The sequence below is a fragment of the Homo sapiens genome, chromosome 5 (assembly GCF_000001405.40).
Source record: "Homo sapiens chromosome 5, GRCh38.p14 Primary Assembly".
Lineage (NCBI taxonomy): Eukaryota > Metazoa > Chordata > Mammalia > Primates > Hominidae > Homo > Homo sapiens.
The window spans coordinates 175,387,843-175,627,856 of record NC_000005.10 but is presented as its reverse complement, the minus strand read 5'-3'; the positions used below and the strand labels follow the sequence as shown (position 1 = coordinate 175,627,856).

At 43.5% G+C, this 240,014-nt stretch overlaps 2 protein-coding genes and 1 non-coding gene across 9 annotated transcripts, besides 20 other annotated features; 2 read left to right on the top strand and 1 right to left on the bottom strand.

The window, feature by feature from the left end:
- Window positions 10,430-10,625: a silencer, noted in NCBI's record as "fragment chr5:175044235-175044430 (GRCh37/hg19 assembly coordinates)". NCBI's record gives its function as "represses an EF-1alpha promoter that drives an FKBP-Casp9 reporter gene in an ReSE screen in phorbol 12-myristate 13-acetate-treated (for megakaryocytic differentiation) K562 erythroleukemia cells {active_cell/tissue: K562(+PMA)}" and the evidence as "EXISTENCE:reporter gene assay evidence [ECO:0000049][PMID:32094911]".
- Window positions 23,397-23,691: a silencer, noted in NCBI's record as "tiled region #8396; K562 Repressive non-DNase unmatched - State 22:ReprW". NCBI's record gives its function as "represses a minimal TATA promoter and a strong SV40 promoter by Sharpr-MPRA in K562 cells {active_cell/tissue: K562}" and the evidence as "EXISTENCE:reporter gene assay evidence [ECO:0000049][PMID:27701403]".
- Window positions 31,106-31,646: an enhancer, noted in NCBI's record as "H3K4me1 hESC enhancer chr5:175023214-175023754 (GRCh37/hg19 assembly coordinates)". NCBI's record gives its function as "activates a minimal SCP1, AML or CMV promoter by ChIP-STARR-seq in primed H9 embryonic stem cells {active_cell/tissue: H9 hESC(primed)}" and the evidence as "EXISTENCE:reporter gene assay evidence [ECO:0000049][PMID:30033119]".
- Window positions 66,222-66,840: an enhancer, noted in NCBI's record as "OCT4-NANOG-H3K27ac-H3K4me1 hESC enhancer chr5:174988020-174988638 (GRCh37/hg19 assembly coordinates)". NCBI's record gives its function as "activates a minimal SCP1, AML or CMV promoter by ChIP-STARR-seq in primed H9 embryonic stem cells {active_cell/tissue: H9 hESC(primed)}" and the evidence as "EXISTENCE:reporter gene assay evidence [ECO:0000049][PMID:30033119]".
- Window positions 79,654-80,576: an enhancer, noted in NCBI's record as "OCT4-NANOG-H3K27ac-H3K4me1 hESC enhancer chr5:174974284-174975206 (GRCh37/hg19 assembly coordinates)". NCBI's record gives its function as "activates a minimal SCP1, AML or CMV promoter by ChIP-STARR-seq in primed H9 embryonic stem cells {active_cell/tissue: H9 hESC(primed)}" and the evidence as "EXISTENCE:reporter gene assay evidence [ECO:0000049][PMID:30033119]".
- Window positions 87,294-87,795: an enhancer, noted in NCBI's record as "H3K4me1 hESC enhancer chr5:174967065-174967566 (GRCh37/hg19 assembly coordinates)". NCBI's record gives its function as "activates a minimal SCP1, AML or CMV promoter by ChIP-STARR-seq in primed H9 embryonic stem cells {active_cell/tissue: H9 hESC(primed)}" and the evidence as "EXISTENCE:reporter gene assay evidence [ECO:0000049][PMID:30033119]".
- Window positions 93,345-93,484: an enhancer, noted in NCBI's record as "active region_23679". NCBI's record gives its function as "activates an Ori minimal core promoter by ATAC-STARR-seq in GM12878 lymphoblastoid cells {active_cell/tissue: GM12878}" and the evidence as "EXISTENCE:reporter gene assay evidence [ECO:0000049][PMID:35858748]".
- Window positions 93,345-93,888: a biological region, named in NCBI's record as "H3K4me1 hESC enhancer GRCh37_chr5:174960972-174961510".
- Window positions 93,350-93,888: an enhancer, noted in NCBI's record as "H3K4me1 hESC enhancer chr5:174960972-174961510 (GRCh37/hg19 assembly coordinates)". NCBI's record gives its function as "activates a minimal SCP1, AML or CMV promoter by ChIP-STARR-seq in primed H9 embryonic stem cells {active_cell/tissue: H9 hESC(primed)}" and the evidence as "EXISTENCE:reporter gene assay evidence [ECO:0000049][PMID:30033119]".
- On the bottom strand, window positions 98,115-149,297 carry SFXN1 (sideroflexin 1). 7 transcript variants are annotated; one of them, NM_001322977.2, is made up of 11 exons: window positions 149,190-149,297; window positions 135,590-135,762; window positions 118,655-118,825; window positions 117,650-117,748; window positions 116,331-116,406; window positions 115,661-115,746; window positions 114,267-114,394; window positions 111,194-111,243; window positions 105,889-105,938; window positions 105,435-105,482; window positions 98,115-101,219 (listed from the first exon to the last, which is right to left on the bottom strand). In NM_001322977.2, exons 2-11 carry the CDS (start codon window positions 135,751-135,753, stop codon window positions 101,123-101,125), a joined length of 969 nt encoding a protein of 322 aa, NP_001309906.1. In that variant the 5' UTR covers window positions 135,754-135,762; window positions 149,190-149,297; the 3' UTR covers window positions 98,115-101,122. The 7 variants fall into 7 exon arrangements, with proteins under 7 accessions (NP_001309906.1, NP_001309911.1, NP_073591.2 ...); NM_001322982.2 differs by having other exon boundaries at window positions 118,655-118,796; NM_022754.7 differs by having other exon boundaries at window positions 149,218-149,297.
- Window positions 109,708-110,907: an enhancer, noted in NCBI's record as "P300/CBP strongly-dependent group 1 enhancer chr5:174943953-174945152 (GRCh37/hg19 assembly coordinates)". NCBI's record gives its function as "activates an origin of replication core promoter dependent on BRD2, BRD4, P300/CBP, MED14 and CDK7 cofactors, with strong dependence on P300/CBP, by STARR-seq in HCT116 cells {active_cell/tissue: HCT116}" and the evidence as "EXISTENCE:reporter gene assay evidence [ECO:0000049][PMID:35650434]".
- Window positions 142,746-143,319: an enhancer, noted in NCBI's record as "H3K4me1 hESC enhancer chr5:174911541-174912114 (GRCh37/hg19 assembly coordinates)". NCBI's record gives its function as "activates a minimal SCP1, AML or CMV promoter by ChIP-STARR-seq in primed H9 embryonic stem cells {active_cell/tissue: H9 hESC(primed)}" and the evidence as "EXISTENCE:reporter gene assay evidence [ECO:0000049][PMID:30033119]".
- Window positions 148,320-148,915: an enhancer, noted in NCBI's record as "OCT4-H3K27ac hESC enhancer chr5:174905945-174906540 (GRCh37/hg19 assembly coordinates)". NCBI's record gives its function as "activates a minimal SCP1, AML or CMV promoter by ChIP-STARR-seq in naive H9 embryonic stem cells {active_cell/tissue: H9 hESC(naive)}" and the evidence as "EXISTENCE:reporter gene assay evidence [ECO:0000049][PMID:30033119]".
- Window positions 148,553-148,642: an enhancer, noted in NCBI's record as "active region_23678". NCBI's record gives its function as "activates an Ori minimal core promoter by ATAC-STARR-seq in GM12878 lymphoblastoid cells {active_cell/tissue: GM12878}" and the evidence as "EXISTENCE:reporter gene assay evidence [ECO:0000049][PMID:35858748]".
- Window positions 148,653-148,812: an enhancer, noted in NCBI's record as "active region_23677". NCBI's record gives its function as "activates an Ori minimal core promoter by ATAC-STARR-seq in GM12878 lymphoblastoid cells {active_cell/tissue: GM12878}" and the evidence as "EXISTENCE:reporter gene assay evidence [ECO:0000049][PMID:35858748]".
- Window positions 148,923-149,652: a silencer, noted in NCBI's record as "silent region_16644". NCBI's record gives its function as "represses an Ori minimal core promoter by ATAC-STARR-seq in GM12878 lymphoblastoid cells {active_cell/tissue: GM12878}" and the evidence as "EXISTENCE:reporter gene assay evidence [ECO:0000049][PMID:35858748]".
- Window positions 162,755-162,844: an enhancer, noted in NCBI's record as "active region_23676". NCBI's record gives its function as "activates an Ori minimal core promoter by ATAC-STARR-seq in GM12878 lymphoblastoid cells {active_cell/tissue: GM12878}" and the evidence as "EXISTENCE:reporter gene assay evidence [ECO:0000049][PMID:35858748]".
- LOC124901204 (small nucleolar RNA U13) lies at window positions 176,939-177,041 on the top strand. The gene has a single exon (XR_007059168.1). It is a non-coding gene; the product is annotated as a small nucleolar RNA U13 (small nucleolar RNA).
- Window positions 183,034-183,123: a silencer, noted in NCBI's record as "silent region_16643". NCBI's record gives its function as "represses an Ori minimal core promoter by ATAC-STARR-seq in GM12878 lymphoblastoid cells {active_cell/tissue: GM12878}" and the evidence as "EXISTENCE:reporter gene assay evidence [ECO:0000049][PMID:35858748]".
- DRD1 (dopamine receptor D1) lies at window positions 183,675-187,821 on the top strand. Its single transcript, NM_000794.5, has 2 exons — window positions 183,675-184,158; window positions 184,275-187,821. The coding sequence occupies exon 2, from the start codon at window positions 184,758-184,760 to the stop codon at window positions 186,096-186,098; it is 1,341 nt and encodes a 446-aa protein (NP_000785.1). The 5' UTR covers window positions 183,675-184,158; window positions 184,275-184,757; the 3' UTR covers window positions 186,099-187,821.
- Window positions 190,763-191,267: an enhancer, noted in NCBI's record as "OCT4-NANOG-H3K4me1 hESC enhancer chr5:174863593-174864097 (GRCh37/hg19 assembly coordinates)". NCBI's record gives its function as "activates a minimal SCP1, AML or CMV promoter by ChIP-STARR-seq in naive and primed H9 embryonic stem cells {active_cell/tissue: H9 hESC(naive and primed)}" and the evidence as "EXISTENCE:reporter gene assay evidence [ECO:0000049][PMID:30033119]".
- Window positions 192,378-192,981: an enhancer, noted in NCBI's record as "NANOG-H3K4me1 hESC enhancer chr5:174861879-174862482 (GRCh37/hg19 assembly coordinates)". NCBI's record gives its function as "activates a minimal SCP1, AML or CMV promoter by ChIP-STARR-seq in naive H9 embryonic stem cells {active_cell/tissue: H9 hESC(naive)}" and the evidence as "EXISTENCE:reporter gene assay evidence [ECO:0000049][PMID:30033119]".
- Window positions 229,831-230,403: an enhancer, noted in NCBI's record as "H3K27ac-H3K4me1 hESC enhancer chr5:174824457-174825029 (GRCh37/hg19 assembly coordinates)". NCBI's record gives its function as "activates a minimal SCP1, AML or CMV promoter by ChIP-STARR-seq in naive H9 embryonic stem cells {active_cell/tissue: H9 hESC(naive)}" and the evidence as "EXISTENCE:reporter gene assay evidence [ECO:0000049][PMID:30033119]".

Sequence of the window (240,014 nt, the reverse complement as noted above, 5' to 3'; positions counted from 1 at the left end):
TCAGTTTCACCCTTCACTTGTTTCTTGGGTTTTTTTAAACAGCATCCCCCTCACCTGGGCTGTGAGCTGTGTGTGGACGGGCAAGCAGTGTAGCTTAGTGGATAGAAGGATGGGCTCTGGACTCAGACCAAATTCACGTCCCTGTTTACTACTCACTGTGGGCCCTCCCTACAGGCAAGGGACGTAGCTGTTTTCTGCCTTAGTTTCTTTGTACATAAAAAGAGGGTGATGAGAGAACCCATCTCATTGGGTTGCTGTGGAAATTAAATGAAGCAAATCCACATGATATTATTAGAGAGGAGCCTGGGTCATAAGCAGCACTTAACAAATACAAGTGATTTCTTATTCTGCTGGCTGCACCGCCCCTCCCACCTGGCACTGAGTGCCCCTACCCACGCAGTATGTGCTTAATTAGAACTTGCTGGATGAGGAATGAATGGATGATCTGCCTTGCTCCTTCCCATAGCCCTGTGCAGTGGGAAGGTGGGATTATTTCCCTCATTTTGCTGAGAAGGATTCAGCCCAGTGTGGGCTAGCAGCCTGCCTGTGGGCACAGAGCAAGTCGGGGGTGGAAGCATCAGTTGAGCTCAAGCCTCTTGACTCCCAGCCAGGGTTCTTTCCATCATTCAGGGGTGGATGCAGTCCTAGGGAAACCCCGCCGAGGCCTCAGCCATCCTCAGCCAGTCAGCAGCAGAGCACCAGGACTTGGCTGTCTCCTTCTTCAGGAGATGATAAGCCAAAATACCAGAGGCCTTTGGCTTATCAAGATGTCCCTTTCCCCCTTTCTCCCTGGCTCGGGGTCAGCTGTGATTTGGAGGCGTCTAGCCCTGCCTGCAGATGTCCTTGGGGACCCAGCAGCCAGAAGCAGGTTGGTGCAGGCCCTGATCAGGAGGCATGCCATACCGAGACCCAGATTCCACAGCATTCCCTGAACAGCCGCAATGTGTCTGGCCACCATGTGGCTCCTGCTCCCCCAGGTCCCTTCCCTCCTGCATAGGGCAAGCCTCTGAAACACAAATCTAACCTCATCCCTCCTCTGCCCACACCTCCTCTGAGGTAGTGGGCTCTCCAGCACCTCAGCTCCCTGGGCCTGGCATTCAAGGCACTTCTCCTTATTCATGGCCCTGTCGTTCTGAAACTGTTATGTACTTGACCACTTGTCTGCGCTCTTACTGCCCATCTTCCTCCCCCACACCTTAAGCTCTGTGCCTTGTTCACTGCTGTATCCACAATCCCCCTTGCAGTGTCAGGATCTTTTGGTGCTGTATGGATACTCACTTAATAAATGAATAAATGAATAAACAAACCTTCTGTCCCCTGGACTACTGGACTACTGTCCAGTAACATCCCTTAAAGTGTCCCTGATGACTTGGTTTGGCTGTGTCCCCACCCAATTCTCAGCTTGAATTTTAGTTCCCATAATTCCCATGTGTCATGGGGGCACCTGGAGGGAGGTAATTGAATTATGGAGGCAGTTACCTCCAGGCTGTTCTCATGTGATCTGATGGTTTTATAAGGGGCTTTTCTCCCTTTTGCTCAGCACTTCTCCTTCCTGAGGCCATGTGAAGAAGGACATGTTTGCTTCCTTTTCTGTTGTGATTGTAAGTTTCCTGAGGCCTCCTCAGTCATGCTGAACTGTCAGTCAATTAAACTTCTTTCCTTTATAAATTACCCAGTCTCGGCTGGGCCTGGATATAATTACCTTGGCTTGGCTCAGTCCTGTAATCCCAGCACTTTGGGAGACTGAGGCAGGTGATCACAAGGTCAAGAGATTGAGACCATCCTGGCCAACATGCTGAAACCCCGTCTCTACTAAAAATTAAAAAAAAAATTAGCTGGGCGTGGTGGCACGCACCTGTAGTCCCAGCTACTCGGGAGGCTGAGGCAAGAGAATCGTTTGAACGTGGGAGGCCGGGGTTGCAGTGAGCTGAGATCGTGCCATTACACTCCAGCCTGGGCAACAAGAGCGAAACTCGATCTCAAAAAAAAAAATAATAAAATAAGTAAATAAATAAATAAATAAATTACCCAGTCTCGAGTATGTCTTTATTAGCAGCATGAGAACAGACTAATACACCTGCCATGCCCCTGTCCTGGGTTTTACACTTCAGCAATACCAATCCACACCTTGGCCAAGGCTGGTCTCTGCCTGGCATGACCTCCCTTTTTTGACCTACTCATTGGTGAAGTCTGAGCTCTTTCTTGACCTTCCCTTGCTCCGCCTGCCCCACTGGTCCATCTTCCTGGTTCCTCCCTGCATCCTCCATGGCCTCCATCCCACACATGGCCTCCGTCACAGGGCCATGGGAACCATTACTAACCTGGATCATGAGCTCTTGAAAAACCCAGATCTGATTCATCTCCTGAACCCCAGAACTGGGCCAGGTCCTTGGACAGTGTGGACACTTGGTAAACACTTGCAGACTCAGTCTTTCAGATGAACGAGTTTAATCCTCGCACACCCTGAGGGGCAGGGGTTCTTTGTGTTGTAAAGTGTGCCTGCCACCGGTGAGCAGCAAGGACGCTGTTGGGCCCAGGTGTAGAGTCTGGTGGTCCAGGACTGAGGCCATGGAGTCGGGCAGACCTGGGTTTGAATCTTGGCCCTGCCATGTGCCAACTATGACCTCAGGACAGTTTTCCTACTGTTCTGTGCCTCAGTTTGCCCACTTGTCAAATGAGGACACTAATAGGGTCTTTCTCATAGGGTTGTTAAGAGAGTTAAATGGGACAATTCTTGTAAAACACTTGGCAAAAAGTCTGGCACATAGTAAGTGCTCAATACATGTCTGCTGCTATTATTGTAGTTATCTTTTTTTTTTTTTTTTTTTTTTTTTTTTTTGAGACAGGGTCTTTCTTTGTCACCCAGGCTGGAGTGCAGTGGTGTGAAGTCAGCTCACTGCAGTCTCAACCTTCTAAGGTCAGCTTCCCAAGTAGCTGGGACTATAGGTGCACACCACCACACCCGGCCAATTTTTATTTTTATTTCTTATTTTTTTGTAGAGAGAGGGCCTCCCTATGTTGCCCAGGATGGCCTTGAACTCCTGGGCTTAAGCAATCCTCCCACCTCAGCCTCCCAAAATGCTGGGATTACAGGCAGGAGCCACCGCACTCAGTCTGTTGTTTTTATCTTGACTGCATGTCTTGTGCTGTCTTCTACTAACCAACTCAGTTACAGCAACACGGAGTAAACTTTGCCAGAAAATAGAAAACAACAGCCCGAAGTCAGATTGTTTTTGACCTTTGGCTGCTAAGGCGAAGGACAGTGACATTTGAGATAAGCTCTGCCAATGGCTTTGATTGGAAGGCTGGGCAGTTGGCTCTCTAATGATGCTAGTGATCTCTGACTCTGGGGAGGAGTTGGGAGGAATAACATGGTTGCCTCTGCAGAGCTTTCCACAGCCCAGCCCAAACTGTCCCAGCAGCCACACCCCTAGGACCTGCCCCATCTGGGCAGCCAGGAGGTAAGGACACCCCACTGTGAAAATAGCACAAATGGAAATGACCTCTTACCAATACCAAAGCCTTACCAGGCAAAACAGAGGCTTTTTGTGGGAACGGAAAACTGCATTTGGCAATCACCTGCTCTGTGGCTGGAGTTTTGATGTCCATTAGCTCTCCGATTTTCCCAACCAATGAGCCAAAGGACCTGTGGGAAAGACTGTAGGTGCTTGCCAAATAGCACATAGACAAAAATTCCTGCAAAACTCCAGAAATTCCTGCAAGTATTTGGGAGCCATGTGACTCTTTCTGGCCAGTAGCTTGTGTGTGGAAGTAACATCGGTCACTTTTTGGCCAAGGCAACTGAAAGCCAGTGTGCCCCCTCCATTGCTTTTCTTCTGCCTGCCCTGGTGACCTTCCAGAACACGTGCCTTAGATGACAGAGTTGCAAGATGGAGCAGCACTGTGAGTGGGGATATGAGGGGCAAGTCACCTCTTTTAGGTTAGGATGTAATTTTGTTACCCCAGCAAAGCCTAGAGTAGTCCTGACTCCTGCAGCATTCTTTTTCTTGTTTCCAGATGAGGAAATAGAATCTTCTGAATTTGAAGCTGTTACCCCCCAAAAACAGGCTTGATTTGTTCACCTAGTGAGTAACAAACAACTCTCCATGAGAATACAGGTTTTGATCAATAGGAGTTTTATTACTTGTCACAAGTAAAAAAAAAAGCACTGGGAGTATTCTTCAAAGCAGTGTCTCCCCGAGGGAAAATTGTCAAAGTAAAAAAAAGCACTGGGAATATTCTCCAAAGCAGTGTCTCCCTGAGAGAAAATGAGAGGAGGGTTTTATGGGGTGATGGAGAGGGGAGAGGGTGCATCATCGCATGCAGAGGACGGGTCCCAGTGGCACAGATGCAGTGAGTCCTCATGCCAGCACATAGGTAGCATGTTACGGCAATGAAGCTATAGCTCCTCCATGGGTAAGACTTCAGCACGGTGGTGAGGAAAGTTCACTTGGGTTCATCTCTGAGTTGCCGAGGTCTGTCAGGCGCTGCTTCCAACTGACTAGATGACAGCATTCCACATGGGGCTTGGGGAAAAACAGGCTGCAAGGCAGAAGGCTGTAAAACAGGCTGATTGCTCGAGTTGATTAAATTCCTATAGTCCCTGGAGACCCTCCCCGTCTGCTTACAAAGTGATTTGCTCTAGATCATCCAACTAGCAAATGGCAGAGCTGGGAATGTGTTATTGGCAGTTGGACTTACATCTTTTTAAGACTCATTCCAAATCAGAATTTTTTTTACGTTTCTCTAGCTCAGGATCTGAAGTTGGGGTGAGTCAAGAAAGCACAGCCAGGGGTCTTGGGCAGTGGCCAGGTGAGACAGGGGAATCTGGGCAGATCCATCAGAGGACATAGGTGGGTGAGGGCCCCAGCCTCAGCCCAGGAAGTGGGGTTCAGACCTTGTACAGAAGACACACCTGACAGCAATAACTCAAGCATACCCTGAGAATGACCCTATGGTCTAAGAATGTCAGTTCAGAGTTTTGAGCTAGGGAATTCGGGAGTAGCCAACTCAGAGATTCACTCTTTATCTACAAAGAACATCTGAACCCCTGGCCCATTCCTTGGAATGAAGGCCATACAGGAGATGGAGGCCTTTGTTTTGGGTTAAATAGAAGTTGCTAGGTAGAGTGTGCTAAGTGAAGATTGCTGTATAAACTACATGTTTTTTACAAATGGCAGTGGTTCTCCTGTCCAGCCCACTGCCCTTAGACTATCCCATGTGTAAGCCCTCAAAAAACCCTGTGTATTATTCACTGGCTTCGGGTCTCTTCTTCAGCCTCTTGGACATGGTGCCATCCCTACTGGAGTCAACAGGGGTCCAGCACAACTGACCTGAAGCTCCAGCTCCAGATCAGAAGGAGGTTAAGGGAGGGTCTGTGGTTATCTAAACATAAGCAGAATAAGCCCCCATATGGCTAAGGGATAAGATCGGCTCTTGCCAATGTCATTTCCAGGGACAAGATGTCTCCCAAGTTCAAAGGAAAAATTTCAGATCTTAGAAATTCAATTAAGAGTTTGAGGAGGGAGAAGAGGGGGCTGCCTAAGGAAAGTCTGCTATAATAAGAATGTATCTGGTTTCCATTCCCATTTCTGGCACTGAGCTCCAAAAATGTTTGGAATTTTCTGAGTTCTAAAAGGGTCTTTGTTATGCTAAGGAGGTAGGCCCCTAGATAGTTTTAGGATGGGGATTGGTTACCAGAAAGATTAACCATGAGATTAGAGGGTTGGTATTTTGGGCCAGCCCAAGCTCTGGGGAAGGAAGGGGGTTGGAGGCTGCGTTCAATCACACAGCCAGTGACTTAACCAGTCATGCCCACAAAATCAAACCCCAATAAAAACTCTGGACACCAAGGCTTGGTGGAGCTTCCTAATTGGTGAACACACTGATGTGCCAGGAAAGCAGTGTTTCTGGATTCCACAAGGAGAGGTCACAGAAGCTCTGCACCCCTCTCTTCAAACCTTGCCTTGTGCCTCTTCACTCAGTTGGTCCTTCTCTGTATCCTTTGTAATAAAACTGTGATTGTAATCTAGTATTTTCAATGAGTTCTATGAGAACTACTAAATCCGAGGGAGTCTGGGACCCGTGAATTTAGAGCTGGCTCTTTAGAAGTGTGAGTGGTACCTGAAACGTTTGGCTGGCATCTGCAGTGGAGGCAGTCATGTGATGTCCCGAGCTCTTAAACCTGTGAGTCTGATGGTAACTTCAAGACATTTAGTAGGTGTCAGAGTATTGGAGATGAATGAAGGGACAATTATTTGTCCATCTGGAAGAAGAGTTTAAACAGATAGTTTGTTTGCAAGGAGCCCAGAAAAAGAGATTAAGTGTCAGTGTTCTCACCCAGAGATGCCAGCATCTACTGCTTTTGGTGGGTCTTCCTTGCATTGGTAATGGGAAAGACTTAGGTTCAGCTAAAAGATCCCAGGCACTGGGGACATGCAACCACTGTCTGTGCATTTCTTATAAGATCATCCTTATCATCACCATTATATTATCATCACTATCACCCATCACCACCATCATCCCATCATCCTTGCTATTATCATCACCATCACCATCACCATTATCAACATCACCATCATCATCACTGTTTTAGTCCATTTATGCTGCTATAAGAAAATGCCATAGCCTGGGTAATTTATAAACAATAGAAATTTATTTCTGACAGTACCAAAGGTTGGGAAATCCAAGATCAAAGCACCAGCAGGTCTGGTGTCTGGTGAGAGCCCAGTCTCCACTTCTAAGATGGCGCCTTGTTGCTCTATCCTCCAGAGCGAAGGAATGCCATGTCCTCACATGGTGGAAGGAATGGAAAGGGCAAAAAGAGGTGAACTCCCCTCATGAAGCCCTTTTACAAGGGCACCTAACTGCCATTCATGAGAGCAAAGCCCTCACGACTCAATCACCTCCCAAAGGCTACACCTCCCAATACTGTTGCATTAGAGATTAAGTTTCAACATGAATTTTGGCAAGGACAAAAACATTTAAAACATAGCAATCACTATCATCATCATCATCCTCATCCTCAGCATCATCATCATCACCATAATCAGTACCACCATCATTATCCTTATCATCACCATCACCATCATCACCATTACCAACATTATCACCATCACCATCATCATCCTTACCATCATCATCCTCACCATCATCATCCTCACCATCATCACCATAATTATAATCACCACAGTAATAATTATCATCATTCACCATCGCTATCATCATCCTCACCATCACCATTGTCATCCTCACCATCACCACCATCACCATCATCATCATCATTCTCACCATCACCATCACTGTCACCACCATCACCATCACCATGATCATCATCCTTACCATCACCATCACTAACATTGATCTAGTGCTTACCATGTGCCAGATCCTCTCTTGAATTTCTGCCACACATTCCATAGCAGTCCAGTGAGGTGGAAACCATAGCTATCCTCATTTTACCTGGGGAACTTGAGGGCAGGAAAAGTGAAATGACTTCTCTGGTAAATGCCAGTGAAAGTCCACTAGGATCTAAAGCCCAGGCTACCTCATTGCAGAGCCTGCGCTCACAGATACTATCTTGTAAGCTGCCATGCAGAAGTCTTCCTGCTTCCTCCCCTTATCCAATTCCAGGCTGCTATAGATGGACTATGTCTCGCCCAGAATTCATATGTTGAAGCCTTAACTCTCAGTGTGGCTGTATTTGGAGATATTAAGGAAGTAATAAAGGCTAAATGAGGTGGTCACAAGAATGGGTTTCTGATCCTGTAGGATTAGTTTCCTTCCAAGAAGCAATACCAGAGCGCTGTTTCTCTGCACATGCTCAAAGAGGTCAGATGTGCACACAGTGAGATGGTGGCCACCTATAAGCCAGGAAGAGAGGTCTTACCAGAAAGTGACCGTATGGACACCTTGATCTCAGACTTCCAGCCTCCTGAACTGTGAGAAAACACATTTCTGTTGTTCAAGCCACCAGTCTGTTGTATTTTGTTATAGCAGCCTGGAGCAGACAAATACACAGGTAGACTCAGTAAAGGGAAGGAGATGGGGAGGGAAGTCTCACTTCCCTGAGCACCTGCTTGTGGCTTGCCAAGTGCTGACCGATCCATCAGGCACATAGGCACAGAGCTAAGGGCCACGATACTTTTATGGACCCTCAAAATATTTTAATTTCTTCTAAAAAATCATAAGATAATTTTTTCACGTTAAAAAAAAAATTTCTAGGGCCAACAGACTTCTGCTATGGTAAGAAGGACCCATGAAGGCACAAGTACCTAGAGCTCATGAAAGTCATGATGAAGTCCTATGTATCCCTGGCTTGGACTGATTTTGATCAGGTATCACCACACCATGGCCAGGGAGCCAAATCCAGCCTACTGCCTGTTTTTGTAAATACATATTGCCTATGGTTGGTTTTGTGCAACAAAGATAGAGTTGAGAAGTTGTGGCAGAAATTGTATGGCTTACGAAGCCGAAAAGATCTACTCTCTGCTCCTTGGGAGAAAAAATATCGTCAACCCCTGCTTTATATTCATTAATTGAGTTAATCCATGCCCTGTGAGGCTAGGCATTTTATCCTTATTTTTCTAGACGAAAAAACTGAGGCCGAGCAAGTCGAAATGGCTTGTCGCAGATCCCATAGATTTGCAGCAACGAAATGTTGACTTCACAAAAAGCTCATGTTCTTTCTGTCACAACCAGGCCCAGCCAGGGTATTTGTTTGGTCCCCTTCCTTCCTGAAACTGCCCTCTTTTCTTGCTAAATACACAGAATGAAACTGCAACAATTAAGGAAAACGTGTTACCACAATTAATTTCAGTGCAAGCAATATTTTCTGTGCCAAGCCTGTTCCTGTACTTAGTGCCATCAATATAAAGACAAAGGGCCAGGCGTGGTGGCTCACACCTATAATCCCAGCACTTTGGGAGGCCAAGGTGGGTGAATTGCTTGAGGCCAGGGGTTCAAGACCAGCCTGGGTAAAATAGAGAGACCCCCATCTCTACAAAAAATAAAAAATAAATTAGCTGGGCAAGGCGGCGTGTGCCTGTATTCCCAGCTACTCGAGAGGCTGAACCAGGAGTATCATTTGAGCCCAGGAGTTGGAGGCTGCCGTGAGCTATGATGGTGCCACTGAACTCCAGCTCAGGTAATAGAGACCCTGTCTCTAAAATAATAATAATAACATAATAATGATAAAGACAAAGAAGACATATCTTCTGGGGAATAGTATAGGACAGTGACTACAACATGAGTGTTAGTGCTGGCTAGAGTGGCCCTGATAAGCCGTTTCCCCTCTCTGAGCCTTGTGGCTTGCTTTTCTAATAATGCAGCCAGCGTGGTTGTTAAGAGTGGGGCTCTGGAGGCAATAGACTAAAGCTGGAATCCTGTGGTGTAAACTCACCTGTTGTCTCCTCTATAAAACTGAGATGCTAATAGCTCCTATCTCATACAGTTGTTGTGAGAAGCAGAAGAACTAAACATGAAAATGCCTTTGAATGCTGTCACAGAGGGGGAGCTTAATGATGATTAGCCATTGTTGTTATTATTATTATTACGCGCTAGGACCACTTAGATTTATTTTTATTTATTATTTATTTTTAATTTTTAAAATTTATTTATTTATTTATTTTTGAGATGGAGTCTCACTCTGTCACCCAGGCTGGAGTGCAGTGGCATTATCTCGGCTCAACCTCCACCTCCCGGGCTCAAGTGATTCTCATGCCTCAGCCTCCTGCACAGCTGGGACTACAGGAATATGCCACCATGCCTGGCCAATTTTTTGTATTTTGGTAGAGACCGGGTTTCACCATGTTGCCCAGGCTGGTCTCGAACTCCTGAGTTCAGGTGATCCACCCGCCTCAGCCTCTCAAAGTGCTGGGATTATACAGGGGTGAACCAGCATGCCTGGCCAGAACGCTTAGATTTCTGGGCTTCGTGAGAAGGCCTCACAGTGGGGTCTGCTAGAGACTTGGGACCTAGTCCCGGGTGTTTCTGACTAGCCACGTGACTCTAGATAAGTCCCTTCCTCTCTCCAGGCCTCAGTTTCTCCACACAATCACCAGTTAATCTCCACCCGGCATTAATTTTCCCTCTTCTTCTAGACTGTCCTCTCTGCTCTCGCCCTCCTAGGCCTTGTTTCCCTGGAGGACTGCCCCGGGTGGGGCCTGCCCTGTGGCCCCATTGCCTACTTGGTGACTGCCACTGTGGCCTGCCCTCCAGTGGCTCAGATGGGGACATCCTGGGTTAGGTCAGAATCCAGGTGCAGAGCCCGCCAGAGCCGGGAAAGGCAAAGAGGGAAGGAAATGAGAAGAACAGATTGTAGCTGACTTAGCACCAAAGTATACCTGTTTGCCCAGAGGACAAAACAGAACCCTCCAGAATCTGGAGATTAACCCTCCACAACGGGGACCCCAGAAGATCAAATGCGTCATAGCTCGTGGGTGTGCAGTGCTGTGTACAGTTCACATAGCTCACTCATAGCCAGGTCTCTTCCCTGTTCATGACACTTGCTTCCTCAAACCCTCCTTCTCAGTGGAGACCCTCCTTCAGGGTCTCCAAGGAGGTCTCCGAGGACCCTCCTTCTCAGTGGGAACCACATCTGAACCTGCTCCTGGTTTCCAGCTGCAGGGGCTGCCTCCTGCCCACCCACCTTTCTGGCTCTGTGCATCCAGCCACACTGGCCTCTTCTCTGTTTTCCTGCAAAGCCAAGTTTGCTTGCACCACTTTGGCTGATAATTCTGCTTTTTAAAGGCTGGCCCCTTTCACTCTACTTCTCCGGGAGGTCACCCCAGTGAAAGCAGCACTCCCCAGACACTCTTGACCTTGTTCTGTATTCTGCAGGGCACCTTGACTCTGGGAGTCTCCTATTTGTGTATTTATTGTCTGCCCCCCTGCCCCAGTGTAAGCTCCATGAGGCCAGGGCCCTTGTCCCTCCATCACCACTGCCTTCGCAGGGGCAGGGCAGCGCCTGGAGCATAGGAGGTGCCAGTCATAGCTGCTGAGGGACTGAATGAGTGCATTCACACACATCTTCAAACTGCATCTTTCCATCTTTTTTTTTTTTTTTTCTGGCAGAGTCTTGCTCTGTCACCCAGGCTGCAGTGAAGTGGCACGATCTCGGCTCACTGCAACCTCCGTCTCGCAGGTTCTAAGCGATTCTGCTGCCTCAGCCTCCTGAGTAGCTGGGATTACAGGCGCCTGACACCACGCCTGGCTAATTTTGTATTTTTAGCAGAGACGAGGTTTCACCATGTTGGCCAGGCTGGTCTCAAACTCCTGATCTCAGATGATCCACCCGCCTCGGCCTCCCGAAGTGCTGGGATTATAGGTGTGAGCCACCACACCTGGCCCCATCTTTCCTTTTTTATGAGAGGAGGCTGAGGCCTGGGAGGAGCCATAATGTAGAGAGAATTTCTGAGGGAGCTGGCAGTGTGACTTGGACCCCAGACCACGTTGCAGAGAGGCTGAGGGAGGAGCGCAAGCTTCGGAAACAGGCACCTGGGTGTGGGAGCTTCCTCCGCTTTACTAGCTGTGTGACCTTGGGCAAGTGACTCACCCTCTCTGAGCCTCTTCTGTATCTGTGAAATCATCACTCAGGTGGGTGGTGTTCTGGGAAGATAGAATCTGATGAGTGAGTGTGAGTGCGCTGTGTGCTGATGAGGGTGTGGGGATGGTGGTGGTGTTCTTGTTTTTCCCAGACTCTATGATGCTTTGCCAGAGGTGGCCAAAAGGCTGTCAGGGGCTGCAGACCCTGCACCTTCCTAAAAAGCAACTCACAGCTCCACCTGGGATCTTCTGGGAGTTTGCAACCATGGCCTCTAAGAAAGCATAAAGGACTCTGGGCTATATATATATTTTTAATTGTATAATAGTAAAATACATGCAGCATTGATTATCTTAGCTATTTTCAAGTGTACAGTTCAGTGGCATTAAGTACATTCACACTGTGTGCCACCATCACCACCATCTATCGCCAGAGCTCTTTTCACCCTCCCCTGCTGAAACTCTGCACCCATGAAACGCTAACTCCCCATCCTCCTCCCCTCACAGCCCCTGGCAGCTGCCATTCTACTTCCTGTCTTTATGAGTTTCACTATTCCAGGTATATCACGTAGGTGGAATTAGAGTATTTGTTCTTTTGCGATGGGCTTATTTCACTCAGCATAATGTCCTCAAGGTCCATCCATGTAGCATGCATCAGAATTTCCTTCCTTTTTAAGACTGAGTACTATTCCATTGTGTATATGCCCCATATTGTTTATCCACTCATCTGTCGTTGGACATTCAGGTTGCTTCCACCTTTTGGCTATTGTGAGTAATGCTGCTATAAACACGGCTGTAGCTGGGAGCAGTGGCTCACACCTGTAATTCCAGTACTTTGGGAGGCCAAGGCAGGTGGCTCACCTGAGGTCAGGAGTTCAATATCAGCCTGGCCACCATGGCGAAACCCTGTCTCTACTAAAAATACAAAAATTAGCCAGCCGTGGTGGCGGGCGCCTGTAATGCCAGCTACTCAGGAGGCCGAGGCAGGAGAATCGCTTGAACCCGAGAGGCAGAGGTTGCAGTGAGCTGAGATCACGCCATTGCACTCCAATCTTGGTGACAAGACTGAAACTCCATCTCAAAACGTGTATAAATAAATAAATAAACATGGCTGTACAAATAGCCCTTTGAGGCCCTGCTTTCAATTCTTTTGAATAAATACCCAGAAGGGAAATTGCTGGATCATATGGTAATTCTATTTTTAATTTTTTGAGGAACAGCCATACTGTTTTACACAGAGGCTGCACAATTTTCCATTCCCATCGATGGTACACAAGGGTTCCAATTTCTCCATATCCATGCCAACATTTCTTATTTTCTATTTTTTTGATAGTAGCCATCTTAATGGGTGTGAGGTGATATCTCATTGTGGTTTTGATTTGCGTTTCCTTAGTGATTAGGGATGTTGACTTTCTTTGCATGTGCTTGTTGGACATATGAATATCTTCTTTGGAGAAATGTGTATTCAAGTCCTTTGCCCATTTTTTAATTGGGTTGTTTTGCTGTCGTTGAATCATAGTTGTTTATATATTTTGGTTATTAACTCCTCATCAGATATGTGATAGGCAAATACTCTCTCTAATTCCATAGGTTGCCTTTTCACTTGGTTGATTCTGTCCTTAGATGCACAGAACTTTTATATTTTGCTGTGGTCCAAGTTATCTATTTTTACTTTTGTTGCTTGTGCTTTTGATGTCATAGCCAAGAAAACATTGCCAAATCCAATGTCATAAAGCTTTTCCCCTGTGTGTTCTTCTAAGAGTTTTATAGTTCTAGACTATTTTAAAAGCCAAAGAAAAAGAAACATGGTAAAATGTCAAGCGATCTCAGTGCAGCTTGGAGCCCTCTGACTCAGATGCCCAAAGCCAAGAGTCTTGTGACTGGAGATCATTTGTGTCCAGTTTCCCGGCAGAGCAATGCAAGGCAGGCAGTGGGCATGCCGTCCGAGAGCTCCTTAAGTGCCTTGGTTTTCCCATCAGTAAGACGTTCCTGCTTCATGGATTTGTGAGGATTAAATGAGAAGGAATGTAAAGCAACTGACCCTTCCTGAGTGTCTGAAGCCCTGATCGCTCTGAGCTGTGCAGGGCCTCAGCTGGGTCGCCAAGAGAACTCTTGAAGATTTTTAGACCAGCCCAGTCTCTGCAAGCAATTCTTCCACGGAAGTCTGGCCCAATAATGAAAAAAGGAATTCTCAACTTTACAAACAGCACTAGAAAAGATTAAAGAGGATCTGATTCCTAACCCACTGGACACTTGTCCATTTTCCCTCCATCCTCAGCCAGCCCAAAGGGCTCCAGCCCCTTCCTCACCCAGCCGCACCCAATGCCCTCCACCCAGCAGGTACACGCTCTCCTGCCTCCTCCACTCTCTGAACACAGATGAACTCCTTTCTGATGTGCTCTTTTCTTTGCCCTTTTTCCTAGGCCTGGATCATATAAAGCTCTCGTGAGACCTGGAGAAGCAGCAATGGCAAAACCAGCATTGTCTATGGGAGGGGCTAGGATGTAAAAACAATCCAGGTTAATAAGTGTAAAAACATCCAGTCAGTCAACATGGGTTAACTTTGAAAACATTGTGCTGAGAAAAGGAACCAGTCACAAAAGCCCACATATGAGATGAAAGTCCAGAACAGGCAAATCTAGAGAGACAAAGTAGATTGTTGGCTACCTGGGGCAGGGGTGACAGCTAAGGGGTACAGGGTTTCTTTTTGGGGTGATGAAAATATTCTAAAACTGATTGTGATCATGGATACACAGCTCTGTGAATTCACTGAAAATGATTAAACTGTACACTTTAAATGGGCGAATTGGATGATGATACGGTTTGGCTGTGTCCCCACCCAAATCTCTTCTTGAATTGTAGCTCCCATAATTCCCATGTGGTGTGGGAGGGACCTGGTGGGAGATAATTGAATCATGGTGGCGGCTTCCCCCATACTGTTCTCATGGTAGTGAATAAGTCTCATGAGCTCTGATGATTTTATAAGGGAAACCCTTTTCACTTGATTCTCATTCTCTCTTGTCTGCCGCCATGTAAGACCTGCCTTTCACCTTCCACCATGATTGTGAGGTCTCCCCAGCCATGAGGAACTGTGAGTCCACTAAACCTCTTTTTATTTATAAATTACCCAGTCTCAGATATGTCTTTATCAACAGCGTGAAAATGGACTAATACAGATGGTATTTGAATTATATCTCAATAAAGCTGTTAAGAAAAATCTCTTCACCTACCAAAGATAAAACTGTGCTCCTAGGGACAAAGTTGCTGATCCAGGGTCACAACCAGCAAGTGACAAAGCTGCCACCCAAGACTAGTCGGCATGGCCTCAAGGGCTGCTTTATTCCTCTCTCCTGTGCTACCTCCCTCAAGGACAAGTGAGGAGGCAGAAGTTTGGCATTGTCCCTCTAAAATCTAAGGGGTATTAGCAAATATTTTAACAGTAGTATCTATGAGTGATCAGATTTGCTTTCTTCTTTGTTCTTTCTGTATTGTTTGAGTATTTTAATATCGTTTTTTATTAGAAAATGTTTTAAAAAGAATACATTATTCAAGAACTGTAGGTGACAGTAAGTTTCATGGGGGTCGGTAGTAAACAATTACTCCTGATTGCTCTGCTGAGGTGGCATGCTTTTTAATGTGGCAGGCATGAAACCACCTTTGCAAAATGACGTCAATGAGAAAATTGTGGCAGTGGGGGAGATCTGATTTAGCCAACCTGACTTGTGCCTTTAGCCTTCGAGCTGCCTTTGATTATTCCTGGGCTAGCTTTGGAAGACATTTAGTTTATAGTTTAAATGATAACAGCCCGGCCGGGCATGGTGGCTCACGCCTGTAATCCCAACAGTTTGGGAGGCTGAGGCAGGTGGATCACTTGAGGTCAGGAGTTTGAGACCAGCCTGACCAACATGGTGAAACCCCATCTTTATTAAAAATACAAAAATTAGCCGGGCGTGGCGGCGCACACCTATAATCCAAGCTACTTGGGAGGCTGAGGCAGGAGAATCGCTTGAACCCGGGAGGCAGAGGTTGCAGTGAGCCGAGATCGTGTCATTGCACTCCAGCCTGGGCAACAAGAAAGAAACTCTGTCTCAAAAAAAAAAAAAATGATGACAGCCCTTCCCCAAAACTCAACCACCTTCCTAAAGCTAATGAGAGGCTACCAGACTAGGAGAGGAGACGGAATTCTGCTAAGGTGTAGACATAAACAACTGCCAGCCATTATTCCAGAGGTCATAAGATACGCTACTCCCCCAGGCACTCCTGCAAATAACATCACTATGATAGAACCTAAGGTTGGCCTTTTGGAAATATCTTTTCAGGTTTTTTGCATGTCTGACACCTAGGGTTCCACAGGATCCACCCACCGATGGTGACTCCAACTGGACTCACCCACTCTCCTGTGGCCCCACCCAGAAGCGATTCAGGGCAGGAGGATCATTTCCCACACCGGTTGGATTATACCGCCCAACAAATCAGCAGCCACCCCACCCCTTTCCCCAGACTACCTGTGAAAAACCCTAGCCCCTGAATTCCAGGGAGACTGATTTGAGTAATAAGAAAACTCTGGTCTCCCGTTCAGCCAGCTCTGTGTGAATTAAACTCTCTCCATTGCACTTCCCCTGCCTTGATAAATCAGCTCTGTCTGGGGTGTGGGAAAGAGAACCCATTGGGTGGTTACAGGCGCTGTACTTAGTGCATGATGCATGACGTGGAGGCAATGATTGTCCTCATTTTACAGATGAGAGCATTGAGGTTTCAAGAAATGAAGTGGCCTGTCCAAGGAGGCACAGCAGGAGATAGCAGGGCCAGGATCTACCCCCAGGTCAGTGGGTTCCGGAGTCTGTTTCTGGAATTTAGGTTATTTCCCATGCCCATGGAGGCATACTGTCTAGATCAGTAGACACAAGGGTCTGGCCACTGGCCACACTCATTGGCCATGATGGTTAGTTCCAGACTCTGCCCTTGTGGAAGAGACTAAGTAGAGAGGAGATGGCACAGGGAGCCATGCTGTATAGGAGCAGTTGGGGGTCTGAGGAGGAGGGACCAGGGGCATAACACTGTCACTGCTTTGTCTTGGCCAGGCTGTGCTGGGGAGTGGGGGACTTTGTGAGGCCAAGGAGGAGAGACAGAGGGAGCTGCGACCAATGGTCAAACTTGGATGGGAGATAGGTTAGGATCTAACTGTCCAGAGATGGGATTGGGCAGCCTTGTGAAGTAGTGAGCTCCCCATCACTGGAGGCGTGCAAGCTGAGGTTTGATTTCAGCTTGGCAGAGATGGTGAGGGGTGGTTTTATGCATTGCATGGAGGTTGGATTCGATGATTGTATTAGTCAGCTTGTGCTGGGTAGAAGTCCCACCCTACCCCCACTCCACCAAATCTCAGTAGCTTACCACAAACAGTTATTTCTCATACATTGGTCTTCAGGTCAGCTGTGGCTCAGCTGGGCTTGAGTTCTTTTCAGAAAGAAGTAGGGGATGTGGCAACAAGCTAGCACCAAAGCATGAATGTAGCCAGGGAGAGATTCCCCATGGTGGGCAAGCAGCAGATAGATCTTAGGATAATAATGAATTTGGGAATAATATTCAAGTTGAAGCTATTGCCTCTGCTGCATGATGTGCAATAACTACCCTCCACCACCCTAAAACTTGAGTAAAATTCTGTTACGTACAGAAGCTTGTGTTCCTGGCAATGGGGGAGTGAAATGATCAGTCCAGCGTTCAGCATGGGAGAGAGTGGGAAGCAAAGGTAGCGTGGAGAGTGAGAACTCAGCAAAGGAGGAGATGAGCGCCAAGGCTAACTGAGGGAGAGGGAGATGTCTAGAATGGGGGTGTGAGTTATTTTCAAAGAATACGCTTAGCCCAGCAGGCTGGAGGGGACTCAAGGCCTCCAGGTGGCTGCCATCTGACTTACATTTGGGGTAGTTTTGTGCTCTATGGAGAGTCCTTTGCAGCTTGGGCTAGCCATCAACTAGCGCTGAGACAGAAGTGTCCTCACAGTGTTGGGGAGAACAGCCCAGGGATGGACAGACCCTCAGAACAGACCCCAAAGCCAGAATGGAGTCATTGCAGAGTCTGAAATCAGCCCTGGGATCTTTGTGGAGTCCCTCCACTGCAGGCTGGCTGTTCCAGGCACAGTGTCAAGGCAACTGCAGTGTTGAGAGAACTTTCTAGAACCCTTCGGCCAAGCAAGTCTCCTGAGGCAAACGTACAGGAGGCAGGACAACCCCAGGCAGCTCTCTTCCGGGGTAAGTCAGAATACAGTGTGACTGAGTCGGGAAGAAGGATGCACACAGTCCAGGGAGGCTGGAGGGGAGAAGCCGGCGAGCACCCCAGGAGCCTCCACACAGGCTACCTGTGAGCAGGGCCTGGGAGGATGGAGCAGAGTTTATCCGATAGCAGCAGGGAGGAAGGGCTTCTTAGGCGGAAGGAGGAACGTGAGGTGGAATGTAAAGGAGCATGACACACAGCCTCACTAGTTAACAGGAGCTTTTTATCTCTTTTCCCATGTATTTCTCATTCCTGTTAAAAATGGAAAATGTATTCAGATGTATGCTAATTACGCACCCCACACCCAGAATAGAAAAAGTCGTAGGCAGAGGCTGCAAAATTGTCACTCCTGCGGTAGCTTCTCGCGGTGAGAGATCACAGAGGCTGTGGCTTCCGAGGAAGGTCCTCAGACACCAGTACTCTAAGCCACCCTTGGGGCAGCCACACTCAGTGGAAAAGTCACAGACTGTGCAGCCTCACGGACCAGGGTTCAAGGCCGGATGCTGGCACTTTTAGGCTGCGTGACCTTGGACAGGTCATTTTGCCTCTCTCAATTTGCATTCCCAAAATCTAAAATAAGGATGCAGGATAAGGAGACAGGCCCATCCTCCTGTCACTGTGTCTCCTCCAGGGCCAAGTGCTTGGACTGTCTCCCCGAGAGTATGTCAACTGGAGGCCCAAGGCCACCTCTTCCTTGATCTAGAGGCTGCCTGGATGCCTGACCCAAAGCACAAGAGCACCTTGATCCCTCTTTTACTCTGTTGTTAAAGAGACCTTTAAGCAAGTGAGAGCAACCAAGCAGGCAAACACACCCATCTTCCCTCCTAGAACTCAGGCCAGCTTCCTGGTAACTTCTCACCAGGGCCAGCAGCACCAGCTCCATCAACGGGACCTGGATTCCTGTGTCCCTGGCTTCAGGGTGAGGCCCAGAATGGAACTGTCTCCCGTTCACCCCACACAGAGCAGGTAAAGCAGTCTCCTCTTTGGATCTGGAGGGCTCTGGAATGTGCAGAGCCTGGGCTGGAATTCTGGTTCAGCTGTGACACCTCGGGCAAGTCCACTCACCTCTCTGAGCCTCAGTTTCCTCACAGTGAAAATGAGGATGACAGCATCCACCTCACAGAATTACGATGAGGGTGACATTAAATGAGATAATGTATGCAAAGTGGCAGATGTATAGTGAGTGCTCATAAATGGCAGCTATTTTTACCTCCAAGAATGCACCTTCAGACTGTTCTAGGTTTTTCGGAAGCTCTCATCCACTGAGAACCCTGTCCACGCTCTGAACCCTAGCTCATAGTTTGCTATCTTGCTTGCCTCTCCCTGCACGCCTGTTTTGTTTGCTTAACCTCTTTGAGCAGATGAGGAAACTGAGGCTTAAAGAGGTGAAGTGTCAGAGCTGGGATTCTAGCCCACCCTTCTGATGCCAGACTTTGGGCTCTCTCCCCACTCTACCACTCTAGTGGGCAGCTCACATTTGAGGCCAGGGTCCCGGAGGCCCTTCTGGGCTCAAGGAAGGATGTCAGCTCTGGGAGAGGGGGCCTGGGGTCCAGCAGTGCCCAGCTTCCAGAGCACTTGGCACAGTGGTGCCCAGATTGTAGGAATGCTCACCCAGGGAGGCAATGAGGGGTACATGGTCTGAGAGTTTAACTACAATAATAAAATCAACTAAAAGTCAGCTTGCTTTTCAAATTATAACCATGTGCCTGCAAGTCTAAACAATGTTCGTGATACAATACCCCTCCTTGAAAAAAAATTGTTGGTCTATGTCTAAACAATTGCTGTGGTTGTTATTGAGAATTTGTGCCTGTGAGTAAGGCATGAGATCTAATGTATTATGAGAGTAATGTACATCAGCTTCCAATTAGCACGTTTTTATGACTTACCCTTTAAAAATATTATTCTTCATGGAAATTAATTCTTTTATTTTTTGAGACAGAGTCTCACTCTGTTGCCCAGGCTGGAGTGCAGTGGCACGATCTTGGCTCACTGCAACCTCCACCTCCCAGGTTCAAGCAGTTCTCCTGCCTCAGTCTCCTAAGTGGCTGGGATTACAGACCATACCACCACACATGGCTAGTTTTTATGTTTTTAGTAGAGATGGGTTTTCACCATGTTGTCCAGGATGGTCTTGAACTCCTGGCCTCAAGTGATCCACCCACCTCAGCCTCCCAAAATGCTGAGATTACAGATGTGAGCCACCGTGCCCAGCCTCCACATGGAAATTAATTCTGAGCGTTCCTTGTCACACAGTCAACTTTGACAAACTCAAACTCAGCTGTACATTCTTCTTTTGGGTATAAATTTGTAAAGATGTAGAGTTGTTCGAGTTCACTTTGGATGAAGTTTATGTCTCTACCCCTGTGATACTCTATATTCCTGTGTTTGAACAACAGATTTGAAATAAATAAGAGCACAGTAATTGTAAAGATGAAGAAACTGACCTTGAGTTTCTTTAACTGTCATTCTGCATAATCACTTGAGGCTCTTATTTGTGTTTAAAATTTAAAACAGCAGAGCAAAGTACACACTGTGGGATGTCATATTTTTGTTTGATAGTGTAACTTCCGTTTACACATGAAAAATATGTTTCACTATTCATTATTATTTTATTTCAGAATATTATAATTTAATATTCCCCTGGTATAGAGAAGGGGATCTAAAAAATTATCCACTCTGGATCAGATATGGTAGGTATTCCCTGCCAAGGAACAACCAGACTGAGGCCAGGTCCCTGGGGAGCTGGAGCAGCCTCTGCCTCCCTGCTCAGATCGGACTGACTATCCAGTGGTCTAGGGGACTGAGGCCGTGTGCTGCAGTCTCATGAAGGAGGCAGCGGCTGCTATGACATGGAACCACAGGCTTTGGAATCAGAAAGACCAGGTCTGAATTCCAAATGGCTGTGTGGCTTTGAGTAAATTACTTCACTTCTGTGAGCCGCTGTGTCATCATCTGTAAAATGTGAGATGCCAACAGTAACTATCTCCTGGTTTGATGGGAGGGCTTAATGAGATAATGTTGCCAAATTCTGCCTGGCCCACAGTTGGTGTGCAAGGACTGGTGGCCACTGGTATTTTTTTTGTTTGTTTTTTTGAGATGGAGTTCTGCTCTTGTTGCTCAGGCTGGAGTGCAATGGCATGATCTCAGCTCACTGCAACCTCTGCCTCCTGGGTTCAAGCAATTCTCTTGCCTCAGTCTCCTGAGTAGCTGAGACTACAGGCGCCCGCCACCATGACCGGCTAATTTTTTGTATCTTTAGTAGAGACAAGGTTTCACTGTGTTGGCTAGGCCGGTCTCAAGCTCCTGACCTCAGGTGATCCACCCACCTCAGCCTCCCAAAGTGTTGGGATTACAGGTGTGAGCCATCACACCCGGCCCAGCCATTGTTAATGATGTAATTTCTGTTCATCAGGGGCTGGCAAGGAAGGAAAAGGTAGGAAGTGAAAGTGCCTTTGCAAAAATGATGACAGTGGCAGAAATTTGACCTAACCGACTGTATCTTGCTTCTAACCCCCAAGCTGTCCTTGCTCATTCCTGGACATATACTGAGCTGACTATGGGAGGAATTTAGTTTGTAGTTTAACTTTGAAAAAAACAATAACAGCCCCTTCCCAAAACTAACCCCCTCCTTCCTTGGGGATTGGACTTCTTTTGTAAAACTAACATTAGCCAGAAGATCAGAAGTTACAGCTCAAGAGTCATGCAGCCAGAGGCCACAAGATTCCTAACCTCCTCAATTGCTTCTGTAGATAACATCATTATTGTAATACCTGAGATTGGTGTTCGAGGTATTGTTAAGGCCCTGAATTCTGATGGACCAGCTGGCACCACCTAGACTGGTCAACTGGCTCATCTGGTCTTGGGCCCCCACCAAGGGACTGACTCAGCACAAGAAGAAAAGCTCCAACTCCCTGTGATTTCATCCCCGACCCAACCAATCCGCGTCCCCATTCCCTAGCCCCCTGCCCACCAAACCATCCTTAAAAAATCCTAGCCTTTGCAATTTCAGGGAGGCGGATTTGAGTAATAATAAAACTCCTGTCCTTCCACTTAGCTGGCTCTGCATTTATTAAACTCTTTTTTGTTGCAAAAACCTGCTTTTCTCCAGTGCATTGGCTTTTCTGGGCAGCAGGTGAAATGAACATATCAGGCTGCTGGTCCATTACAGAGGCAGAACAGGGTGTGGGTGTGGGCATTTCTAGTGTGACCCCTGGCAGCTGGGATGACCAGAAGAACAGAGGTTCTGTTTATGGGCTCAGGTCCACGATTTGGAGGGTATGATTTCTCAAGTGAAGCTGGTGATGGAGAGTTTTCAGTGAAATCTTTCATTTTAAAATGTTGGTTCAAATGCTTCTAAAACACTGTGAGGGTCAAACGAAACAAATGTGTGGGTTGAATGTGATCCATGGGCCACTGGTTAGCAACCACAGTCTAAGAAAAGATGGGTCCTGAAATACAATGAGAAGAAAGTCTGTTGCTCTGAGAAACATCAATTAATCTCTCTTTTCTTTTATCTTTGACTCTCTAGCTCTGCTTTTCCTCTTCCCCCGTTTTGACTCTCCTCTACTCTCTATTTCATCTGTAAATATCTCAGTAGTTATCTCTGAAAGATTAGCACTCTTTATAACATAACCATAATACCATTATCATACCTAAAAAATTAGCAATATTTCATCAAATACTCAGTAAGTATTCGATATTTTCCTTGTTGTCTTATATATATGATCTATGATATGATATGATACGTCATATATATATCAACTTGTATGTTCTAATTCAGTGTTTTCAAACCTTTTTTCATCATGGCACCCCTAAGGAGCTTTTGTAGACATATTTTACCAGTCATAGCCTTCCCTCTCCTAATGAAATTTTAATAGCACAGATATACGCTATATTTCTTTAGGTTCTGCAGCCCTTTGGAGAGCCACAAACCATTATAATAGCTAAGATTTTTCCATCATCCAAGAAGCAATTTTTGCTCCACTGGTGACAATGGCCCCCCACCACCTTGAAAAATGTATGCTCTAGTGAGATCCATATGAGATCCACACATAACAATTGGTTGATGTGCTCTCTTAGACCTCTTTTCAGGTTTCCCCTCTATCTCTCTCAAGTTTTAAAAGCAATACAAAAAAATGTGCACATCTGTCTTTTGGAATATCCCCTGAATTTTAGCTGAATGTTGCTGACTGCATCCCCCTGGTGTTGGTTACCACGTTCCTCTGTCCTCTGCATTTTCTGTACATTGCTAGCTGGATCCAGATGCATTAATCAATATGGGGATTGATTTTTTTCTTCCTCTTTCTTTTGCAAGACTGTATCTTTTACTGATGGGAACAGACATTGATGATCTGGTCTAGCTTCCTTAATTTATTAGGGCTTTCTCTCCCTTTAAAGTAAATGGCTTCTAAGAGTTAATTCCTCAAGAGGCTGAAAACTTTTGCATTTCTTAAGGGTTTATTCATTGCACTCCCTGCAAAGAATGTTTTAAAGCTCCTTCATCTAAAACACAATGGCTATAATTAAAAGTTTAGCTCTGGTGGCTCTTGGAGGGCAGCAAAGTCATACATGTGAAATTCACGTATTTCACAGCTCACTACAAACATAAGGAGAAAGGATGACCCAACTCGAAAAGTTCTTTCTGCCTTCTTTCCCTCCTTTGTTCCAATAATGAGTATTTACTAAGATCCTATTGTGAGTGCTGGATTCTCTCTTAGTATATGGGACCCCGGGACTGAGCCAGCCAGAGTGGGGAGCTGGTGTTCCCAGAATAAACCTGTTCCTGACATGCAAGACATATCTCCAAGGTATTTTTAGGTGTTGGTGAGGGTGCGGGGGGATAGCTCCTTTAAAAGCCAAATCCTCACTTGGAAGAGAAATAGGTTCACCAGAGGCTGCAGATCTGGTTAGAGTGTAATCTTTAACACAAAGCCAGATTGCACAGGGCAGGGTTTAGCCAAAGACTTGCTTCCAATGCTAATGAAGCAGAATTCCATCTTGAAGGGTGGAGGGAGGAAGTGTGGGGATCCAAGAGGGGCTAAGAATGAGATCTGTCTTTCTCCCTGGCTGGTGTCTCTGGTGCCTAGTGGATGCTTGGAACCAACTCTTTGAATAAATGAAGACCAAGTGAGATAATATATAGAAAAATGCTTTTGCAATCTAAAATGCTGTTATAGAATACTGGCTTGTTTTTATTAAGGTGAATACTTACCTTGACCTTGGAGAGTGAAGGTGGGGTAAAGAATGTAGGGAGGAAAAGGAGTTATTATGTACCAGGTACTTTAGAAACATGGGTCTTATTTCCTTTAGCCCTTATGGGAAGTAGGAATTCTTTTTTTTTTTTTTTTTCTTGAGACAGAATTCTTACTCTGTCACCCAGGCTGGAGGGCAGTAGTGTGATCTCGGCTCATTACAACCTCCACCTCCCGGGTTCAAGTGATTCTTCTGTCTCAGCCTCCTGAGTAGCTGGGATTACAGATGTGTGCCACCATGCCAGGCTAATTTCTTTATTTTTAGTAGAGACGGGGTTTCAACCATGTTGCCCAGGCTGGTCTCGAACTCTTGACCTCAAGTGATCTGCCTGTCTTGGCCTCCCAAAGTGCTGGAATTATAGGCATGAGCCACTGCACCTGGCCAAGAATTCTTATTCTATGATATGTCAGATTCTACATATTTATTTTGTCAATCAAAAGCAAATCAAAAAGCTCAAATCTAGTTGAAAGAGTTTATTCAAGAACAGTGTGGGGAAAGGTGAGGATGGTCTATATTATGTAGGCAAAAATGGAGGCGCTAAACTGTATTACAAGGTTTTCCATACAAAGGCTAACATACAGATACAAGATTTGTTTGGCGACCATTGATTACACTCTAAGGGGGTTGCTTAATATTCACTTGTAAAAAGGTAACAATCACCAGGATCTCTGATTCCAAAGTCATTTATTCTAGGTTTGAATAAAGAATAAGGGATCTGGTTAATATTTAACATTTCAACACAAAGGTCAGGAAGCAAGTGTCCAAAAACAGCCGGTGTTATGTGACTCAGTTTACAAGGCTTAACTTTTCCCCTGGCCACAATACATTTGGAAGCCCTGAGATTTGATTTGATTTTTATTTTATTTTATTGTATTTTTTTTTGAGATGGAGTATTGCTCTGTCACCGAGGCTGGAGTGCAGTGGCACGATCTCGGCTTACTGCAAGCTCTGTGTCCTAGGTTCACGCCATTCTCCTGCCTCAGCCTCTCCAAGTAGCTGGGACTACAGGCACCCGCCACCACGCCCGGCTAATTTTTTGTATTTTTAGTAGAGATGGGGTTTCACTGTGGTCTCGATCTCCTGACCTCGTGATCCGCCCGCCTCGGCCTCCCAAAGTGCTGGGATTGCAAGCGTGAGCCACCGTGCCCAGCCAAAAATTTTATTTTCTTTTTACAGTTTTGATTTTGCACATTCCAGAAACACACTAGACTGGGTGCTAGACAATTCTGACAGTCTCTCCATTTCTTTATTAATTCGTTCAATAAATATGCATTGCATGCTTGCTCCAAGCCACTTTACAAATGAAGACACTGGAGTCAGTGCCTTGGCAAGTCACTTCATCCCTCTGTACCTCAGCTTCTTTAAGTGTGAAATGAGAACAATACAGCTGGCTTTACTGGTCTCCTGGGAGGCTTTCCTGAGAACCTGGCGCATGGTAGGGACTGGCCAAAACAGCAGGGCAGGGCAGCCCAACCTGAGTTTTCCTTTACTGTGTAGACCTGGGGTTCTTATTTGCATGATACTCTAATTGGGGACCTCAGTTTAAAAAATTACCCATTTTGTTTTTCTTCCTTTCCTCCCCTCTTACCTCCCCTGTCTAGGCAATGCATGTTTATGTAATTATGCCCTTACTTAAGTCAAGATAGCTCCAACCCGGACAGACAAGGGAACAAGTCACACCACAGACCCCACACCCTGCACCACTCCCACATGTCTCCCATACCAAGTTTCCCTTTAAAAACCCTATGGTAGCCAGGCATGGTGGCTCACGCCTGTAATCCCAGCACTTTGAGAGGCTGAGGCAGGTGGATCACCTGAGGTCAGGAGTTTGAGACCAGCCTGACCAACATGGAGAAACCCCGTCTCTACTAAAAATACAAAATTAGCCGGGCGTGGTGGCGCATGCCTGTAATCCCAGCTACTTGGGAGGCTGAGGCAGGAGAATCGTTTGAACCCAGGAGGCGGAGGTTGAGGTGAGCCAAGATCACGCCATTGCACTCCAGCCTGGGCAAGGAGTGAAACTTCATCTCAAAAAAAAAAAAAAAACCCTATGGTAAATTTTAAAATTTAAAATAGTACTTTAGACTGGGCGCGGTGGCTCACTCCTGTAATCCCAGCACTTCAGGAGGCTGAGGCGGGTGGATCACCTGAGGTCAGGAGTTCGAGACCAGTCTGGCCAACATGGCGAAACCCTGTCTCTACTAAAAATACAAAAATTAGCCGGGCATGGTGGCGGGTGCCTATAATCCCAGCTACTCAGGAGGCTGAGGCAGGAGAATCGCTTGAACCCAAGAGATGGAGGTTGCAGTGAACCAAGATAATGCTGCTGCACTCCAGCCTGGGCAACAGAGCGAGACCCCATCTCAAAAATTAAAATAAAATAAAATAAAATAAAATAAAATAAAATAAAATAAAATAGTACTTTAGAACGCTAGTTCACCATCTTCTTGGTTTGCTGGCCCTCTGATTAAAACTGCTTTCCGCCCCACAAATCCTCGCTTTTCCTGTTCTGGTCCCATTACAATACCATTTCCTTGGGGGCATTTTGGAAACGAGGGGCAGTGTTTTTCGTTGTTGTTGTTGTTATTTTGAGACCGAGTCTTTCTCTGTCACCCAGGCTGGAGTGCAGCTGCCCGATCTCAGCTCACTGCAATCGCCACCTCCCGAGTTCAAGCAATTCTCCTGCCTCAGCCTCCTGAGTAGCTGGGGTTACAGGCACACGCCACCACGCCCGGCTAATTGGGGCAGCGTTTTCGTTGCCAAGAGGATTGTGAATGCTTTCAGCATTTGGGGGAGAGGGACAAGGATGCTTGGGTTCCGCCATGGGCACAACAGTACTGCACAATGAGGCATGAGGAAGAATTGTCCAAATCCTCCCAGACATTATAATGTCCCACCAGGCTAAACAGTACAAACATAGATCAATAATACTCCAATATTTAATAGGCAAAAGCTTTCACAAAATGATATGTAAAATCTCAGTAACTCAGGAGAAGTTTCTTACAGAAGGAGAGGCTTGAATGGAAGGAAAATACTGTCTTGAGATGATTGAACAATTTCTCTTTTGTGTGCGTCTAATTCATCGTAGACCATAGTGTTTCCTATCTCGTGTTTAGTTGAAAAGGGTTTCCAGCTAACAGTATAGTTACTACAAAAACAGTCATTGAATATTGGTAGCAAAGGAGATTTGATATTTCTTTTTTCTTTTTTTTTTTATTTGAGACAGAGTTCCGTTCTTGTTGCCTAGGCTGGAGTGCAATGGCACAGTCTTGGCTCACTGCAACCTCCGCCTCCTGGGTTCAAGTGATTCTCCTGCCTCAGCCTCCTGAGTAGCTGGGATTACAGGTATGCGCCACCATGCCTGCCTAATTTTTGTATTTTTAGTAGAGATGGGTTCTACCATGTTGGCCAAGCTAGTCTCGAACTCCCAACCTCAGGAGATCCGCCCACCTCAGCCTCCCAAAGTGCTGGGTTTACAGGCATAAGCCACCATGTCCAGCCTGATATTTCTTACAACAGACTTAGAGCTGAATTGTTCTAAGTTAGTGGAAATACATGAAATGCAGAAATCTCATTAAGGTTCATGGAATAAAGATTTCAAAAATATTTAAAATGATTGCTATTCAATACAATTTTAATTTTCTTATAGCATAGTGATAAGAAATCTATGTTCTAGAAATTGCACATTAAAATGATTTATTTTGGGATTGCCTGAAATTTTTCCTTTTCCTTTTTATTTTTTTATTTTTTAATTTATTTTTGAGACAGAGTTTCACTCTTGTAGTACAGGCTGGAGTGCAATGGCACAATCTCGGCTCACTGCAACCTCCACCTCCTGGATTCAAGTGATTCTCCCGCCTCAGCCTCCTGAGTAGCTGGGATTACAGGCTCCTGCCGCCACGCCTAGCTAATTTTTGTATTTTTAGTAGAGACGGGGGTTTCACCAAGTTGGCCAGGCTGGTCTGGAACTCCTGACCTCAGGTGATCTGCCCACCTCAGCCTCCCAAAGTGCTGGGATTACAGGCATGAGCCACCGTGGCCGGTTTATCTTTTTAATCTGATAAGGTTTTCAGTTGACCACAAAGGTTTTCTTACGTCTTTAGTGTTATTCCTTTTCCTTTTCCAAACCATACCTTACAAAACTTTAGACAAATTAAATGTAGCAGCGTTTAATTGAGCAAAGAACAAGTGGTGAATCGGGCAGCCCCCTAGCCAGAATAGTTCAGAGGTACTCCAGCACTGCTGCGTGGTAGGAAAAAATTTATAGACAGAAAAAGGAAAATGACATACGGAAAACAGAAGTGAGGTACAGAAACAGCCGGATTGATGAGAGCTGGGCGTTTGCCTTATTTGAACACGGTTTGAACAGTTGGCTGCCTATGAGTGGTTAAGTCTGGCTTCTGGGATTGGCTGAGACTTGGCTACTTCTTACAAGAGTAGGTTATGTCTGTTCACACATCCAGTTAGGCTACAGTTCACTACTTATAGAGAAACCTTTAGGCAGAGCTTAAAATATGTAAGGAGGCAGCTTCGGGCTAAACTTAAAATTTAACACTCCTCTCTAAGGATACAGATTCCCAGGTCTTGAGACTGAGTGAATGCCTCGGCGTATACTAAAATTTCAAGACAGAAGTTATGTTTGCTGGGATACTTCGTCACTACCCTGTCCTTTGTCACAACACGGGGAATTATTTTGACACTACGCTTATAAATAAGGCCCACCTACTTTGCGAGAATGTCACGCGTCCTGATTTTCTCCGTTAGTCTTGGCATGTTCACCAAACTCCAATGAAGGTTATCACCCTTTCCTTATCACATGTCAGTCAGCCTAGTCTATTTATACCCACCCTAACACTGGCTTTTAATCTGAGGTCTACCCTGCCTCTGCCCCTTCATGTCTCTGTACTTCTTACACCTTCTATAAGGCATTTCAGCACCTTGTCCTCTTACATCCAAATGTATACACTATAAATAGGAACCAGCATCTGACTACTTCACTGTGTCTTCTATATAGTGATGCTTGAGCACTTACGCATTGAAATATGCATTATTGCATTACGGATTTTTAAGTATTTTCTTTTGTACGTGTATGTATATTTTTGTGTGTGTTATTATATATATCTCCACATCATGGGTGTAGGTAGGTTATGTTATCTAAAATTTCAGGATAGTAAAGGGAACACTTTTTTGTTTTTTGAGATGGAGTTTTGCTCTGTCACCCAGGTGGAGTGCAGTGGCGTGATCTCAGCTCACTGCAACCTCCGCCTCGTGGGTTCAAGAGATTCTCCTGCCTCAGCTTCCTGCGTAGCTGGGATTACAGGCGCCTGCCACCAGCTATGTTTTGTATTTTTAGCAGAGACGTGGTTTCACCATGTTGGCCAGGCTGGTCTCGAACTCCTGACCTCAGGTGATCTGCCCGCCTCGGCCTCCCAAAGTGCTGGGATTACAGGTACGAGCCACTGTGCCCGGCCAAAGGGAATATTTTTTAAAAACTTAAATTTAACTTCCCCCTCAGAAATATATTTTTTTAACAGCACAGATTGGATACACTAGAAATGCATTTTTTCTGATTTGCTTTCAAATATTGATTACAAAAATATTGATCACAAAATAATGATTACAAAAAAAAATGATGATATATATTGCTTGCATTGTGTGTAAGGAGCTGAGAGCCATGTATCCAGAGGATCCTGATGACATTGGGGCTCTGTGACTGAAGTGTTGTCCTGCAGCCACAGCATCCGTCCTAAAGACCTGTCTCTTCACTGGCCCCTCTGCCTTGGTCTCTCCTGCTCCCCTGCAGCACTCCAGGGTGACAGGCTCACCGCGTTCCTCCCTGCTTACCAGCAGTCATTGAGGGCATTCAGTGCAGACAGCATGAGCACTTCATGTTTGCACAAGGCAGGCCCAGCCACTGCTTCCGCCTCTGAGCTCTGGGGAGGCTCCGTGGTTGGAAGGATCCAGACAGCTCCTATGTCACGCCCCTGCCTCATCACTCTGGTGCATTTTGGGGTCTTGTAATGGCTGAGGCAGGAAGGATGCCCTGCTCGGTGCTTCCCAAATGTCAGTGTGTGGAGTCCCATCATGTAGTATTTGCCATGTCCTGCCAATGCCATGAGAAGGCTGTTCAGAGCACAGATTCTAGATGGAAGTTGCCTGGGTTCAAATCCTCCCTCTGCTGCCTCCTGCATGGCCATGGGAAAATGACTCAATCATGTTGTACCTCTGCTTCTGCATCTGGGAAATGGGTGTAATAATGGCACCTACCTTATTGGGTTGCTATCCGGCTTTAATGAATTAATCTGTGAAGAATGCCCAGTCTATGGTAAGCATTATGCAATTGCTGGGTACACATTGTTTCATATTTTCTTGAGATCAGCTCACTTTTTAAAAATTTAAGTTTAGCTTTGCTCTAAGAAATAATTCCCCATAACAGCACAGATTGGATCTGCTATTTGTATATTTTTCCCATTTACTTTCCAGTAAGCACGTGACTATTAAAATGAAGACTGGCAGCCTACACATCACATGCCGACAGGGTAGATAAGTCCTGTCCCTTCCATCCCAGAAAGAAAGGCTCATGTGGGAATCCCCAGCGTCCCAGGCCCCGGGGGAGCAGGCACTGCTGAGTACTTCACCGATTTGACAATTGAGGAACCTGAGTCCCAGGTCTTGTCCAAGACACTGAGAAGGTGATTCCCCCTCCACTGCCGGCAGGCCAGGGGTGAGGGATCACCTTCATATTCATCACCGTGCTCCCAGGCACTGCTGGAGCCTCTGAGGCGAGACTGTTATTCCGTTTTTGCTGAAGTCATGCATTTTGGAGCTATTTAGCTTCTTTCACACCCACCCCTAGTGGGGGTGGCTGTGGGAATCGTGCTCTGGCAGATAATTAAAATTTCAAATGAGTGAGGAGCCAGGAGGCCTGCGTCTTCTGGAGGAGATGTGCTAATGGGCTTGAAGTGAGGGCCGCAGCTGTGGGGCCAGGGAGGGGGCCTGAGAGGACCCGGCTAGGCTGCCCCTGAGTTGCTCTTCCCCCCACGACCTCCACCACCCTCTGCTCCCCTCCCTGGGCTGCGGAGGCCTCGCCCCTGCTGGAGTACCTCCCCTCCCACCCAGCCTGCACATGGCCTTCTCCAGGGGAAATGGGACTCTGGCTCTCCTGGTCACAGCCTTTTGGTGGCTTTCCACGACCTACACCAGGGGGTCTCAAAATAAGACCCCCAGACCAGCTGCAGCAGCAGCACCTGAGAACCTGTTAGAAAAGCAAATTCTTGGCCCCACCCCAGACCTACTGACCCAGAACCTCAGAGATGGTGCCCAGATATCTGTATTTCACAAGCCCCCGGGTGGTCCTGATGCTGGCTCCACACAGGATTGTTCATTTAAGTGAGCTTACTGTGTGGGGTGGCCGGCCCAGTGCCCGATGCTGAGCAGTTCGACAGTGGTGACTATTTATTGAGCAACTACTATGTGCTAAAGACTGTTGTTGGTGTTTGGGATAAATCTATGAACAAAATGAATCAAGATCCCTGCCTCGTGGAGCTTATAGTCTAGCTGGGAAATACAGAGCACATGCAAAAATAAACCCCAAAATACAGTACCTCAGTACATGACACAGTGTGTTAGGAGATGATAAGACTATGGGAAAAAGAAGAGGAAAGGGCCACGTGGGAGGATCAGGAGTGGCAAGTGGGCAGGTGTGGCTGCGTGGTTTTGTCATTAAATAGAATGAGTGGGGACAGAGACATGTGAGTGAAGACTTGAAGGAGGGGATGCATCGGCCAGCAGACATCTGGGGAAGGGCGTCCCCAGCAGGAGCAGACATAGGGCCAGAGCAAAGGCTCTCCTAGAACACCCGCCTTGCTTGCTGGCGTAGCAGCCAGGTGGCTGGCAGACCAGGCATAGTGAGCAAGGGGAGTCTGACTTGAAGGGGAGGTCAGGATGAGAACAGGGCTGGACCTTGCAGGCCTGGTAGACCTCTACTTAGAACCGAGACTTTCGTCTGAGTGGAATGAGAGTTACTGGGAGTTTTTTGAGCAGAAAAATGACATCGATCAGACTGATATTTGAAAAGGCTTGCAGTGGGTGCAGTGTTGAGAAAAGGCTTTGGTGAGGGTGGTGGTAGGTGGGGGCCTCTCAGGCTGTAGAGTCCAAGCCAGAGAAGATGGCAGCTTGAACCAAGGTGAAGAGTCGCAGGTTACATGATATGGTTCAGCAGAGGCAATGAGGTTTCCTGGCAGAGTGGATGTAGAGTGGGAAAGGAAGGGGGGAAATGACCTGAGATTCGGTCAGACAGGACAATTAAGTTCTGGAGCTATAGTGTACAATATTGCAACTAAAATTAATAATATAAAGTCTTGTGGACTTGAAAATTGCTAGGAGAGTAGCTCTTATTCTCACAACAAAAAATAATAAGTAGGTGAGGTGATGGAAATGTTAATTAGATTGATTTAACCATTTTATGATGATACAGATATCAAAACATTTTATTGTACGCCATAAATATATACAATTTTTATTTGTCAACTCCACCTTAATTTTAAACAAGAAAAAAAAAAAGAAAAAAGAAGGAAAATATGGCCGGGCATGGTGGCTCACACCTGTAATCCCAGCACTTTGGGAGGCTGAGGCAGGTGGATCACAAGGTTAGGAGTTTGAGACCAGCCTGGCCAACATGGTGAAACCCCATGTCTACTAAAAATACAGAAATTAGCCGAGCATGGTGGCACACGCCTGTAGTCCCAGCTACTCAGGAGACTGAGGCAGGAGAATCCCTTAAACCTGGGAGGTGGAGGTTGCAGTGAGCCGAGATCGCACCACTGCACTCCAGACTGGGCAACAGAGTGAGACTCCATCTTGGAAAAAAAAAAAAAAAAAAGAAGAAGGAAAATATAAGAAAGGAAATGGGAAGTCAGAGATGATATACCAAGGTCTCATCTGAGTTGGTGGAAGAAGGGGGTCGCTAGAAATGGAGACAGGGAAGGTTGTGGGTGGAACAGTGTTTCGAGGGAAGATCTGAGTTAGGTTTAGACATCTTAAGTTTGTCTATCAGATGACCAAGGAGAGATGGTAAGTAGGAAGTTAGACTTGAAGCGGGAGTTCAGAAAAGTGCTCTGAAGACGTCAACTCGAGAGTTGTCAGACAGATGACATTTAAAGCCTCAAATCTGGCTGGGAGCTCTAGGGAAGAGAGTGTTGGCAGAGAAGAAGTCACCAAGGACTGAGCCCCGAGGCACAAGAACATTTAGAGAGAAGGAAAGAAAATCCTTAGAGCAAAAGAGGCTGAGAGGAGAGATCAGAGGGCTAGGAGGGACCAGGAGAGCAGGGTATGGAGCCAGGAAGGGCAGTGTTTTTAGGAGGTAGGGGTGATGCTCAACACAGCTGAGGGCTTTGCAAGAGGAGAACTGGGCCCCCACCTGGGATCTGTTGATGTGGAGTCATTGGTGACTTTGACAAGAACAGCTTTGGTGTGGAGTTGGGGGAAAAGCCTGACTGAACTGGGTTTAAAGTGAATGGGAGAATCGGAAGCCACAAGCATGGTCAGCAGGAACATGCCTGCCAAGGGGAACAGAGAAATTGAGAGGTATCTGGAGGTGGGGTGGGGTGGGGTGGCAGAAGTGGGATCCAAATAGCAGAATCACCAGGGGTGTTTTTGCAAACTAAATGTATGGGACTATGAACCAGCAGTGATGGTGCCAAGGGGTGGCTGGAAGAGGGTGGGGAGTAGGTGGAGGGGAGTGGGTGGAGGGCATCTTAAGTATCTGCTCCCACATCTCCATCAGCCACCCACAGTCTTGTCACACCACATGCAATCTCAGTAAAAACACTGTGTCTGTACTGCAAATGCAGCATATTCAGTAAATTCAGGGCAAGGCTGGGCCTGCATATTTTTAGCAGCTCCTCAGGTGATTCCAGTAAGTGCTGCCACTAGTCTAGAACAGTCTTTGCCTGGAGAGCTCCTAATCCTCCTTCAAACTCCAGTTCAGTTGGAAAAACTTTTCTGGGTACTTTTTTTTTTTTTTTTGAGACAGGGTTTCACCATGTTGGCCAGGCTGCTCTCAAACTCCTGACCTCAGGTGATCCGCCCCCTCCCCCCCAGCCTCCCAAAGTGCTGGCATTACAGACATGAACCACTGCACCCGGCTCTGGGTACTTTTTGAGACAGGAAAGTCAGGGGCAATTGTGCGGGAGTTGTGGATGAATGTCCCTGGGAACATGAGACACTCCTATCCTTCAGTAGCCAGGGATGTTCAGAGAATAGTGAAGAATTGTTGGGTTTAGAAATAATGTTGTCAGGCCGGGCGTGGTGGCTCACACCTGTAATCCCAGCACTTTGGGAGGCTGAGGCAGGTGAATCACAAGGTCAGGAGATCGAGACCATCTTGGCTAACATGGTGAAACCCCGTCTCTACTGAAAATACAAAAATTAGCTGGGCTTGGTGACTCATGCCTGTAATCCCAGCTACTCGGGAGGCTGAGGCAGGAGAATCACTTGACCCGGGAGGTGGAGGTTGCAGTGAGCCGAGATCACGCCACTGCACTCCAGCCTGGCGACAAAGTGAGACTCTGTCTCAAAAAAACAAAAATAATAATAATGTTGTCTTGTAGACTCTTCAGGATTATTTGATTCTATAGGAGTCGGTGCTTTTCATGGTCTTTGATTGAGTTAGTTACAACTCTGCAAGTTGTAGAAAACTGACATTGAAGCAAATGACTCTGTCCATAGTGACACGAATGAACTTTGCTGTGGAGACTCAATTGATTTCTGCCCTGTGGAAGGTCAGACCTGCATTTGCTAACAACTTCATTTCAACATTCCTGATTGCTTATTCAAGGGTCTGTTCCTTAGATTCTCCTTTGAACCTGTTATACTTATTGGTTATTGGTTCTCTCATTATTAATGAGCTAAATATGATTTTGGACATGTATTCATTTTATATTTGTGTCACAGTCATGAGCTTCCGTTTTAAAAATGATTCTCTAGCAGTTGTTTAATTTGAAAATGGTGGCTAGTGTGCTCTGTGATGAGTGGAGAAAGAGAAAAATCTTAGAGAATGCTTGGTTTGTGAGCATTGTCCAAGTCCAGGTAAAGGGAGTTTTGCTGAAAAGATCAAGGGTCCTCTTTCGGAACTCGAGGGTAGGCAGAATGGCCAGGCTCCATTTAAACTGGGAATGGGGCATGCAATTAAGTTTGGCTACGTATAACAAAAATAAATGGAAATTTCTTTCTCTCATATAAAGGGGCCGGGAGCAGTGGCTCACACCTGTAATCCCAGCACTTTGGGAGACTGAGGTGGGCAGATCACCTGAGGTCAGGAGTTTGAGACCAGCCTGGCCAACCTGGCGAAACTCCGTCTCTACTAAAAGTACAAAAATTAGCCAGGCATGGTGGTGGGCGCCTGTAGTCCCAGCTACTGGGGAGGCTGAGGCAGGAGAATAGCTTGAACCTGGGAGATGGAGGTTGCAGTGAGCTGAGATGGCACCACTGCACTCCAGCCTGGGTGACAGAGCGAGAGTCCATCTCAAAACAAATAAATAAATAAAAGAATTACTGAAGTCAGAATCTCAACATCGTAAGGGACTCGGATTCCTCCTGTTCTTCCACTCTCATCCTCAGCACACTTCCATTCTCAAAGTCACCTCAATATCTCATATAATTGCCGAAGCTTCCGTCATCATGTTTGTATTCCAGGCGTCAGGAAGGAGGAAGGAAAGAAGGACATACTTCCTCCTTTGAAGAAGAAGACTTCCAGGTAGTCCCATGTAACACTTCTACCGGCCAGAACTTGGTGGCATGGCTATACCTAACTGTCAAAGAGGCTGGGGAATGAGACTCCACTGAAACCCCAGACTGTGGTTTGAATCCAGCCAGCCTGCAGATATATTGTGATTGGCCTTGACAATTTTGAATTTTTAAAAACATTAGACACTTAAATGTTATGAGACTACATAAAAATAAGTGTAGATTTCTGGCTGCTCTGGAAAACTCAGACCTGACAACCCCACATTCCACATGGCAGTTTTTGGCTGAAACTCAGTAGTTGTCCCTTTAGGTGGGGCCTTGCTCTCCATCCTCTCCACTCCCTCAGGTTGTCTGCAGGAACCCTGTGGATGTCTAGTCCATTACCCTCACTCCAGCCCCTTTTTTAAAAAAATTCTTTCATTATTATTATTATTATTATTATTATTATTATTATTATTATTATTTTTAGACAGAGTCTCACTCTGCCTCCCAGGCTGGAGCATAGTGATGTAATCACGGCTCACAGCAGCCTGGAACTCCTGGGCTCGGTGATCCTCTTGACATAGCCCCAGGAGCGGCTGGGATTACAGGCATGCATCACCATGCCTGGCTCAGCCTTTTTAAGGGAGTCTCTGATGTGCCCAGATCACCTGCTTTCAGAAGAGCTGACCTCAGGTTGCTAACCCCTCCTGGCTCCATCAGTGCTGGCCACTGGTGAGGCGGTGAGGGGGATCACAGAGCAGCTCTCCATATTGGGCTATCTATTACAGGTTATCATTAATCTGCATTGGCACCTTCAGGACTCTAGGAAGACAGAGTCAGCCACCAGAAGCCTTGAGCCGTCCCTTCCTGAGCACCTAAGTGTGCTCTGGAGGCCACCTGCATCCACACTGCCCAGGGAGCCTGTTTAAACAGTCAACTCCTAGGGCCCATTCCAAAGCTACAGAACCAAACTTTCAGCAGGGGCCCAAGGACTTTGCATCTCAGCAGACTCCCTGGGTGATCCTGCTGTACACCAGGGCTTGGGAGTGGCTGTGTCATGTCAGCCCTGCAGTTAGGAGCACAGGCCAGGGACCTGCTCCTCTTGGCCCTCTAAAGAAGGTGGGGAAGCAGTAGAAGACCTTTCATGCAGAGGCTGCTAGGCCGTGCCGGGTTCTGGTACCATAGGCAGTTTGGAGAAAACTACCGCCAGGGTGTCTTCTGCATGCAAGACTAACCCTGGGCTGCAGGGAGGGCCTTTCTCTTAACTCTCTTTCACTTAGGTGGGGGTGGGGGAACAGCAAGCATAGAGAGAAGAGAATGAGTCACACCATGCTCCATTCCTCACTCCACCCTGGTCAAGCTGCTTTACTCTTTCATTCCGGTTTCCTTACCCTATAAAGTGGGCAGTCATTAGTGTAATGGATGTTAGCTGTTTTATGTCATCAAAACACTATTGGTGTCTATGGTATTTCCTCTCCTCTGGTATTATCACTTCCCCTTTCCTGGGAGGAGCCCTTTTCCCACACGAAGTGCCTGTGGCTTGGGTCCCTCCATGAGTCAGATGAGGACAATGAGAGCCAGGACCAGGCCTTTGGTTGAAACCACCGGGAAGAGAGGCATTCTCCCCCTTGGCTGGGAGATGTGGGGCTGCAAGCTGGGGGCCAGCTTCTCTCCACGAAGGGAAATTCTGCCTGGGAAGGAAGCCAGTGTAGGGGAAAGCAGGCTTGAGAGGAAAGAGATCAAGGAAAAGTCCAGATGACACCCAGTGAGTCCCTGGATGCAGTCAGACCCCAAAGCCAGGTCTTCCCCAGACGTAATGTGCCAGCAGATTCTTTTTCTGCTAAAGTTAATTAGAGTTGGTTTTCTGTTGCTGAAGGAGTGATAGAAGGCCTAATGCAAGCAGCAACTACGAAATCAGAAGCTTGTGTCTGATGCTAAATAGTGCATCACTGCTGTCTGTTTAGCACTCGGCGACTGTTTGGGATCCTCTTTAGCTTCTTATAATTTGAGCTGGACACTTGCTCTTTTTCCCTTATTTCACAGCTTGACCCATGGTAACAGCCTGCAGATTTGAATGCTTGTGTGGAGAAGGCATGTGGCTTTTGGCTAAGTGACTGTCTTTTTTAATTGGCTGCCTGGAGTGGGTTAAGAAATCAGTGGGGAAGAATGCTGGGATTGATTAGTGATGTCTGCCACAGGAGCGGAAAATGAGTGCAGGTGTGCAGGCTACATCCTTGCCAGCGTGAATTAGTCTTCGATGTTGTTTATTCCAAGTCAATAAAAGGGAATTATAATGACTTCCCCAATTAGTTTCCCAAAGTGGTGCCACTTCTCAACTCAATTCAGGAATTGGAGCGTAGGAAGATTTATGGCCAGAGGTAACTGAGGCACCTGTTGTGGAGGGGAATTCATGAAGGACTGGGGCTGATGGCCAGAGGTCACATTCAGCCTCTTTCAGGTGCTGGGTGCCTGTGGGCAAATCACTTTTCTAGGGGCTGCATTGATTGAGTCTGTAATAAAAGGGAATTGAACCTGAGACACCCCCCCACCCCCCGCAAACTTGTCTGCCAGAAACACTGCCCTGTGCAGTCCTCCCACTGGACTTAACACTCCGATGACATCAATTTACTTGTCATTCCCCAAACATACTTTGTCTCTGTGTCTTTGAGGATGTTTGTCTCCCTGTGAGATGTCACCTTTAGCAACCCCGCATCAGTCCTCAGGGCCCTCCTCAAATGTCCCTTCTTCTTCCACCTCAAGCAGGGGCTGTCAGAGCCTCCACTTGGGTTGAGGCTATGCCGTGGCTGAGTCTGTCACCCCCCACCAGGCTGTGAGCTACTTGAAGGCAGGTCCAGGTCTGATTTGGCTCATGCCCCAGAACTTGGCAAGTGACCTGGCACAGAGAGAACAAGGGCTCAGTCAAGGTCTGCCGAATGAATTTGTAAATGATCACTTTACAGAGACAGGAGGCGGCTTAGAAATGGAGGGAAAGGAAAGATCCTGAGGAGTTATTCCTCCCTCCCTCTCACCCTTCTTTCCTCCTGCTCTCCCTTCCTCCTTCCGTCCTTTCCTTCCTCTTTCCTTTCTTTCTCCCTCCTTCCCTCCTTCCTTGCTGCCTCCTACCCTCCCTACCTCCTTTCTGTCTTCCTTTTCTCCATTCCTTCTTCCCTCCCTCCTTCCTTCCTGCCTTTCTTCTTTCTTCCTTTCTCCTTTCCTTCTTCCCTCCCTCTTTCTTTCCTCCCTCCCTTCCTCCCTATTTTCCTTCCCCCTCCCTCCCTCTCTTTCTTCTTCCCCCCCCCTTTCTTTCTTCCTCCCTCCCTACTTCCTTCCCTCCTCCCTCCCTTCTTCCTTCCTTCTTCCCTCCTCCTTTTCTCCTCCCCTCCCACTTCCCTCCCTATCTGTCCCTTCCTTCTTCCCTCCCTCTCTCCTTCATTCCTCCCTTCCTTTCTTCCTCCCTTCCTTTCTCTCTTCTTCCCTACTCTCCTTCCCTCTCCCTCCCTCCCTTCCTTTCTCCCCCACTTCCTCCTTCCTTCTTCCCTCCCTCTCCTCCCATATATCCTCTGCTGTAGAATTTCCAAGCAGAAAGAGCCTTTGAGATTGCTGTCATTGCCTTTGGAGATGAAACCCCTGCCTTATGGAATTGGCATGGGCTGTCTGGGCTAGAGGGGTGGGAGGCGGCCTGTTCTCCTGATCTGCCTTCACCTCAGAAGGCTGTGCCACTGCTGCTGCTTCTCCAAAGAGTCAATCAGAAGCACTGTTTACATGCTAAAGCCTGTTTTTCTCTGAACTTCCTGCAAATTGGACGGAATGTGCTAAATACATAATGAATCTGCTAAACTCTTTAATGCACTTGCAGTCCTTATTGATTTCCTCGTTGATTACATATAATTTGCTGAACTGATTTGGCTGTGTGACTTGAAAGGCATTTGGGAAAAATCTCTGTAATTTGTCACTCAGCTCGCCCTGGACTTTAAAATGAATACAGAATGATACATTAGAGAAAGTTTGAGGGTTGTGATCCAGATTATCTTCAACGGATGACACCACATTCAAAGTAACAAAAAATTGTACTGAGTTCCAATTATATGCCATGCTGTGTGGGAGCTACTGGGGTTTCGCTGATGACTAGGAGTGCATTTCCAACCTTGGTGTGCTCACAGTCCGGTGGGGTGGAGGGTGGTGGATAGACAAGCCTGCCACTGCCTGCAAGTCAGAGATTGGGAGCACAGAGGGGGAGCCATTAAGTTCATTTGTGAAGGTCACAGAAATCTTCGGAGGGAATTTGAACTTTGAGCTGGCAGGCCAGATGTGATAGATATCTGTTGATCTTGCCTGACCAGCTTCCCTTTCTCCCTTCTTTGATAATAGCACCCAGGTTGGCCGGGTGCGGTGGCTCAGGCCCATAATTCCAACACTTTGGGTCGCCTGAGGCGGGTGGATCGCCTGAGCTCAGGAGTTTGAGACCACCCAGGGCAACATGGTGAAACCCCGTCACTACTAAAAATACAAAATAGGCTGGGCACGGTGGTGGGTGCCTGTAGTCCCAGCTGCTCGGGAGGCTGAGGCAGGAGAATGGCGGGAACCCTGGAGGTGAAGCTTGCAGTGAGCCGAGATCGTGTCACTCCACTCCAGCTTAGGCTAGAGTGAGGCTCTGTCTCAAGAAAAAAAAAAAATAGCACCCAGGTTTTCATTGACAACTCCCCTCCCATCCCCCATCCCACAAGGTCGTGATGGAACCAGCTGTTCCCCCCACCCCCACATCACAGGCAAGATGTGGGTCCTTCAGACCTTACACCTGAAAATCTCAATTTGCCATGGCATCTTACAAGGGCAGAAGGCAGTTGCAGCCTTGACATCCCCAAACTGCCCTGGAATTTCTACTGCTGAGATTCAGGCCCTACCTGGGTTCTTTCCTTCTGGAATCTCAGCCAAGAATCCTTTTTAGGGTCTATGAGCAGCTCAGTAGCCAGAGTGGGTTTCTCTTGCTCACAGTCTTACGTGGTACAGTAGTAGGTGGGAAGCACCTTTCTCTCCATCCCACTGAGGAAGAATCCATCTTTCCTCCCTGTCAAGACCACGACCCATGGCCATCCCTCTGTCAGAGCCAAATGCCATGACCTCCATATTACAGTTTCCTCTCTGAGCTCTCCATAGACCTCCAAACTTGTACACTGATATAGTTTGGATATTTGTCCCCTAAAAGTCTCACGTTGAAATTTGATCCCCAGTGTTGGGGATGGGGCCTAGTGGGAGGTGTTTAGGTCATGGGGGTGGATCCTTCATGAACATCATGGTGCCATCCTCATCCTCAAGGTAATGAGTGACCTCTTGCCTCTATTAGTGCCTGAAAGATCTGATAGTTAAAAAGAGCCTGGCATCTCCTCTCTCTCTTTTTCTCCCTTCCTCCCTTGCCATGTGATGCCTCTTCCCCTTCCCCTTTTGCCATGATTGGAAGTTTCCCGAAGCCCTTACCAGAAGCAGATGCAAGCACTGTGCTTCTGTATAGTCTGCAGAACTGTGAGCCAAATAAACCTCTTTTCTTTATAAATTATCCAGTCTCAGGTGTTCCTTTGTAGCAACTCAAGACAGACTAAGACAATATTGAACTGCCTCACTAACATGGCCACTCGAGTGTCTACTACACATCCAAACCACGTATCTCCATTCCCACTCTCCTGTCCCCCCAACCAGCCACTTCTACCCCATCTTAGTAATGATATATATCACCATCCAGCCTTTCGCTCAAGTGGGTTGTCATCTCTCTCCTTGGTCCTCTCTCCACCAGACTAACCCCTATCCATCCACCAGTCCTGTTGATTCCACCCCCAGTTCCATTTGGAACACATCCTTGACCTCACATTGACTCCATCAACCTAGACTGAGGCATCGTCTCTCACCTGGGATCTGCAGTAGCTTCTTAAACCCAATCTTAAACTCTACTCCCCTATATACTCCTCTGCTTAAAACCCTTCTAAGGCACCCATTGCAAGTGAGATAACAATTCAGATTTCCCACTGCAACCTGAATATCTAGCTCCATTTGGCCTCTTCTCACTTCTCTGTCTTCACCTCCTACCTCTCTTCTCTGTGTCTAACCCTCAGCTGACTGTCCTTTCTGTGCTTGGAACCCACAGAACTTCTCAGGGTCTTTGCACTGGCAGGTCCATCTGCCTGGGGTGTTCTTCTTATAAAGGTTCTTAGGTCTGGCAGGGCCTGGAGTAGACCCACCTGCTGCAGCAGTCCTAACACCATGTAGACTATTGCGAGGGACAAAGGAACCCCAGGATCTCTGCCATTTGCATGAGACCAGTGAGACAGAACACTTGCATAAATTAGGCAAAGCAGAGTTATTACTCAGGGATAGGCAGCAAGGACAGACAGAAGCCTAATATTCGTGGTGAGCCAGTCTCCTAAGGCTCAGGAAAGCGTGAGCCCTCGGGAGACCCAGAGAAGGTGTAGTGGCATCTGTGCATGCCCCATTTTGCATCATAGTCGAGAAAACCCAAGGCACTCCACCCTGGGTTTATATACCCTGGGTGTCCCTGGGGTCTCTGAGCTCAAGCATTGCAGGACATCCTGTTCTAGGATGAATGTAGATGCAGGCCAGGTTGTTCTGGACTTTTCCTCCTTATCTCAGGATGTTATATTCTCGGTACATTCTGCTCAAGAATTACAAGCAAGAGGGGAAAGAGCTGAGTTGGCCAAGGTCATCTTAGGACCTGTCCTGTACTTCTGCCCCATGTTTTTTTGGTGACTCCTTTTCATCATTCTGGATCGGGGGCTCAACTCAAAGGTCTTCTCCTTAGTGAAGACCATCTTGGTCATACCAGGTACCCTTTCCTCCACTTCAAGCCAGTCTCTCACATTGTCCAGTCTTATTTTCTTCATTGCAGATCCTGCTGCCAGTTGTCATTGCATTCATCTGTTCACTTGATGGGTGTCTGTCTTCTATTATGATGAGGGCTCCAGCAGAGAAAGGTCTTGTCTGTTTGTCCATCACTGTATCACCACCACCCTGCATGTAGTGTGTGCTCAAATATTTCTTTTTTGCAAACAAATAAGTGAATGAATGAACAATGAATGAATAGCACATATCTCAGTTTTTGCATTTGCTGGATTATTTCTGTAACCATCTCTCTTGGTAGACTGAGCTCCTTGAGGACAGAGATTGACTGTTTTTAAAATATCAGTATTCCTAGCACCCAGCTGATGGCCAACACATAGCAGGTGTTTGATGAATGTGTGTTAAAGGAATGCAGAAATCAATGGCATCTGTGGCAGAAGGAGTAGTACAGGGGAAAGTGTGGAGACTTGATTTGCATTAAACAAATTTACACACTCCATTCTGGGAGAAGCACTGGGCACAACTCTTTTTATGGTACTAAGAGTGCATGTGACATGCACACAAAGTATTGCAGGGAATAGGTGAGGCAACAGAGTTCCATTAATTAAGTGTTTACAATAAACACCTCTCCTACCTGAAGCAGCACAATAGAAATAATTTTCAAGGATTAGACTCCATAGGGAAAAGAGAGAGAAGTCAAAAATTTCCAAGATAAGTCAAGTGGCAGGAAAGGAAGTTGAGAACTTTGATAAAAACCCAGACTTTGTAAGATTGCCGGGCTCAAGGGACTCAACTTTCTTCTAGGCTAGGGGTTCTCAAGTGTTCACAAGCATTAGAATCACCTGAAGATCTTGATAAAGAGGTAGATTCCCTGGGCCCATCCCCAGAGATTCTGATTCTATAAGTCTAGGGTGAAATTTAGATGTTTGAATCTGCATTTTAACCATCACCCCCTGGTGATTCTGACACAGGTGGTCATTGACTCCAGACCACAGAAACCATGAGGTGAACCAAACCCTATTTGATACTTTGAATTATCTCTGTAACATCCCTTCTGAAGGCCTTTCATCCCCCTGTGATACCCCTAGTGACGGGAACTCACTTTTTTTGGACATCTAAGACTGTTAGAGAGTTTTATTCCAATGTGGCAGTGGTGGGGTTGTGGGGTGGGCAGGGAATGTCATTTGAGACAGAAAGCACAGCATATACAAAAACTTCTAAGAAGGAAAATGATGGGTCTATTGCTGAAGGGCAAGGGATATAAAGCAACTGAAGCACAGGATTACAGGAAGATTTGAGGAGCCTAGAAACTGAAATTGCAGGTTGAAACTACGTCAGGGAGACCTTGGATGCCAAATGGTGGAATTTGGACGTCATTGCTAGACTCTGAGGACTTGTTGAAGAGTTTTCAGCACAGAAGATCTTACCTAAACCAGCAGAGCTGGGATAAGATTACTGTTTGGCATGGTTTAGGCCAGGACCCAGTTTCTTTCTTTCTTTATTCTTTCTTTCTTTTTTCTTTTTTTTGAGAGAGAGTCTCTCTCTGTCACCCAGGCTGGAGTGTAGTGGTGCGATCTTGGCTCACCACAACCTCCGCCTCCTGGATTCAAGTGATTCTCCTGCTTCAGCCTCCCGAGTAGCTGGGACTACAGGCGCACGCCACCACAACTGACTAATTTTTGTATTTTTAGTAGAGTTGGGGTTTCACCATGTTGGCCACACTGGTCTCGAAATCCTGACCTTGTGATCTGCCCACCTTAGCCTCCCAAAGTGCTGGGATTACAGGCATGAGCCACCACACCCGGCTGACCCAGTTTCTTTCTCTTCCCTTCTCAACTTCCTCAGTGTTGACTTTGTGACCAGGCCTCATGTCACAAGATGGCTGCTGCAGCTCCAGCTCTTCCACTCTCTCTCTTATTCCTCTCTAGGTGGGAAGAGCCTTAGTAGATTTCTTAAATTCTCAGGAAGGGTCAAAGCATATCTCATTTGCTTTTCAGGAGTCTGTTGCCCACGTCTGACCCAATCACCATGACTAAGAGAATATGATATTTGGTTGGCCAGACTTGAGGCATTTGTCTATGAAAGCAGGAATGGAGTCAACTCTACAGGAAACAAAGGACCTGACAGTGAAGGATAGGTGGTCGCCTAGAAGAAGATTAGATGACTCAGTTTAGAAGTACTTACTTAATATCTGCAGAGAACTGCTCTGCTCTTAGATGAGTGGGTGAGGGAGAGGTGGGAACTCCCTCTGTGGCGGGGGAATCAGGTACTAGGGAAGGTGAAGGTGCAGATGAAGGCAGTGGAGTTGCAGAAAAGGAATGCTTTGGAGACACAGCAGAGTGCATGACGCATAGAGGATCAAGTCCAGACTTAGGCATTTACCTCCTAGGTGGCCTTGGGGCATGTACTCATTTTTCAGGGTGACGGTTTTCATATGTAAAGTAGTACATAAAATGTTTCCTTCTGAGAGTTGCTACAGGGAATTGGGGAATTTATGCAAAGTCCCTGGCACTTAAGTACTCAATAAAATGTAGCAATCATAATATTTCCTTGATTCTATGATAGCATTGATTGTAATTGAACCATTGGTTTAAGTAGATTTGGGAAAGAAAAAAATAAAGCTGCCATATCAATTGCGGGAAGTATCCTGATTGCAGAAATGTTAAAATGTTGGGAAGAAAGTGTCTTGGAATTGAGGAAATGAAGGATGATGGTGATGATAATGATGATGATGATAATCTGGAGGCTGGTGGTCAGTGGATTACGTTAACGAATCAAACTGGGGTCCCCTCACCCAGTGCAGCAAAATGAAACACTGACATTGGGATTGCAACCAGAGAAAGCGAGGCACGTATTGCAGGGCACCAAGCAAGGAGAATCAGGCAGCTCGTGCCTAAGACCGGAACTCTCCGATGGCTTACAGGTAAAGGTTTCAAAGGCAGAAAGGCAGAGGTTACAGGCAAAGTCATAAATCTGTACACGGAGACTATACATCGGTTTGACCTAAAAAAGTGGAGCATCATGAAGTAGGGGCCCACAGGTCATGGGTGGACTCAAAGATTATCTGATTTGTGATTGGTTAAGGAGGTGAAGCTTTGTCTAAAAATTTGGGATCAGCAGAAAAGAGTATTGGCTCTGGCTTGTGGGTGTGACCTCCTCCAAGTCCCTCAGGAAGAAATTTAGAACACAGAACGGTGGTCCGAGTTCAGTCCCCAGCTCCCCCTTCTCTGAGGCCTACATGCCAGCGGATCTGTTTGGTGGGGGTCCAGGTTTCTGAAAAACAACTCAGGGACATATGTTAAGATGTTATCTTTAGTTTCTACAGTGAACAAAACATCTCCTGACTAACTTTCTTGGCTGCTGTTTTAAGCTACTATTACCTACTTGCTTATTAAGTTGCTCATTTACTTCTCACAGCTAGCTAGGTGCCTGGAATTTCCCTTGAAGGAACTCAAAATTTTGCTTTATTTCCATGCTTGGTGGTGGGGGGCTGCAGGCCCTTAAAATGTGGTCGCTGCTCCATCTCAGGAAGAGCACTGATATGGCTAGGCCTTGTGTCCCCACCCAAATCTCATCTTCAATTGTAATCCTCATAATCCCCATAAGCCAAGGGGGAGACCAGGTGGAGGTCCTTGAATCATGGGGGTGGTTTTCCCCATGCTGTTCTGGTGATAGCAAGTTCTCACGAGATCTGGTGGTTTTATAACAGGCTCTTCTCCCTTCACCTAGCATTTCTCCTTCCTGCTGCCATGTGAAGAAGGTTCCTTGCTTCCCTTTTGCCTTCCACCATAACTGTAAATATCCTGAAGCCTCCCTAGCCATGCTGAACAATGAGTCAATTCAACCTCTTTCCTTTATAAATTACCCAGTCTCACCAGCCTGACTAATATGGAGAAACCCCATGTCTACTAAAAATACAAAATTAGCTGGCTGTGATGGCGCATGCCTGTAATCCCAGCTACTCGGGAGGCTGAGGCAGGAGAATCGCTTGAACCCAGGAGGCGGAGGTTGTGGTAAGCCGAGACTGCACCACTGCACTCCAGCCTGGAAAATAAGAGTGAAACTCCGTTTCAAAAAATAAAAAATAAGGCCGGGTGCGGTGGCTCACGCTTGTAATCCCAGCACTTTGGGAGGCCGAGGTGGGTGGATAACGAGGTCAGGAGATCGAGATCATCCTGGCTAACACAGTGAAACCCCGTCTCTACTAAAAATACAAAAATTAGCCGGGCGTGGTGGCGGGCGCCTGGGGAGTCTGAGGCAGGAGAATGGCGTGAACCCGGGAGGTGGAGCTTGCAGTGAACCGAGATCGCACCACTGCACTCCAGCCTGGGCGACACAGCGAGACTCCATCTCAAACAAACAAACAAACAAACAAACAAATAAATAAATAATAAAAAATAAAAATGAATTACCCAGTTTCAGGTAGTTCTTTATAGCAGCGTGAAAATGAACTAATACAAGCACAGACTTAAAATAGACAGAACTGCACATAACCCCTGGCTTGGAACCCGCTAGCTACCCAGTGTTGAGATATGTAAACCATAAAAGGGCTCAACAAGTGGTACTCCTTTCTGTGCCTCAGTTTCCCTCCTGACTCTCCTGTCCCATGACACTACACATCGCTATTTTTGCTTTCCTTATGTGTATTTGTATTCACCTACTTTTCTACAATTTTTTAAAATACTTACATCATTTTTGATAGTTTGGGAAAATTCTTTCCAGAAAAGTAGAGAGGAAAAATATTTGTATTTTGTTTCTGTCCCCTGAAAATAACTGCTTACCATTATTTTGGATTTCCTTCCACCATATTTTTCTGCGTATAAGGTTTTGTTGTTGCTACCGTTGTAATCATCCTGTAATTTCAATTTTGTGTCTGGTTACCCTCTTGGTGATTACCAGCTCTCCCTAAATAGAATTTTAATAACCGTAAGGTATTTCATCATGCGTCTGGAATCAGTTAACTTAATCATTTTCTATATTTGGACATTAGGTAGTTTCCAATGTTCACTGGGGGTTTATCACGTAGTGATGGAAAATTTTCGGTAAAAACTTATTTCACATTTCTGATAACATCATGCGGAAACAATCTTGGAGGTAGAGATATTGAGACAAAGGTTGGGACATGTTTTAGGTTCTTGGTTGCCAATGAGCTTTCCAAGATAATTGTAACTCTATGATCTCGTAGATATCTGTAAGACTTGTTTCAAATGCTTAGCGTGTGCACAAATGCACTTGCACAAACACACACGTGCAGACACATTTAGCATTTGCCATGAGTCACTCCTAGGACTAAGAAGAGTGGGTCTTTGTAACTAGGGAAACTACCCTTCAAAAACTCACCACCCCCAGCTCCGTGTTAGAAAAATCTAAGGAGGAGGCTTAAACAGGAACATATTGGCAGTGAAGGTGGCTTTTATCTTTCAGATCCTAGCTTGGACACTAGATTTTAGCTTTAACCCCCTCTTCTTACATAAGGTACTTCCCTTTTAAATAAGGTATGGTTCCTGAGTCTAAAGCCATCTCTCTTCCCTCTCTGCACAGTGCGATTACCCTGGGCAATTTCCTTGGGGATTAATTGCCCATTTCCCTCCTAAGGCTTTTTGCCCAGCCAAGCTCTCCACTGAGCCTTGGGTGAGTACCTTCCCCAGGGCAATTAGCTCCTAAAACACCTTTCACCATGTATGAAAATGAATTGGGATGTGAAATAAACATTAAAAGCTCTCCGACTGGGCACAGTGGCTCATGCCTGTAATCCCAGCACTTCGGGAGGTCAAGGTGGGCAGATTACTTGAGCTCAGGAGTTTGAGACCAGCCTGTGCAATATAGTGAAACCGCATATCTACCCAAAATACAAAAAAATCAGCCAGTCATGGTGGTGTGTGACTGTGGTCTCAGCTACTCAGGAGGCTGAGGTGGGAGGATCACCTGAGCCCAGGAGGTTGAGGTTGCAGTAAGCAGTGATCACTCCACTGCACTCCAGCCTGGGTGACAGAGTGAGACCCTGCCTCAAAAAAGAAAAAAAAAAAAAAAAGCTTCCATGTTTAAAAAAAATGTGAAAAATAATACACATCCAGAAAAGTACGTATAATACAAAAGAACAGCTTAATGAATTATTTTAAAATGGGTTGGGTGCAGTGGCTCAAGCCTGTCATCCTAGCACTTTGGGAAGCTGAGCATGCAGATAGCCTGAGCTCAGGAGTTCGAGACTGACCTAGGCAACATGGTGAAACCCTGTCTCTACCAAAAATACAAAAATTCGCCTGGTGTGGTGGCAAGCACCTGTGGTCCCAGCTATTTGGGAGGCTGAGTTGGGAGCCTGGGAATTTGAGGCTGCAGTGAACTATGATTGCACCATCCAGCCTGGGTGACAGAGCAAGGTCCTGTCTCAAAAAAAAAAAAAAAAAAAAGAAAAAAAAAAGAAAGAAAAAAGAAAAAGAAAAAAGAAAATGAACATCCATGTAATGTAACCACCACCCAAGTCAAGAAAGAAAAAGTGGTCTGTTCTCCAGAAGCCTATGTTCTCCTTGTAATTACAACCCTCTGCATCCTGCTAAAGATAATAATGGTCCTGGCTTTACGGTCATCACTTCATTAATTTTCTTTATGTTTCTGTTATCTAGGGGTGTATCCCTAAAAACTAGTTTTATCTGGCTTTGAGTTTTCTGTAAGTTGAATTAAAGGTGTATATACTCTTGTATCTGACTTCTTTAGCTTAAAATGCATTTTTAAAAATTCTTTCATTTTGTTGTAGAACATTTTCATTGCTGAGTATTATTCCATTGTGTGAATGTGCTACAATGTACATAATCGTTCTACCAGGGGTCTGCACGCTATGGCCCATGGGCCAAATCCAACCCAATGTCTATGTGTGCTTTTTTTGCAAATAAAGTTTAATTAGAACACAAGTATACCCATTCTTTCATATGTCCTCTAGGGCTGCTTTCACTCTACAATGGCAGAATTGAATCATTGTGGCAGCAACTGTAGGACCCGCAAAGCCAAAATAGTTAGCGTTTGGCCTTTGGCAGAAAAAGTTCGCTAACCACTGCATGCTACAGTTGATGGACAGTTGGGCTGTTGTTTTCTGGTTTGGGGTTATAACAGACAATTCTTCTTTGCACCTATCCATATCTTTCTCTTGTGTCGTTGCTCAAGATTTCCTGGGATGTGTACCTAAGAATGGTTTGCAGGCCCACAGTGGCTGGACTAATTTATACCCCCCAGCTGTGTATGCCAGCTCCTGCCGTTCTACATCTTCCCAACACCTTGTGAAAAGAAAAGAAAATTTCAGGACCTTCCAAATTTATTATTCCCAGGGGAAAAGTTAAGCCCTGGAAACTGCGTCACGTAACACAGCTGTTCTTCCTCTTTGGTACGTGACTGCTATTTCCTGACCTTTGGGTTGAGATGTTACACCTTAACCAGACTCACTAAGCTTTATTCAAACCTAGACTAAATGACATCCAAGACAGAGACTTTGGTGATTGTTATCTCTTTACAAGTGAATGTTAAGTAACTCCCTTAGAGTGTAATCAATCGGTGGCCAACCAAATCTCGTATCAATATGTTAGCCTTTGTATGGAAAATGTTCTAATTCTAGTCAGCACCTCTGTTTTTGCCTATATAAGCCATCCTCACCTTTACCCATGCCAGGGAGCTCTGATCACTATTCTCTGGGGTCTGTGTTTCCTGGCACCACCACTCTCACACTTTGTGCCTGAATAGACACTTAACTTGATCCTGAGCCTTTTCATTATTTTAGGTTGATAACCTGTATGGTCTGACTTTTAAATTTTTGTCAACCTGATGGGCATGAAATAGTATCTTGCTTTAATTTGCACCTCCCTGATAATTAATGAAGTCAAGTGCTTCTTTCTTTCCTCTCTCTCTCTTTCTCTCTTTCTTTCTTTTTTGAGACAGGGTCTCGCTCTGTCGCCCAGGCTGGAGTGCAGTGCTGCGATCTCAGCTCACTGCAACCTCTGCCTCCCAGGCTCAAGTGATCCTCCCGCCTCGGCCTCCTGAGTAGCTGGAACTACAATCGCACACCACCATGCCTGGCTAATTTTGTATCTTTTGGGTAGAGACAGGGTTTCTCCATGTTGCCCAGGCTGGTCTTGAGTTCCTGGGCTCAAGTGATCCTCCCGCCTCGGGCTCCTGAGTAGCTGGAACTACAATCGCACACCACCATGCCTGGCTAATTTTGTATGTTTTGGGCAGAGACAGGGTTTCTCCATGTTGCCCAGGCTGGTCTTGAGTTCCTGGGCTCAAGTGATCCGCCCACCTCAGCCTCCCAAGGGGTCGGGATTACAGGCATGAACCACCGCGCCCGGCCGTCAAGTGCTTTTCCATTTGTGTTTTTGGCTCTTGATGTTTCCTCTTCTGTGAGTTTCTTGTTCATTTTGCCCATTTTTCACTTGGCTGTTTGTCTTTTTATCCTTGATTTATGGGAATTCTTTGTAACACTCTGTTTATCAGTCTGTGGTCTGTTACATGTATTGCAAATATCCCTGCCTTTGACTGATGATTTACCTTGGTGGTTGGACATTTTTACTCATAAGTTTAACATTTTCAATTTTAATCAAATCAATTCCTTTCTCTTGGGGTTTGTGCTGCTTTTTATAACTTTTCCCAAAAATATATTCCTATCTTAACATTATAATTATTTTTTCTATAATTTCTTCTAAATCTTTTCCTGCTGGATGCATTGTATATAGCACCTTAGTCCTTTAGATAGTTCTGTGAACCTTAGGTTCCCAGTTTAGATGAGGCAAGAAGTCCTGAGAGGTCAGTGGCTTGTCCGAGGTGGCACAGCTGCTAAATGCCAAAATGGAGTCACATCAAGGGCTGCCTGCCACACTCCAGAGCACTGGTTCTGGAATCCTCCTCGGGCTACGAGTTTACTTCCTTTTCAACAGACCACAGACAGATGCACTTGGTTCAACTCCATTTTCCGGCAGACCAAAGCTGAAGCTCCCAGAGGGGAAGTGAGCTCCTGCGACCTGCCCAGGATCACCTGACTAGCGAAAAGCACCCACATCTCCTCCCACCTGCACCTTCATGGGGCAGGCGGTGGCCAAGCTGGAAATCACTGGTGCCCCAGTGACCCAACTTCCTCTGGGTTCTCAGGACATCATGCCTGGATATCGGTCAGGCCAACTTCCTACCCCGCAGGGCTGTTTTTTAGGTCCTGGCCAGATGCAGCCTGGCCTCCAGGCTCCCCGGACTCAAATGCAGACAACGTGCTCACTGTTGGGTGGAAGTCTATATAAAGGTCCTCCTTCCCTGCACCCCTGAAATTCCAGCCCTGCCTCCCAGTCTGCCTGTTCCAGGCAGAAAAGCTCAGAGCAAGGTGTTTGACATGCTTCCGGGAAGCACTTCACTGGTCTTCACCACTTCTCTAGGAGGATCCACTTTTGGGTGGCCATCAGGCACTCAAACCCTGAAGACTGTGGACTCTAGGCCTGGCTCTCAGTAGCTCTGCTGGGACACAGAAATGAATCAGATGTGTTTCTTGCCATGGACACCTCTCTTCTGGGGTTGTGATTTGCTATGCAGCACCAAGTCCACAAGCAGCGGGGCCCCCTTAAGGGGTTGCCTTTGAGAGTGGGACATAAATCCAAAATCTCCTATGGAAGTCCAGGAGTCAAATATTCTCCTCAAACCACAAAAATGTCCCTCCTACTTGGCTATTTCACCCCATCCGGAAAGAAGCTACCATTTGGCCTTTACATGCATCAGCTCATCCTATTCCCACAAATGGTCCCATGATGTCCTACTCTACAGATTGGGAGGCAGAGGCCCTGGGGGTCTGGGAGGTAACTTGGCAACAAGGACACATCTCTGCTAAGTGGCAGATACACAATGATATTTTTATTCATTTCACACACATTTATTGAGATTGTGATCTGAGACACTCCCTTATCAACCAAGATGGATCCTAAGGTTAAGAAAACAGAAGTTACCTACAGGTTGGGTTGAGGGTTTGGAGCAACTGGCATGGTAGCTCCCTGAATTCCAACAGCTATAAGAAAACCACGCTCTTGCCAAACACCCTAACAATAGGAGCTATCAGGAAAATGATCCCTGATAGCTCCTATTTCAGGAGCTATCCTATCAACTGTTGATATTCCTATCAACTCCTGATAGAGGAGTTGACCCCTCTCAACTCCGACTTACACCCAGACCACTATAACTGATCGGACAGTGGACCTGCCTCACATTCTTTCCTGAAAAGCAACTGCAGAGCTTAAGCCAGTTTCAGCAGCTTACAGAGACTGCACACAGATTGTCTTTGTGGCCTATAGTTCACCTTTTATTGTAAAGAGCCAAATTCCACCTCTTTTTTTTTTTTTTTCCAAGATGGGGTTTCGCTTTTTTTGCCCAGGCTGAGTACAATGGTGTGATCTCAGCTCACTGCAACCTCTGCCACCTGGGTTCAAGCGATTCTCCTGCCTCGGCCTCCCAAGTAGCTGGGATTACAGGCATGAGCCACCATGCCCAGCGAATTTTGCATTTTTAGTAGAGACTGGGTTTCTCCATGTTGGTCAGGCTGGTCTCGAACTCCTGACCTCAGGAGATCTGCCCGCCTCAGCCTCCCAAAGTGCTGGGATTACAGGCGTGAGCCACCGTGCCCGGCCTCATTCCACCTCATTTTAATGCTAAAACCCACTCCAAAGTGAACATGGGATGCATGTCACATATATTTTTACCCATTGTACGTGCGCTCGGCTTTCCTCATAAATATGTATAGCTTTCCCCCAAACCTGATGAATATGTATGACTTTATTGTGTAATATGGACCCTGTGAGGCATAAAACCAACCTGCCCTTTCCCTCTTCAAAGAGCGAGCACCTTCAGTCCACTCCAGTAAAGCCGTTGGTGTTCTTTTGGACAAAACCCCAGTACATGCCAAGCACTATGCCAGATCCTGGTTCTCGGGAGCTTACATTCTAGAAGTGGAGAGAGGCAAGTAACAGTTAAACATACAAGTGAACAAGGTGAGCACAGGCTGTGAAAGTGAAGGAGGAAGACGGGGCGAAGCGCTGGGGGAAGCAAAGAAGCTGCTTCAGAGAGCCGGGATGGGGGTGGCCTCTCAGAGGAGGTGACATTGCCGCTGAGATCTCAACAAGAAGGGGCCACCCACGCAAGACCAAGGAGAAGCCCCCGGTGTCTGTGGGACGACAATTAGGGGGATGTGGGATGAGGGTGTCGGGGGAGGTCAAGAAAGGCAGGGGACAAGTTGCACGGGCTGTCTATGCCACGGAAGATTGAATTTGAGTCCAAGTGCTGGAGTGCTTTACCTAAAGGAGGGATGTGAAGTGATTTACATTTCAAAAGGAGCACTGTGGGTGCTGTGGGGGGCAGGAGAGGGAGCAGCGGGCCCAGCTGATGGCTGTGGCTTCAATTCAAGGCTGGTGGCTTGGACGAGAGTAGGGAGTGAAGTACTGGCAGAGAGGAAGGGAGGGAGCCTCTGCAGCTCCCAGGGTTCTTTCGTTTAAAATAGATACACAAATTACATCCCATAAAATTCACCCTTTCTAAGTGTACAGTTCAATTACATCCCAATTTATGGGATGTAATTCAATTACAGCCCATAAAATTCACCCTTCCTAAGTTTACAATTGAATACAATTCAGTGTGCAATTACATCCTATAAAATTCACCCCTTCTAAAAGGACAATTAGTGGTGCAACCATCACTAATTCCAGAAACTTTTCATCATCCCCGTACCAGTTAGCAGTCCTGCCCCATTCCCTCCTTTCCCTATGCCCTACTAACCACTAATCTCTATGGGTTGTTGTTTTATGGAAGTTTCATCATATGAAATCACATAATAGGTGGCCTTTTGTGTCTGGCTTCTTGCACTTAGCACAATGTTTTCAACTCGTGAATGTCGTAGCATAAATAAAAACTTCCTTTCTTTTTATCGCCAAATGATATCCCATTGTATGGATATGCCATTTTGTTGATCCGTTCACCAGTTCATGTGCATTTGGGTTGTTTCCACTTCTTGGTGGAAGTGGAATTCCACTATTATGAATCATGCTGCTCTGAACCTTTGGGCTCAAGTTTCCACGTGGACATGTGCTTTCAGTCCTGCTGGGCATAGTCCGAGAAGTGAATTGCTGGGGCATGTGATAACTCTATAATTAACTTTGTGAGACACTGCCAGACTGTTTTCCAAATCAGCTGCACCATTTTAAATTCCCACCAGCAGTGTATGAGGGTTCCAAGTTTCCACATCCTTGCCAACATTCGTCATTGTTCATCTTTTTTGTTCTAACCATCCTAGTGGGTGTGAAGTGGTATCTCATTGTGATTTTGGTTTTGATTTCTCTAATGACTAAAGATGCTGAGCATTGTCTCATGTATTTAATGGCCATTTGCATATCATCTTAGGAGAAATGTCTATTTAAGTTCTTTGCCCAGTTTTTAATTAGGTTATTTGTCCTTTTATTATTGAGTTGCAAGAGTTCTTTATATATTCTAGATACAAGTCCCTTATCAGATATTTGATTGGCAAACATTTTCTCCCATTCTGTGGGTTGGTTTTTTTTTTTTTTTTTTTTTTCACATTCTTGATAGTGCTCTTTGGCGCACAAATGTTTATAATTTTGATGAAGTCCAACTTAACTTTTTTTGGTCATTGTTGCATGTGCCTTTGGTGTAACATGTAAGGAATCATTGCCTTGTCCAAGATCACAAAGATTTGCCCTGATGTTTTCTTCTAAGCGTTTCATGGTTTTAATACTTACGTTTAGGTCTTTGATCCATTTTCAGCTAATTTTTGTATATGGTATGCCCAACTTCATTCTTTTCCATGTGAATATCTAGTTATCCCAGCACAATTTGTTAAAAAGACTGTTCCTTCTTCATCTCCCAAGGTTCTTGAGAGAACCTCATGGGAAACAAGAGGGAAAGTAATGCCCAGAGGAAGGTTTCCCCATGATGGCCCATCTCACGAAGCTCCACCCAGGCCTGGGCCTCCGTGTCCTCCTCTATTTCTGGTGAGAGCACTGCTGACCAGACAAATGGGCTCAGAATTCAATAGGAAGCTCCTTGCTGCCTCAGGGACCCTAGAATGGTGTCCCCAGAGAGTGGGACCGGGAGATCTGCTGCATCCAACGGCCTCACTTTACTGTGGAAGCATCGGCAGCTTGGAGAGAGGTGATGCTCGGAGCAATCTCAGCACCCCTGTGGCTGTGATCTCTAAGCAAGTGCAGAAACAGCCCCGTGTGCTGTGCAGACCAGAGAATCTCCAGGGCATGGCGCTACCTCTGAGGACTTTGCGGGAGTGGGAAATGAGCTGCTGCTTTGGCAAAGACTCAGCAGGAAATAGAATAATTAACACGTTTCTTTTTAAACCAAGCCTAATTGCAACATGAAAAATAATTACAGCTTTTTAAAAGGCAAATGTTTAAGTCTTCTCTCTCTAGGAGGTGTTGGGAGCAGCTCTTCCCTCCCAGGATCCCTCCCTGCATCCCCCTCACCCCACCTACTATCCTCTGCAATGCAGAGGGAGGGGACAGATCCCTGTGGTTGGTGGGATCAAAGATTTCCTAGAAGAGGGGGCTTGAAGTGGACCTTAAATAGGACAAGGCTGTCCTTGCCAGGAGGATGCAGGAGCAGGGAGAGGAAGGCATGTTGGTGGAGAATAGCAAGGGAGAAGGCAGAGATACCTCTCCCAGTGACTTGGCTAGTCTGAGATTCCGTTTCCTCTTTGGTGAAACAGAGTGTGCCCATTGAAATGCTTCTGGCTGCAAGTAACAGAATATTCCACAACAGCAGCCTAACTGTCAGGTTTTATTACCTTGTCACTGGACAAGAAGTCTGGTTCCAGGCTCAGCTTTGTCAGGACTCCCAGGTGGCCTCTCTGAGGACCTCTTTCTTTCTGCTTATGGCTGCAAGATCACAGTCACAGTTCTGCTGTCTAGTAGGAAGAAGATGGGCCACCAACTAGAAAACAAGCACTTGCATGAATGTGATGTGTAATAAATGCTACAGAAATGGACAGAGAAAAGTGATGGAGAATAACAAGGGGATTTCACCTACATAGGGTATCAGAGGAGACGTCTCTGAGGCCTCACATTTAGGGTAAGATTTGAAGAGAAGGAGCCAGATGTGAGAAGAGCTGGAGGCAGAGAGAACCAGGCACCCAAGACAGCACATGTGAGGGCCCTGGTCCAGGGAGCACTCAGCTTCTTACCTCCTGAGCTTGTGACAACTAAAGTGGTCTGCTAGGGGCCACCATGGACAAAGCACACATAGGAGCATGGAAGTCTTGGCCACGTACCCACTTCTAAACTGGTCATCCAGAGGGTTCAGGATGCACTGGCCTTAACTTCCAAATAACAACAACAAACATTCATATCACACAATAAACATACCAAGCTGAGAATAGGGTTTCATGGACACATACGTTCATGAGTCTCCTTGCTTCTGTGTTCTACAGGATATTCTCCAACCAGAAACCAGAGTGATATGATAAAACATCAATGAAATAATATCATTCCTTTGCTCAAGACCCTCTGATGGATTCCCATTGTGCCAGGCCTAAATTCAGAGCCCTTCCTGGGACCAAGAAACCCCTGCACCAGCAAGCTCCTTGCTATTCCTCTGATTCCATCTCTTACCGCCTCCCACTTACTTATTCAAATGCAGCCTTACTGCCTTACTTGCTGCTCTTAGGATCTGCCAAGATGCTTCTGCCTCGGGGCCTTTGCACATGCTGTTCCCTCTGCCTTGAATCCTGCTCTCCAGGTGTCCACATGGCTCACCTTCTCACTTCACTCAGGTCTCTGCTCCAATGTCACATCCTCAGAGCAGCCTTCACTGTATCGACCCTACACTCTCCATTGCCTTGCCTTGATAGATTAGATATTTACTTGCCTGTTTATTGCCAGCTTCATAAGAGCATTTTTCACTGCTGTGTCCCCAATGCCTGCTGTGTCCAGACAGTGCCTGACAACATAATAGGCACACAATAAGTATTTGTTAAGTGAATAAGTAAAAGAACAGAGACCCAAGTTTGATACCATGTAGCTGTTTCATATCCCAACTTCTAATTTCTGAGTATGGGGGCCCTGTTTATAGGTGGTGACTTCAGGAGAAGGGAGTGGCATGGAAAGAAAGATGATGCCCCAGGTTGGAACACGGTGATGCTGGGATGTCACTGAGGCACCTAGCAGGCTATAGACATCTTGGAGAATCAGCAGGAGAGCAGGCTGGGCTGGAGATGGGGACTTGGGAGTCAACAGCAGAGCGATGGTAACACAAGTCACAGGACTCTGTCCCCGGATGGGAAGAAATGGTGGCCAAGCCCAGAGCAGTGGGGACCCTGTCTATCCTGTGTGGACTAGGGGGGAAGAAGAGGAGTGAGGAATGAAGACCCAGACACAGCACCAGGAGGAGAGGGAGGAGGAGCGCCAAGGAGGTCTACTGGTCAGTGGCAGGGGACATGAAAGCACTGAGGAAGAGGAGGCCTGAGCAACAGCTCTGCTTTGAGGTACAACTAGAAAATGTGGCCTGGAGGCCGGGCGTGGTGGCTCACGCCTGTAATCCCAGCACATTGGGAGGCCAAGACAGGTGGATCACCTGAGGATGGGAGTTTGAGACTAGCATGACCAACATGGAGAAACCCCCTCTCTACTAAAAATACAAAATTAGCCGGGCGTAGTGGCACATGCCTGTAATCCCAGCTACTTGGGAGGCCGAGGCAGGAGAATCGCTTGAACCCAGGAGGCAGAGGTTGTGGTGAGCCGAGGTCGCGCCACTGCACTCCAGCCTGGGCAACAAGAGCGAAACTACGTCTCAAAAAAAAAAAAAAAAAAAGAAAAAAAAATATATATGTCCTGGAAATAGCTTTCTAAAATCAATCATTGTTTCGGGCATTCTTGGGAAAATAAACTAGCATTTCAAAAATAACCACAGGGTTTAAAAGTAAAAGCAGACAAGTTATTCCCAGTGGAGGAAAGACCGTTTTTGGCTGCAGGAATGGTGTTTGGCATTTTTCCAAGGTCATAGACTGGGGACCTCTGATTCCCACAAGGCGTTTACTAACAACCCTCTTTATTTTATGTCCGTCTTAGAATGTTTTGGTTGAGCAAATAATAAAAAACTTTTTACTGTGAAAAATATTAAACATACAAAGATGTAGAGATGAGAATAGTATCGGGGTACCCTCATCCAGCTGTATCACCATCCAGCTTGCCTTGACAATTATTCACCTTCTGCCTCTCTTCCTTCCTCAATCCCCATCCCAAGCATTTTTGGAAGTTACTAAAATATTTTAAGTCAAATTCAAGACATTATACAATTCCACCCATAAATACAATAGAATGAATTTCTGAGAGAAAAAGACTTAAAAATCAAAACCTTGGTTGGACGCGGTGGCGCATGCCTGTAATCCCAGCTCTTTGGGAGGCCGAGCCGGGCGGATCACGAGGTGAGGAGATCAAGACCATTCTGTCTAACACAGTGAAATCCCGTCTTTACTAAAAAAATACAAAAAATTAGCCAGGCGTGGTGGCGGGCGCCTGTAGTCCCAGCTACTCAGGAGGCTGAGGCAGGAGGATGGCATGAACTCGGGAGGCAGAGCTTGCAGTGAGCCGAGATTGCGCCATTGCACTCCAGCCTGGGCGACAGAGCGAGACTCTGTCTCAAAAAAAAAAAAAAAAAAAAAAAAAAAAAAAATTCAAAACCTTAATGCTGTCATCACACTCAACAAAATTGTCATTGTGTTCAGCAATTCCTGGATATAACATTTAAACCACATTCGATGCAACCCACACACTTCGTTTGGTTGATGTGTCTTCTAAATTTCTTCTCATCTATTACAGTTTCTTCTCCTTTTCCTCCTCCTTTTTTTTTTTTTTTAATGCTTTTCATCTCTTGAGTAAACTGGGTCATTTATTCTGTAGAACTTTGTATATTCTGGGCTTAACTGTTTGTTTCCTTTTGCTGTTTTTAACATGCTAGTTTATCCTTGTATTTCTTCTAAATTGATTAGAGCTGCAAACTTGATTAGATTCAAGTTCATTGTTTTTTGTTTTGCAAATATGCCTACTAGGTGGTGCTGTTTACCTCCTATTGCCTTTTATCAAGAGGGCCATAGGGTCTGTTGTACAATTTTAAGAATGATGGGTGAGTTCAGATGGTGTCAGTAGATCTCAACATGTCAGTGTTCACCATCAAATCACTGATGATCGTTGTCTGGATTATGGATTCTCAGCTGGGGCAATAATGCCTCTCAGGAGCAGAAGTCTGTTCTTAGAGGAGAGTAAAAAAGAATCTTTTTCTTCTAATGTAAGACACATAGATACACATAGAATGCATAAACAAATGCACAGTACATCTGTGATATTAAAAATTCATGAGGGAGTATGATTGGAGGGAAAATTTCCCCTCCTTAGAGTGAAAACAATGAAAAGAAGGTTGAGAAACACTGACATGTTTTGGGATCTATCCTCATTGTTAAAGCTTCAGTTTGATTATGTGGTATTTAGCATGCGACTCTGGCCTATTGGGGAAGAGTAGGAACTCAGTTCAAAACAATAGCCTCCTATAATTTTTGTTTAACAATTTCCCTGCTTTCTTTTCTTTTCTTTTCTTTTTTTTTTTTTTTTGAGACAGTCTCGCTCTGTCGCCCAGGCTGGAGTGCAGTGGTGCAATCTCGGCTCACTGCAAGCTCCGCCTCCCGGGTTCATGCCATTCTCCTCCTCAGCCTCCCGAGTAGCTGGGACTACAGGTGCCCACCACCATGCCCGGCTAATTTTTTGTATTTTTTGTAGAGACGGGTTTTCACCGTGTTAGCCAGGATGGTCTCAATCTCCTGACCTCATGATCTGCCCGCCTCAGTCTCCCAAAGTGCTGGGATTACAGGCTTGAGCCACCGCGTGCTTTCTTACTTAGATGAGAGCATGACCAAAATTTAGGGCATTAGCACTAACTCTCACCATCTTTTTGGCTTTCTGGTCTCAGTGTGCCATTCATAAATTACAGTGTCCTCATAATCACATATTTCTTTCAGTTTTTGTCATTCCAGTAGAAGAAAGACTATTTGACATTCAATGAATGGCTGAATGCAAATATTTAAAACTTTTGAGAGAAGACAGTGCAGCATGGAGACTACCATTATGACTATCAGAAAGATAATGCCAAGAGTTTGGAGTATTCTATTTAGCCAGGATCCCCATAAACCAAACCAACTAAAATCAAATAGATCAAAGAAAAAACCAGATGAGGAATCTACTCATTTTAACCAAGTAACCTGTTGGTTAATTTTTTCCATGGAGTGTCTACAATACCGGATGTATTTATGCATGTCAACAAGAAGTGTCAGAAACTTCACAGACTCCTCCCTGTTCAGCTAGTAGGTAGTAGATATGCTATTGTCTAGTGTCCCATTACTGGGACATGGAGTAAGAACAAGTGGGAGGCCAGGCACGGTGGCTCATGCCTTAATCCCAGCACATTGGGAGGCTGAGGTGGGTGGATTGCTTGAGGTCAGGAGTTTGAAACCAGCCTGGACAACATGGTGAAACCCTGTCTCCACTAAGAATACAAAAATTAGCCAGGTGTAGTGGTGCGTGCCTGTAATCCCAGCTACTTGGGAGGCCGAAGCAGGAGAATTCCTTGAACCCGGGAGGTGGAGGTTGCAGTGAGCTGAGATCGTGCCACTGCACTCCAGCCTGGGTGACAGAGCAAGACTCCGTCTTGGAAAAAAAAAAAAAAAAAGAACAGGTGGGTCTGGAAATCTAACCCTATAAAAGGTACCACTAGTTTAATTTGAACAAACAGGTTCATTGGGAATGTTGCTAAAATTAGCCACTGGGTGAACTAAAGGATTTCTTAGGTCACGTAAAGATTTAGGTTTGACGTGACAGATCCAACACTCTGCCAAGTTACCCTCAGAAGCTACTTATTGTGAAACTCTAATTATATCATTATCCTTCCAAGTGAAAGAGGTATGTATAAGCAAGGAAAAAATAAGAGGGACAAGAGTCTCATTATAATGGGGATTCTAGTTCCAACATCTTGGGAAAAGCTGTCCACAGCAAGAAGTCATCAACTTTTTATCCTGGTTTGCAGTTGGAATGTTTCTGCTTATGGCACTGGGCATTTTGGTGAATGAACTTTCTGTGCAGCCCACATATCAGGCACAAGGCTGCCCTCTAAATTTACATTGAATTGTCCCGCTTCAGCTTCGAGGGTTTCAAGAACAGAGCAGTTCTTGCTCTTAGTGATTTCACGGGATTGGATTGAAGGAACTTCAAGGAAGGAAAATTGGATTGAAGGAACTTAGAAGAATTCAGGATCCAGTCCAGTATACAGGTAGAGAATAAAAACTTGAAAACAATGAATAAGGCTATAATCTAATGATAGGTATACTGTAGTTTTTCTTCTGAAACAGTCTCTCTCCACAGTCATCCCCATTTCCAAAGATAACCAAAGTATGATGAATTTATTTGCAAAATAAATTTAGCCTCATTAAACTTGGCCTAATTATCTACATAGGTCCAACAAAAATATTGAAAGACCACATAGGCTGCTTTTAAGTTTGCTTTGCAGATTTGTGATAAAGAATCTCAGATTGTACTTTTTAAAACTTCTTAAAGCTAGGAAGCCAAACTAAGGCAGACTTCAGACTTTGCCTATAGAAACTATAGATTCATCCTATGTACATTCTCAAATATGACATCCTAGGCAAAACCTTGGTAATATAACCAATATTTCCAATTGTGTCATGCTCTAAAGGGAGCAGACTCTTATGGAACTTATCCAGATAACTACATTGCCATAAAAATAAGAATACTCATAATTAGCTTCCAAATTCTGGAGGAATTAGATGGGGAGAAAAAGTCAATTTACCAAGGTGGTATAAGTTACAGATAGCTTCAGAAAAAGTTTCCTTAAATCTGCAAAACAAAACATCAAAAGAACCAGTAATGTTTCAAATAAAACAAAAAATAAAACCCCGTAATTCTTCTTTATCAGTTTATTCAGTCTCATTTAATCAATTTGAGATCTAAAAGGGCTCCTTAGGGGGCAACAATAAAATGAAGGTTGAGAAACACTGGCATGTTTTGGGATCTATCTGCATGTTTGAAGTTTCAGTTGGATTGTGTGGTATTTAGCACATGACTCCATTTTGGTTTGGTCTGGTCTATTTGATCCTGGTTAGCACTTCCATAAACCCACGAGTTTCTTCATTAGATTTCTGGAAATCCTTACTCAGTTTAATGATATGATCTAAAAGTTATCAGAAACTTGTACTTGTCAGAGCTGAAGCCACACACTTTAGGATTGTAGTTGCTTGCAAAAAGCTTTCAGAAAAGAATTAGAATAAGCAAATTAACTGTCAACCACAAGACTTAAAATGACCTTTGTTAAAGATTTGATGAGAGTTCATTATAATAATGACACAACTTACAAGAAAATGTTATTTCTGTGGCAAGTATTTTAAAATAATAACTAAAATTATGACTAATAGCAAATCTCTAGGAATTTTGTACAATTCGGGGAACATATACTAATAACATAGCCATGCAAATGGCTATGCAATATACTAATAACATAGCCATGCAAATGGCTAAGCAAAACTCCAAGAAGATTAAATATTACTTCTTATTTGACAGCGCTTTCCATATAATTAACATATTAAATAAGCCTATTAGTTTAATATATATCTTAGAAGACATAATTTAGAATTTGATTTTGGGAAGTTTGTCAAAAATATCAAAGATTTAAAACACTTGAAGCTGGGCATGGTGGCTCACACCTGTAATCCCAGCACTTTGGGAGACCGAGGTGGGCAGATCACCTGAGGTCGGGAGTTCGAGACCAGCCTGACCAACATGGAGAAACCCCGTCCCTACTAAAAATACAAAATTAGCCGGGTGTGGTGGTGCATGCCTGTAATCCCAGCTACTTGGGAGGCTGAGGCAGGAGAATTGCTTGAACCTGGGAGGTGGAGGTTGCGGTGAGCTGAGATCGCGTCATTGCACTCCAGCCTGGGCAACAAGAGTGAAACTCCATCTCAAATAAATAAATAAATAAATAATAAAAATAAAAAAGGGCTGGAGGTGGTGGCTCACCCCTGTAATCCCAGCACTTTGGGAGGCCAAGGCGGGCAGATCACAAGGTCAGGAGTTCAAGACCAGCCTGGCCAACATGGTGAAACCCTGTCTCCACTAAGAATACAAAAATTAGCTGGGCATGGTGGTGGGCACCTGTAGTCCCAGCTGCTATGGAGGCTGAGGCAGGAGAATTGCTTGAACCCGGGAGGCTGAGGTTGCAGTGAGCCGAGATCACGCCACTGCACTTCAGCCTGGGTGACAGAGCGAGACTCCGTCACAAAAAAAAAAAACAAAAACACTTGCTCAAAATAGGATCACAGGTAGCTACGAAATATTAGTTATTTCCTTAACCAGGGTGATAATTAAGACTCAAAGGCAAATACAGAAAGTTACATAGTTATAGATAAAACCTTAGCTCTTTAATAGAGAGGTATGAGGACAAGAATGACTTTAATTTAAAGCTTAATCCTCCTGGCTACCCTAAATCTAGGGAATGCCTCCAAAATGTCTAGTGGGCACATTCTTCTTCTTTTTTGAGAGGGAGTCTTGCTCCGTTGCCCAGGCTGGAGTGCAATGGCATGCAATCTCGGCTCACTGCAACCTCCGCCTCCTGGGTCCAAGCAATTCTCCTGTCTCAGCCTCCCTAGTAGCTGGGATTAAAGGCATCCACCACCACGCCCCGGCTACATTATTCTTTATGTAGGAACACCTATTCCTTGTAAATTTCCTTCAAAACCACCCTTGTTGTGGCAGAAATCGCAGGCTGTGACATCTGTAGCCACCTACACGTCCCTTCCGGAGCATGCATGCTTTTTCTCCAAGATACCTGAGTCCGGGGGATTGTGGTATGGAGATCTACCTGTCTCACAGCTGCCCAAAACCACACTTCTGTCTGTAAGTTCCCCTCATAAATCACCCCAAACTGACAAACTGGATTTTTCTGCCTCTTTTGGTTTATTGGCTCTTTTGGCATTTGGGGGCTACTTTGCATGTATGATTTGACCCTTTCATGGAATTAGATAACTCAGTTTTCTTAAGTGACCAAGATCTAATAAAGCCAACATGAAGCACAGGGAATTTTGATAAAACACAAAAACTTTGTCTCCTGGAATAATTACTTAAAAATGTAAAGAAAAACTTTTTACTATTTCCTATTACTATTTCCTATTTAGTTTTATCTAAAACTCCAAGAAAACTTTGTTGTTATAACAGAGAGAACCAAATTGTAGTTTTGCATCAGTGTACTTTTAATACTAATGCTCAGTTTTTAGAAAAACTTATAACTAATTCCCTTCTAATTTTACCCAATTTGATCACACGTAAGATTCTTTTCCCAAGATTCATCTTCCACAAACTTCTACAACCTTCTTATATCTCTTCAGTTATTTGCCCTGTTCTTTTATTGTTTCTTACGTTGGGACAACCAGTCATTCTACTTTAGGATGAAATTTACTCCTTTTCCTTTAATATAAACACATCTTTCATGTAAGTTTCACTTATTACTTTCTTTGCATAAGGAGTTGTTTCCCTTACTATTTTTAGTTATAATTACAATATACTAATTAGAATTTTTCACTTGTAGTGACCTTAATTTCTAGGTAAGCAATTTTGAACAATTTATGTCAGCATTTTGTAGATGAGTACCATCTCATAATTTTTAGAAACATAGGTTTCATCAATTTCTGTTTATTAATAGCTCCAAATATATTTAGCTTCTCTATACCATGTAAAAACAAGATACCAAAGTATGTATACTTTAACTGATGTTCAGCAATTAATGTTTCAACATTTTAACTTCTATAGAAATGACTCAGACATTTCATAAATATCTATTACTTAATATAACATAACTTTAAGGTTTCAAGTTTCTGAAAAAAATGTGAAACCATAAAAAGTTTATTTATAAACATTTATCCCATTTGCATTTATCCAGTTTACTTGTTCTTAACATTTCTGTTTGAATTGCTCATGGAAAACAAGGCTAGCCATCATCTTAAGTTATTTCTTGACATAGTATCAAAAATATCACAGAAGCAAAGAAACTAAAAAGTTAAATATAGTTTTTCTCTCCTTTTTACTTCCATGACTGACATGCATCAAGCAATTAATTTTCTTTCTTCCTTTCTTCTTCTTTTTTTTTTTCAGACAGGGTCTCACTCTGCCGCTTAGGATAGAGTGCAGTGGTGCGATCATGGTCCACTGCAGCCTTGACCTCCTGGGCTCAAGGGATCCTCCCACCTCAGCTTCCTGAGCAGCTAGGACCTCATGTGTGCACCACCGTGCCTGGCTAATTTATTTTTTAACATTTTGTAGAGATGGGGTTGTTACTGGTGGAATGTGTCCGAGTTACCACAGGGATCTGCAGCAACCTCAATTCTTGGCTTCTCAGAAGAAAGACTGACTGAGGCAGAAAAAAAGACCGAGGCAAGTTTCAGAGCAGGAGTGGAAGTCTATTTTAAAAGTCTCTAGAACAGGAAAGAAAGGAAAGTATGCTTTGAAGAGTTCCAAGTGGGCACCGAGGTCAACTGTGATATTGAACCTTGATCCTAGGACTTTCCGGGCTGGTCCCTTTCCCGTGATCATTCCCTTAGGGTGGCCTGCCACATGCACAGTGCCCTCGTTATTCTTGTGAGGTGAGCAAGTGCAGTGTGTTTAGGAGGTTGTACGCATGCCCATCTGAGGCTTTCTTCCCTTTTCTGGTGGAGTGTCCCCAGAAGGTTATGCTCTGCCATTTGGTCTCTTAACGAGCATACCCGGGCAGTTGCTTCTTCCTAGCATCTGCATTCAATTAACATTTTAGTGCAACAGGTGTGGACCATCAGGAAATGGTCTCTCCCTTGCATCAGCTTTCAATTGACCACTTTTAGAGAGGCAAATGTGGTGACTGCCGAACCATCACTTGACATTCCTAGTGGGTGGGGGGAGAGCCCTCTCCAGCCCTGCTCATGCCTGTCTAACTACCTGTAACAGGGTCTCCTATGTTGCCCAGGCTGGTCTTCAACTCCTGGACTCAAGCGGTCCTCCCACCTTGACCTCCCCAAGTATTCGGATTATAGGTATGAGCCACTGAGTTCAGCCAAGCAATTTATTTTCATGAGGCATTCTGCTCTTGGGTTGAAACTTTAAACATAACAATGTTAGTTTTATAGCCTTAAACATCTAGGAGATAACATGCTTGTTTGAGAAGTAAATCTAGGTTTAAAAAAGTATGTTTGCATTATTACTAATGCTGACAATTTTTTTTTTCTTTCTTTCTTTCTTTTTTTTTTTTGAGACGGAGTTTCGCTCTTCTTGCCCAGGCTGGAGTGCAATGGTCCGACCTTGGCTCACTGCAACCTCTGCCTCCTGGGTTCAAGCGATTCTCCCGTCTCAACCTCCTGAGTAGCTGGGATACAGGCGCCTGCCACTATGCCTGGCTAATTTTTGGTATTTTTAGTAGAGACGGGGTTTCTCCATGTTGGCCAGGCTGTTCTCGAACTCCTGACCTTAGGTGATCCACCCGCCTCGGCCTCCCAAAGTGCTGGGATTACAGGTGTGAGCCACCATGCCCAGCCTTACTAATGCTGACAATTTTAAATATATTCCTGTTTTTATTTTACCAACAATTTCAAAACTAGCTTTATTTACCAATGATTATCTCAGATTACATGAACTAAAACTGAATTGAGTTAGTTTCTATTTTTCTGAGGGAATACTTATCTAAGTGTTTATTTTTTTCTTTATGTCAATTAAATAGAGTTCTTTATACATTTTGAAAAGATTGAAACCGCCACTGCAAAATTATAACAGAGAGAATTATAGTGGTGAAAGGGATCTGACCTAACCAGCTCCACCTTGCTTCTAACCTTGAAGCTGCCCTTGTTCATTCCTGGGTGCAGGTGCAGGCCAAACTAACTTTGGGAGGAACTTTTAGTTTAACTTTGAAACAAAGACGGTAACAGCCCTTTCTCAAAACAAACTCCCTTCCTGCCCAGGAACTAGACTGCTTTATAGGACTGACAAATTAGCCACAAGATTAGAAACTGTGGGTTTAGAAGTCATGCCCCTGGAGGCTGTAAGATTCTGACCTCCCAAATTGCTCCTGGGGATAATATCACTGTTGTAAAACCTAAGATCAGTACTTGAGATATTTTGCAGCACCCCCCACCCCGCCGCCCCGCACTTGATGGATCAGCTGGCACCATCAAGATTGATAAACTGGCTCATCTGGTCTTGTGAATCCCACCCAAACTGACTCAGCACAAGAGGACAACTTCAACTCCCTATGATTTCATCTCTAACCCAGCCAGTCAGCACTCGCGACTCACTGGCCCCTACCCACCAAATTATCCTTAAAAACCCCAGTCCCCAAATTCTCAGAGAGACTGATTTGAGTAATAATAAAATGCCAGTTTTCCATACAGCAGGCTCTGCATAAATTAAGCTCTTTCTCTATTGCAATTCTGTCTTGACAAATTGGCTCTGTCTAGGCAGCAGGCAAGGATAATCTGCTGCGTAGTTACAATATCATTCAAGGTAAAAAATATTACATATACAGGTCGGGCGCGGTGGCTCACGCCTGTAATCCCAGCACTTTGGGAGGCCAAGGTGGGTGGATCACAAGGTCAAGAGATGGAGACCATCCTGGCCAACATGGTGAAACTCGGCCTTTACTAAAAATACAAAAATTAGCCAGTCATGGTGGCACGTGACTGCAGTCCCAGCTACAGGCTGGGACTCAGGAGGCTGAGGCAGGGAATCTTTGGAATCCGGGAGGTGGAGGTTGCAGTGAGCTGAGATCGCACCACTGCACTCCAGCCTGGTGACAGAGCGAAGACTCCATCTCAAAATAAATAAATAAATAAATAAATAAATAAATAAATAAATAAATAAATAAATTTAAAAAAATTACATATACATAACACACATACATATATAGACATACATAAACATGCAGATAGAAGCAGATCTTAGAGCGTTCATTAAGAATGTTTCATTTGCCAGTTTCCAAAATTGTTTCTCTCCTCTTTAAGACTTTTAATTAATTAGTTAGCTTTTTGAGACAAGGTCTCGCTGTGTTGCCCAGGCTAGAGTGCAGTGGCGACATCTCAGCTCACTGCAACCTCCTCCTCCTGGGCTCAAGCCATCCTCCTACCTCGGCCTCCCAAGTAGCTGGAACTACAGGTGCATGCCAGCACATGCCAGGCTAATTTTTTGTAGAGACAGGGTCTTGCCATGTTGCCCAGGCTGGACTTGAACTCCTGGACCCAAGTGTTCCACTTGCTTCCCAAAGTGCTGGGATTACAGGCCCGAGCCACCTTGCTTGTCCATCCCCCTTTAAGACTATCAGTCTTTCAATTACCTGTTCCATTGCCCTAAGCCCAGCAGCGCTAAATTTGTCTTTTTTTTTTTTTTTTTTTTTTTTTTTTGAGACGTAGTCTCGCTCTGTCGCCCAGGCTGGATGGAGTGCAGTGGGCGATCTCTGCGCATTGCAACTTCCGCCTCCCGGGTTCACGCCATTCTTCTGCCTCAGCCTCCCGACTAGCTGGGACTACAGTCGCCCGCCACCACGCCCGGCTAATTTTTTGTATTTTTAGTGGAGAGGGAGTTTCACCATGTTGGCCAGGATGGTCTCTCGTTCTCCTGACCTCGTGATCCACCCGTCTTGGCCTCCCAAAGTGCTGCGGTTACAGGCGTGAGCCACCGCCCCCGGCCTAAATTCGTCCTTTTAAAAGAATGACTTGGCCGGGGGCACTGGCTCACGCCTGTAATCCCAGCACTTTGGGAGACCGAGGCAGGTGGATTACCTGAGGTCAGGACTTCGAGACCAGCCTGGCCAACATGGTGAAACCCCGTCTCTATTAAAAATACAAAAATTAGCCAGGCATGGTGGTGGCACACGCCTATAATCCTAGCTACTCAGGAGGCTGAGGGAGGAGAATTGCTTGAGCCTGGGAGACGGAGATTGCAGTGAGCCGAGATTGGACCACTGCACGCCAGCCTGGCCAACAGAGCAAGAATCTGTCTCAAAAAAAAAAAAAAAAAAAAAAAAAAGAATGACTTTAGGGGGAAAATTTACATCTCAGAGGTGATACAGACAGGTGGCAGCCAAGGCCTCCCCACCCCCATGAAACCCTGCCTTCAAGCCGAAAACAGCTTGAAGGCTGAAAAACCTGACTGCCAGTCCTGGATGAAGCCTGTCCTTTTCCCAGCTGATTCCTTCTGAATAATGCCCACCTGCCCACTGGAAGGAGGAGATGGGGCCTTGGGAAGTTCGCGCCATTTGCAGGGGGGAGGAGCCTGGCCTCTCCTGTTCCTCGGTGGTAACCTGCGATTCAGTTGGTGAGATGGAGAGCCTGTTAGCAGGACCTATCTCAGTTTGCTGTCTTGTTTTTTCCTTTTCACCCAATAAATTCCATTCCCCCTCACCTTCAAAGTGTCTGTCATGTGACAAGAACCTGGTTTTTGGCTGAACTAAGGAGAAAGTCCTACAGCAGATGTACAGAGAAACAATTCAAGTTTTTTGTTTTGTTTCGTTTTTATCTTATCTTTTTTTTTTTTTTTTTTTTGGAGACAGAGTCTCGCTCTGTCCCCCAGGCTGGAGTGCAGTGGCGCAATCTCGGCTCACTGCAACGTCTGCCTCCCGGGTTCAAGCGATTCTCCTGCCTCTGCCTCCCGAGTAGCTGGGACTACAGGCGTGTGCCACCACGCCTGGCTAATTTTTTGTATCTTTAGTAGAGATAGGGTTTCACCCTGTTAGCCAGGATGGTCTCTATCTCCTGACCTCGTGTTCCGCCTGCCTGGGCCTCCCAAAGTGCTGGGATTACAGGCGTGAGACACTGCGCTCAGCCTCAAGTTTTTTTTTTTTCCCCCGAGAAAGAACTTAGGGCATGTTGCCTATTATTAGCGGTCAGTTTGATAGAGACGGTGGACTACATTTTAGATCTGAATGTCTCCAAAGCTTATCTGGGTGGGCAAAACATCCATTTCTGCTAAAACTGAATTTGATGCACTTTCCTTTAATTTGGTCTTGAGGCTCTCTGGAGAGTGGCTTTGAATTCTAGCCCTGCTGTGATCGGATGCCGGGGAACTGATTGTGGATGTTTCTGGTGTGCCTCTTACAGGGCACTTCTGTGTCCTGGTGGGCAGCTTCATGCATAAATGCCTGACCTGGGGCCGGTGTCCCTCCCACAGGAAACTTGTTTGTGCTGGCTGATGCCCTTTTGGCTCTGTCTGACCTGTGTCCAGTTTACTCCTATCCAATTAGTCACTCTCTAGGAGAGCCCTGACTGGGAGGAGCTTTCGATTTTGGTGTGCCAGTCAGGTAGGAAACAAGAAGATTCAGAATGGATGCAGAGGCAATTTAAAATCACAGAAATTCACTACAGGCTTTTACAAGGACGTACGCAGAGAAGCCTAGGAGAAAATTCAGAAGCCTGTTCAAAGTAACCAGCGGAATGCCAGAAAGGCATATTTTGGAGATGAGTTTAGTTAGGTGGCTTTTCAATTTAGCTTTGTTTCTTAACTGGATTACTGAGTTCAGGGTGGGGCCCATTAACGAATTGGACAGATAAAGCATTTTCTATGTCTGGATTCAGCATGATGACTGCTTGACCAGAGGGCCTAGCTTTTATAAACATTTTATCCAGCTTTCTTTTTTTTTTTTTTTTTTTTGAGACAGAGTCTCATTCTGTCGCTAGCTTGGAATGGGGTGGTGTGATTTCAGCTCACTGCAACCTTCACCTCCTGGGTTCAAGTGATTGTCCTGCCTCAGCCTCCTGAGTAGCTGGGACTACAGGCACACACCACCACGCCCAGTTAATTTTTTTGTATTTTTAATAGAGATGGGGTTTCACCATATTGGCCAGGATGGTCTCGATCTCTTGACCTCGTGATCCGCCCACCTTGGCCTCCCAAAGTGGGAGGATTACAGGTGTGAGCCACCGCGCCTGGCCTATCCAGCTTTCTTTTCACCTTCAGGGCAGGACAGTAATGAAGCAAAAAGAAAAATATCGAAAAAGTTAGTAGATTTAATTTTCTTATCAGTCCCTGAAGCTTTTCATTTGTCTTTTGTAAACAGTCTCTTAAAAGAGGCAAAAATGTTTTCCTTGAAATTTTTTAGAAGCTTCTGTAGGCGTCCCTGGGTGAGACTAATTTTGGGAGCCCTCATTTTAAAATGCACTGCTTAAAGTGCAGTGTTGTTCATCTGGAAGGTCCCATGTGATGGCCATTGTAATTCTGAAATATCTATAGTAAGATTTTGGCCACTTTTGTAAATATTTGCGGCTTTGGGGGCCTAATGCTTATACATGTAAAGGCAAGTGTAGCCGGAAAGTGGATTACTCAGTTATTTAGAAATTAAGGATCCCATTTTTATGTTGAATCGTGGGCCTCTCAGGGCCAAGAAAAAAGCTTAACAGAGAAACGCCACGGGGTTGGATCGTGTGATGCTTTAGCTGTGTTCCTTCATTGCATGAAAGTTTTCTTGAGGCTGGTGGGTGGACTGATGTCAACTGCCCCATCCCATGACCCTTACCCCTGACGGAAGCCTTGTGTTTTGGCAGTGAGTGCTCTGATAACTCTTAAGTGCCTAATCCATGTCCACCAGTCGAGTTGTGGCTTTGGGGCTGAGATCCCCCTGGCCAACTTAGCCAATGATTTCCGCCTACGCAAGAGTGCAAGAAAAAGGAAGAGGATAGAACTCAAATTCCTGTGAATTCCTAAAGCTGAAGTTTGTGGCCCTGTAGTAATGACCATGTACTGCAACTGGTGTCAGTGACATTTAAAACCACAGCTCTGCCAGTGACTTTCAGCCACTGTAAACCCCAAGAGGTTTTACGTGGGTTCACAGCATAAACTAAACCCTGGATTTGAAAGCCGAAAAGATCAGGTGGTCCAATGCAAAAAGAGTAGCGTCTGACCCGAGAGGCACTGACTTACGATGTTCAGGGCTCTGTGTGGAACAGAGAGAGCCTCCAGAGGGTCAGCAGCACCTCTCCTGAACTCCTCAAGGAGTCCTGGGAGCCATGAGCCAGGTCCTTTGGGTCCCTTTGTGGTTGCCAGTGATACAGCCAAGTAAAAAGGGCTCCCTTAGAGCCTCTGATTGGCCTGTGCACTGGGAGGCGTGCGCTTTGGGGTGGAGCCTCAGAAAGTTTGTGCCGTTTCCAGGGGGCAGGAGCCTGGCCGCTTCTGTTCCCGGGGGGCACCCTGGGATTCAATCTGTGAGACTGTGAGATGGGGGCCTGTTAATAGGAACCTCTCTGGCTTTGCTGAATTTTTTTCCTTTTCGCCCAATACATTCCACTTTTCTCACCCTTCTATGTGTTCATAAGCCTAATCTTTCCTGGTCGTGTGACAAGGACCCCGTTTTTAGCTGAACTAAGGAAAAAGTCCTACAATGCCAGAATCATCAAAAGACAGAATTACAACAAATTTAGTTATAGATCTGATTGGCTTTTATTTGCAATTCATGAATCAGGGTAGCCTCCACTCAATAAACGAGACTGAGAGCTCTCACTGGGTAGTAACAGAACGGTGGGTTTTATGAGGTGGGAACGAGGAACAGAATAAGAGGGAAAAAAAGGCTGGTTAACATCGGGTAACTTCGGGTTACTTCTTTTTAAGGGTTAAAGCAGAAGGGCCTTCCTTATGATGATGACTCAGACTGGAATCTTCTGATTTCAGGAAGAACTGGTCTCTTTTGAGATCTGTTGCCTTAACATTTCGCTTTGACTCTGTGGTACTTAACATGAGTGTCTCTGTTTTGGTTTGATCTGGTCTGTCGAAGCCTAGAGTATTGAAGCTCAACCCAAAACAGTGGCCTCTCGTAATTTCTGTATAATACTATTTATTCTCTTGTGTTGCATTCCACCCCCATCTTTGGGAACTATTATACACATGTTGGGCATTCTAATCTATTAGGAATATGTTCTATATCTATCACTTTCTCTCAAATCTTTTCTTTTTACTTCTTCATTTGTATTCTATTTCATTTTTTTCTCCTTTTCACTCTGTATTTCTTATGGCATCTATTCACTTTTGTGTTTGTTAGTCTTCGTTTCTTTTTCTCTTTTTTTTTTTTTTGAGACAGGTCTTGCTCTGTCTGGAGTACAATGACACAAACCTATCTCACTGCAGCCTCGACCTCCTGAGCTCAATAGACCCTCCCAAAGTGCTGAGATTGGGATTATAGGCATGAGCCACTGCACCTGGCCAGTCTTCATTTCTTTTTTTTTTTTTTTTTTGGAGACGGAGTCTCGCTCTGTTGCCCAGGCTGGAGTGCAATGGTGTGATCTTGGTTCACTGCAACCTCTGCCTCCCAGGTTCAAGCAATTCTCCTGCCTCAGCCTCCTGAGTAGCTGGGATTACAGGTGTGCACCACCACGCTCGGCTAATTTTTTGTATCTTTAGTAGAGACGGGGTTTCACCATATTGGCCTGGCTGGTCTCAAACTCCTGACCTTGTGATCCACCCGCCTTTGCCTCCCAAAGTGCTGGGATTACAGGCATGAGCTGCTGTGCCCAGCCTCAGTCTTCATTTCTAAATTTAAAATTTTTATTTCTCACTTGTTCCTGAGCACTATCAGTGCTTTTGTCCTACGTCCTCCTACATTTAGCCATCTCATTTCTGGGCTTTTGTGATTCTGTTGCAGATTGTTGTTTCATAGCTGCTATCATTTTTTAAAGTTCCTTAGCTCATTTTGAAATATTAGGTTATGATTCTTTTCTTCTTGGAGCCATATATTTCTGATGTGTTTTTATTTTCATAGATATATTACCATGATTATTATTCTATTCTCTCTTAGTCTTTGACCACAATCTTTTTCTGTTTACTTATAGTTAAGTGGGATGGGTTTCCCTGTAATTTTAAGAGGAAGTTCTGTTGTTAAAAGACAATTTTCTTAAAAAATAAAATCAGGACTCTCATACAGATACAAAAATAAACATATGTTCAACATTACTTTACTTGCTAATCAATGAGAGAACCAGGCAGATGTTATAACTGGTTCAAAGAAAATGTCAGAAAAGCACAAATTTATGTGGAGTCAAGGAATGTGGAAATGAATTGCAAATGAAGACAAACCTCTGTGTGTGTGTGTGTGTGTGTGTGTGTGTGTGTGTGTGTTTGTGTGTAGGGGTGAGATAAATCAATGAAATCTCTATGAGATAGGGCAGAATCTGCATATCTACCACTTACATACTACTTTCAGAGTTAGAAAATAGCTCCCATACAATTAGAATCTAATAAGGCATAAGGGATGCACATAGATAATGCATAACTTTCTTTTCTCTCTTTTTTTTTTTTTCGAGATGGAGTCTCACTCTTTGCCCAGGCTGGAGTGCAGTGGCGTGATCTTGGCTCACTGAAACCTCCCCATCCTCGGTTCAAGTGATTCTCCTGCCTCAGCCTCTTGAGTAGCTGGGGTTACAGGCGCGCACCACCACTCCCAGCTAATTTTTGTATTTTTAGTAGAGACAGGGTTTCACCATGTTGGCCAGGTTGGTCTCGAACTCCTGACCTCAAGTGATCCACCCACCTCGGCCTTCCAAAGTGCTGGGATTACAGGCGTGAGCCACAGCACCTGGCCGATAGTGCATAGTTTTCTACTGAGGAATATGATTTTTTTTCTATACTGTGCAAGAGGTAGGGGTGGACCAGCATTCCTAGCCACTGTGAACTGTCCACCTTCATGCAGCAGAAAGGACTTGCCCAAACATTGTGCTAAGGAGCTTGACCAGACTTTAGCCTGGCTTCCACCTGTACTAGACCACGACCTTAAAGGTAACACCATCCCCTGTGCTGAGGCTTTGGTCAAAAAAACTCAATGCAGCCAAACTGCAAAGTGTTCATAGTTCCAACCCACATTGCCAAACCATTTTCAGTAATTCTTCACTTACATCCCTCTGTAGTATTCCATTTCCCCATAACTCCTTCTTATTTCCTCTTTGTTTTCCCTTTGAAAACCTCACTAAGTCACCTTTGTCTTAGTTGGAGTCGGGCTCTGTTTATGCTGGAGTCTCTCTTCCCTGCTGCAATAGTCAGGGTAAAATCTGTCTTGCCACCATTAATAAGGGTCCAGTGCTATTTCTCTTTGATATCTCACAGTCTATGGCTCTTCTGTTGCTTTCACAAACATTAAAAAATAGGACCTCTCAGCCGGGCGCGGTGGCTCACGCCTGTAATCCCAGCACTTTGGGAGGCTGAGGTGGCCGGATCACCTGAGGTTGGAAGTTCGAGATAAGCCTGACTAACATGGAGAAATCCTGTCTCTACTAAAAATACAAAAAATTAGCCAGGCATGGTGGTGCATGCCTGTAATTCCAGCTACTCAGGAGGCTGAGGCAGGACAATTGCTTGAACTTGGGAGGCTGAAGTTGTGGTAAGCCAAGATCATGCCATTGTCCTCCAGCTTGGGCAACAAGAGCAAAACTCTGTCTCAAAAAAAAAAAAAAAAAAAGGACCTTTCAGTGCAGCAGGTTCCCCAGTACTTTGAGAGATCTTTCTCCTCTGCTCACCACCCCACCCCCTTCCAAGTATCCTACGGATTTATAACAAAATCGAGTTTAAAGATCTTAATTGGCTTTTATTTGTGATTGTAGAATTGGGTAACACCTCATTCTGTAAAACAGAATAAGTGTTCCAATGAGCTCAGCAGATTTTGTAAGCAGAAAAGGGCTGAGAAAAGCAGAAACAAAAACACAAAAAGCAAATTTGTCATTTCGAAGTTACTTTTCTTATAAAGGGGAAAGCAGAGGGAATTTCTGTATCATGCTGGCTAAGACTGGCTGTTTGGAGATTTGGCGATTATCTCCCTCTCTCTTTCTTCTGATTTCTTGGAAGTTTAGATAAACAATTTCATTTCAGCTTGGTAGTGTGGAACTTTAGCATGAGGGACTCCTCTCTGGTTTGGTCTGTTGGGCCTGACTCAGGAGCTTCATCCAAACCAATTGCTCTACCTGGCAATTCCTACATTTTGGCCGGGATTTCACCTAGAAGAGGGTGTGACCAAAACCTAGGGCATCAACTCTACTCTCAGTCAACATCATCTTTGCTTTTTGGTGTCAAAATGTCATTTATAGGTTACACTGTCCTTGTTATCATTAATTTCTTGACATTTTCATCATTCCAACCAGAGACCATTCAATGTTCAGCAAATGGGTGCATGGAGGCATTTAAGGCTTTTTGAGAGGATACCATGAACCAAGGAGACTACTATTATGACTCTCAGGAGTATAATACCAAGAGTGTGGAGAATGCTCCTTAGCCAGGGGCATATTCCATGACCCAAACCGATGAAAATGAAATAGATCAAAGAATGAGCAACGAAACTCAAAATCAAATAGATCAAAGAATGAGCCAGATGAGAAGTCTTTCCATTTTAACCAAGTAGCCTGTTAGTTAATTTTTTCACTGAGTCTCTACAATACCCAATTTATTTATCCATATGTAACAGGAAGCATCAGCAACTGCATAGACTCCTTCCTGTTCAGTTAGTAGGGAAGTCTATTAACCAGTATCCCATGACTGGGTTAAATTAAAGCAGAGAGTGAGAACAAGTGGGGCTAGAAGTCTGACTCCATAAAAGCACAATTTGAACAACAGTTGCATTAGGGAAGCTGCTGAAGTTATTCACTGGGTGGACTAACAGATCCTTTAGGTCATGTAAAGGTTTGGGTTAGGCATGACAGATGCAATATTTTGACAAGTTAACCACAGAAATTCCAACTATAGCATTATCCTGCCAAGTGAAAAAGGTAGGCATAAAAGCAAAGAAAAATTAAGAGGGGTAAGAGTCTCGTTGTGACAGGGAGTTTTGTTCTGAAGTCTTGGGAGTAGCTATCCACAGCGTGAAGCTATCAGCTTCTCACCCCAGTTTGCAGTTTGAATATCATTGGTTATGGCTTTGGGCATTTTGGTGAACTCTCTGTGCAGCCCACACGCAAGGCATCAGGCATGAGACTTTCCCCTTGAAGTTTATATCCAGCTTCTGTTCATAGGACTTGAAGAGAGCAGTTTTTGTTCTTAGTTTGAGTTGTAGCCAGTCCAAAACCATGGCCTCCTATACATTTTATATAACGAAACTTTTCCTACCTTTACCTACAAATGTCCTACCCTGATCATCTTGCATTCTGTTCTCATCAGTGTCCCGTCCGTGTGGCTCTTTTCTCTTTGCATTTTGGAGACCCAGGAAAGCCCACAGAGCTGCGCTCCAGGAGACTCTTACCACTGTCAGTGCCCCCATTCCAGCTTCCTGTATTCTGGGATACTCAGTCACCTGACTGTGTTAAATATGGTGTCTGAGGCTTTTTTCTTTTGCTATCCTAGTTATTCTGTATGTGTTTGTGGGAGGAGTTGGGGAGATAAACTACATTGCCCCTGTCTTCACTGTCTTTAACTTGACCTTTTAGAAGAGACACATGCTATTTACAGGGTCCCTACAAGGCAGCTTCACCATTTTTTTTTTTTTTTTGAGACAGAGTCTGGCTCTATCGTCCAGGCTGGAGTGCAGTGGCACGATCTTGGCTCACTGCAACCTGCACCTCCTGGGCTCGGGTGATCCTCCTGCCTCAGCCACCTGAGTAGCTGGGATCACAGGTATACACCAACATGCCCGGCTAATTTTTGTACTTTTATTAGAGACAGGGTTTCACCACGTTGCCCGGGCTGGTCTCGAACACCTGACCTCAAGCGATTTCCCCCCTCAACTCCCCCAGCCTCTGCTTCGGCCTCCCAAAGTGCTGGGATTTCAGGCATGAGCCACCACGCCCAGCTGGGCTTCACTTTCTTACTCATGCACCCACAGGAGGTTTATTTCTGTGACTGCAGGACCAGCCCAAACTGAGCCTACTGTTAAGAAAGTGTCCTGTTACCTTGTAGGTAGAACAGAGACGAAACTTCAAGTCACTTAGTGAGGGCATGCGCAGTAGGATAAAGCTCTCAACAACACCCAGAACCAATGATCGATCCCTCCCCACAGGACCAGGAAGCCTGGGACTTGGTGGGAACCTGACAAATCGGAACCTGACGACCGGAACTCCACCACCGGAACTCCACCACGGGAACTCTTTCAGAAGCGAGGGGTCCATTGGTTAAAAAGATCCAGGACTAACATCCACCTCAGCATACCTTACCATAAATGGTCAGCTTCGAAGCCCTCCAATCAGACTCTGACAAGCCAACATTCCTAAATCCTTTCCCTTGCCCTCTGATCCCTAAAACTTGCTGCAGACCCCAAACTGGGGAGACAGTTTGGGACCCTGTTCTCCTTGCTGTCTGGCTTTGCAATAAAGCCTTTTTTTTCTCAAGCGCTGGTGCTATGGTATTGGCTTCCGTGCACATCCGGCAGCAAGCCCATTTGCTGGATAACATTTCCACACAGCCTTTATTTTACTGCATCTATTTCTGATACTCAGCTCTGGCTCAGCGTGTGTCTCAGAAGCTATATTCTTATATTTTTCACTTTATAATACCAAATAAGATGCTCCTTCCTTCCTTCCTTCATTTCTTTTTTCTTTTTTTCTCTCCTTCCTTCCTTTTCTTCTTTCGTCTTTTTCTAAATTTCTTTCTAGTAAAAAGAATGGAATTCAATGCCTCCCTCATTCAATTTCTAGGACCTTCTTGAACTCTGTTCAATTTCCTCATCTGTAAAATGGAAATAATATGAACACATCAACTTTGAGGAGATGAAGTGTAACCCTCAGTCAGTGCCTTTCTGCCTCTCTAATTGGTCATAAGATTGAAACTTAAGTAGATTTTCAAGTGTTTTGTTTGCATTTAATGAATAACTTTAGTTTGTTTTGTTTTTTAAAAACAGACATGTACAGATGTTTAAAAATTCCTCTTTGAAGAAATACCCCCACTCCCCGCATTGGGTGGAGAAGAAAGAAAGAAAAGGAAACCAGGAATTCAGTTGCTTTTTTCTTCAGCGGCTGCCAGTCACAGCTCCCTCTCTCTGGGTCTGAGTCCCTCACAGGAAAAGAGAAAAAAGAAGAAAAAGGGCTTTCTGCCCACAATTTGAATTAACCCCTTTTATGACCATATTTCTTTTCCCTCCTGTATTGATATCTTCCTGTGCCACATTTTAGCCTTTTGCAAAAACTGCCAGGAATGATTAGAAGGGAGAACAAAAGGATTGGGGACTCTGAAAGGTAAAGACTCCACACATTTGAATTCAATTACCTCTTTTATGATGCAAATATGCCCCCTTTGATTCTGCCTTCCTTGTATGATTAAATGGGAAGTCTCTTAGGATAAATGGAGCATAGATGCAGAAATTAAGGCTCAACATTTCCCAAGTCCCTTTACCTTGGAAGCCAAGTAACTCTCCACCCCACACCCCCAACTGTTTTCTTTAAAACGTGGTTCGTGTTCCCCGGGGTGGTGGGGGGAAATAAAATTTTCAATTATTGTTCCTGGCTTAGAGCTAAAAACAAAAAACAAAAAACAAAACCCCAATCTTCTGGTTTCCCAAAGCTCACTCCATCCCCTAGGTTAGATCCGGGTGGTGTTTCCCGCCTGATAAAGGAAATACCTGGCTTGCATTTTGCTGAGGGCTTCCTGTGTACAGGGCATGGTGCCAACCTCTCCCCATGCTTTATCTTGTTTCTCCTCCCAGCAGCTCACAAGGTGGGCACTTGCTATGATTATCCTATTTTGCAGATGAAGAATCTGAGATTTGCCCAGGTAGAGTAGCTTAGCTACTGCCAAAACCAGGATTTAAACCTAGAGAAAGGTTCAAACAGCTGTAGCCACGCTATAGTATGCGAAGAATCCCAAGGGCTTTCAGACAAGGACTCAAGCCTGTTTTCTCTTCTTTTAATTTTTAAAATATTACATTGAGACATGAAGACTGAATATATTCAAGGTGTACAAAGTGGTGATTTTGTTACAGTAGGTAGTCAGGCAGACATGAGCAGGAGAGGAGAGGGTCCCCCTTCCTTCCCACCAGGAATGGGAGGTGACCATCAGGTGATGGTCAGGCAGTTGTGAACTGTGTCTCTAAAATAATACTTGGTGGCAGCCGGCGCCAGGGAAAGGCCGTCTCCCAATAGATATAAACACCTGGGGCCGGGTGCGGTGGCTTACGCCTGTAATCCCAGCACTTTGGGAGGCCGAGGCGGGTGGATCACGAGGTCAGGAGATCGAGACCATCCTGGCTAACGCGGTGAAACCCCGTCTCTACTAAAAAAATACAAAAAATTAGCCGGGCGCAGTGGCGGGCACCTGTAGCCCCAGCTACTCGGGAGACTGAGGCAGGAGAATGGCGTGAACCCGGGAGGCAGAGCTTGCAGTGTGCCTAGATGGGGCCACTGCACTCCAGCCTGGGTGACAGAACAAGACTCCGCGTCTCAAAAACAAAAACAAAAACAAAAACACACCTGAAATTGGTGATCAGCAGCTTCCCAATAAGATAGCAAAAGTTGGGCGAGTGGGCTCAAGCATGCACACTAAGAGGCAACATGGCAGGATTTAAACACTTGGCTGGTAAGGGAAGAATGCCTCAAACGAGCATGCATACAACTCCAGTAAACACACTGAGCCTGCAGCCCCTCCCAAATGCTAGCAGGCCACTGTGCATGCAGACAGCCCATCCGAGGGAAGAATCAGGGAAGTAATGCAACCCTGGAAGCGTGTCAACATGTAAAACCCCAAGTCAAAGGAACAGCACAGTTGAATCTCTGAAGTCACCTGCTTGGCCCTCTTCCAGTTTACTTCTTTTCATTCCTGCTCTAAACTTTTCTTTTCTTTCTTTCTTTTTTTTTTTTTTTTGAGACAGTCTTGCTCTGTCGCCCAGGCTGGAGTGCAGTGACGTGATCTTAACTCACTGCAACCTCCGCTTTCTGGGCTCAAGCGATTCTCCTGCCTCAGCCTCCTGAGTAGCTGGGATTATAGGCACGCGCCACCACACCCGGCTAATTTTTGTATTTTTATAGAGATGGGGTTTCACCATGTTGGTCAGGCTGGTCTCGAACTCCTGATCTTGTGATCTGTCCACCTCAGTCTCCCAAAGTGCTGGGATTATAGGTGTGAGCCACTGCACCCGGCTGCTCTAAACTTTTTAATTAACTTTTGCTTCTGCTCTAAAACTTGACTCTGTCTCTCACTCTGCTTTCTATCCCTCAGTCGAATTCTTTCTTCTGAGAAAGCAAGAGCTGAGGTTGCTGCAGACCCATACAAATTCGCCATTGTTAACAATTTCATGTACATATATGTTGTGTTTTAGGGGAGGAATAATGACTTCCCTCCACTCTTCTAGGTTCATTGGCTAGGCTATGAATTAAATTGACATAGGACAGACTAACAGGAGAAAAACTAATTACATATGTATGCACAGGAGTTCCACAGAATATGACACTGGAGGAATGATCAGATGATTGAAGCTTATATAGCATCCTGAGCTACAGAAATGAATAGGAACTTGGGGCTTCTGGAGGGTGGTAGAGATACTAGTTATGGGAGGGTGAGGGAGGAAATGCATGGGGATAAACGCTGTCCTGTTATACAGACAAAAAGTCTCTCAGGTAATGAAAATTGTCTGGAGCAGCTCTTAGAAGAACAGGTGGTAATCTGTCTGGGCTGGTGTCAACCTCCAGCTGCCTCTCCTGTGCTCCCAATTTATCCTTCCTGGTTGATAAAATCCCCAGGGAGATGCCTAACAATTGAGTTTCTTTCTCTTTTTCTTTTCCTTTTCCTTTTTTTTTTTTTTTTTTTGAGACAGGGTCTCAGTCTGTCACCCAGGCTGGAGTGCAGTGGTGTGAACATGGCTCACTGCTGTCAAGCCTGGTTTTTGCTTCATTCTGTATCTTGAACTTCTGGAAGCAGAGAGAAACATAAAAATGGGCACAGTGTGCTCTAAAGAAAAAGAAAGAATGAGTGAAAGATGAATAAATAAATGACCAAATCAACGTAAGAACAATGCATGAAGATCAAGCAGAAAGACCCTGGGCTTTGGAATCAAAAGAGATGTCTGGGTTCTAGTCTCAGCCAGGCCAGGGCCTTGCAGGACAGCCTCTCTGGGTCTTGATTTGCCCTTCCATCAAATAGTGTCATAAACACTTCCTCTTAAGGTTGTGGGGATAATAAAGTAGTCAAATAACCTGTGCGGAAGCTCTTTGTTAATTTAATAGCATTTTGTATAGGGAGACATGCAATGTCTTGTCCAAACCAGGACAGTTGAGAATGAAAGGGAGCACTACTAACAATGAATGAAGTCCATCTGAAGGCCAACCATTCTCATTCTACATATGCAAATTGTCACTTTGGCTTCTGTCATGAGGAGTGCCAGGTTAGAAATAGCCAGGTCCACACATGCTTGTGTCTTTCCACAGTGTCAGCCTTGTATTGATGGTGATTCCATCACAAAAGCCACGAGCTCTGTGGAGTTCCCAAGGAGGCAGTTCTCCTTAATACTTCCCATTTACTCCGTAGTCAGAGCTGCGGGCACTCCGTAAGTCAGTCAATACTGCAAACCATGCGTGATAGTGTACTTGAAGTGTTATAGATTAAACACTCCACACAAACAATATAGCATTTAACATCAAGAGGAAAAAGAGATAGGAGAAAGGGTTAATAAATGAGTCCAGGGGGAGCGAGGAAGACACAAGTTGTCGTGTTCTGGGCTGGGCAGTCTGTTGGTCTTGCAAGGAAGAGTCTTTGAGGTGGCAGAGCCTTTGGCAGCAGATGCCAAGTTCTTATCACAAGTGACAGCAAGATGGTGTCAGTTAAGACTACCATTTTGAGCTGCTGAAGGCCTAATCTTTTATAGTCACAGAGTTCTCTGGTGAGAACTGATAGCGGAAGAGATTGCTTGTTTGTGTCCTTATCTGGTTGGATGCAGTCTTTACTTTTTAAATTTGTTTATTAAACAAAACATCTTATCCTTGTTGGCAGAGTGCCCTATGAATTATCAAGTGGAGCCTTTTCCTGAGATGGAGTTAGTTATGTCAAGGGTACTCCATACAACTTCCCTAAGAACAGAAGAGACATCCTTCTGGTCTAGAGGAAAGCCCTTGGGAGGTGTCTAATAAAGTTATGAACTCAGTCTTCTTTTTTTTTTTTTTTTTTGAGACAGAGTCTCACTCTGTTGCCCAGGCTGGAGTGCAATGGTGCCATCTCAGCTCACTGCTACCTCCACCTCCCGGGTTCAAGCTATTCCCATGTCTCAGCCTCCCGAGTAGCTGGGATTACAGGCACCTGCCACCATGCCTGGCTAATTTTTGTATTTTTAGTAGAGATGGGGTTTTGCCATTTGGTCAGGTTGGTCTCGAACTCCTGACCTCAGAGGATCCACCCGACTCTGCCTCCCAAAGTGCTGGGATTACAGGCGTGAGCCACCGCGCCCAGTCTTCGAACTCAGCCTTCTTGGTGCCTGACTTTGAATGCTGGCCTGCCCCACCCACTCACCAGGCTTCCAAACCACTTCATAGAATCGTGCCATTTTCAGTTCAATTCCACAAAGGTTTAGATGATTGACAGCAGAGTCTTATTTTGTGTATTTGCATCCCATTTCTGCCTCTTACAGGCTGTAGGATTTTTGAGTAAGATATATACCTCTCTTTGCCTCAGTTTTGTTCCCTGCAAAATGGGATATTCATATCCAAGTTCATGAGTTGTGTGAGGATTACATGCTTAGCACAGTCCCTGGCCATGACAGCCCTTAATAAAATAACTGGTCTTTCCTCTTCTTTCCATGAAGCCCGTTAGGGTATTTATCAAAATTCGAGCATCACAGAAGACAATGAGAATTGGACTGAGTTGTCGTGGTCTATATATTTACGTGAATAACACAAGATAATATACCCTGTTACCCGTGTTTGTCATTACAGTAACCATAATGGGAACTGGAGCAGAAGGAATGCTCCCCACACCCTCCTGGCTGTCCTGAGTTGGCCTGCAAGCTGACCATGCTCCTTCTCGAACACTGGGCTCTCTTCACTGGGCTGAGGGTTTCCCTCTTCACACAAGTGCACCCAGATGTGCTGTGGGGCTTGTCACTGCCTCCCAGGGCATCCCTTACAAATGAGGCTTGGGAGTCTGGGGACAAGCCCTCCAGCTTCCCGGCAGTTCTCATGCATATTCCACACTGTTTCTCAGAGGGCCTGAGCCCTAGGTGCCCACAGTAGGAAGCCACTTGGGATGACAACTTTTAGTGGCTTTTCTCCTTTCACTCTTCCAACTGTGCTTCCTGGGATTACCTCATAAGTCAACCTTGAAGTAGAGTCAAGAAGTCCTACTCTTTAAGGGACCCACAATGAGATGGTAACTAAGCCATATTAAGAGCTGGCTTTGTGCCAGGTGCGGAGCTGAGCATACTGCCTGTGATCCTCATGAAATCCTCATTAGGCAGGTACTATTATTATTCCCATTTGCAGATGAGAAAACAGGCTCAAAGAGGTAAGTGACTGTCCCAAATTCACACAGTGACTTATTTTCCAGGACATGGTGCCTGGGCTGGAAGCCAGGTTTGTGCTGGTTGATTCTGTTTTGATTTCATTTCAAAATCAAATTCTTGCTCTGGTCTATTTCATGCGTTGGATCTGCTGAATCTCCTACACAGATGAGACTTCGGAGACCAGCTCCTTGGGGGTGACAGTGGGCTAGAGAATATCTAGACCATGGAGGTCTACAGTTGAAAGTCTGTGGCTGTGAGGTATAGATGAAATTGAGATTCTGACTGACAGAAGAGCTAAGCAGAGCCTCTGGGGCAAGAAGGGTGACTAACCCTGTGTGACTTGGAGACGCAGGCACCCTGCTGGGAACTTCCCCATGCTGTTCTCAGAAGCAGAGAAGCCCCACTCTTCCTCTAACCTGCTGCACCTTCCAAACCCAGGTCTTTGCCTTTCAGGGCCTGTTGATCTTGGGGAAGCCAAAGCAGCTCTTCCCGTGCTATCTGCACAGTGAGTGCTTTCCTTTACTTGGTCAATCAAGTCCCCAAGGCAGGACTTTGAGGGACACCATACTGAGGGGAAGCCCTTAATTTGAGCTCTTGTTAATGAATTTGTGACTAGACCAGGAAACTTCATTCCAAAATTGGACAAATTCCAGGAAGGAAAGTTCATTTTTCAAATCTAGAGGAAATTAGAGCCTGGAAAACATCCAGGGGAAAGGACAGAGCAGTGAGAAGCGTGTCTTCCCCTGTGGAGGGTGCAGATCCGATCCCCAAACCCAATCTTGATTCCATCTCTTCCTGGCTGTGCTTCCCCTCTCCCCACACACAAGGTGAGCCACATCATCCTTCTGTTCCTGTTTCCTCACCTATAACGTGGAGTGCTATCGGTTGCTATCTGATAGGATTGCTGTAGAGACTAAATGGCAAGGCACATAGATCCCTTAGCACAGTGCCTGATGTATAATACATGCTCAGTAAATGTTAGCCAAGCAAAGGGCATATTGGGCACAGCAGCTATGAAAGGTAAAAGGGAGGAAAACCTTCAGACTGTGATGCGGAGCTGACATTCTGTGAATGCAGCACAAAGTCCTAGAGCAAAGATGGGTTTTAGAAGAATCCCACATTTGACAGAAATGGCCCAGCCCAAGTACCCCCACCATGCTCAGTCACTGGCTGAGGGGGGCTTCCTGGGAAGAGTATGGCCTTGGCTAGAACTTGCATGCAGAGACGGACCCTGAAAGCTGTAGCAGAAGGAGCAGCCAGTTGCATGTCTTGTAGCTGAAAGGCACACTCTTCCTGAAGGGAGATTGGAGCATGCACCTTTGTGGCTGCCGCCGGGAGTCCCCTCTGAAGCACACCCAGTTCTTGGCCTTGCTCAGGTCTGCAACGTCCTTAAAGAGATTGTTTTTCTTCTGGTCTTCATGCAGCTTTTGGAAAATTCTCTCCCTACTGGTGGGACCTGTCTTTCACTAGCATTTCCTTCCATTCCTCCAGCAATGCATTGTCCTCAGTTCCTCCTCTGTGTAAGGTAAAGCCTCAGAGAGCAGGGCCCTGTGGGACAGCTTGGGGGCGGGGGGCCGTGGCTCCAGCTCTTCCAGCGCAGTCTCAGGTGGTTGTCCTCCAAATCCACCCTTTTTTTTTTTTAAAAACAAAGTTTCGCTCTGTAACCCAGGCTTTAGTGCAATGGTGCAATCTTGGCTCACTGCAACCTCAGCCTCCTGGATTCAAGCGATTCTCATGTCTCAGCCTTTCCAGTAGCTGGGATTAGAAGCATGTGCCAACACACCCGGCTGATTTTTGTATTTTTAGTAGAGATGGGGTTTCGTCATGCTGTCCAGGCAGTTCTCGAACTCCTGGCCTCAAGTAATCCACCCGCCTGGCCTCCCAAAGTGCTGGGATTACAGGCCTGAGCCACCACGCCCAGCCCAAATCCACTCTTTGACATCTCCCCACCTCTGTGCCGTGGATACATCATTCTGTCATCTCAGTTGTCCAGCCGCTAGGTGAGGATCAGGTTCTGCTTCCCTCTGTCTCTGACTCTCATACATGTTGTGGTGAATTGAAATTGGCCACACATTCCTTACTACTGCTCCCATCAAGAGGCGAGCTCCAAGCCTCCTGCCTGGCTGGCTGACTCTGGGTTTATCCATGTGACTTGGCCAGTGGGACATCAGCAAACATGACCCAAGCAGAGCCTGGTGTATTGCTGTCCTGAGGCCACTGTGCAAGAAAGCCAGTTTGGCCTTTTGCGGGAGGAGAGGCCGTGGGGAGGAGCACTGAGGTGCCCCAGCCAACAGCCAGCACCTACTACCAAGCATGTGGCTGAGGCCATCTCGGAACTGCTGGCAACTGAATGCAGCTACATGAGTGAGCCCAGGTGGGACCAGCCAGAGAATGGCCCAACCAACCCACAGACTCAGGATAAATAATAAAGGCCTTGTCATTTTAAGGCACTGTGTTTGGAGGGGTTTATTACTCAGTAATAGTTAATACACATGTACCCATAAAACACCTTCCAAGGTGAAAAGATAATTCTCTGAAACCTTACAATTTAAGTCCACCAGGGGCAAAAGACATGTTTCCTGGCTGCTGCGTATTTGCAAGGCTGCCCTCCTGCAGAGAGGTCAAAGGAGTCACAATTTCACATCATGCAGCGGAGCAGAGTCCCTCTCCTCCACCCCTCTGCTCTCACACAGTACCTGCAGCATTTGGGAATGAGAAACAGGCCCATCACAGAGCCAGAAGTGTGACATACACTCTCACAGCTACCAAAGACTAGCAGGATCCTGGAATTATCACATGGAAGCAATTGCTTCAGGGTCATGCCCATCCCTAGTCCCTGTGGGAGAGGAAATGAAGGAGAAATCTTCTTTTGGATGCATGAGGAGCTTATGCTTTAGAAGTTAGCCAAATTGTGTGTGTGCTTGACTTCTTTGTTAATTAATGCATTCAGCAACCCCTTATTGAGGGTCGGCTATATGCCAGGCATCCTGGATATTTTCTCAGAGGAAAAGGATGCCTACTTTGACTCAAATATGAACCAAGAGGCAAGCAAAGATTCTTCTCAGAGAGTAATTTAGCATTCTCTAGGTCAGGGACATAAGGCACTTTGCCAGTGGGACAAACTGTGACTCCAGCTCTTCCAGCACAGTCTCAGGTGGTTGTCCTCCAAATCCACTCTTTTTTTTTTTTTTTTTTTTTTAAACAAAGTTTCACTCTGTCACCCAGGCTTTAGTGCAATGGTGCAATCTTGGCTCACTGTAACCTCTGCCTCCCGGATTCAAGTGATTCTCATGTCTCAGCCTTTCCAGTAGCTGGGAGTACAAGCGTGTCCAAGTATGCTTTTTGACTACTTCATAAAGCATAGACTAAGAAATTTCAAAGGAAAAGATGCTAAAAATTAAAGGTATTTTATTTTTTCTCATTATGAAAGTAACAGCTACTCATTGCAAAACATTTAGAAAGCACAAAAAGTATAAAACAGAATAACTCTCACTTGCAAGCTTGTTGTCACTAAGAGTTTGGTGTTATCCTTGGTTTCATCCTGGCTTCAAGAGACGCCATTTAAACTGGGCTTTGAAAAGTGGGTAAGAGTTTGCCAGGAAAATCAAAGATGGAAAGGCCTTCCAGAAAGAAGAAATGGCATGTGCACAGGCTCAGAGATGTGAAAGTGGTGCAGGGTCATGGTTTGGAAAAGCTGACAGGAAGAGGACAGAGGGCCAGAGAAAGGACAGTGGCTTTGACAGGCTGGCAGGGATGTGGTCATGGAGGACCTCAAATAGTAGATCAAGGAGCCAGGAGTTTATCCTGGTGGCAACGAGAGACCAAAGGGCTTTAGGGGCGAGTGTGAGTGTTCTGGTAGTGTGGAGGATGGACCGGAAGGGGAAAGTCTGGGAGCAGGAGTCTGTGGAGGCTCTGGTCCAATAGGGAGAGAAAATGGTCTGAAATAGGGTGGTGATCATGGAAGCCACAGATGTTCACCTCAAGGGGTGAGAAAGCAAACCGAAAAAGAGGTACCTTTAGATTTTCATTCTCACAAAGACAATGATATCCTGTTGGGGAAATGGCCCTGTGGCTAGGGTGAAAATTGGTACCGCCTTTTTGGCAGACAGTTCATTTATTAGCTGTATTATTTGAAGCAAGAACCCAACCTCTCTAGGCCTTAATGCTATTGCATGAAAATGAAGATAACAATAAAATGTATCTTACAGGACTGTTGGAAGGACTAAATAAGATAATGAATATAATGTTCTTATAATGCCTGGCATATCAAAGTAAGTGCTAAATGCAGTTAGCAAGATGATTATCATCATCATTATCATTAAAAAATGTACATGCTCAGGCCGGGTGCAGTGGCTCGCGCCTGTAATCCCAGCACTTTGGGAGGCCAAGGCGGGTGGATCACGAGGTCAGGAGATCGAGACCATCCTGGCTAACATGGTGAAACCTTATCTCTACTAAAAATAGAAAATATTAGCCAGGTGTGGTGGCAGGCGCCTACAGTCCCAGCTACTTGGGAGGCTGAGACAGGAGAATTGCCTGAAGCCGGGAGGTGGAGGCTGCGGTGAGCCGAGATCATGCCACTGCACTCCAGCCTGGGTGACGAAGTGAGACTCCATCTCAAAAAAAAAAAAAAAAAAGAAATGTATATGCTCACATCCTATGAACTAGCTAATCTCACTTCTAGGAACCTCTTTTACAGAAACAATAGCACAAGAATATAAAGCTATGCACAAGGGGACTCATGACAGCATTTTTTTTGTGTGTGTGTAGTAGCAAAATTGTGGAAATAAATGTTCATCAATAGGGGAATGATAAATAAATTATAGGAATTAGTATGTCAGAATTCTATGAAGCTCTTAAAAATGAGAAAGATTAATATATTTTGTCTTGAAAAAAGTTCATGGCATATTTTTAAGGAGAAAAAAATAAGGTTGTAGTATAATTTGTATAACAGGATTTAATTTTTACAGACAATTCAAAAGCAGAAACATTTACAGATGAGCATAATGTTTGTATGAGCCTATGCTAGGCCTGGATGAACACACAGGAAATTGTACCCAGCAGGAGATGGCGGCATGCAGCGTTGGGATGTACTTCGGTGCTATCTTATTCTTATGAGAAAGTATTATTTTACTTTTAATTTTATTTTTATTTTTTAGAGACAGGATCTGTCTCTGTCACCCAGGCTGGAGTGCAGTGGCACGATCATAGCTCACTACAGCCTCAAACTCCTTGGCTTAAGTGATCCTCCTGCCCCAGCCTCTGAAGTAGCTGGGACCATAGCTGCTTGGGAGGTATGCCCACCACACCTGGCTAACTTTTAATTTTTTTGTAGAGACAGGGTCTTGCTATGCCCTATCTTGAACTCCTATGCTCAAGCCATCCTCTGCCTCAGCCTCCCAAAGTGCTAGGATGTGAACCACTGCGTGTGGCCTATTATATTTATAGTAAAAATAAACCAAGTTTTTTAGGTCAGAGAGGTTGAGGTGTGAAGGAGGGCAGAGGGAAGAAGAAGAGTTTGAGGTGGAGCGAGGATGGGAGCGGAGATGGGAATGAATGGAGGAGGCAGGTGCACGCCGGAATAAAGCACGCCGCAGGGCTCCAGACACATCATCTTTCAAATTGCAAACTCCATTCATACTGGAGTCTTTGCCGAGCCATGTTCCCAGTAGCAAATGAATTGCTGTGCGGGGACATCTGCTGCTTGCATTCAGCCTCATTTAGGTTCCTTCTCCCAGGCCAGTCTGAATGGAGTCTTGGTTGTGGTTACCTTGGGATCAGGGCTGGCCTGCCCCTCCCTCTGATGAAACGCAAGTGAAGGGGGACCTGGGCAGATGTTGGTGTATTGACCAGGAGGCCCTAGAGCCAGATGGGCAGGCTCAGTTCTGCCTCTGCCGTTTATTAACTGGCTGATCTTGGGCAAGTTACCTCAATGCTCTATGCCATAACTTCATCTGTGTAGCAGGGGATAACTAGTTATTTCACAGGGTTGTTGTGAGATTAAATGAGGTGTTGTCTAAGGCAAAATAACTGTTCAATGAATTTTAGCCACCACTATCTGTAAACAGGGGCACACTGGATTTAAATGAGATAATAAATGTCAATATTCTTAGCTCAGGTCTGGGCATTCACATCAGTATAATGCATTTAAAAACACCATCCATCAACCTCCAAAGTTATTAAAGTAGATCAAAGCACAATTCTATCTCTAGAACAGCAATTCTCAATCCTGACTGCACCTCAGACTGGCCTGGGGAGCTCAAAATTCCAATTCCCAGGCCTCCCTTGGGTATTGAGATATAATAGGTTTGGATGGGGCCTGAGCAACAGATACTTGGAAACGCTTGGCAGGTGATTTTGGAAGGAAGCCAGGGATGAGAAGCCTTGCTCTACACTGAAATGGGCATGTCCTGTCCATGCTCAGCCAACTTTTAAGGATGGCGTCTTCCATCACTGCCTTTCTCTGCATCTTCTCTCTCCAAAACTGCCTCTTGCCCACTCACCACTCTCAGTTGCTGTGGACCCTCTCTATCTGCCCCCTCTTCTTACTCTCTCTGCTTTTTATTGTGAGGCTCAACTTAGCTGCTTAGGATTCTTTTGTTAATTCCCTATGACCCAGATTTTGTCTTGCAAATGAGCGCAGGTAGCTGAGCTTCCCAGGAAAGTTGAATACAGCCTCATCTTCTCTCTTGGTTATGGTATCTTCTTCCTCCTCATTGGATCTTGATGATCACTGGACTTCCTGTTGTGACTCACCCCTCAGTGAGGGAACCAGATCAGAGGAAAATGTTCTTCTTGGTTCCTGTCCTCCTCACACGTGTCTGCACCTGCACCCTCATGTCCTACCCAGCGCCCAGCCCTTCTCTCACTCACCTGATGCTGCTCCACTCCAGAAGTGGGTCCCAGGATCCCCCCTCCTACATTCTGGATGAAAATTATTATTTAGAGTTTGTATCATGAGGTTGGGTCTTTTGCATTCAATGGAGTTGGCATTTTCTTCTCTAATTTTAATTTTTTTTTTAAATTGTTCTCTCAGCTACCATCTTTCCTGGAGATAGTATTTTTATAATCAGAATAAGATGCATTTTTTAAGATACATTTTTATTATTAACGGGAATAAGAGGGCAGAACTTGTTCTTGATTGCAATCAAACATGATGAAAATGATTTCCTGGCCCCTGGAAACCAGCTGAGATGACTCCCCTGGACTACTAATTTTTGCCAGGCTGACACTGTGGCCGTGCTGGAGATGGCTCGCTTATCTGTCTTTTCCATCTGAATGTTATTGCAGAGAAATAAAAGGACAAATAAAAAAGGATGAGTTCATGTCCTTTGCAGGGACATGGATGAAGCTGGAAACCATCATTCTGAGCAAACTATCACAAGGACAGAAAACCAAACACTGCACATTCTCACTCATAGGTGGGAATTGAACAATGAGATCACTTGGACACAGGGCAGGGAACATCACACACCGGGGCCAGTCAGGGGGTGTGGGGCTGGGGGAGGGATAGCATTAGGATAAATACCTAATGTAAATGATGAGTTGATGGGTGCAGCAAACCAATATGGCACATGTATACCTATGTATCAAACCTGCACGTTGTGCACATGTACCTTAGAACTTAAAGTATATAAAAAATAAAAAGAAATAAAAGGACAAGGGAAGGCAAGTCACACATACTGGGCATTGACTCAGGGTTCTCTGTTTACCCCTTTTAATCTTCACAAAAAGACTGTAAGGTAGCTTTTATTGTACTCATTTTATAGAGGAGAAAACTGAGGACCAGAGAAGGCAAGTGGCTTGTCTCGTATCACAGAAACAGTGGCAGAGCTAAGATTTAACTACTGCTCCTTCTCTGCACAAAACTTTTCCGAAGGAGCCCCAACTTTTAGGATGAAATCCATGCTGCTTCTGTGGGCACTGCAGGGCCCTCATGACTTGGCATCCTGGTGGGATCTTCCTGCACACTACTCTCAGCCACACTTTCCCTGGTCTCCAGGTCTTAGTATGCACTGTCTCCTAGACAGTGCATACCTAGAAGCCCTGGTTTTTTTTCTGCCATTTGCTGCTCCCAGTGAGGAGGTCCTGCTCATCCTTCTGGTGTGGCTGAGGTTTCATCCCCTAAGGCCCTCCCTGTTCCCTGCTCCCTTCCCACCGCCAAGGTTCAGGGCTCAGCCTCCGTGCTCCTGCAGAACCTGGTGTTAATTGACCTGTGTGTCACAGTGCTGACGATGCTGAGGGCAAGGACAGGGGCTGGTCCACCCTGGTTTTTTGTCCTCTCCTCCCACCCCCAACCAGATGCCCGGTACAATGTACCCTAAAGAAATGCATCCGGAATGGACAAATCCACTCCTATCCGTGGGACGCCAAGCCAGGGCATCTTCCCAGCTTGCCGCAGCGGGAGAGACCATATCTTTCTTGTAGCTTCCGCTGCCTCTTTCCTGACTTCGCCTGGTAGATGCACGTCCGCGGGAGGCAAGCGGTTGCCCTGGGCCACCTGCCGGCAGCTGCGGGGAGCGCCCGGCTCCGGCAGCGCGATCTTGCAGACAATGCTGCGCCCTGGCGTCGCCTCTCAGCGCTGCGCCGCTCTCCTGGCTCGGAAATCAGAGCCTGATTCAGGCCTGACAAGGCTCCTGAGGTCCACGCTGTTTCCATCTTTTCCAGTAGGGAGCTGGAATCTAGGGAAGGGTCCACGGTTGGCTCAGTATCCCCAAGGCTTTCGAGCTGGGAGAGCTGAGGGTTGTCCCAGGGCTGCCAGCATGGGAACCTGGGCCGGAATCATCGCCCACCCTGCGAGGAAGCCTGAAGACTTGGGTGTTGCTTCAAGCTATGACATTACTCAAAGGCCTGAACTGGGTGGTTTTTTGATTATAATATGAATACAGGTGCATTCCAGAAAATTTGGGAATTAGAAAAGTGTAAATAAAATAAAGATTACCTGCAAACTCAGAGACACCAACTGTTAACCATTTTGGTGTATATTCTTCTTATATGTCTTTTATGCATATCGATGTATTTATTACAAAATTGAGATTAGAATGTACATAGAATTTTTAAAATAGCATTTAATATGTCCTGAGTGCAGAGGCAGAAAAGAATCTGCAAAAATAGAAAAGCATAAAGAAGAAAATTTAAAAATGACTTTCAGTTTCATCACGTAGATAGCCTTCCTTCCCAATTTAGTTTATATTTATGACAGTCAATCATTATATATATATCTACTTAGCAAGAATTCAAATCAGAAATTTAAAAAAATTCCCAAGATAAAAATTTATTTATTTTTTGAGACGGAGTCTTGCTCTGTTGCCCAGGCAGGAGTGCAGTGGTGCAATCGCGGCTCACTGCAACCTCTGCCTCCCAGGTTCAAGCAATTCTCCTGCCTCAGCCTCCTGAGTAGCTGGGACTACAGGCGCATGCCACCACGCCTGGCTAATTTTTTGTATTTTTAGTAGAGATGGGGTTTCGCCGTGTTAGTCAGGATGGTCTTGATCTCCTGACCTCGTGATCTACCTGCCTTGGCCTCCCAAAGTGCTGGGATTACAGGCGTGAGCCACTGCGCCCAGAGAAAAATTTATTTTTGTACGTTGGATTACCCCATAGTAGTATACACTTAGTATTTTTTTCTGCCTGAAAATTTCTCACCATCTTTGGAAAACATCCTCCAACCTCCCCTTCCTCCAAATCCACCCAACAGGCTCCATTCATATGGCTTCCATAGGAGTAGCCTTGTTCTTCTGTGAACATGAGTGTATACATCTGTGGGATTAGGTTTCAGGAGTGAAACTGCTTAAAACAGAGTTATGCTTTTATACCTTTTGATAGATACTGCCAAACTCTTGTAGACATTGTAGCAATTTGCACTCTGATCAGCACTCATGAGAGTAGCTGTTTCCCAAAAGGGTTACCAGCAAAATGTTGTCAGCCTTTTGTCCCAGGGATCACGCATCCATCTTACATTTAGCTAAAATGTATTGGATGTGCCCTGTGCCAGGTACCAGGTTAAGGGCTGCCTATTTGCTAATACTCACTGCATCCTCACAATAACTCAGTGAGGGAAGCAGTAGTATCTTCATTTTACAGATGAGAAAACTGAGGTTTAGAGAGGTTAGCCTACCTCAGTTTGAAGAACTGAGCTGAATCCAAGCCTGGGAGGTCCAACTCCAAGCATTCATCCTCCTGACCAATGGTTCTCAAGTTTGAATGTCCATCAGAATCATTCAGAAGGCTTGTTAAAAGTTGGCTGGGTCCCAGCTTGAGTTTCTGATTTGGTAAGTGCGAGATAGGCTTGAGAATGGGAATTTCAAAGGTCCCAGTGATGCTAATGCTCTGGTCCAGGGACCACACTTTGAGAACCATTGCTTCTATGATTCTCATATGAGGCCCCACCTGGAAATTACCTTTGACCTTGGCTGGGTGCTCATTGGAACTCTACATATTCTACATACCTTGTATGTATGTGTATGTGAAAGTGAATAAAACCCTTCGTGGTCTTTTGAATATCTCGGGTAAGGTTTGTGGCAAACAATTTCACTTCTTTAAGACTTTCCCTACCTTTTGAATGGAGATGATGCTCAGAGGAACCCTTGGGGGAACTGCAAGGAAGAATGCATGTAAAGAACACTGTGGAGATTGTGAAATGTTGTTCTAAAGCTGGTTATAATTATTCCTGTTGATGGGGAAGCTATGAGAATTTGGGAGGTATAAATTAAGATCGTGGTTCTGGGCCAGGTGTGGCGGCTTACACCTGTAATCCCAGCACTTTGGGAGGCCGAGGCAAGCAGATCATGAGGTCAAGGGATCGAGACCATCCTGGCTAACACGGTGAAATCCTGTCTCTACTAAAAATACAAAAAATTAGCTGGGCGTGGTGGCGGGCACCTGTAGTCCCAGCTACTCCGGGGGCTGAGGCAGGAGAATCACTTGAACCTGGGAGGTGGAGGTTGCAGTGAGCTGAGATTGCACCACTGCACTCCAGCCTGGGCAACAGAGTGAGACTCCGTCTCACAAAAAAAAAAAAAAAAAAAAAAAAAAAATCGTGGTTCTGCCATGGTGTGACACTGGGTAAGTCAGTCCACTTTCCTGAGCATCAAATTTCTTTTCTTTGAAAGTGGGGATATTATGGGTTCAGTGAGGATTAAACAAGCCCCTATGTGTATCAGCCCTGGTTTCCTTCTGTTCCAGAAACTCAGAGGCACTGTGTCCTCTGCAAGGAAAGGGCTCATTCCAGAACAATGCTTATAACGTGGTTGCTCACAGTCATTTCCCCTCTAGCCCTCTTCTCAGAAAATCTCATATTCCCTGTTCTTTCCACATGCTGGTGATGACCTCTTTGTAACACAAAATGGATTCTTTTCCACATTTGGATAGGAGGTTAAGTATACTTTGCATATTCCTAGAAATAGCCCAGGTTGAACCCAATGACCACATGGCCCCCGGGTTAGTGTCAACTGTTCTAGGTGCTGGGGATATGGCAATGGACAGAACAGAAATCCAAATCCTTGCCGTCATGAGCTTATTGTTATGTGCCCCCAAGTACGTCAACGATGACCCTTCCCATGGTTTCTTGGAATCTGGTGAGGGGTAAATATTCAAATTCATGGAAAATCACAAGTTTTCCTCTAATTGACCCAATGAAGCTCACTGACCCCTGGGAACACCAGGAATGTGGCTGTAGCCAGAACTTCTCAAGCTGCGACATGTTCAGGGATCACCTGGGGCTCTGGGTATCCGTCAGATCCTGGCTCAGCAGGTCTGGGGTCTGGTCTAAGAATCTGCATTTCTAACAAGTTTGGATGTCTCTGGTCTGCGGACCACACTTTGACTATCCAGGGTTTAAGTGATGCTTTATCTCATCCCACCAAATGTAATCTTATTTTCCTGCAGCTTTTAGTAAAACTCTGAATATGCAGAAGAAAAACTAATTTTATTAGCATATTCCAGTTGTCTACATTTTTGGACAGGGCTGTAGGTGTGGGTGTCAGATCTGGTTTTCAAGTGACCAGGAGCAGCCTGGAGCATGCACTTCACTGATGCAAGCCCGTTTCCTCATCTGTGAGTGGAGACTCTTCCTACTTCTGTCTCATTTATGCAAAACCTTAATTGTTGGACATTTTTAAGGGATGGATTTAAAGTCTCCACTTGACCATTTTAATCTGTGATTTTTAGTTAAGTTGTGTGCCATCTCTGGCAAAGTTGCCAGGGTTCTGAAATCTTACCTTTAGCAATGATATACTGGCATTTTGAAGGCATACCCGCTGTCTCTAGAGCAAATATACAAGAGGCAACCATTCATTGACTGTTCACTAAGTGCCAGGCAATATGGTGACAGCTGTGCAGGGATTAGCTCATTTAATCTTTGTAACAACTCTATGATTCAATGATTTCTCCAAACAGTCAAAACAAAAGCCACAAAACTGAAGGTCACAGAGAATGTCATTGGCCCAAATGCGTATTTTATAAATGGGCGCAATGTAGATTGGACCTGGCTCTGTCTGACTTCTAGACCTACGCTCTTGCATATATTTAAATAATTTCAGTGACAACAGAGTTACTGTAGCAAAACAAATGCAGAAACATGGCCAAGGAAGTTAAAATGCTCAGCTCTGTATCAAGTCTTTTATTAAGGCACTCCCCAAACTTAGGTTAATTTAGACTTTCTCTGTTAGTAAATGCCAGTGCCAGGTTAGAATCAGATCAATAATATAGAAGCATGTTTCCATCACCGTCATGTGCAGAGGTGTTGGCCATCCAAGTTTCAAGCTGAAATCCATCCCCCACGCCCATCATTAATATTCCTGGAATCACATTGTCATAGGAGTTTGGGGGGTGGGTGGGTGTGCCTTTATGTATATGAGGTTCAAAAAGGTGGGAGACTGGTAGCCCAAAATAGAAATATATTTCTTGTTAAAGGCATAATACAAAAATATCTTTTCATTAGGAGTTGCTGATGGTACTGTAGATATTAACTTTGAATGAAAAGTACCATCAGTTGTAACACACAAACTGCTTTATCCTTTATGTACAAATAAAAGAGAGAATTTATTTTCATTCTGAGTTTATTTAACATTTCATCCAGTTGAACTGAAATAATACATGGCCTCCAACACTGGCAAGACGCTGTGCTAATACTGAAATAAAAGCTGCCAGTCAGTAAACACTTACAATCATCATCCTTTGTATCATGTTAATAGAAATATTAATAACTACTTAGCTTTATAAGCTTATTGCACTTCATGTGGATTTTTTTTTCTCCAGAAAAGGTATTTCTAAAAGATCGGCAAGGATTGCCAATCTTGATTTGTTCTTTCTTATAAACTGTGATCAACATACAGTTGATAGCTTTATATAAAAGCATTAAGAGTCTGAAGCATCAAAAAACAACGTTTAAAAAGATGCAGCTCCATGTTCATCATCCCTTTTATAATCTCTTTTTTTTTTTTTTGAGATGGAGTTTCGCTCTTGTTGCCCAGGCTGGAGTGCAATGGTGCGATCTTGGCTCACTGCAACCTCCAGCTCCCGGATTCAAGCGATTCTCCTACCTCAGCCTCCCGAGTAGCTGGGATTATAGGCATGTGCCTCCATGCCTGGCTAATTTTTTGTATTTTTAGTAGAGGCGGGGTTTCTCCATGTTGGCCAGGCTGGTCTCAAACTCCTGACCTCAGGTGATCCACCCGCCTCGGCCTCCCAAAGTGCTGGGATTACAGGGGTGAGCCACCGCACCCGGCCATTCCTTTTATAACCTTTCACACACATAACCGGAGTGTGTAAAATTTTGGTTAGTTTGTCAATCTTCTAACCAGTCATTAGCTCTTCACTGGAGGTTAACATTCTGAAATGGAGCTACACACTACCTGGTAGGGGGAGGACTCTGAGAGGAGCGGGACACCTGGGGCAGGCAGCAGTGCCTTAGCTTCTTATGAAAAGAGCCCTTCAGCACCTCATGGAGAGCTGCCCTGAATTTCAGGCTTTTACCACTTTATAAAGAGACGCGTCGAGGACAACAGAATCTGTCCAAGGCCAGAATGTCATGGGAAAACCGTTTTGCTTCCAATGGTTTAAGACAGAAAATCTAAATAAGAAGACTCTGGCAGCATCAAGGAAGGCTCTGAGTGGCCCAAAGCTTCAGATCTATTAATCCTTTCAGAGAAAAGAGAAACACAGACACAAGGCACGCCATTTTTTCTTTATGAGGAAATTCAGTCTGGTCACATTGTCAGAAAAAAAATCTACCAAAACTAAATAGTTTCTATATTTTTTTCATTTACAATCTCTGAATACAATGATCTACACTTCATGAAATGTCACCCCTCAGTATCCGTGGATGCTTGGTTCCAGGACCGCCCTCCGATACCAATATCTGCAGATGCTCAAGTTCCTGATATAAAATGGCACAGTATTTGCATATAACCTAGGCACATCCTCCTGTATACTTGCTAAATCATCTCTAGATTGCTTATAACACCTAATACAATGTAAGCACTATGTAAATAGTTGTTATACTGTATTGGTTTTTAAATTTGTATTATTTTTCATCGTTATGTATATTTTTTATCTTTTTAGAAAATATTTTCAGGCCGGGTGCGGTGGCTCACGCTTGTAATCCCAGCACCTTGGGAGGCCAAGGCGGGCGGATCACGAGGTCAGGAGATCGAGACCACAGTGAAACCCCGTCTCTACTAAAAATACAAAAAAATTAGCCGGGCGTGGTGGCGGGCGCCTGTAGTCCCAGCTTCTCAGAGAGGCTGAGGCAGGAGAACGGCGTGAACCCGGGAGGCGGAGCTTGCAGTGAGCCGAGACTACGCCACTGCACTCCAGCCTGGGTGACAGAGCGAGACTCCGTCTCAAAAAAAAAAAAAAAAAAAAAATTTTCCATCCAAACTTGGTTGAATTCACAGATATAGAGCTCACGGATACAGAGGGCCAACTGTCTATGACGTTAAACATCTACAGAGTTGAAACATAATCTGTCATATTAAATATATTATCTATGAAATCACTACAGATGATGTAAACAGTGGTACATGGTTTCATTATTTTCAAATGAAGTGGAATGCAACATACAATATTCAAGTAAAATTCATTGTGACTGATTCATACACACATTATCACTGTATCTTTCTGAAAGCCAAAGAGATCTATAAGGATGACAAGAAAAGACATGTAGGTAGCTGGAACTGTAGTCTCACTTCTTACCAAAAAAAAAACAATGAACTGGATTCAGCCCACTCATACAGCATTGGTATTGAATATACTTCCAAAATTTGACATTTGTACATTTCAGTTATTTCATTATTTGATGTAAATAATTGAATATAAAGTCAATAACTGCAAGGTAAGATTATCATCTTTATAAGAACAAAAAACAATAAATTAAAAGTCAACCAAGGCAATCCACTCACAATCTGAATGTATATAATGATCCAGCAGGGAAGGCATGTTGCAGTGGTCTGTGACTGACTTTTGGAAGGGGTGTGAAGGAGCTTTTACCCTCCAAATCCAAAAGCTTCATCACCTTCATTGGGCTAGCGCAATCCCCAAACTAGAAGCAAACTGCCCTTAATATTTCAGGGTAAGTTTTTATAGATTAGCCCAGAGCTTTTGTATTTTCCCAGTTCACTGCTGAGATCTCCTTGATTTGCAATGGGAGTGAGATGAAAATTCAGTATTTTAAACAGATTTCTTTTTTCACTGATTGATAATCAATAGAACATTTACTGACCATATACTGAGCACCTATTCTATGCCTACCAGTGCTTTTTTAAAACCTGGGTGAGGGCTGGTATATCGTCTTTGAAAAACAATGACTATAAAAGCTACAGGAAAGGTATTTCTATAAATCATAACATGATTCAGTGTAAGGGAGTATCAGGCACTTGGCCCACGCCAGGTGCTCTGTTAAAGTAGCAGCTTTATTCTAAAAGGCTAATGTGGATCTTTAAAAGGTTTCCGTAACTGGGAGAACCCAGGTTGAACAGGATTTTTCTCACCAGCATGGCTACACCAGCTTTGCAGTGGCAGAATGAGCTGCAGAGGTTTCCTCCCTGCTTTACAATCCCTTATTGAAGTACACGCGTCGCAATTCAGGATGGCTCTCTTGGATCTTAGCTTGCAACTCGGCCTCCAAGCTTGTCACAGACATGGAACTGGGATAAGGGAGAAATGACAGGGTTATTACACAGGCAGAGGTGAGAATCAGGACCTAGAAAGAGCAGGGAGAAGGCACAGGTGTGGAGATCCCAGGACTGGTACAGTGGGTCTTGTTGGAGAAATGCTTCATGCGGCTAGAAAACGAGATCACGTTCCTTTCAGAAAAATGTCACTCATAATGAAAGAAATGCACTGGAGAACCCAACACCCAACTTTTCCCTCTCATATCATTAAAAGGTGAAATCTCTTATTGCCGGCAAGAGTGTATGGTGATGACACTCTCAGGCCCTGCTGGTGTTGGAAAAACCATTTGTGGCAATGCCACTTCCTAAGAAAAACGTATCAATCATTTGCAATGTTCACCATTGATAAAAAAAGAGATATGCAATCAGTGAAATGCATAACATTGATAATCTGCCTACATTAATGTGCTTTTGTTTACTGTATGTAATACACGCTTATTAAAAAAATTTCAAAAAATACTAAAATGTACAAAAAAAAAAAAAAAACCAAAACATTTATAATCCCGCTGAGAGATAACCACTGTTAGTCTTTAAGTGCTTAAAAATGTATTTGAAGGTATTATGGGTGTATATATATTAAAGCTTATTCTTTAAGAGAAACGCACACTCATTAAAGTATAAAGAAAAATTGTCCAGAATACCTACCAGAAAAACTGCTAATATTTTGATATGTAATTAGTTTAAAAAAAATATTTGAGGCTGGGCGCAGTGGCTCACACCTGTAATCTCGGAGCTTTGTGAGGCTGAACCAGGAGGATTTCTTGAGGCCAGGAGTTTGAGACCAGCCTGGGCAACCTGGTGAGACCCAAATTTTTGTATCTATAAAAATAAAAAATAAGACAGGTGTGTTGGTGTATGCCTGTGGCTCCAGCTACTCAGGATGCTGAGGCAGGAGGGTTGCTCGAGCCCAGAAGTTCAAGGCTGTAGTGAGCTATGACTGTGCCATTGCACTCCAGCCTGGGCAAGAGAGTGAGACCCTGCCTCAAAAACAATAAAAAAATTGATTAATATAGTTGACATGTGATAGACTGTAAGGTTAAAAAAAGTCAGGATATAAGCTTATATTTAAAATATGCAAAACAAATTTTAAAAATTACGAATATAGAAAAAAGGTAGGAAAAAAAATCCCATGATGGCTATTGTTTATGTAGTGGGCCTTTGAGTGATTTTAAATGATGATGACGACACTGATGATGGTAATGATAATGGCTATGACTTACAGCTCACTTGCTGGGCCAGACGTTATGCATTTTAACCCTTAGGAAAACTCTGTAAGTCCAGTATTATAATTGTACAGGTAAGGAAACCTGAGGTGCAACTGAGATGTTGAAGGCAGATCTTTCTTGATCCCAAAGCCCTGCTATACCACCTCTTGGTCTTTCTGTTTTGCCACTGATCTCTAAGTATCTGTAATTACTATGAATGTATGTTAAAGGCCCAAGTCTGATCTTGGAATTAAAGTTATTCAAACCTTGGTGGATGATGGGGAGTATTCTCTTTTTTATCTTCCAGGAGAGTTTGTTTGAAATTGGAATAATCTGTTTCTTGACAGTTGGGAGAAACTTACCTGTAAAACTACCTGTTTCTTGTGTTTTCTTTGTAGGAGGAAGATTAAATGCTGCTTCAGCTTCCTTAATGACTATCTGGCCTATTCTGACTTTCTAATTTTTCAGCTTTGCTAATATTTTTTCCAGAAATTTGTCTATTTTGCTTGTTTTCAAATCTGTTGGTATAATGTTGGTATTATTTTTAATCACTGCTGAACCTACAGTTATACCTCTTTTTCATTCATATTATTTGTACTTTTCTCTTTCTCTTTTTGTTTTGATTAATCTCACCAGACAACTGTCTATTTTGTTTCTATTTTCAAAGAACCAAGATTTCACTTTGTTGATCCTCTACTCTTTCTGTTATTTATTTTATTGATTTCTGATCTTCATCTCCTTCCTTCCTTCTTTTCTGATGTTTATTCTTTTGTGCTTTTTTTTTTTTAAGTTGGGACATTTAGTGCATTGATTTTCAGCTATTCTTCATAATATAAACATTTAAAGCTATAAATATCTCTCAAAGCAACACATTTGCTGCTTCTCAAAAATGTTAATAAAGAATGTTTTCATTATCACTTGTTCACATAGGAGACGGGAAACTGTGGTGCATTCATACAATGCACTATTATACAACAACAACAATGAATGGACTATAGGTACACACAATAATGTAGATGAATCTTAGTTCTGACACTGAATAAAAAGAACAAGTACTAGAAGACTATACATCTTATGACAGTGTGACACCCTTGTCTAAAAAGTTCCTAAGACAAACTAAAGATACATACACAAATATAAAATGCAAGAGCATGAAATTCAGCATAGTGGTTAAATCTGCAGGGGAGGCAGGGACACAGGTTGGGAGGAGCCTATAAGATGTAACTTATTGGAGATATATATATATATATATATATATATATATATATATATATATATATTTTTTTTTTTTTTTTTTTTTTTGAGACAGAATCTCGCACTGTTGCCCAGGCTGGAATGCAGTAGCGTGATCTTGGCTCACCACAGCCTCTGCCTACTGGGTTCGAGCGATTCTCCTGCCTCATTGGGCACTGAATTTGTGGATATTCATTATATTATTAGTATAAGTAAAATAAAAATAAGCAAAACAGGGTCATGCTTGGATCAATGAGGATACTATGTTATGAGCCAAGGAAAAACTGAGGAGCCAGAGACCTCAAGAAGCCAAACATACAATGTATAAACAACAAAACAGAGTAAGAAGCTATTTTAAAATACAGTAAAACAAAAGAGGATTGGTTTCTCAAATGTAAAACCACACGCTTTCTGAGGGCCTTGACCTAAGGACACTAGTAGTTACAGAAAGCTTTCCATTTCTACCCCTAGAGTTTCAATGAATCATAAAAAATAAATGTTGGGCTATATTTTATTTCTTGCAGCACTCAAAGAAAAAAGGCCAAAGTAGAAAGTTTCTCTATGGGTTTTCAAATCTAAAACCCTTTCAATCTGAAAATAATTACAGCTACATTTCTTAGGTGTTTTACAACTTGGTATCAGGCACACCCCTTGGCATTTTATGTGCTCAAAGTCTAAACTGCTAAATCAAGGCCAGCTGCTGAACACCAGTGTTCATAAGCCACATACTACAGAAATGGACATTCTCAGGTTGAGCCCCAAGACTCTGGGGTTTGTACAATTAAGCAGGTATCATTATCCCACTGTAGAGATGAGGAAATTCATCTGAATCAGGCTCCCAGAGCAAGTTCTGAAGGTCCTGCCCTCTTCAAGGGGGGCTCTTCAGTAGGCTCCAAGGTGATGAAGGGCTCCTGTCCATGAGGTTTAAATTTCTATTCAAGAACAGCAGGGTCGGAGACAGAGTGGGAGAGCAGATACAAGGTGGAGTTCTCGATCAGGTAGAGGGATCTGACAGCATTAGTTCTAGAACAGAACACCTCATCCAAAACCAACTCCGCAAGGCTGGGGGATTAAAGACCATATGTTCGGGACCTACTGGCCCACAAAGGAAAGGGTATTACCAAGGCAAGGGGCCTGGTAACACTTACAGAAAATGACAGACAACAAAATGCCGCTGCTTTGTGTGTTGGAGTCAGGTCAAGAGCAGGCTGGAGACCTGATGTAGAAAATGCCGATTTAACGCCAGTTAGTCCTGTTCTCACATCAAAGGCAGGATTCAAGGGCAGTTTGCGATGAGAGGCGTGCACAAGAAAGCTTTTAAGGCAAAAAACTAAGTGGGAAGAAAGGAAGCAAATATACCAACCACCTAAGCTAAGTGCATATAATTGCTGTCCCTGGGGGTGGAACTTGCATCCTATCATATCTGTATTACAGATGCATTTGCCAGTGGATTGGACCATATTTTAAATTTTCATAAAAGCAAATTTGCATCAGAGTTAATCTGATTCTCACAAAAGAATAAAGCATTTTCAAATTTAATGGAAGGGGGTAGAAAAGAGCTGGGTGCATCTGAAATTAGACAGATGTGGGTTTGATTTCTGCCTCCATCCCTTCCTTTTAAGAGACCCTGGCTTCAGTATCTTTTGAGTCTCAACTTCCCTGCCAATGAAATGGAATAATGGCACCTGCACCTTCAATTGGTTTTTAGGATTAATACTCATGATGATTCTGACGAATAACAAATACATACCTTTTCTGAGGAAACAGGGCACAACACAGGGGTGTAGCAAACACCAAACTTAAAAAAAATACAAAAAAAAGTCAGACCATTTTAAATGGTTAATTTTCAGCTTATTTTTCTATTTTACTTTTATAACAATCCCTTCTTTCTTCAGAGCATTACGTTCTGTGTTGTCTAACAAAAATAAGTCCTGTTTGTGTAAGTTTTATTACCTAGGATTGCCAAAATAATGAAAAAGTCACAGAGACAACAATTTAAAAAAGAATCACACGAATAGCCCCCCATGTTGTAGGTTTCTCTAAAGACAGTTTACTTCTATTTAATTATTTGGGGCCATGCATTCCAGATGTTCTGAGATGGCCTCATTTTCAAAATTTGTATCCCATATTACCCAGTCACCTTTCATACGCTGTGTATTTATATTTTAAAAGAAATTAATTATGTAAAAGTAATTTCTACTCACCAGAAGCCAACTAACCCAACTTGAATGGGTGCACTCATCCATGGGAACCTCTGTGTTGAGAAATAAATGGCTTTGAATACTTTTTATACAGGGTCTTAGAGGCAATATCTTCTGATTAACTGGAAGGAACCTCTCACCACATTTCAAGATTCAGATAGAACATGGTTAGTGAAATTTGGGGGAAATGCTGCAACAAGGGTGTTAGCCTAACTTCCTGTAACCTTCTTTGATCTGTAAATCAGCACACACGCAAAGATCAAGTGGCTTCTATTTTTCCTCCCAGTCCCCCATTTAATCTGAGCACTGCTTGGGTATATAATGGAGGTGGGGAAGTAGCTGTCATTTAATTGTAATGAATCCCCTGGCTGGGGAGGTAGGACAGCCTGGTGCCAAGGTCTCAAGTCTCCCGCCTTCTGGTTAGTTCCTGACTGTGGGGAACCACAGGCAGAGCCTAGCCTCTCCAAGCTTCCGTTTCCTTGTGATGGTACAAAATGAACATCACTAACAGCTTCCTAAAAGTGTGTGGATGAAGATATGCCAGATCACATTCATAAAGCACCTAGTATGGTGGCTGGAACATATCAGAAACCCAACAAATGCTTACCATCCCTCACCCCACTTTACACCTCGTCTTTCTTGGTTTTAGTTGCTGTCAGTATGGTTAAAACTATTTCTGGCATAAAACATTTTTGCTAGTCACACTTTTTTTTTTTTTAATGGAAATGAACAAGTTGGTTGGTCTTCTGGAGAATAAATGCTGTTAGATTTTTAGTTTTAAAAAAGGAGTGGTACTTAAATACACAATATAAAGAGTGATGAGATATATGGTTATATAAATAAGGCCACAGAAATCACTGCAACCAAGGTGTGAGCTGGTTGTAATGAAATCAGCCAGCTTAGTTAGGAGTCAACACAAGCTGTTAGAAGACAACATGCATGGGAGGCATACCCTGGTCCCCAAAGAGACTCCTCTGGGGAAAAGGTTCATCAGGAGGGTTGGCGTAAGGGGGAAAGGGATGGATTGGAGAGGAAGGGAGCAGCATCGTCAAGGAAACTAGTCTTCACAGGTTACACAGAGGGGCCCCTCTCCTCAAAAGATAGAATGAAAAGGAAAACACTGTATCTTTGGCAACTGTCTCTGTTTGATGATGAAGGATTGTCATAAGGAGATGCTAAATACTCCCCAGCGCTTCCTAGCCAGGTGACATCTGGGCTGGGACAGATTTGGTGATGGGAGGGTAAACATAGTACTTAGCGAGAGCCTGTGCTCTTGACCCTGTGAGAGCAGCCTCCTCATTGTAAGTAGACTCTGGTCTGCAGCAAACTGGGCTAACCTGTTACTCAAAAGAGAGCAGCTGTGTGCCACCTTGGAGGTGGGCATGTGCAAACTACGTGCTGACTGTGGCTCATGCAGAGGGTTTTGACGGAAAGGCTCTTTGCACAGCCAAGGCCCCTAGACAATTTCAGTATCCTGCAAAACCCAACCTGATGCCATGTCTTCTTCCAGCACCACCCCCGCACCCCATCCTGCCTTATTCACCCCTACCTTGCAACCAGAAAGTCTGATACCACATTAGTCAGCTGAGGATGTTTGGTGTTTCGCTAGATATTCACAACATTTCTCAAGGTAGGAACATATCTTACCTAACAGAACTGTGCAAACAGAGCAAGTTTAGATGAAAAGTCCAAATGAATTAAAGAGAGTAATTATATGTTTAAAAGATACATAAATATATATATGTGTGTGTATATATATATATGTACATATATATATTCAATGAAGTAAAAAACTCAAAAGTCAGGCTGGGTGTGGTGGCTCATGCCTGTAATCCCAACACTTTGGGAGGCTGAGGCAGGTGGATCACAAGGTCAAGAGATCAAGACCATCCTGGCTAACATGGTGAAATCCCGTCTCTACTAAAAATACAAAAATTAGCTAGGCATGGTGGTACATGCCTGTAGTTCCAGCTACTCAGGAGGCTGAGGCAGGAGAATTGCTTGAACCCGGGAGGCAGAGTTTGCAGTGAGCCAAGGTTATGTCATTGCACTCCAGCCTGGTGACAGAGCAAGACTCGGTCTCAAAAAAAAAAAAAAAAAAAAAAAAGCAAAAAACCCCCTGAAAAGTTAGTGACTCTAAATTCTTTCTTCCCCAGTGATCTAATAGCTTTATTGACATACAACTGCCCATATTTAATGTAAGTTCTGACATACATATATGGCTGTGAAGCCATAAGCACAATCAAAATAATGAAAATATTCACCACCCCGAATGTTTTTCTTGTTCCTTGTACCACTTTGCAGTTCCTCCCTCTTCCATAAACCCTGCACCCCATTATATGGCAACCTCTCATCTTTCTGTCACTAGATATTAGTTTACATTTTCTAGGACTCGATATACAGTATCTATTCTTTTGTGTAATTACTTTGAGACGCCTTCATGTTGTGTGTAGCACTAGTTTGTTACTTTTTATTGCTAAGTATTCCCTTGTATTCACAAGATGTTTATCCATTTTCCTTTTATTGGCATTTGAGCTGTTTCTAGTTTTTGGCTATTACAAATAAAGCTGCTATGAATATTCGTCTTTTATGGACATGTGCTTCTATTTTTCCTAGGTAAAGATCTAGGAAGGAAATGGCTGGATCATAGGGCAGCATCTGTTTAACTTTGTAAGAAACTGCCTCACTATTTTCTCACATGACTGTACCACATTAATTCTACCAGCAGTGGGGAGGGTTTCAGTTCTTCCATTTCCTCACCAACACTTGCTATGATCAATCTTTTTAGTTTTTGACATTCTAATAGGCATTTAGTGGCAGCTCCTGTGGTTTTAATCTAGGTTTCCCAACGACTAAAGACACTAAGCATTTTTTAGGTGCTTGAGAACTGTATGTACTTGGTAGAGTGTCTGTTCAAACCTTTTGCCCAGCTTAAGTGTTGAGGGTCCTTTATGTATTCTGGACACAAGTCCTTTATCACATACGTGCCTTGTAAACATTTTTCCCCATGCTGTTTCTTCTCTTTTCATTTTCTGTATAGTTTTAAAGAACAGAATTTTAAAAATCTGATGAAGTCCAATTGATCAATTTTTCTTTTATGGACTGTGCTTTTTGTGTTGAGTCTAATAAGTCTTTGCCTAGCCCGTGTTCTATTGTATTTTCTTCTAGAAGTTTTACAGTTGTAGACTTTTACATTAGATTCTATGAATCACTGAGAGCTAATTTTTATATATGGTATAGTCAATTCCTTACACATTGCCTACATCCCAGCCAACCTAACCATCCACAAACTTCCAACAATTCATGCTCTGTGTACTTGCTGAGCTTCTGTAGAGCATGTGGCCCTCAGCCAGTCCTCTTCAAAGAAGTCTCTGCTCACCTACACCAGTTGGGTAAGATACCTCCTATGCGCTCCCTCTGTGCCCCAAACTTTAAACGCTGCGTATTTTAACAATGTGTCTTGCGCCTCTTCCCCATATCATGCTACATGCTCCCTGAGATCAGGGGTCGTATCCTCTTTCTGGGACTCTAGTGTCTACCATATTGCTTGGCATAAACAAGCATTCAGCAAAGGGCTGCTGAAAAAAACATGAATGAACAAATAAATGTTACATTCCCATTCAATTAGCAGTCCTGAAAGCCTACTGAGTAGACACAGCAGTCTACTTTTATAAAAGGGAATATAAAAGAATTAGAACTTAAGGAACAAGAACTAGCATAGGACCCAAACCATATCAATTTCACTCCCAATGAAAGTGCCATCAAGAATGACCCAAGTTTAAAGAGACAACAGGAACTATTCTTCAAGAAAACTGTTCACAGAAGCACCAGATTTTAGGCGGTGAACTTCTTGGTTTACTGCAAAAATTTCCGTGAGTCACCTGCCCACAGCTGATGTGTTTTTTCCAGCTCTCCACTTGGGGAGAGATAAGGCGTAGGGGGATGGATGAGTCATGCTGAATGCTCCCCAAGCATCACCGTTTAAAAAAGCCCAGAATGTTCAATTAGTTTCATGTTTGCGGAGGAGTCTGGTCATTTCTAAGGTAAAAGCCCAGATAAGTACCTCCTTGCAGAGGAGGCACACCTGGCCCTGGGGCAGTGGGAACAAGCGGAAGGCCAACCAAGGCACACCACCGCATGGGCATCATGAGCTGCCAAGGAAGTGACCTCTTCAGCCTTTGCGGAAGAGGCATGGTGAAGCCCGCCTTCACAATAGAATGTGAAAGTGTTTTGAACGTGGAAAAGTAGGGATTTTAATATAAGCTGCCTCTGTGTCTATTTTAGCAATGACTATACTATCATTTCTGTCCTATGGTCCTCTCTACATGGGTGAAATGCAACACCGACATATACCAGCAACTGTGAACTTGGGGAGTGGTAGGTATGTATGGGTACCTTAATGGTAGTTAGCCATTACTTTTTCAGAGCAATATCTCTCATTGAGGTCTGAAGGAGTACACCTACAACCAGGCTCCCTTGTAGCCAGTGAGGTGCCAGGACTGAGCCATGAGCTGTCCTGATCATCTCTCTGGACCTTCACAATGGGGTTCTGAAACCAGTGGGCCCTTCCATGTGGGGCGTGGGGCAGGTAGGGGGCTTCGGTGGGAAGAGTAGGCATGGCAGCACACTTCCAAATGATGATCAAAGGGTACAATATCAAGCAAAGCTAAAAAAACCACAGCTTAAGATGAAAGTGGGGAGAACACAATAGTTATTCATCTTATCATTGTGTAACAGCCTGGAACAATGCGGCAATGGTGGGCTAAGACGGGGCTAACTGCTTTTATCATTTTCCAGCTCCTTCGCATGAGAAAATGCCAGGGTACATCTACAGAAATTTCCATCTGTCACAGCAAGAAACTTATGCAACATGCCCAACTATGTCTTCTGTTCAGTGTTTGTCACTGAGATGAGAGGAACTGTGCTAACTGTTCCCAAACTGAGACCCCATGAAGCTGCTACTCCGAATGATTTTTTTCATTCCTGATAGGATGACTACTGACTTGTACACATGTCATTCCAAATTCACATCATCTCTTCATTTTTACCCAGTCAGGCATCCAATAGATGACTGTGTGTGTAACTGAGTTACAACCTCTCAATAGTGGCAGTCTTTATTTACAAAAAGCTTTTTCAAATATCTGAGATTAGAAATAAAATCTTCCTGGGAACATCTTTTTATTTACGTAAGAGCCCAGGAAACTGGCCTTCGGCTTCTTTACTGTTTAGGTAGCAAATAATCTATACGGTTTGAAATCTGAAAAGAAATAAAAAGGGTTGAGAAAATGACAAAAGAACCACAGCTTACCTTCAAAAAGGCTTTCTTTTCCAAAGTGTTCATAATGAATGGAGGGATGGCTGGAAATAAAGATAGATCCACTTAAATCTTTATTTAATGCCAATTTTCAGCTTACTTTTTTTTTCAACCATTTGACAGAAAGCTTCTGTCACTTTTAGGCTATTTCCACTGTCACAGTAAAAACAGTTTGTAGCAATTCTTTAAATTATTACATTTGAATTCATTAGATTGAAAACTGTTCTGATTTTCTAAATTTTTGAACAGTAATATCACATCCTCTGCCAGCCAGAAAGTTTTATAATCTTGAAAAGAACTTTACTTTTAGGTTTAAGTAGACAAAAATAAAAATATCAGGAACTTTTTCTTCCTATATTAATAAAACAAAGGGCACAAGGCAGGGAGGATGGTGTAAAGAATCCTGCCTTGGAGTCAGGCAGAAACTGCTTCCGTACAGGCTAGACCAGGGGCCCCAACCCCTGGGCCATGGACTGGTATGGATCTCTGGCCTGTTAGGAATAGGGCTGCCCAGCAGGAGGAGGGCAGTGGGCAAGTGAATGAAGCTTTAGCTGTATTTACAGCTGCTCCCCATTGCTTGCATTACGCCTGAGCTCTGCCTCCTGTCAGGTCAGCGACCGCATTACATTCTCACAGGAGCCTGAACTCCATTGAGAACTGCACATACAAGGGATCTAGGTTGCCCGCTCCTTATGAGAATCTAGTGCCTGATGATCTGTCACTGTCTCCCATCACCCCCAGACGGGACTGTCTAGCTGCAGGAAAACAAGCTCAGGGCTCCCACTGATTCAACATGATGGTGACTTGTCTAATTATTTCATTATATGTTACAATGTAATAATAATAGAACTAAAGTACACAATACATTTAACGTGCTTGAATCATCCTGAAACCATCCCCCTGACCCCTGGTCCATGAAAAAATTGTCTTCCATGAAATGGGTCCCTGGTGCTAAAAAGGTTTGGGACCGCTGGGCTAGACCACTTGCTAGCTGGGTGACCCTGGAGAAGTTACCTAACTTCTCTGAGCCTCAGCTTTCTGTTTTCTTTTTCTATAAAATGGAGGAAATTGGAGACAATACTGCATGTAAAACACTGGGTATGCGGTGGACAGCATTCGTTCATTTGCTGACAACTTTTATCAGGCTAAACTGTCATATCCACTATTTCAATATGTCAATTACTCTTATAAATTGCACTAGGACAGAAAGATTGTATTTCTTCTCTGGGGACTAAATAGTGTTTAAAATAACCAAATCACTAGAAATGGATTTGTCCGTCTGGACTGGCTGAACTCTAAGAGGAGTAAGGCAATTCAAAACAGAAAAGACCACAATCAAAAGCAAACCCAGGGCCGGACATGGTGGTTCACAACTGTATACCTAGCATTCGGGGTGGGTGGATCATTTGAGCCCAGGAGTTCTAGACTAATTGGGCAACATACCAAAACCCTGTTTCTACAAAATATACAAAAATCAGCTGGGTGTGGTGGCGCACGCCTGTAGTCCCAGCTACTGGGGAAGCTGAGGTAGGAGGATCACCTGAGCTCAGGGAAGTTGAGGCTGCAGTGAGCCATGATCACAGCAACTGCACTCCAGCCTGAGGGACAGGGCAATATCCTGTCTCAAAAACAACGACGACAACAACAAACCAAACCCAGGGCAGAAGCTGGAGCCGCAACCTCGATTTCAGCAAATCTGGAAATCAGGGCTCAGTAGGAACACCGGGGTGGGCTCCATAGCCTCCTTTTAGGTTAGTGACAAACGTGCTGGTCCCTGGACTCAGGAGATGCTTTCCCATGTTTCAGGACTGTGGCTGTGCAGCCACCCCTACAGAACACATTAGCCTCAGGCAGGGCACCAAGGCACTCCTGTGTTAAACCAGATAATAGCAGTTTTCCCCCAATTTGCTGGAATGTGAATATCATATTCCTCAAAGTTTTCCTTCATGCACTTTTCAACTTTTGTTGCCTGCTCTTCCTTGCCTGCTGATGAGCAGTCACAGTGACAAAAGGAATTTAAAAACCGCAAAACAGTATCAATGGATGACTTGACAGCAGCTGATGAAGTATACTTCATTGGAGAGCTTCATTTTAATTGCCAAGCGCTGTTTGCATTCAGTTTAGATGATGAAAATTAAACATACTAATTTCTGTTTTTTTTCTGTGAAGAGCACTCTAACTGCCAGGCCCTCTGATTTCTCAGTCTGAGAACTTTCTTTAGGCCCCTGGTCTGAAGGTAGCTCTAAGCAGCCTTAGGGTGGACTAGAGATTCTCAGCAGAACTAAATACAATGTAGACTTTCTATTTTTGGTCATTCTGACCCCAGTCCCTATAGGGAAACCTGAGCAGTTGCTTGGCACACATTTTATCAGTAGCTGCTCTAACCATTCCAATTTGCTCCATCAGTTCCTTCTGGTCAAATTCCCACTGTATGGCCCTGGTCCAGCCCATCACTGCCTCTTGCCTGGATTACTGAGGCAGCCTCCCCGCACAGCCTCCACTGAATATTCTCATTCTCCTTCAGCCTATTCTCAACCCACCACCCAGAGTCACACAGATAAAACCTAAGTCAGACTGTGCTGCTCCTGTATGCAAAACCCTGCCTGGCTTCTTACCTCTCAGACTAAAACCCAGGTGTGAAACGCCAGGGCTGCCATCCACGCTCTGCCGTCTGTGGCCTCCTGACTCCCTTCCTACTGCTCCCCACCCCTCCCACTGTGCCCCAGCTGCACCTGCACCCGTAATGCCTGTAACACACCAGGCAAACTCCTGCCTGTGGTTCCCTCTGCCAGAATATTCATCACCGATACCCACTTGGCTCACTCCCACACCTCCACCCAGTGCTCTTCCCCGGCTGCCCTACCCACACGCCCTAGCCCCATTGCCCCCTTGCCCTCATCACCACTGCACATACTACATACTTTATTTACTTGTTTATTTTCTGCCACCCCCAGTGGAAGGCAATTTCCACTAAGAGGTGTGATATATGTGTTTGTTTTCTGGTTCACGGATCCGTGAACGCTGGTTCAACCTGTATTTATGGAATAAATGACAAAGTCCTGCTAACCCATGCCAGGGGCTGCCATGAGAATCCTGGACACGACAACTTGCGTGATGGCTTGTTTCGCAGCGTTCGCCGACTCCCCCAAGCGGTTCCCATTCTCATCCGTGACGGGAATGCCAACTTTGAGTTCCCTGCAGAGCAAAACACATACAGAGAGCTCCACCAATGCCTTCAATAAACGTCCTGAAATAGTACTATGTTGGGAAAGATCAACCCTCTACTTAATTCAAATACCCACTCAAGTGTCATTTTTGGTACTGACACATCTGTTTTTTTTTTTTTTTTTTTTTTTTTTTTACAGTCTCACTCTGTTGCCCAGGCTGGAGTGTAGTGGTGGCTATCTCCACTGACTGCAACCTCTGCCTCCCGGGTTCAAAGCGATTCTCCTGCCTCAGCCTCCCGAGTAGCTAGAATTACAGGCATGTGACAGTGTGCCGGCCAATTTTTGTATTTTTAGTAGAGACGGGGTTTTGCCATGTTGGCCAGGCTGGTCTTGAACTCCTGACCTCAGGTGATCCACTCGCCTCGGCCTCCCAAAGTGCTGAGATTACAGGTGTGAGCCACTGCGCCCAGCAGACACATCTATTTTTAAATACCATGGATAAGTTTAATCCTCCTTTGATAGAAATAAAAGTAAAACAACACTAGTAAACTTTTAAAACAGGGTGTACCTTTTTCAGGAACAATATGATTCAAAGGGTGGACACACTAACTTCAATCTATGCTCATGTGCAAATTTGAGCAACTTTCCAAATGAGAAACAGATATAATACACAGCATTATTAAGTCAACAAACTTAATATGCTGACATGGAAACAGTCACTCGCACATGGCCCTACTGTATATTTATTAACTATATTTACTAACACTAAGTATAACTTCTACCGTTACCCCTGTTTTTCGTTATCCATTCCAAAATGCTTTTGTTGTTCTTTCTTCTCCTTTAATTTTTGCCAGTTCTACAACAATACTTCCAAAGATATAGAATAATGTACTTTAAGCCCCAAAAGAAAATTCTGGAGAAAAAAAAGGAATCTATTTTAGAGAATAAACTTTCTTTGGATAGACTTTGTCCAACCCAAGCACAACTCAATGTAAGCTTGAGATATATCTTTTAAACTTTTTATTATACGGACATAGAAAGACTATTCCAGCATCAGCCCCCTCCCCGCACTCCTCAGTCTGCTTCAATAATCAGTAACTCATCGCTAAGCTTGTTTTCTCAAGACGCCCATCCTCATCCCCAACCCCAGAGTATTTCAAAAGAAATCCAAGATCTCATATAATTTCACCTATACATATTAAAACAAGCATTTGAAAGTTTCAACAAAGCTAATTATTACAAGAGACTCTCCTGTCAAGCACATGTCCCTACTAAGAGTGCATATTCGTCTTACCTTTGCCTCATTAATGGAATATTAATGCAATTAGCAGCAGCTACGGCAGCAAAGGGAACAAAACGTCCTATCAGTGGTGAGACATGCTGCAGAGGAGAAAATTTCAAGAGCTTTATCTTATTTTTCCTGTACTAGTAAATGGAAATAACTTATTTCTTCTTGAAAACTCTGAAAAATGCAGAGTCCCATTTGCATAGAAACTCAGGCCAAGAATGCTTTCAAAACTTTTCCTAGCAGTATTTGTATATTTCCCACATGGGTGTGCTGGGACCATGCAAGCTTCTAAGGCCTTGTAGCTAAGTGTGGTTGCAGGAGTATGGGCTTTGGAGTGGGGAGAGAGAGAGAGAGAGAGAGATGCTCTTGCCTCTCTTCAGAGCTGTGGCCTGAGGCACACTGCCCTCTGCAATGCCTCTGGTGGGCTGTCAGGATGGGTGAACATTTAGCACTTCGTACACAGAGTCAGGCACAGACCACAGTCCTGGTAGGTGTTACTGGTGACAACTCTTCCCAAACTTATTGGAAGATATAACTAAAATATGCAGCTGAAGATAAGCACTATAACAAGAAAGCCATATGACTTGAACTAGTTTAAGAAATAATAGAGGGATTTAGAGCCAGGCAGGTGATAACAAATTAAACAGCTTTATTATGGAAATAAAAATCTGAGTACCTTGGTCAATGCATTGAGTCCTAGAGCTGTTGCTACGGCACCAGTTGTTGCAGAAACGTAAGCTGTTCCCAACTCACTGAAAAGAAAAAAGGATATCGTGTGGACGACGAGGGCATGTCAGGAAACTCTGGTGCAACATTATTTGAAGAAATAAAAGGGAAATATAAAAGAGCATGATTCAGAATGAAGAGTCTACAAAACAACATTCACTATCACTCCACAAGTAGGGGAATCTAGAGAAAAAGCAAGCAGATCCATAAACAATGGGATTCTTCACACGTATCTTGACTATAACTCCAAAAAAGTAGACATGTATTCTTTGAAGTGAGTTGGTTAAAATAAATAAATAAACATACAGACTTTGTATTCGTGAGAAGGAGGGGAGCTGTGTGTAGGAAGCTATGAATACAGGGGAATGCATATTGGGCTAAATGTTTGGGGCATATTTGCTTAAAAATATTTCTCAAAATATTAATATACACACTGAAAGCAAAAATGAAGTGCTGCCATTTAAAAAATGATATCTTAACTGTATAAAAATACTAAGTCTTATCATCCAAAAACTATAAAGCCCAAGCAATTCTCTCTTCTTTTAAAAGAAATTTTAATTGCAATAAACACCACTTGGCTGCAGATTTCAAGATCCTTTGTTCCATATAACAATAGTAGAAGAATATGTGTTGTCAAAAGCAATTTTAAGTGATAAAAAAGAGAAGCACTTTTCTTTCAAGTGTAATACAATTATGCTAACTAACGTTTTTGGTTAACTAATCTTGTGAGCCTATTTTTTTTTTAACAGGTGACAAAAAATTAAAACTCATTGCTTTCTTTTGGACTCCACAGATGAGCTATTTTAAAAACATATCAGATATAAAGTTCACACCGCCATGGTCTCCCCTTGATTTCTGCAGAGACCACACTTTGTCTCCTCTACTCTTAACGTTGGTGTCTGTCAACTCAGGCAGGGTAGATGGCGGAACAGCCTGTCACTTATCAGAGGCCAGGCCGGTGCTGCCTGCCATGTGTTCTACAGGGCCATGAGCTCCAGGGTGAGAAGGAGGTAACATCCTACCAGTACCTCCAAAGGCACGAGTAATGTCTGAGAAGGCAGGCTGGAAGAAGACTGTTTTCTTGATAGGGAGAGAGAAAATGAAACACTTTACTTTAAAAAAGAAAAAAGCTACAAAAAAGGATGCTACATAATATTCTGAACAATATAAAAATATGCACACATAGGCTTTTTTAAACAGGAGAGTATCACCACTTAATAAAATGAAGGTTGAAGAACTGCAGAGAGTGGTCAATTCTCGTAGCCTTACTTGACAGTGAGGGGTGCGTCTCCACTTCTGTTGGTGTAATTGACGACGGCATTGAAGGACTGGTTAATCCACTGCCAGAACAGCACAGCCGGCGTAGTCCTAAAACAGAGGCATCCGTCACATACCCACCATCACTGGGCCCAGCCGCGGCATGGAACAGAAAACGTGAACACCAGTAACCAGAGAGGAGACGTACTGGGGAAGGGAGAAAGCCATAAGGCCACACAGGCTTAGGATCTGTGTGCTGGGCAAGCTTTTATCCTCTGGGATCATCAGTTTCCTCATTCCGTAGATATAGATAACACCAAGCTCAGAGGGTTACTATGAGGATGAAGTAAGATAAAATTTGTAGAGAGCCTGGTACAGAATAGACATTCAATAAATGCCAGATCCCTTCTCTTGGGGAAAAAAGATACAATTTGTAGGCTAAGCGGTCCTGGGCCCTCCTAACAGCACTTGCAATGCTATATGTCTATGTCTACACATACACCTTTAATGTGCCTATATCTACACTTATACCTATACCTATATCTATATGAATGGAGTCAAAGGAGAATTTGCCTGCAGACTCTTTATTTTCCTTCTCCACTTCATTCTCTTTTGGGGCTAAGATTTAGAAAAAAAATTCAACCTCCTTTTGAACAACTAAGAAGATGCTATTTAGCAGAGGGGAAGGGTTAAAAAAAAAAAGAGTCCCAGAGTAGCAACATTCAAACATAATGGAACTAAAAGTGAAATGACTTCTTTTCTTTTACATCAATAATACCCCATTTTTTGTTTTTTATTGTCTTCAATTTTATTTTTTATTGTATATACTAAAGGAGTTCAACATGATGTTTTGATTCATAAGTACATTACGGAATGATTCAATCAAGCTAATTACCTTGTTTGTCACTTCATATACTTATGAAATAATACTTATTTCAACAAAATTATTTACATACAAAAATATACTTTGAGCTTCTGTAATGGTAAACACACTGTTGCTACATATTCATAACATACCTGTAAAACGTCATCATACAACCTGTGATGGTCATGTTCATGGGAACCTGGGCTGACATTCTTCCTATCAAAATCATCTTCTCACCAGTGTCAGGATGAAAAGCTGAATCATAGATGTACTTTGCTCTCCACAATTCATTTTCTGTAAGACCAGGAGGAACAATTCCTTGCCTAAGAAAACAACAAATAATATGGCAATTGCTCATTTCAAATATCTCCCCAGTGTCCTAGAGACAAGTGGCTACAAGGTTTTAAAAGTTTATGCTCTGGCTGGGTGTGGTGGCTTACGTCTGTAATCCCAGCACTTTGGGAGGCTGAGGCAGGTGGATCACAAGGTCAAGAGATAGAGATCATCCTGGCCAAGATGGTGAAACCCGTCTCTACTAAAGATACAAAAATTAGCCGGGTGCGGTGGCACCCGCCTGTAATCCCAGCTACTCAGGAGGCTAAGGCAAGAGAATTGCTTGAATCTGGGAGGCAGAGGTTACAGTGAGCCAAGATCGCACCATTGCACTCCAGCCTGGTGACAAAGCGAGACTCTGTCTCAAAAAAAAAAATTTATGCTCACCTAAAACACTTGTGCCTAGATGGAGTGACAAATTTGTTACATATAGTCAGTAAAAATTTCAAAACATACAGGACAATAAACACTTAAAATGAACATTTCAGGCTGGGCGCGGTGGCTTATGCCTGTAATCTCAGCACTTTGGGAGGCTGAGGCAGGAGGATTGCTTGAGCCCAGGAGTTCAAAACCAGCCTTAGCAACATGGTGAGACTCTGTCTCTATAAAAAAATAAAAATAAATAAAAACTAGTCAGGCATTGTGGCATATGCCTGTGGTCCCAGCTACCTGGGAGGCTGAGGCAAGAGGATCACTTGAGCCCGGGAGGTTGAGGCTGCAGTGAGCAGTCATCATACCACTGTACTCCAGCCTGGGCAGAGAAAGACCCTCTCAAAAAAAAAAAAAAAAAAAAAAAAAATCAAATCTATTCATCTCAAATTATCTGTAGTTTGGAAAAGCCAGAAAAGAAATTATATATAGGGAATAGGAAAGCATTCAATTTTGAAATATTCTTCAAGTGACATATTTTATAATGTATTTTGAATTTGTAAACTCTAAAATACTTTAAACAATTAGACAAAAGTTATGGTAATCAAGGATATTAATTCATTTTTATACCTATAGAATGAAAAGCTAGTTCAGGAAGAATTTTTTTTTTTTTTTTTTTAAAGACAGGGTCTCACTCTGTCACCCAGGCTGGAGTGCAATGGCATGATCTCAGCTCACCGCAGCCTTGAACTGCTGAGCTCAAGTGATCCTCCCACCTCAGTTTCCTGAGTAGCTAGGACTATAGGCATGCGCCACCATGCCTGGTTAATTTTTTTGCATTTTTTGTAGACACAGGATTTCACCATGTTGCCCAGGCTGGTTCTGAACTCTTGGGCTTAGGCGATCTGCCTGCCATGGCCTCCAAAGGGCTGGATTACAGGCGTGGGCCACCATGCCCAGCCTCAGAAGACTCTTGATGAAAAAAAAATTAGGTGCCTCATTCTTTACTTCTTCTCTTTATCAAAGAAGCACGTATTCATTGTCAAAAATTGAGAAAAAACAGGAATCCATTAGAGCAATTAAAATCACTCAAGTCTTTACCTACTCATCTCCACTGGTAATGTTTTCATGCATGTATTTTCAGTCTCTCCTCTAGAAGCTAAATGTGATGTGTTTACTTAAAGGCATCACACCAGACCTGCTGCTTTATAACCACCTTCTTTACTCAGTAATATACTGTAAACATTTCTCTCTGTCTTCAGATATTCTTCTATATAATCTATACTGGGTTGAACAGTGTCTCCCCCAAAATTCATGTCTCACCTGCAACCTCAGAATGTGACCCTATTTGGAAATGGGATCTTTGCAGATGCAATTAGTTCAAATGCCAAACGGCATACTGGATTAGAGTGGTCCCTAAATCCAATGAATGGTGTCCTTATAGGAAGGCCATGTGCAATCAGACACAGAAGAAGGCCAAGTAATGAAGGAGGCAGAGATGACAGCAATGTACCCATAAGCCAAGGTGCATCAAAACATTCCTAGAGCCTCTAGAACCTTGGAAGCCCCAAGGAAGGATTCTTAGAGGGAGCATGGCCCTGTTGACACCTTGATATCAGACCTTGAGCCTCCATAACTGTGAGGCTCAAGTTGGTGGCAATTTGTTATGGCAGCCTTAAGAAATTAATAGGCTGGGCATGGTGGCTCACGCCTGTAATCCCAGCACTTTGGGAGGCCAAGGTGGGTGGATCACGAGGTCAGGAGTTCAAGACCAGACTGGCCAACATGGTGAAAACCCGTCTCTACTAAAAATACAGAAATTAGCCAGTGCAGTGTCAGGCAACTGTAATCCCAGCTGCTCAGGAGGCTGAGGCAGGAGAATCACTTGAACCTGGGGGGCAGAGGTTGCAGTAAGCTGAGATTGTGCTACTGCACTCCAGCCTGGGCAACAGAGTGAGACTCTGTCTCAAAAAAAAAAGAAATGAATACACCAACTTTTTAAGTACTGTATAGTATTCTCCTACATGATTATAAGATACTGTAATATATACCAATCTCCTAGTGTTGGGCATATTAATTGCTTCTAATTTTACTCCATTTGTAAAGGATGAGGAAGTAAATAAACCCTCATACATAAATCTATCCCCACATCCAAGATTATTCTGAAAGAAATGAGTAAATATGCTGGAACAAAAGCTATGTACAACATTAAAACTTTGGCTATGTCTTCTATCTTTTTTCTCTACTTGACTAGTCTTTTTTTAAAAAATTACCATCCACAGCAGCATCATTGTTATTTATGTAATTTGTACGCGTATTTTATACACTGCGATTAACCCCAATTTTTATTTTTTTGGTTGTGTTATCTGCTGTCCTGAAAATTATTATTTTTATGTAATCAGGTAGGAATAAAGTTTCTATCTAGAAAGATTATACAAATGTTCACCGATATTTCTAGCATTCTCAGAATAGTTGTTTTCTTTTTGTCATTTAGGTTTTTAATGAATTTGGAATTTATCTTAATATGAAAATGTGGACCGAGCACAATGGCTTACGCCTGTAATCCCAGCACTTTGGGAGGCCGAGACGGGCAGATCACCTGAGGTCAGGAGTTTGACACCAGCCTGGCCAACATGGTGAAATCCCATCTCTACTAAAAAATATAAAACTTAGCTGGGCATGGTGGCAGGCGCCTATAATCCCAGCTGCTCGGAAAGCTGAGGCAGAATTGCTTGAACCCGGGAGGCAGAGATTGCAGTGAGTCAAGACAGTGCCACTGCACTCCAGCCTGGGCAACAAGAATGAAACTAAGTCTCAAAAGAAAAGAAAAGAAAATGTGAAACATTCTTAACTTTCTCTTTTGGCTGGCCTGCATCAGTTGAGAGTTTGTGAATACCAGCCTTGATTTCTAGACTTTCTATTGTGTTTCCACTTATCTACATATTCTGATGCCAATACCCACCATTTTAACTTGACAGTCAATTTTAATCTTGGGTAGAGCAACCGTCCCACACGCTATTCTTCTTTTTCTTTTTCTAAGATGCCTTATACTAATTTATTCTCCCAGATAAACCTTAGAATTATTATTATTATTATTATTATTATTATTATTATTGTGATGGAGTTGCACTCTTGTCGCCCAGGCTGGAATGCAATGGCGTGATCTTGGCTCACTGCAACCTCCGCCTCCTGGGTTCAAGCAATGCTCCTGCCCCGGCCTCCTGGGTAACTGGGATTACAGGCACCCGCCACCACATTCAGCTTTTTTTTTTGTATTTTTAGTAGAGATGGGGTTTCACCATGTTGGCCAGGCTGGTCTTGAACTCTTAACCTCAGGTGATGCCCCTGCCTCGGCCTCCCAAAGTGCTGGGATAACAGGCATGAGTCACTGCACCCGGTCAGAATTATTTTATCAGTTTTACAGGTGACCACAGTTGTAATTTGACTGAAATCGTATTAATCTGGAGACAACTGACACCTCTACAATCTCCAGCCTTTCTCCCCAGGCCTACTGCACATTTCTCCATTTACTCAAACTTAACATGATTCCAAATGTTTTCATCATTGACGCAAATTTCTGGGTGCGTTTCTTCCCAAGTACTTTACATTTTTAAAAAATTGTTCTGGCCGGGTGCGATGGCTCATGCCTGTAATCCCAGTACTTTGGGAGACCGAGGCAGGTGGATCATGAAGTCAGGAGATCAAGACCATTCTGGCTAACACTGTGAAATCTCGTCTCTACTAAAAATACAAAAAATCAGCTGGGCGTGGTGGCGGGCGCCTGTAGCCCCAGCTACTCAGGAGGCTGAGGCAGGAGAATGGCGTGAACCCGGGAGGCAGAGCTTGCAGTGAACCAAGATCGCGCCACTGCACTCCAGCCTGGGCGACAGAGCAAGACTCCGCACCCTCCCCGCCCAAAAAAAATTGTTCTTATGAAGTGAATAAAAAACAATGTCTAATTGCTTGTTGCTTTTATACAGGAAACTACCATTGTGTCTATTATAAATAGCCCCCTCATTGTATTTTAATTTGTTCTATGGTTGTTCAGTTGGTTATGGTCTCTTCTTTTTTTTTTTTTTGAGATGGAGTCTTGCTCTGTTGCCAGGCTGGAGTGCAGTTATGCAATGTTGGCTCACTGCAACCTTCACCTCCCAGGTTCAAGCGATTCTCCTGCCTCAGCCTCTGGAGTACCTGCGACTACAGGTGTGCGCCACCACGCCCGGTTAGTTTTTGTGTTTGTAGTAGAGACGGGGTTTCACCATGTTGGCCAGGCTGGTGTTGAACTCCTGACCTCAGGTGATTTGCCTGCCCTGGCCTCCCAAAGTGCTGGGATTACAGGCGTGAGCCACCTCGCCTGGCCGAGTATTCTCATACATATTACATACATTATGGAAAAAAAACAAAGGGCTCATGTCCAAGTTTGGGAAAAATGATTAAGCAGCTTTATTTTCACTCCTGGACTTTTTGGAAACTTCGAACAGTTAATAGAATGTGACATTCTCAAGAGTGGAATGCAAACTTTCTCAAATTTGACTACCAAAATCCTCTCCCTTTTTCTCTCTGCCTCTCTTGATCCCTCTCTCCCTTCCCCCACCCCCCTCTTTTCTTTCTTTAAGTATTCCATAGGATCCCTTTTTTTTTTTTTTTTTGAGATGGAGTGTCACTCTTGTTTCCCAAGCTAGAGTGCAATGGCGCAATCTCGGCTACTGCAACCTCTACCTCCCAGGTTCAAGCAATTCTCCTGCCTCAGCCTCCCGAGTAGCTGGGATTACAGGTGCGTGCCACCATGCCTGGATAATTTTTTGTATTTTTAGTAGAAACGGGGTTTCACCATGTTAGCCAGGCTGGTCTCGAATTCCTGACCTCTGGTGATCCACTTGCCTTGGCCTCTCAAAGTGTTGGGATTATGGGCGTGAGCCACCACGCCCGGCCAGGGTTCCTTTCCTTTAGAGGTCTTTTTGGGAAGTTCAGCTCTAGTGTTCCATTATTTCGTGCATTGCTCACTACTGATGTGGGATATGCATTCTTCATAATTAAAGAAGTACCACCCATTATGCCTAGCTGATTAATTATTTTATGGGAAATAGATATATAATTTTACCTTCTTTTGGGCATCTATCAAGATGTGGCTTTTTTGCTCTGACATATTGATGTGATAAATTACACTAATAAATGTCCTAAATATAAATCACCTTTTCATTCTCGGAATAAATTCTACCAGTTCATGTTTTAACACAAGGTTGGATGCTATGTGTTGGTGTTTTACTTTGGATTTTTGCATTATCAATTTGTAAGACAGGCCACTGTTTCTTTTTGTATTTTTTAAATCATTTATTGTATCAGGGTTGCAATGAATCGGGAAGCATTTCCTTTTTTTCTATGATCTTGTAACATTTTAAAATTAAATCAGCTTTATTGAGGTATAATTTAAATACCATAAAAGTCATCCACTTTAAGTGTCCAATTTGCTAAGTTTTGAAAAAATATACTCAGTGGTGTAACCGCCCCGGAATTGTGGTACAGGATATTTCCATGTCTCCAACAGTTCCCTTGGGCCCCTCTGGAGTTATTTCCTCACTTCCTGCCAACCAATGGATCTGTTTTCTAACACTATATTACCTTTTCAAGAATTTCACACAAATGGAATCATACAGTGAGTAGATACATATTTTGTGTATTTTGTGTCTGACCTCTTTGACTTTGCATAACACTTTTGAGAAGCACCCTGTTGTTTATATGAGTTGGTTAATCTGTTCGATGGATGGATGTACCAGTTATTTATTTATTTATTATTATTATTATTATTATTTTGAGATAGAGTTTTGTTCTTGTTGCCCAGGCTGGAGTGCAATGGCGTGATCTTGGCTCATCGCAACCTTTGCTTCCCGGGTTCAAGCGATTCTCCTGCCTCAGCCTCCCAGGTAGCTGGGATTACAGGCATGTGCCACCATGCCCGGCTAATTTTTTATATTTTTAGTAGAGACATGGTTTCTCCATGTTGTCCAGGCTGGTCTTGAACTCCTGAGCTCAGGCAATCCTCCCGCCTCCGCCTCCCCAAGTGCTGGGATTACAGGCATGAGCCACTGTGCCCGGCCAGTACGTTATTTATCAATTCTCTTTTTAGTTATTCTGAAACTGCTTTTGCAAAATTATAACTAAGGAAATTATGACAGTGAAAGAAATCAGAACTAACTGACTCTATCTTGCTTGTAATCCTTAAGCTGTCCTTTTTCATTCCTGGGCATAGGCTGAACTAACCTTGGGAAGGAATTCAGTTCATGGTCTGGCTCTGAAACAAAATTGATAACACCCCCCAAGACCCCCTTCTTGCCTGGGGTCCAGTCTGTCTTTACAGGACTACCAAATTAGCTACAAGATCAGAAATTACAGTTTAGGGGTCATGCAGTCTCTGGCTCCAAGAATCTGAACCTCCCCAAATTGCTCCTGGGGCTAACATCACTGTATTGTAAAACCTAAGATCAGTGTTTGAGATATTTTGCACTTTGGATCAGCTGACACCATCCAGACCAGTAATCTGGCCCAACCAGTTCTGCCATCGCACCCAGGAAGAGAAGACATTAAAAAACCTTGCTTCAACCCTCTATGAGTCCATCTACAACCTGACCAACCAGCACTCCCCACTTCCCAAGCCCCTAGCCACCAAATTTTCTTCAAAAACTCTGATCACCGAATCAGTCGGGGAGACTGATTTGAATAATAATAAAACTCCGGTCTCCCTCACAGCCGGCTCTGCATGAATTCCTCTTTCTCCATTGCAATTCCCGTCTTGATAAATCGGTTCTGTCTAGGCAGCAGGTAAGGTGAACCCACTGGGTGATTACAAAGTCTAGTAGGTGAAGTAGGTGTGAAGTAGCATCTTCTTGTGGATTTGCATTTCCCTAGTAACTAATATGCTGAGCATAGTTCCATATGCTTACTTGCTATTCCTGTATCTTCTATGGTGAAGTGTCCTAAGTCTACTCAAATCTTTTGTCCATTTAAAAAAATTGGGTTGGGTAATTACTGGATGGATATAGTTCAAGTGATATAGTTCAATATTGATAAGAGTTCTTTATATCTTCTGGATACAAATCCTTTACGAGATACAAGTTTTGCAAATATTTTCCTTGTCTGTGAATTGCATTTTTATTTTCTAAACAGTGTCTTCTGTCATAAAAAGACTTTACTTTTGATGAAGTCCAATTTATCAGTGTTTTTCTCTTCTTTCCGTTTCAATTGATAATTGTCCATTCTTATATCTTATCTAAGAAATGTTTGCCCATACTGCCGGGCGCGGTGGCTCCCACTTGTAATCCCAGCACTTTCGGGGGCCGAGGCGGGCGGATAACGAGGTCAGGAGATCGAGACCATCCTGGCTAACACAGTGAAACCCTGTCTCTATTAAAAATACAAAAAATTAGCTGGGCGTGGTGGCACGTACCTGTAATCCTAGCTACTCGGGAGGCTTAGGCAGGAGAATAGCTTGAACCTGGGAGGCAGAGGTTGCAGTGAGCCAAGATCGCGCCACTGCACTCCAGCCTGGGTGACAGAGCGAGACTCTGTCTCAAAAAAAAAAAAAAAAAAAAAAATCTTTGCCCATATCAAAGTCATAAAGATTTTCTCCCATTTTCTCTAGAAGTTGAATAGTGTTAGCTAGTATATTTAGGTCTACTATCCATTTCAAGCTAAATTTTGTTTACAGGATGAGTTAAGCATCAAGATCCATTTTTTATACAAGAATCTAATTTTTCCAGAACTATTCATTGAACAGAGTATCCTTTCCTCATTGAATTATCTTGGCTCCTTTACATAAAATCAGTTAACTATACACATTTGTGCCTATTTCAGGATTCTCTTCTGTTACGTGGATCTAAATGTGTCTCCTTACAACAATGCTAAACTGTCGTTACTACGAGAGCTTTATAGTCAGTCTTAAGACCAGGTAGTGTGAGTTTCTCAGCTTCATTCTTTTTCAAAATTGTTTCCAATATTCTAGGCTCCCTGTATTTCCACATAAACGTTAGAAGTAGCTTGTCAGTGTCTAAAAAGAGCCTGCTGGGGTTTTGATGATTACAATGAATCTTACAACAATTTGGGAAGAGATGACATCTTAACAATATTGAGTCTTCCAATACAGGAACACTGTATATCTCTCCAGTTTTTAAAAAAACCCAAGCTCTGTTTTTTTCTCTGTAATTTGTGTGTGTGTGTGTGTGTGTGTGTGTGTGTGTGTGTGTGTGTGTGTGTGTTGGTGTACAGGCATTTTATATATTTTGTTAAAGTGATCTCTAAGTACTTAATATTTTTGTTGCTACTGAAAATGGTATTATTTTAAAAATTTCAAAATTACAGTTGTTAATTGCTACTAGATAGGAATGAAATTGATTTTTGTATATTGATCTTGTATCTTGTAACCTTACTAAACCCATTTATCCTAGTTGGTTTTTTTGTAAATTCTTTTTTTTGAGACAGAGTTTTCTCTTGTCACCCAGGCTGGAGTACAATGGTGCAATCTCAGCTCACTGCAACCTCCACCTCCCAGGTTCAAGTGATTCTCGTGCCTCAGCACCCCAAGTAGCTGGGATTACAGGCATGCACCACCAGGCCTGGCTAATTTTGTATTTTTAGTAGAGACAAGGTTTCACCATGTTGGCCAGGCTGGTCTTGAACTTCTGACCTCAGGTGATCCACCCGCCTTGGCCTCCCAGAGTGCTGGGATTACAGGCATGAGCCACTGCGCCTGGCCTGGTAAATTCTTTCTATATAGATGATCACGTTTTCTGTGAATAAGGAAAGTTTTACTTTTTCATTTCCTATCTTTGTCTTTTTTGAAAAAAAAAGTTTAAATTTTCTCTTATTGCCCTAGTTAGAACCTCTAGCACAATGCTGAAGAAAAGTTAACGAGAGCAGAAATCCTTGCCTTGCTCCCCAATCTTAGGAGGAACGTATTCATACTTTCACCATTAGGTTTGATGTTAGTCGTAGGGTTTTTGTAGTTGTACCTTCCCCTTCTATTCCTAGTTTGCTGACAGCTGTATCATGAATGGATGTTGGATTTTGTCTGCTTTTTCTGCATCTATTGATATGATAATACGGTTTTCTGTTTTAGTCTACTGATACAGTGATTTTTAAATGTTAAACCAATCTTGCATTCTTGTTATAACTCCACTTGAGTTCTGCTTATTTTGGGTATTGCCCTTTCCGGGTAGATTTGTTAAATTCTGTTAAGAATTTTTGTGTCTATGTTTATGAGGGGTGTTAGTCATTTTTCCTCTAATCCCTTTTTCTGGTTTTGCATCAGGGTACTTGTAGCTTCATGAAATGAATAATGAAGTGTTTCCTGACTCTTCTGCTTTCTGCTGGAGTTTGTGGTTTGATATCCCTTTTTTTTTTTTCTTGAGACAGAGTCTCACTCTGTTGCCCAGGCTGGAGTGCAGTGGTGCCATCTCGGCTCACTGCAACCTCCGCCTCCTGGGTACAAGCAATTCTCCTGCCTCAGCCTCCCGAGTAGCTGGGATAACAGGCATAAGCTACCACACTCGGCTAATTTCTGTATTTTTAGTAGAGATGGGGTTTTACCATGTTGGCCAGGATGGTCTCGAACTCCTGGCCTCAGGTGATTTGCCCGCCTCAGCCTCCCAAAGTGCTGGGATTACAGGCGTGAGCCATTGCGCCTGGCTGGTTTGATATTCTTCCTGTGAAAAAATTCTTTCTTTACCTGTGTAAAGCCATCTGGCCTTTGAGATTTTTGTGGGAAAGATTTTTATTTTATTACCATCTTGCTATTTGTTTTCTGTTTGTCTCATCTCCTCCTCATTCCTTTTCCCCTCTTTCCCTGCCTTCTTTTGGATTGAGTCAATTTTGGTAACCTATATACTGTATTCATAGAATGTTATATATTTCACTAAGATTTTTAAAATCTTTAGCAAAAAAGCTATACAGTAGGCTTTATTTTTATATTCTATTTCTCTGTTAGGTAGCTTTCTTACTCCTTTTGTTATATATTTTGAGTTTTATTTGTTTTCTTTAGAATGGTTAGACTTACCAGAGGCTTATCCTTTTCTGGATTTATCAAAGGACAATTTCTTACATTTATTTTTTAATCCTATTAATTAATTTCAGACTTTTAAAATGAACTCCTCTCTGTTTTGAAAAGCAGTGTATGTAGTAGTTAACAGCATGAACTCTGCGGTCAGATCGTCTGGATTTTAATCCTGGCTCTACCACCTACCGCAGCAGGATTCTGTTACCACCTCCGTTTCTTAATCTGAAAAATGGAAATAACATTATCTACCCTCAAAGGTTGTGAGGGTTAAATTAGTAAATGTGAAATGATTAAAGCCGTCAGTATCCAGCACTCAGGAAGTACCTTGCAGGGTTTACTATTTTCCTATTATTCTGCTGTTCTCTAATTTCTTAGGCTGGGTTCTCAGTTCATTCATTGTCAGCTTTTATTGTTTAATCACAGAGATATGTAAAGCTATAAACTTTCCTCAGAGTACAATTCCTTAAAGTTTCTTATTAATTTTCTCATTAATAAGATTAATAATTAATTTTCTCATTAATTTCTCATTGTTTTTACTTTGTGATTTTTTTGTTTTGATCAAAGAATTAAAACAGCATAAAAATTCTAGTGTGATTAGATGATCTATCAAAGATGATAAAAGGTATGTTAGAATTTCCTACTACAATTGTGGTTTTTTTTTTTTTTTTTTTCTTTTTGAGACGGAGTTTTGCTCTTGTCACCTGCGCTGGAGTGCAGTGGCGCAATCTCGGCTCACTACAACCTCCGCCTCCTGGGTTCAAGCAATTCTCCTGCCTCAGCTTCCCCAGTAGCTGGGATTACAGGTGCCCGCCACCTCACCCAGCTAACTTTTTGTGTTTTTTGCACAGACAGGATTTCACCATGTTGGCCAGGCTGCTCTCGAACTCCTAACCTGAGGTGATCTACCCGTCTCGGCCTCAAAAAGTGCTGGGATTACAGGTGTGAGTCACTGCGCCCGGCCCTGTGATTGTGTTTTAATCAAGTTCTATTTGTATTGCTAACCACCCTTTCTTTGTATATTTTGATGGAACACCACTGGCTCATGAATACTGTCTGTTCGGCATTCACTATATCTTTATCAATATCAAAATATTTGGATCTATTTGCCCAGAATTGTAATTTCCTACTTTTTATTTGCAATTACCTTTGTCCTGCTTTTTAATGTTAGCCATTTTTATTACTTTCTTTTTGGTTCATATAGCATTGTTCAAATAGCATTGTGGGTATCCCACTAGAACTATATATTGGCAGTCATACTTAAAACATGATACCTCTTCAACCCTAACTAGCCCTTGAACTAATCTCCCCTGAAGGCTCATGGCTGATTTATCTCTTGATGGGGAGGTAGGAAACTCTGAGTTATTTCTTACATACTGATTTAACAACTGGCTTACTGATTTATATATATAAAAGTATATAGGCGAGGCATGGTGGCTCACGCCTGTAATTCCAGGACTTTGGGAGGCTGAGGTGGGCAGATCACTTGAGTTCAGGAGTTGAAAACCAGCCTGGCCAACATGGTGAAACACCGTCTTACTAAAAACATGAAAATTAGCTGGGCATGATGGCAGGTGCCTGTAATTCCAGCTACTTGGGAGGCTGAGGCAGGGAGAATTGCTTGAACCCGGGAGGCAGAGGTTACAGTGAGCTGGTGTGCCACTGCACTCTAGCCTGGGTGACCGAGCAAGACTCCATCTCAAAAAAAAAAAGAAAGAGTATCTATCAGCACAGAACCTAACAAATACCCCAAAGCTAATTTGGAACAGGCCTAGGCAATTTATCACCCAGACTTTAAGGGTCTATATGCTCTAAAAAGGTGAAGAGAAAAAAAAAGGGAGACATTTAGGGATTCTTGGAAAAATGTACTGTAATTTCGTAAGTACAATTACATCATGCAAGCTTCAGGTATTCTAAGTGGGATGTCATATCATCACTGAGCTTTTTAAGTGTTTCCACCCAATTTTAAAGTCTTTGATTTGATTTTTAAAATTTTTAATTTGTTGTTATGTTAGTAAATTATTAAGGCTTACAATTTTCTGTTCATGCATATTCTACTAACTTTAAAATGAAACATGTTAATGCATTTATTGAATATAGTAAGGAGCAAAATCATGTATATTTCTGAGTTTTGTTCCTATTTGAGACAAGATGTTTTAATTCTTCCATTTCCTTTTTGTTTTTTGACACTATAATCTAGGGCTTTAGATTCAGATAGCTATTACTATTTTTTTTTTTGAGATGGAGTCTCACTCTGTTGCCCAGGCTGGAGTGCAGGGAGCGATCTCGGCTCACTGAAACCTCTGCCTCCCGGGTTCAAGTGATTCTCCTGCCTCAGCCTCCCGAGCTGGGATTATAGGTGCGCGTCACCATGCCTGGCTATCTATTACAATTTTTTATAAAACACTTTTAAGGCCGGGAGTGGTGGCTCACGCCTGTAACCCCACCACTTTGGGAGGCTGAGGAGGGCGGATCACTTGAGGTCAGGAGTTTGAGACCAGTCTGACCAACATGGAGAAAGTCCATCTCTACTAAATACAAAATTAGCCAGGTGTGGTGGTGCGTGCCTGTAATCCCAGCTACTCGGGAGGCTGAGGCAGAAGAATCGCTTGAACCTGGGAGGCGGAGGTTGCTGTGAGCCGAGATTGCGCCACTACACTCCAGCCTGGGCAACAAGAGCGAAACTCCGTCTCAAAAAAAAAAAAAAGCCACTTTTAATCTCTTTTATTCTATACAGTATTTCATACTAGAGATACAACTATTTCTATGTGTTTCAACATTCATCACTTGTCTATTTATATGACTTTCTTATATGTTTCTTTTTTTATTGTAGTAAAAGATTCGTAACATAAAATTTACCATTTTAACCCTTTTTTTTTTTTGAGACGAAGTCTTGCTCTGTTGCCCAGGCTGGAGTGCAGTGGTGCGATCTCAAGTCACTGCAACCTCCGCCTCCCGGGTTCTAGTGATTCTCCTGCCTCAGCCTCCTGAGTAGCTGGGATTATAGGCGTGCATCACCATACTCGGCTAATTTTTGTATTTTTAGAAGAGACGGGGTTTCACCATGTTGGTCAGGCTGGTCTCAAACTCCTGACCTCAAGTGATCCTCCCACCTTGGCCTCCCAAAGTGCTGGGATTACAGGCATGTGCCACCACCCCCAGCCATTTTAACCATTTTTAAGTATACAATTCTGTGGCATTAAGTACATTCACATTATTGTGTGGTCATCACCACTATCCATGTCTAGAACATTTTCATCTTCCCCAACTAAAACTTTGTCCCCATTAAACACTAACTCCCCATTCCCTCTTCCCCCAGCCCCTGGCAACTTCCCCTCTACTTTCTGTCTCTGAATTTGACTACTCTAGGTACCTCATATAAATGAAATCACACAATATTTGTCCTTTTGTGACTAGCTTATTTTACTCAACATAATGTCTTCATGATCAACCATGTTGTAGCATGCATCAGAATCTCCTTCCTTTTGAAGGCTGAATGCTATTTCATTGTATGGGATTCCACTGTATGGCGGGAGCACATTTGTTCATCCACTCATCTGCTGACGGACACCTGGGTTGCTTCCAACTTTTGGCTACTGTGAATAATGCTGCTATGTACATGAGTGTACAAGGATCTGTTCGAGTTCTTGCTTTCATTTCTTTCAGGTATATTCCCAGAAGTGGAACTGCTGGGTCACACGGTGATTCATGTTTCACTGTCTGAGGAATCACCTTATATTATGGCTTATTTTTTTTAACTCTATTTGGTATTATCTTTTGACCACCCAAGAAGGGTTTATGAAGAGTTTATGTTTGATGCACTTGCATATTTTACATATTTTTTCTTTTTTTTTTTTTTAGGTGGAGTTTCGTGCTTGTTGCCCAGGCTGGAGTGCAGTGGCATGATCTCGGCTCACTGCAACCTCTGCCTCCCAGGTTCAAGCGGTTCTCCTGTCTCTGCCACACAAGTAGCTGGAATTACAGACATGCACCACCACGCCCAGCTAATTTTTTGTACTTTTTTTTGTAGAGACGGGGTTTTACCATGTCGGCCAGGCTGGTCTCGAGCTCCTGACCTCAGGCGATCCACCCACCTTGGCCTCCCAAAGTGCTGGGATTATAGGCATGAATCACTGTGCCCGGCTGCACTTGCATATTTTCTGTTGCTGTCGCAAATAAAGATGATCTATTGTGAAATTCCCAAGTGACAACTCTCTCCCCTGAGAACTTGGCACACATCGCTTACTATCTTCAGGCATTCAGCGTAGAGATGAAAAGATTGAGCCCTTTCTGACATGTTCCTTTTTAATAGCTTTTCGTTGTTTTCCTGTTCATGGATGCTTCTGGAAGTTTTAAAAGTTTATAGAAAAAACAAAAGGAAAAAAATTGCCATGTGTGGGTGTGTCTGCTTGAAATAGGGCAGGTCTCTTTAATTAGAGAAATGGTTTTCCTCACCTGAGGAAAATTCCATTTTACTTTCTGTTGCTATGAAATATATTTAATATTGCTTATTTGCATTTTTCTAGTTTCTCTTTTAGGAGCACCAATTAATTTTATCTTCAGTCTCCATTCTCTTTTCCTCTTACAGAGTCTTTTTCGTACCCTTCTTTTCCATCTATATCAGGGATTGGCAAACACCAGTCCACGGCCTGGCCTGTTTCTCTATGCCTGTGAGCTCAGAATAGCTTTTATGGTTTTAGAGGGTTGTAAAAACAAACAAGAATATGTGACAAAGAATGCATGGCCTGTAAAGCCTAAAATACTTGTCGTCTGGCCCTTTACGGAAAAAGTTTGCCGACCTCTGTTCTTCACCCCGGCAAGCTTCTCAGGTTCATTCTCTCTATCGGTAATTGTACTTTTTCTTACGTGTAATTTCTGATGTTGGTCCTTTACCACTGCCTCCAGTAAACATTTCAATTTCAATTACATTTGTACGTTCTTGGCAATCTTCCTTATGCCATCTTCTTTTCAACCATGCAGTTGTCTTTTCATCTCAACTTCTCTGCTTTCTACGGCTTTTGCCTGTCTTCACTATTTTCTCGTAAGGTTCCAGGATGTTCTGCTGTTCGTTTATCTGCTGTTTGTGTATTCCCTCTTTACGCACATTGGCACATGGCAGAACTTGGCCAGACTCAGTGTTTATTGACTGTCGTCGGTTCTCTCTCTACCTAGATGATGGTTAAGGACCTGCTTCTGATGTGTCACTTCTGGGCATGTTTAGGCACAAAGCTTCTAGCAATCCAATCCCCAGCTTTGGATTGACTTTCCCCCAGTGCAGGAGTCAGCAAACTACTGTTCGTGGCCTGTGTGCCCTGCCAGGTAAGAGTGGTTTTTACATCTTTTTTTTTTTTTAGATGGAGTTTCGCTCTGTCGCCCAGGCTGGAGTGCAGTGGCGAGTGGCACGATCCTGGCTCACTGCCGGCTCTGCCTCCTGGCTTCATGCCATTCTCCTGCCTCAGCCTCCCGAGTAGCTGGGACTACAGGCGCCCGCCACCATGCCTGGCTAATTTTTTGTATTTTTAGTAGAGACGGGGTTTCACCGTGTTAGCCAGGATGGTCTCGATCTCCTGACCTCGTGATCTACCCACCTCAGCCTCCCAAAGGGCTGGGATTACAGGCGTGAGCCACCGTGCCCAGCGGTTTTTACATTTTTTTAAAGGATTGTTAAACAAACAAAAAAACACAAATAAAAACTTAAGAATAATATGTGACAGAGATCCACAAAGGCTGAAATAGTTCCTATATGATCTTTTACAGAAAAAGTGGCCAACTGCTGCCTTGGAATATCTCTACACCGGTAGCATCTTCTCCTCCCTCCCGCATGGTTCTCTCAACTGATGGCGTGCATCCCACATCTGCATTCCCTGTAGGCATTGCCACCAGCACCCTTCCCATCTGAGCTCCTACCTACAGGACTTTACTTACTGGGCCTATAACTCAGAAGGAACCAACCTACCCCTGATTCTTGGCAATTTGTTTTTGCATAATGCTGTTTCTGTTCAGAGACAGAAAAATGCACGGAGGGGTTGTGGATGTCGTAGTGGAGGTGGTGGTGCTATCGGAGAACAGAAGGCAAGCTGCCAGGAGAAAGGGATTGGTATCTACAACTAAGAGGGATGACTCCCATTGTCAGGTTAATATGAACCCTAGATATCTGTGTTAAGGGCGAGCAATGGGGGATATAACAGGTCTTTTTACTCTTTTCTTCCTTTTTTTTTTTTTGGTCAAAAGAATTCCATTGCAAAAAAAAAAGTTGTAAAATCACTAAGTGAAGGTTTAAAGATAGCAGCCTAACATGATGATCTATTTATACATTAAACCAAAAAACAATAATTAATGTTACCTGTAATCATGTACTATTTTTCTCGCACTCTCGAGTTGTTCGTTGGTTAACAGAATGTTCCTGGGGTCAGTTACAGTGAAGAAATGATTGGCTCGTCCAATGAAAGTGCTTTGATCCCATCGAGGTTCCTTGATGTTAATGTTTGGTGGTAGTTCTCCAGACATGGTCCCGGACTGCAAAGAGTCAAAAAGGCAAGTTCGTGTAAGGCTTACAATGTCACTACGTATTTAGAAACTTTACAGTCACCTTAAATTTTTGAGTAAATATGTACATACTCTTCCTATTTATAAAGATAATTTTGCTATAAATGGCAAAAAGGCCATCTAAATTCAAAGCTAAGTTTGTCTATAAATCTCAATTGATCTTAACTAAATTTCAATAGTTTCCTACATATTTCTCTTTATAAGTACATAGTATTTTAATATTTACTTGTTGGATACCTAGAATTACTCTGGAGAAAATAAAGGTACGAAAAGTTTTAGGATGGGTGCGGCAGCTCACACCTATGTTCCCAGCACTTTGGGAGGTCGAGGAGGGAAGATCCCTTGAGCCCAGGCGTTTGAGACCAGCCTGGACAACACGGCAAGACCCCATCTCTACAAAAAATTTTAAAAACTTATCCGGGCATGGTGGTGCACGCCTATAGTTGCAGCTACTCAGGAGGCTGAGGTGGCAGTGGGGTGTGGGGATCGCTTGAGCCCAAGAGTTGGAGCTGTAGTGAGCTATCATCATGCCGCTGCACTCCAGCCTGGGTGACAAAGCAAGACCATGCCTCTAAAAAAAAAAAAAAGTTTAAAAATAAATAAAAACAGTAACAAGGTCCGAAGTTTGAACCCATTTTTCTGAGTGAAACAACCAACGTCAAACGCCTACTAAAGCTGTTATTCCTACTAGGAGAAATGACTAATGATTAAAAAAAGGTTTAAATGCTAAAAATTACACAACTAAAAAAGACGCAGATTCATTCAGCCTTGTTTAGCACATAAACCACCAATCAAAAATTAAAAATTAAGTTCTTCCAGCTACCAGGAACATAGCAGGAAAAACACAGTTGCACAGTCCCATGAATAGGAGTAACTCTGCAGCATGTAATTATCCTCATACAATTTTTATTTTCTGGCTAAAGAGCCATTACTTTTTTTCCAAAAGTAATTAATTTCTTTCTCTGAGTAATACATGTTTATTTTAGAACTGCCCTGTATTGTTGTAATAGATGCTCACTGTGGTATTCCGAAAAATACAAGCTTATTACAGAAAATAGAGAATAAAGAAACAAAATCTCCCATAATCCAGGCACTCTGAAATCATCGTTACTGTTTTGGTACATTTCCTTATAGACATTTTCTATACATGTTATTATACAATTTAAAAAATTAGTTGATATCATACTATATATTTTAAGATCTTGTTTTTTTTGCACTTATTTCATGAGCATCCTTGTGGCCGCTGTTCATTTTGGATATATAACTACACCTTTAATGTTTAAGTGGTTTTTGGTTTTTCACCATGACATATAATGCTTATCCCTGTCTATGCATCTTTGTCCTTACAGCTAGTGATTTCCTCAGACTAGCTCTCTTTGCATGATATTAGCAGGCCAAAGGATTTTAAGCACTATAAAGGCTTCAAACCATGGCTTACTTATACCTGTTTCCCTTCCCTACATTTCTAATACCAGTTTTAATTTTAATTCTCCTTTCAGGTCACTTTTCCTTAAGTTACTTTCTTAGTGCTTTACAGGTTCGGAGGTACATTAAGATGTCGGATGTGAATGCTGGGCATTCTTGTATACTTTCTCAAAATCTCCAATGAACACATATCATGGACCACAGGATCAAAACTGAGCATGTTAGGTCTGCAGATGTGAGGAATCTAGTGAGAAGGTAAAAATCAGGCCTGCTATTCCTAGAGCAGGCTGGGGTAACAAACACAGAGAAGCCCAGCTACAAAGCTAACGGGAAGCCTATTTCCCCAAGGTCAGAATGCAGCTATACGGTGTCCTAACAGTTCTCTTTTTTTGTGACCACTGTTTCTTATCTCACTGAGAAATCTTGTTCTCTGTCATCACAGAGGGTCAGAAACTTTGCTACCTGAAATCATAACGTGAAGAGTGAAACATCCCACTCTTGACATAGAAAGCTGGCCTGGATTTCCAGCCCAGGTGCAGAGTTTCAGATTAGGAAACTTTTGGACACAACATTGCAAGTCCATCTTAACTTTGTAGTTTCCAAGGAAACAGGGATGTGGTAGTGATAGTGAGAATTACAGTTAAAAGGGAAGAGAGATTACTTTGTATTCAATTTTCTGAGAAAAATCTCTATCAGATCTCCACCGGGGAACATCACAGTCCACCTGGGCCCGAGGGCAGGCACAGGAGGGTAGAGAAGGGTGCGGGGAAGGAAATGGCTCATGGTCTCATGTACAGCCATAGCTTGGTGCCCATCAGCATGAGGTCCACACCCAGAGTGCAGGCTGAATCCCATGCCCAGCCTTGTGCTGGACCTCCTGGATCAGAGTCTCTAGAAGGAGGATAATATTTGTCTTTTTAAAAAGCTCTCCAGATGATTTTGATGTGTTCCACTGGATCAGAACCATCGATCTGCACTAGCAGCTTCACAGGAATAAACAGTTCCCCAAAGAGGGGAGTTGAATGTGTTTTGCAGTGTCTCCCTTCTTGCTGCCACCATCATGGGGATACAAGAAATGTATGTCATTGTATGCAGACATGACTAAATTTTGAATTAGAATATATCAAGTATATTACAGAAAGCAGAGTCCAGTTCCTATCCTGAAAAGCAGCACTCTTCAGACTCGTCTACAGAGGCTTGGGCTCTGCTGAGGCATATTAGCTACCTGCAGGGCGTGCAGGGGAATTCAAGCAGGTGGGTTCACACACTGGCTCCTGTCCATGAGCCACATTTTGAAGTTACAATTACGTGTATTACTCAGCATTTGTTTCTATCCTTAGAAGTCACACGTAATCATACGTAATCATACAACAGAATAAGACAGATAATCTGGCCTAATTTCCTCCCATTTCTGAATGAGCCAATAAGATATAATTCCTACCTTCAAGTAGACCATAGTCTAAATGCATAACAGACTAAATACTTAGGAGAAAAAAAATCTGTTAGCTTTGTTTTTTTCAGAAGGTCTAAAAAAAGGCTGCTATCTTTAATATCTATTTATTGAGCACCTACTTACTACACGACAGACTCTTGGGCCGCATCGGTGAACAAAGAAGACAAAAATTCCTGCCCTATTGGTGCTGACACTGGGATGGCAGAGTGAAAGGAAAACAGGCAACAAACAAAAAACACAAAAGATAAGTAAACTATTCATTATATTAGAAGGCAGTAAATGGTTGGGGAAAACAAACAAACAACAAACAAACAAAAATACCCCAGAACAGGATAAGAAGGATCATGAGCAGGGCCTTGACGTCCTGGGCTCAGCTGATCCTCCCACCTCAGCCTCCCGATTAGCTAGGACTACAGGCATCTGCCACCATGTCCAGTGTAGTCAAGGCACGTCTCATTGAGAAAGTAATACTGCAGCAAGATCAGAGGAAAGTGAAGAGTTGAATCATGGGGATATCTGGGGGAAGAGCATTCCAGGCAGAGGGAAAAGGCATTGCCAAGACCTGAAGTCAGAAATGCATCTGGTGTCGGCCGGGCGTGGTGGCTCACACCTGTAATCCCAGCACTTTGGAAGGCCGAGGCGGGCGGATCACCTGAGGTCAGGAGTTCGAGACCAGCCTCAACATGGAGAAACCCTGTCTCTACTAAAAATACAAAATTAGTCAGGCGTGGTGGTGCATGCATGTAATCCCAGCTACTCGGGAGGCTGAGGCAGGAGAGTGGCTTGAACCTGGGAGGCGGAGATGGCGGTGAGCCGAGATCGTGCCATTGCACTCCAGCCTGGGCAACAAGAGCGAAACTCCGTCTCAAAAAAAAAAAAAAGAAATGCATCTGGTGTCTTCAAAGAATAGCAAGAAGGCATGAGCTGGGGCGGAGTGAGGAAGTGGGAGATGGGAGATGAGGAGGTAAGAGATGTAATGGCTCAGGTTGGAGTCAGATGATGTGGGTTATGGAGCCACTGTAAGGCCTTTGCATTTCACTCTGCAACAAATGGGAGTCACTGGAAGGTTCTGATGAGAGGACCGAAATGAACGGACGCACAATTTAAAAGGATCTCTCTGGCTGCTGTGTGGAGAACAGACAGTGGGGAGATAAGAGCGGACACAGGAGGAACAGTGACAAGGTTACTGCAGAGATCCAGACAGAGCTGGGGGGCAGCGCAGGTGGCAAGAGGTACTGGAATTCTGGGTATTTCTTCAATGGTGCCAGCAGGATTTCTTGACATCTTAGATGTGGGATGTGAGAGAAAGAAAAAGCATGGTTCCTGAGGTATTTAGTTGGAAAAACTGGAGGTGGAGAGGGCCGAGGGAGAAGACAGGAAGCTCAGATTTGCACGGAGTAAGCGTGAGGCACCCAGGAGGCAGCAAGTGGAGATGTCCAGCGGGCAGCAGAGTAAGTAGGTCTAAGTTCAGGGGAGAAGTGTAATCTGGAGATTATCCGTGGGAGTTGTCAGACAGAGATTATATTTAAAGTCATGCGATGTGATGAGATCACCAGGGAAGTGAAGGTAAATAAAGAGATCCAAGGACTGTGGTGTGAAGAGGTCAGAAAGGACTGAAGGCACAGCAAAGTGGGCTGGGGAGTGACTGGTGGGTGCAAAACCAGGAGAGAGTGGCATCCTGAAAGATGAGAGGTAAATCTATTGGTAGCCCGACTGGCCAAAAGGAAGACACCTTGGTAGCCGGTCACTTCCATTTCTGGATAGTGAAGCGGGAGGAGGTGGATTTAACAGCAATGATGGTGGTAGCAAGAGGAACAACACGTTAAACCTCCCCTCCTTGGGAAACCGTTTATTCCTGCAAAGCTGCTAGTGCAGACTGATGGTTCTGCACCAATGGAACACATCAAAATCACCTGGAGAGCTTCTTATAAAGACAAATACTATCCTCCTTCTAGAGGTTCTGATCCAGGAGGTCCAGCATAAGGCTGGGCGTGGGATTCAGCATGGCTCTGGGTGTGGACTTCATGCTGGACGGACACCAGGCTGTGGCTGTACATGAGGCCGTGAGCCATTTCCTTCCCTGCACCCTTCTTTACCCTCCTGTGCCTGCCCTCGGGCCTAGGTGATCTGTGATGTTCCCCGGTGAAGATCTGATATGGGTTTTTCTCAGAAAATTGAATACCAAGGAATCTCTCTTCCCTTTTAACTATAATTCTCACTATCACTATTTTTCCTTCATGCTTAACATAAATAATGAAAACAAAAATTAATATGTAGCTTTTATAGAATTCTAGTTCCTAATAACAAACTATCCCTAATTTGTTAAATATAAGGCAACCTTTAGGGCAAGCTGCCGCCATCACGGTCTCATTTTAGAATTGGTTACTTTATTATTTATTTATTTATTTTGAGACAGGGTCTCACTCTGTCACCCAGGCTGGAGTGCAGTGGTGCAATCATAGCTCACTGCAGCCTTGACGTCCTGGGCTCAGGTGATCCTCCCACCTCAGCCTCCCGAGCAGCTAGGACTACAGGCGTCTGCCACCATGTCCAGCTAGTTTCTGTTTTTTTAAATTTTTGTACTGGTTGTAGAGACAGGGTTTCACTCTATTGCCCAGGCTGGTCTCGAACTCCCGGGCTCAAGTGATCTGCCCACCCTGGCCTCCAAAATGCTGGGATTACAGGTGTGATTCCCTGCACCCAGCCAAAAATATGGTTACTCTATAAAATATAAGTATTATCATGTATAAGAACTGGATAGTCTGAAAAATGATTTATCCAATGCGCTTATTATGCGGAAGCTGAGGTCCAGAGGGGAAATAACTTGCCCAGGTTGCATGGCAGATGCTGGCAGCAGAAACAAGTCCGGGAGAACTCAAAGCAGGAGCAGCCTCCAGGGCACTGGCCAGCTTTCCACTCACCACTCTTTTCTAGCCATTTTTCTTGAAGTATGACACCAATTAATGTCTGCAGAGAAATGATATCTTGGAGGCCCCCCCACTTTTTTCCTTTAAATAAAAACTTGACCTTTACACTATGAAGTTCTATACTACAATAACCTTAAGGTTACTCTAAGTACAAGTGATCAAGAATGCTGTGGAGGCCTCACAAAAGATGTCTTCCTTTGTAGGCGAGGAAAAAGGAGAGAGAGGGAGAGGGGAACCCTAACATCTTAAGAATTTCCATTATATACAAGGAATTGGGCTAGATGCTGGCCTAAGCTTGCCACATCAGAGAATATTCTACCTCATTTCTCACGACAATAGTGTGATTCAGACATCCTATGCACATTCCGCAGACGGAAGAATCAGATTCTGGGATGTCATTCAAAGCCACCCCATCTTTCCAGCAAGGGAAGCAGCAGGAGTTCTTGACGCCAACTACTTATCTGCACACTCCAGTTAAACCCACCGAAATCCTGGCACTGGAAGCGCCCACTGCATGTTACCCATGATGGGGAGAACAATGGCTGCCAAAGATGTCTCATTCTAATCCCCAGAAGCTGTGAGAAGGTCTAATAAAAAATGCTGCTATCTTTAGTATCTATTTATTGAGCACCTACTACTGTGAATATGTTACCTCACATGGTGCAGGGACTTTGCTGATATGATTAAGTTAAGGATCTTGAGAGATGCAGGCATGATCCTGGAATATTTGGTTGGCCCAATGTCATCACAAGGCTCCCTATAAGAGATGGAAGGAGGCAGAAGAGGCAGAGCCAGAGAAACAGATGTGGGAACAAGCAGAGGTTGGAGTGATGCTGGGCTGTGAGCTGCAGCCCCTAGCAGCTGGAAAGGGCAGGGAAAGGGGCTCTGCCCTAGAGCCTCCAGAAGGAAGGCCCACTTGTTCTAGACTTCTGACCTCCAGAACTCTAAGATAATATATCTGTGTTGCTTTAAGCTACTCAAATATGTAGTAATTTGTTATAACAGCAATAGGAAATGAATACAACACTGTTTCCTCTACTTAAAAGGGATTTCAAGTTGTACTATAGTGGCATAAGAAATACCAACTGGATTTGATAATCTGTGTTCCTCTGCACCCAGAATTAAAAATCAAACAAACAAACATACAGACTAATCAGGAATGCCACATTAGCATTCTCACAAAAACAGCTGATCTCAAATCAGATAACATTTTAATTATTAACCGTGATGCCATGTTTCAATTAGGCAAGACTTCTTTCACGCATGAACTGACTTCCACCTTCAAGCTCAGGAGCAGCCTGCACTCCAGGTAAATTGATCCATTTTTAAAAAACAGGAGCCCCACTTAAAAAACAAACAAACATCAAAACTTATTTCCTATTCACATTAAAGTCAACAGCACTGAGCGTGGTGGTGCGCACCTGTAATCCTGGCTACTTGGGAGACTGAGGTGGAAGGACTGCTTGAACCTAGGAGGTTGGAGACCACACTGGGCAACATAGTAAAACCCGTCTCTAAAAATCAATGGGGTCTAGCAAGCGCGCTGACACGGAGCGCTCCTTACGCACGGGGCCTGGGCTGAGGAGGATGCGCCGAGACGCGCCCTGTGCTGGCTCCATTTTGTGTCTAGAGTCTATTCAGGGAGCGAGATGCTGGTATCCTTAAGGCCTTGGCCGCTATGTGGGGATCCCCAGGGTGCACCCTTTTCCACCCGCAGGGGTCAGGGCTGGCCGGGCCACTTGGTTGGTCCGCAGCATTCCGGCGTGCACCTGCTGGCCCCGGGCAAGGCAGAGATGCGCTGAGGGCATGTGCCCCGCACACCTGGTACTGACGGGTCAGGAGGGCCGGGTTGTGGGGCGGGACTGCTGCGGGCACCATCGTGGGGAGGGAACGAGGTCATGGGGTGGGGGTGATTGTGCAGGAATGGCCTTTGTTTTTCCATGGTCTGGCTTATGCAGCCATCCATCTGGCAAATTATGGCCCCTGGGCTTGTCTGGAAGGTTGAAACTGGGTAAAGATCAAACATCTCGTTACAGAGGTGTCTTGAACATCAATCACAGTCTTTCATGACCTAGGATAGGGACAGTGCTAGGACAGAGGCTTCTCGACTCCGGATTTCTGCAGACTGCGCTGGAGGAAGTCATGCTGCACAGCCTTGTGCTGACACTGGGAACAGGAATAATCATGAAACCACAGATACTTCAAAAGAAAGTTTTGGAGAACAAGATGTTTGCGTTCCCACTGCAGATGCGGCAAGGATCATGAAGAATGTCCCTCAGAGGGACACACTACACGGGACGCCAAAGAATGTGTTCCAGAGTGTGTGGGTTCATCAGCTTCACGGCACCTGAAGCAAGTGAAAGATGCCAGGGAGAGTGCGGAGACAGTCAGTGGGGAGGGTGCTCTCTTTGCCCTGTTCACCTGAGGCTTTGAGAGTTATGCAGAAGCGCTGGGGTGGTGCCTTCAGGCACTCAGAGAGGCTAGGAGACAGGGGAGCAGGCCCCAGTCCACCAGAGACACAGAGGGACCTAGGGAAGCTGTGGAAGAGGCGCTTACTGAGCAGTTATTAGCTGGCTTCAGGACTGCAGAAAGGCAGCAGCAAAATGTTATGGTTTACACAGCGGCACACTGGCAGGTTTCTCATGTCCAGCAAGCTCAGTTTTCACGAGCTGAAGAAATGGTGCAATGGGGTGTGGAGGGAAGAGAAAGGGGCTAGAACAGACGCGCTAGAAGAAAATGATTGGTGACAGACGGTCTCTGTGTATTGCACTAGCTGTAATGTGGCTTCCTGGTGCTCGGACAACTGAGGTGTTAATTCTAAGAATCTTTTTCATGAATGATTTTAAAGAAATTTTTGGATTTTAACGGTATTAAGAAATTTTGGTGGGGTATGAGAAAAAAGTGGGACTTAAAAAAATTCTGTGGTTGGCTGATGCCACTTATGCTAAGAAGAAAAATGACTTTGAGGTTTTATCACATAAAGACATTCTCACAATGATGTCGGCTACCTGGAACTGTTAATAATTATGACATTATACTGCATTTGAGTGAACAGATTATTTTAGAGATGATATATGTTGAAAAATTATTTTACCCCTAAAAAGAGACGGAAATAATTTCATAGAGAAATTAAAAACTGTTTAAATTCAATCTTTTAACTAAGGTTTTGAGTAAATATAGTTTCATGGAGCCTCATCCCAATAGATTTCTCAAAGTCTTTTTATTTATTCATTCACCAACAAAATTAACTTACGCCTTCCATATCCACTGAAGGCCTCTTATGTACTCAACACTGGCTTGGTCCTGGGTTTGGAAAGACCGAACACACAGCTGTTTTTTTCTGGCTGGTTTTTGCTGATGGAGGCCCCCCGCCCTGTGGTGTAATTTCCCGAGCATCTACCCTGATAACCTATGGAATGAGAACCGGATTTAAGCAAATATAATCTAGATTTCAGTCCTGATTCTATCATTTCCTTTCTAGACATGTGACTGGGTGAATTACTTTACACCTCTGAGCCTCAATTCTGTCATCTATAAAACACAGGTAAGAGTTGGCTCATAGAGTTGGTAGGATCAGCAAACTGAAGAGTATAAGAGGCCTTTATTAATCTTTATTAAGTTACCAAACAAAAGTGGGATCATTATTAACAAGCTGGTTTTCCACGAGTGGAAGCTCCTGTCCTCACTGGCCACAGTCCCGTGCATAAATGCAGCTCCTGGGGCCAGGAATGGCTCCTGAGCTTCCTGAAGATCATCAGAAACATGTAAGAAAAAGAATTTATCTCCAAGATAAATTTTATTTCAAATTTTTAGCTGCATGCTAAGAAAATGCTTAACTGCTGGAGAAAAAAAGAATTTTCCAAAATTTTGTAGAAAACAAGTTAGCAGGGAATGTGCTTTATGAGGAATTAGTACAAAGACCTTTAATCTTGGCTAAAGAGTACCAATGATAACTGCGTTATTAAGCTGGAAAGCTGTTGGTCAAAACTACCGTATTTTGAAAGAGTTATGAAAGGGTCTGATTGCCCAGTTTGTTTCACTAGGGCCAGGCAGGTGTGAGACAGCCGGTCAGTCACTGCTGTCCACTGTCCAGGGGACATGACGGAACACCCAGACACTAGGCTTTCCATGCATTGTTAGATTGCTAACTCCTTATGACAGCCCTCCAAGATCTTTTCCCCTGTTTTATAGAGCCGCTCGGAGAAATTTAGTACCATGCCCAAGATGACACAGCCTTCACAGTTCTGTCTGACTTTGAAACTCAATTCTGACCCTTGGAGGCCAGAGAAGATGTGTCTGCCAAGGACAATCACACTAACTCAAGGAGCCTAAAAACCAAATTCCCTGATTTCTGTTGGGCTGGTCATCTGCATATAGTGGCCTTTTTTATGGGCATGGCCACACAGGAGATCGAATTATAGATCAGAGAGTTGAATTCTGTGCAAAGCATTAGATTCATTCTATTTCCACTCAGCAATGGATTTGTGTTGCATATGCTTCCCTGTTCCAGGATAGTTCTGCATGGAGACGTTGGGCCTGCCTAGCATCAGGAAGACATGGAGAATCAAGGCCTCCTGCCTTTCCCACTGCCATGTTCTCCCCTCCCATGCAGATCCCACTATTCTACTAACTTTAAAACACCCATGTGCCAGGCGCGGTGGCTCACACCTGTAATCCCAGCACTTTGGGAGGCTGAGGTGGGCGGATCATGAGGTCAGGAGATCGAGACCATCCTGGCTAACGTGGTGAAACCCCGTCTCTACTAAAAATACAACAGGCGCATGGTGGCACGCACCTGCAATCCCAGCTACTTGGGAGGTTGAGGCAGGAGAATCACTTGAACCCGGGAGGCAGAGGTTGCAGTGAGCTGAGATCGTGCCACTGCACTCCAGCCTGGGCAACAGAGCGAGACTCCATCTCAAAAACCAAACAAACAACAACAAAAAACAAAAACACGGATGTAACATTACAACCATTGCTCATATTCCAGTCCTCAAGATCAACTATGGGCATGGATTTCTTAAGCAGTATCTTAGGATGGGTGATGTTATTACAGTTAAAAAAAAATCTTCTGATTTCTATTTGAGATGGTGATATCAGCCTGCAAAAAATGAACAACACTAAACTAGAATTTTAGACATATTTGGATGAAGTTTTACCATCCATGTATAAGAATCAACTCGGAGATGCCATATACCAAAGTCTATAAAACTATTTTACAAATTAACAGCTGCTAAAGAAAAACTTAGTAACTTTGAACTTTGTGTAATTAAGTGCAGGTTTGACACATGGTCTAATTTAATGACTTTTCACTTTCTGGACAACAGCCCTTTGTTCCCCCCTTTTTAAAAAATGGATTCACTACTTTTGATTTCTTACCTTTAACCACAAAGGAAAAATTGGTCACACTCATGGTTCTACTCTAACTGAATGCAGCTCACCACTGCTACACAACAGGATACAGATGCCTGACTTCAACGTAAGTCTTCCAGAACAACAACGTTTGATGACGGGTCTGCTCTTACCACCTTTGCTGTCCAGGCTGTCCTCTCAGCTTTCTCTGCAGGAAGTGAGGAGCAGGAAGGGATATTCCCTGCCAGTTGGTGCCTTTCTGTATCCATCCCCATGGGGTTTCATAGAACTTTTACAGAAAATTAAGAACAGCTAAACACTTCACTGATCCTGAATTATGACACCCTTTGCCATATAGGGTCCTCTCTGACAACTGTAACCACAGATATCATCCCTTTTCTGAACATCCATGTGGCCTGAAAGCCTCAATCTAACCTCTGAATACGTACTAAGCTGAGATGGGAGCTGATAGCTCCTCCCTGCCAAACACTGTATTTTTTTTTTTTTAAGACGGAGTCTTGCTCTGTCGCCCAGGCTGGAGTGCAGTGGCGCGATCTCGGCTCACTGCAAGCTCCGCCTCCCGGGTTCAGGCCATTCTCCTGCCTCAGCCTCCCGAGTAGCTGGGACTACAGGCGCCCGCAACCACGCCCAGCTAATTTTTTGTATTTTTAGTAGAGACGGGGTTTCACCGGCTTAGCCAGGATGGTCTTGATCTCCTGACCTCGTGATCCGCCCGCCTCGGCCACCCAAAGTGCTGGGATTACAGGCGTGAGCCACCGCGCCTGGCCCAAACACTGTATTTTTGAAAGTGAGACACCTGCTCAGTGCTGAGGAGAGAAAGGATCTGCTTGAGGTCCCAGAACTTCTTGGTAGCCACCCCATTCATCCTCCCAAACAGTTCCCTCTCATCTTTTATATCAAGTCTGAAGCTGTAGGAGCTGCAAAGCCTCCTCATTTACCTGCATCCTCCCTGGGCACCTATAACAATGCCTAGAACACTGAAGCAGATCAGTAAAAGGGGGATGGACAAAGAAGGGAGAATCCAAAGGCACCCAAGTCAAAATCTAGAAGTCAACGCAGAAGAGGGACTAGGACTGTGAGAAATGTGCAGGGAAAAAGCTATGGGGGCGCAGAAAAGAGTTGCCTACGGAGCAGCTAAGTGCCCAGGCTCTGGAGTGAAGCAGAGCTAGGCTTTTTCGTTCAGGCAGTCAACAAATACTCATTGAGGGCCTTCTTGGTGCAGGCAATTGTTATGCGCAGGGGATAGATAGGCTGAGCAACACAAAATAGGCCCTGTTCACATGAGGAGAAGAAAACATGTAAACACCTTTAATTTCAACTAGTGACAAAAGACACTAAAGAGAAAAAACCCAGAGTTTGTGTTACAAAGGGTGTGTGGGGGGATGGGGGGTGCAATTTTAGACAGCATAGCCAAGGAAAAGCGTCTTTGAGAACGCAGTATTTACGACTGAGACTCAGATGGCCTTGGACTATGGATGGCCAGCTGTGTGACCTTGGGCACTCAACCTCTCAGAGCCCCAGTTTTCTCATGTGGATTATAGAGCCAACACCCAGTACCTCGCAGGGCCGGAAGAGTGTAAAAGTATATGGACCTAAGTCACCTGGCACGCACTTAGTAGACTGTTTATTGTCATTCTGGGCAGGTTAGAGACCTGTGACAGACGTGAAAGTTCAGGAGAAAAGCGTGAAAATGCAAGGTCCCTGTAGGACCAACTACTACTCCAAGAATCTACTTCCTTGCACATCACCTCCCTACTGGATTGCGAGTTCTAGGGCAGGAACCAGGTGGTCTCCCCTCCGACCCCCAGCACCAGGAGGCAAAGCCGAGAGCGCGGAGCGCTGGGCCAGGCACTGGGCCACCTGGCTGCCGCTGCCCCCGAGGCAGCCATCTTGGTGTCCCCGGAGCGAGTTCGCCACGCAGGCGCCGAAGACAGCGCGGCCAGGCGCGCGGGGACGCGGCGGAGGGCCCTTCCCACCGGGGACGAGGCCCACGGGATGCTGGGCCTCGGGATGCTGGAAGCGTGGTGTTGTCCGGCCGCAGGATGCCAGGGATCCCCAGGTGCAGGGACCCCCCCCCCGGCCCGAGGCATCCCCGGCCCGCAAAGGGGCTTCCGACCTCCGAGCCCGGGGTCTCCCCGCAGCCGGCCCGCGGGTGCACGGCCCGAGCCTGCCCAAGCCTGCGCGCCTCCGCCGGGCCCCCTGCGCGTTTCCCCACCCACCTGGCTGGGCCTGCCGCCCGCGACTCACCGCTTCCCCCGGGCTGCCGCCCGCGCTGCTCGCAGGTCCCGCTCAGTGCAGCCTCCGCCGCCACCGGAAACGCTTCTCCCGCCACGGCGTCCTCGCGCGTCCCCGGAGCGCGTCCTCGCGCGCGCCTGTGAGCGCGCGTCCGGGCCCGGGAGCTACGAGGCCCAGGGACCCGCCCTCCGGGTCCAGGCCCGGGTCCAGGCCCCGCCCCGCGCCCGCGACTCCGCTTCTGGCTTAGCGACCGCGCCCCGGGTCCAAGAGGAACTCCAAGCCCATCCTCACGGTGGTGTGGGGCTCTGCGCGGGCTGGGGCCACTATGTTCCATTTGGGTTTCCCTTAAGGGACTGCTTCTTTATCATTTCTTTATTCCCAGGGCCTTGGCGTAGCCAGCATCCGTTCACGCAGTCATTTACCCAATTAAAGTGTGGAGCTTGGCAAGACTGGCGCTACAAGGCGATTTTAGGACTTTAGTGCCACGACCTGATTTATGTCTTAAACAACAACAACAACAACGGCGCACTCTGTCTTCTTTATGGAGAACAGACTGCGTGGGAGGGGATGTGGAGGCAGAGAGGCTGTTTAGCCAGATGCTGTGGTTATCCAGGAGAGGAATCATGGTATTTTGGACCAGGTGGGTAACCTGGGCATATTTAAAGGGCAAATGAAATCTAATAAATGGTGAATTACATCATAAATTGCATAGGAAGATTCCATTTTTAAAGATGTAAATTCTCTCCCAAATGACCTATGACAATAAAAAAAAATTCGACAACACTAGTGTGCTTGGTGGAGTGTGTGTTATAACTGCACAAGCGGACTGCAAAATGTACATGAAAAAAATAAAGAGCCAGAAACAGCCAAACAAGCTTTTAAGAAAAGAGCAAGGCAGAGTGACTTGTCCTGCAGATACAAAACTTGTTATAAAACAATGGTAAATAACAAAGGTGGTGTGTTTGCTCCGGGGTCAACAAAGAGCCTCGCGGAGCCAAATAGAGTTGCCATCCATGTAGAAACCTGCACATGTAGAAACCTGCTGTGAGTTGGCATCACAGGTCAGGGGACAAAGGTTAGATATTCATTAAACAGTACTGGGATAGCCAAATCCCTACTTGTATAATACATGAAACTCAACTCCAGGTGGATTAATGATCCAAACGTGAAAAACAAAACTTCTAAAACTTAAGCAATATGTCACAGATATTTTGAGTGCTATTCCTCATCCTCCAAATTCCTATGAATGTTTAACTAGCTTTTTCTCTGTACCATACCCTGTGCCAAGTGCTGGGCTCAAAAAGATATATAAAAGATCGCCCCTTCTTGGCTGGGCACTGTGGCTCATGCCTATAATCTTAGCACTTTGGGAGGCCGGAGTGGGTGGATCACCTGAGCTAAGAAGTTTAAGCCTGGACAACATGGTAAAACCCCATCTCTACCAGAAATACAAAAAATTACCTGGGCATGGTGGCGTATGGTCCCAGCTACTCAGGAGGCTGAGGTAGCAGGATTGCTGGAGCCTGGGATGTGGAGGTTGCAGTCGGCTGAGATTGTGCCACTGCACTCCAACCTAGGTGATAGAGTGAGACCCTGTCTCTGTCTCTCTCACACACACAAAAGAAAACTAACAATTATTAAAAAAACAGAACAAAACCAGTTTCTCCAAAGAGCTTGTGAGCAAGGAGATAGACATGTAAATACTTGTTTGAAATAAATGGTAACAATTCAATAGAAAACTTGCAACAGTAGAATGTGGAATATATTGTATAACTAAGTGCCATGAGAACACACAGAAGGGATTGACTAGTTGCCTGCAGAATGGGCATGTGGAGAGGTTTAGTAGATACAAATGTGTCAGTTGTCTGTTGCCACAGTAATGCTATAAGACAACTGCAAAACCTTGGGACTATGCAACAGTAAACATTTAGTTTTTTTCTTGAGTGTATGGGTTGGCTGGGAGGTTCTGCTGACCTGAGCTGGGCTCTGCAGAGCTTGCTCATGTGTCTATGGTCACCTTTGGGCCATCAGTGGCATTGCTGATCTTGGCAGTGCTCTCTCATATGTGTCTGGGGCCTCAGCTGGGATAACTGGGTAGGGATGGCTCCGCTCCATGTCTCATTCCTCCAGCAGGCTGGCCTGGAAATGTTCACATGGCAAAGGCAGAGAAAGGAGAGAGTTGATGCACTCAAGGCCTCTTGAGGCCAAGGCTTGAAACTGGCAAACCTTCATTTCCAAGGCATCCTATTGGTCAAAGCAGGTCAACAAGGCCAGCCCCTATTCAGGGTGAAATAGACTTTATCTTTTGCTGAGAGGAGCTGCCAAGAAACGTGGTAAGCAGGTGTAGACATATAGACTCGTGGAGAATTGTGGATTTTTTTTTTCTTCAAAAATTCTGTCACATGTAGTTTTTGTCTTTCCAGCATCTCAGTTTCTCTTGGGGAATTCCCCTGCCACATTTCATTTGATCTTGTCTGATTATCAATCATGGTACTTGATCTCCTCCTGCCTGCCACAGTCATGGGTACATGGCCCAAGCTGGGCCAAACAGAATTCTGCCCTGAATTTATATGTAGGCACTGGGGAAGAGAAGTAACCTCTCCTCCCCGCCTCCCTTCCCCACCACACACATATATTGAGACAGCTAATCTAAGAGAATGTGGATTAAGGGCTGCTAGAGCTGTGGAGGTGAAGCCAGGCTAAAAGATGTGAGAGAGACAGAAGTCAGATGACATCATGTCAGGCCCTACACTCAGCCAAGCCCGAGGCTAGATCTGCCTCCTGGTCTACCTCCTGGGCTTCCAGCTATGGGAGTCAATAACCCCCATCCCCCACCCCAACTCTTTTCTTTTCCCTTCCTTTTCCTTTTTCCTTCTTTTTAAAATCTTAAGCTCTTGTGAGTTGAATTTCCATCCCTGACTAACAGGAGAGGAGATGTTCATAGAGGTGGTGACATCTGAGCTAGTGCGACCAAATTTGAAAAAGTGGGAAAAGCAGATGGATGAAGGAAGAAAAATGAGAGGGAATTAAAAGTGGAAAGCAAGGGTTTGTATGATTTCCAGTCATTGTTTCAATTACAACCATTTCAGAAACAGCTTCCATAAAGCTGAAATGACATTTCTCTTTGATTCAGAAAACGAATGCTTGGGAATTCTTGCTAGGCTTGCATCAACAAAAGTTGCAAAACCCTTGCATTTTAATATGGACTTTGACCATTCAGGGAACAGCAAAAACAAAACAATGCTTAAATCAGCAAAGGTTGGGAGCATTTCTGAGCATAGCAAAAGTTCAGGGAGCCAAGGAAAGATCTTGCTGAATGTATCACAAAGTGAAGTTTTCATCAGGACAGGACAGGTAATCCAATGAGAACCATATTTTTTGTTGTTTGTTTAAATGAACTCTTTAATGAAAACTTTAAATTCCAGATGATATTAGCCTTTTTTTTTTTCCCAGAGCCTCATCAGGCTGCACTCTGTCACCAGGCTGGAGTGCAGTGGTGCGATCTTGGCTCACTGCAACCTCTGATTCGCTGGTTCAAGTGATTCTTCTGCCTCAGCCTCCTGAGTAGCTGGGACTACAGTTGCACGCCACCATGCCCAGCTAATTTTTGTATTTTTAGTAGAGACGGGGTTTCACCATGTTGGCCAGGATGGTCTCAGTCTCTTGACCTTGTGATCCGCCCTCCTTGGCCTCCCAAAGTGCTAGGAATACAGGTGTGAGCCACTGCACCCGGCCGCCACGTTGTTTTTGATTATAAAAGAAATACGTAATCAAATGAATTTGAAAAGTACAGAAAAGTACAAGTGTACACTCAATGCTACTCCCCAGAAATCTCCCTGCTAGATTTTTAGTGTATTCCCTTCCAATATTTTCATTCCTTTTCTGACCCATCAAACTTCTGTTCATCCCATGCTTGAGTTTCAGCTCTCTGTATGCAGAAACCCAGAAGCAAGTGGCACAGTGCTTAAGCACACAGGATCTGCAGACGGGTCCGCCTGGGTTCTGATTCCACCTCTGCCTGGATCGGGTGTTAGACCCTACACAAATTAGTTCCTTGATCTTGCTGTGCATTGGTTTATGTCTAAATGGGGTAAGACTAACACTTACCTGGGGCCATCGTGACCGTTACCTGAGATTACATATGTGCAGAGATGAGCAGGGTGCCTGGTCAATGGTGAGCCTTGTTAATTGAGAGCTGTTTTTCTTAGAGTTCCAGCTTCATGGCTCCTGCAGCACTTCATAAACTCTCTCTGCATAGTTTTACAGTCCTGTCTTCTCTCTAGCCCATGAACTCTTTCAAACAAGAAACTCTGTCCTTCAACTTTCTGTCCCTGGTGTCTAGCAGGACATCCAGTGAATGCTGTATTTGTTTGTTAAATATGTGGTGAGAATCCTGGTCCATGTGTTTTATGTTTTGCTTTCTTCACTCAAAGTTATATTTTATAAACATGTTCTCAAGTCACATCATAATCTTCATTATTCATTCTTTTATGCTTTTTATTCACTAAATGCTTATTGAACAGTGGCTGATTCTACATTAGTCATTATTCTAAGTGCTAAGGAGTCTACGGTGAATGGAACACATGTAGCCCCTTGCCCTCATGCAGTTGATTGTGTAGGAAATGAAGACAGACAATAAACACAATGAATAAGTAGAATATATAAGGCCGGGCATGGTGGATCACACCTGTAATCCCAGCACTTCGGGAGGCCAAGGCGGGCAGATCACATGAAGTTGGGAGTTTGAGACCAGCCTGACCAACACGGAGAAACCCTGTCTTTACTAAAAATACAGTATTAACCAGGTATGGTGGTGCATGCCTGTAATCCCAGCTACTTGGGAGGCTGAGGCAGGAGAATTGCTTGAACCTGGGAGGCGGAGGTTGTGGTGAGCTGAGATCGCACCATTGTACTCCAGCCTGGGCAACAAGAGCGAAACTCTGTCTCAAAAAAAAAAAAGTGTAGAATATATAGCATGTTAGAAGGTAGTAAGTCCTATAAGGAAATAAAGAAGGGGGTGTGGGGGTGACAGGGAGCCAGGTCAGGGAAGACCTAGGGGAAGGTGCCCTTTCTTGTTTGAATGGCTGTAGAACATTTCATGGAGCAGGTGTGTCAGCTTCTACCTGACCTGTCGAAGAAAATCTTTTTGCACTACCCACTCATGCACATTGGATGCAGTGTGTTTTTTTCTCAGGTGAGGGAAGACCTGGAGATTTTGGGTCCAGAAACTCAGCAGAGCCTTACAGAAGGGAGGGAGAGGAATGCCAGTAACTGAGTGTCCACTGTGAGTGGGGCAGGCAATACATACCCTAACCACTTGCACAAATATCTTCTCTCGTCTTCACTGGAACCCTGAGGGGTTAACTACTTATATCGGTCAGGCTTCTCTAGAGAAATGGACCAATAAACTGTATCTATATCTATATCTCTCTATATATACTATATCTCCATCCATCTCTCTCTCTCCATCTATTTGTCTAGCATGATTTATTTTAAGAAATTGGCTCACATAATTGTGGTGATTGGCAAGTCTGAAATCTCTAGCGCAGGTCAGCAGGCTGGAAACTCAGGCAAGAGTTGATGCTGTAGTTTTGAGGCTGAACTTCACTGGGAAAATCAGGTTTTCCTCTTAGGGCCTTCAACCAATTGAATGAGGTCCACCCACATTATTGAGGGTAATCTTTTTTGTTTAAAGTCAGTTAGTTGTAGATGTCAACCACATCTACAAAACTCCTTCACAGCAACACCTAGATCGGTGTTTGATTAATTCACTCTATAGACTAGCCAGGTTGGCACATAAAAGCAACCGTCACACTACTCTACCCCTGATTTTACATCTCCATTTCTACTCTTGCCTCTAACTGTTCAGTCCCTGATCTCTTGGAAAGGTAAATAAAATCATGCTCTCTCTGCTTTTAAATCATCAGCAGCTTCCAGTTATACTTATGATAAAATTTGAACTCTTTACTGTGGCCTATGGACCCTCATGATCTGTCCTGTTCCAGTTTTCCAGTTTTACCATATACCACTGCTCCCCATGCTCATGGTAATGCTGGCTCAACAGGGCAGCTTTACCTACCACAGGGCCTTTGCATATGCTGTTCCCTCTGCCTGGAATGCTCTCAGGTCAAATGTCATTTCCTCAGAGGTACCTTCCCTGGTCACCTGTCTGGAGTAGCCCCTCTCACTCACACTGGAGCTCATTGCTTGTTTATTTCTTTTGTCATACTGTCACTATTCAGAATTACCTCCTTTAGGCCAGGCATGGTGGCTCACGTCTGTAATCCCAGCACTTTGGGAGGCTGAGGTGGGAGGATCATTTGAGACCAGGAGTTCAAGACTGGCCTGGGCAACATAGTAAAACCCTATCTCCACAAAAAATTAAAAAATTAGCTGAGCATGGTGTGGCACACTTGTCCCAGCTAGTTGGGAGGCTGAGGTGGGAGGATCGCTTGAGCCTGGGAGGTTGAGGCTGCAGTGTGCTGAGATCATGCTACTATACTCCACCCTGGGCAATAGAGCAAGATTATTTCTCAAAACAAAACCAAAAACAAACTAAACAAAAAATTACCTTGTTTACTTATTTTTGATTTGTTTCTTCTCTATGTTTTCAGCTAGAATTTTCTACCATAAGGGCAGGAATCCTGTCTTCTTTATCCCCTGCTATATTCTCATCTCCTTGAAAGGTGCCTGCAGTTACTGTCACAGCCCAGATTATGCCACGGAACCATTGTGGTGAGGACTCTGTGGTCTCCACCCCTGAACACTGAACGAAAGTCACTCCTCTCCTGAAACTGGTTGCTGCAGCCACTACCAGAATGGAGTCTCCCCTCTCTGGGCAGGAGCATCTGATTGGCTGAGCTGAGGTCACATGCCAGGCAGCATCAGACCTTTCCTGTAGAGGCCAATGACGCCTGCCTCCCACTCAGACACAGAAGTTCCCTCCTGCCCTTTCTCAGTCAGGGTACCCGCACTCCCGACATCACATCATCCTGCTTTGTGTCACCGGCTTTCCATAATTTCTGACACTAATTTTCAGTTATTAGTGTCACCTTCCTCAGAGGTGCCTTCCCTAACCACTTGTCTGGAGTAGCCAAGAGTAATTGCGTTGTTTGTCGTTACTTTCAATGGCAAAAACCACAGTTACGTTTGCATCAAGCGAATACTTTTGCCTGTTCTGGAACTCATTCATGCTCTGAAACATTTGTTATTCATATAAATGGAATCATACAGCCACACTTGTATGTGTATATGTCTGGCTTCTTTCACGCAGCATGTTTTTGAGATTTATCCATGGTGTTGGATTTTTTTCCCATTGTGGCGTAGAATTCTGTTATATATCACATTTCTTTTTGTATCCATTTTTCAATTGTTGGACCTTTACAGTATTTCCAGTTTGGGGCTGTTATGAATAAAGCAGCCAAGAACATTCAAGCACAAACTTTTAAAAAAAATTAATTTATTTATTATACTTTAAGTTCTAGGGTACTTGTGCACAACGTGCAGGTTTGTTACATATTGTATACACGTGCCACGTTGGTTTGCTGCACCCATTAGCTCATCATTTACATTAGGTATTTCTCCTAATGTTACCCCTCTCCCATCCCCCTGGCCAGCATTTCTTGTTTTAGAGTGAAAGCCCAGTAAGCCTCACATACAAAGCATCTGAAGAACACGTCATGAATTGGCTCTTTGTTTAAAAATAAAGCGTGCTAAGCATCACTTAGAAGCCAATTATGTCTTTGAAATAGTTCCTAGAGGCTAAAGACAGTGTTTATCATTCTGAGAAAACTGAGCCACTCCATTATGGGTTTTAAGGAACTGGTTCATTAGTCAAATTAATCTTATTATATGTAATAGGGCAGAATTAAGGAAGAATGATACTTCACATTTCTCTTTGCCCTGGTTCAGCACTTGCTGTTCTATTTCCTGCACTCTTTGGAGAGGAATACCATACTCTGCTTGCTGTTTAGATCCAATCCATGCATTCATCTAACATGTATTTGCTGAGCACCTACTCTGTGCCAGCGCAGGACAGGCACCAATTAGTGAGTGAGACTGAGTCCCTCCTTTTGAGAAGCTTGCGATAAATGAATACATACACATTCCATGGGTGATAAGCAGGATGAAGAATGTGGGATGAGAGGTGAGAGCAAGGCAGGATGGGGGCCTATTTTAGAGGAGATGTGGAGGGAAGACCTCTCTGTAGAGGGGATGTTGGAGCAGAGGCCTGAGTGAAGGAAGAGAGTGAGCCGTGTGGCTATCTGGGGAAGAGCATTCCAGGCAGAGGGAAGAACAAGTGAAATTTGCCTCAGGACTGTCCTAAAGGCAGATTGTAAAGGAAGCTAGTGTGAATTTCTGATAAGGATGTTGACCAGACTGAGACATGGGGAGGCTGAGGGTAAACTAAGTCAGGGCTCCAGCAAGTACATACAGCACCATTGTAGGAATTTCGCAAGGTTACCCTTTCTGGCAGACAAGTTACAGCTGACCTCCTGAGGCTCCTCTCTAAGATTGAAAGAGCCCCAGGCTATGATTGAAAGAGGCCCAGGCAGGCCCAGCTCGTAAGCAGAGTCCCTGGTGAATTCCAGCTTCCTCCTGCTCCCCTGGGCAGGAGCACCTTTGTGCAGTGCACAGGCTGCACAACTGAATGTGGCAGTCCTCACGGAGGGTCATTTGAAACAGACTCATCCAAGTCATAGGCAAATTGCAACACAGAGTAGACATTCTTTTTCTGGTTATTTTGTTATGGATTTGAAAACTCTCACCAAGAACCCTGAAACATTCGTGGAGGGATAATATATCGAGATTTTGGCTGGTTAGCTGATTAACTGATCCAACCCCCAACTCCCTTTGCTATTCCTCTCCTTCCTCATCAAATGGCTGAGCTGTTCTGGGCTAATTTTCTCAATGATAAGCTGCATCAAGGCAGAAAGAAAGGCTCTAGACTCAGAACTCTAGGGTCAATACATCTGAATCCTTAGGGGGATGGAGAAAGTCTGAATGGAGACAAGATGTTTGAAAGAAATCATTCACTTTATTCCCGCCCTCCATTTCTGTTTTCCTGTCCTCTGTAGGCAACAGCTCTAACACGTTACAAAATATCTTTGCAGAATATGTAATGCTTTGGGCCTATGGTTTTAAGTTATAAAAATGGTATTCTTTTGGAGATCCCATTTGCTTTCTCACTTGTCACTCACTTCTGAGTGCTTGGGATCTGTTTATGTTGTTTTGTATAGATCTAGTTTGTTCTTTCTAACTCCTGATAAAATTCCCTGGAGTAGAGCCACCACGTTTTACTTACCTACTACCTAGGATGCATTTTACTTATCTACTACCTAGGATGTGTTGTGGTACTTCTCAGTACCATAAACCCTGCAAAAACTTATTAACGTATATCCAATTATGGTCTTGTTTAATAAGGACTCCAGAAACATATCCAAGGGTGAAATTTCTGTAGATACCTGCCTGTCTAATTTAGATAGCACTGTCAGAGGACTTTCCAGAATGATGTCATTGTATAACTCATCACCAGTGTGCAAAAATGCTCCTGTTTTTTTCATATCTCACCAAGACCTGGTGTTATTCTTCTTTCTAAGTTTTGCCAATCTAATGGGAATAAAGTGCTATATTGTCATTTTAATTTGTATTTCTTTGGTTATTAAAAAATTTGAGAATCTTCTCCTCTACTTATTAGCACTTCTTTATGTTTGTTGCCTTTTTTCCTTTCTTTATATCTTTGTAAGTGTTCCCAGTCTGCCAAAAACATTGCTAATATCTTCCCCCAACCTGTCATCCTCCTGTTAGTTTTGTCTCCAGTGTACTTTTGTTGAACAGATTATCTCGAACATCGGTGTAATTAAATCCATTAATTTGTTTTTCTTTTGTTTTGGCCTTTTGACGTCTTATTAGAGAAGGTCTCCCTCAACACTGGGCTTAAAAGGTTTGCTCTAATGTTTAATGCTTTCGTTGTATAGTTTACACCTCACATTCAGGTCTTTCATTCATCTAGAAGGTAAAATGTAATCTAAAATCTGTCTAGAGTTTGTATGCGGTATGAGAGGTAGGAATTCAGCTTTATTTTTCTTCAAAGAGTGAGCCAGTTTCCCTTGCACTCTCAGCTAAACTGGATCAGGGCGTTTAAGGCATGTCAGGATTTACTGCTCCCACAGAATGGAAATGATTTCATCAGGCTGAAGGAAGAGGAGAGCAGAGGGAAAACGTGGAAAACTCAGATATTAATGTGCTCCACGGAGAAGGAATCTGCATCCTGCTTCCCTGACAGAGCATGGTGATGAGTCTTGGGAGATGGGGACTTCGCTTCATGGAGATTCTTGGGCTCTCAGTGTGGGATATGAAAACAGCTAGCAGATCCAAAGTGTCCCACGGACAGGAATGAGGGATGTGTAAACACAAGTACTGACAGACGGATGAGCAACTATGTAACCAGTGAGCTCTTTGAACTGTCGCAAGATCACAGGGGCCCTCCCACTATGTCCTGGAAATTAGATGTAATCCCTAGAAAATGAGGAGGTAGGTAAACTTCGAATTAACTAAGATAAACATTCAATCACCCCGGTGGAAAGAGGGCTCCAGATAGAGATTTTTTTTTTAGCTCAATTATGGGAGATGCTCATGTTATTGGCTAATAAGTGAAGTTCACACATACATCTTTATGGTTTCAGTTTGTCTTACTACATCAAGCAAGGTGATGCCTGAACTAAACTTGATCAGTTGCAACCATAGGTTGGCTAAGAATCCAAGAGTTTGGCAAAAATCAATGAAAGTATCCTGTGAGAACCAGTTGCCTATATGAAACTTAGAATAAGGAGTATTGTAAAATTTATAATCATTTGTAAATTTTGCTCTACACATCCTTTATGTCAGTATATTTATAATGAATTTGCTTGATAGGTGCAGCAAACCACCACGGCACACATTTACCTATGTAACAAACCTGCACATCCTGCATGTGTACCCCAGAACTAAAAATAAAAATTAAAAAATAAAATAAATTTTCTTTCTATATATACACACCCATATATACAGCATATATATATACACATATAGTATATATGTATATGCATGACAGCAAATCCCCTGAGGTGCCTATATGCATATCCACATATGTGATATATCCACACACATATCCACAGTGTGGACCCCAGCACTCCCCCTTAGTGTTCTGGGTTCCAGAACCAAGAAGCATCTCCTCCAAGATGGGAAAAACGTTGTCCTTAACAGCAATGTTGAACAGTTGAATTATTAAGCAAATCTGGAGTAGCTCTTCCTGGGGAAGAAAATGTTTTCATTGCTTAAGCTAATTAAGTTGGAGTTACTACTTCTTGCAGCGAAAATGTCCTCACTGATACCCTGATTGTGGAATAGTTTGGGGGCTAGTTGTTAAGTAATCGTCTGTCTGCTCCAAACCCAATTTTTTTGTGCAATGCTTTGTGATTCTATGACTCTGTAAGCCACATTTGTGCTTTGCCAGCTGGCTCTAATGCAGACCCAGGGAGGGAGGAAAGACTGAAAGCAGAAGGAGAGACATGTCCCTTCCTGTCTGCATCTTATTCTTGTTGGCATCACTACAGCCTTGCTTCTTCATCCAAGAGCTAGGTTTTTTCCACACACCCTGATTCAGCCCCATTACACCCCTTTAGAGATCCCAGCACCTCTCCTCGGGGTTCTGGGTCCTGGAACCAAAGGGCCTCTCCTCTAAGCTCAGGGCCAGGAGCACCAGCCAAAAAGTGCTCTCTTTTCCCCGAGTCTCTCCGATTTCATAATCCCAGCCTCTCCTCTTCATTCCCCTGGTATTAGGAATGGTAGCTGATTCCTGCAGTTGCTACACTGTGATGGCTTCAGTGTTCTGTCACCTGTTTAAACAATTCTTTAGATTAAATCCTCTGTTAAAATAACTTCTGTATTTTCTGTTTCCTGATGAACTCCCTGACAGACAGAATGTGTTCAATGGACATTCGTTGATTATCTTCCCATATCATTACTCCCCTTCTTCTGCTGAGAGAAGCAGTCACTTGTACCCCAGTTTGTAGCAGCCACTTGGTTGGAGAGCATAGAATCCAGATTTCAGCTCCAGAATGATTTGCTTAATCCTACTAGCATGTTACGTGCCCATAGCTGCAGTTCTTGGCTAAGACAAAAGGCATGTGTTCCAACTGGGGACAGAGAGAGGGCCTTCAGGATGGCATGGGAGGCAGAGAGCTCTGGAGGCCCAAAGGGAGAGGTGGGTGCTGCTGGGAGGGAGTGCAGCACATGGGGCCAGAGGATTATGCTGACATACCCAAGTGCATGGCAGAGAGAGGGAGAGAAATCCAGTGCCTGGCCTCGATGCTGACCTTCTGGAGTCAGTACAATCTCTGGGCTCTTCTGCCATTAGTCTCACCTCTGAATAAATTGGGCCAGATGTTCTGTTATATGGAATCTAAAGAGCCATAACTGATGGCATGAAGATGGGAAACCAGGGTTTATTGAGCACACAGCATATACCCAGCTCTGGGCTGGGCTCTCTTGTGTAAGCTGTGTTGCTGAGCCCTCTTTGTACTGCTGTTTCCATAGTACACATGTGGAAACTGAATCACAGAGAGGTGAAGTATTATACTCAAAGTCACACAGAAAGTAAGTGCAGAGCCTACATATTTTTCTCAGACAACATTTTGTGATGAGGATAACTATAATTCAGGTTTAAGTGGCAGCAAAACTATCTATGCCCTCAGAGAGAACAAGGGGGCATGTATTTAAAGAGGAACACATAGAAAGGGGGTTTTCACATAGAAAGTCTTAGTCATCCTGACAGGATTCTTCTTGTTGACTTTATTGAGGCATAGTTTATATAACACACACTGCACAATTCACGGTAAGTTGTATAGTTCATTGAGTTTTGACCAAGTTATATACATTTGTATATCTGCTATCACAATTGAAATTTAGAATATATCCAGTGTCCAAAAAAGTTTCCCTTGTGTCCCTTTGCAGTCAAGCCCCAATCCCCAACAACCATTAGTCTGCTTTCTGTAACTCTAAATTAGCTTAGCCTTTTCTAGCATGCCCAATCAATGGAATCCCTATAGCATGTCTTTTGTGTCTGTCTTGTTTTGCTTATCACAATGGCTGTGAAATTCCTCCACGTTGCTGCGTGCATCAGTGCATTGTTCCTTTTCATTGTCATGTAGTATTCCATTGTATAAGGAAGCTGGATTTTTCATCCATTGAACAGATAGGATTTTTGAGACCAGCTTCTTGGCAGCCACTGGAGTGGGGATTTTGGCCAAGAGGCTTTGCCAGGCACGGTGGCTCATGCCTGTAATCCCAGCACTTTGGGAAGTCAAGGTGGGAGGATCACTTGAGGCCAGGGGTTTGAGATCATCCTGGGCAACACAGCCAGACCTTGTCTCTATGAAAAGAAAAAAAAAAAAAAAGGAAGAAAAGAAATTAGCCAGGTAAGGTGGTGAGAGCCTGCAGCCTTAGCTACTTAGGAAGCTGAGGTGGGAGGATGGCTTGAGCCCAGGAGTTCAAGGCTGCAGTGAGCCATAATCATGCCACTGCACTCCAGCCTGAGCAATAGAGCAAAACTCTGTCTCTAAAGAAAAAACAAAACAACAGAAAAAGGCGGCTCTGGGGTCTGGATGACTTGGGGAGGTGTGGTCCGAGGTGGTGATGCACTGAACGGTTCTGCTTGTAGCTTCTCCATGCAGAGGTGGCCTCTGAAATTTCTGTTTACCTCAATTCAGTACCTCTGTAGACCATATCAGCTTCCTGCTTTGTCAGATTTTCAGTGCAATCCTGAAAATGACCGCTTGAGGCAGGGTTGCAGAGGAGGACAGAGAGGCTCAGGGAAGGGAGAGCTTGCACACTGTCAGCGTCGTTTTGCAGGGCTACGAGGAGGGTCCAGGTTTTTGTTTCCAGGTGCATGACTCTCCCCCTTACTAATCTCACTGTTGACTTCAACAGCCCCGCTTGCATAGGAAGAAGTCCCTAATGTGACTGAGCTCAGCCTGCAAATCAGCTCTTGACATGGTTGGCTGTTGCGTAATGTGGAAACTTCCTTGAGGAAAAAGGCCTTTGATTTGATTTTGGTGGACAGGTAGGGAGGAAAAAAATCATACACATTCTCTGGATTACATCATAGATAAAAATGGGACTTTTTAAGAGGGCCCTGTATTAAACAAAAATCTGTGAACACCTATTCTGTGTTGTAGCTGAGACACTCGATTTTTCAGTTAATATTTTGCTTTGTTTAAAGATGCTGATGGTTAATTTGCATACAGCTGGAAAAAAGTCTGGTTCTTGCATGGCAATTTCTAGGAGACCTGAGACCCTTTTAACCAACACACTGCCTGCCAGGTGTGTACTTGATTTTTTTAGACATGTTTGCATGCAGCTAAGGCCAAAATGTGTTCAATTCATTTAGGAGAAATGCTGCAGCGCAGTACGCCAGAGCTTGAAAAATGCACTTGGATTTCAATTCAATTTCCCTGCTAAATAGTGCATTTGTGTCCGTATGGCTCAGTGTACTCTAGCCAGTATCGTGAATCTCAAGGCTTTCTATTGCAGACAACAGAGGTCCTTCCTCCTAGAGTAAACAGAAAGTAATTTGTTAAAGGATATTGGATAGTTTGCAAAACTCTGGAGTGTTTAAAGAACCAGGCACAGCACAGTTGGGAGAATCAGTCAGTCATATCAAGGGTTGTTCTAGCAAAAACAATGCAGCTGTTAACCACCTGCCACTCGGCACCTGTAGGTCTAGGGACTAAGCCACAGAGCTGTCCAGGTGAGCCTCTTATCTGCCACAGTCCTACCTTTCACTTCTGACAGTCATGACCAAGTCTAGTGGTACATCAGACAGGCCTAAACCAGGTCACGCACCTGTACCCACACTGCAAAGGAATCTGAGACTTTGCTTTTTAGCTCTTCATCCCCTATTGTGCTGTGAGGCAAGCTTCGAGGGCACTGGAATGGGTGCTGAGGGAGCCAGCTTTTTCAGTCTCTGCCACAAGTACTCACCATAATTCAGCAGAGACCATGATGTTAGAGGAGCAGAGCCAGAGTCTATGTTGTCCCATTCAAGGCAATGTTTCAAAGTTTGATTTTTGAACCTCCGTTTCCTAATTTGAGAAATATGGTTAGAAATTGTACATTACAGAGCATGCTGAGCGGCTTGGATCTCCCTTCAAATAAGAACTTGCTGTTTCACTGTGAGGAGTGAATTTAGCTGACAGCTTCTAGCTGTCAGAGCCTTCAGGGTCCACCTTCACTTTTGAGCAGAGGCCACACTGTTTCTAGTTCCCGCCAGCCAACGACCAAGCATGGTGGGAACACTAGGGCCTATTTCTGCCAATGCATGATGCTTGTGATGGGAAATCTTTGCTCTGAAGATCCCTATTGGGTTGGGGTGGCTGAATCTTCTGTCACATCTGCTTCGCAGTCTTTTCCCTGCCTAATCCTGCTTCCTCTCCTTTTTATCATCCACAGATATTACCCCTAATAAACTTCTTATATTCTTAATTCTGTCTCAGTGTCTGCATCCCAGGGGACCCAACTGATACATGGGACTTTGGTGAAGATGAAATGAGGCAATAATCCATGAAAGCATTGAACAGAGTGCATGATACACAATTTTGAGAATTTCCTCTTTAATTCCTCCCTTTCCATTATAACCTATGTCTAATCCAATAGAAACTTCCATTATTTCCACCTTCAAAAATGTACCTTGAGGCCAGGTGTGGTGGCTCACACCTGTAATCTCAGCACTTTGGGAGGCCAAGGTGGACAGATCACTTGAGGTCAGGAGTTCGAGACCAGCCTGGCCAATAAGGTGAAACCCTGTCTCTACTAAAAATACAAAAAATTAGCGGGGCGTGGTGGCATGCACCTGTAATCCCAGCTACTGGGGAGGCTGAAGCAGGAGAATTTTTTGAACTGGGGAGGTGGAGGTTCCAATGAGCTGAGATAGAGCCACTGCACTCCAGCCTGGGCAACAGAGCAAAACTCTGTCTCAAAAAAAAAAACAAAACAAAAAACAAAACAAAACCTTGAATTCATCTACTTTTTGACGACCTCCAGTGCTAAGACCCCAGTCCAAGGCACCATTGTTTCTAGCCTTGTGTTAGTTTGCTAGGGTGACATAGCAAAGTACCATGAACTGGGTGAATTAAGCAACAGAAATTTATTGTCTTGCAGTTCTGGAGGCTGAAAGCCCAAGTTCAGAGTGTCGGCAGGGTTGGTTCTTTCTTGGGGCTGTGAGAGAGGATCTGTTCCATGCCCTTGGCTCTGCTGCTGGTGGTTTGCTGATAATTGTTGGTATGCTGTGGCTTGTGCGAGCACCACCCCAATATCTGCCTCCATCGCATGGCATTCTCCTTGTGTGTCTGTGTGCAGCCAAATTTCCTCTTTGTCACTTATTTTATTTTTTTTGGGACAGAATCTCGCTCTGTCGCCAAGCTGGAGTGCAGTGGCATGATCGTGGTTCACTGCAACCTCCTTCTCCTGGGTTCAAGTGATTCGCCTGCCTCAGGCTCCCGAGTAGCTGGGACTACAGGCACGTGCCACCATGCCCAGTTAATTTTTGTATTTTTAGTAGAGATGGGATTTCACCATGTCGGCCCAGATAGTCTCAGTCTTTTGACCTCGTGATCTGCCCGCCTCGGCCTCTCAAAATGCTGAGATTACAGGCATGAGCCACCACGCCTGGCCCCAAATTTTCTTTTTTTTTTTTTTTTTTTATAAGGATACCAGTTATGTAGATTAAGGAACCACCTTCCTCTAGTGTGACTTCATCTAAACTTAATTACACATGCAACCATCCTATTTCCATAGAAGGCCACATTCTGAGCTACTGGGGGTTAGTATTCAGCATGTGATTTACTGGGGAACACCATTCGGCCCTTAACAGGCCTGAACAAAGCCTCCTACTTGGTTTCCCTGCTTCCTCTACTACCCAGCATTGAGGACAATCTTACATGCTTGAATCTGACCACATCGTTCCACCGCTTGGCTCCCTGGGTGTCCTCCTGTCACACATGGAATGCCGCCCAACCTCCTCACGTGGCTGGCGAGGCCCTTGTGCTCAGGCGTGGACATATCTCTGGCTTCATCCCTCACCACTCTCGTCAGCTCGGTAACTCGGGCCTCCTTTCCTCAAGTGTGCTGAGTTCTTTCCCACCCCGCGGCTTGTGCGCTGGCTGTTTTGCACTGTCTGGAAATCTCTCCCCTCCTGGCTCTTTCACAGATAGAATCCTTCCCTTTATTCAGGTCTCAGCTCAAACGTCACTTCTTCCAAGAGGTCTTCACTCACCCCCAAGTTAAGAAGGCTCATCCATCGGGATAGGTTAAATTATGTTGTGCTAGCAAATGACCCTCGAATCTCAGTGACTTACAACAATAACAATTCTTTTTTGTTTTGTTTTGTCTTTGAGACAGAGTCTCGCTCAGTCGCCCAGGCTGGAGTGCAGTGGCGCGATCTCGGCCACTCCCGGGTTCAAGCAATTCTCATGCCCCAGCCTCCCAGGTAGCTGGAATTACAGTCGTGTCCCACCACGCCCAGCTAACTTTTGGATTTTAGTAGAGACGGGGTTTTGCCATGTTGGCCAGGCTGGTCTCAAACTCCTGGCCTCGAGTGATCCACCCACCTGGGCCTCCCAAAGTGGTGGAATTACAGGCATGAGCCACTGTGCCTGGTCCAACAATGACAATTCTATCGAGGGCCAGCTGCAGCTCCTGTTCACAAAGACTTCACTCTGGGACACAGGCTGATGAACAGCCTTCACTGGGACATTGCTGGACTTAGGGCGGAGTGGAGAAAGTTGGTGAGCCTTAAGCATAAAAACCAGGCTTCTTCCTGGCAATAATACACTTCTCTCCAGCCTTGGCTAAATCAGGTCACATGGACACTCCCCAGTTCCCCAGGGTGGGGACCTATAATAGTCCCATAGAGTACAAAGCATGTGTTCCTTAGGGATGTATAAAGTCCCATAGCTAAGCCTGAAGTCAATGAGCTGGGCAAGTAGAATATTCTCCCAAGGAAAGGCAGCAAATATTATGAACAATAATTTACCAAAAAGGTCACCCCCAGTCTGTATTTTCTCTTAATGCTTCCTATTGTTTGCTTTCTTTCATAGCAATTATTACAATTATAAATTGTAAATAAGTCCACGGTGATTTAGGAGCAGTGTGTGTACTGTGTGTGTATAAATACGTCATCGGATAAATGAATACGTAAACTTGAAAGATCATGGAACAAGGCCAGACTTTGGAATCAGATAGAATCAAGTATGAATCTCAGCTTTGCCTCTTCTTAGTATATGACCTCAGGCTAGTTAACAAGTATTTCAGTGCTGTAGTTTCTTCGTATTCAAAACAAGGATGATAAAACTTTCATCACAGTTGGCCCATAGAGGGCACCAACAAAACATTAGTTTCCTTCTCACTGTGTTGGTTTTGTAGCCATCATTATTTTTTAGGCGTGTGTGTTCACTGCGACATATATGAGCAATAACATGACATTGATTATGTTGCAGCAAATATAGAAGAACATTTTTTTTTTAAAAATTGTACTTTAAGTTCTGGGATACGTGTGCAGAACGTGCAGGTGTGTTACATAGGTATACATGTGCCATGGTGGTTTGCTGCACCTATCAACCCGTCATCTAGGTTTTAAGCCCCACATGCATTAGGTATTTGTTCTAATACTCTCCCTCCCCTTCCCCCTCGACCCCCTGACAGGCCCCTGTGTGTGATGTTCCCCTCCCTGTGTCCATGTGTTCTCATTAGAACAACATTTTTATACTGGCTTTGATTCAGAAATCCCTCCATTTGAGATTGGCTGTGTTTTGCAGTAATTTAACCCAATTAATTAAATTGTAGATTTATACATTAATTAAAGTAAATTTAATTTAATTTCATGATCTCTTGCTCTGCCACTGAGTCTCATATGCTCTAGTGAATGTGTTCAATTTGGCTTTAAAAAATGACATCTGTTGATCTATTGACTGCCTTGTTTCAATTTGCAAATTTGCTTTTCATGCCATAAGTAGTTTAAAAAATATATTTTTTAAGTAATAATAATGAGTCTTAGTCTCAAATCAATCTATGTGATTTGGAGAGTTATCTCTGGCTCTTTAGCATTTGATCCAAGAGCTACTCCGATATACAGAACATCCCAGCCACGCTTTCTCCAATGGATAGAGATTATGGTCTTTGAAGTTAGACAGGGCTGGGCAAGACACTGGCTCCATCATCTTATTCATTCTGAGACTTTGGGAAAATCCCCTCCCCTCTTGGAGCCTCCGTTTTCTCTTGGGTAAGATGAAGATGATGTCTGCACAAGCTCCTCACCCAGACAGGATGAGTGAAGACTATCACATCATGCCCAGGAATCAGGACTGGTGCAATTGGTAGCTTTTACTGGCCCATGAGCTGTGGTACCTGCCACTACAGGAATGAAAATAGGAAAGAATATTAGACAGAAACCAAAATAAAAACATGAATGTACTGCCAAATAAATCTTCATTCTGGAGGGCTTAGGATGACCCTGGAACGAGGTGGCAGCAGGGTGCATAAGGGGTGGCAAGCAAACGGCAGGTATTCTTTTTTCCATAGAACAATTTGGGGATGGCTCTCTGGTAGGCAGATAGCTGCAGCCACTTTATGTAGAATGCTGGCATTTCAGGGAATGCTCTTTGGCAAAAGGAAGCCTACCCTGGGTGACTTCGTCCGAAAGAGGACTTGATGGTAAACATAACGGGGCACTCACAGGCTAGAAAAGAGCGCCGAACCTTCAGGTCTGCCATGGAGGGGTCAGGGAAGCACCGGGGGCTTCAACAGCACACAATGACAGAGCAACACTCTGGAGGCTGTTGCCTGATGGCTCAGCTCTGACCTCCTTTTCTTTTTATTGTGATAAAATAATATAAAATTGACAATTTTCACTCTGTTTAAGGGTATGGATCAGTGGCATTGACTACCATTGCATTGTTGTGAAACCATCACCACCATCTATCCACAGAACTCTTTATATTTTGCAAAACTGAAACTCTGTAATTGTTAAAATAAAGACTTCAGATAAATTAAATTTAACAGAGTTTAATTGAACAAAGAAAGATTCATGAATTGGGCAGTCTCCTAAACCAGAATAGGTTCAGAGAGACCCCGTTGCTGCAGCATGGTCAAAGATCGCTGGACAGAAAAAGGAAAGTAATGTACAGAAACTGGAAGTGAGGTGCAGAAACTACTGTATTGGCTACAGCTCAATGTTTGCCGTATTTAAACAGGGTCTGGTCACCTTTGATTTGCAGAAACTCAGTGACTGGTACAAGAGTAGGTTACAATCTGTTCATACATCCAGTTAGGAGACAGTTCACCATGTATGGAGGGATCTTTAGGCTAAACTTAAAATATGTAAGCAGTCAGCTTTAGGCTAAGCTTAATTTAACACCACAAATTAGACAATGACTCCCCCTCTGCCCAGCCCCCACAACCACTATTCTGTTTCTATGAATTTGACTATGGACCCCCTATGAGGGGAATCACACAGAGTTTGTTATTTTTGTGACTGGCTTATCTTACTTAGCGTAATGTCTTCAAAGTTCATCCACATTATGGCATGGGTCAGAATTTTCTTCCTTTTTAAGGCTGAATAATATTTAATTGTATGTATATACCACATTTTGTTTACTCATTCATGGACAAGTAAACAAATTAATTGACTCATTCCATCAGTGGACATTTGAGCTGATTAACCTTTTGGCTATTGTTAAAAACAATTAATTTGGAGTCCATTTGGCTGAGAACCCAGCACCTTGGATTCCTACATAAGCAAACTGAAACCCCATTCAGTGTGAGTGACCATAGCCTGGGAAAATGAAACCCCAGCTTAACCATTCAGAAACTGCTAACTAACCTCTCACTACAGAATTTACCAATCAGAAACCTCCAGCTGACCTCTAACTGGAGACTTCCTGCCTTAGCCAATCAAATATTTTCTTTGTCTTGCTTTCATGATCACCTTTTAACAATTTTCCCCTCACACCCTCTTGGTGGAGCCCAAACTACTTGCAGTTTGGTGCTACCAGATTCATGAATCATTGTCTGCTCACATAAATGCTTTAAAATGTTAACATGCCCACGGTGATCTTTTCACACTACTGTAAATGATGCTGTTGCAAACATAGGTGTACAAATAACTCTTTGAGTTCCAGCCTTCAATTCCTTTGGGTATGCACCTAGAAACAAAATTGCTGGATCATATGGTAATTCTATTTTTAAGTTTTTGAGGAACTTCTGTGCTGCTTTCCATAGTAGCTGCACCATTTTACATTTCCACCAGCAATGCGCAAGAGTTCCTTCCAATCCCTCTACATCCTCACCAACACCTGCTATTCTCTGCTTGTTTGATAGTAGCCATCCTAATGGGTGTGAGGTGGGATCTCACTGTGGTTTTGGTTTCCATTTCCCTAATGATTAGTGATGCTGAACATCTCTTCCTGGGCTCATTGGCCATTTGTATAACTTATTTGGAGAAATGTCTATTGAAGTCCTTTGCCTAGTTTTTAATTGTTGTTGTTGAGTTATAGGAGTCCTTTACATATTATGAATATTAATTTTTTATTAGGAATTTGATTTACAAACATTTTCTCGCATTCTATAGGTTGTCTTTTTTTCTTTTCTTTTTTTTTTTTTTTTGAGACGGAGTCTTGCTCTGTAGTGCAGTGGCGCGATCTCGGCTCGCTGCAAGCTCCGCCTCCTGGGTTCACGCCATTCTCCCGCCTCAGCCTCTCTAGTAGCTGGGACTACAGGTGCCCGCCACCACGCCCGGCTCATTTTGTTTTTGTATTTTTAAGGTTTCACCGTGTTAGCCAGGATGGTCTCGATCTCCTGACTTCATGATCCACCTGCCTCGGCTTCCCAAAGTGTTGGGATTACAGGCGTGAGCCCCACGCGCCCGGCCTATAGGTTGTCTTTTTACTCTGTTTACAGTGCCTTTTGATGTGCAAAATTCTTCATTTTGGAGTCCAATTTCCGTCTTTTTTCTTTTGTCGCCTGTGCTTTTAGTGTCATAAAGAAGAAATCACTGCCAAATCCAATGCCATGAAGCTTTCTCCTTATGTTTTATAATTTTAACTTTTCCGTTTAGCTCTTTAGTCTATTTTAAGCTAGTTTTTGTAGATACTGTGAGATAAGGGTATGACTTCATTCTTCGGCAAGTAGATATCCAGTTCTCCCAGCAACATTTGTTGAAAAGACAGCTCTGTCCTTTTGTCCTTCTGTCTCCATGGAAATTTCAGATGCCTGAGAGAGAGTCTGAACAGAGTACTGTGGGTCTTGTGCCTGTCCCACGTGGTCAGGGGAGTTGAGGCCCATGATGGGCAGCCTGTGAGGACCACGTGGTCTGGGAGAGACCAATCCAATTGTTGTTTTTTGTCAGGTGAACAAAAAAAGAGGTGCCCTCTGCAGCCAGGGACAGAGTGTCAGCATGAACCATCATTGTTTGAAGATGGGAAATCTGCCAGGTTCATCAGTTCATTTGCCTCTGTAACACGAGAGAAGACACAAACAAGATTGGATTCTGAGTCTCCTATTTCTGGCAAAGTAAAATGTCAGTTTATAAACCTTCCGAAAATGATAGATGCTGATTTGAATACCATTTCCTGTGATGGTCAATCAGCATGAAAGACCTTGAGAGATTCAAGGTACATTATTTACAGACAACCTCTTAAGGCCCCTTTTGTGGTTTCTAATCAGGGAATGGAGGTTTTTTTTTTGTTTTTTTTTTTTTTTAATTTTTAGTTCAACTGTTTTTGGGGAACAGGTGGTGTTTGGTTACATGGATAAATTCTTTAGTGGTGATTTCTGAGATTTTGGGGGATTCATCACCTGAGCAGTGTACACTCTACCCAATATGTAGTCTTTTATCCTTCATCCCCCTTCTAAACTTCGCCCCAGAGTTTTATTCTTGAGATGTTTCCTACTTCCAATTTTATCATTTTTTTTTTTCCTAAAAGGCTGTACTGTTCAGGATTTCATCTACAGGTGAAGCCGCACCAGCTTTTTTCCTTCCTTTACCTACATTTAGGAGGACCTTCTTCAGCAAGATTGCACACAGAATTTCTTCCAATAAGGCAAGACCTAAAGAAATCTAAGACCTAGTAAAAGTTTATATAACGAAGCAATAGATTTTAAAGTAAGGGGCAAATAGGGTATAATATTTGCTACCATATCCGGTTGCCTCAGGTAGAAATAGAAGAGTCAATTAGAGGTGCTGCTCCTCTGATTTTACAGAGTTTCTCTGAAAGCTGGAGACACATAGCCCATGACCTAACAACTCAGGTCCATGGTGTATGCCTTGGGGAGGCTGGGATGTTGATGCGGATGCTGGTTGAGGTAACCCATACAAGAGACATTGAGACCTGGATTAGAACACTGGGTATTAAAATTAGGTGAAAGGAGCAGATGTCTCCCCGAATCCCAGAAGAACGAGCAAGAGTGTATGATTCTGAACGTGGTGTAGGCAGGGGAAGCATTACACAATGCTTATATGTAATGTATTTTTAGTAGAGACGGGGTTTCACCGTGTTAGCCAGGATGCTCTCAATCTCCTGACCTCATGATCCTCAGCCTCCCAAAGTGCTGGGATTACAGGCGTGAGCCACTGCTCCTGACCTATAGGTTGTCTTTTTACTCTGTTTACAGTGCCATTTGATGTGCAAAAGTTCATTTTGAAGTCCAATTGTTGTCGTGTATGGAGAAGATGGAGTGTTTTTCACCAACGGAGGAATTACAAGAGGAGCAGCGAGTTTTGGAGGAAGATGATAGGTTTGATAAAAAACACAAGTAAAATCTGGGGGAGCTGTTGAGTGGACAGATGATATAATAGAAAAATTCCAGAGAGGTGGAGGGCTGGAGATTGGGGTCACAGTGTCTTGTGGGTGGCATGGAGAGGAAGCCTTTACCCAAGGTACCCAGGATTCTGTCTGTGAGGTTGCTGGTCATTCTCCGGGACCTCCTCAAAGTTTTCCATCTCTTCCAAATTAAAGCTGTCAGAGGTGTTGAACCAGAGCAACTCCATCTTGAATAGGAGCTGCGTAAAATGAGGCTGAGACCTGTTGGGCTGCATTCCAAGATGGTTAGGGCATTCTAAGTCACAGGATGAGACAGGAGGTTAGCACAAGATACAGGTCATAAAGACCTTGCTGATAAAACAGGCTGCAGTAAAAAAGCCAGCCAAAACCCACCAAAACCAAGATGGCGACGAGAGTGACCTCTGGTCGTCCTCACTACTACACTCCCACCAGCCTCATGACAGTTTACAAATGCCATGACAATGTCAGGAAGTTGCCCTATATGGTCTAAAGAGGAGAGGCCTGAATAATCCACCCCTTGTTTAGCATATAATCAATAAATAGTCATAAAAATGGGCAACCAGCAGCCCTCGGGGCTGCTCTGTCTACGGAGTAGCCATTATTTATTCCTTTACTTTCCTAATAAATTTGCTTTCGCTTTACTCTATGGACTCACCCTGAATTCTTTCTTGCACAAGATCCAAGAACCCTCTTGGTGTCTAGATTGAGTCTCCTTTCCAGTAACAAAACTACTAAAATATGTGGACTTCTTCCAGTTTCTCTACTTCATGAGCATAACAAGGTCTCTCGGGTATCCTTGAGACTCTATAAATCTCTGGATAAAAGTACATTGACCTCAAAAGTGCTCTGATTTTAAAAGGACCCTCTTTCTCCCCTCCCCACACACTCCCACCTGAGTCTTTGCATACATTGTTCCTTCTGCGAACATGCTTTTCCCTCCTTCTTCGTCTAAGCATGTCCTATGAGATCTTTCTTTAAGATCAGATTCAGTGTTGCATCCTCCGTAAAGTCTCTTTTGGTGCTCTATCCACCCTCCCAAAGCTGGGATGGGCACCTCCATTAGCTGTATTTCTGGAGGTACAGCTAATCAGGCCAATCTCAGTGTCCAAAATTGGGCGATTTGGTGTCTGCTAGCTCTGATGATTCCAGGTAAGATAGCAGGGGATTGCCCACTAGAAGCAGGTAATACACTTCATTTATTTAATCTATTAAATATGTTTATTATAGGGAATGAAGTTTGTAAATGAAGTAAATTATGGGGGAAGATACATCATTATATAGATGATGTAGGGTCATCAGTCATCTGCTAATTGGGAAAAAACCTGAGGTTCCTTGTGTTTAATTCTTCTCTTCGCTGGCCAGGCAAGCCAAAACTGTGGCTCCAGCTGTGTTAAATCCAAATAAGACATAAAACGTGTTTCCCTCCCTATTCCTTCTCCTCTCCTTTCTCCTTCTGCCCTTTTCCCTCCTCCTCTTTCCCTCTTCCCCTCTCTCTCTTTCTCCTCTCCCTCCTCCTCCTCTTCCTTCTTCTCTTCCTCTTCTTCTTCAGCTGATCAGATAGAGCTCTCTGATTGTAAGTCACAGAAATGTACCATGGCTAACCTAATCAAATGGAAATTCACTGGAAAGGTAACACTGAGTGGAGGGGAGGCTGTAGAGCCAGGCTTGGGAAAGGACAAGGAACAAAGCACCCAGGGCTTCTGGAAGCAAGAGTTCCATGAATAGTCTCACAGCAGAATCAGTCTGGTCAGAGGGATGCTGATGAGGCTGATGCTGTTTCATTCATATGTGTTCAATTTCTCTGTCCTTCTGCTGAAGATACAAATCTCAGGGAGGAAGCATCTGGTCAACCTGTCTCAGGTTATGTGTCTACTCCCTTAGCTAGGGAGGGGCAGGCCCTATCAGACCAACAGAATGTATTCAATAAAGAACACGCCATTCCCCCAAAATAATCTGGGATGTTTTCTTCAGAGAAGGTGAAATGGATGCTGGGCTGGAAAAGACCAGTGAATGTACACTTTACATACAGCCTTTGCCAAGACAAAATGCAATGCAAGGGAAGGTTTCCTGATCTGTGCTTATATACTTGATACTTTGGTCGGGATTTCATGTAAGCTTCTTGGCAGCTGTATTTGCATTTTCAGGGGTGGGAAATAAGGAGGGCATGTAGGTGAAGAAACTTGACCAAGGCCCCACAGCTTGATAGTAATGGAGCCAAGATTCAAACCCAGGTCTGTCTGACCCACTGTTCCTACCACTGCAGCCCCAGGCTCATCTCCTGAATTGGGATACCTGAAGCTGGGGGTGAGAGTGACCAGTGCTTGTGTTCTAGGGAGGGGAAGTAATTAAATCATTGCAGAGGCAGGCTGAGAGGAAAGCCCTTTGTGAATTGAAGGATACTCTCTGGGCTCCTCCAGTGATATATAATCTCATGGGCCGAGCAGACAAATTAGCAGCTTTCATTTCTTCGCAAAGCATTGATTTCCAGCCTCAAGAGCCCACTTCAGCATTTTTCACTGCAGAGACTCTCCCCTGGGCTTCATTCATGTTTTCTATAAATGGCCTAAAGAAGACTCTCTAAGGTGACTTAAATAGATTCTATGTTTACACAGGATAAACAATTTTTGTGGATTAGCCTGTCTTTCATCTCAGCTTAGGTTATGACTTTGCTAGCAAGTGCATTTTTCTTTTTCAACGAAATCAAAGCTTATAGCAATTCTACATTGTGTTGTGCTAAAGGTATTTATCATTTATCACTGGGATATAAATTCTATGAGGACAGGGAGGTTTGTTTTGTTCACTGCTATGATCCCAACACCTAGAACAGTACCTGGCCAATAATAGGCACTCAAAAAATACTTAGGGAAGGCATGGTGGTGTTCGTAACCGTTCCATCCCTTCTCAAAGCATTGGCACTCCCCAAAGCCCCTAAAGACCAGGCTGAGCCAAATGGACCCTCTATGTCTCCTAAAAGTGAAGGATTTAGATGGGGGAAGATGAGAATGCTGGAACCGTAATGACAGGTGTGGCCAGGGCTAGATTTGATGCTATGGAGGGCCAGAGCCATGAACCAAGAGCAGTTTTGGGGTATTAAAGTATTACTGGACTAGTCTCCATTTCTAACCTCAGTTCTTCTTGCCTGATTAGATTCCTTTGCCTTTTTAGATTTAAAACCTAAAAAGTTGAGACTTAAATCTAAAAGTTGTGACTTTTCTTGATCTCTGCTTCCAGACAATATGGAATAACAGGGATTAGATTTGCCCTCCCACCAGATACAACCAATAATATGAACAAAATACATGTTTCTCCAGATATTGGATGTCAGGAAACAAAGGACAGCGATCCCCGAAAGATGGGGAAAAATGAGGTAAGACTTACTGTCACCCAGCTTACTGCCTCAAAAGATGGTCCAAGCCATGGCGCAGGGAGGGGGAATACAGGTGGAGTCCGGGAGACTCCCTGAGTTGGGTGAACAGAACTAAGGGTCCAGGGAGATCAAGACAACCAGAGGTCACAGAACAGAGTACTGCAAAGGAGAGACCTGCAGAGAAAGAGACAGAGAGAGAGAGAGAGAGAGAGAGAGAGAGGAGAGAGACAGAAAGGACTCCAGAGATCTTCAGAGAGTCCCCTTTGAGCGTTCAGCAGAGGACTAACCAGTACATGAGTGTGCAGAAATATAAGTGTGGAAATTATAAGGAACAGTATCTCAGTGTCTGGCACTGACACAGGGCCATGAACAGGGTTTGCCACCACCAGCCAGATACACTGAAAAAGAATCTTGCTTCCGTAACACAAAATAAATAACCCCAGATTAAACTCTGCTCTGGTTCTACCTAGCACCTCTTAAAAGCAATACCTGAATCCTTTTGTGGTTCATAAGCATGATGATTGGGTTTTCATGCTTATGTGTGTGATGTGCTGCCTTAAACCTTGTTACAGTGTCAGCACGTCACTCATCTGATGTGAGGAAAAAAAGGGGAAAAAAAGAACAAAAGAAAAAAGAGGGGAAAAAAGAAAGAAAAAGAAAAAAAGCAAGAACTGAAGGATCACATTATTTCCAAATAACTTAATTACGTTCTAGAGCAAAGCGCAAGAATATTTTTAAGAATAAAAAAGGCTAGCACCAACTAGATAAAATTTGCAATGTAGGGCATCCAAAAAAATTAGCAGGCATGAAAAGAATTAGACAAATATGACCCATAATGAAGAGAAAAATCAATTGAATGGACACAGAGGTTAGACTTAGCAAAGAAGGACATTAAAATAGTTATTATAACCATATTTCATATATTCAGAAACTTAAGTAGATACACAGGAAATTTAAAAAAGACATAAAATGAACTTTCAGAGAAGAAAACTACAAAATGTGAAATGAAAAATACACAGAATGAGATCTGACAACACATTAGACCTTGCAGAAGAAAAATGTTAGTTGACTCAAAAATATAACAATAGAAACTATCCAAAATGTAATACCGAGGGAAAAGAGAGTAAGGAGGAGAGAACTTGCTTCAGTGAGTTGGAGGCCAACTGCAAGCAGTCCATGCATTTGAAGAACCCAAAGAAGAGAATAAAAGGGGAAAAATTCAAAAAAAATATTTAGACCAGGTGCAGTGGCTCACGCCGGTAATCCCAACAGTTTGGTAGGCCAAAGTGGGCAGATCACTTGAGGTTAGGAATTCGAGACCAGCCTGGCCAACCTGCTGAAACCCCATCTTTACTAAAAATACAAAAATTAGCTGGGCATGGTGGTGTGCACCTGTAATCCCAGCTACTCAGGAGGCTGGGGCAGAAGAATCACTTGAGCCCAGGAGGCCAACATTGCAGTGAGCAGAGATTGTGCCACTGCACTCTAGCCTGAATGACAGAGTGAGACTCTGTCTCAAAAAAACAAAACAAAACAAAACAAAACAAAACAAAACAAAACAAAACAAAATTAAGGAATAATGACCAAAGTTTTCGAAATTTGACAAAAACTGTAAGCCTACAGATTAGAAAAACTCAACAAATCCCAAACGTGCTAAAGATTTGAAGAAAACTACTCTGAGGTAGATCTTGATCAAATTGCCCAAAACCAGTGATAAAGAAAAGAAAAATCTTAATAGCCAGAGGAAAGAAAGACATGCTATGTAGAGAAGGACAAAGATAAGGGTGATGGCAGATATTTTGTTGGAAACAATATAAATAAGAAGATAGCAGATCAACATCTGAAACCATTAAAATGAAAAATCTGTCCATCTAGAATTCTATATCTAGCAAAAATATCTTTCAAGAATGAAAGCAAAATGGATACTTTTTAGAGATATAAAAGCTGAAGAAAATCAACCACCAGCAGCCCTGCACTTCAGGAAATGTTAAAGGTAGTCCTTCTAGCAGAAAGTTGATCCCAGATGGCGATAGGGATCTATATAAAAAGGAAGAACATCAGAAATGGCACATGGGAAACATATAGTATTTATTTCTTATTACTTAGAGTTCTTTAAAAGAAAATTGACCATTTAAGAAGACTTGGAAGAATACTATTGTAGTGTTCTTAATGATATATGGAATGATATAATATCACTTGAATGCAGGCTTTGAAAAATATTACATATGTATATTGTAAAATATATATATGTGTATGTGTGTGTATATATATATATAGACAGAGAAATGATATAAACTCTAAAGCAACCATGAAAATAACAAAAAATATAGAAAATTAGCCAATAAAAAAGATGAAACGGAATTATAAAAACTACTCAGTTAAGCCTATAAAAGGCAGAAAAGAGGGGAAAAACGGAACGAAGAGCAGGTGCAACAATAGAAAACACATTATGCATGTTACACTACCCACCAACCACTGCAGAAACTGATATATATTGATTTTGAAATTTTAAAGTGTTGATTTTTGAATTGTATAACTATAGGAGGGGAAAATATGACATGGGATTAGGAATTTCAGAAAAGTTACATTTATTGTCTGAAACATGCATTCTAGTTACTTAGTCAGGTCGGCCAAACTTTATCTTCTTTTCACTAACATCGTAAGCTAATCATTTTGTGTATAAAGTCCGCTTTAATAATCCCAAAGAGTCTTAAATACATCATTTGATATACTTGACCGTTCTGTTGCTTTATTTAGTCTTTTATGAGATTAAGCTTCCCTTTGATAGTGTGCCTTCTGTATTCACTGACTTTTATATACTCCAAATAAAGATTTGTTGAAAAGCATCATTTTGACATCCTCCTCTTCGCAGTGCATAAATCACCCACAGTAGAGCTTAAAAGACACACTAAATTGGGAAACAAAGGTGCTTTTGTGTTGGGTTTACATTCTCAGCATGATCTAATACCTGATTGCATTTACATTTGTGTTCTTGAGGTTTGTGGGGGAGATTTTTATAGAACAAAATAGAAGGCTTTGTTTCACCGTAGCTTCAAATAAGAAAATAGGAAAAACTCCAAACCTCTAGCAAAACTGTAAGTTCCTCTGAAATTCACACTCTGTGCAAAGTGAAACACTGAGATTTCAGCTCCATTTTACTCTTTCCTGTTCTCTCAGCAATGACGTTCAAAAGCCAGTGACCTATGTCTGTTAGGAAGGAATCTCAGGCAGTGAGTTATAGAATGATAGACAAACTGGTCCAACCCTCTGGTTTTCCTGGTGATCTTAAACAAAATCACCTCCTTGGTTATTCTCAGGTTCTCTCCTTCTCTACCTGTTAGTCGTTTTTGCTTTGCTGGCTGGGTTTCTGAGCCTTTTTTGTATGTTATGATGTCTAGTCTGTTTTCTGCTACTGTAACAGAATACCACCAACTGGGTAAATTATAAACAATGTAAGTTTATTTGGCTCATAGTTCCTGGAGGCTGGGAAGTCTCAGATCGTGGGGTGGCATCATAACTTGGCAGAAGAAGAGACTACACAAGAGGCAGGGAGGGAATGGAGGCTGAACTTATCCTTTTATCAGGAGCTCTCTCCAGCAGTAACTAACCCACTCCAGAGATAACGAGATAATGGCATTAGTCCACCCAGGAGGGCAGAACCCTTTGGCCTAATCACCTCTTAAAGGTCCCAACTCTTAATCCTGTCACAATGGCAATTAAATTTCAACATGAGTTTTGGCAGAGACATTCAAACCATAGCATATGGGTAGGGAGGAGATTTAATATTGAAATGACAGAAATTTACTTGTGGTCAAGAAATAGCTCTCAATCACTACCAAAATGGTATGTGTTGATTTGATCACCTGGACTTGTCAGATAAATGGGTTGAGAGAAAAAGATAAAGGTCAGTATGGGCTAGTTTGAAATAATTTAGGTGATTTTTCAAGCAAAACAAAAAGGTTTTTTGAGCAGCTGGTGGGCTTGAGAGAAATGAGAATATGAAGTATGTTATGAATGTTCCTTTGAACAAAATTTTGATTAATATTTAAATGTTGTGTCAAATATTTTCCCACTGTTAAACTGCTGTTTTCTTGAGCATGATACCACCTGAAGCCCAGGTGTTGTGCTGTGTTTGTCATCCTTGTTTTTTAATTACAAGAGCAGTGGCATTGTTGTTGGCTCTGAGAAGACTTGGGAATTGGGGGCACTTCTGAAAGGCAGTCATTAGACAGAAATTTTATCCCTCAAATTGGCCTTATCCTTACCTCCAGAGTCTGCTATCTCGATTTTGGGGTGGCAGGGCAGGTAGTGTGTTCTTTTGAGGTTACTTCCTGAAGTACATTTTCTTGCCATATGGAATATTCCTATGGAGTCCTGCTTTGCCCAGTCCAATTCCACTGGCTCATTATCCCACAGATCAGGATCCTACCCGTTCCTGCTTTCCAAGGTTAATGCTGAATTTCTCCTACCTATTTTATTTCTGGGTAGTTTCAGTGGAAAATTGCAGATGCCAGGGTAGAATGTCAGGAGTTAAATGCTCAGGCTTACATGACAAGTCTCGAACCAGAAACATATCTTTAATTTGTGTTTATTAGTAAAAGGGAAAGAAAGAAAATGAAACAAAGTCAAGAAGTTTGGAGAATGACGGCCTTGGGGAAAGTGATCTGAAAGTGTTACGTTAAGCGTGACTTAGGGCTCTACAGAAATGCAGTTCTTGGGGAATGTGTGTGGCAACAATTGCGTCTCTGACCCCCAGTCTGTTGGACGCTGTGTGTGACGGCGAGGCCATGGGTGGGAGGAGACAGCTGTAAGCACAGGCACCGGAGGGTCTGTGCCAGCAATATGGTCCTTTCATCTTAAGCCAAGGTGCCAAAGGCCGGGCGCGATGGCTCACGCTTGTAATCCCAGCACTTGGGGAGGCCAAGGCCGGTGGATCACCTGAGGTCAGGAGTTCAAGACCAGGCTGGCCAACATGGTGAAACCCCATCTCTACTAAAAATACAAAAAATTAGCCGGATGTGGTGGCAGACATCTGTAATCCCAGCTACTTGGGCGGCTGAGGCAGGAGAAGCGCTTGAACCCTGGAGACGGAGGTTGCAGTGAGCTAAGATAGCACCATTACACTCCAGCCTGGGCGACAGAGCAAGACTCTGTCTCTAAATAAACAAACAACCAAAGTACAGTTTGTGCTGGCGAACTAAATGGAATTATTACTTTGGTTTAGGGTTTTTTTTTTTTTTCCCAGAGAAAATTCTTGCTTCTGATATGGTGCATGGCTGTTGTGGAGATTGGACTGTTAGTTTTTTTTTTTTTTTTTTTTTGAGACGGGGTCTCGCTCTGTCGCCCAGGCTGGGGTGCAGTGGCGCGATCTCGGCTCACTGCAAGCTCCGTCTACCGGGTTCACGCCATTCTCCTGCCTCAGCCTCCCGAGTAGCTGGGACTACAGGTGCCTGCCACCACGCCCGGCTAATTTTGTTTTGTATTTTTGCCGTTTTAGCCAGGATGGTCTCGATCTCCTGACCTCATGATCCGCCCTCCTCGGCCTCCCAAAGTGCTGGGATTACAGGCGTGAGCCACCGCGCTTGGCCTGGACTGTTGGTTTGTTAATGGGTCCCAGGGGTTCCTGCCTATGGAGGGCTGACGGGGTCCTAGGTTTGGTGCCAAGCCCTCTGGAAACACCGTCTCAGTTAATAGTTATGACAATCCTGTTATGTCCTCACCGTTTCACAGAGGAAGAACCCGAGCTCAGAGAGGAGAGAGTGCACATGCAGCCGACAGTGGCAGGGCAGGACCAGGAAGTCAGGCAGTGTGACTTGGGGGATCCATGCTTATTCTCCTCCCACCTTTCGGAAGGCACAGGAAGGCACCACAGTGTCGCAATTTATGCACAATTAGTGCAAAGTCTCACCTGTGAGCTTGCCTGGGGCAACCAGGGGAGGCTGGGGGCTCCTTCTCCACCAGGCCCCGCTGCCTCCATATGACTCTTCCCTGTATTTTAGCCCTGTAGGTAATTTTCCAGTTTGTGGGCTCCTGTACCACATGCGGTGAGTTAAAAGAACAGGTGGGCAGCGGCGCGGCTCCCGCGTGAGCTGTGTGACTTTGAGCAGGCCCCACTACCTTTCCGAGCCGCATTTCCACCTGGGCGAAGCGGGTTGAGCCGGCCTGGCGGGGAAAGATTCTTTTAACGGGGGAACAACGTAAGGCGTGCACCGGGGAACACGGATGCTGCTGAGTCAATGCCCGCTCTGCCGTTCTCTTTGAGAGTAAGGCTTGCGTCTCGCCTGCTCTAGCGCCCCAGGTTTGAACGCAGTGGGCGCGCAGGAGGAAACATAGATTCACGAATGCAATGCCAGCAAAGTAAAATTTTTCACCCTTGTCCGTTTTTCAGGGTGTTTCAAGCGGAGGAGTCCTGAGTGGAGAAGATTCCGCTTCCCTGTTTTCAGGTTCTGGCAGTCATGGACCGGGAAGAGCGAGTCGGGGCGCGGGTCCCTGGCGGTCGCTGGAACCCTTGTGAGTGAGGTTGGTGCCCGCGAGGGCACAGCGGGCGCTCGGGAAGTCGCAGCCGCCGGCAGAGGGCGCCCCGGGCACACGGAGCGCGCGGCGCTGGGGTTGGGGCGCTCGGGAGGTGCGGGGCACCGGCTGGAGTCCGGCGTTGACCGCAGCCGGGACGCGCCCGCCACCTGGGCGGGGAAGGAGTGAGTCCCCTCGGGGCGCAGCGGCGCGCGCTGGCCCGGATCCCAGCTGCGCCGCGCCCTCCCTGCGAGCGGTGAGTACAGGCGCCCACGGGCATCTCCAACCCTAGTTAGGGGACACTTGGAGACAACGCAGGTCGGACGTCCGCCGGCCGTTCTAGGAGTTGGTGTGCGGGGAATGGGGGGTGCTCCCGCTCGCTTAGGGCTTTGGGTCCGGCTAGGGGTTGACCCCAAGAGGCGCTGGATGTCGGGGCTGAGCTTTGCTTTCAGGGGACTCAAGCTTACTTGAGGTTCTGACATTGGATTTGCCTCGCGGGCCCTGCGCGTGCTGCGCGGGGATCCGGAGACTGGCGAGGTAACCAGGGAGGGCAAGCACTCACCGGGGCGTCCTCCGCCCACCTCGCCCGCAGAACCATCCAGGGGGACCACGTGCGGCTGTCGCCCGCAACTCTGCCTGTCAAGCGAGGACCGCCCCCAGGGCAGGGGAGGGGACGCGCGGGCGGGGTGGGCTGTGCCCCGCGGGAACCCCGCCGGCCTGTGCGCTTGCTGGTGCCAGCTCGGCTCGCTGCCTCGCATTGCCACAGGCTCCTGAGAGGTCGCGGGCAGTGCCTGCGGGGAGGCGCGGGGCCCTGCTCTGTAGGGCTGAAGGCCGCCCGAGGTTCGCCAAGGCTCTGGGCTCTCGAAAGGAAGCCAAGAAAAGAAGCTGCCCAGGTGACCAGTCCTGGGAGTGCTCTCTCCCAAGGAAGCTCCGAGCGCCCAGGAGCCCTTAGCCGGGGTCTAGTGCCCTTTGAACAATCTCCAGCTCTTCAAGGAAGTGGGCTGCCGCCGCCTCTCTTGGGACCTGGCCTGGGATCCTTTCCCCAAACGCACCCCGGCGATTTTTGCGCACCGGGAGCCGAACCCCTGCTGCGCGCAGCTGGCTGGGCTCAGGCGCGCTTCCTCAACGTTTCGGAGCCGCTGCCCCCAGCGAAGTCCACATTCCAAGCTCCAGGGGCTTTGAGAGAGACGACCCCAAGGCAAGGTAGGTGGCTCGGACGGGCTCGCCCTGGGAATTATTAGGTTGGGCTTGACGTGAGTAATGATGCCATCTGCTTAAGTCTTGGAGAAAGACCGTGTGTTTTCCTTTTGCTTTTTAAGGCGTTTGGAGAGCTGCTGAGGAGCCAGGGGCTTGGAGGAGCGAGAAGACATGTATTTTCAGCTGAGTCTCAGAAGGGGAGAATCTCCTGTCACCACCAGAAAAGCAACAGCCCCGAAATGTGATTGCAACTGACTAGCAGAGCAGAGGCCCAGGAGTCACTGGATTGATGATTTAGAATATGCTAAAAAGCCAGTGCTTTATTTGGGGAATTCAGGGGCTTTCTGGTGCCCAAGACAGTGACCTGCAGCAAGGGAGTCAGAAGACAGATGTAGAAATCAAGAGTGACCATCCACGGGATTGACTTGGATTGCCACTCAAGCGGTCCTCTCATGGAATGTTGGTGAGGCCCTCTGCCAGGGAAGCAATCTGGCTGTGCAAAGTGCTGCCTGGTGGGGAGGACTCCTGGAAATCTGACTGACCCCTATTCCCTGCTTGGGAACTTGAGGGGTGTCAGAGCCCCTGATGTGCTTTCTCTTAGGAAGATGAGGACTCTGAACACCTCTGCCATGGACGGGACTGGGCTGGTGGTGGAGAGGGACTTCTCTGTTCGTATCCTCACTGCCTGTTTCCTGTCGCTGCTCATCCTGTCCACGCTCCTGGGGAACACGCTGGTCTGTGCTGCCGTTATCAGGTTCCGACACCTGCGGTCCAAGGTGACCAACTTCTTTGTCATCTCCTTGGCTGTGTCAGATCTCTTGGTGGCCGTCCTGGTCATGCCCTGGAAGGCAGTGGCTGAGATTGCTGGCTTCTGGCCCTTTGGGTCCTTCTGTAACATCTGGGTGGCCTTTGACATCATGTGCTCCACTGCATCCATCCTCAACCTCTGTGTGATCAGCGTGGACAGGTATTGGGCTATCTCCAGCCCTTTCCGGTATGAGAGAAAGATGACCCCCAAGGCAGCCTTCATCCTGATCAGTGTGGCATGGACCTTGTCTGTACTCATCTCCTTCATCCCAGTGCAGCTCAGCTGGCACAAGGCAAAACCCACAAGCCCCTCTGATGGAAATGCCACTTCCCTGGCTGAGACCATAGACAACTGTGACTCCAGCCTCAGCAGGACATATGCCATCTCATCCTCTGTAATAAGCTTTTACATCCCTGTGGCCATCATGATTGTCACCTACACCAGGATCTACAGGATTGCTCAGAAACAAATACGGCGCATTGCGGCCTTGGAGAGGGCAGCAGTCCACGCCAAGAATTGCCAGACCACCACAGGTAATGGAAAGCCTGTCGAATGTTCTCAACCGGAAAGTTCTTTTAAGATGTCCTTCAAAAGAGAAACTAAAGTCCTGAAGACTCTGTCGGTGATCATGGGTGTGTTTGTGTGCTGTTGGCTACCTTTCTTCATCTTGAACTGCATTTTGCCCTTCTGTGGGTCTGGGGAGACGCAGCCCTTCTGCATTGATTCCAACACCTTTGACGTGTTTGTGTGGTTTGGGTGGGCTAATTCATCCTTGAACCCCATCATTTATGCCTTTAATGCTGATTTTCGGAAGGCATTTTCAACCCTCTTAGGATGCTACAGACTTTGCCCTGCGACGAATAATGCCATAGAGACGGTGAGTATCAATAACAATGGGGCCGCGATGTTTTCCAGCCATCATGAGCCACGAGGCTCCATCTCCAAGGAGTGCAATCTGGTTTACCTGATCCCACATGCTGTGGGCTCCTCTGAGGACCTGAAAAAGGAGGAGGCAGCTGGCATCGCCAGACCCTTGGAGAAGCTGTCCCCAGCCCTATCAGTCATATTGGACTATGACACTGACGTCTCTCTGGAGAAGATCCAACCCATCACACAAAACGGTCAGCACCCAACCTGAACTCGCAGATGAATCCTGCCACACATGCTCATCCCAAAAGCTAGAGGAGATTGCTCTGGGGCTTGCTATTAAGAAACTAAGGTACGGTGAGACTCTGAGGTGTCAGGAGAGCCCTCTGCTGCTTTCCAACACACAATTAACTCCGTTTCCAAATACATTCCAGTGTATTTTCTGTGTTGTTCATAGTCAATCAAACAGGGACACTACAAACATGGGGAGCCATAAGGGACATGTCTTTGGCTTCAGAATTGTTTTTAGAAATTTATTCTTATCTTAGGATTTACCAAATAGGGCAAAGAATCAACAGTGAACAGCTTCACTTAAAATCAAATTTTTCTGGGAAGAAAATGAGATGGGTTGAGTTTGCTGTATACAAACAGGTGCTAACACTGTTCCCAGCAAAGTTTTCAGATTGTAAAGGTAGGTGCATGCCTTCATAAATTATTTCTAAAACATTAATTGAGGCTTACAGTAGGAGTGAGAAATTTTTTTCCAGAATTGAGAGATGTTTTGTTGATATTGGTTCTATTTATTTATTGTATATATGGATATTTTTAATTTATGATATAATAAATATATATTTATCATATTTAATAGGATAAATTAATGAGTTTTATCCAAGACCTTACAACCACATTTCTGGCCATTTAACTAGCACTTTATAAGCCAATGAAGCAAACACACAGACTCTGTGAGATTCTAAATGTTCATGTGTAACTTCTAGAAACACAGCAGAAACTGATAGATAAGGGAATAAAGTTGAAATGATTCCTTAAAATTCATGGACACAGATAAATGCAAGGTGAGAATTGACAAATGCTATAAATGCTTTCTTTTTCTGAAAAGATTTTGAAAAATTTAAAAAAGTATAGCTACTACTGTGTTCAAAACGTTTTAAATGACAAATGACTTTCCCAGGGGAATTTGCAGTTCTGTAAATATCTTAAATAAAAGCCAACTTAAGAAGAGCCCAGCATTAAATTTACGATCTTAGGTGGTAATGAAAAGTATATGCTGCTTTGTATTTATGTAAAATAATTGGCCCTCTCCATCTTTTCTCATTTCATGTGTCAGGTAGTTTTTCTGAACCACACAAATGGCTTTCCTGGAGAGAGATCTGTAGCACAGACAGTGGGTTACAGCAGCCCCACTGAGGGACCAAACTCAAACCCTGCATTTCCATCTTACCAGGTCAAACCAAACCAGTCAGTGGGGCTACTTTTTATAGTGCTTTAATCTGAATTTAGAGCTGATTTTTAAAGGAGTCTTTAAATGTTAATGGTATACTAACTAACGAATAGTGCCTCATTATCATTCTTGAGTCAGATACTTCTGTTGATGGGAGAAACAGAAGAATCCTTCCCTTTGGGTGTGTTGAGCTCCCCCAAAGCCATCAGCATCTCTTTTGACAAATGCTAGTCCTTTCTCTGTGCTTTGGAATCAGGTTCCTGCATCATCACCCGGACTGTAAAAAGTATCATAAGCCTCCCTTGCCAGATGCCAACTCGTGGGGCATTTCAACAGAGTTTCTTTGAAATGTTTACAACGTATTCTTCTTGATAAGCAATGAACTTAACATTTAGATGCAATCCGTGAAAAGAAAAAAAAATCTGAAAAATATCTCCTGCATCAGGTCTGTGTTATTTATGTATTGTGAATGTTTTCTTAATTTTATTGGCTGTATGCTTTCTTACACATAATAAAAATATTTTGTGAACTCAAATCAACCCTGAATGAGCTGTGTTGCATTTGCTAAATGTGTTTTTAAAACTAGAACATTTCAGATCTACAAGGAAGAAAACACAGGCATTTTCAAGTATATATTACTTTTTTTTTCTTTAATGGAAGTTTCTTCAGTTATGTATGGCACATGTTGCCTTCGAATATTTAAAGTGAAAATGTTTTCTGATTTGGGCTATGTGCTATTTTTCCTTCTGTCTTCATAATTTTTTTTTGAAAAAAGGAATTACTTGAGGAATTATTTTACTTTTCATTTCACAGATTTTAAAACTTTCTAAAATCTCTGCTTTTTCTTTCAAAAAGCCTATTTTAAAGAAAATAAAAATTTCAGAAAAGACCATGGCTTGCTATTGGGTTGGGTTGTTGTAGCCTCTCAGCTGATGGCAACCACTGTACATGTGATGGTTGTTTTAAAAGTAAAATATAACAATTTTTTTTTCTGGAGAAAATATACAGGTTGTGATGCTGAGCTTATCAAAACGTCTTATGAGGCACATCCGTAGGTCCTGCCAAAGCTACTCAGTTAATATGCTAAGCCATTTTTCTCCCCCTGTACTGAGGAAAGAGAACAGCGGAACAGCAGGTGACATAGAAATTAAGGGTTAAGTTTACAATTTGGAACATCACATAACAGATGGTGTCTTTTTAAATTCTGTATTTGCCTTCTCTGGGCTTTGGCATATAATGAACATACCTAGAATGAGCACCCAAAAAGCATGATGCTTTTTCTTTCTGTTTCATAACTTTATGGATATCTTTTTTCTTTGAAGCCTAATTTTGTTCTTAAATTAGAAGCTCAGCAACACAAGCTACAATGCTCAGGCAGAATTGTCAAACCCATGAAATATGAGCCTTTACCATTTATCTCCTTGGCAAAAGAGTGCAAATGAATGATATGTCTAGAAATTATGTTCAATAATTATAAAATTCAATACACCTTCAATGAGACTACTTTGGATTCCTGGCATATTGGATTGATAAAGGGCATCTTACGAAATGTTAATTTTACTCAAAGAACCTTTCGGAGAATTTGATTTATAATTATAAAAGCGAAATTACAAGATGACTTTCACTTCATTTTTAACTGTATTGGTGAGCCTTAATAATGCTAAATATATGTGAAACACTTTACCAAGATTAAGACAACTTGAAAGAGGTGCTTTTTTCCCCTCTCCGTCCAAGAAGACATCTTTCCTAATCAACTAGATACACAGCTCTTATTGGTAACTGACACAGCAGGAAGTTTTGTGGAAGTGGGGACTGAGCACCGGGCTTCAATGCGTAGGGTAGGTTTCATTCAGGAAAGTGACTGGTTTCTCTTGGCATCTGAGCAAGTCATGCTTTCTGAGCCTCAGTTATCCTGATCCATTAAATGGGAGGAGCAAAACCTCTGCATTAACTTTCTCATTGGGGGTGTTGCCCCCCAAAGCAAATTGATATGTAGTCTAACTTCAGTGACTTTCTGAACTCTCCACTCTCTGGGGGCTCCATCATGATTTATCTCCAGGCCTGCACCAGCAGCATTTCAGCCACTCTTTCCCCCAGAGCCAGCCCACAGTTGAGGGCCTGGAATGCAAAAAAGCTCAGGCTTTGTTTCAGGCAGGGGAGGGCTGACATTTCAGATAGGAATTGCAACTACCTGTGTGAGCATAGCCCTATGCCTTTGCCTCTCAGCCTGTTTGCCCATTTGTGAAATGGAAATAAATATGCAGGTTCTTGGGAGGGTTAAAATGAAGTTAATGCCTATAAGAGCTCTGAGCACTGAGAAGTGCTCACTGATTCTTTGCAAGATCTCTATTCTGAAGGGGTTAATCACAATATTTGTTGCATTAGTAATAATGGATTTGCTATATACTTGATTTGTTGCATGTTTGCTTAAAGCAAATGGAAATGACTTTCAGAGTACAGGTGGTTTGGGATTTTCCCAGACACTATTGTCTTTTGCTGTGGTTATCTGGTATTCCAAAAGCAAGTGGCTTTTTATATCTGCGTGGTTAAGAAAATTGCTTTAAGTTACCACTAGATACTGATTGAATAAATCTATCCACAACATTTTCTTCTTAAAATGTCTTTATCTTGTAGAATTTGTTTCAGGAGTAATAAATCAGTTGATGGCCTGCCGGCTGTTAAATTTAGGACTTACTGCTTTGCACGATCTGGTTACTTCGGTCATGAGAAGGATTGAGCCCTCTGGGCTATGAAATTGTAGTACTATATAGGTAAGATGCAACTCTATGGATATGTTTGAGACTTCCTGGATATGAACGATGACAAATCAACCTGTTTATTTTATGGAGGATTGAGAAGATGGTGAGCATTCTAGCACAGACAAAACCTCCAGGATTTTGTTAGCAGGCCAATCTATGTTGCCTTCTGTCACGTTAAGTAACTTCCGTGTGATGCACAGAATTTAAAAAGCAGCATTTGGACTTTAGTCTGTTACATCATTCAAGATTTGGGAGTTGTAATTTAAATAGTATTAGAAGCTCAAGAATAATCTCTGATTTAAAAGGGTTTAACTTTCTAATCACTATGAGAAAATATACAAAGCCAGTTGGAATTTTTCTCATGCTCATAGAATACAGACTCTACCAGCTTTCAAAATGGGTAAATGTTTTCAGCCATTGAAAAGGGTCTACCCTGAGCTGTGTACTCAGAAGTGATACTACTTCTTATGCTTCCACTGGCAGAAATGCTAGCAAAATGGTAGTGGTGGTGGGACCTAGGAAGGCTGAATTGTAGGGCAAGATGTTCCATTTCATTTAAAAAAAAAATGGACAGGCTGCTTTACATCCCTTGAAAATAAGGTGGGGGTTTGGTCTCTACAACAAGGAGGTTAGATAAGATGCTTTCTAAGATATTTTCTGGCTTAGAAATAGGAGATATATGGCTAACACCGTGAAACCCTGTCTCTACTAAAAATACAAAAAATTAGCCGGGCGTGGTGGTGCATGCCTGTAGTCCCAGCTACTCGGGAGGCTGAGGCAGGAGAATCGTTTGAACCTGGGAAGCAGAGGTTGCAGTGAGCCGAGATTGGCCACTGCACTCCAACCTGGGTGACAGAGCAAGACTCCGTCTCAAAAAAAAAAAAGGAAAGAAAAGAAAAGAAGTAGGAGGTATAAAATCTATTATAGGCAAAATATGACTCTGATAGTTCCCCCGCTGTGTTTCTCAAGTGCCCATTCTCTTTGCTTTCAGAAAGCTAACAGAGGGATATTTACAAAATGCAAATTTGATGGCTATGCCATTGCTTAACATTCTTCGATGGCTCCTGATTACTTTTAGTAAAAAAATAAAGTTCATTCAGGGCCTTTCATGATCCTGCCTCTGGTGGCCTCTGCAGCCTCGTCTATTGCTACCACCCCAGCGGCACCACCCTGCAGGCATTGTGAGCTTCGTCCAGTTTGTGGAGTCCTTTCCTGTCCTTAGGCCTCTGTGCTTGCCGCTCCCTGACCTGGGGCGCCCTTCCCTGTTGCCTCTGTCTGTCCACTCTGACTCAGTCAGGCATCAACGTCAGAATTCTTCCTTGACGCCTTCTTCCCAGCTCTACTCCCTAATTTCTTCCCAAGGGCTTACCACATTGTCATGAAGTGATCTCCTTACTTCCTTATTATTTTCCCTAAATTATGTGCATATGAGGGCAAAAGCTATTTTATTTTTTCCCTCTTCTCTTTGTATATTCCTAAGCCTCTGACACACTGCCTGGCTTATAGGAGTTGCTTATTAAGTCTTTGTTAAATGAATGAAAGAATGAACAAGTCAAAGTAAGGAATGCTGGAGTCACAATTTCAGTGAAGTTTATTTCTGGGTGCTTGATGTATTTGTGTAAGTCTGCTAGGCTTTCTCTAAAGTCTTTGGGTACAACTTCCACATGATTTCTGAGGCTTGCAGTTCCCTAGAGTGACATGGTTGTATAGAGGTAATTGCATATATATATATATATTGCAATTATATATATATATTGCATAATATATATACACATATATATGTATTGCATAATATATATATTGAATCATATATATACATATACACACATATGTATGTGTATGCATATATGTACATGTATATGTATGTATATGTCTCTAAGTACCTATGCATATCATATATGATATATATGCATAGGTACTTAGAGACATATACATACATATACATGTACATATATGCATACACATACTAGTCTTAGAGGAGAAAGACACATATGCAAATAAACCATCACCAAAAAATGTTTTGAAAGTATGATGTAAGGAGAAGGAGTTTTTTTTTTCCAGGTAATGCCACTAATTCAATTTTACCGAGCCTTGATAACCACATGCCCTGCATTGTGTCAAGCACTATGCATTCCTTATTTCATTCCATTCTTATACTTATCCTACGAGGTGGGCGCAATTATCATCATTGCTATCTTACAGATCATAATTAATATTGAGAGAGGGCATGTAATGTGTTCAAGGTCACACAGCTGGTAAATGATGGGGCCAGCTCTGAATTTAGGCTCTCTGACTTGAAAGCCTATAGTTTTAATCAAGAATCTGTTTACCAGGAAATAGTCCTAACCAAACAAGGACTTCCTAAGAGGGTCCCAAATATCTCAAATACTGTGCCTTAAAAAATTCTTATTATTATTGACATTTTTCAAGGATATACAAAAAGTAGAGAGAATGGTTTTATAAACTGTGAACGAGCTGTGAACATTACCCAGTTGTGAACATTAGCAACACTGAGGTTGATGGTCTTTGAAAGAATTAAGTGAGCAAGGACAACAGGAAGCTTCTGTCTTTGGGTAGAGTGTAAGAAAACGTTTGAGACATTTAAATTTCAAAAACACGGCCTTGTGGAGTTCAAAGATAACAAAACAGGGAGATGGCTTACTCAAGGGCTGAAACATTCCTATGTTTGCAGATCAATTCAATCAGGGTACACTTTATTTCAGCAAGCATTTACCTACACTTGCCTGGTGCTTTTGGAGAGGGACATGAGAGGGTAAAGGCAGGATGGGGAAGATGGGAGAGTGTTGCTGGCAGAGCATGGGAACCGAGCACAGGGCTGGGAAGGAAGTGGCATTGGAGGTGGGCTTGAAGGACGGACAGAGCTTTGACAGGTGGAAAGAGACAGGGAATGAGGAGAGCTGGGGTGGGAGCTCCAGCGCCTGAAAACATGGGACTGGGAAGTGGGTGCTAGATGGATTTTCTGGATATAGGCCGTGAAGTGGAGACGAATTTAAATATATTAGGTTTGATCCAAATGGGGACTTACAGGCTGCCAAATTAGTGGCTTTGGGGTGATCTCTACCCTCTGCAGAAGCCCCTTCTTGGTCACCTGAAGAATTAACCAGATGATTTCCCGATAGCCCCAGGGTGTGAGCATGCCCTTCCCTTCTGCAAACTCTCTCCAGCTGTGCTCATCTGCCCATTGCTCTCAAAGGCATACTGGTGGCACCTCTTTGCTTTTCTTCCAAATGGGACACCCTTCCTCCTTGTCGTCCTCATCTGTTTGAGACTCATTTCAAGTGTAGGCCTCAGAGCTGGAATCCTTCCCTCCAGACTACAGCCCCTTGCAGGACATCCGTCTTGTCCTGTGTGCTGTTTGGTTCCCGTTCTCTCCAGTGAGTGAGGCAGCCCTTGGAGGGCTCAGTGTGTCCTTTTCAACACTGTATTCCAGCACCCAGCATGGCCTGGCATGCAATAGCCATCCAAGTTAATATTTTAGTTCATTAGATGAATAAGTGAATTGATAACTTTATGAAAAGTTTAGGGTAGGTGCTTATTATACACAAACCTTAATTTTTGTTGTGGCATTGACTCTGCTGAGTTTATAAGGGCTGATCCTTTCTGCTAAATTAGGTTTCTCCATCACTGACACAATCACAGGAAAAATAATTGAAATAGTGTTTAAATGGCAAACTAGGGCTCTCTCTCATGGGGATGTGCCTGGATGGCAATCAACCCTTTTACCCAGGAGAGAGAGGAAATGTCAACCGAATGTCACAAATGCGCTCCCAGATTATCTAGCCACATGCACGCTGTTTTGAGATTGAGTTTTTAGGACAGATGTATTTAGCATTATAAACATGTTGACTGTAATTAAGATAATGGTCAGCCCCATTTGTAAGATGCTTCTTTAATGCACACTGCTGTTTACTGTTAAATGGTTGAGGGGGGGTGTCAGGGGAGACAGTGCTCCACACTAATTCTGCTGAAACAGCTGTGGGTTTTTACTTGCTGTAAAACAGTATGTTCCTGACTGGCAAAGGAGAGGATTAAAGAGGATCCAGTCCAGGGGCAATAAGGTGAGGGTTCTAGTTTGTTTAACAAGACTGGTCATAATACCTTCAAGGCAAGAGCAAATTGGCATGCCATTTTTAGAAAGCTTTCATTGGTACTAATAACATTGCTTGCTCCTAGGGTCATGACATTTAGAATGTCACACTTGGATGAGGTTCCACTGACTAGCAGAACTTCTGGGTTAGAGGCAAGAAACAGACACTTTCCTGCTCTATTCATAGCAGCGTAAATGGATATGGACAAGTGCAAGGGGGATTTGGCTAGGACAACCAAACTTTAAAGCATGCACACAATTTGGCTCAGCAATCCCACTTCCATGAATCTCTTTTGCATGCCTCCTCACCTATGTGCTCAGAGATGTGTGTGTAAAGGATGCACACTGCAGCCTTGCTTGTGAAAGTCAACTGAAGACAACCCAAGTGTCCAGCAGGAGGGGAATGAATTACTAAAATGTACATTGTTGCTAGTATGCGGTAGTTTAAAAGAAAGGTAGATCCATAAGCATAGTTAAGAAAGAACTTTCAGAGCATATTAGTGAAAAAACAAGTTGTCAAGCAATACAGTTCCTTTTATTTCAAAAAGTGTAAGAAGTATATATTTCTTAATGTAAATACATAGAAAAAGATGTAGAAAAGTGCCTACCCACCTGAATAATGGAAACAAATAATAAATAAATAAATGTGGGTGCATAGACAGATCTCCCATGCAGAAGAATTCCAAATAATTTATGTAGGTAAGTCCCAGTCCTCAAGTGTAAGCTCCACCCCGTGACTGTGCACCTCTGTGGTATCTCTCAGGAGAAGAGTGAGGTTTGGGGAGAACCAAGGCGGGGAGGCCTTAACGTTTTACTTTGTATATTTCTTGCTTTTTACAAGAATCTTGTGTTTACGTGTATCGTAGGTTTAATTAAAATAAAATTATTAGAGAAGCATGCTGGACTGGGTGTTAGGCAGGAAGAGCTCCAGCTGTGGTTGCTTTGCTGGCGGGGTTGGGACGAGGGTGCTGAGTCCCTGAAAGAAGGTACAGTCTTGAGCACTGTGTGTGTTTCTGAGCTCACCTGTGCACATCTCTGGCTTGATCATCAGTGCCTAGTTTGGCTGAGGCTGGCTGGGACTGGGGCCTGGCTTGTAGAGGCTCAGCTGACCAGTGCAGATCATAGGGTTACAGGGCCTGCCCTGCTCCCAGCCCTTGCCCTTTCCCCCAGGACATGACTTTCACCACTACGTGGAGGTCTTACACAAAGGGACCCTTTTACTGAGCTTCCTCAGAGTCCATATTTGCAATAATGCTGATGAAATGCATCTCATTTGGAAAATAATGCACTGTGTGCCCTTCTTATAAGTTCAATCATTTTCTCTGTTCAGCTTTTGGGAAATGATGAAACACACCCACAAGGGGGTCCTTGGGGACTCCAGGTTGGGGATCATTAGTGGGAACAGGTCCGAAATCCTAGAAGTTGACACAAAGTGGCTCTTCGCAGGGGCCTGCCTTGTTTTAAGACCTTCATAGACCTCAACTACGCTTACTTTTGGTGCCACATTGCAAATCAGATCAAACATATTAAAATGCTCCCACCTCGTTCTTAAATATATACATATATATATTTGCTGCAAAAAAGAAGGATTTTTAGATGTTGTTTGTGAAATTGTTCTTAATTTTAATTTTGCAGTCCTTTTGTCATATTTTGGAGCCAATGCATTTCCCCTCAGGTCAGTTTTGGATATTTTATTAATGGTAAAAGCTCAGAGCCCTGGAGACTTCTAGTACCCTGGCTCTGAAAAAAACCACAGCAAGAATTTTCTCCAAGTTTTGAGAGCAAAGATGTCAGGTGCTACTGGACACAGCAGGAATGACCACTGCCATTTTCCCGATTGAATTCTCTAGGTTTTCTAGCTTGGTTGCTGTTGCTCAAATGTTTAAGAGCCTCTTCTAAAAAGCAGTCTACATCGTGACATCAACCACTTCTGATTATTTTGAAACTGAAAAACACTCCAGTGTTTGTTCTTAGGTTTAACCTTTTGGGAGGTTTTCAAATTCTATTTTTCTCATCATTGACATAGATATTAAATGTTTTGTGATATTTTTATGTTAAATGTTCCCACAGGCTCCTAATTATAGATGTTTCCAGAGAATAGCAATGAAGGCTTCAAGTTCTAAATCCAAGGTTTGAGGATCAAATTTTTAGGGCAGTATTGAGGGAGGAATACTCAGAAAGAGTATTCAGAAGGAGGAAGAAATTTAAGTGTAAAGCATCAGACTGTATAACCTGCAAAAGATTAGAAGAATGAGTCAAATGCAGAGGGGCCTCAGAGGTGAGATACTCAATCAGGGAGCATTGCTAATATGTAGTCAATTGTAGACAGAGATTGGTAAATGAGGTTAAGTGATTTCAAACACAAGTTTGTATAGGAGAACGTCTTTGCGGACCTCTTCTTAGAGCATCAGTTCCTGAGTGGCCGACTGCTTTGGCCAGACTAAGTTTGCATGTCATGAGACCTCTGCTCACACTCACTCTACATTCACAGGAATGAGCATAAAGAGTCAACAGTCAGCTTGATTTTTCTTGTTTTTCTCCCTGACAGTTATTAAACTACTGATGTGCATTTAATAGAGATTTCAAATTCAACAGAGAAGGAGGTGGGCATGGAGGGAGGGAGAGAGGGCACGGAGGAGGAGAGGAGAGCTGGCGGAGGAGAGAGCTTGGGGTTTGTCAAGAAATATGGGCTACCAGTTTACGTTTTTTAAATGCAAGTTTTGGCTAGGCGCGGTGACTCATGCCTGTAATCCCAGCACTTTGGGAGGCTGAGGCAGGCGGGTCACCTGAAGCCAGGAGTTCGAGACCAGCCTGGCCAACATGGTGAAACCCCATTTCTACAAAAATACAAAAGAAAACAATTAGCCAGGCATGATGGCAGGTGCCTGTAATCCCAGCTACTCGGGAGGCTGAGGCAGGAAAATTGCTTGAACCCAGGAAGTGGAGATTGCACTGGACTTTAGCCTGGGCGACAGAATGAGACTCTGTCTCAAAAAATAAAAAATAAAAAACAAACAAAAACTAAAAGCAAGTTTGTATTATAGGATAGATTTAGATTTACAGAAAAGCTGCAAGGGTAGTATGGAGAGTTCCCATAGACACCACACCCAGTTTCCCTTATTGGTAACACCTTACGCTAATATGGTGTCAGTGAACTAATATTGATATATTATTAATTAAAATCCATATCTTGTTTACATTTCTTTCGTTTTCCCCTAAAGTCTTTTTTTCCATTCCAGGATCCCATTCAGGACAGCACATTACATTTAGTCATACATTCTCAGGGTCCTCTTGGCTGTGACAGTTTCTCAGATTTTTCTTATTTGGATGACTTTGACAGTTTTGAGGAGTAGTGGTCATTTGTAGATTGTCCCTAAGTTGGGATTTGTCTGCTTTTCTCATAATTAGACTGAGGTTATGGGGTTTTGGAAGGAAGATTGCCGAGCCATTTTTATCACATCATATCAAGGATGTATACTATCAACATGACTTATTACCTTTGATCACCTGGCTGAAATAGTGTTTATCAGGTTTCTCCACTGTAAAGTTACCCCCACTTTCCATATGATATTTTTTTGAAGAACATCATTATGTGCAGTTTGCACTTAGGGGTGGGGTTATCTATGTGAATTATTTGGAATTCTTCTGCATAGGAGATGTGTCTATTCTTCCATGGTTGTTTGTTTATGTAGTCAATTATTTATTTATGTTGGTATGGCTCATGTAACCTACGTTTGACTTTGAGTAATAATCCAATACCACTTTATTCTGTTGCTCAGATCGTTCCACCTTTGGCCATTGGGAACTCTGTCGTTGGCTCCTGGATCCCTTTGACATACTCCTATCATTGTGGGTTTTTTCTTTTTTTCTGCACTTCCTTACTTTCTGGCTCTATAAGATGTTCCAGGTTCATTTCGGATATTTCCTGCCCCAGCCCTAGAATCAGTCCTCTCTCCAGGGAGCTCTGGTTCCTTTTATTGGAGGATGGTGTTAGAAACCAAGATCTGGGTACTTAGGTGTGCTCATTGCTACTGGAGTGTTGTTACTTATAGGTCTTCCTAGCTTATAGAGCAAATAAATGTATGCATCTTCAAGCCCATGTGCATACATGTAAATATTTTTATGTGTAACCATTTGTATCTATACTAAGTTAAACTTGAGTTCTTGCTGACGTCTCCAACTTGAATCCATTACCACATGGGTCATTCTAGCCTCCTCCCCTTGCTTGTCAATAACTCCCATTCTAACAGTGAGGAATCTGGATCCTAACTACTTTCCATCCATTTACTGAATTTTATTTATTAATATTATTATTTTGAGATACAGTCTTGCTCTGTCGCCCAGGCTGGAGTGCAGTGGTGCTATCTCGGCTCACTGCAAGCTCCGCCTCCTGGGTTCACACCATTCATGCCTCAGCCTCCCGCATAGCCAGGACTACAGGTGCCCACCACCACACCAGACTAATTTTTTTTTTTTGTATTTTTAGCAGAGACAGTGTTTCACTGTATTAGCCAGGATGGTCTCGATCTCCTGACCTCATGATCCACCTGCCTTGGCCTCCCAAAGTGCTGGGATCACAGGCATGAGCCACCACGCCCAGCTATTATTATTATTTTCTAATTTCAGCTTTTATTTTAGATATGGGGGTACATGTGTAGGATTGATACTTGGGTATTTTGGACCCAGGTAGTGAGCATAATACCTAATGGGTAGTTCTTCAACCCATGTCCCTCTCCCTCCCTTCCCTTTCTCGTAGTCTGCAGTGTCAAAGTATACACTGTTGGTGGGAATGTACACTAGTTCAGCCACTGTGAAAAAGTCATTTGGACGTTTCTCAAAGAGCTTAAAACAGTGCTACCATTCAACCCAGCAACCCCATTACTGAGTATATGCCCAAAGGAATATAGATCATTATACAAAAAAGACACACGCACTCATATGTTCATCACTGCACTATTCACAATAGCAAAGACATGGAATCAAACAAGGTGCTCATCAATGGTGGTGGATTGGATTAAAAAAATGTGGTACATATATACCATGAAATACTATGCAGCCATGAAAAAGAATAAAATCATGCCCTTTGCTGCAACATGGATGGAGTTGGAGGCCATAACCCGCAGCAAACTGATGCAGGAACAGAAAACCAAATACCGCATGTTCTCACTTATAAGTGGGAGCTAAACATTAAGCACGCATGGACAATTACTGAATTTTAGTTGTTCAATTCCATGACACAGGTATAGTGGTTTCAGAGTTGTTAGCTCATATCCCTGTGGGAATCAATTTTATCAAGTGTGTAGGTACAATGTTTATGTGCAGTTCCTTAAGGCCTTTTGTCTTACAGACTCCACCATTTCCAAAGCTACTTAATGTCAGTCCTTTTTTCTTCTACCCCCTTCAGTAAGGTTGTTTCATACATTTGTAATATAGTTAGATTATTTTGTCATAGTCTACATTCCATCCTAGGATATGCTGAACTCCCAAATGATTAAAAAAATCCATACATTAAAGTACACTGTTTATGCTGTAAAGTTCTGTGGTATTTGAGAAATACCTAATGCTATGTATCCAGCATTATAATATCATGTAGAGTAGTTTCACTGCCCTAAAATACCTCCTGTGCTTTACCTATTCAACCTTCCTTCTGCCAAGCCACAGCAACCGCTGATCTGTTTACCCTTTGTGTAGTTTTGCCTTTTCCAGAATGTCATATACATGAATTCATACAGTATGCATTGCCTTTAGACTGCTTCTTTCACTTAGCAATGTGCATTTAAGATTCATCCATGTCTCTGTGTAGCTTTCTCTTTCTCATTTCTTTTTATTGCTCAATGGTATTCCATTGTATGGATGGACAGTGAATGGTATTCCATTGCATGGATGGACAGTTTATCCATTCCCCTATTAAATAAAGTACGACTTGGTTGCCTCCAGTTATTGGTGATTATTTAAAAAGCTGCTATCAATATTTGCATGCAGATTTTTGTGTAGATACAACTTTTAAAATCAGTTGGGTGAATATGTAGGACTGCTTGTAGTTTCCAGATCATATGGGGCTTCTGTTTAGTTTTGTAAAAACCCACCAAATTATCTTCCAAAGTGGCTATACCGTTTTGCATTCCCACCGGCAATGAGTAAGAGTTCTTGCTTCTCCACACCCTCACCAGCAAATTGTATTGGCATTTAAACAGTAGCCATTTCAATAGGTGTGCAGTAGTATATCATTGTTGTTTTAACTTGAAGTTCCTTAATGACAAGTGATATTGAGCATCTGTTCTTAGGCTTATTGGTCATCTGTATACCTTCTCTGGTGAGGTGTCTTTTCATATCTTTTGCCCAACACTGGATTGTTTTCTTGTTGAGTGTTCTTTGTATATTTTGGATGCAATTTTTAAAAATTAAATATATGTTTTACGAACATTTTCTCCCAGTCTGTGGCTTGTCTTTTAATTCTCTTAATAGTGTCTTTCACAAAGCAGAAGTTTGAAATTTTAATAAAATACAACATATTAATATTTTCTTTTGTGGACTGTGCTTTTGCTGTTGTATCTAGAAATATATCACAAAACCCAATGGTATAGAGATTTTCTCCTGTGTTTTCTCATAAGTATTTTATTTTATTTTAATTTTTTTTGAGACAGGGTCTCTGTACTCCCAGGCTGGAGTGCAGTGGCATGCGTATAGCTTACTGCAGCCTTAAACTCCTAGGCTCAAGCAATCCTCCTGCCTCAGCCTCCTGAGTAGCGGGGACTACAGGTACGCACCACTAGGCTCAGCTAATTTTTTTTTTTATTTTTAGTAGAGATGAGATCTCATTATGTTGCCCAGGCTGGTCTTGAGTTCCTGAGCTCAAGCAATCCTCCTGCCTTGGTCTCCCAAAGTTCTGAGATTACAGGCTTGAGCCACCACGCCAGGTCCTCTTCTAGATATTTTAAAGGTTTCCATGTCGCACTGCTCTATGGTCAACTTTGAGTTAATTTTTGTGTAAGGTATGAGGTCTGTGTCTAGGTGCATTGGTTTACATCTAGACATCCAATTATTCCAGTATCATTTGTTGAAAACACAAAAAGCAACTTGCTTTAGGTCCTTGTTCAAAGATCAGTTGACTACATGTATGTGGGTCTATTTTTGTGCTCTTCATTCTGTTCCATTAATTTATGTTTACCTTTTCACCAATATCGCACTGTCTTATTTATTGTATCTTATAGTAAGTCTTGAAATTGGGTAATGTGAGTCTGTCAACTTTGTTCATTTCCAAAATTATTTTGGCTATCGTAGGTCCCTTGTATTTCTATATAAACTTTAGAATCAGTTTGTCAATATCTACAAAATTGCTGGCTGGGATTTTGATTCTGATTGCATTGAATCTATAGATCAAGTTAGAAAGAATTGGCACCTTCACGATATTGAGTCTTTAAATCCCTGAGCACAGAATCTCTCCATTTATTTGTATCTTGCATTTCTTTCATCATTGCTCTGTAGTTTTGTGCATACAGATTCTGTACACATTTTGTTATATCTATAAGTATTTCATTTTATTGTGCTGTATGACATTAAAAAAATAAATTCCATTGTTCATTGCTAGTATATGGGAAAGCAATTGACTTTAGTATGTTGACCTTGTATCCCACAATCTTGCTATAATCACTTTAGTTCCAGGAGTTTTCTTTTTGTAGGTTCTTTGAGGTTTTTAAAATAGACAATCATATAATCTGTGAAAATAATATTTTTATTTGTTTCCAATCTGTATACTTTGTATTTGCTTTTCTTGTCTCACTGCATTAACTAGGATTTCTAGTATGATATTGAATAGAAATGGTTGAAGAAAAAAATCTTTTTCTTGTTCCTTATTTTAGGGGAAAAGCATCTGGCTTGTCACCATTAAATATGACATTAACTATAGAATTCTGTAAATATTCTTATTTTTATTTTTTGAGGAGGTTCACATCTATTCCTAGTTTCCTAAGAGTTTTAAAAATCAGGATTGGCTGCTAGATTTTTGTCAAACGTCTTTACTTCATCAACTGATATTATACAATTTTTCTTCTTTAGCTTGTTTATATGGTGGATTACATTGATTGATTTTTTAAAATTCCAGCTACTTGGGAGGCTGAGGCAGGAGAATCGCTTGAACCCAGGAGGCAGAGGTTGCAGTGAGCCGAGATCTCTTCATTGCACTCCAGCCTGGGTGACAGAGACTCCATCTAAAAAAAAATTATTTTTATTTTAGATTCGGGGATACACGTGTAGGGTTGTTACAAGGGCATATTGCATGATGCTGAGGTTTGGGTATTCTATTGATCCCATGACCCAGATAGTAAACACAGTATGCAAAAGAAAGTTTTCCAGCCCTTGCCCCGCTCCCTGTCTTCCTTTATTTTGGAGTCCTCAGTGTCTGTTTTTTCCATTGTTATGTTTATGTGAACCCAAGTGGGATTTAGTTTCTACTTATAAGGGAAAACATGTGATACTTGGTTTTCTGTTTCTGCATTAGTTCACGCAGGGTAACAGCTTCCAAGTGCACTCATGTTGCTTTGAAGGACATGATTTCATTCTTTTTTATGGTTGGGTACTATTCCATGGTGTATATGTACCATATTTTCTTCATCTAATCCACTGCTGATGGGAATCTAGGTTGATTCCATGCCTTTGCTATTTTGAACAGTGCTGCAGTGAACATATGAGTGCATGTAGAATGACTTATTGACTTATTATCTTCTTAGTAGAATGACTTATTTTTCTTTGGGTATATACCCAGTAATGAGATTTCTGGATCAAATGTTAGTTCTATTTTTAGTTCTTTGAGAAATCTCCAAACTGCTTTTCACAGGGGCTGAACTAATTTGCATTTCCTCCAACAATGTATGAGTGTTCTCTTTTCTCCACAATCTTGCCAACATCTGCTATTTTTTGAATTTTTAATAATAGCCATTCTGACTGGGGTGTGAGGGAATATCTCACTGAGGTTTTGATTTGCATCTCTCTGATGATTAGTGATGTTGAGCATTTTTTTAAATGTTTGTTGGTTGCTTGTATGTCTTCTTTTGAGAAGTGTCTGTTCATGTCCTTTGCCCACTTTTAGTGGGGTTTTTTGTTATTTTCTTGTTGATTCATTTAAGTTCCTTAAAGATTCTTAATATTAGTTCTTTGTTGGATGCATAGTTTGCAAAAATTTTCTCCCATCCTGTAGGCTGTCTGTTTGCTCTGTTGAGGGTTTCTTTTACTATGCAGAAGCTCCTTTAGTTTAATGAAACTTTTGATTGTGTTGCATTTGCTTTTGGGGTCTTCATCATAAATTCTTTGAAAAATAAACAATGAAGAAAGGACACCTTACCCAATAAATGGTGCTGGGACAACTGGCTAACCATATGCAGAATCCTACTTCTCACCATATACAAAAACTAACTCAAGATGGATTAAAGACATAAATGTAAGATTTCAGACCATTGATTGATTTTTGAATGTTGAAATAGCCTTGCATATCTGGAATAAATCCAATATGGTCATCATGTAAATTTCTTTCTAAACACTGCTGGATTTGATTTAATAATATTTTGTTGAGGATTCTTGTGCTTATGTTCATGAGAGATTTTGATCTACAGTGTTTCTTTTTCGTAATGTCTTGTGATGCCTTTATCTGGTTATGGTACTGGCCTCATGCTAATAGAATGAGTTAGAAATTGTTTCCTGGAAGAGATTGTAGGGAGTTGATACTGTTTCTTCCTTAAATCCTTAAATGTTTGGTAGAATTCACTTGTGAAACTCTCTAAGCCTGGTGTTTTCTTTTTTTGGAAGGTTAAGAGCAACATTATTGATTTGATTTTTAAATAAATATAGGGATATTCAGGTTATCTTTTTCTTTGTATGAGTTTGGTAGTTTGTATCTTTTAAGGAATTGTCTTTCATTTCACCTACTTTATCAAATTTTTGGGCATAGAGTTGTTCACATTATTCTTTTCTTATCCTTTTAACGTCCATGGAATCAGTTGTAAAGTCATTTACCCCCCCCATTTCCAATATTTTAATTTGTGACATCTCTCCTTTTTTCTTGATTTGTCAAATTTATCAATTTTATTGAAACCAGCTTGCTGATTTTATTGTTTTTTTCTGTTTTCAGTCTCATTGATTTATGCTCTAGCTTTTAAAATTCTTGTTTTCCTTTTGTTTTCTTTAGGCTTAAGTTACTCTTGCTTTTGTAGTTTCCTAAGGTGGAGACCTAGCTTATTGATTTGGGATTTTTTTTCTTATATGCACTTAATATTATAAATTTCCTTTGAAGAACTGTTTTTGTTGTATCACACATATTTTGATATTCAGACTTTCATTTAGTTTGAAATATTTGTTAACTTTGAGACTTCTTCTTTGACCCATGTGATATTTAGAAACGTGCTGTTTAACTTATAAATATACGGGGTTATCTTCCTGTTGTTGATTTTTAGTTTAATTCCATTGTGGTCTGAGAACATACTTTGTATGCTTTTATCTGTTTAAATTTGTTAAGGTGTATCCTATGGCCCAGAATGTGGTCTATCTTGGTGAATGTTCTGTATGAGCTTGAGAAGAATGTATACTCTATTCTTGTTTGATAAAGTATTCTGTACAATTTATATACAAAAATAGGCTAAGTGGCATAAACATACTCAGAACTAAATCTGTCTCAGTGCAGTAATTTCATGTTACGTTGCACCTGTAAGTCAGGCTTTGCCCAGGAAACTTCTCTTAGGTTATTTGTAAACATCTCACCAATCTTATGAGTTGGGGTACTATAAACAAATTCAGGCTTACAGGAGTAAAATTACTTGTCTGAGGTCTATCTGCCAGTAAATGCCACCTCTCAGGACTGACAGCAATATTCCTGCTCTTTCCACAAATACCACCACACAAAGTAGCTCAAGTTCTAAAATGATTGATTAATTGGAGTTTTATGGAGGAAGCACTAGTCCTCCTTTTCAATCTAGCTAAATTAATCAGTGTAGGAGGCAGCAAGACTTACACAGGTGAATAGAAAAGTCATCTTTAACACGAACAATAGGAATGTAGGAGGAACTAGCAAGAATGGATTAGTAACGAAGAATGGGCTAAAGAATGTGAAGTCAAGGGCAATTAGAAAAGAAGTGTTAGTTTCACAGAAAATTAAGTAGTTTGAAGAAGGGGGAAGACAGCTGAAGCTTATTGGTGCTTTTATGTGTCAGGCACTGTGCTGGGCACTTTTGCATTCATTTCCTCATTTAATGCCTAGATGAAGCCTATGAAATATCCCCACAGCCTGTGGATTCTCCCTCCCATCCCCAGGCCACAGCATAGCGATGCTTCTCAGGGGAAAAGAGGAGGATACCAGAAAATGAAGTGGTGGAAAATTTGAAAAGAAATATAGGGTGGTAACTGAGGATCTTGAACTGAGAGAAATTTGCTGGTATCAGTCTTTAGGGAAACAGGAGGCAAGAGAATGGGCATTCTGGCTGCCAATCATCATGGGTCAGGGAGTGGGTGGGCCCTGGGATGGGGGAGGGTAGGACTTCCCCTAGACCGGACTGGAGTGTGTGTGGAGGCCAAACTGAAGTTCTGATGCTGGGATGATCTCCTTGGCCTGTGAGGCACCATTGGACCCAACACTCTGACCCACTCACCTCTTTGTATAAGCTCTCCAAAATTTAGGGGAGGACTAGTTCTAGGCAGAACACATGGCATAATGGACTGAATTCTTTCTAACATAGACTCCCTGGATTATAAATGTTGCACAGAACTATGTGTGTGTGTGTCATGTGTTGAGAGAGTTGAGTACCCAAAGAGCTTCACTATGGAGGTAGAGGTTTGGTGCAGCAACCACAACAAAGCAAGACACTTAAGAAGAGGAGATTGTGTATTCCCTACTCCCTTTGCTGTCTTCATTAAGCATTTGGAGAAAATAGTACCTATACCATTTGGCCATGGGGATGCATGTCCCAGCTGGACATGGCCTTGGTGTTATGCATCTTCAGAAATAAAATAGTGTGTCCCTATCAGTCACCAAAGTCCCAGAGCCCAAGCTGCCTAAGGCAACAATTGAGTCAAGCAGAGCTTTTTGTGTTCTGATCTTTTGATAGTTGCTACAAGAACTGCTTCCTTAGACTGAATAGACACCCTGCAAGTTCTTGGGATCACCCTGGGTGGGAAGACAGACCTGCTCCTGATAGGGAGTGTCTTAGTCAGTTTGGGCTGCTACAATAAAATATCATAGACTGGGTATCTCATAAACAGTAGAAACTTATTTCTCACAGTTCTGGAGGCTGGGAAGCCCAAGATCAAGCAGAGTCAGTGTCTGTTGAGGGCCCATTTCCTGGTTCAAAGATGGTATTTTCTCCCTGTGTTCTCACAGCTGTGTCCTCATGTCAAGGTGAAAGACAGCTCTCTGGAACTTCTTTTATAAGGGCACTAAACTCATGAACTCTCATAATCTAATCAGCCCAAAGATCCCACCTCCTAATTCCATCACATTGGTCATTAGGTTTCAACATGCAAGTTTTTGGAGAAGACAAATATTCAGACCATAGCAGGTAGATGGGAGATTGAAGTTGTTTCATCTGAATATTAAGAAAAATATATATCTTAAGCTAGCAAAGTTGGATGTGTCAGCTGTCCAAATAACAAGGCCCTTTGCCTTGGATGCAAATCAGGAACTGTCTCATGAGTAATTCTTTTCTTGTTGCGGGGCGGGGTGGTGGTGGGCACAGAGGGTAAATGATAAATATATTCTGGGTGCCAGTGTTGAAGGGTGTACATTTGTGGTTGAGATCTGTCAGATAGCCTTTTTATATCCCGGTAGCACCCAGCACATAATTCAGTAAGCAGTTCAACTTGGAATTATTTTAAAGATTTTTAGCAGTTTTACCGGGAAGGACAAGGAGTATGATCTCTGTAAATATTTGATATGTGGACGAATGGGTGAATAGGTAGAGGGATGGATGGACATGTGAGTGGATGGAAGGATGGGTGTGTGGGTGAATGGAAGGATGGAGGGATGGATTTATAGAAGGATGGATGGATAGGTGGGTGGGTGGATGAAGGGATGGATGGGTGTGTGTGTGGGTGGATGAAAGGATGGATGGGTGGGTGTGTGGGTGGATGAAAGGAGGGATGGGTGGATGTGTAGGTGGATGGAAGGATAGATGGATGGGTGTGTGGATGAATGGAAGGATGGAGGGATGGATTTGTGGGTATATGGAAGGATGGATGGATGGGTGTGTGGGTGGATGGAAGGATGGATGGATAAATGGGTGAGTGGATGAAGGGATGGATGGGTGAGTGTGTGGGTGGATGGAAGGATGGATGGATGGAAGACAGTGTCATTAAAATTTCTGAGACTGAGTATAAGTAGCAGAACCAGACACAACCAGATTATAGTGTGTGTTTGATTGCCAGCTATCTGTGTATACTGTCCTATGTTGACAGCACTTCTACCTTGTGGGTTTCTCCTTGTGGGTTATTACTTACCGGGATTGTGAAACTTGAAAATATTGGCATAGTGCCCATCAGCTGGAGGTGAGGGAGTGCAGACCACAGGCCCATGCTTTGCCTGACCAGGGCTAAATTCATCTCTTCCAGTCACTTCCCCAGCCACTGTTGCCTTGTTGCTCTGAGCTGCAGTTTCCTCATCTACCAGAAGAGGATGAGAACCACTATCTCACAGAGTGGGTGTAAGAATCGAAAAAGACAGTAGTAATAATTATGGTTAATATTTAAAGAAAGAGAACTCTTACTGTGTACCAGGAATTACTTTATGCTCTCTGTATATCCCAACCCACAACAATACAATGAGGAAGCTAGTGTTACAGCCCTCATTGTGCAGAGGAGAAACTGAGGCATGGAGAGGTTAAGAGACTTGACTAAGGCCTCCAGCCAATAGCCCAGATTTGGGCTTCAAACCCAGAGAGGCTGTTTCCAGGGTGTGTGCATTTAGCCTTTTAGCTATGCATCCCTAGACTGTGTAGAGTGCTTGGCAAGTGGTATGCCCCTGGCATGTGGTGGGCCTTCAGTAAAGGGGTAGTTCCTTTTTTCTTGGTTCATTAGTTGCCCTGATCTGGCAATGGTGGCCTGTCCCCTGTGGCCAGAGCTGACAGCAGCCTGGAGAGATGGCTGGTGAATTCACTCTTGACCAGTCACGCAAAGCCCTTCAATAAGGACTTTTCTTTGATGCTTTAATCCTATTTCTTAAAAAGTGAAAGACATGGATTTCAAGACCCATAAGAATAAAATGAGTGTTCTTTACCTCAGCCCAGGACTTGTTAAAGAACAGGAAGCAAATCTACTCCCAAATGTGTTTTAAGACAGTTCTTTAAACTCCTTTGCAATTTTGGTGCATAGATACTTTAGAATACAATAATAAGAAAAGGGTTTTTTTGAAAGAATGCCAAGGGCTACATTCTCTACTGTTCTTCTTCTTGTTTGTTCTGTGCAAAAGGGTGAGATAATGAGGTGGTGGTCAACTTTAGATTCTTTTCTACTGTAATTTAGGTTGATGCATTAACATGAGCAGATTACTCAGCCATTTGGAGTCAGAAATAGAAGGTACGTATCAATCCAGGCAGGTGCAAAACTCCTACAGTGAAATGAACAGTGTTTCCCTGTGATTAGAACAATTGTCTCAGGAGGTTGAATAGAAACATTGCTTCTACTCCTTGCTGTGTGATCCCAGCTCAGTCATTTCCCCTCTCTAAGCCTCAGCCCATGCACCTGAAAAAAAAATGTCAATTGTTTTATAGAGAGTGGCTGTGATGATTAAACAACCTAACATTATATTACTGTAAATCTGAAGTGCTGGATAAATGTGAAAGATAGTACTCATTTTTGGAAGGCATGGGGTCCCAGTTACACAGACTGGATTCGAGTCTCAGCTCAGGTACTTCCTTGCTGAGACTTGGTTTTCTCTTCTTCAAAATTGGGATAGTAATACTGACATAACAGGATCTTTTCTTCTTTTTGGATTCAATGAGATGAATACATTAATGTGCATGCTCACTAAATTTTAGCAATTATAGTCTGATGATGACCTCTGGCTTAGAAGCAATGCCACAAAGGTTAGGACACAGATAGAAATAAAGAAATGGCTTACGCCATTGACTGATTGCAATTAAGTGTTCTTTTCATTTCATCTTGTGTGCATTTGGATGTGTTTACATTTTTGTGTGTGTGTGTGTGTGTGTGCTTTGGCATGGTTAAGGACAGATTTCCATAGTGAGAACTGGGATGAGTCACAGAATCAATTTAGTCTTTACAATAGTTGAAAGCACAATGGAGCACATTCTCCTTCTGGAGGCCACACCCAACCCATGGCTGACTCTGGCCTAATTCTCTGCAATCCAATTATCATAGGCACTTGCTGGGCAGTTCAGCAGGTCACCTAGAAAAGAGTGATATTCATTGTTGGTGGCAGGGGTATGGTTTTTGGTGTGATGGGGCACTTCCCTAATGTAGGATGTGCTGTCCACACCTGCAGCTCCCACTGGGCTGAATGTGTGCTTGTGGCGGAATGTGGAAGTACTTTACACTCCTTTTCTTTCTTCCATTCAAGGGGAAGTCATTTGAATATTCTTCACGGGCCATGTGCACATCGCATCACACCTGGAGTATTGCACACCTTCCTCATTGGCTGGCTAAACCCTAGTCTCATTCCATTCATTTATCTTTCACATTACAGTCACATCCACAGTTTACACAACGCACCTGATCATGTCACCCCCCTGCCAAAAAGCTTTCCCTGGGTCCCCATCACCCTCAGGATAGAGTCCTGGCTGCTTTGCGTATTACGGGACTTTTCCTGAATTGGCCTCCACTTGTCTCTTCAGGCATGTTCCTGCATTCCCTGCTGTGCTATAATGATTTGTGTACAAATTTGCTTATCCCATTAGCTCACGAGCAACTCATGAGGAAAAACTAATTGATTCCTCTCTGTGCATAGATGGTGTTCAATAAATATTTTTTAGACACAGTTTAGCCAAGTGTTTAAGAATTCAACTTTGGAGTCAGTTTGACTCTTGGATTCACCAGTTTATTGATCTATAACTTAGGTCGGGGAGCTAAGATGGCTAAGTCTTAGTTTCTCCCTGTGTAGGAAGAGGCAGTGGTGCTTATCTCATAGGAATGTTGTAAGAATTAGATGAAAGAATGCAGCAAAGGGCTTGGTAAAGAGACTGGTATGTATTAAGAACTTAACAGATGTTAGCTTTTATTGATAAGCGTTTGTTGGTCCCATACAATAGCATAGTCTATGAAAAAACAGAATCATAAAAGGGACACTGAGTAATGGTTTTTTGATTCTGGAAACCACCTGGGACACAGGATTAAAGATGGTCTTTTGCTGAGAATGTGTTAATGATGGTGATGGGAATTGTTGGGAAACTTTGCTGTCTGATAATATGATAGAGTACATTTAGCTGCAAGTAAGAGACAACCAAACTCAAATGGGCATAACCATTTTGAAGAAGGTTAATTGGCTTATTTACCACAGAGTGAAGAGGTTGGATGGGCTCCAGTGTTGCTTTGATTCAGATGTGCAACAATATCATCAAGGATCCAGGGTCTTTTTCTCTCTGTGTTTCCTCTCTGTCATGGTAGCCTCATCTCAAGACCATAACCCTTTCCTGTTGCAGTTTTAAGAGGGCTCTCAAAATCTTCTGGGACTTGATGACCGTGTCAAGGGAGAGGGACAAGGTTGCTCTTAGAAATTCCCTCAGAAGAGTAAAACCTTGCTTTTCTAAAACCACCAGCTAACATCTTTTACAATCTCATTGGCCCTGAATTAATCAAATACCCATCAATGAACAAATGGATCGTGGTCAGGGAATGAGGTTGTGCTAATTGGCTTGGCTTGAGCCATTGGCCCAGAACCAAGACATGTGTTCTGTAGAGGTGGGGATAGAAAACCTAAGTATGGAGAGGAGGGACAGGATGCAAGGAATTAACCTATTTTCTGAGCTTCTGTAAGAATCAGCAGCTCTCACTGTTCCTGTGCAGATTTAGCAGAATGGAAGACATATCTCTGTACTTTTAGTACCTTTTCATCTAGGTGTTTTAAAAACTGCATTCTCATATCTTTTATTCTCTAGTCACCACCAACAATGCAATGAAAGAATTATAATAATTATGTTTTCAGGCCAGGTCCAGTGGCTGACGTCTGTAATCCCAGCACCTTGGGAGGGTGAGATGGGCGGATCACCTGAGGTCAGAAGTTTGAGACCAGCCTGGCCAACATGGTGAAACCCCATCTCTACTAAAAACAAAAACAAAAAAACCAAAAAAACCAAACAAAAAAAAAAACCAAAAAAAAAAAAAAAACCAAACTAGCTGGTTGTGGTGGCGCATGCCTGTAATCACAGCTACTCAGGAGGCTAAGGCAGGAGACTCACTTTAACCTGGGAGGCAGAGGTTGTAGTGAGCCGAGATCATGCCACTGCACTCCAGCCTGGGTGACAGAGTGAGACTGTCTCAAAAAAAAAAAAAAAAAAAATAGGTTTTCATTTCATGTTTTGGTGTGCCTACTATTTGCACTGCTAGATGCTGTCCATATTTTAGCTTTCATTCTCTGAAGATGTTCTTTTTAATAACTCTGAGATAAGTGTTACTAGATCCTTTTTATAGATTGAAGAAACAAACTGGAGCTCAGAGAGGTCAGTGTAAATTTTTCAAATTCACACAGAAATTAGTGGCAGACCCAGGATCTGATTCAGGTCCGTCTGATTCTAAAGCCCACATTTGTTCCAAGACTCCATGCTACTTTCTTATTCTAGAAGCAAGGCAGACTTCCATTTGAAAATGGATGTGCAAACTTCATAATCTCTTCGTTTCTTCCTGGAAATCATCCAAAGCAATAAGGAGAACAGAAAACAAAAATTCAAACTCCTTTTTCAGTGAAGCTAGGAGACAGACTGAAAAATATTTGGTAAGAGCTGCCAAGAGCACCCAGGAGCTGTGCAAGAGGGAGAAGCCAACAGCAGAGGAGAGAGCTCAGTAACGCATTGGACCAAAAAAATTACAAAAACTTCTTGAAGCTGGGGGAACCACTCTGAAGGGAAAAAACTGTATCATTTAATTAAAAAAGAGAGTGAAGAAATAGAATACATTAAGATGTGGAAGAAGTCCCCCTGAGCTTGGTTAGGTGCAGAGAAGTGAGGAGGCTGGATGTATCAGTCAGCTTTTGCTATATAACAAACACGCCCAAACAATAGACATTTGTTCTTGCTCATGTGTCTTCAAGGTGGCTGGGGTTAATGTATGTAGGCTGTTCTAAGCTAGGTTTGACCCAAGTTTGACGGTTGAGTGCTGGTCTTTTCCACATGTATCTCAACCTCCTTAAATCAATGGCTACCTGAGGCATGTTCTTCTCATGATGAAAAGCAAGAGTCAAGAGGATAAACTCAACTGCATGAGTCAATGTCATGCTTTTGATCGTGGCATACTCACTAATGGCTCCTTAGCCAAGTGTCATGCCTTTGGTCATGGGATACTCACTAATAGCTCATTAGCCAAAGCAAGTTGCATGACCAAGTCCAAGTCAAGGGGTAGACAAGTACAATCCATCCACCAGAAGGCAGTAGCAAAGATGTAGATATATGGCGTTACTACAGGGAGAAAAGAAGGGAGAATGGGAATTTAATCTTCCACACCAGGTTACATGCAGAAGCATGTTAGACAATCCTTGTTTAAGAGAAGCAGCCTAACTTTGTAGCAAGTGAGGAGAAGAGAACCTCTGAGTTGTGAAAGCTGACTTGATTATAATTCCACCCTGGCCTCTCTCCGTCTATAGCAAATACATGGCTCATGAAATCCTAACGCGTTTAACAATAAGTGATAAAAAATACACTAGTGCTGCATTTTTAAGAAGATACTATGAAAAAAAGGAGGAAGGGAACAGCAAAATTTATGAATAAAAATGTTCAGTAGTAAAATGGCTTTGGAACAGATCAGAATTGTGAACAAACACTACTATGAATTAAACATCACAATGAAGCAATAATCTCTAAAAATAACCATTATGTAATACCTCAGAGATGAGCTTGCAGGGCAGCAGAAGATGAAACGTGATCTGGCAAAACTCAGAGAAGAAGGGGAAGAAAAAACAGAATAGAACCATGATGAAAATGAAGACAATACTTGAAAGAGCATAAGTGTTAATAAACACTACAAAAATATAAGAAATGACATAGAAAATAGAAATGAGAAGCGCAAACAAAGTAAAATGTAAATAGAGTTAAAGAGGAATAGATAGTGATAGATTTAATGCACAGGAAAAGGACATTAAATATATGCATAACTGGCATTCCCAAAGAAGAAAACAAAACCCAAAACAGAACAAATATTAAAGGTATAAATCAAGAAAGCATTCCTAAAATAAAATAACACTTGAATCTACACATTGCCAAGGACACATTTTGTACCTGAGAAAGGTGACTGTGAATGGTCAATGCTGAGACATTTCCTAGAAAAATTAGTGAACTGTGAATATAAAGATTCCTAGTATTAGATCTTATATAGGACTTTATTTCCTTTGTCCCCAGCTGGCTTCAGATTTTTCCAGAACAACATTCAATTCTAAACGACAGTAGAACAACACTTAATATTTAAGGAAAGAGAGTATGAATCAATGATTTTATACCCAGTGAAAAAGTTCTTTAAATAGAAAGGTTAAAAAAATACAATTTTAAAAACACAAGAGCTCAGAGAATGTGTTCCCATGAGCCTTCCTTGAGGAAAATAAAAATGACAAACTTCAACCAACCAAACATTTTTTGAGAAACTATATACAAGGACTGGCAGTGAGCATTATACATATTTGATGGAAGAACTAAGAGATATTAATGAGGGTATTCAATTGGCAGGAGAGAAGGTGAATGTTATATATTGTAAAACATTACAGAAATGATAGACCTTACCCAAACTGGGGGAAGAAAAGGTAAAAACAAAAAATAGATGGGGAATAAATTATATTGAAGATTTCATGTAATGGCTGAGAGTAAAAACATAACGTTTAAACTTCCAGCCCCTGGAAGCTGGAAAAAAAGGCAGTCGCAATACAAATCATATAGCCAGGTTTTGCTATATAACAACCAACCTCAAGAAGTTAGTGGTGTACCAGAACATCACAACATCATTGTTGTTGATGTGTCCTTTGTCTGACCGAGGTTTGGGCTGATTAGAAATGATATTGTCAGATAGCCCTGCCTGAGGCTGTGGGCCATCTGGGCTTGGCTCCAGGCCATGGACTGGGTTTAGATATCCACCTGTATTAGCTCTGGATCCAGGTGAAAGGGCAGCAGATACCCAGAGGAAATCTTCTCATAGCACACCACAAGAGCATAAGCAACCAAGCCAACCAGTAAAGCACATTTCATGCCTCTGCTCATGCTGCATCTGCAAAAAATTCACTGGCCGAAGCAAGTCACATGTCTAGGCCCAACATCAATGGGGTAGAAATAATATATTGCTCTGGAGTGAGGAATTTTAGACAATAATCCAATTTACCATGGCATATTTAAAGTACAAATATAAATATTTTTAAAAATTCACTAAAATTTGCTAATAAAGAACTAATAAATAAGTAAAAACATAGAGGACTAAGAAAATAGAGGAATGCTCCCTGGTAGCTGTGAATTTGTTATGTTACATGGTGAGGGTTGCAGATGGAATTTAGGTTGTTAATCAGCCAATCTTAAATAGGAGGTTACCCTGGATTATCTGTGGGCCTGATGCCATCACAAGGGTTTCTTAAAGAGGCAGAGGGAAGATTTAACTCTAGAACAGAAGGTCAGAGTGACGCAATCTGAGGAGGATTCAGCCCACCATTGCTGGCTTTGAAGATGGAGAAAGGGACTGTAAGTCAAGAAATGTAGACAGCCTCTGAAAGCTGGAAAAAAATAAGGAAACAAATTCTCCCCTAGAAGCTCCAGAAGGAACACAGCCAGGTCAGCACTTTGGTTTTAGCCTAGTGAGACATATTTCAGACTTCTGACCTCCAGAACTGTAAGATAATACATTCCTGTTGTTTTAAGCCATTGAGTCTGTGTTAATTTGTTACAGCCCAATAGGAAAGTAATACACTTACCTATGAATGAAAGAATAAATTCAGGATGGATCACCAACGAAAACTAGTATTATGGTATTTGTAAGACACATGTATGAAATTGAGGGATTCAGTAAGCTGAGAAACAAAAAATGGACAAAGAGTATAGTTCTCAATGAAGAACTAAATAAAAGTATCAGCGTTAATTAAAGTGAAAACTACAAGAATTACCTAAAGAAAAAAACAGATACATAACAGATATATAGTAAGATTAAGAACTTTAATTCAACTTTCTTAGTCAATTACAAACCAAGTAGATCTAAACAGTATAATCAATTAGTAATGTAGATGTAGTTAGCACAAAGGAAACTTTTTACCTTGAAAATAAAGAACAGAGTTCCTTTTAAAACATGTACCTATGGAAGAAGTGCAAAATTTGACCACATATTAGTCCACAAAGAAAGTCCCAATACATTTCCAGAGGTAGATATGGTACAGGAAAATTTCCTAATTTTAATGCAGTAGAAGTAGGAATTAAAGATAAAATCAGAAAAAACCCTCATCTCTTCAAAGTAAACAAACAAACAAAACTCTTTTAAGTCAGGGCAAAGAAAAAATTTCAACCAAAATTAGATTATATGAAGGAAATGATAAATGAATTCTACTATAAGTACCTATAGATGGTGTTCAGGGGAAAATTCATGGTTTAAAAGACTTATATTAATAAGTGAGAAGGGGTAAACACAAACTAAGCTACCACCCTAAGAAGTTACAATAGAAATTTAAAAAAAGAAAACAAATGGAGCAAAAATAAGATCACAAAATGGGATGGGGGTGGATATTACCATAGATTCCATACAGATTAAAAGGCAACAAGAGAATACTAGGAACAATTGTATGTACATACATTTGGCAATTTATATAAAATAAATTTGTTGAAAGACACAAACTACCAAAAGTCACCAAAGAAAAAAGTAGATAACCTGAATTGTCCTAAATCTATTTTCAAAATTGAATTTGTAGTGAAAATCCTTCCAAGAAAGAAATTTTCAGGTCCAGACAATCTCACTGGCGAGTCCTACAAAGCATTTACAAAAGAAATAATGCCAATTTTACGTAACTTCTTCCAGAAAAGAGAAGAGGAAGGAAACTTCCCAACTCATTTTGTGAGTTTTAAATCATCCTGATTCCAAAACCAGACAAAGATAATATGGGAAAAGAAAACTATGGGCCAATATCATTCATGAACATTGTGGTAAAAGTTCTCAAGAAAACATAAAAAAAAGAACTCAGCAGCATATGAAATGAATAATATACCATGAGTAAGTGGGGTTTATTGCTGTGATGAAAGACTAGTTCAGTAGTTGAACCCGATCAATGTAATTCACCATATCAATTGAGTAAGGAAAAAAAACTCTATATGATTATTTTGATTGATGCAGAAAAAACATTTGAAAAAAATACATCATCGTTTGTGATAAAAACTCTTAGTGAGGTAGAAACAGAAGGGAACTTCCTTATCCTGATAAGGGGCAGATAACATCATACTTAATGACTGAATGCTTTCCTCTAAGATTAGGGATAAGGCAAGAATGTCCATTCTCCTTCTCTCTTTTAATAGTGGATTAAAGCAGGATAGAGAAATACAGGCATATAGGTTAGAAAGGAAGAAATAAAACCTGCTAGAACTATGTAAGTGAACTTATCAAGTTTACAGATTCAAAGTCAGCACATGAACATGAAAATCAATTATATTTTTATATACTAGCAATGAGCAATGATAATGCAAAATGCAGAAAGACAGAAATAAATGGAGAGACATGCCCTGCTCATGGATTGGAACCTTCAATAGAGTTAATACATTTCTCTGTATATTGATCTATGAATTTAATGCTGGTCCAATCAAAATTGCAACAGGATTTTTTATAGATATAGACATACTTATTATAAAATGTATATGGCAAGAAGAAGAATCTAGAATAGCCAGAAACATTTTGACAAAGAAGAATGAAGTTGCATTTTAAGATTAACTATAAAACTATAATAATCAAACAGTATGGTATTGGTGAGGGCATACTCACATAGATCAATGAAACAGAGTAGAGGGTTCAGAAACAGTGTTTGGAATAGAGAGCTTAAAAAACAATCAATATGGCCAATTAATTTTTGATAAAAATGCAAAAGGAATTCAATGGAGGATAGTTTTTCAGCAAATGGCATCAGAACCATTGGATATTCATTTGCAGAAATATGAAGCTTGATCTAAACCTCATGTCTTATTCACAAATTATCTCAAAATAAATTATAAATATAAATGTAAAATATAAAAACTCTAACAACTTTAAAAGAAAACATAGGAGAAGATCTATATGACTTTAGGTTAAGCAAATAAGTTTTAGACATGACACAAAAAGCATAATCTATGAAACAAAATGATAAATTGATCTTAATCAAAATTTAAAACTTTTTTTTATACTTTAAGTTCTAGGGTACATGTGCACAACATGCAGGTTTGTTACATATGTATACATGTGCCATGTTGGTTTGCTGCACCCATTAACTCGTCATTTACATTAGGTATTTCTCCTAATGTTATCCCTCCCCAACCCCCCAACCCCATGACAGGCCCCTGTGTGTGATGTTCCCTGCCCTGTGTCCAAGTGTTCTCATTGTTCAGTTCCCACCTATGAGTGAGAACATGTGGTGTTTGGTTTTCTGTCCTTGAGATAGTTTGCTCAGAATGATGGTTTCCAGCTTCATCCATGCCCCTGTAAAGGACATGAACTCATCCTTTTTTATGGCTCATAGTATTCCATGGTGTATAAGTGCCACATTTTCTTAATCTAGTCTATCACTGATGGACATTTGGGTTGGTTCCAAGTCTTTGCTATTGTGAATAGTGCTGCAATAAACATACATGTGCATGTGTCTTTATGGTAGCATGACTTATAATCCTTAGGGTATATACCCAGTAATGGGATGGCTGGGTCAAATGGTATTTCTAGTTCTAGATCCTTGAGGAAATGCCACACTGTCTTCCACAATGGTTGAACTGGTTTACACTCCCACCAACAGTGTAAAAGCATTCCTATTTCTCCACATCCTCTCCAGCACCTGTTGTTTCCTGACTTTTTAATGATAGGCATTCTAACTGGTGTGAGATGGTATCTCATTGTGGTTTTGTTTTGCATTTCTCTGATGACCAGGGATGATGAGCATTTTTTCATGTGTCTGTTGGCTGCATAAATGTCTTCTTTTGAGAAGTGTCTGTTCATATCCTTTGCCCATTCTTTGATGGGGTTAATTTAAAACTTTTCTAAGTGAAATAAACTGTTACGAGAATGAGAAGAAAAGCCACAGACTGGCGGAAAACATTTTCAAGACACTTATTTGACAAACAACTTATATCCAGAATATAGAAAGGATATTCTGAACTCAATAGAAGGAAACAGGAAACAAATAACCCAATAAAAGCATGGACAAAACATTTGAACAGACACTTGTTTAACAAGCATATACACATGGCAGTAAGCACATGAAAAGATGTTCAACATCATTAGCCATCAAGAAAATATAAATTAAAACTGTGATGAGATACACCAACATACCCACTGGAATGACTAAAATTAAAAGCAGAAAAAATCTGGTGATAGCAAACACCAGCAAGTGTGTGGAGTAACTGGGAGTCTCCTACATTCCTGGTGGGAGTGTAAAATGGTACAGCCACTGAAAAATAGTTTGACAGTTTCTTATAAAGTAAAACATACACTATCAATTAAAACCAAGCAATTCACTCCGAGGGTATTTACCCTAGATATAAATACTGTGCTCACACAAAACTCTTTACACAGATGTTTATAGCAGCTCTACTCATAATCACCTCAAGCTGGAAACGACCCAAATGATCTTTAACAGGTGAATGGATAAACAAACTGGTACAGCTATCCAACAGAATATTATTCAGCCATTAAAAGGAACAGACTATTGATACAGGCAACAATATAGGCAAATCTCAAATGCATTAGACTGAGTGAAAGAAGCCAGTCTCAAAATGTTACATACTTTATGTTTTCATTTATATGGCATTCTGAAGAAGCAAAACTGTAGGGACAGAGAACAGATCAGTGGTTGTCCGGGGTTAGGAATTGGGAAATGGAGTGATTACAAAAGGCCAGCTTAAGGAAATTTGGGGAGTAATGGAAGTTTTGAAATAGTTACCATTCCATCCATTAGAAAAAATGCTATGTTTCTAGGGGAATTTTACCGAACTATTAAGGAACAGACATTCTTTACAGTGGACAACCTGGCAGACAACACAATCAAATGATCAAAGATAACATCACTTGTAATGAGACAAACATACATGTGCCTCCTGATATAACTCACTGAGAAGGACAGAAAATCATTTCTGTGGTATTTCTGACCAAAAATGTGTGGCCCGAATCTAGTCATGACAAACTACAATTGAGGGATGTTACATAAAACAAATAGCCTATACCCTTCAAAAATATCAGGGTTAAGAAAGAAAAAGACTGATAAATTGCTCCAGATTGAATGAGACTAGAGGAACATGACAACTAAATGCCTGTGTGATGCTGTATTGGATTCTGAACCAGAAAAAATATTTTTCTGGAAAAGATATTATTGGGAAAACTAATAAAATTTGAATAAGGCCTATGGATTAGATGATAGTATTGTATCTGTTAATTTCCTGATTTTGATAATTGTATTGTGGTTATATAAGCCTATGTCCTTGTTTTTAGGAAATATACACTAAAGAATTCAGGGTTAAAAAATATATCTACAACTTAATCTCAAGCACTTCAGAAAAACATGTATGTACCTCCAGGGAATCTAGGTATATAGCAACTTTTGTAGTTTTAAAATAATTTTTTTTCTGAAAATCTGTAATTCTTCAAAACAAAATGTTAAGTAATAAACAACTGATAATTCTAATTTTGTTTAAATTTATCTGGAGCAAAAGAAAAGGAACATATTTTTCCAATTTCTTTTACATAATGAGATTAACTTTAATAAAACCTGATAAAGATAGAGATGAACAAAAAACTACAGACCACTGTCACTTATGAATGTCAATAGAAAATTCTAAAAATCACGCCTGTAATCCCAGCACTTTGGGAGGTCAAGACGGGTGGATTACTTGAGGTCAGGAGTTCACGACCAGCTTGTCCAACATGGTGAAACCCTTTCTCTACTAAAAATACAAAAATAAGCATTTTTTTTGTGGCATTGTGGCCTGTGCCTGTAATCCCAGCTACCTGGGAGGCTGAAGCAGGAAAATTGCTTGAACCCAGGAGGCAGAGGTGCAGTGAGCCAAGATCATGCCACTGCACTCCAGCTGGGTGACAGAGTGAGTCTCCATCTCAAAAAAAAAAAAAAAAAAAGTGCAGCACAGCAAAAGAAACCATCAACGGAGTAAACAGACTATATATAGAATGGGAGAAAATTTCTGCAAACTATGCATTGACAAAGGTCTAATATAGGGCATCTATAATAAACTTAAAAAAAAACCCATAAAAAAGTGGGCAAAGGATATGAACAGACACTTTTCAAAAGAAGACATATGTGCAGCCAACAATCATATAAAAAAAAATAGCTCCCGAGGTGGGCAGATCCCTCGAGGACAGGAGTTTGAGACCAGTCTGGCCCATATAGCGAAACACCGTCTCTACTAAAAATTCAAAAAATTAGCTGGGTGTGGTGATGTGCACTTGTAATCCCAGCTACTTGGGGGGGCTGAGGCATGAGAATCCCTTGAACCCAGGAGTTGCAGGTTGCAGTGAGCCAAGATCATGCCACTGCACTCTAGCCTGGGTGACACAGTGAGATTCTGTCAAAAAAAACAAAAAAAGAAAAAAAAGCTCAACATCACTGATTATGAGAGAAATGCAAGTCAAAACAACAATGAGATACCATCTCACACCAATCAGAATGGCTGTTATTAAAAAGTAAAAAAAAAAAAAATAACAGATGCTGGCAAGGTTGTGGAGAAAAAAGAACGCTTATGTACTGTTGGTGGGAGTGTAAATTTGTTCAACCATTGTGGGAGACAATGCGGTGATTTCTCAAAGACCTAAAGACAGAAATACCATTTGACTCAGCAATTCCAAATCGTTCTATTAAAATGCACATGTATGTTCATTGCAAATGCACATGTATATTCATTGCAACACTACTCACAATAGCAAAGACATGGAATCAACCTAAATGCCCATCAGTGACAGGCTGGATAAAGAAAATGTGGCACACACATACCATGGGATACTATGCAGCCATAAAAAGAATGAGATAATGTCCTTTCCAGGGACATGGATGGAGCTGGAGGCCATTATCCTTAGCAAACTAACACAGAAACAGAAAACCAAATACCATATGTTCTCACTTGTAAGTGGGAGCTAAATGATGAGAACACATGGACACATAGAGGGGAACAACACACACTGGGGCCTATCGGAGGGTGGACGGTGGGAGGAGGGAGAGGATCAGGAAAAATAATTAATGGGTACTAGGCTTAATATCTAGATGATGAAATAATATGTACAACATCCCTGCCATGAAACAAGTTTACCTGTGTAAGAAACCTGAACATGTATGTTTGAACTTAAAATAAAAGTTAAAGAATTAAAGTTACACATTTCCTTCTGAGCACAGTTTTAGCTGTGACCCACCAGCATGTAATAGTTTCATTACCATTGAGTCCAAGATAATTTCTAATGTCTATTTTTGAATTATTCCTTGACCAATAGGTTTTTTGGAAGCATGTTGCTTAATGTCCAAATATTCTGGTTAAAAAATTGTGTTGTTATTGATAGCTAGCTTAATTTCATTGTTGTTAGAGAACATACTCAGAATAATTTTAGTCGTTTAGAATTTGTGGAGATTTGCTTTATGGCCCAGTATATGGCTAGTCTTGGTAAATAATCAATGTGTACTTAAAAAGCATGAATTTTCCATGGTTGGGTATAGTGTTCTATATATGTAAACTGCATCAAATTTGTTAGTTGTGTTGTTTAGACAGTCTATATCTTCAGGACGGTTAATTTTATGTGCCAACTTGACTGGGCTAAGGGATGCCCAGATAGCTGGCAAAACGCTATTTCTGATGTGCCTGTGATAGTGTTCCTGGAGGAGATTAGCATTTGACTCCATAGACACAGTAAAGAAGATCACCCTCACTAATGCGGGTGGACATCATCCAATGTGCTGAGGGCCAAAATAGAACAAAAAGGGGAGGGAGAGTGAGTTTTCTCTCCCTGTCAGAACTGGGACATCCATCTCCTCCTGCCTTTGAATGTCAGCATTCCTGGTTCTCAGACCTGGTTCTCCGGACTTGGACCTGACAGATCTTGAGCCTTATAATTGCATGAGCCAATCTCCCATAATAAATCTCTTTTCATATGTCTCTATATATATTATGTGGTTCTGTTTCCCCGAAGAACTCTAATACAATCTTTATGCCTTTTTTTGTGCATTTTTTGTTCTGTTACTGAGAGAGAAGTATCTAAGTTTCCTTCCTTATTCAAAGTAGTACCTATAAAAATGTATCTTTTTAAAAAAAATTTTTGAGATGGAGTCTCACTCTATCACCCAGACCAGAGTGCAGTGGTGCGATCTTGGCTCACTGCAACCTCTGCTTCCCGGGTTCAAGTGATTCTCCTGCCTCAACCTCCTGAGTAGCTGGGACTACAGGTGTGCACTACCATGCCCAGCTAATTTTTTTTGTATTTTTAGTAGAGACAGAGTTTTACAATGTTGGCCAAGCTGGTCTTGAACTCCTGAGCTCAGGTAATCTGCCCACCTCGGCCTCCCAAACTGCTGGGATTATAGGCATGAGCCAGCACCCCAGCCCTACAAATGTATCTTAAACATTTCATTTTATTTAATACCATGTCAATATACATGTAGTTGCTAATCTTTGGACATGGGGCCAATGTCTTTCCTTTGAGTATGGGTCCTTTCAAGATGGTTTCAGCCCAGGCATTCTCATGAGTCCACTTGACCCAAGAACACACTCATTCTTGTCCAGCCAAGCAGGGAGAGTGTGGGCTTCACTTGGGCCCCTCTCCATACCACCAGCTCTCTCCAGTTCACCTCTCTCATGCATAGGTAGCCACCTTCAGGACAGGCAACCAGTAGGTTCTTCCTATGCTGCCATCCTCTCCAGCTCAGATGTCTTAGTTCATTTGTGTTGTTATAAAGTAATACCTAAGAGGCTGGGTAATTTATAAAGAAAAGAGGTTTATTTGACTCACAGTTCTGCAGGCTGTACAAGAAGCATGGCTCCTGCATCTGCTTCTGGTGAGGGCTTCAGGAAGCTTTCACTCACGTTGGAAGGTGAAGGAGAGCCAAGGTGTGCAATGATCACATGGTGAGAGAGGAAACAAAAGAGAATGGGAAGGTGTCAGGTCTCTTAAACAATCAGCTCTTGGGGGGAACTAACAGAGTGAGAATTGAGAATTCACTCATAACCATGAGGATGAGACCAAGACATTCATGAGGGCTCCATCCCTATGAGCCAAACATCTTCCACAAGGCCCCATCTCCAAAACTGGGGATAAAATTCCAGCATAAGATTTGGAGGGACATGCATCCAAACCATAGCACCAGAAATGCAAGTTTATTAATCTAAGCTACTTGGCTGGTTCTAAACTTCTGGTTGCATCAGGATCACCTGGAGGGCCCATTAAGCCATAGACTGCAGGGCCCCGCCCTCAGAGTTTCTGATTTTATTGGCTGAGATGAAGCTCAATAATTTGCATTTCTAATAATTCCCAAGTGGTGCTGATGTTACTGATGCAGGGGCCACATTTTGGGAGTCGCTGGTTTAGCCAATCATCTTAATTTCATTCTTTTTTTTTTTATTATACTTTAAGTTTTAGGGTACATGTGCACATTGTGCAGGTTAGTTACATATGTATACATGTGCCATGCTGGTGCGCTGCACCCACTAACTCATCATCTAGCCTTAGGTATATCTCCCAATGCTATCCCTCTCCCCTCCCCCAACCCCACAACAGTCCCCAGAGTGTGATATTCCCCTTCCTGTGTCCATGTGATCTCATTGTTCAATTCCCACCTATGAGTGAGAATATGTGGTGTTTGGTTTTTTGTTCTTGCGATAGTTTACTGAGAATGATGATTTCCAGTTTCATCCATGTCTCTACAAAGGACATGAACTCATCATTTTTTATGGCTGCATAGTATTCCGTGGTGTATATGTGCCACATTTTCTTAATCCAGTCTATCATTGTTGGATATTTGGGTTGGTTCCAAGTCTTTGCTATTGTGAATAATGCCGCAATAAACATACGTGTGCATGTGTCTTTATAGCAGCATGATTTATAGTCCTTTGGGTATATACCCAGTAATGGGATGGCTGGGTCAAATGGTATTTCCAGTTCTAGATCCCTGAGGAATAGCCACACTGACTTCCACAATGGTTGAACTAGTTTACAGTCCCACCAACAGTGTAAAAGTGTTCCTATTTCTCCACATCCTCTCCAGCACCTGTTGTTTCCTGACTTTTTAATGATTGCCATTCTAACTGGTGTGAGATGGTATCATTGTGGTTTTGATTTGCATTTCTCTGATGGCCAGTGATGATGAGCATTTTTTCATGTGTTTTTTTGGCTGCATAAATGTCTTCTTTTGAGAAGTGTCTGTTCATGTCCTTTGCCCACTTTTTGATGGGGTTATTTGTTTTTTTCTTGTAAATTTGTTTGAGTTCATTGTAGATTCTGGATATTAGCCCTTTGTCAGATGAGTAGGTTGTGAAAATTTTCTCCCATTTTGTAGGTTGCCTGTTCACTCTGATGGTAGTTTCTTTTGCTGTGCAGAAGCTCTTTAGTTTAATTAGATCTCATTTGTCAATTTTGTCTTTTGTTGCCATTGCTTTTGGTGTTTTAGACACGAAGTCCTTGCCCATGCCTATGTCCTGAATGGTAATGCCTAGGTTTTCTTCTAGGGTTTTTATGGTTTTAGGTCTAATGTTTAAGTCTTTAATCCATCTTGAATTGATTTTTGTATAAGGTGTAAGGAAGGGATCCAGTTTCAGCTTTCTACCTATGGCTAGCCAGTTTTCCCAGCACCATTTATTAAATAGGGAATCCTTTCCCCATTGCTTGTTTTTCTCAGGTTTGTCAAAGATCAGATAGTTGTAGATATGTGGCATTATTTCTGAGGGCTCTGTTCTGTTCCATTGATCTATATCTCTGTTTTGGTACCAGTACCATGCTGTTTTGGTTACTGTAGCCTTGTAGTATAGTTTGAAGTCAGGTAGTGTGATGCCTCCAGCTTTGTTCTTTTGGCTTAGGATTGACTTGGCGATACGGGCTCTTTTTTGGTTCCATATGAATTTTAAAGTAGTTTTTTCCAATTCTGTGAAGAAAGGCATTGGTAGCTTGATGGGGATGGCATTGAATCTGTAAATTACCTTGGGCAGTATGGCCATTTTCATGATATTGATTCTTCCTACCCATGAGCATGGAATGTTCTTCCATTTGTTTGTATCCTCTTTTATTTCCTTGAGCAGTGGTTTGTAGTTCTCCTTGAAGAGGTCCTTCACATCCCTTGTAAGTTGGATTCCTAGGTATTTTATTCTCTTTGAAGCAATTGTGAATGGGAGTTCACTCATGATTTGGCTCTCTGTTTGTCTGTTGTTGGTGTATAAGAATGCTTGTGATTTTTGTACATTGATTTTGTATCCTGAGACTTTGCTGAAGTTGCTTATCAGCTTAAGGAGATTTTGGGCTGAGACAATGGGGTTTTCTAGATATACAATCATGTCGTCTGCAAACAGGGACAATTTGACTTCCTCTTTTCCTAATTGAATACCCTTTATTTCCTTCTCCTGCCTAATTGCCCTGGCCAGAACTTCCAACACTATGTTGAATAGGAGTGGTGAGAGAGGGCATCCCTGTCTTGTGCCAGTTTTCAAAGGGAATGCTTCCAGTTTTTGCCCATTCAGTATGATATTGGCTGTGGGTTTGTCATAGATAGCTCTTATTATTTTGAAATATGTCCCATCAATACCTAATTTATTGAGAGTTTTTAGCATGAAGCGTTGTTGAATTTTGTCAAAGGCTTTTTCTGCATCTATTGAGATAATCATGTGGTTTTTGTCTTTGGCTCCGTTTATATGCTGAATTACATTTATTGATTTGTGCATATTGAATCAGCCTTGCATCCCAGGGATGAAGCCCACTTGATCATGGTGGATAAGCTTTTTGATGTGCTGCTGGATTTGGTTTGCCAGTATTTTATTGAGGATTTTTGCATCAATGTTCATCAAGGATATTGGTCTAAAATTCTCTTTTTTTTGTTGTGTCTCTGCCTGGCTTTGGTATCAGAATGATGCTGGCCTCATAAAATGAGTTAGGGAGGATTCCCTCTTTTTCTGTTGATTGGAATAGTTTCAGAAGGAATGGTACCAGTTCCTCCTTGTACTTCTGGTAGAATTCGGCTGTGAATCCATCTGGTCCTGGACTCTTTTTGGTTGGTAAGCTATTGATTATTGCCACAATTTCAGATCCTGTTATTGGTCTATTCAGAGATTCAACTTCTTCCTGGTTTAGTCTTGGGAGAGTGTATGTGTCGAGGAATTTATCCATTTCTTCTAGATTTTCTAGTTTATTTGCATAGAGGTGTTTGTAGTATTCTCTGATGGTAGTTTGTATTTCTGTGGGATTGGTGGTGATATCCCCTTTATCATTTTTTATTGCATCTATTTGATTCTTCTCTCTTTTTTTCTTTATTAGTCTTGCTAGCGGTCTATCAATTTTGTTGATCCTTTCAAAAAACCAGCTCCTGGATTCATTAATTTTTTGAAGGGTTTTTTGTGTCTCTATTTCCTTCAGTTCTGGTCTGATTTTAGTTATTTCTTGCCTTCTGCTAGCTTTTGAATGTGTTTGCTCTTGCTTTTCTAGTTCTTTTAATTGTGATGTTAGGGTGTCAATTTTGGATCTTTCCTGCTTTCTCTTGTGGGCATTTAGTGCTATAAATTTCCCTCTACACACTGCCTTGAATGCGTCCCAGAGATTCTGGTATGTTGTGTCTTTGTTCTCGTTGGTTTCAAAGAACATCTTTATTTCTGCCTTCATTTCATTATGTACCCAGTAGTCATTCAGGAGCAAGTTGTTCAGTTTCCATGTAGTTGAGTGGTTTTGCGTGAGATTCTTAATCCTGAGTTCTAGTTTGATTGCACTATGGTCTGAGAGATAGTTTGTTATAATTTCTGTTCTTTTACATTTGCTGAGGAGTGCTTTACTTCCAACTATGTGGTCAATTTTGGAATAGGTGTGGTGTGGTGCTGAAAAAAATGTACACTCTGTTGATTTGGGGTGGAGAGTTCTGTAGATGTCTATTAGGTCTGCTTGGTGCAGAACTGAGTTCAATTCCTGGGTATCCTTGTTGACTTTCTGTCTCGTTGATCTGTCTAATGTTGACAGTGGGGTGTTAAAGTCTCCCATTATTAATGTGTGGGAGTCTAAGTCTCTTTGTAGGTCACTTAGGACTTGCTTTATGAATCTTGGTGCTCCTGTATTGGGTGCATATATATTTAGGATAGTTAGCTCTTCTTGTTAAATTGATCCCTTTACCATTATGTAATGGCCTTCTTTGTCTCTTTTGACCTTTGTTGGTTTAAAGTCTGTTTTATCAGAGACTAGGATTGCAACCCCTGCCTTTTTTTGTTTTCCATTTGCTTGGTAGATCTTCCTCCATCCTTTTATTTTGAGCCTATGTGTGTCTCTGCACGTGAGATGGGTTTCCTGAATACAGCACACTGATGGGTCTTGACTCTTTATCCAATTTGCCAGTCTGTGTCTTTTAATTGGAGCATTTAGTCCATTTACATTTAAAGTTAATATTGTTATGTGTGAGTTTGATCCTGTCATTATGATGTTAGCTGGTTATTTTGCTCATTAGTTGATGCAGTTTCTTCCTAGTCTCGATGGCCTTTACATTTTGGCATGATTTTGCAGTGGCTGGTACCGGTTGTTCCTTTCCATATTTAGCACTTCCTTCAGGAGCTCTTTTAGAGCAGGCCTGGTGGTGACAAAATCTCTCAGCATTTGCTTGTCTGTAAAGTATTTTATTTCTCTTTCGCTTATGAAGCTTAGTTTGGCTGGATATGAAATTCTGGGTTGAAAATTCTTTTCTTTAAGAATGTTAAATATTGGCCCCCACTCTCTTCTGGCTTGTAGGGTTTCTGCCAAGAGATCCGCTGTTAGTCTGATGGGCTTCCCTTTGAGGGTAATCCAACCTTTCTCTCTGGCTGCCCTTAACATTTTTTCCTTCATTTCAACTTTGGTGAATCTGACAATTATGTGTCTTGGAGTTGCTCTTCTCGAGGAGTATCTTTGTGGCGTTCTCTGTATTTCCTGAATCTGAACGTTGGCCTGCCTTGCTAGATTGGGGAAGTTCTCCTGGATAATATCCTTCAGCGTGTTTTCCAACTTGGTTCCATTCTCCTCATCACTTTCAGGTACACCAATCAGACGTAGATTTGGTCTTTTCACATAGTCCCATATTTCTTGGAGGCTTTGCTCATTTCTTTTTATTCTTTTTTCTCTAAACTTCCCTTCTCACTTCATTTCATTCATTTCATCTTCCATTGCTGATACTCTTTCTTCCAGTTGATCGCATCAGCTCCTGAGGCTTCTGCATTCTTCACGTAGTTCTCGAGCCTTGGTTTTCAGCTCCATCAGCTCCTTTAAGCACTTCTCTGTATTGGTTATTCTAGTTATACATTCTTCTAAATTTTTTTCAAAGTTTTCAACTTCTTTCCCTTTGGTTTGAATGTCCTCCTGTAGCTCAGAGTAATTTGATCGTCTGAAGCCTTCTTCTCTCAGCTCGTCAAAGTCATTCTCCATCCAGCTTTGTTCCGTTGCTGGTGAGGAACTGCGTTCCTTTGGAGGAGGAGAGGCGCTCTGCTTTTTAGAGTTTCCAGTTTTTCTGTTCTGTATTTTCCCCATCTTTGTGGTTTTATCTACTTTTGGTCTTTGATGATGGTGATGTACAGACGGGTTTTTGGTGTGGATGTCCTTTCTGTTTGTTAGCTTTCCTTCTAACAGACAGGACCCTCAGCTGCAGGTCTGTTGGAATACCCTGCCGTGTGAGGTGTCAGTGTGCCCCTGCTGGGGGGTGCCTCCCAGTTAGGCTGCCCGGGGCTCAGGGGTCAGGGACCCACTTGAGGAGGCAGTCTGCCCGTTCTCAGATCTCCAGCTGTGTGCTGGGAGAACCACTGCTCTCTTCAAAGCTGTCAGACAGGGACATTTAAGTCTGCAGAGGTTACTGCTGTCTTTTTGTTTGTCTGTGCCCTGCCCCCAGAGGTGGAGCCTACAGAGGCAGGCAGGCCTCCTTGAGCTGTGGTGGGCTCCACCCAGTTCGAGCTTCCCGGCTGCTTTGTTTACCTAATCAAGTCTGGGCAATGGCGGGCTCCCCTCCCCCAGCCTCGCTGCCGCCTTGCAGTTTGATCTCAGACTGCTGTGCTAGCAATCAGCGAGACTCCGTGGGCGTAGGACCCTCCCAGCCAGGTGCTGGATATAATCTTGTGGTGTGACGTTTTTTAAGCCCGTCGGAAAAGCGCAGTATTCGGGTGGGAGTGACCCGATTTTCCAGGTGCTGTCCCTCACCCCTTTCTTTGACTCGGAAAGGGAACTCCCTGACCCCTTGCGCTTCCCGAGTGAGGCAATGCCTCGCCCTGCTTCGGCTCGCGCACGGTGCGCGCACCCACTGACCTGCACCCACTGTCTGGCACTCCCTAGTGAGATGAACCCGGTACCTCAGATGGAAATGCAGAAATCACCCGTCTTTGCGTCTCTCACGCTGGGAGCTGTAGACCAGAGCTGTTCCTATTCAGCCATCTTGGCTCCTCCCCCTTAATTTCATTCTTTTGGCCTCTGGTTGCTGTGGCCAAGGACCTGTGATAGACCACTTATTGCTGAGCAGTGTGCTGGGGGCTGAGGGGTTGGGGTGGGATTCTGGGGAAGTTTTCCTCACTCTTAAAAAGTTTTATAGAATAGTGATTCACTACTTTTTTTTAGAATAGTGATTCACCACTTTTCCACCTCTGGATGTGGCTGTAAATGTGGCAGCCAGTGGGAACCATGGGGGGAGACACGGCCCATGTGCTGAGGATGGTCGGGGTGGGGGAAGACGGAAGGCACCGGAGCCTTAGAGGATAAGGATGTTCAGCTGGTGAATGAACCAATCCTGAGACGCTTCACCTCTGGGCCTTGCATTCTTGAGCGAATACCTCCTGGTTGTTTAACTTTTTGACGGGTCTTCCATGGCTTGCACTCTCACGGGAGCGGATACAAAAACCAAACCCCGGCCATCTTCCTGGGCCTCCATGGACTGTGAGACTTGGGTGGGATTTTCTCCTTCTCCCTGTAGTGTTGTCCGGGATGCACGATGTCTCCCAAGTTTCTCTGTTCCTAGACTCACCTGCCTGGGGTCCACCTGCTGCTCCTTTGTGTATTCACCTTCCTTTGCTCCCCTCACCCATGCAAATCTCAGCCCTCTCACTTTTTTTTCCCACCAGAAATATATGCCAGTGGAACACTTGGGTGTGTGTGTTGAATTTCTTGAAGATTTGCAGGTTGACAGGAAGTCTCAGTGTGTCCCGTGTGGGCTCCCGTCCCGCTGGCTCTGCCCCAGCCTCTCTTTTCCATCCCTCTCCAGGAACACGCACACCAAGGGTCTCACCTTCTACCCAAAGCACTTCTTAAGGTATTTTCCCCATACAATGATCTTCCCCTTCCTAAGAGGAGTTGGGGTGATAAAGGGTGTGAATGTCCCTTTATCACCTGTGACTGTGGGTCTCAGACCATGTGAACATTTGGGGCAAAGTCATCCCAGAAGCCTTGAGACATGCAAAATCCCCCAAAGAAGAGGAAGGTTGGTGTTGCATGCTGTGTTCTAAGATGGTCTTTCTCTGGAGGTTTAGGGGTTTCCCCAAAAGCCCAGTGATTCCACCTGTCATGACTGAGGAAGAGGCAGTGCTCAGACAAAAGGCTTGAAATAGGTGGAGAGGGAACCACCTCTCCCAGAGCTAGACTATGCATTCTCAGTGGGGTGATAGCTTTCCCCAGGGAGCAAATATTGGTTCTTGGGCAGGGGAGGGCAAAAGCCCCTCTCACGTTCTTTATGCATAAAGCACAGATAGGCATTGGTGCATAAAAAGATATATCACTTCTGTGGTATTACAATTGTATGGGTGCACAATTAAGAAAATAATGTCTGAAAAGGCTCCTACTTGGGGGTTGACAATTTCTTTGAAAGTCTGAGAAGCACTGACGCAGATGAGCTTCTGCCTTGGGACAGCCTCAGCAGGCACCATCCAGTTGCTTGGGACAGACATCTAGGAGGCATCATCCTACATTGCTCCTGTCCTCCAATAGGTCTCAAAGGCTCCAAAAATATATCCCCAACTATTCAAGGACCTGCTCGAATAGTGGCAACAGAAATGTTATTACCTGTAAAGCCTAAAATATTTACACATAGCCTTTCTTTGAAACAGTTTGTGAACCCTGGCTGTAAATTATGAGCTACTTAGGGCAAAGGATGGGTCTTAGGCCAGGTGTGGTGGCTCACACCTATAATCCCCATACTTTGGGAGGCCAAGGTAAGAGAATTGCTTGAGCTTAAGAGTTTGAGACCAGCCTGGGCAACATAGTGAGACCCTATCTCTATTAAAAAAAAAAAGACAGGTCTCACTGAACTCTCTCTGGAGCTCTGCCCAGAGCCTGGTGAATAGAAGTCAGTAAGTGTTGAAAGAGGAATAGCTCCTCAAGGATCTAGAACTAGAAATACCATTTGACCCAGCCATCCCATTACTAGGTATATACCCAAAGAATTATGAATCATGCTACTGTAAAGAGACATGCACATGTATGTTTATTGCAGCACTAGTCACAATAGCAAAGACTTGGAACCAACCCAAATGTCCATCAGTGATAGACTGGATTAAGAAAATGTGGCACATATACATCATGGAATACTATGCAGCCATAAAAAAGGATGAATTCACATCCTTTGTAGGGACATGGATGAAGCTGGAAACCATCATTCTGAGCAAACTATCGCAAGTACAGAAAACCAAACACCGCATGTTCTCACTCACAGGTGGGAATTGAACAACGAGAACACTTGGACACATGGCGGGGAACATCACACACCAGGGCCTGTTGTGGGGTGGGGGGAGGGGGGAGGGATAGCATTAGGTGAAATACCTAATGTAAATGACGAGTTAATGGGTGCAGCACACCAACATGGCACATGCATACGTATGTAACAAACCTGCATGTTGTGCACATGTACCCTAGAACTTAAAGTATAATAATAAAAAAAAAAGAAAGAGGAATAGCTGAGTGGATGAGTAATGAATGCAGTGCAAGCTCATTTGGTAGAAGGTGCATCTGTACAGTGTGAGAACCAGAAAGCTATGGAGTTTTCTTCTAAAAGCAGAGTCCACAGTTCAAGTTTAAATCCAGCAACCCTACCTTTCCCTCTGCTCCTGCCCTCATTTCTGTTATGCCATATTTGAATAAGACAGAACTTTTTCTTGTGAGGCTCAGATGATTAAAAATGAATTCTCTAAGTACTGCTCTCCTTTGGGAATCTTGAGCAGAGTCTAATGGTGGTGAGGAAAAAAAAATCCCTGGTTTAACGCTGATCCTCAGAAAGGGGGAGTGTTTGCTTCATAATGAAAAATTCCACATGTTGCAGACTCATTTGGGGCCTGTCCGGCTGGATTTAATGATGACTTTGCTATGAAGAACTTGTTACTGGGCTTTCTTAGACCTATAAAACTTTACAGCACCAAAAATTACAGTCACAGTTGCTAACAGGAGTTGAGTGCTTGCTGTATTCAGGTTCTTGGCCAGCGGCTGACATGCGTTACAAAAATGATGAAGCTCAGAGGGGGAAGTGACCTGCTCAAGTTCACACGACTGCCAAGTGGTGGGGCAGGGATTTGACAAGATCTCATAGATTGCAAATTCTCTGTTCTTTTTACTCAATCAGGAGATTAATCATAGTACTAAAATAATACTAGTTGACTGTTAGGAGACAGATTCTATAGACCAGGCTCTTTTAGGATGAACAAAGAGGATAAGGAAGGTTCCTTAATCTAGGGGATGGTATTCCAGGATTTTAATGAAGGAAGAAGGAAAAGAATTGGCTTTTAGGGTAGTGCCTCATGCATGAGAGTCACACTCAAAGGCTGGTCTTCATGCCACCTATCCTATCTGGATGGCAATTGGCCATCTTGCTTGCCTCCCCCTCTGTCCTACCTCCCTACTGGTCATAGCCTGACCACTGCTCTGTCCCTCCCAGGTCCCTCCTGGTTATCTTCAGACTCCCTCCCTTCCTTCAGTTCTCACTGCTCCTGACCAGGCTCAGGCTGGAAACCTGGCCTCTCTCCTCCACCACCTCAAGTGCTTTGAAAGTTCTGTCTCGCAGAAAGCCATCAATTCCACTCTTGGCTCTATCACCACTCTGCTTTGATCACATGTTGTTCTGCCGCCCAGCGACCATTCCCTGCCCTGGTGACAGCACGGTGTGTGCTTTTGGAGAGCTGTAACTCTCTGGCACTTATCCAGGGTGTTTGGGTGTCTCCAATGCTGTCTCAAACTCCAGGGCTGAGCCCAAGCCTGTCTGGTCAGCCTCTGTCCATAGTGACAGAGGTTCATGGATGGAGACATGACCCAAGACAGACCATGGGGACTCAGTTCTGGGACTTATGTTGCAGCTGTTGGAAAACTTCTCTTTTGTAGACTGGAGATTCCTGAAGCATCAGTGACGTAAACCTGAATCTAAATAAAGTCAGCCTAGAGGAAAACAGAGCTGAGAAGTGGAGAGAGCCACCATGATCCAGCCATTCCTGAGGCTAAGATACTGCCTGCACTTCCAAATACCAGAACCAATAAATCCTGTCACCTCGGTTAAACTGGGTTTCTGTCCATTTATTAGTTGTGACTAATGAGAAAATGGAATGGAATGGCATTCCCTCTCCCTATTTCAGTTTCTTCAACAAGAACAAAAAAATTATGGTTCTTTGTCCAATGAGTTACAATGCTGAAGCTGTAAAATTAAGACTAAAACAATTTTGCAAAATTATTTTATCAAAATTTATGTTCTCCATAACTGCTATATAAATATAATATATATTCTCATGTACGAACCAAATTATATATGTATTTATATGTTAACATATACAAATGTTAGGCCCCGGAATTATAATAGCCAGGTGAGTAAGCTTGTTCTGATCACAAGGAGACCTTTCTCCAACGTGGCAACACAGACAGACAGGGAAATCAGCAAGTACTTTCCAATGTGATGCATGCTGTGATGGAGGTGGGGTGAGGGGGTGATGGGTGCTGTGATGGAGGTGGGGTGGGGGGGTGATGCGTGCTGTGATGGAGGTGGGGTGGGGGGGGTGATGGGTGCTGTGATGGAGGTGGGGTGGGGGGTGATGTGTGCTGTGATGGAGGTGGGGTGGGGGGTGATGGGTGCTGTGATGGAGGTGGGGTGGGGGGTGATGGGTGCTGTGATGGAGGTGGGGTGGGGGGTGATGGGTGCTGTGATGGAGGTGGGGTGGGGGGTGATGGGTGCTGTGATGGAGGTGGGGTGGGGGGTGATGGGTGCTGTGATGGAGGTGGGGTGGGGGGTGATGGGTGCTGTGATGGAGGTGGGGTGGGGGGTGATGGGTGCTGTGATGGAGGTGGGGTGGGGGGTGATGGGTGCTGTGATGGAGGTGGGGTGGGGGGTGATGGGTGCTGTGATGGAGGTGGGGTGGGGGGTGATGGGTGCTGTGATGGAGGTGGGGTGGGGGGTGATGGGTGCTGTGATGGAGGTGGGGTGGGGGGTGATGGGTGCTGTGATGGAGGTGGGGTGGGGGGTGATGGGTGCTGTGATGGAGGTGGGGTGGGGGGTGATGGGTGCTGTGATGGAGGTGGGGTGGGGGGTGATGGGTGCTGTGATGGAGGTGGGGTTGGGGGGGGTGTCTGAACTAGACTGGGATGATAGTGGAGAAAGGGGATGGAAGGCTATCTATCTGAACAAGAGGGATGGAAGGCTATCTGAAGGATGAGGAAGAGAAGAAGAGAAATCCATTCAAGTGGTAACAGCTTGCATACTGCACCATGTGGCTGAAACCAGGCAAGCCCATCAGTGCGGCTGGAGCCTACAGTGGCTATAGCAGTTACCAGGTAGCCCCTGACAGCGATGTTCCCGGCCTACTGCCTGAGCTACAGAGAGACTGAAGGATACGCTTTAACAGCTCTCCATTGTCAAGATGATGCTGTCTTGCAACGTTGGATTTTGAGAACATCCACCCCCAACAGTGTAAATTCACCAAAAGCCCAGCCTGAGAATGTATGTCTGACACATAGATGCTTCACAAATATTTGTTGAGTGATGAAAGCTAAGAATATGTTCCAAAAATTGTTCTAAAATTAAGCTTCATTTAAAATTCATATCTAGTAGCTAATAGCTCCTTCATAGTCACCCTACTTTCTTTTTTTACGTGAAATGTACACATCTATGAGATTTTAAAAGGATCATGGATATTCAGTTATTAAACTCCCCCTCCTCGAATATTTTACCTTCATAGTAGATGAGGAAGGTTGGATAAAATAAGGAAGAAGGGAAGACATTTTATACTTAATAAGTATTACTGTATAGATCTGTGGATGTTATTATATTTAATTCTCATCACCACCCTGGAAGTAGGAAGTGTTCTCCTGGATTTACAGACAAATAAATGGAGGCGGTCAGGGTCGCAAGTGGTAAGGCGAGGGCTTGTATTAAAACTCTGACTCGGCCGGCCGCGGTGGCTCATGTCTGTAATCCCAGCACTTTGGGGGGCCAAGGTGGGTGGATCACGAGGTCAGGATATTGAGACCATCCTGGCTAACACGGTGAAACCTTGTCTCTGCTAAAAATACACAAATTAGCCGGAAGTGGTGGCACGTGCCTGTAGTCCCAGCTACTCGGGAGGCTGAGGCAGGAGAATCACTTGAACCTGGAAGGCGGAGATTGCAGTGAGCTGAGATTGTGCTATTGTACTCCAGCCTGGGTAACAGAGCAAGACTCCGTCTCAAAACAAACAAAGAAACAAACAAACAAACAAACAAAAAGGTGGGGGGAAACATCTTCAGCTCATGTGGAACAATACGTTAAAAGGCCTTTTAACTCCCCCTAGTCCAGCAGTGCTGAGGAGAGGCAAGTTTTCCCCCATAATGTAATATAGTGTTGAATATGAGGTGAATCTTTCTCTGCTGTGATGGTTAATTTTTTTTTTTTTCTTGAGATGGAATCTCACTCTGTTGCCAGGCTGTAGTGCAATGGTGCGATCTCGGCTCACTGCAACCTCTGCCTCCCAGGTTCAAGCGATTCTTCTGCCTCAGCCTCCCGAGTAGCTGGGACTACAGGCATGTGCCACCATGCTCGGCTAATTTTTGTATTTGTAGTAGAGACAGGGTTTCACCATGTTGGCCAGGATGGTTTCAATCTGACCTCGTGATCTGCCCACCTCGGCCTCTCAAAGTGCTGGGGTTACAGGCATGAGCCACTGTGCCCGGCCTGTGATGGTCACTTTTATGTGTCAATGTGGCTAGTCTGTGGTGCCCAGTAATTTGGTGAAATGCCAGCCTAAATGTTGTTGCGAAGGCATTTTTTAGATATGATTAACATTTAAATCGGTGGACTTTGAGTGAAGCCAATTAGCCTCTGTAATGTAGGTGGGCCTCATCCAATCAGTTGAAGGCCTTATGAGAAAAAGACAGATTTTCTGGAGGAAGAAGAAATTGTCCATAAGAGGGCAAGGGTTTCCAGATTGCTGCTTTGTGGAATTCAGACTCAATATTGCAGGATTAACTCTCACCTAAGTCTGCAGCCTGCTGACCTGCCCCACAGAGTTTAGACTTTCCAGCCCCCACAGTATCATAAACCATATTTTAAAATCTTTCTATAAATACATATTCTGTTTCTCTGGAGAACCTGACTTTTATACCCCCTAAAAATATCAGAGAAGATAATACAAAATATTTAGTTTGGAGTCCCCTTGAAATTATTTTATTTATTTATTTATTTATTTATTTATTTATTTATTATTGTAGAGATGAGGTCTTACTATGTTGCCCAGGCTGGTCTCAAACTCTTGGGTTCAAGTGATTCTCCCACCTCAGACCCTCAAAATGCTGGGATTACAGGTATGAGCCACTGTGCTAGCCCCCAAATTATTTTAAACAGCAGCAAAATACTATTTGAAAAAAATATATTGACGTGAAGCAATCTCATCCAGTGTCATTTTGGATACCTACAGAGGTCACTGCCGGAATCTGTAAATAAAGGAAGCGGATAAGTTATCCCCCAATTACTTCACATGATGGAAGAGATTCAAGTCAATTATTGATGGCATCAGATAGAAATATTATGGTCTTCTTGGCTCATTTACCATTTCTTTGGGTAGCATGATTGATGGAGAGAGCATCTGCCCAGCTCTGACTCTGTGCCAGGCATTGCACTGGACGTTGGGAATATAGTGGTGACAGAATGGAGGCCCTGTCCTAGAGCTCATGTGGCCCCGTGGGTCAGAGGACATCCACAGATAAAACAAAGGTGTTGAGCAAACGCGGCTCATGCCATATTAAAACATGGCTTAAAACAATTCTGCCGCCCCTTTAAAATTTTCTCCAGTGGGAGTTATTCCCCCTGTCTCTGCATAAAAATCCTAGCAGGTACCATGGCTTTTCCCCTCACTCAGACTCTAAGGTTTGAGGTAGTTCAACAGTCACTTCAAGCTGGAAATATAGCTTTAATGCAATAACTAGAAAGCTTAGTGCAATACTATTCACAATAGCAAAGACTTGGAACCAACCCAAATGTCCAACAATGATAGACTGGATTAAGAAAATGTGGCACATATACATCATGGAATACTATGCAGCCATAAAAAATGATGAGTTCATGTCCTTTGTAGGGACATGGATGAAGCTGGAAACCATCATTCTGAGCAAACTATTGCAAGGACAGAAAACCAAACACCACATGATCTCACTCACAGGTGGGAATTGAACAACGAGAACACATGGACACAGGAAGGGGAACATCACACACTGAGGCCTGTTGTGGGGTGGCGGAATGGGGGAGGGATAGCATTAGGAAATATACCTAATGTTAAATGACAGGTTAATGGGTGCAGCACACCAACATGGCACATGTATACATATGTAACAAACCTGCACGTTGTGCACATGTACCCTAAAACTTAAAGTATAATTTTTAAAAAAAGTAAGAATGTGGCACATAATAGGAAAAAAAAAAAAAAAAAGAAAGCTTAGAGCAATATACTAATCCAAGTTCTGAAGTGATTTGGCTTTAAATCTTTTCTGCCTGATGTGATCTGGAAGCCGGCTATGGGGAAGAAGGCTCTCCTAGAATCTTCTCTCTCCTCCGTTTTGTCCTTTTCTCATCCCCAGTTGCCCCAGCTTGCTGCCCAGTGTCTGACCTCTTGGGGTGAGAAGGGGAGAAGATTCCTAAGGGGAAGAGGGGTCTTTCTCGAGTTGCTTCTGTCCTCTGTGTGAAACATGGATTCTTGGTGAGGCAGGTGCCTATGATGCTCCTTCTCTTGTGGGCTGCTTTTGTGTACTTTTTGGAAGTTCCCTGATGGGCTCCTCTCCCTGTAGGTCCTTTGACCCATCTTTATTTTGGGTGATTAGTTTCCACTCCTTTCTCCAACCTGTAGTTCAATCCAGCTATCTGCTGCTGGGGTATCTTGGTCTCTCTCAGCTGCCCTGATTGAGATGGGGTCTGACAGGCTCTGTGGCAAGCCCACTCGGGCCTTCTCTCCTACATGACCTCATTTGGTCCCTAGGAAGCACTGAGGCATTCTTGGCCTTGACAGCCTGGAAGTGTGGCAGTGCTGTTGCCAGCCCATCACACCTTCATTTCCCTGGCGGAAGTCAAACTCCAGCCCAAGTGTGGCACTCCCAGTGTGGGGGTCAGGGCCACATCTAAGTAGCCTTGCAGAAGGAACCCCCTTTCCGGGTGGGGGTCATGTCTGAGTTGAGTAGCCCCGGGAAAGGACACCTCTTACTAAGTGGGCGAGAGGATGGGACTTCCAGCACAGCTCTCTCCATAATAAGCCAACTCACAAAATTCTCGCTCCTCCATTTTTTGAACTTTTTGTATTCTGGAAATGGTTCTCAAGAATTTCCTTTGAACATCTGCAGTGGTTCCTCCTTTAGAAATGTCATGTCTGTTGTATCTTGGTGTCTGGATGAAAATTCAACTTTAATGCCTTTTTACATACATAAATAAAATTGTGCAACATAACACACAATATATAACATATTGTGTCCTTTGAATTCAGTCTTCATCACTTACCACGTGGCCTTCAGCTGTGACTTAAAACTCTTGGCTTAATTTCCTTCTCTGAAAATTGGGAATAATAGTATTGACCTCACAGGATTGTTGTGAAGACCTAAGATGATAGAAAGTTCTAGCACTGTGCCTAGCATCTCCCAGGCACTCAATAATTTGAGCTGTGATGATCTATTGTATGGTAATGGATAGGCAAGAAGTAACTCACTGGGAGGACTCATGCCCTGTTATGAAGACAGACTGAAAACAAAAAAGGACTGAAGTATTGCTCCAGGTTTCGTTTTCCTATTTAAAATACCCACAAACAAAAAATTAGTTTCTCCATTTGAATAAAAGTTTAATCAGTAAAATTTTTTAAATATAAAAGGGAACAAAGCCACATAATCTCAACATGATTATTATTTTGAAATTCTTCT

Excerpts from the sequence above, each read along its gene's own strand:
- SFXN1 (NM_001322977.2), bottom strand. The coding sequence starts at position 135,753 with ATGTCTGGAGAACTACCACCAAACATTAACATCAAGGAACCTCGATGG. Across the intron at positions 118,826-135,589 it reads AAAATAGTACATGATTACAG|GCAAGGAATTGTTCCTCCTG; the intron begins GTAACATTAATT and ends TTGTTTTCTTAG. Across the intron at positions 105,939-111,193 it reads AAAAGAAAGCCTTTTTGAAG|AGGTTCCCATGGATGAGTGC; the intron begins GTAAGCTGTGGT and ends TTCTCAACACAG.
- DRD1 (NM_000794.5), top strand. The coding sequence starts at position 184,758 with ATGAGGACTCTGAACACCTCTGCCATGGACGGGACTGGGCTGGTGGTG.